Here is a 288,358-nt window from a genome sequence, read left to right on the forward strand (position 1 = left end):
CTGCTTAGACAGCTCAAACAAGAATTTAGTAGACTGCCCATCTATTTTACTTCTAGGTACCCCAGAATCTACTAGCCAATGTCACAATGTCTGCAAGTCAGATTATTTTGACTGCTGATTTGAGTCAGCTGTCCATTATGGTAGCCACACCCACCTTGTGTATGGTGATTAACTGTTGCTACATGGCTTCTGCCAACTCGGTATACAATCATCCCCATTCTGTTTAAGGATTCCAGCTTTGTGACAGTAGTTCCCACAGTAATATCTGACCTTCAGAGAAGGGCAACTACAGAGCTCTTCAGGGATAATGGAACTAGTCTCAAACGTTTTTTTCTCAAGGTTTTGGTGAAAGGTGTATCCTCTGGACATTCCTGTGGTGTGTTAGCAGGTCTTCCATGATAAATCCACTCTAACATTAGTCTCTCTAGGCCTTTGGATTCTCTCATCTACATTATACCGGGGTAGTTCTGGCATTTCGACCTCAGGTAATGTCAGCTACCTTTTGATCCATGTTTCAGCCAACCATCAAAACAGTTATGCCCTTTCTAACCCTTTGGACCACAACATTGAATGCAGAATCTGTTTAGTGAGTCCATATGAATAAATTCAGCTTGATCCAACTTTATATTCCTTCCACCATTATCCCCCACCCTTAATAACCATTCCCACACACATTCCCCTGATTTCTGTTTATATAGATTGGAATACTCATGTGGTTCTTTTAGAGTATAGTGCACCTCCGTGACAGTTATTCTTTGTCCTGCAAAGAATTGGGGTGGGAAGAAAAAAAAAACCCTTGATGGAAAGCAAGGAAGACTGTCTCCAGCCAGAGTCCCAAGTTTATTTTTTGTTCATATTTATGGGGTAAAGGGTCTATTTGGAGTTAAACTATCCTTTGATCACCATGGGAAGTTACAGATTGCCTTGAGAAGGTATCTTTAATTTTTAATTTTAAGAACAAGTCAGGAATTTTCCCATGCTTAAGAGATTTTCCAGATAAGCAAATGGCACAGATAAGCAAAGCAGATGGATGTGCAAATGACACTGATAGGCAGAGGACAAATATGCAAATGGTACAGATAAGCAAAGCACACAAACATCTTGAGCTGTTTTCAGCTCTCATGTGGTTTTCAGCATCAAGTCTATGAACAAACTAGTAGTAAAGTGCAGTAGTTTTCCACTGCTTGAGGATGTACAAACAGAGCAAGCTTACAAATGCTTTAACCGTATCCTCTACATTTCCCTTTTTATTATTGCTGTTGATGCTGACGGCAGCAATGACTGCAAAGGTGAAGCTGCGACTACGGCTACTAGTTGTTGTTCAATCTGGTGGAGATGAGAAATCATAGAACAAATCATTCCGAGGGCATAAAGAAAGAGAAAAATTCTAAGTATACCAAATGCAGATAAGACTCAGATTCAAATACTTAATCCATGAAACCAATTAGATGAATTAAGTCAATTAAGGTTATCATTTAAGGTATCGAAAATTTTTTGTTGAAGAAGTACCTAGATTTGGGATAACTTTTTCTAGATGAGATTGCAATGTTAGCACTTCTTGAAGATGAGAGAAAACTTCTTGAAGGTAGGGTTTTATTAGTTCCCAAGAACGAATTCTGAACTAATGGGGTGATTCATATTTTATGTTCCTGGTCACACTGCAGCTCCTGTCTTGTAAAAAGAGCTTGTTGTTTTTCACCTAACCATAAGATTGGTGCCTCTAAAGCATCAACTTGGGTTTGAACAATCATTCCATCAGTGACACTGGTCATAATTTTATTGACTGTCTGAGCAGTCTGAACAGATTCAGCTAGTGTAGCAAAAGCTGTAGTTGCTGTGGCAGCAATTATGATGGCAGAGATTATAAAGGCAAATAAAACACCAAAAAATCTTTTTGGCCATTTATTTGATACAGCCTTATTGAGTTGTGCTAAACTAGAAAATCCCTCCCAGGGATGGGAAAGGTTAACTGGTGTCCATAGCTGTGCTTGTTTCCTTAGAACAAATATAAGGTTATGTTTAATTTGGTAACATTTTTATGGGAGAAACGGGATGCAAGGTAAGATCCTATACTTGTGGTGAGATAGAAGGTATTATTAGCATAGGTAATTGTACTATGAAGTGTTAATAATAGGAGAAAGGGGTAAGAAGGACAAATCATTACAGAATTAGAATGATTTTCAGTTAAGTTTTAGTGTGTAATATTTAATATGAGTGTAATTTCCATGAGCTATAACCATATTAAAAAGGGTAGCCTGAGGTGTTACACTTTTGTTAGCCCCAGGCCGATTATGATGGTGGAATTATGGATTACAGCTTGAAGAATGGGGCCTGAAAGTCCTCCAGTAGTCCAGTAATACTTTTATTAGTTGGACTGGAGAACTTAATATTTGATTATTGCTAGTAAGGTGGAATCAAGGGCCCCAATTGAGAATAGTGAGATTACAAAAATTGGTAAAATTTGTTTTACGAGTCTCCAGAGAATGACAGGGGAGCCAAACGACATTACATGAATTAGGATTCCATTCTTGTGACATGTGGCAATGTGGAATGGGCAGAGGATTAGGAGCATTAAGTGCAGCAAATGATTTTAGTGAGACAGCTTTTATGAAGGTAAGATTAGTTGATATGGAATTATTACGTTTAGATGTATAATGAAGATATTCTTGAGGAATGGTTTGTGGACAAGTAGCTTTGTCTCTATGGAGAAGCATGGCGGAGGTAAATTAGATAAATAAGTGGTGGATTGATTAAGGTGTAGCCAGTCCACATTTTCAGCAAGTGGACTGGCAGGGGGAATCCATAGAATTGCTAGAGGGTGGAGGTTCTGAGTCCCAACAAGTAACTAATTTAAATATAGGGGGATATAAAATGTGGGCCCAATATAAGTCATTTTCAGCTTTGGCAGAAAAAATGTAAAAGTAAAAGAAGGAATGTTTTTAATACCTTCACAGAGTTAGAGGTGACGACAGCTAGATAGGCCAAAAATCTGTTGTCAGGTGTAGGGTGAACCCCTGCTCATACTAAAACTTCTGAAGCTTTTTCACCCAGTTGTTTAAGACTACTCCGGGTTACTCCCTAAGCTGGCAGGGTGCTCCTCCATGGTGCTATGCATCGAGATTTCGATCGTCCAGATTCAGGGTCTCCATTTCCAGGACTGGGCTGAATGGTTGGTCCTTCCAGCTCAAAGTACGGTATGACAAACTTTGCTGATATCCACCAGTCCTGTGGGAGTAAGAACACAAGCATAACCTCACCCCCATGTAAATTCCTGAGGTCTGTTCCATGAACCATCACCTAAAGGATCTTTATATAAAACTTTAGCTTTGATAGGATTTTTACGTTGAGGGGCAAAATGTCTGCTGGTGTTAAACCATTTTTGTCACAATTAAAAAAAATTTAGGGTGTATAAGGCTAAAGAAATCGCTTGCATTGGAGAGGTTGTCATACTCCCCCTTTTTCGTTTTTTTTAGTAGTTGTTTTAATGGATGGTATGTGCGGTGTATGATGACTTGGCCTGTAGGAAGGATCATAAGGAATGCCAGTATTATGTTTAATTTTCCATTGTTGTAGAAACTGTTTGAAGGGTGAGGGAATAAAGGCTGGGCCATTATCTGTTCTTAAGGTTTTAGGCACACTCATATGACTAAAGGCTTCAAGAAGGTGAGTTTTTACTGCTGCAGCCATTTCTTTGGTTGGGGGGAGGTATGAATAAATTCTGAACAAGTGTCTTTAGAAATATGAAGGTATTTAAAATGTCCAAATGATGTATAATGGGTAATGTCGGTTTGCGAAAACTGATAAACTGTAAATCCTCATTGATTAACATGAAGAGTAAAATGTGGATTAGGATTATGATTGGCAATTGGACAGGCAGAGATAATTTGTTTGGCCTGGATTATAGATAGGTCAAACTGACGGGCTCTTGCATTTTGATGAAACAATTCATGGCATAAGCGCATCTTTTGAAATGCTAAAGTGAAACTTACTAATGTATCTGCCTTTTGGTTTCCTTCTACTATAGGGCCAGGTAACTTTGAATGGGAACGAACATGCATAACAAAAAGAGGATGAATTAGAATATCTAACAATTGTTGCAGCATAATAAATAAGGTGTATAGGTCAGAATCTGCCAAAGGTTTTATAAAGGCTAATTCTAAATTCTGCAATGTATAAACAATACATCAGTTTATGGGCTAGTTGGGAAATTGTTGCAGAGCTAAAATAGCCACTGCCGGTTCAGCCCATTGAGTGCTTTTATGTTGAGAGGTAACTCGAGATTCTTGATGTGAATTTTCATACCAAAAGGCAGCAGCTTTAGTAGTTTTTTCTGAACCATCAATAAAAACATTTATAGCATTGGTAATGGGTACTTAAGAAGTAAGGTTTAATAATGGTATTTGCTGCAATATCTTATCTGCCAGTAAAGAAAATTTAAATTCTCCTACATAGTCTACTAATGCTATTGGTAAATCAATGCTGTGGGATAGTGTTTGAAAGAACTGTTCCTGAGGAGAGGTGAAATGAATTATATCTGGGTGGAAATTTCTAAACTGATTTATGGAGTAAGGAAGCTACACCTTGAATATATGGTATAATAGTTTTTGCAGGGGTGTGAGATAAAAAATAACCATTCCATGCAAGCTAATGCAGGAAATAACTGACCACATAATCCCGTGGGAGTGTTCAGAGTTGGAAATAGAAAAAGTCATAAAGGCACTGTTGGAGAGATGCGGGTTAACTGTTTATTGTGAATAGCTTTGTTCACTAGTTCTAATTCAGCTAATGTTTTTGGAGAAAGTAAGTGGGGAATTTAAATCAGTATCCCCCTTAAAGGTATTAAATAAATTGAGTAGTTGACAGTTGGGAATGCCTAGACTGGGTCATAACCAATTAATAGCCCCTAGCAGCTTTTGCATATGATTTAAAGTTGGTTTCAGTGGAGGCGTTCTAGCTATAGTTTGAGGTCTCACTGTACAATTAGACATGACATGACCTAAGTATTTACAAGGCTGGGACAACTGAAATTTTTCTGGAGCTATTTGTGGTCCTGCAGTAGCTACAGAAGCTTTAACATAATTATAAAAAAAACAAATAACATCCTCAGTTTGTGATGCTAACAAGACATCATCCATATGATAAAGATAACAATTGGAAACTTATCCCAACAAGGCTGTAAAGCCCGATGTACGGAATTTTGGCACATTGTAAGGTTCTTCAACAGTCCTTGTGGCAACACTTTCCTTTCTACAGGCTTATGGTTATTTAGTATTGGAACAGAGAAAGCAAACCACTTCTTATCAGAGGGATATAGGGGAATGGTGAAAAAGCAATCTTTTAAATCTATGATTAAAGGCCACTCCTCCTTTGGTATCATTGCAGGATTAGGGAGTCCCCATTGACGGGAACCCATAGCAATGAAATATAATATAGCATTGATTTGCCATAACCATGTAATAATCTCCATTTTCCAGATTTCTTTGGAATTACAAAAATAGGAGTATTGCAGGGGTTTGTGGATGGTTCTATATGCCCAGCTTTGAGCTACTCCTTAACAAGCAGTTCAGCTTGAATTAACTTCTCCCCTTTCAATGGTGGCTGTTCCACCCAAACAGCCTTGTTAGATAGCCACTTTAAGGGTAGAGGAAGAATTTGAGCAGTAATCTCTAGATAAAAGGTGTGGTCTGAATGGTCAAATTTCATTGAGTTGATAAATCTCTTCCCCATATGTTAAGGGTAATGGCAAAATACATGGTTAAATATGCCCAATTTGCTTATTAGGTCCTAAACATTGTAATACTTTTAAGTTTTGTAAGGGAGTTCGTGGGCCTCCAACTCCATTTACTGTTATTTTAGATAAGGTGGCAGGCCAGGCTAAGGGTCATTCATTCTGAGCTATTATGGAAACGTCTGCTCCAGTTTCTATTAAGCCTATAAAAGACTGGTCTTGAATTTGTATTTGTAACATAGTTTTTTTTCAGTTGGATGGCAGTAGCCCAATAAGCGTCCTGTTTCCCAGTACTGCCAAATTCATCTGCTCCTCATATAGTTGTGGAAGTATTTGGTACATAATAAGGTAGAAATAGTTGAGCTACATGCGTCCCAGGTGGGATCATGTGTAGGCCTATTGCATGAAGCAAGAGTTTAATTTCCGTTCATAATTTGAGTCACTAACTCCCAGAAACACCTTGATTCCCCTCAAATTATAATGTGACCTTCCTGAAAGATTTAGGAGGTGAAAGGGTGAGAAAGAAGAAAGGTACACCAGGAAATTTAAAGTGGGCGAGTTTATTTCTGCGCTCCTGGGTAGAGCGAACCGAACCCAAGATGGAGAGAGGTGAGTTCGTGCCTGGGTTTTGGTGTGGGCAGCTTTTAAGGGCAGGGGTCAGGTGACGTCCAGAAGGGGCGGCACATTAAGCAAGGGGGTCACTAAGCAAGGGGGTTGGGGGTCAGATGGTCATTTTGCAAGCACTTCTGTCCTAACAGTTCACTTCCTCATTCCAGAAGCCATGTTGGGAGGGGCGACACTGCTCTCTCGCAGTCCAAGTTGCAGTGCCCTTCCCCGTTCCCTGACCTAACACTTCCTAAAACTAATCCTACTAACCCTGTGGGCAAAGGTCCCCATAGCCCTGTAGGGCCTATATAAATTTCTTCAGGATCTTAAAGTAATTCTTTATAGTGATTAAGTTTAATCCAGCACTGCCAGTTGTGGCTGTTTGTAAGTCTCCGACTCATCTGGGTTTTGAGTCCAGAACAACTGTCTGATTGGAGACATCCACCGGGGTGTTGGCCCTTGGTTCCTTGGGTTTTTGGGGACGCTGGAGCCGGTACCCATCTCCACATTTCCGGACAACAGCTTTCCATTCTTATTGAATTTGGAATGATACTGATTAGCCCAATGATGTCCTTTACCACGTCTCAGACAATCTGAAGTAGAAAGCTTTTGCCCTTAAAGAGCTGCTTTCACTCTTTTTGAAAATGGCCTTCTCTCCCACACTGAAAGCATACTCTGGTTTGTGATTTAAGTAAAGCAGCTAATGCTTGAGCCTTAAAAATTTTAGTTTCCACATTCTGGCAGGCTTTAATAAATTCCCCAACAGACTGAGCTGCTGTTCTTATAGCTCCAATAGCCTTTAGACAATCAATATTTGAATTTTCATAAATTAATTGTAAGAGTAGAGTTTTAGCCCCCTCTGGGTTGTCCATCTGGCAGGTTATAGCCTTTGGTAATTGTTTAACAAAATCAAGATAAGTCTCTTGCAGATTGCCAGTTGCAAATGAGCCTTGCTTTGATTTCCCCTCAGGAATTTTTCCCTAAAAAACCTGCAAAGCTAGTTAGGAGTATTGTTGAAAAAGTAGCTCATCTTGTTGGGCTTGGATTCTAGGTTCTAAATAAGGTCCTATTCCTTGAAGCATTTCAATACCAACAGGAACATTCAGACTTTTTTTGATTTTTGACTGCCTGTTATGTTTAGCTTTCTTGATATTCTAATACCCAAACACCGTATTGCGCCAGAGTGATAACTGTTCATACTGAAGTTTTCCACTTCCATGGGCACATATGATAGTTCGATCCAATTGACTTGATTATTTCTTTAGTAAATGAATTTTGTAGTCCATTCTCATTAATGCTTCTCCTTAATTCTTTAATAATTGGAATGGTAAGTGCTCATGGCATGCCCTGCCATTTTCTACCATAACTGGGAACGCTAGCCCCCTCCACATTCTTTAGCCTCCTTTAAGCCTCTCTCCATAGCAGTCTCACCATTTTCCGTAAAAGGGGGTAGAAGTGGAAATTCAGACTTTTTGGATATTAACTCAGACTTTAACGGAGCAGTAAGAGGAGGTGGAGGAGGAGGTAGAGACTCCTCTGTGATAGGCATAAAATTAAAGGAGTTTGTACGTAAAGGACATAAGCTATTTTATCCCCAAGTTATTAGAACTGAGCTCATTACCTTCTGACCTTGCTCATACTTTCTTTTAAGATTTTTCCCTACCTGCTCCCAGATTTCCAAATCTAAACTTGCCCTATCAGGGAACCAGGGGCAGTGAATTTGAATTATTTGTAACAATGATAGAAGTTGACCCTTCTTTACTGAGCATTCTGCTGCTTTTAACAACTTTTGAAGTGTTTTAATATATATGTATAGTTTATTCCTCGGAAAGCCCTGTCTCCATCTTGCTAAGGGATAATGAAAAGGAAATTCCTCACTTGCACTAAGTATGTGGACAGCTATCTCCAGTGAGTGCTGCTGTCCCTTACCTTGGGATGAACGATTTCAGTTTCTCTGCCACAGCTGCGGTTCTCCTCTATTACAAGTACTGATCTTCCATGCCTGATATCATGTCCATAGTTGAAGTTTCACTCCCTGTGTTTCCTCACAAGGGGCATCATTTGTGGCAGTTATTCTTTGTCCTGCAAAAAACTGGAGCGGGAAGAAAAAAAAAACCTTTGACAGAAAGTCAGAAAGCAAGGAAGACTTTGTCTCCAGCCAGAGTATCGAGTTTATTTTTTGTTTGCTACTTATGGGGTAAAGGGGCCATTTGAAGTTAAGCTATCCTTCAATCACCAGGGGAGGTTCCTGATTGCTTCAAGGAGGTATCTTTAATTTAAAAAACAAAGAGGAATTTTCCCATGCTTAGGAGATGTTATAGATAAGCAAAGCAGATGGATATGCAAATTACATCGATAACCAAAATAAACATCTTCAGCTGCTTTCAGCTCTCATGCTGTTTTCAGCATCAAGTCTAGGAAGACAAAATAAGCAGATAAGCGCAGTGGTTTTCCACTGCTTGAGGACATGCACAGAGCAAGCTTACAAATATTTTAACCATACCTTCCCCACACACCTCCTCATTCATTCGTTAGTGTCTAATTGAAGCCTGACTCCTCAGGGGTCACATTTTGTACCTCACCTTTAGGGGCTTTTTGGGACTTTAGTCTATAGATCTTGAAGAAGAGGGTTGGTGGGGGTGGTGGTGGGGTGATGAAAAGAAATAAAGTGTTTTTCAAGCCAGTTACCTCAGGGAATTTCACGGCAGTTTCATCTGGTGAATCAGGATTAATAGCTCCAGACAGAGGAGAAAGGGTTATTTCCCCAGGGGAGGTAGTTTCAGGGTTAGCAGGCATTGAAAAATTAATCACGTTAGGTGAGACTGGATGGCAGACTCCTCTGGGCAGACTGTAGGCTGGGAAGCTGTTTCCTCAACTCAGCCTGGAGGCTGGGAAGCTCTTTCCTCAGGGCAGTCCATTACAGGTCTATTTAGCAAAGGCTCAGCTGATACCAGGGATTCTATCTCCCCATTGCCATCATTATCAAGCCATATATCCCCATCCCTTGTTTCAGGATCCCATTCCTTACCAATTGAAGCCCGTACTTTAACAGCAGACACCCTGCAAGGTTGAGATTTGAGTTTTCATTGTAAATCTGCTACTCACTCAATGAGGTTCTGTGTCTGGATTTCAGAGATCTCAAGTCTGCGACCACAGGAAATAAGACTTTCTTTCAGGACAAACATGGAAACTTTTACATCATTCATATGGTGCTTAAGTTGCAAATTTGAAGCCTTCAGCTCATCCCTTTCCCTTATCACTGTACCAGTGTATCTAACAACAACCAGCCAACATTGTTATACCTCTTAATTCCACAAGACTCCATAAGAGTGTCAAAAACACCCTCACCCAGAGCCTGGCCTTGTATGAGCATACAACTAGAAGAATCTAATGGTGATATTTTACATATATCTCTTACCAACTCACCCCATGGACGGTCAATACCATTTTGATTATTGGTAATAGAGTCATTAGTGCCTCTTAAGTCTAATCAGAGTAGAAAACCAATTGTAAAAACCCATTTTAAAGATTCTTCTCAAGAACCACTCCCGGTACCAAACTGTATTAGTAAGCGTTCTCTAGAGAAACAACCAACAGGAGAGATCTGTAAATATGAGATATATAAAGGTGTACCACACAGTTGTGGGAATGGAAGAGTCCAAAATCTGTATGGCAGGCTGTGAAGATGGCAGTTCCAATGAAAGATGTGGATAAACTCCACAGGATAGGCTCGCTGGCTGAAGAAGCAGTGAAAAAGTCTTTCTCCTTCCTTAAAAGTTTTCAACTGACTGGAATGTCTTGTTGGTGGGAGACATGGCTTAGTTGATAGCAGATGTAATCAGCCACAGATGCCATCAGCTGACTGAAGATTTAATACACCAGCCTTTTGGTTTATCAACCAGCCACAAAATATCCTTACCACAACGGTCAGGTCATTGCTTGGCCTAATGGTTGAGAGGGTTCCCAAAATTTCCCAGATGGGAAAGTTTAATAGTTTCATATATTTCCTTTGTACCCTCATGGGACTCTATCAATACTTTCTAATTATCAGCTCACCATAGTCTGATATGTATCATGGTATTACATTAAGCTATATAGAATTATAAGGCCTCATTCCTGTTCTGGACTCTCATTCTGGAGTTTGGGTTGTTTAAATGAGCTATCCAGATGGGTTGATTTAGATTATGTTGTAAGCAAATTTACATTCTAGACATAATAAAACCTCTCTTCCTTTGGTCTCATACAGTGGGTGAAGATCTAGAGTATATACACTGTCACCTTTTACCGCTTATTCTGATTTATCTTAGACCCAGCCAGACTGGTTTTCTTTTTAACTTGTAATTGAGGCCTGGTCTTTTTTTTTGGTTACTTTAACTGTTATGTATAGGTATACTACCTTTCAGGCCTGAAGCAGTCTATTTCTGAGTCTTAAAAATTTCAGGTATTTCCTTCTAGCTGTTCTAATACACTGGAGACTAAAAAGAAATACCAATACAATGATTGAGTAGTCAAATGCATTTGTTAAATTCTATCTTTCCTGTTACAACTTTTCCATCTGATTTGATCCATCTCCATTCTAACCTCTTCAGGTTGAAAGGGGTGTTGATGTTATGGGATAGAGACGATGTAACTGGTTGATGTTCTTGGAGATGCTGGTACCTCTGGATTTCTGGATTTATCTGACCTAGGAACTGCTTGGAGGTTTCAGGTTTCTGAAAAGAAAACTTAGTGAGTGAAACTTGTATAGATTCTCAGATAGAGGCCTGGGTACTCTTCAGGGTTTTCAGAAATACTGTTGTTTGGGCCTTGGCAATTTGGCATCATGTAGCAATTTGCAACATCTAGCTGAAGCTTCCATAAGAGTAACCTCCAGAATAGTCTCCCAAGCCTACTTAAAATCCCTCAGCCACTGAAACATTTTGTTACATTTATTTTCTCCCTTTTCCTCAAAAAGGCATTGTCAATTCCATGATGCTAGGGCCAGACTCATCCTTGGGAGTCATGCCCATCATTGCCAAGGAGACTTATTTCCCTGGAAGTCATGTCACATGTAGCAAGGAGGGCAATGAGTTTATTTGCAGAATTGGGTTAGAGAGAGAAAGGCCACATGTGAGCAATAAAAGAGGATCTATGGTAGTAAACCAGGGATAATTATAGGTAGGCTTAGCTTCTCCATTTCAGAAATGTTTATTAAGAGCCCCATCCTCTTTCTCTCCTTCCAGAACTTTGGGGACACAAATGTTAGATCTTTATTATAGTTCTAGAGGTCTCTGTGGCCCTGGTCTTCACCTTCCCCTTTCCCTCACCCAATATATTTTTTCTGTTGCTAAGATTGGGTGACAATATTCTAATTTCTAGTTCACTAATTCTTTCCACTGTTCTCTCCATTGTGCTCAAGTCCACCCAATGAGCTTTTTTTTATTTCAGTTAATTTTTACATTTTTAAAATTTTCATTTGGTTCTCCTTTGTATACTTTATTTCTCTATTTTTTCATTTGTTTAAGCATTTTCATGGCTGCTTACTGAAGTATTTTTGTCATGGCTTTTTAAAATCTTTGGCAGACAAATCTAATATGTATCATCTTTGTGTTTTTTTTTTTTCATTTATTTTTCATTCAGTTTGAGATCTTCTTAGTCCATGGTGTTACCAGTGATTTTTTTTTATCATAACTTGGTATGTTCATATTATTGCAGGAGATTCTAGATCTTATTTAAATTCTCCATTTCAACTGATATCCTTTGACACACTACAGCAGAGGGAGTGTGCCACTTTGTTACTGCCAGGTTGGGGTAGAAGTCCAGTTCTCCCACCAGGCCTCCAACACCTGATGGGGAGGAATCATCCTTACTGCTGGGAGTTGGTAGGAGTTTTGGCTCCCAACATGGTATCCACTGACACCACGTAACTTTCGGGCAATGGTCAAAGTCCTGACTCCTCACTAAGCTTCCTCTAACCTCACCCCAGGGGGCAACGGTAGAGCTTCCTCCTTCCTGGTGGGTTTATATGTGGGGGTGTTTATTACTGGCTGGTTGGGATTAAAGTTCTGACGCTCTCCTCATCCTTCTCTGACACCCTGGACTGGGGGACTGGTGGTAGTGTGGATGGTGGTGTGGCATGTCATTATAAACTTACAACAGTGACTCCCTTGTAAGATCTAGACTCCCCCACTTGGCCTTTTTTTTTTTTGCTTAGTTAGGAACCAGAGATTTTTCTGTGGTATTCTGCTGGAGTAGAATGCTTCTTGTCTAAATGATATCTTGCTAAGGTGCCTTTTTTCTGGTCATTAGACTAGAGATAGCAGGTTTTTGTCAGGGCTTCCAAGTTCCTGACCATCCAAACCACTGGCCACAGTTCATGAATTAGAACTGAGTTGTACCTCAGGCCATTTCTCCTTCCAAGCAAAATGAACAACTAGGTATACTGCTAAAAATTCTGCCCACCGAACTGATTTCCTTTCACCACTGTCCTTCAGTAATGTTCCAGAAAGGGGCTACATCATTGCTGGTACTGCCCACTTTTGGCTGATGCAGAACCATTTGTAAATGAGGCCCAAGTTTTCTGTTCCTCAGTTAGTTGGTCATGGGGAACTCCCCATGAGGCAACAGATGAAGTCTGAGACATAAAAGGTAATGTAGCAGGCACAGAGACCATGAACATTTGGGTCACTTCCTCCTGCAACTTACTTGTACCTTCAGGGCATACTTGAGCCAAAACTGTGAGCTAATAAATTCCCACTGTTTAAAGTGATTCAATGCATGGTATTTGGCAGCTGAGGAGACTAAAACTACCCACCTTGTCTTTAATAATTGAGAGCTACCACATATTCGATGCCATCCTGGGATTCTACTTCCATTGCATGTAGGAATCCCAACTTGATGGAAGCAGTTTCTACTGTAATTCGTGATTCATAGAGAAATGTAACCACAGAGCTCTTAAAGGATGATGGGATGCCCCTCACAAACTTTTTTTTTAGTTATGATCATTCTGTTCTACATATATAATCAGCAATTCATAATATCATCACACAGTTGCATATTCATCATCAGGATCATTTCTTAGAACATTTGCATCAATTCCGAAAAAGAAATAAAGACAATAGAAAAAAATTCATACATACCACACCCCTTACCCCTCCCTTTCATTGATCACTAGCCTTTCAATCTAAATTTATTTTAACATTTGTTCCTCCTATTATTTCATATGTTTTACTCATCTGTTAAAGTAGATAAAAGGAGCATCAGACACAAGGTTTCACAGTGACACAGTCTAATTGTGAAAGCTATATCATTCATACAGTCATCTTCAAGAAACATGGCTACTGGAACACAGTTCTACATTTTCAGGCACTTCCCTCCAGCCTCTCCATTACATCTTGACTAACAAGGTGATACCTATTTAATGCGTAAGAATAACCTCCAGGATAACCTCTTCACTCTGTTTGGAATCTCTCAGCCATTGATACTTCGTTTTGTTTCATTTCACTCTTCCCCCTTTTGGTTGAGAAGGTTTTCTCAATCCCTTGATGCTGAGTCTCAGCTCATTCTAGGATTTCTGCCAGGAAGGTCCACACCCCTGGGAGTCATATCCCACGTAGACAGGGGGAGGGCAATGAGTTTGTGTGTTGTGTTGGCTGGAGAGAGAGGCTACAGTTGAGCAACACAAGAGGTTCTCTTGGGGATGACTCCTAGGCCTAATTTTAACTTTGTGGGGTTAAGTTTCATATGAACAAATCCCAAGATTGGGGGCTTAGTCATTGCTTTAGTTGTGCCCACTGCTTGCCCTCACAAACTTTTAATCTCATACTCATGGTGAAAGGTATATCATTTGGACTTTCCTGTGGTGGTCAGGTAGGTCCTACATGATAAATTCATTTTAACAATCTGATCTCCCTAAGGTTCTGAAAGCCCTTCTCGGTGGTCTACCAAAACAATTCTGGCATTTCAACTTCATTTAGTGAAGATCACTTTGGGATGAAGAAGGTCAAGTGTCAGGGGTTTTTAGCTTAGGTCCGTTTCATAGTTGGTCCCTCAACCCATATTGTGGTTGTTTGCCCAATTTTGGAATGAATAATTGGAATAGACATACTTAGCAACCTACCAGTCAAATCCTTTCTAACCCTTTGAGATAAAGCACCTAAGGCCAAAATCTTCTTACTGAGCCCATATTAGTCGATATGTCTTGATACAATTTTATACTTCTTCCACCTTGATCCCACACCTCTAATATTCATAAAGACAACTCATGTATTTCTTTTGTACACTCCGAATATTTTCAGCACATGCAATTTATAACTTCTTCAAAAGTAAAAAGAAAATCACCTTGAAATTCTTTAACTCCAAACTGCAAACATTCCTTCCATTCAAAGTCTTGTCCTTGGTCTCCACTACTACTAGGAGGTCCCTCACCTGGTCTCCCAGTCTTGCCCTTCTCCTCCTATCTTTTTGATCACTGCAGACAAACTGATAATTCCAACTAATCATCTCCTTAAGGTCTTTCAAGGAGGATCAAACACAAGCTCCTTATTTGGCTAACGAGGCTCCTCATATCTAGCATCCTTCTGCCAATTTCTTCTTTCAATGAAATCCCCTGCTACCCACCTGTTCCTGCAAGGGTAATCCTGAGCTACCTGCAGGTTTCTGAATTGCTCATCTGGTTCATTGGTTTGGTCCTGCGTCCCTTGCGCCCAGGACTGCTACACTTGGTTAGCGACTTCTCCTCTACCCAACCTCAGAGATGAAACATTTCACCTTCTGATGTTTTGAAGTCTGTTAATATTTTCCGTTTGCTCTTGTTTCTCTTAAATAAAAATTTCAATCAGAGAGAACATAATCCAAGACCTGTGCAGCACCTGCTTAACTGAGCCCAAACGAACCAATTTGTCCTTTCGGTCCCCTACCCCAAATCTCAGCGGTGGGGGCAATAACTCTCAGCTCTGGAGAGACAACTGTGACCTCACACCGAGGGCCAAAGACCCCGGGCCCAGGGGGAGTGGGGAGGGGAAAGGAAGGGGAAGGTGTGTCGGAACTGTCGCAGGGGAAGGCCAAGGGAAACCTCGTCATCATCAGCCCACATTCTCACCTCAAAGCTGAGGAAACCCAATCCAGCGAAGAGCGACGCTCGGAAATCGACAATGGCACCGCGAGACCCTCAAACATGTTAGCTCCCTCACGCCCAAGGCCGATCTTCTTGCTCCTTACCGAGAAGGCGTCCCGCCGCCACGTCCCCACCTTCCAGCCCCTCTCACGTCAGGCCGGTACAGGGTACAGAAGAGAGGCCGGTGGCCGAGACCCTGAAAGGGAAACCCACAGCACACTGGGCTGGAGCATGCGCAGTGGCTGCGGCGCGCGGGCGGTTCTGGTTGCCTGCCTTCCGCCCCGCGCAGGCGCAGACGAATTGTCGCGTCGCGGGGTTCCCCGCCCTCCCCGAGAGAGCGCTTCCTCGATGCGGATCCGAAGCTGAGGGGCTGGTCGCGGTGACGCGCGCGGAAGCGTCCTGAGGGCCCTCGGGAGGCGGCCGGGCAGTAGAGCGGCCGCGGCTACGGCCGGGCGCCCAGACTGAAAGGACCCTGGGTTGCTCGGAGCCGGCCACATCCCTTCGGCACCGTCGCCGCCTTTGGCGGCCGAATGAGTCGGGGGACCATGCCCCAGCCCGGAGCGTGGCCGGGCGCGAGGTGTCCGGAGAAGCAGGCGCGGGAGGCGGGGGCGGCGTCCCCGGGCCCAGCGAGCGCTGCGGCGCGGGGCGGTGGGAAGGCGGCGGCCGGCGCGCAACCGCGGCCGGCGAAGCAGTGCCCCGCGGAGCAGTGAGTACGGGAAGCGCGGGTTCGGGGCCTGGGGCGGCGAAAGCCGAGAGGGCGCCAGGCTCCGGTCCCTTCAGAAAGTTGTGGGTGGGTTAGGGTGCTCTCGAAGGCAGTTGGGATGCTGCTCAAGTCTCAGTAAGGTGGTTGGCGACAAAGAGGAATTTGAAGACACTTATATTCAGAGTCCGAGTACAAATGTTTTTCCGGGGTGCCACTTTTTTGGACATCTCCCTATCTCTAAAGTTGAAACAAAGCCCCAGAAACTTGGGAAACAAACCCGAGAAGCGTTTTATTTTATAAGTAGCAATAAAATTGCCTCTATGTCAGTCCCGCAAACGAGCCACGCGACATGTTGGTGCTTGAAAGGCAAGTCTGTGCTCGCCTGATGGTCGTCTCGCCTGTTGGACAGATTTTGGACAGAGTCTGACCCAATTCTTTTTGTGCCCTTTACTGTCTTGACTAAGTAGCCCTTCAAGTCAGTGCTGGCTAAAAATCTCTTTTATACTTAACTGTAAAGAGAGGCATAAATCTGAAGTGTTATTATAATATCCTGTGGGTGCCTGCGGGTGAAAGTACAATATTAACTTGAAGGGTGAAACCTTTCTAAACTTTAAAGTTCCAAGCACGAATTAATGCCTGTGGAATTCCTAAATTGAAGAAACCACTCAACCCGTTTGATATCTTAGTTGGCCCAAAAGTTGAATTGTAAGGTCTGTTAAAAATAAACCATTAGAGCTTGTTTGCCCCTGCATTTCCTAAAAAGGGGTTCTTTATGCAAATACTTTATAATAATAACTTCATTGTGTGAAGCTGTACAGTGGGTTTCACATTCTCATTTACTGAGCACCAGATCCCATGGGGGATGGCATTATTCACACTTCATGGGCTAATGGCCACTGGAAAAGGTTTAGAGTAGAAGGTCTCAAACTCCTGGACTCAGGAGGTAAGCAGGTAACCTGATATAAGTTGACCAGGTGTTGACCACAGGGCCTGGAGAGCTTGGGGGCCTGTAGTTGTTGGATCTTCTGTATTTAAGGAATCCAGGTAGTCTGACTTTCATGTGTAATCTGATTTTTAGTTAGTGGCACCTAATTTTTTTTTTTCACTTTAATTGAAAACAATATCCAAACCCATGTGGGACCTCTTCTGGCCTGTGGGCTGACAGTTTGCTTTAGGCAGAAGGTTAAGTAGGGGAGTCCCTTGCCTCTTACCCTCCATGGACTGACCACATGCTTTTCGTAAGTTTTGCAGTTGGGCCTGACTGCTGCTGCTGCCTTCCTCTCACCCTGCTGGTCAGATGGGTGCCCTGGTGAGATGCCTTGCTCTTCAGTTGGATATTACATCTCAGCCTTGGCCTCAGCAGTTTCATGCCCCAAAGTAATAAAGAAACTTTAAAGCCCAGAACCATGTTCTCAAAAGTCCATAGACATAATTCCTTGGCAAGCTTTCCTCCTGGGCATAATTCTCACAGCCTGGAGTGCTTGGAGTAATGGGCTGTAGGGGGGAAGGAACACTCTTTCCTCGTGACACGTTTTTGTGGCATAGATGCCTCTTCTGTTACTGTCAGTAGAATTATAGACAGAAAGGAATCTAAAAATCTGAGCTCTAGTCTTCTGATTTCAGCCAATAGGAAACGGAGTCTCAGATTAGTTAGGTGCAGCGTGGCCTGACTCACACAGGTGTTTTCAGGGCCAAGCTCTTTCTCAGCAAAACCAAGCAGAGGGACATGATTTATAGCCATGGCAAACTTCTTTTTTTTTTCTTCCCAGAGTAGATGTTCCAGTTCGTGGTTTATTTAGCAGTGTGATTTGTTTATTTTTTTGCTTGCTTTGTTGCCTTTGTTTCATTCCCCTTTAATAAGAAGATCAAAACAAGGGAAGATGATGCACATAAGTTTCAGATGTTGACTTTTGAATATCACACTTTAGGTTTTGGGCTTTCTATCCTAGTTCCATCTTTCTGAATCAGTGGTATACAGGTAGTATGGCTATTTCTCTTTGTTCTGTGATGTTTTCTTATGGGCTAGAGGGACTACATCATAAACATTAATATAGGGTTTGCAGTTATTTCCTGCATGATGATTTGCACCCTAACTGTTGGGTCTAAATTTAAATAATGTAATCTTGAATTGATATTTAACATACTTTTTAATCCCTCTGGTTTTCTGTTATCAAAGCCAAGGCCTTTCTTTCTACATGGAGAGTTGAGTTTTGCAATCATGGAAATTGAGTCTTTGCACCTGGAAGTGTGAAATATCGTATAAGTGCAAATGTTAGAAATATCCTGTGGAGTCATTTTTAATAGATTCAGTGGATGGTAATTATGAATCCAAATCATAGCCCAGCTTTTGCAGCCGTTATACACTCAGAATGTGACTCTGCTGGGTGCGATGATCCCTTGGGAAAGGGATGGCTCATTTCCTGAGCAGCACAATGTGGTGCTCTGATTCTTTCAACTAAGCTCACATTTCTTGAGGGAAAATTGGTGGGGAAGAGAGACATAAAAACCACATTGACAAGCCACTTATTTTTTTTTTTATTAAATATAGCCACATACAAACACAGACATTTTTACCATATGATCATTTCATTCTTGATATATAATAATAACTCCCAATATCATCACATAGTTATATATTCATCATCATAATCATTTCTTAGAACATGTGCATCAATTCATAAAAAGAAAACAAAAAAATTCATACATACCATACCCCTTACCCCCTCCCTTTGATTGATCACTAGCATTTCAGTCTACTAAATTTATTTTAACATTTGTTCCCCCATTATTTATTTATTTTTAATGCATATGTTTCACTCATCTGTAGATAAAAGGAGCAGCAGACACAAGGTGTTCACAATCATACAGTTACATTGCGAAAGCTATATCATTATATAGTCATCTTCAAGAAACATGGCTGCTGAAACACAGCTCTACATTTTCAGGTAGTTCCCTCCAGCTTCTCCATTAGACCTTAACTAAAAAGGTGATATCTATTTAATGGTAAGAATAACCTCCAGGATAACCTCTCAACTCTGTTTGGAATCTCTCAGTCATTGACATTTTGTTTTGTCTCATTTTGCTCTCCCCCCTTTTGGTTGAGAAGATTTTCTCAATCTCTTGGTGCTGAGTCCCAGCTCATTCTAGGATTTCGTACCACATTGCCAGGAAGGTCTACACCCCTGGGAATCATGTCCCACCTAGAGAGGGGGAGGGCAGTGGGTTTGAACAAGTTAGTTTTTAAATCTTTAATTTTTTTAGTAATCAGTTCATCGCAGAGCTGTGGTTGCCTGGCATCTCCTGGACAAGCCCTAGGGGTAACTTGTAAAAATGATGGGGTCCTGTTTTAAGAAGTGGTAGGTCAGACCAGATTGAGTTGACTTTTCTTGAAACTCCCTCGCTGCTCCTATCAGCAAGTCTGCTGTGCTGCATCCTCTACCCACCCCAGTCCCCAACATTTAATACTTAAACTGTGTCCATTTGTTGCTCTCAGCTGGGCTAATCGTCACTAACTTCTTTGAGAACCAAGACGTGATTGATGGCGAGGCCAGAAATGCTTAGTGAATTGAGAAGTGAACCTATTCCACAGTCCTTCTGTCTGCCTGATGGTGTGACAGTGTTTGAATCTGGGGGCCAGGGATTGGCTTGTATGTGGGGACATTTTGTCTATGAACCTCTCTGGAATTAAAGGCAAAATTTTATGTTTTTGTGTTTATTGGGCTCAAGGTTCTGTTGAAAGCTGTGGATTCTCAAAGAGGGTATGAACAAAAAGGAAGTGTTAAACCATTGTTTTTGAGTTTTGCTGAATATACTGATGCACGGATGTATTTTCTGCTCTACGTCATGCCTTCCAGCTGCTGTGGGATGTGTTAGGGTATGTTTGTGGGGGTAGCAAGTACTCCCTCGTGTCCCTGTCCCCACCCTGCTCGAGGGCCTGCTCCACGGTCCACTCTGGAGCCGGGATGTCTCTGAGAATCAAACTTCATTGTTGAGCATGGTATAGTACCTCTGAAAGCCACATGGGTTAGTGTGAGCTGGTCATGGGAAGCCACTTTTGGAAACGGGGTGGAATTTTGGTCTGGGTGCCAGTATTTTCCTTCATTTGGTGTGTTATTAACCCACCTTTACAGCTGACATGTGGTGGGTAAAAACTGGGTGGAGTGGTCTTTGTTTTTCCTGTGCCTGTGTGGAAAGGTGTGTTGGTTTTGCATTGGTTAACTACTGTCTAATACTGCCTGGGCCTGGAGTCTTGTGGGACACACCAAGTTAAGTGTGAACTGCAGAGTTGAATTCCAGAGAACTGAACAAAGCCATACTAATTTTTAGTTCATTTAGATACAAAGGGGGAACTTTGGCACAAAGGCTCATAATAGTGAATAATTAAAATTCTGTCTTAGCTTTGCATATACATAGAATTGAATTTTTTCTATTATATGTTTATTTGAATCAGAAATTGGAAAATTGACTTTACAGAGGTGTCTTCAGTTTCACTGAACTCTATTTTTAGCTTACAGTTCTTTGTCTTGGGAATAGTATAATTTTGTTTACATAAAGTAAGCATTTTAAAGAAGTTTAAAAAAATTTGTTATATGGGTCTTTGGAGCAAGAGGGTATCAGTTATAATTTAGTATGCAACATCATGCTAAATCTTACTTTTTTTTAAAAAAGAACTATTATTTTTATTTTTTGAGCAGTTGGTTGTCATTATATTAAATTTATGAAATTTTATTTTGGCTGTGAAAGTCTTCCTTTCTGACCATATTGATTCTACTTCATTGCTTAAACTTAAAACTTATCCTCTCCCCAAGGAGATAAAACTTTGAAATCATTTTAAGGATGACCTTTAATAAAGGCCATATTACAGTTTCATATGGCCTTAGTGGCCATGGAAATTAGTAAATACTCTTATACAGAATCTGAATGAAGTCCAATAATAGTTATAGTCATTTTAATGTAATCTGGGCCTCCTATTCCATTCAGTTTCTGCTTTTCTTCTTTTACATATCCTGAATCACTGTTTTTTTTAATTTCCAATAATCTCCTTTTCTGCTTCTGTCTTCTCTTTGAATTCAGTTTAGCCATTTGTTTCTTTGCTGTTGCCTTTCTATTGGCCTTTGCAGGCATTTGTATTTGATGCTGTACTGATAAATGACTGTTTAGAGGACCTTCTCTGGTTACTGATGTTGCTACTGTGTGCACGTCATCTTTTAGTGTAAGAAGGAAGAGGACAGCAGTGAGGCCAAACATATGTGCAGGGGAACCGTGGAATTTGCCTTATGTAGCAAATTTTTAGAGAATTCACCTGAAGTCTGATTTTTAAAGACAAATGGCCAAGTAGCTCTTGTCCAGTCCTTTCATTTTGAAGATGAGGAAACTGAGGCCAAGATTTGGGGAGTGGCTTGCTCAAAGACATGCTTCTGACCATAAAATGAAAGTGATCCATGTACATGCCTATTTTACAGGATCAGAATTTTTCTCTTATTTATAAAGCTACAAAGGAGGCTGAAAGATGTTAAATTTGCATGAGAACTAATACATTTAGTCACTTTTTATGTCAGGTTTTTGGTGCATAGTATCTGTGAATCTGGTTTCTGTTGGCTTTCAACTCTGAATCAGAACTCGAAGAGTGACGTCACATCTTTTACTTGAAATCTTCCTGGAGTTGGAGCACATGGGAAGTACCCTTTCCCTAATATTGATCGCTACTCCACTACATTAAAAACAAAACAGAACATGTACACACACAAGTACACACTCACATCTTGAGCAAGCAACCAAAAAGGAATAAGAAAGAGTCATTGAATTGTTACTAATACTCTGTATCAGTGAATAAAGTGTGAGAATTAATACGAAGAGCTGACTTGGAGTGCTTAGAATTTTACAGGTGTCAGTTTCTTCCTCACAACAATCCTATCAGGTGAATACTGTTGCTTCCCTTGTTATAGGTGGGGCAACTGAAAGATATAGTTAACTTTAGTTACAATGTCATACATATAGTTAGTAGGGTTGGAGTGTGGAGTAAGTTCTGTGAGCTCTTCAGCCAGAGCAAATTCCGGGTGTAAAAGCACGGGCTAGTGTTGGTCAAATGTTTGGCTACAGTGTGGGCTGTATATAGAGAAAACATGGTGTAAAGGCTGGAGCAGTGACTGAGGTCCAGATTATTACACTTTAGTTTCTGTATGTTTGGGAGCTGTTGAAAGTTTCAGCAAGAGAGGGTGGGAGAAACAAGTTAGATTGCCACCTCCATCTGATTTTCTTGACACTCCCTTCTCTCTTTCTTCCTGTCACCTCTTTCTTTTCCCCCCAACTGAGGCCATATTCTAGGAGATGTGGTGATAAGGAAATTGGGAGTAGTGGCATCTCAGGCTTTGACTTGCATTTTTTTTTTTTTTTTTAGCCTGGCACCTCCTTATTGTATCTGGAACTTCCTGCCTTCTGTGAAGAAGAGAGGGAGTTGAAGGAATTGGGGGTCTGATTTTGCTTTTGTTTTCAGCTCTGTGTGTTATCCTTATCCTTTGAAGTACTTGGTACCTCCAGTTCCTGAGCCTTGCTAGGTTTACTGGCTTGCCCTCTAGCAAATTTTCCTCCGTTGACATTGAAGTGTCCCTTTCTTTTGTAATTTGCTACTCCTTTATCCACTTTCTGATTGTTTGGAATTGCACATGTCTTCTGATTTCAGCAAAGCTATAGTTGCTGTTTACTTTTCCCATCATAGGCATTTTTGGGGTGAATCTTGAGGGGAGAAGGGACATCTTAAAACCAGAAGTCCCATTCTTGAATTTTTTCTAGCACCTAATTGGCCTTTCTCCCTCTCCAGCCACTAGGTATGTTCTTGTTAAATCAGTAATTGAGACCAGCGACTCTAAACTTGAGGAAACTATGTAATGAGTAAGAAGTCATGAATAGTAGTGGTGGCATTTAAAAAGGAAGGGCCTGGTGTAGGAGAAAATTAGTGGCTAATTGAAAGAACTTGTGACTGTGGGCAAGTGAAGTCTAGAGAACGTTTTCAGCTTTGGTGTCTTAAAGTAGTTGATGCTCTCTTGTGCTTGTTTTTCGGACTATTTAGTGTTAGTATTTTTAGAGTATTAGAAAATTTGCTTGTGACATATTATAAAACTTCATTGGCAATTGGCCTGCATCCCTATATAAACGCTTTTATTAGTACTATTTCCATTCTTGGAACTTGGTAGAACCATCTCAGAAACTTCACTAATAAGGCTGTGTGCTAAGATACACATAGACACACACAAATATATAGTTTATATATATATATGTATATAGTTGAGGTATTAATAGAGGTTACAATTAAAATGATTTCAGCCACATCAGGTAAAGTGACGTAAAATATCTCACTGAAAGTAAGAAATACTGAAGTGTTTTATCAGATTGTCATCATTTGTGAAAAACATTAAAATTTTGGTATCTTAGGATTTTTTTTTAACAGGCGCTCCCTCTTTCCTCCCACCCCATCCCAGATAACCTCTAATCTGCATTCTACCTTTGCAAATTTGCTATTTCTAGTTACCTCTTAAAAGTGGTATATAATATTTGTGGTTATGTGCTTTGCTTATTTCACTAAACATAATGTTTTCAAGTTCTTCCATGATGCAGAATGTCTCCTATAACATCTTTCACTCTTACTTCGTTTATCCGTTCATTTGTTAGTGGACACTTCGGTTGTTTTCACCTTTTGGCTATGTACATAATGCTGCTATAAACATCGGTGTCCATGTATCTCTTTGAGATTCTGGTATTACCTTCGTTGTGTATATACCTAAAACTGGAATGGTCAGGTTATATGGTAATTCAAAAACTTTTTGAGGAACTGCCATACTGCTTTCCACAGTGCTGCTCCATTTTAAATCCCCACCAACAATGTACTGCAATTCCAATTTTTCTGCATCTTCTTCAACAGTTATTTTTCATTTTTAAAAACAATAGCCAGCTCAGTTCCTGTGCCTGCCCATTAAAAAAAAAACAACCAAAAACAGTAGTCATCCTTGTGGGTGTGAGGTGGTATCTCATGGTTTTAATTTGTATTTCCCTTAACGGCTCATGCTGTTGAGTATCTTTTTGGTCACTTGTATGTCTTCTTTGGAGAAATGTCTATTCAAGTCCTTTGCCCACGTTAAAATTGGGTTGTCTTTTTTGTTGTTGCTTTGTAAAATTCTTTTATATATTCAGGTTATTATACCTTTGTACATTTTTTAGAAACAGCTATGTACAGTGATAAGAGGGAAAATGCCAGTGTAACAAATTTTTGAAATGTCTAATTTGGTGTGATTTCAGTGAGGAGGACATGTATCGTGCTGCGGATGAAATAGAAAAGGAGAAAGAATTACTAATACATGAAAGAGGGTCATCAGGTATGTTTGGAATTGTTTTCTTCATAGTATTCCTATTGTTATAGCAGAAAATGCAGTAAAATTGTTGTATCCATTATCATAAAATAAAATATTGAGGTGTGCTTCCTATGAGGCATTTTTAATGTTTATGATCTTATCACCGTCAGATTATTCATTTTACTGAATATGTTGGAGGAAGAGTGTTTCCTGAGGTTTTAAAATTTTAATGCAAGAATTTCTCCTGCATTTTTTCTGGTCATACCATTTTTACACCTGTGAGAAATGTCCTGTTTAATCTCTTGCTACTTTATCTCTCAGTTCTTGATTTCCTTAAATCCTTAGATGGAAAGTTTGTATTGGAAGATAGTATTTCATTTCAGATTGAAGGACTTGTTGAGAAACTGGTTCTCTGCTTCTTTGCATGCAGATGGTGTATGAATCAGGCTAACTTAGAAGAATAGGAATCAACATGGGATTGATGGCACTAATTCATCGTTTCTGGATTTTATGTCCATGTTTGTTCTCCCTTATGCCTGCCCTTCTGACCCTTATCAGGACCTATTGCTGCTGGGCTTACTGCTGGCCTCTTCCATTGCAGGCATGGCCAGTAGGGTTGTATGGGGAGAGGCACATTCTTCTTACTAGCCTCATGCTAGTAAGAGCTTGCTGATAGGAGCAAAAGGAGATGCTCGATTTTGGTGATTCTCCATAGATAATTCAGAAATGGCATTTTCTCTCTCATTACCTGTGTAATAAATGTGCTCTGGTTTGTTTTGAGAACTAGCTTCTGTTTACTTGATGATTAACAAAAGCATTATCATACATGTAATTAGGGACAAATAGTTTCTGAGTTTTCCTCACTAGGAATTGATAAGATATTTAATTGTGATAGCCAAAGAAGATGTTCTTTATAGTGGTCTGGTCTGGGTGTGTACCCTGGGTCACATCAGAGGATGCTCAGTCTCTACTGCTGCAGTTGCTCAGAATTTGCTTAGAATCCAGAATATTTGTTCGTCGTATTCTTAAGGAGAAAGTAGTGATTCAGCTGTTACTATTGCTGTATTTGAAGGTACCTCTTGTTTGTTTCTCTTTCCGTAGCTTTTATGTGTTACAGCATTGTAGCCCTATGTGAGTTTTTGGCTTTTTAGTAGGACCTGTAACTGAGATTAGAATTAATCCTTTAACAGATCTGCCCTGTAACTACTTGTTGAAGAGTGCGTTGAAAACTGTTGCTTTTTTCTTTCTTTGCTTTGTATGTATGTTGTATTATACAATAAAAAAGTTTAAAAAGAAAAAAAGAATCCCTTAACATTCCTTTTTTTGTATTGTAGTCCTTTTGGATTCATTGTCTTTCCTGAATTACATCCTTTGGAAGTTCCTTGCAAGAAGGGTTTGCCACTAGTAAACTGTCTGAAGATTTAATTATTTCATTTTCTTTCTTGAATAACTCCAAATGAACAATTAGTTTCTCCTTTTTGGGGGGAAGATTTTATTTCAGTATCTTCAGGTTTCTGTTGAAAATGTTTAGTCTTCGGTAGATAACCTCTTTTCTGTCTTCTCTGGCTTTGGTGTTCTGCAGTTTCTTTTTGACATAAGTATGGATTTTTTTCTTCACATATTGCTTGGGATTTTTTTTTCTTGAATTGAGAATGCATACTTTTAATTCTGGAAAAGTCTCAGTAATTATCATTTTGAGTATTGCCTTTTTCCTATTCTATTTTCTCCCTCTAGAACTCTTTTTAGATATTTATTGGCCCTCATTCAGTCATCTAAGGATACCTTTAGCCACATATTTTTTCATATATTTTGTCAGCTTTTTAGTTTCTTTTTGTTTTCTGGGCAGTTTCTTCTGATGTTTTCTTTTTCCATTTTAGAAAAGCTCTGATTTCCTTCCAAACTTGCCTTGTTTCTTTTGAAAAAGTGTATTGCTCTTTGCTCATGATTTTTATTCCCTTTTATTTCTGTAAGCATACTCTTCTGTATCTGATAATTCTATTATCTGAAAATCTGGGAATCTCTTAATTATGCCATTGCTGTTTTTGCCTGATTTCTTGTTGCTTCAAATATGGAATTGTAAGCTCAGTTTTTGCTTCTGCTTTTCTAGGTAAAGCCTGTGCAGCCTGGCTTGAAGGCGAGAGAATGTGACTCTTTTGGCCAGGCACCCCAGATATCACCAACCTTGTGCTACTTTATGTTCATTTCTAGACTTGAGTTACTGGGGTCTTGTAAGTAGTCTAAAATCATACCTTGCCCCATAGTTAGGAATTCTTAGGGACATTGCCATTCACCCCAAGGCAGGGCCAGATGAGATAGAAAAGTTTTCTTATCTCCTCTTTTTGTTGGTGAAGAGACTTTTTTTTCACCTAAGCCAGGGGTCAACAAACTCTGCTTATGGGTCAAATCTCACCCACTGCCTGGTTTTGTAAATTAGGTTTTATTGGAACTTAGTCATTTACATATTGTCTTTGGCGGCTTTTGCACTATATTGGCACAGCTAAGTAGTTGCTGGAGAGATCTTATGACCCTTAATGTTTAAATTATTTACCATCTATTCTCTTGTAGAAAAAAGTTTCCTATCTCTATCTACCCTTTCTGACTGGGGTTTTAGCTTTCTGTAGGTGTCTCAGTTTTAGCTCCCTACCTTCCAAGGGTCTGAGTCCTCCATTTGGTGGTTAAGGACCAAATCTCTTGATTATTTTAGCTCCTGTAGTCTGCTTTTTTTTTTTTTTTGGTCATTCCTTTCTGGAAACAGCAATAAAAATCTGTGCTTTCTGCAATTAAACAGAAAAAAAGAACTATTGTGAACTGTCAGTGGCTTGAAGTCAGGCTCTGCGTTGTCTTAATTCCTATCTGCTAGCCTCATGTGCGGCATGCAGTAGCTGTTGGAGTCCTCCTCCCAAGGAAGAGTAGCAGAATGGGGATTTAAGAGTCATGTCATTGATAATAGCTGTGCAAATACCTAATTTCCCCATCCCTCACTCTCATTCAGGCCTCTGATTCAACATTGGACTGTAGACTGTGGTTTGAACTCTTGCCTGTGTGGGACCTCTTGTGTCTTTGCCACAGTTCTGAGATAGGGGAATAGGGTGCTATCTTGGGGTGCACAGGAATGCAAATGAGGAGAGCAGGGAAGTCTGGACTTCCTTCCTGAACTGGAAACAAGAGAATAGGCTCATATTATGCCTTGTGGGAGAATGTAGCCCGATAAATGATGTGGACTCTGGATATTTGTATTTTCTTGTGCTTTGTGGGGAGGTGGGTGGAAAGGCAGAGTCAAGGGAACACTTGCCTCCATTAAATAGGCTCAAAAGATATTTTTTGAATTTAAAAAACAAGGGATCTTTATTTGAGGATTAGCTGTGCAGCATTGGTATTTGTGGTCTCTGTATATTATACATTCTTCAGGAGATTGTTTCACTTTTAAACCAGTCGTGACTTACACCACAGATAAATGTATCTGTTATTTGTTATTTTCCCTTTTATATAAAAGGCTTATTTGCTTTATAAAATGATTCACAATGAGATTTTAGAATACAGTCTTACAGTTTACTAAAAGTTAAAAAAAAGAAGAAAGACAAGATTTGCTTTACCTAAATTCAAGGAGAGTTGAGGGTTTCCTTCCTCCAGTGTACTCCTCTAGCACCTTGGCTTAGTCATCCCAGCATCCATCACATTCTAGATGTAATTAACTTTGTTCTTTAGTAGTCAGTAAAACCATTCAGAGCAGAGCCTGTGTCTTCGTCATCCTCCTATTCCCAGTTTCTAGCTCAGTGCTTAGCACCTGTTGATTAAATTGAATATAAGATTACCATTTTATGTACAACTTCCTCAGGAGTAAATATGTTGTAAGCTACATCTGTGTTTATCTACACTGATTACATCACTTAACATCTATCTCTTCAGTTATTTAAAGAGGAAGATGTTCCTGGGAATTTAGCTTACTTTCTTTCTAAAACATACAAACATACACATTTGCGTGCATTCACGTATTCCACAAAACCAAACCCCAAACCTTATAAATAAGGAAAATCTAAAGTCTTTTTTTTTTAACTGTATTTGTTTGACTGTAAGTTATATTTGTATTTCCTAGGGATGTATCATTAGAGTCAAATAAGGTCTTTGGTTTAACTAATGTTGAAAGCTCTGTTAGTTTCTGTTTTTTTATTGACAACTTACAGCCTTTTAGAATTGGGGCAAGATATAAATAAAGACAAATAGTTTTGGTATAGTATCTCTTTGTATAAAGAATCAACAAAACTAATTACAAATTGGCACACATTTTTCTCATAGCTCAGATTATTGTGTTTTTAATTTGATAAGAAAAATATTCACAGACATCTACGTATTAGTACATTCACCTGAGAATGTAGCTGAAAACAAAACAAAGCCCCTGCCCTCAATGAGCTTGTATTATGTGGGGACTGAGGTTTTGTGTTTTGGGTGGGGGGCAGAAAAATGAACATGTCAGGTGCTGATAAGCCTTGTAAAGAAAAACCAAGTAGCACAAGGGTAATAGAGCGAGGGTTGTGATAATTGTGCTAATGGGGATATCAGGTGATGTTTGAGTAGAGGCCTACATGGAGTGAGTGAGCAGCCCTGCAGGTATCTGGGGCAGAGTATACTGGATGTATCAGAGGAGTATCAGGGAAAGCTACAGGGGGGTGGGAGGAGCATCAGGGTGAGAGTGGTGGCAGCTGAGACCAAAGATGTAGCAGAAAAACCAGGTCAGGAGGGCCCTGTAGGTAAGGACATTTTGCTGGGTAGGAGAGCTTGGAGTCCAGGAGTGATGTATATCATTTGGCTAATGTTTTAAATGGCTCACCTTGACTACCATGTGAAGGATGGTCTGTAGGTTGTAGTGCCAAGGGGGACTCCATGGGAGATGTCCTCTCTCTTGTGGTTATCTAGGAGCAAGGACATGATGGTATGGATGGACCAGGGTGGGAGGTAGTGGTGGGATTCTAGATTTTTGGGGAAGAAGTAAGAGAGAATGTGAGTAGTAAAGGTGACCCCTACCCCCCCACCCCCAAATAAAGCAGTATTTTTGTACTCATTATGCTCTGTTTCCTTATTTTCCTGATATTTTTTATTTCTTAACAGAACCCAGATTAAGTATAGCTCCTGAAATGGATATTATGGACTACTGCAAAAAAGAATGGAGGGGTAACACACAAAAAGCAACATGCATGAAAAAGGTATGCCAAATATTATATGCACATATTTCAGGACTTTTGAATAGTCTATCATTAGTTATTATTTTTAATCCGTTTATATTTTTAGAAGGTAGTTAGTTATGGCAACTGCTGTTAGATTTTGTAAATATTGGTGTTCTAATTTTAGAGATAAGGAAACAGACCCCAAAGATAAGGAACTTATTTAGAGTCACAGTATTAATATAGAATCAGCATCTGTTTTCATTAAGTTTCTGAAAAACATGTAAATGACTTGCTGTTCAGAGTTGGGCTAGCCATTAGTTTTTCTGTCAGGGTCGTTTGGGAATGCTTTGATTGACTTGGTGTTTTAAAGCCGCACAGATGAGGACTGGAGTTGTTCCTGGGACTGGCTGATTCTACACCCATTCTGGGTTTGGATATGCACTTTTCAGTCCTAGAGACCTAGAACCCTACTAGACTCCCTCTGCAGAGGGCTCTGAAACCTTCTCCCTTGTACTTTTCAGTCCTGGGGTCCTAGAATCCTACTAGACTCCCTCTGCAGAGGGCTCTGAAACCTGCTCCCTTTCTTTAGGGTGTCTAAGGAACTATGCCTTCCCAATCCCATTGCACAGATTGGTGACCCCAAGGTTGTCTCCAAGGCTAAAGGACAACATTGGGATTCCTACAGTATGGGGCTAGCTGTGACTTTGGGCTGGTTCAATTAAAGTAGAACAAGTATTAGTTGCTCAGGTCAAGCACCTTGACTTCCGTTAGACAGCAAGTCCTTGAGGTTCTAATGCCTTCAAAATATATCCTGAATCCAACATTCCTTATTATGTAGAACCATGTGAAATTGTTACTATGTGACCATTTTTTATTTACAAAGATGGCAGTTTCAATTTACTACTTCCATCACCTTTTACAGTCTCTAGGTTATATACCCTTTGCTCATTTTTCTGTTGGGATTATTTATATTGTGAATTATGCACTTAAGAGACGTATAGGAGATACGGACCTGCTGTATTTTATAAAATATTTTTCAATGTTTAGTTTTTTTAGTTGTTTACAATTTTGTGTATTTTAATGCTTGAATACATTTTTTCTTTTCTTTAAAGCTCATTTTTGCAAAAACCATTGCATTTTTCAGCAGTCACCTGACCTGACTATGCCTGAAATGGGCTGACCTTAGTCAGAATGTAAGCTGCCTCTTCTAAAACTCAAAGAGCAAATGCCATCTCTGCTCCCTGCAAGTCTCATATGTAGACTTTTTGTATCAATAGGCACTTCTTTGAGAATGTAATCTTGAAATACCTGGACTTTTAGTTCCTGCTAGAGATTAAGAACATTTTATATTTGGCTGAATATGCTAATCAGCCATTTTTAAAAAAGATTTTATAGCCTCTGGCCTTGTGTCAATATAGAATTCCAGGAAACCCAAGAATGAAAACTATATTTTCTCATCTTTGCTAGAAATTCTTTCACTGACTTGTAATTTTATCACTTTAATAGTTGATGTCTTAGAAACTGTAATCAGAGGTGTCTGCTGAGTTATACAAATATTCCCTATTTAGGAACTCATGCTAAAATTGTTCCTTTATGGATTTCATTCCAGGGAAAGATTGACCTTGCAGTTGGACTCTTTCAGTTACCAAATAATCAAGCTTTTTGCCTTAGAAAAGCTCCATGTCTGGACCCACATGTATGAGAACATTGCAGATACCTGATAGCAGCTTTGATCTCGTTTCTTAGATATGTATTTTATATATATTCTTTGTTTTGGATATTCTTTTAGAAGAAAGTGTATAAATCCAAATTGAGAAAGTTTGATTTACCTCTGAAATAGCACAAGTAATCTGCATTTGGAAAGGTGCAGTTGCAGTTAATTTAGCCATCGTATGTCCTCAGGTAGTACAGGCCAACTACAGAGAAGAGTTGTCTATCTCTTCTCTCTCTATCAGACATGATCCCTGCTCGATAGGCCCTTAAAGTTCCAGCAGTTGAATCACTAAATAAAAATGCTGCTCTCAAAATGTTATTATTAGAAAGAAGTGCTGTAGGAACCTTATGCTATTATATTCACTTAGAACACCAGCCGATAGCTTGAACTGAGCAGAGCCCGGATGGCCAGTGTGGTTGTCTCAGGTGCCTGCGGACCTGAGTCCTTAGGATTTCCTAGTGCCATTTTGTGCATCTGCTTCAAAGTTGTCCATTTGGGTGGTTATTATTATTTTTTTTAATTTAATTTTATTTTTTTACATGGGCAGGCACCAGGAATCGAACCTGGGTCCTCTGGCATGGCAGGCAAGCATTCTTGCCTGCTGAGCCACTGTGACCCGCCCTGGATGGTTATTTTGAGTGACTGAGGATGTCATTGAACATTTTCATTTCCTAGTTTCACTTTTGGACTGAGTAAGAATGACATTTCAGTCCACTTTTTCTTTTTTAAAGTCTACCAGAATTCATCCAGACATGTCCTAGTATGAAAACTTTTTTGATATACCATGAAAACTTGAGATTTTTGTATCTTTTTAATATGGATATATTGACTTACAACACTTCTGTCTCCCTTTCTACCTTTTCATTAAAGCAGTTAAGGTCTATTAAACTCCGATTATACCCTTCAGAATGTTGTTTGTATCAAGTGAGTGTTATAACAGTTGCTTAGAAACGAGTGTATATCTCCAGTTTGGGGGGAGGCAGATGTTTTTAGTAATACTTGGTTTGTTGTTTTATGTGTCTTAAGCTATTGTGTAGGTGATGTATGCTGATAGTTTCATAGTGTTAACACTTGATTATCCTCTTAATGAGCAAAAAAGGAATTTGAATGTCTCCCATGAAGGATTCATCAATCATGTTTCCATTTTTTCCAGTGATGTGGGGCAGATTTTTTTCCACAAGAATGAAACTCTGTACCATCTGAAGTCAGTAATGACCATTTTGGACTTTTATATTTTTACATAGGGCTATGAGGAAGTTTCTCAGAAATTCACCTCCATAAGGCGAGTCCGTGGTGATAATTACTGTGCGCTGAGGGCCACGTTGTTCCAGGCGATGAGCCAGCTGGCTGAGCTGCCCCCCTGGCTGCAGGACCCCGAGCTAATGCTGGTACGCTGCTGCTGCAGGTTTGAGTCTGCAGTGTTTTGACTGGTTTTTGTGAAACGAATTCCCCTTTCTGCCATGCTGCTTGCTGGTGTCATCTGTAATGTGATGTCAGTATGTAGGTATACTCAGGTTTGTGTGGCTAGGATGATTTCACATGGTGAAGTGACCAAAAATAATTGATATTTCCCAGGTGAGAAAATGATAAAACTTAATTGGGCAGTTCAGCTGAATTAGAGAGCAGATGTTTAGAGTTTGTAAAAAGCAGTCTGTACTGCCAGCAATAAAGTTTTGGCCACTTCTCAGGAAAAAAAAAATAAAGCAGTCTGAAAAGTCCTTTTGAGCAGTCGACTTCAATTTTTTTTTTTTTTATTAATTAAAGAAAAAAAAGAAATTAACACAACATTTAGAAATCATTCCATTCTACATATGCAATCAGTAATTCTTAACATCATCACATAGATGCATGATCATCATTTCTTAGTACATTTGCATCGATTTAGGAAAAGAGCTAGCAAAACGACAGAAAAAGATATAGAATGTTAATATAGAGAAAAAAATAAAAATAATCATAGAAAAAAAAAGGACACAAACAGACAAACAAAAAAAAACCTATAGCTCAGATGCAGCTTCATTTAGTGTTTTAACATGATTGCTTTACAATTAGGTATTATTGTGCTGTCCATTTTTGAGTTTTTGTATCTAGTCCTGTTGCACAGTCTGTATCCCTTTAGCTCCAATTACCCATTATCTTACAATTGACTTCAATTTTGGTAAATCAAGTAGGCCATCTGTTTTTACTCTTTGAGAACCTGCCAGAGTTTTAAAACATACATTTCCTTAATTCTAGTTGCAAATAAAAAAAAATAAGTAGTACCTTAGGCATAGTTTTGGTATTGGCTGAAAAGGTGGTTGACTGAACAGCAGTGATGGGAGAGAGATAATTAAGGTCACTCTGAGAGACTTTCCAGGGACTGTGTCCCATTGTTTTAAGTCTGCAACTTGGTGATATACTGGGAAGTCATGTATCCTGTATCCATGAGAAAGATAAGACAGGGTTACATAATAAATTGAATGATAGAATGTCCCAAAAGATTTTGGTGGGCAGGAGTAATTGGTCAGAACTGACAATACAACATTAATTAGAAGAAAAGCTAAAGTCCTTTGCCTAAATTAAAAGGTAAATGGTGAAAGTGCTGACTGAGGAAAATCTGCCTTCACAGCAATTTAGAGGAGAAAAAAAAAGTAGACCTCAGGATTTTAATTGCTTGCAAGCCAAAATGAGCCTGCCTGGAATCTGATGCCCAGTCATGACAATGCAGCGTTCCTAAAGCACTGATGTCTGAAATGCTGGCAGTTAACAGTCCCAGCTTGAACTGGGGTGGGCAGATCCCATCTAGAGGACTGAGGTCAGATCTGTGTCTGCGTCCTCAGTAGCCAATGAGAGTGGGACCAACATAATTCATCTTATTTTTGGCAATGGTTGAAGGAGCATATTTCCCTGGAGAAAAGAAGACTTTTAGAGGAAACTTATTGCTAGATAGGCTATTTTGATGTCTGTTAAGTGTATCACATGGCTCTGTAGGGCAAAACCATGACTGGTAGGTGAAAGAGTCCACCTTCTTTCTACTGTGATTATCCATTTTATAAACCAGCATAGGATCAACACACTTGTGTAAACTGTCAAAACTTGTCTGTGAAAGTTATTTTCTTCTAAGTAAAGATTCTGTGTCATCTTCAGCAGATTTCTCAGTATTTAACTTATTTTCTTGATATAGAGGCAAAAGAATTTGATATGCTAGGCTATTTTCTCCTTTGCAAATCATGACATTTATTAGTAGTGAACTAGACCCAGGTCTGCATGCCCCAGAAGTGGGGGAAACTGCATCTCCAGATACTGTGATATAGCTCTGTAAGAGTTAATGCATATGCTTAAGACTTGTAAATCAAGTGAATATGTAATGCTGTTACCTCAAAAAAAGAAAGTATTATAGTCAATAGGAAAATCAGTGTGCCCTTTCCTATCCATCATTCTAGTATATCAGAATAACATGTAGTAAGTAAAATCCTATTTGTTGTTAGTATAAGTTATTTGTTAGAATAAGTGTTTATTGGACCAGACCCTCAGTAACCCTTCTGAAAATGGATGTCTTATTTTACCGTGTTTCTTAGTCCTTCTAAAATGCCAAGGGCTCTTTTCGTCAGCAGCCTATATCCAGTAACATTCATGTGTCCTGGTCAGTTCATGGCACAAACACCTCTGATTATTGTGTGTCCATGGCCTTTATGAGCCCTGGGAGCATTGGGTGCCTCTGGAGCCACAAAGGGCTGCTCTCAGCAGGCAGGTCAGAGGGAATCTAGTTTGTGCATTCTTAGGGTCTCCTGAACTGGACTGGCTCTCCATGAACCCACCTACCTTCTGCTCTTGGGGTTGGATAGGTCATGGGAAAGCTAAGTTTGTGTGGGAATCTGTAAATCCAGAACTAACCTCGGCCCTCAGCTTGCAGGCCACAAAATCCCCCTTGACCTCTGGGAGATCCCAGAGAAGCCACATTTTGTCACTGAGAGATACATGCTACACCCCTGCATTTTTTTTTTTGGTTGAGAAATCTTCACACGTACAGTCCATCCATAGTGTGTAATCCTTGGCTCACAGTATCATCACACAGTTGTGTATTCATCACCATGATCATTTTTAGACCATTCGCATCACTTCAGAAAAGGAAATGAGAAAAAAGAAAAACTCATACATTCCCATACCCCTTTCCCTTCCTTCTTTGACCACTAGTGTTTGAAGTTACCCAATTTCTTTTTACCCGTTATCCCCCCATTATTTTTTAGCCTTATTTTTTTTACTCTTCTGTCTACATTCTGGATAAAAAGAACATCAGATGCAAGGTTTTCACAATCCATACCGTCACATTATAAAATCTATATAGTTGTACAGTCGTCTTCAAGAATCAAGGCTACTGGAACACAGTTCAACAGTTTCAGGTACTTCCCTCCAGCCAATACACCATAAACTCCAATACACCATAAACTATGAAGGGATGTTTATATAGCACATAAGAATAACCTCCAGGATAACCTCTCAACTCTGTTTAAAATCTCTCAGCCACTGAAACTTTTGTCTCATTTCTCTCTTCCTTCTTTTGGTCAAGAAGGCTTTCTCAGTCCTTTGATATCGGGCCCCAGCTCATCCCCGGAGTTCTTTCCCACGTTGCCAGGGAGATTTATACCCCTGGGCGTCATGTCCCATGTGGGGGTGGGGGGTGGGAGAGCAGTGAGTTCATGTGCTGAGTAGAGAGAGAGGCCACATCTGAACAAAAAAAGGAGGTTCTCTAGGGGTGTCTCTCAGGCATAATGTTTTTTATTATTATTTATTTATTTATTTTTTATTAAAAAAAAATTAGCTAACAACATTTAGAAATCATTCCATTCTACATATGCAATCAGTAATTCTTAATATCATCACATAGATGTATGATCATCATTTCTTAGTACATTTGCATCGATTTAGAAAAAATAGCAAGACAACAGAAAAAGAAATAAAATGATAATATAGAGAAAAAATAAAAATAAAAAATACAAAAAATATATATAAAAAAACAAAAACAAACAAAAAAAACTATAGCTCAAATGCAGCTTCATTCAGTGTTTTAACATAATTACATTACAATTAGGTAGTATTGTGCTGTCCATTTTTGAGTTTTTGTATCTAGTCCTGTTGCACAGTCTGTATCCCTTCAGCTCCAATTACCCATTATCTTACCCTATTTCTAACTCCTGATGGTCTCTGTTACCAATGACATATTCCAAGTTTATTCTCTAATGTCGGTTCACATCAGTGGGACCATACAGTATTTGTCCTTTAGTTTTTGGTTAGTCTCACTCAGCATAATGTTCTCTAGGTCCATCCATGTTATTACATGCTTCCTAAGTTTAGTCTGTCTTAAAGCTGCATAATATTCCATCGTATGTATATACCACAGTTTGTTTAGCCACTCATCTGTTGATGGACATTTTGGCTGTTTCCATCTCTTTGCAATTGTAAATAACGCTGCTATAAACATTGGTGTGCAAATGTCCGTTTGTGTCTTTGCCCTTAAGTCCTCTGAGTAGATACCTAGCAATGGTATTGCTGGGTCATATGGCAATTCTATATTCAGCTTTTTGAGGAACCGCCAAACTGCCTTCCACAGTGGTTGCACCATTTGACATTCCCACCAACAGTGGATAAGTGTGCCTCTTTCTCCGCATCCTCTCCAGCACTTGTCATTTTTTGTTTTGTTGATAATGGCCATTCTGGTGGGTGTGAGATGATATCTCATTGTGGTTTTGATTTGCATTTCTCTAATGGCCAGGGACATTGAGCATCTCTTCATGTGCCTTTTGGCCATTTGTATTTCCTCTTCTGAGAAGTGTCTGTTCAAGTCTTTTTCCCATTTTGTAATTGGGTTGGCTGTCTTTTTGTTGTTGAGTTGAACAATCTCTTTATAAATTCTGGATACTAGACCTTTATCTGATATGTCGTTTCCAAATATTGTCTCCCGTTGTGTAGGCTGTCTTTCTACTTTCTTGATGAAGTTCTTTGATGCACAAAGGTGTTTAATTTTGAGGAGCTCCCATTTATTTCTTTCTTTCTTCAGTGCTCTTGCTTTAGGTTTAAGGTCCATAAAACTGCCTCCAATTGTAAGATTCATAAGATATCTCCCTACATTTTCCTCTAACTGTTTTATGGTCTTAGATCTAATGTTTAGATCTTTGTCTCAGGCATAATTTTAAGTATTTGCAGGAATGAGTTTCATTGGGGCAAACCCCAAGATCTAGGGCTCAGCCTATTGAATTGGTTGTACCCACTGCTTGAGAGAATATCAGGGATTCCCCAGATGGGGAAGTTGAATATTTCTTCCTTTCTCCCCAATCCCCCAAGGGAACTTTGCAAATGCTTTTTTGTTCTCTGCCCAAATTACCCTGGGATATATGAGGACATCAAACTAACCTGTACAAACCAATAAGCTCTCACGCCCTATTCAAGAGTCCATGTAATTACGGTGTTCGTATAAACTGACCATAGATATTAAATTAGATAATGCGCTACCCAAAGTATAAATTTTACATCAAATGAACACCTCTTCTTTTGGTCTCACAAAGAAGTTGAAATTTTAAAATATGGACTATATCATCCTTGACCCTGTATTGTGATTTACCTTATCTTATCCAGATCAGCTTCCTTCATGTCTGTATTCGAAGTCTGATTTGCTTTTTCAACTTTTTAAAAAATTGTTGGTACATGTCCTTTTGCTAGGTTTGTCTGCTTCCCTTTGTAGATTGAGAGATGTCAATTTGCCATCTTTCTTCTCTCATAGAACGTAGTTGGTTTTCAGACATTAAAGGGAAACAGCAGAGCTTCACAGAGAGCCTTTCCCCTTAATCTGAACTCTTTGTGAGAATCTGCAGGCTTTCCTTTCTGCTCGTCATTAGCAACTTGTGTCTTGCTTTTTCCTGTCCAAGTGGTTGAGCTGGGTCCTTATTTGTCCTGCCTTGAGTTCAGCCTCCTCATCGCCTGTCTTCCTGCACCGACTTCTTATTTGTTGTTCTTGCTTCTGCCAAGCTCCATATCTCTGTGTTACATTGCAGTTGGATAATCTGACCTTGACTCTGACATTGAAGTGGTTTGATTTGGCTATTCCTAAACTTGAGCCAGCTCCTCAGTTTCTTTGAGGGGGTGTCCTTTAGAGCAGAACTTGGTTCACAAGTATGCTACTAGTTTTAAATAGTTTCTGGATGGGTGGGATGTTTTCTTAGAGTGGTATGAACTATACGTTGAAGAATTTGGAGATTTTTGCTATTTGCTGTACCTTTAATGATGACTTCAAGAATTATGGGCATTTGCTAGAGAAAACAGGGTGACTTAGTCCAGTCACCAGATGAAATTATATCCAAGCTAACTACCTACATTATTCTGAAATATTTCCTAACAGGAAATTCTTGCCTTAATTCTTTCTTATTCTTTTTTTTTTTTTAATTTTTTTATTAATCAAAAAAAAGAAAAGAAATTAACACAACATTTAGAAATCATTCCATTCTACAAATGCACTCAGTAATTCTTAGTATCATCACATAGATGTATGATCCTCATTTCTTAGTACATTTGCATCGATTTAGGAAAAGAACTAGCAAAACAGCAGAAAAAGATACAGAATGTTAATATAGAGAAGAGAATTAAAATAATAATACTAATAATATATATATATATAAAAAGGAAAAAGAAAAAAAACATAAACAAAAGATACAAACACACAAACAAACAAACAAAAAACCATATTTCAGGTGCAGCTTCATTCAGTGTTCCAACCTAGTTACATTACACTTAGGTATTATTGTGCTGTCCATTTTTGAGTTTTTGTATCTAGTCCTGTTGCACAGTCTGTATCCCTTCAGCTCCAATTACCCATTATCTTACCCTGTTTCTAACTCCTGCTGGTCTCTGTTACCAATGATATATTCCAAGCTGATTCTCGAATGTCGGTTCACATCAGTGGGACCTTACAGTATTTGTCCTTTAGTTTTGGGCTAGACTCACTCAGCATAATGTTCTCTAGGTCCATCCATGTTATTACATGCTTCCTAAGTTTAGTCTGTCTTAAAGCTGCATAATATTCCATCGTAGGTATACGCCACAGTTTGTTTAGCCACTCATCTGTTGATGAACATTTTGGCTGTTTCCATCTCTTTGCAATTGTAGATAATGCTGCTATAAACACTGGTGTGCAAATGTCCGTCTGTGTCTTTGCCCTTAAGTCCCTTGAGTAGATACCTAGCAGTGGTATTGCTGGGTCGTAATCCATTCTGCCATTCTATGTCTTTTGATTGGGGAATTCAGTCTATTAACTTTTAGTATTATTACTGTTTGGATAATATTTTCCTCTACCATTTTGGCTTTTGTATTATATATATCATATCTGATTTTCCTTCTTTCTACACTTTACTCCATACCTCTCTCTTCTGTCTTTTCGTATCTGACTCTAGTGCTCCCTTTAGTATTTCTTGCAGAGCTGGTCTCTTGGTCACAAATTCTCTCAGTGACTTTTTGTCTATAAATGTTTTAATTTCTCCTTCATTTTTGAAGGACAATTTTGCTGGATATAGGAGTCTTGGTTGGCAGTTTTTCTCTTTTAGTAATTTAAATATATCATCCCACTGTCTTCTAGCTTCCATGGTTTCTGCTGAGAAATCTACACATAGTCTTATTGGGTTTCCCTTGTATGTGACAGATTGTTTTTCTCTTGCTGCTTTCAAGATCCTCTCTTTCTCTTTGACCTCTGACATTCTAACTAGTAAGTGTCTTGGAGAACGCCTATTTGGGTCTATTCTCTTTGGGGTGCGCTGCACTTCTTGGATCTGCAAATTTAGGTCTTTCATAAGAGTTGGGAAATTTTCAGTGATAATTTCTTCCATTAGTTTTTCTCCTCCTTTTCCCTTCTCTTCTCCTTCTGGGACACCCACAACACGTATATTTGTGCGCGTCATATTGTCATTCAGTTCCCTGATCCCCTGCTCAAGTTTTTCCATTCTTTTCCCTATAGTTTCTGTTTCTTTTTGGAATTCAGATGTTCCATCCTCCAGTTCACTAATTGTAGCTTCTGTCTCTTTAGATCTACCATTGTAGGTATCCATTGTTTTTTCCATTTTTTCTTCTTTGTCCTTCACTCCCATAAGTTCTGTGATTTGTTTTTTCAGATTTTCTATTTCTTCTTTTTGTTCAGCCCATGTCTTCTTCATGTCCTCCCTCAATTTATTGATTTGGTTTTTGAAGAGTTTTTCCATTTCTGTTCGTATATTCAGCATTAGTTGTCTCAGCTCCTGTATCTCATTTGAACTATTGGTTTGTTCCTTTGACTGGGCCATATCTTCAATTTTCCGAGCGTCATCCATTATTTTCTGCTGGTGTCTGGGCATTTGATCAGATTTCTCTGGGTGTGGGACCCAGCTGGTTGAAAGGTTTTTCTGTGAAATCTCTGGGCTCTGTTTTTCTTTTCCTGCCCAGTAGGTGGCGCTCGTGGCGCTCGTCTGTCTGCACGGCAGTCGGCCCGAGAAACCGCGCGTGGAGGCGGGGGTCGCTGGCCGCTGCGGCTTGGGAGAGTGCCGGTCCTAATTGCCCAGCTGGCCCGAAACGCCAAGCGTGACGGGAGGGCCCCGCTATCCAATGTTCCCAGTCAGACCGGGGAGCCACATGCATGGAGGGGACCCCAGTTGCCAGCCGCCCCGGCCGGGAAAACGCACGCCCCTCGGGTATCTCACCGCAGCAGATTCTCCCTGCCCGTTCAGCTGTTCCAGAATGGGGTACGCTGTCTTTTTGGTCTCTGTCGTGACTCCGGGAGCTGTTTCGTATTGTTTCTGTTTCTTTAGTTGCTTTTCTGGAGGAGGAACTAAGACCCGCGTGTCTTACTAAGCCGCCATCTTCTCCGGAAGTCTCTTTCTTATTCTTAACAGAAGTCCCGTCTTTTTGTCCTTAGTAGAAAAGAAGAACTATTTTGTATTTCCGTGTATTTTATTTTAACCCCTGAAAGCATTTCAAGTTATATTGCTTTTTCTTATGAATAAATAATTCCAATTCCATTATTCTTTCCTTATAGTTTCTGGTTTTCACTCCAGGATCTTTGTATCTCCTAGCAGTTTACAACCCTGAACTGTGTAATTTCTACTCTAGCAAATGCTTTGACCACTGCGGTTTTTTTTTTTTATGTTTCTGTGTGTAAATTTAGTATCTTTGGGAAAAGATAGAACTATTTTGTATTTCCGTGTATTTTATTTTAACCCCTGAAAGCATTTCAAGTTATATTGCTTTTTCTTATGAATAAATAATTCCAATTCCATTATTCTTTCCTTATAGTTTCTGGTTTTCACTCCAGGATCTTTGTATCTCCTAGCAGTTTACAACCCTGAACTGTGTAATTTCTACTCTAGCAAATGCTTTGACCACTGCGGTTTTTTTTTTTTATGTTTCTGTGTGTAAATTTAGTATCTTTGGGGTCTCCAAGGAATTCAGTAGAGTATTGGACCTGTTTTCTAAATAACTGCAGGTTCTTTCTCTGCTTCCCTTCACCCTCTGGTTTCCCAGCCCACATGTGATATCCAGTATTTTCTGCTTAGTTGCAGGTTTTGTTTCCAGTTGTAATTTCAGCTTGTTGCCACTTGAGGGCATTTTAAGTTCTGATGATAAGCCCAAGAACCTGAATTGAAGGTTTTGTAGCAGAACTGTTCTCATTACCAAAGCACAGGATAGTGTAGACATGAATTCTACTGGGCTGGTACTGCGTTTCACCCAGTAGTGCTTGGCTAAATTGTTGTTTGCCATCATCATCGTAAGATGAGAGAACATGACCCACTCACCACCACCCACCCCTTAATGAGTGATTGTGGGTTGCCATCACTGTGGTACTTGCAAAGTCATTTACAGCCCTGCTGTAGTTTTATTTGCAGTGATGACATCACCTTAGTTTCACACAATTGCTGTAGATTGAGAAGGTAAAACTGGAATTAGTATTCATGAAAGGGTCTTGAGAATTTTAGGTTCCAGTACAATTAAACTTAAGGCCTCATTTAAAACTGTAGTAATAGCAGTTAAATAAGTTCAGAGTCCATGGAGGATGTTGTAGGATTTAGTTATTATTTTTTTTAATCATCTTTATTTTATTTTCCTGTCTGCTAAAACAAATACCATACAGTGGGTTGACTTAACAATAGGACTTTATTGGCTCGTGGTTCAGAAGCTGGAAGGTTTGCTTCCTCACAATGTCAGTATCTTCTGGCTGGCTTACAGTTTTGGGGATTCCTTAGCTTACTTGAAACAGTAATACATGTGCAGTGTCTACTTTTTTTCTGGGCAATTTCCAGCTTCTGACTACTTTCCATCATGTCCCTCTATATCTGGTTTCCTTTGCTGATAAGGGCTTTATTCATATTGGATTAAAGTCTACCCTCATTCAGTTTGGCCCCATCTTACCCAATAATATTTTCAAAGGTTTTATTTACAATGAATTCATGCCCATAGGATTAGGGGTTGGGCTTTTGTGGAGGACATGATTCAATCTCCAACAATCTTTTAACTTGAAAGTGAACTTTCTCCCCCTTTTCTGAATGTTAAAACAGTAAAGTAATATGCCTATGTCCGTCCTAATTATGAGTTTTTCTTGACATACCCAAGATGTTGGGAGTCTGTGAGTTCCCGTGCTGTCATTGATCAAGTTGTACCTCATTTTGCCTTTCAAACTCCAGATTCTGTTGATATTTAGGGAAAAAATAATGACGGAATCTCTAGGGAAAAAAAGTAGACTGATAATGTAGTTCACCCATCACTACTTTCATGGTTTAGGTAGTCACAGTACTCTTAACCCCTGCTCTTTTTATTCACTTTTTTTCTTTTTACCTTGCTAAATATAATGATTAGGCAGTTAAACTAGCTTGATATTATTTTGTTGAATATTAAAATGTTGAGTATCTGTGTTAATATTTAGTAAAAAGATGGTTTTCTATTAAGTAGATTGTTTTTAAAATTCGAAATTAAGTTTTTATTTTCCTTATCAGGAAAAGGGCAGGTTTTAATTTTATCCTGGGCCATCTCACATGCTCTGAAGTACTTTCCTGGGTCATGAGTTAGATTGTGGTGGGGAGGCTTCCAGTGGGCCCAGTAGCCTGGATACGATTTATGTGAAGATGCCATGTTGACCTGGCCTTAGTTTCTCCTTACATATTGCTGTGGAATGTTCCTAGATATGTTTAGAATCTAATGGGATAGGTGATGACTTTGCTTCTCAACCAAAACCACTGTTTCACTCTAGCAGCCCTCTTCAGAATTTATCAACTTTCAGATTTAGGTCCTCCTTCCTAAATCCAGATGACAGAATCACATGAATTAATTCTGGAAATGGGAGGTAGGATTTGTAGACTCCCCTGGTTTCTTATATCTCTAATGCTGTGATGGGTTTCTTGGAATGTTAATACTTCTGTGTCTCTGTTTCTTCACACTCTAGTTACCAGAAAAACTGATCAGCAAATACAGGTGGATCAAGCAGTGGAAATTTGGATTGAAATTTGATGGGAAGAGCGAGGACCTTGTTGGTAAAATTACGGAGTCCCTCACTCTGCTAAGGAAGAAGGTTTGGACCATGTAATGTCCTATCTCTGATAAGTGCAAAGCTCTTGCTCCTGATTGCCCAGTAGGCCACTTTTTACCTCCACCCAGCAAACCACTGAATGCTCTTGGCTAGTTTTTAGGTATAATAATTTTAAATGAACATGGTCTTCCCACGAGGTCTTTGGTAAAAATGGAGAAATGTCAAAATCATATATTCTTGGAGGAAATGATAGGTATTATTTTATCAAATAGTAAAATGTTTAACTTTCTAGAAAGGAAACCTTAATAAACGTAGTCTTGTTCTAAGTCATCTTTACAAGTTTTAGGGATATCATTTAGTCTGTATTTTTTAATAACATTATCAAGCAGTACTAACTCATGTTTATTAAATTCTTCCCAGATATATTTATGCATTAAGATTCAGTCTCCATTTATTTATTAATGATAAATAATAATTTATCATTATGATTTTCCAGTGCGAAGATTTAGTAACTTGTCCTTTGGGAACTGTCCTGAGGGTTTCTCTGAAACAGAATTCTGAAGAGAGCTACTTGACCTGCTATCTCTTACTAATTTTGTTTTAAAAATACTACCTTTCTTTGGCATTCTCATCTGGGTTGTATGCTTGCACATTAGCCCACCCTGACCCCTGGGTTGCTTGCCTTTGAGCAGCTTAAAGCCCTCCTTACCAGGAACCCTGAGTTGGGAGCCTGTTTATTGCATCAGGCTTTGTAAGAGGTGGAGGTAGTGGTGGTACAGGTAAGGACACTTCAAACATGGCTTCTCAAGGTGATTTGTTCTTGTCCGTCATAGCACTTACCCCATTTGGTGATCTCTTTGTTTCCTTTTTAAAGATCTGCCTTCCCTGTTGAATTCTGAGTTCCATGAAAGATCTTCCTATTCATTTCTTTATACCTAGTGCCTATCACAGAGCCTGGCACATACAGGCATCTTTTATTGAATCAATGAAGGAAGGTTCCTGCCTTCCTGGAACCTGGTTTCTATTTATAAAGATTAGAAATATTTTCTTGAAAGCAAGCCATTAAAGCAAGTCCTGTAGTTTTACTTTTCTTCCACTATAAAGAAATGAGAGGGGGTTGGGCCACAGTGGCTCAGCCGGCAGAGTTCTCACCTGCCATGCCAGAGACCTGGCTTTGATTCCCAGTGCCTGCCCATGCGAAAAAAAAAAAAGAAATGGGAGGGAGAGATGAGAAGAAGAATTCTATTTATTCTATTTTCCCTGTCTTTTGGAACGCTGTTGGAGTGTAGTCTAGGATTCTGTTGGGGCTGGAGACCTGTGCTTGCTTACCCAGTACCTGTGTCAGTGGAAGAGGCCCAGCTCTGGCCTGTGTGAGTGAGCAGGAGGGCTCTTGATGTCAGCCGCAGTTGACAGTTTCCTTTTCATCTCTTTTAAGGTCTTAGGAAGGTGCCACTTCTGCTTTATTAGATGTGCTTGCTGTAATTAGACTCTCATGTTGGGGAATAACAATTTATAATAACATTTAAACTTATTCCTTAATAATCTAGCCAGCATTTACTAAACAATACCTTTGTGCCAGGCTCTCCACCAAAAGTTTCATGTGTTATTTAGTTCCCACAACTACCAAGGTGTAGTTGCTGTGAATATCCCATTTACAGACATGGAAACTAAGCTCAAAGATCAGTTAAGCAGCCTGCAGAAATCCCTGGCTACTCAGTAGTAAGGCCTAAATTCCATCCACACAGTCTCTCTGGGGCCATACTCTTGATTGCCAACTTGGTGTGCATCTAGAAACATGTGAGACATAGGCAACATGCTCCAGGTTTCACCCCTGCTGTTCAGGAGACCCCATAATCTTCCTTGTCTATCTTCATTTTTTTGGTTGGCTTTGTGTTTCTGGGTTGTAACATCTCCCATAAGCCCCTTAAGGAGAGTAGGAACTTTAGCTACCCTTCATAGCGTCACACACACTCACATTAGCCCTTCCATAGTGGTTCTCTTTGACCATTTCAATCGTTGCCTTGTAAGTTAGGGAAATTGAAATTCCTGTTCCACAGCCCCAGTGCTTCTCCTTGTATCGCACTATTGTTTCAATTTAATGAGAAAAAAGATGAATAAGAAATTTCTGTAGTATAAGAAATACCATTCTTTGAACTGGAAATTCGAATGCATGAGCACTGGTATATGACCCATGTTTGCCTATTTTTGAAAACACTTTTGTACTTAGAGTATGGAAATAAACCAGAGATTTTTAGAACAAAATTTTTAATTATTTAACTATTATTGTAGTGGGCAGGCTTGGCTGAAATGAGAACTGCAGAAGCAAGGCAGACAGCTTGTGATGAACTGTTCACAAATGAAGAAGAGGAATACAGTCTCTATGAAGCTGTAAAATTTCTCATGCTAAACAGAGCCATTGAACTATATGAGGATAAAGAGAAGGGAAAGGATGTTCCATTTTTCTCTGTGCTCCTGTTTGCTCGGGACACTTCGAATGACCCTGGACAGCTGCTGAGGAATCACCTAAACCAGGTGGGGCACACTGGTGGCCTTGAACAGGTGAGTTGTGGCTTTGGGGAGGTGTATGCCCAAAACATAACAGCTTTATCCATCAAACATTTACCATCTCAGTTTCTGTAGGTAAGGAATTCAGGAGCAGCTTAGCTGAGTGCTTCCAGCTTAGGATCTCATGAGATGGCAGTCAGATACTGGCTGGGGCTGCTGTAACCTGAAGGTCTGACTGAGCCTGGAGGAGACAGTTCCCACATGGCTCAGTTATATGCCTGTTGGCAGGAGGCCTTGGTTCTTCGCTTGATGTTTAGCAGAAAGATTCGGTTCTTGCAGCATGGGTGTTTCCAAGCTGCTTGAGTATCCTCACACATGGCAGCTGATTTCTTCAGAGAGAGCGATCCAAGAGACAGCAGAGAGGAAACCACAGTGCTTTTTCTGACCCAGTCTTGCAAGTCACACACCATCACATATACAGTATTCTCTTTGTTAGAAGGAGGTCAGTCCATCATGCACTCAAGGGAAGGGAAATTAGGCTCTGTTTTTTCAAGTGAAGGAATGTCGAAGAATTGTGAGCTATTTCATAACCACCATGAGGGTATCTCAGTCTGGGCTTTCTTCTGAGGGGTAGTGGATGGAATCGGTATACTTGATTCTGGTAGGCTGCAAATAAATGAAGCACTTGGAGTAATCACCAAAAGGTCTTGTTTCATCTTGGCAGCTGTAGCCGCATTAGGTCATGTCCTTTAAAGCTAGAAATGGAACCACATTAGCCAGTGGAGTCCAGCCTGCTTGTGAATCCTTTAGAGATATGCTAGGTCTGGAGCTTTACCCAGACCAGAATTGTATTATCCCTTGGGTTGGCATCTGACTCACTACATCTAGCACAATCTACTTTTAGTGTTTTCCATTTAATATATTATGTTTTCCTTAAAAATCTTAACAATTCTTTTAAAATTTTTTTTAAGTGAAATAGCTAGCAACTAAAGTAGCATTTGGTATGAAAATTGATAGTAGTTAATATTTTAGAATTTTAACTTATGTGTGAGACTAAAACAAAAAATGTTTATTTGGTACAAAATTTATATTTTGACTAGTGCATTTCCTAATATAACTTATGTAGACAGCTTAATCGAACACCATAAGTACATGGCACCTTGAATAGGACATGAGATTTGTTGGTTTGTCCAGAGTGATGCCCCAATAAATCCCAGAGTGATTTGAACAGTGAATAAAAAAGTATTTGCAAAGTCCCATTTGGGGAATGCTGAGAAAGGGGGGAAATTCAACTCTCCCAAGTTGGATTCTTGATATTCTCACAAGCAGTGCAGATAACCAAAGCAATAGGCTGAGCCCCCAATCTTGGGGTTAGTTCATGTGAAACTTAACCCGACAAAGGATAGGTAAAGCCTACTTAAAATTAGGCCTAAGAGTCACCCCCAAGAGAACTTCTTTTGTTGCTCAAATGTGGCCTCTCTCTCCAGTCAACACAACACGCAAACTCACCTCCCCGTGTCTACGTGCGACATGACTCCCAGGGGTGTGGACCTTTCTGGCAACGTGGGACAGAAATCCTAGAATGAGCTGAGACTAGCATCAAGGGATTGAGAAAACCTTCTCGACTAAAAGGGGGAAGAGAGAAATGAGACAAAATAAAGCATCAATAGCTGTGAGATTCCAAACAGAGTCGAGATGTTATCCTGGAGGTTATTCTTACGCATTAAATAGATATCACCTTGTTAGTCAAGATGTAATGGAGAGGCTGGAGGAAACTGCCTGAAAATGTAGAGCTGTGTTCCAGTAGCCATATTTCTTGAAGATGACTGTATAATGATATAGCTTTCACAGTTAGACTGTGTGATTGTGAAAACCTTGTGTCTGATGCTCCTTTTATCTACCTTAACAACAGACGAGTAAAACATATGAAATAAAAATAAATAATAGGGGGAACAAATGTTAAAATAAACTTAGATTGAAATGCTAGTGATCAATGAAAGGGAGGGGTAAGGGGTATGGTATGTATGAATTTTTTTCTATTTTCTTTTTATTTCTTTTTCTGAATTGATGCAAATGTTCTAAGAAATGATCATGATGATGAATATGCAACTATGTGATGATATTGTAATTACTGATTATATATGTAGAACGGAATGATCATATGTTAAGAATGTGTTTCTTTGTTGTCATTTTTAAAAAAAAATTTAAAAATTAATAAAAATTAAAAAAAAAGATCATCCATCCAAAGTGCTCCCTTCCTACTTTACAAATGACTCTTGTGCTTGCCTTTTCCTCCCACTTGAAAAGGCCCATGTGCTAGGCATAGATATTACAAGGCATAGAGAACTGTGATGGGTAACGTTTGAGCTGACATTGAGAGTCGATGTCTAGGTCAGTGTTAACCTCAGAATGTAGGAGACAATGTTGCTGGATGAGGTGAGATTAAAGATAAATTGTTCTTTAAAAATTATCTGTATTTGTAATGTGGATTACTTATGCCTCCTGAACCATAGCTAATAATACCTTGCAGTAAAAAGCCTGGTATATCATGGTTTGCAGAGCACACTGAGGTTTGTCCTTTTCTACAAGGTCTATAATGAGAAATTCTCCCTTCTTTCCTCCCCTTCCCTCCCTTCAGCTTTATTGAGATATAATTCACATACCATAAGGCTATTTGATTTCTCCTTTAAAGTGTGTAATTCAGTGGTTTTCATTATGTTCATAGAGTTGTGCTGCTATCACTACAGTTTAATTTATTTTGTCACCCCAAAAAGAAATCTTGTGCCCATAAGCAGTCACTCCCCATTCTCTCTTTCTGCCAGTACTAGACCTTCTGTCATTTCTTTCCTCTCTCTGTAGACTTCCCTCTTCTGTACATTTCAGATAAATGGAATCAGCACATGGTCGTGTGTGTCTGGATGCTTTTCCTTAGCTTGTTTTCAAGGTTCATCCATGTTGCAGCATGTATCAGTACTTTGTTCCTTTTTATTGCTGAGTAACATTCCATTGTATGGATAGATCATGTTTTGTTATCCAGTTTTCAGTTGAAGGATATTTGGATTGTTCCCACTTTTTAGCTGTTATGAAAAATGGTCCTTTGAACATCCATGTATGTATCTTTTTTGAGGATGTATCACGTTTCAGTTCTTTGGGGTATATACCTAGGAGTGAAATTGCTGGGTCATATTTGTCTCCTGAATTAACATTTCAAGCAACTGCCAAACTGTTTTCCAAACACGTGTACCATTTCACATTCCCACCAGCAGTGTATGAGAGTTCTCATTTCTCCATATCCTCACCAACACTTGTCATCTGTCTTTTATATTATAGCCATTTTAGTGAGTGTAAAGAGATATCTCATTGTGGTTTTGATTTGCGTTTCTCTAATGATGTTGAGCACCTTTTTATATGCTTATTTGTAGATCTGTGAGAGAAAGATGGCATTCATGTCCTTTGCCTATTTTTAAAAATTGGCCTTTTGTCTTTTGTTTCATTGTAAGAGTTCTTCATATATTCTGGATGCAAGTCTCTTATTGAGATATGTGATCCATTCTTGATCCTCTACTTTTTAAAAATAAAAACCATGTAAAAGGAAGGATTGCAGCTGGACTAAAGGGGCGGGGAAAAGTGTGGATTTTCCATTGCTCTGCAGTATTTGGGAAAACTGGGATGGAGCACAATGGTAAACTGCATATTTTTAGTGTGGCTTTTCCCCAGATACCTGTTTGCTCTTTTCTTCCCAGGTTGAAATGTTCCTTCTTGCCTATGCCGTGCACCACACCATCCAGGTATACCGGCTCTCCAAGTATGACACTGAAGAGTTCATCACGATCTACCCCTCTGAGCCCCCGGAGGACTGGCCGGTGGTGACCTTGATTGCTGAGGATGATCGGCACTATAATGTCCCCGTGCGAGTGTGTGAGGAGACGAGTCTGTGAGGTGCCCACACTTCATGGACTGGCAGACCTGGTGAAGCACCTGGGCAGGGCCTTGGTTGGGCTTTGGTCTCGGGATCTCTTGGAATGATCCATGAGAGAGATCTTGGGCCTCTGACCCAAGTTGGACTGGGGTGTTCTGAAGACTGCCTTTGATAAAAGAATTAACCAGGTCTTTTCCATCATTTTCTCCATAAGGCAAATACTTTTGTCTCCTTCTTGATTTAAGGGAGACTCACTTTGGAGAATTTGTATTTTATGTCTCAAATCAAAAACTCCTTCTAACAGTAAACTGGCTTTTAATTTGTAAGACAGTAATTTTTGTTTTTCAGGTGGTAATGGGTCTCTAGTGATCTTGCTATGCAATCTGCTTAATTGGTTATAATTCTGGTATGAAATCTGTTAACGGTATAGCCATAACATCCCTCTTAGGATCTTTTCTGCCTCCTGTGGAGAGAAGAGCAGTGGTTTGGATTTACATATTAATTAAAGCTATTGTAAGCAGGCTGTCTCATAGAATATGAAGAATTGGATCCAATATGGGTTTTTGAAAGGCCATTAGGAAGGCTGGAGAAGGAGTCACAGGCGGGAATGGGGATGGACTGAGAAACTTGTTGCCCTCCGTGAGCAGGACTGGAGTGGGTGCCTGGTGCAGATGGTGCACTGTTCAAACCATGGACACTGTCAGCTGTAGTGTCAGGCACTTGCCATTATTCTAAATTCTTAAGATTCATCAGTGTACTCTTTAAGGAAGTTCACATCCATTGTGCTTTTAGAAGAGGAAACGAAGGCCAGGAGACTTAGTCACTCAATCTAAATTTAGAGGTGGGGGGTAAACTTGCATAGGTCTTCCTGGTCCTCTTCATAGTTTTGAGGATGCTTCCATCATCAAGTCCATGTAACTGAGTTGGTGACGGGGTGAGTAACAGCAAATTGGCTAAGATTTCCCCGAAGTTCAAGCACAGCATGTATCAAAACTGTGGCTTTGCTGCATATGCCCTTGATTTGGTTTGGTAAGCCTGCTGAGGCAACGTTGCTGGCCATTACTTCCCCAGTCCAGGTAAATGGGTGGGAGGTGGGGGGGGTGCACAGCCTGGCCAAACAAGGTCTTCCTGAAGGCCTGAATTGTCCATGTGGGGCATGGATACTGTTCACAGGAGCCACACGCATCACCCTTTAGGATTGCGTTAGCAGCTTCTGAATTGGCTCAATGTTTGTGGAATATACTTCCCTCAAATAACAAGCTCTGTTTTATAATTCAAATCTTTATTTGGTTCAATTCATTCTAGTTTATAAGCTATCTAATCATTGGGGGGGGGGGCTTCTTGAAACTAAGTTTTGCTTTTACATAATTAAAATTCTTAGTTACAGAAACTCAGAGGAGTCATAAAACTATGCAGACCGCTATCGTTTTTCCCATTACCTCATCAGTAACATTCACCACATTTTGCTAGATGCTTATTGATTAGACTGGATCAAATTCAGCTCTAAAATGTGTGTGAATACATTGGAGAGGCTTTGTTTTGTCACTGTGAAATGCAATGGTACTTTGAATAAATAGGTGCCTGGAAGCCAAATTAAAGTAGTAATAATGAATTCTTGTTGATTTTGCTGCTTAATTTTAGCATTAGTAAATATACAAAAGGAAATGCTCACCATCTCATTCATGAACATTTTTTAAAGCACAGCTTTAAACATTTATGTTGTAAAAGGTAGTAGGGATCTGTGTCCCCCAGGCACATTGAATCTGGCCATTGGTTAATTTGTGCTATTGAGTTCTAACAATACTCATGATCTTGATATAACTTTGCATTTTGAAAAATGTTCTAATTTGTACTGAACAACTTAATTATTTACATTCCATACTTTTTTCTTGTCTCTATGTATGATATTGTTAGAATGTGTACAAACATTGTGGTCTTTACCACATGTATTTCGTGCTACTGTCTTTCCTAGGCCTGGTCAGATTCTGCTTTTAGACATCATCCAGGCTTAGTGGAATGATAGCATACGAGAAGCCAAGTTTTCAGGGAACCAGTATGTTAGGAAATAAATATAAATGGTGGGCCAACTTTAAAAATAGCATTTCCTGTTTGATAATGCAACTTCAATTACCCAGAGTCTTAATTCCATTTCACATTTCTGGTCTTGAGCTGGTTGGGTGTATCAGCAAAATAGAAATTGAATCGGGATCAAAATGGATTCAGAAGGATAATCCTCTTAGAAGGGATCCTTGATATGAAGGTGCTCTACAAGGTAGGAGGAACTACACTGCTTACTTTCTATACCAGAAATTGTTGTAAGAGTTCAGAGGCTTTTGGGCCCAGTGGTACTGGCAGAAAGATTATCTACACCTTAAGCAGGCATGTGACTTACACCTTTGAACACACTAAAGGTGCATTTAAACCCAGAATAATTTCCTTGTGATATGTTGTTTCCTTGTAATATGTAACATCAATTTAACACTGCTCCTTCGGAATGTTTTCAAGTTCCCCTTCCCACCTCTTATGGTACTTCTGAGTATACATCCATTGATTTCACTGATACACAATAAACAGTGATAGTGGCATTGACAACAAGAAGCCAATATATGCTCTTTAACTTATGATCTGGCATATGTGAGATTTGATCTGAAATGTTTGCAGTTCCTCTTCCTTAGAATATGGCATATGTGATAGCGGTCTACACTTTTATTACACTATTACATATACGCTTAATGTCTGATAACATTTTTCAGTGATTAAGGAAAGCAGACATTGTCTTTATATCCTTTCATTTTTTTTCCTTCCAGTTTTATTGCCGATCGGATAAAATTGCAGGCCACGTGAATCTAACACCACACCACCTCTAACGGAAGAAACATTTGTGGGTTTTTTTTTTTTTAGGGCTTTGTCACTCTCCCCTTTACCTTTTCCCATGCCCCAGGGTGCTATTTATGTAAGAGCTGGTTGTCTCCTCGCTGATAATGACTGTGAAGTGTTCTGTCACCTGTAATCATCCTCTTGCTATCTCTACGCATAGGTAAGAAAGACTGACCTGCACTTCTTGGCTATGTCTTTTTTTGATGCAAAATATCATTTGGTCTTTTTTCTCTTTCTTAAGCAATACTTTGAAGGTATATCCCTTTAAAAGCCAGAAAAGTATTTTTAGACGCATAAACTATTGGAAACTTTTACATGTAGGTGTACATAAAAATAAATTTTATTTTTAAGATATGTAGCCACTTAAAGAAATAGGAAGCCCCCTATGTGTGTGTGAGGAAAATATGTGACGTACAGAGTCCCCAAATAGTTTAGCAAGGTTGAGAGCATATCAAGTAATTTAAAAATAATCCAAGGAACTTTAAGAAGTGGCCTAGAAGGTTTCAGATTAAAGTTAAATAGGTCACTTAAAAACTACAGAGACAACAGATGGCCAGCAGGTCTCCTGTGCTTGAGTTATAAAGGAATAAAAAATCTCGGTGTGTGGTAGGACTTCTGTGTTTGCGTTTTGCAAATTCATACTTCTAAAACTCAAGTCCCCTTTTTAACGGGTTTATAACATTTGTGATCTAAGGAGGTAGAGAGAACAGGGAGCCATTGCTGGTGGAGTTGTGCTGCAGTTTAGTGAATGTGTGGATAAAGCAGGCCCCTGCCTCAGTGTTTGCAGAATTCATGAAACAAAGCAAAACAGGTTCAACTGCCAATCATCCTGGTTTCTCCTAGAAGTCAGTAAGTCTTGGGCTGGGCCCAACAGCTGTGTGAGTGTATGTGTGTGCGTGCACACATACATTCCCATTGCATGGGATACACCACATACTGGGAGGATGGAGGTGAGCTGTCCTGTTTTCTCTTCTCATGGTAAATTGAAATTACTGAGAATGGTGGAACGGGTTGGTACATATTAAAATATATAGGGTGGTCATAAAGTCAAAAGATATTAATTATACTGAAATGCAATATCAATAAACCATCATGTATATCCTTGTTCCCAGACTTGATGGTTACCTGTATAGTAAAACATCTTAAATGCCCATTAATAGCCAAGGCTATTATATTAATGTAGGGAAACCTTGGCTGGAGCTTTCTCTCAGTAATCACATTGATTTCTTGGGTGTAAGTTTGGGTCAAGAAAGATTGACAAAACATGAATAATACAAGGAATAATGGGAAAAGCCAAGGGGCTGGAAATACCAGTCTTGGTGGTTGTTTTCCTACTAATAGGGATGGTTGAATATAATTCTGAACTTCAAAATCATTTTTTTTTGTATATATTTTAGGGGGTTTCATTTATATGTTGAAAATTGCCTTGATCTATTTTTGCATAGATGGTGCTAAAATTATGGTGCCTCTATTCCTTTTAAGGAACTGCAGCAATCTACAGTAATGCTAGTTACTTCTGAGTATTTCCATATGGGAACAAAGTCAAATTGAATGTGTTTAATGAGCTCCCTTCTCATTTCTCATTTTATAAAAATATTTTGGTTTCGTGACCTGCATTTCAGCAGGTTATCACTTTCTGTATTGTGACTGAGGAGAGGATAATGACCAGATTTTAGAACTCTTGCCAAGGGAGACTGTTTTTCTTCCCTGTGGACTTGGCTTTGAAGGTTGAGCATCAGGTGACACATTCTGAACCTGGCTGCCCTCTGTTGGACTTGTCTAGCAGTGTCTCTGTTCGTGTTGTAAGATGTCAGCATTTGTCAAAACCTTTGCTCTGAGAAACATGCCCCTATGGCTCTGGACCTTTTGGGGCCTTGCTTCCCATCTGCACATATGCTCACATGGGTCTCAGGTTTCTTGTCACCTGTTAAGTCTCTGGTCTTCCTTGTCAGAGGATGAACTGACTTGGGCTTTACTATTGAGTCCCTTTAGCAAACCCAACTGCTGAGTATTGTAAAATATAAATAAAAAACTTAGAAATGAAACCTGGCTGTGTTGTGGTGAAATGCCTGCATTTGAGGACTCCAGTAAATTTTGGTCCAACGCTATAACTTTCCATCAAGATTGACCTCATTGTCTGGATGCTGACCCTTTGCTTCATCGGAGTCCAAGAAATCAGGGATTTGGGGAAGTGCTATTGGCAGTGCTGAATTAATGAGGTAATGCATATGAAGCAATTAGCATGGTGCCTCACCCGTGATAAATGCTCACACACACAAATTAGGTACGTAGTTTTGGACTTAGCTCTGGATTCAATATCGGTTCCACCACCTGCTAATAGGGTGAATTTGGGCAAGTTAGTTAATCTCCTTGAAGAAATCACAGGTTCTTCATCTGTCATCAATAGTCTATCCTGGGTGAGGGTGAGGATTAATTGAGGTGCAAGCACCTACCAGAGACTGAGAGGAAGAGCTCCAGGAGTGCAGAGCAGGTCTGCAGCCCATCCCACACTAGCCTTGCTGGATATTTGTTGAAGAGGGGCCTGCTTTGTATGGAATGTAAAGGTTTATGAACCATTCAAGCTGATTGGTAGACATGCATCTAGGGGTGTGATAGCAAGAACTTTTGAATGTATGCATTGCATATGCATCACAGTCACTGAAAGAGGAGGAGAGGCGGAGGGGACTTGGGTTCAGAGGTGTTCTTGGGATAGTGAATGGAGTGTGAAATTAGCATTTCTGTTTGAACAACTGGGCCTGGGAATCTTTTGAACTGACTTGGGCTTTGGTGTTGTGAGCAAAATGGTGCTGGGCTTCGAGGAACCCAGTGGGCTGGGCTGGACATCTGTCAGAAAAGAGTGTTGGGTTGGTAACAGGCAGCCAAAAGAGCTCTAAGTGACATAAAAAACACCATTATCTACTCTGCTGCTCCATTGATTTGGGTAAATTAAAACATGCTATAAATTACTTTTCCCTCCAACTGTCTGAGATAGGTGCTGTGCTCAGCCCCAAGGGTAGCATTTCCTTTGTGTCCCCTTCTGTGGCCTTCCCCCACCCTAGGAAGTGTAGAGAGAAATGGAGATGGTCTGTGGAGGCCCCCTTAGGGATATTTTTACATCTGTTAAATGATGAAGAGAATCCCAGCTTTATTACATGTGCTTAAAACAAGAGGGTCCTTATACGGCACATTTCCACTCGCCATCTACTTCTTTCTTGCAGGAAACCCGGGCCCTCTTGTGGTTTCTCTGACATGTTTGTCTCTTCTCCCTACCGCCTCCTCCCCACCCTACCTTTACTCTCTCTCCACCTCCCTAACTGTTGTCTGTGTTCAGTGTGAGTGGCTTAGGAATGCTTTACTGATTTTCTGGGATGGGAGGGTTGATTCCAGACTTCCAGCCCCCTTCTTGGATCCAGGGAGGGAGGCAGAACAGATTTGGCACCCTTGCTGTGGAAAATGTCATGGGTGACGCTTATTTTACCCTCTCAGGTCCCTAGAGCTAAGGAAGGATTTTTCAGCCCCTCCCTGCACAACCCCGCCGTCCAGCCTGCTGGTCTTGCAAGGTGGGCGAGAGGAAAGTTGTGCAGTTATTTTTTTTTTATTATTAATTAAAGAAAAAAAAGAAATTAACCCAACATTTAGAAATGTGCAGTTATTTTAACAAAATGTTTATTATAGCCTATGGCAATGTCATCCAAATATTCCTCTAGTGCCAAAAAAGCATCCCCAAATGAACTGGAATGTAATTTTGGGGAGAGAGAATGCTACAGAGAGAGCTAGGCAACTGTTACCATGTGTCGTGCTGTTCATTTAGGAGACAGTGTGCCTCAACGTCAGAATGTCGAGAAAATTAGAAGCAGACATACGCTAGTGTAGTTGAAATTTTAGGTATTATGTGGTGATCATGTCCTCTTAGTCTACATTCTTTCTTAAGGGGTGTCTTGAGTCAGGCAGGATTTGAGTTGTGTAGGGCTTGAGCATGATATACAAGGTTTTCCTAAACCTTTAAAACACTTTACACAATTAACATCACTGGATATTTCCAGTTCACAATTAGGGTATTGTTGCAGTGAGTATTCTTATTCATGGATCTTTTTCTGCATCTCTAGGAGGTAAACTTGAACATACTTCCAAATTGCCCTCCAAAAAAGTTGTAGGCATGTTCACTCTCACCAGCAGGTATTGGAGGTTATTAGCATCATTGTCCCTTTGTAACCCTAGTAATTGTCAACTATGACAGATAGCCTAAAAATAAATTTGAAAACTGGCTTTTGATTCTAATAACTGAACATTTTTTCCTAAATGTTTGTCACGTGTATTTCTTTGTAACATGTCTGTTCATGTTCTTTGCCTATGACATTAATCTTTTCCCCTGGTTGAGTGTATGTTTGAAACATCTTGCCAAACTCCTCTAAGGAGGTACCGTGAATTTACATTAATTTACTTTCCCGCAGGAGAGTAAGAGTGCCGGTTTCCTTAGGCTCCTACTAGCATGGAGCTCTAGCCAAACTTTCTGATCTTTGCTGAGTCGATAGTTGGAAATTCCATTTGCGTTTCTTGCATAAAGTTGAGCCTGTTTCCATCTGGAAAAGCCATTTGCGGCTCCTTTGTAAGCCATCCGTTCTGGCTTCTGCCCATCTGTTACGTGTTCTAACTAGACTGTCTTTCTAGGGGATATTTCTGATTTTTGTATGTATGTATTTCACAGAGGAGTGATTTTGCTGGGAGTGAGAAAAGCAAAAATGATAGGGAGACTGAGGGTGATCAGGGGTCAATGTTGGGCTCTTCTGGTTGTAATAAGAACTTGTTCAGGTTATCTTAATTCATGGAGGGCTGGGCCTACTTCAGGGCCAAGAAGAGGGAGTTGAAGACAAGAAGGCTGTGGTGGGAGAGTTGTGGGCTTCTGTCCTTGGGTCAGAGTGTGTTCCAGGGAGGAAAGTGAATGCCTTCATTCATTCCCCAATGAGTGCCTGTTCCCAGCCAGGCATGGTTCCAGCTCTGAGGATGCAAGGACGAGCTGGCCAAGTCTAGGCCCTCCTCAACCCTTCCCAGCCCTTGAAGTGCTTCCACATACATTTATAACAGATCAGCTGAAATAGCTTGAGTCAGGAATGGAATCACAAGGCAACTTTATTTTTGTCTGAGTGGCCTGGGTCCAGTTCATGAGAAAGACCTTTGTCCCCTTTGCTCATCAGCTCTGGATGTGGCAGCCAACCCCAGGGCCCCCTGTCCTTTGTCTCCTTTCACAGCAGTCACCCACTCTCATACCAGACTCTCCAGGGAGTCAGACACTGGTCCTCTGGGTCCCTGTATGTTAGGCCTCATTTCAAACTTTCTGAGTGTCTCTTGAAGAGCCTAGCACTGGGCTTAAGGGGTGAGCTCTCCAGCCATCCTGTAGATACATACCTTTTGAGAAGACTCATCTCGATAATTTTTCTTTTCAAGTATTTACTTCAGTCCTTTTCTACCCCCACTGTGGGTGAGGGAATAAAGAGTCAGGGAGCAGGTTTTAGAATGGGGCCTGAGGCTGGTGCCCCTCTAAGCAAGCATGGGGCTGGCCTTGCAGCAACCCAGTGCCTAGAATGAGGACTAGTGCTGTCATCAGGCCAGAGCATTCTAGAACTGTCTTTCTGCAGTGTGAGAGGTGCTGGGGGTCAGGCAGCTGGGAGTGGTTGTGCACGAGCAGGTGTCATATATGCTGTAGTCCAATCCCATGAGCCTGGGAAAGGGAAGTCATTTTGGAGATTTCTGCGGCATCCAGGCCCAGGGTGACCAGGGACACGTGAGCAAGTTGGGACTGCAGAGGACAAGAGGAGGGTGTGGATGTGCGAGGTACCAGGAGGTAGAACTGATGGGGCTTGTGACTTGAATGCGGTAGAGGGGAGGAGTGGAGGTATTGTTTTTTGGGGGGAGGTGACAGTAAGACAGGGAGGGGGGAGGCAGTGTGTCAGGGGATGGGGGCATAGTGTGTACGGTGGGCTTTGGGTGTTGGGCATATCTGGGAGCCTCTGAGGAGACGGTCAGGAGGCATTTGGACACCTGAAGCTCAGGAACAAGTCAGGGCTCAGCAGACTTTGGGATTCCCCAGGATATATTTAGAGATGGAAACAGGCCCAGTTTAGGCTCCTGGGAGCATGAAGAACTGGATTCTCAATGAAGGTGGGAACAGGTACACCTGGGGCTGGGATCTGGGGGCCATTCTAATGCTTTTCTAAAGGAGGTGGAGTTAAATAGCATTGAAAAACAGGTGTCCCCAAGAAAGGCTGCTGAAATGGGGGCAGGAACAGCCCTGGGGAGAGAGGCAGGAGGCAGGGATAAAGACTGTCATTGCTGGGGAGGTGGAGGAACTGCTGTCTATCCCGAAACACGTGCATCTGGGTGTGGCCCGATTGGGCGGGGGTAGGGGCTGTGGCAGGACCAGAGCTCGCCCTACCAGGGGCCACAGCTGGCTCTCCAGACCACTTTCCTTTAGAGCAAGGGAGCTTTGTGCATGAAGCTTGAAAGATCTGATGGAATTTTAGATGTGTAGTCTAATGGAAAGTTTGGTAATAATTTTCTGCATTTGTTAATTCTGTCTTGTACTTTGTATTCAAGGGTTTATAATCAAGGGTGAGATTAGCTCTTGGTTCTGTAACAGCTCTGGCAGTGCTCTTTTGTTGAAAGCAATGTGGCAGTGTTCACTGATTTGCTGTTGGGGAACTGCACCCCACAGGAGGCAGGTGGAAACCCAGCAGTCCTGGTGTGGTAGCTGGGGACATGAAGACACTTCCCATCACAAGGACTGGGGATGCAAGTGAAGAGGACCTCTCAGGTTCCCAAAGCACGGTCGATATTAGGGGTGATAAAAGGGAGGCATGGTAGATGGAGAAGTGAGATATGGGAATTTGAGTAAAAGATGAGTAATAGAGCAGCAAAGAAGATATGCAAACTCCAGCAAATCATTAATAGAATATTTATATCCTTATTGATTACAGAGTATAAGATACCATATAAGCTCTTATGAGGCAGTTAAAAAGTTTAGAGCCGTCCTTCTGTGGTTTAGACATTACTTTTCTATAAAGAATGCTTTTCACAGAAAGGTCTGTAAGAAGCATTTCTTAGCTGCAGGCTGGGCAGGAGGGATTTTCAGGCACATTTTGGGCCTGGCTCCTCTCAGCCTTCACAAACATTTCTGTAATTTTGGCATTCCCTTTTTATGGGACATATTGAGAAGCTGGAGGGGTGGTGGTTGAGGAAATACTTTCAATATGACTGAAGTTCTAGAAAATAGATTCATTTTAATACCAAATAAAACCTGAAGACATAGGTTGTATTTAAGTAAGACCTGGTGTTTAGAGAAATAACCTAGTGATTAGAGGTTTTAGCTACCAAGGCAAACGGTGACATTTTAATATCTCATGTAAGTTTGAAAAAAAGGGGAAACTGTGGCCAGAATTAGGATAATCAAGTAACTTTGGGGTAAGCACATTAATAGAATAAGAAAAGCAATCTTGATCAAATGCCAACTGTTTAAGCTTTACTTAAAGTAAAATTAGAGTATGAAAGCTATTTGACAATATATGAGCACAGATCAAACAAGGAAAAAGAAAAGCATATATAAATGTTCTTAATAATGCAAAAACTTACATCACTCTATTAAATACATAAACAGCACTTGTTTAAATGCAACATTTATTTTGTACGGACCTTGGTGGTCATTTTTACCAAAGGGTGCACACATAACCTTCATGTGATGGGTTTTAACAGTTTAAATTAAGCCCACAGTTTGGATGTGAAAAAGAAGTCTGTAAACTGACAGTCACAGCACATGTGGGGAAATGACGCCCAGTAGACCTGACTGTTAAACAGAATCCTGAGTCTCTGCTAATGTTCCGATCTGAAGCGAGGAATGAGGTAATTTTGCTGTTCCAATGTAGGATTCTGTACCATGTTCTAAGTCCTGCATCACATACAGCATGCCAGGCCAGGAAGGAGACTTAGCAGTGATGGCCTTAGCCTCCTGATGTGTAGATGAACCATGCGGGGCTGGAGGTGAGTGACCCGTGGACTCAAGACCCCCCGCTAGGAAGGGGTCTTTTCAATGAATGAGCGCAGCTTGTCGGTTCTGAACAGAATCCCTCCTGTGTGGGGGAACTTCTAGGACTAGCCCTTTGGGTCACACCGGTTTTAGACATTTGCCTTATTCGTACGTCTTTAGTAAATGCAAGCATGACAATGAATCCAAGGAGCAGGGTATCTACCACCACAAGCATTGGTGGACATGTTCTCCAGGGAACTGGTCTGCTTCGTGGTGACGCTGCATGATGCTGGGCTACTGGCGTGGGATGTGTACCCTGTACCTCCTTTTTTATGTGAGGGTGGTGTGAACTTTGTTTCAGGAGCAGGTCCATTCCCATATGGATCTCTGTGTGCTCACAGCCCCCTTCTTCAGGGAACCAGAGAGCTGACCTGGCTGAAATGTTTTTAGACTCCGAAGGCACCACTGCACCATTTATAATTGGGAAATTTGTGCCTCTAAATTGGTCATAGTAAAGACCAATCTCCATTTCACTGAATTTCCATGAAGTTGTAAAGTGAATGGAAGAACCATTTCTACCTGGTCTGTCCCCATCTCCCCCCCCCCAATCTAAAGAAATCACTTACATTTCTAGAAGGAAAAAGGGCCCCCCAGTGCTTGTGCGCTTTTTTTAAAATATAGATACTGTAGAAGCTGATGTCAAGTCTTGTTAGTAAAGTGCACTTTAAGTTACATAACCTAACTTAAAAAGATATAAAACATTTTCTGAATCTATATGTAGTTGACAGTCAGCTATACAAATGCATATATTTTATGCAATCTTTTAGAGACCCTGGAGGATTGCAAATGTAGCAGAGAAAAAATTCTCAATAAAATTAAGTAACTTTGACACTATTGGCTATAATTTTCCTGGAACCCTTGGACCTGGTAAAGAGAATTTTTTTTTTAATGATTCAGGAGGCCCACCTTTGGTGCTATCTTTAGCAAGGAGCTATAAAAGCTAATCTGAGTATAATCTCTCCTCTTAGAGAAGAACACAAAGTCTAACCTAAAACAAGCTCTCACCATCCCCTCTTCCGTATTTTTCCCTTTTGAGATCTGACAGTAAACTCTATAATTTGTTATTCCTTTTTTGACTTGTGAGTGCAGCAGGGTTATTTTGATCACACAATACAATCTCTCTCTTTTTGGAACATTTATGGAGTTAGTTTTAGGTGTTTAGGCTTTTAAAAGGCAGGCAGCACGGCATTTTCTTAAGCTTTTCTTCACATTTTCTCTATATCCTGTTTTACGTGTGGTTAGATCAGCTGATGGGTCACATGATGTTTTGCTGCTTCAAATTGCAGAAATAGGGATTCAAAATAACCACACAGAGGAGTATCGCAAATGTTTATCCAACATGTTATTCAAAAACATGCTTTTTTGCTTTTCTATGGTTCAAGTGGCTTTCATAAAGGGCTGTGTGAGGGCCAGCTTGGGGGGCGTGCAGCTGTCTACAGGAGGCAGTTTTGGGGGATGTGACTGGATGTACTGAGTGAACACCTCGACACTAACAAATCCTCACTCTTACAAAGTCCCTAGTCACATGCTACATTGCAATTCTGGCTCCAAAACAAAACTAAATGAGAACACAAGACCCCCTCCTCTGTCCAAGTTTAGAGATCCGCTCACCTGCAAAATGAGCAACCAGAACAGAGAACGGGGCCAACTGGTACAAACCAGCACCAGCTGTCCTGTCCTGTGCACTGGCCTGTTGAGAAATTTCCTGAAGTAGAGAAATTTTTAAATAAAAGAAAATATTTCTCAAGTTAATAAAACACAATCACAACCATAAAAATACTTTCTATTTTGCAACACACATTCGAGCTCTCACCCTCCCTCCCACTTTGGTTTGAAGGGGAAAAAATGCAGTCAGGGAGTCATCTTTAACTCAATGTTTCTAGAAGCAAAGGGTATGACAAAGTGACTCTCCCCATCCCCTCCAGAGCAAAAGGCAACAAAAGACTTCAGAAATCGGGATCAATTAAAAGGGCAGTGAGAGAAGCTGTTTATTGCTCTCACTTCTTACCCTGAAGATATAATTAAATAACTTTTCTGTTATTTGGGGAATGGAAGGACACCCCAAACCCAGAGAGAGGTGCAGAAGAGGCCGGAGAACTGGTCCAGCTCCGCTAAAGGGACGGTAGCGACAAGCGCTCTTCTATTGGGATGAAGCTTTACTCTGCCCCATTCTGATATAATCCCAAACCAGTCTTAGAAGTTGCCCTTTCTGAGGGTATCAGCCATCCATGGACGTTTCCCAAGGCAAACTACTTGCTACCACTAAAAAAGGAAGACCAAGAGGAGAGCAGCTTTGGCACAAGAGAGCCCAGTGTGAGCTGCGGGGGGCTGACTGGCTTTTATCCATGGCTTTCCTTCCAGGCCCACGTGAAACAATCTGCGGGTTACCTGCCCACGCACCAATCCCAACACTCCCTGAGACATGCGGCCCGCAGAGCCAATCCTAGCACGACTTCCCTAGAGCAAGCCTGAACTGGTTCTGTCTGCTCAGTTTTGGGGTATCTTTCTGAAGACCAGTACTGCTGAGATCCCACCCACGTGCCCCTCAAAAAAAATCAAAGAAGGGATCTCACAAAAGGAGATGCTCTCACCCAGCTTGCTCAGAGAAAATCCTCACTACAGATGGATACAGTTTGAGCCACTCAAAAATCACTTGGCACCATTAGATTCAGAACTGACCTTATGCCCTAAAAATACAATATTTTTAGATTCTGTTTATCTACAAGCAATCACTCAAGGTTGAGAAAGTTCACATCTGGTCTTTTCCTGCCTTTGATATGAGGCTCTTCTTGTATAGTTATTGGCTGAATGACTTGCTATAAAGAATAAACATGTGGGGGCATTTCTTTGGTCAGCAGAGTCCAATGATTGGCCCAACAACTCTAAAAACTGGGATGGAGGAGAACCCAGCTCTCCTGGTTGGACCTCCTGCCCTGCCAATCTGGATGATGGAATTCTCAGTGAGAACAGACACAGAAGAATGTGCTGGCTTGAAGCGGTGCTTTTGAACTTCAGGTGTGTGTCAGGCTGGATTTCAGCAGCCCCGGAGAAGGGAATGTATGAACGATTGTCTACTTCGAGGCGAAAGGTTTGAACGAGCCCTGCAAAATCACAGCTTCACAGCTGGTGTTCTGTCGTGTCCTTGGAAACTTTTAACACAAATATCACAGTCCACCCCTCTTTATCACTGAAGGTGGCTCTGGAGTCATTACATGTTTTGGATGCATAATGAAGAGTCTCTAGTTGATTTTTCCTCGATTTAGGGGGGAAAATTTGTTTTCTCAATTTTATCTTTAAGCGCCAATCTCACAAGCATGAAATAGAAATGGTAAAAATACCACTGTTTAATTTTCTAGTCATGTACTTTTCAAAAAACCAATAAGAGTAGATAAAAATTTTTTGACCCTCTCAAATGTCAGATCACCCCAAAGCTATGCATCTTAATTTTCTAGACTCATATATACAGAGGAAAGACGACTCTTAGGAAGCATTAGGACGCTAACAAATGCAGGTACACGTGACGCAAACTGGCTGTCCAAAATGCAGCCCTGTTACGTTCATGGCTATGTCCTTAAATTTTCTTCTTTAATTAACAGGATTACACAGCACTGAAAACAATAAACACCAAAAGGCCTGCCTTTCTCTCTCTCTCTCTCTTTTTTCTATTCTAGTTTATATTTCCATTTCCAAAGTTTGTACACCAACTGACCAATTTATACCCCTTTTACCCTTAATGAAAAATAGTTCTCTAGTAATTTACCGATTCTTACATTTATATACAAATGACACGCTTTGTAAAGCTGCTGCAAATAAGGTACAATGTTCATTGATACAATACGTTTCAAATGCAGGTATGTCGAACACACAAGCAATCACCGTATTGTATTAGAGACATTTTATTGAAAATGCGAAAATAGGAAATGTATTATAGCCTAAAATAAATTACATAACATATACAGTATATATTTATATCTTTAAAATATTTTTTTTGTTTAGGTTCTTTCCGTCTAAGAGTTTTGACTAAATCAAGAATTTGTGTCCCTAATCTTTAAAGAAAAAATCTGCTTCCCAAAACTTAGAAAAATATACTGCACTAAATGGATTTCAAATGTTTCATTTCAGGGAATATCACATAGTGACTTTGATCTTGTTTACAGACTGTCCTGCTGCATTGGGTGGCATGAGAGGGAAGTACCGCATACCCCGAGTTCCCGCATCGCATAGCTCAGAGGAAGACTGGCAGGGCCAGGTGCTGAGTCTACTTGGGAAGCCACAAGGCGGCAACCTGGCATTAGGATGCGAGATTACGATTTAAAGCTTCAGGTCACGTTAGGACTAAAATGTAATGTTAGAGTGCTCCATTTAACTCGCTCGAGTGCCCCCTGCAGGAAAGGTGAGCAAAAGACAAGCCTCTGGGGAAAGTTAGGCCAGGGGAGGCTGAAAATTTGGAGATGCGGTTTTGTGACACCTGTAAGATGTTAGCTTTTTGTATATACATGGGGGGTGGGGGTGTGTGAAAACTGATAGCTCACCTTGAATCTAGACAAATGCAAGATGATATGCTATTGTTCGACCGGGCCAGGTTGCTGCTCCCCTGGCAGCTCAAACCTGCCCCAGGGGATTATTTGCACACGGCGAGCTCACAAGTCCCTCTTCTCCCTTGTGCATGGGGACTCCTGGTTGCGGCTTGCAGCTCGGCTTGCGGCTTGGGGCGCTGTGTTTGGATGGGAGGCAGTTTATAACTCCACGGTTGAAGGGAGCTCTAATGACCCCCTCAGTTATATCTGCACAGCCACGTTACAGTCAAGCAAATCAAAGAAAGCTGAGGGTTCACCTGCTGATTTCTTAAGAGAAATGAAAAGGGCTGGGGGCACGTGGCTCGTAACCATGGCCCACGCAGTCCTTTGGTTGCACGTGACAGTGGCCAGTGGAAGAGGGGACAGCTTCTATGGGAGGCAGCCATGTCTTTGGGGTTTATTTTGTGAAGCAGGGGAATGAATTCAACTTTTCTTGTCTGTTTTTACAAAGCAACAGCAAAGACCTTCCTTTAGGTCTCCAATAGCCATGAGCATACCCGACATGCTGGAGATGCAAAACCTTCCAACCAAGGCCTCTCCAGTTACCCGAACCAAACCAAACCAAACCAAACCAAAAGAAGGAACAAAAAACGATGGGAGAAGAACCGAAGCTGGGGTGTTACCCCGACTGTCCCCGTGGGGAACAAGGCATTCCAGGCCCCTTACTCGTTCTCTTCTCTCATCTCTGCGATGCCTGTGGCTTCCTCTGTGGGGGGCATGTCGGTCATTGCGGAGTCTTCCCCTTCCGTAGCTGACTCGTTCTCCATCTTCTTTTTCTAGGCCAAAGAAGACAGGTCAACCCAAGGCTGCGGGCAGGGACCTGCCACAGCAAGGAGTGCACTGAGTGCAGGGAGAGGTGGGGGCCCCTCACTGCAGGCTTGGATCTTGTTTATGGTGGGAGATTGGGGAGCAATCTGATCAAGCTGCCAAATTCCAGCTGCCTCTCAGCTCAGCCTTCCCTTCAGTTCTGTTCTTCAGGTGCTGGGCACTTTGAGGGAAGCCAGCCCCTCCCCGACGGCCCCTCCCATGCCCTCTGGAACTCACTGTAGCCACTGGCAAAGCCCCAGGCCATGGGCTCCCTGCAGGGCACACAGCCTTTCAAATGCTGGCTGTGTTTGCCCTCCTCCCCCTTCCTGCCCATCTTCCTCTCCCCACTAAGGCCCCCAGCTTGGGAGCAAGTGTTTTCCTAACATTTCTCCCTCTTACACCATTGGTCCCCCGGGACAGCTCTGGGCTTGCAGCCATGCTCACCAGCACCCTGTCCTAATTCCCGGTGCTTTCACAGCCACACTGCCTCCTCCGGATGCCAGGACCTCTCCTCTTCCCCCCACAGCAACACACAGTTGCCTTTCTTTCTGACCCCTCCCTCATGACCCCACTTTTATAACCCATGACCCCTCTAGTCCTTCGGTGCTGCTCACCATCCCGATGTCCCCTCTCCTCTTTAATCAGCTTATATAAAGAGGCCATTAATTAGAGCCACTTCTGGCCCCTCTTTGCTTTGATCCTATTTGCCAGGCAAACCCGACCTTTGAGTTGGGGCTCTATGCCCACCTTGGCTGGTGCCCACGCAGCTGCTATGGCTGGGAAGGACCCTGGGCTGCCAATGAGCTCTTCTCCACAAGGGGAGTGGGCCCTCGGGGTGTCTGCCCCCTGTCCATCACTCTGCTCTTCTCCTGGCCCACGATTTCACACGCTCCCCTTTTTTCACAACTCGAGAGTCTCAGCTGGTGACTGAACTAACTAGACCATCAGAAAGCACTTATGAAAGTTCCCGCTACTCATCTATGTCTGCCTCCCATTGCTAGGAGACGCAATGCGTCACTAGGACGCAGAGTCCCTGCCCACCTCTTGGCCAACTCCTGTTCACGAGCACCAGGGGGTCCCGCCCACGGCCCACCCTCTCCTCCATCATCAGTACCTCCTGCCTCCTGGACCAGCCCCAGGAAATCAGTATGCCTTCATGCATCTCCTCTTTAGTGGCTTCCTAAAATCCACACCCTTGCTTCTGTGCCCCTTTAGACAAAACTGCTAGGGCTTCCGGCCCCTACCAGGCCAGGACCTGTGCAAGGTCACTGATGACCAGCACGTGGCTGGGATCAACCCCACGTCCTGGACTTTACCTCCAGCTGCCCCCTCCTCCCTAGAAATAGGTCCTTCAGGATGCCTCATTCCCCGGGCTCAGGGTCCCCCCAAAGATATTTTCAAACTCTGACCCTGGTCCTGTGGGTATGAACCCATCTAAATGGGAACTTCCAAGATCCTGCTTGGGTGTGGCCGAGCTGAATGAGGGTGGGCCTTATTCCACCCTGACTGAAGTCCTGAGAGGCAGAGGACATCGGATATGGAAGTAGGAGCCAGAGGAGAGCAGAAAAGACAGCTGGCCCCATGGCAGAGGACTGCCGAAGGGATGCATCCAGGAAGCTGCAAACTTTGGCGACAGCCTGGTCTTGCCAACACCCTGATGTTGGATTTCTTGTCTCCAAGCTGCGAGCCAATCAATACCTTCCTGTTGGTTAAGCCAATCAGTGTGAGGTATCTGTCATAGCAGCTGTGCAAACTAAGCACTTAGCAAATAAGTTTGAACTTATAAGGACTTAGGGGGAGAAATTTAATTGCAAAAAACCTTTTCAGGATTTTCTTACAGAGTCAAAGCTATTATTTAGTTTCTACATTTTAAAATTCTCTAGCAGTAATACCAGAATGTAGGATTACAGATATATATCCTTTTTTTGTTGTCTCTCCTAAAAACTACAACTATCTTTTGAAATAAGGCAGGGTATAAAGAATAACCCACATAATAATAAACATCCCATTTTGTTACTTAGGCTGATTGGGGATAAACAACCTTGGCCCCGGGGTGTCCCAAACAAGGCAGAGCCCATGGCATGATGGTGAGCCATGAGACGTGCGTCACCTCCTGTACGGGACAGATGTGAAGCAATGCCGCCATCCCACCCCACTCTGGGCTTATCCACCCTCCATCCGCCTGGGTGAAGCTGTCACAGTCACGGCAGAGGGGTTGTGCTGTCGCTGCCGTCTTACCTGTTTCCGGTAGACATAGCAGGCTGCAATGGCGACCATGGTGGATTCTCCCACAAAGCCTGCGAGGAGCGAGCCCACCCCCAGCGTGGCTCCATGTACTCTGGGGATGAGAATGCAACGGCCATTTGCCCGTTAAAGCCAAGCCATGGCACAGAGTCAACGCCAAAACCCACCCGGTTCTGCTCAAACCCGGGGAAGATGCAGGCAATGTGGAGTCCATGAGGGCTGGGATGGTATCCTCCCCTTTCTGTTTGTCCACCTCCCAGCATGCCCTGTGTATGAACACAGGGCCTGCTGTACTCTAGGTGCTCAATGAATACCAGTCGCACAGACACCTGACCTTAAAAACTCCTTTCTAGAATGAATCTCAAAAATGGATCTGTGTCCAGGCAGTCTGACAGATAACTCAGGCTCCCATTCTAATTCGAAACGTGACTGGGGGTGCTGATGAGAACCTCTGGAGGTGTGCTGAAGGTGACAGGGGTCCTGCCACCCCAAGCCCCTGACCACGTACCCCAGGTACGGCAGGACCACGAGGCTGGCGATGAGGACGATGATCCGCAGCACAGAGCTGGGGGCCAGCACGAAGGTTTTCTTCAGGGTCATCAGCCACCCGGTCAGATGGGCCCTCACGGTGACTGTTGGGGACAGCAAAGGGCCCATCAGCAATGCCTGGGCCTCCCTGCTAGCCCCGCTGACCCACCAGAGAGCCAGGGCCACCTGGGATGGGCCTCCTGCTCCAGCCCTGGGCTGCCAACCTCGGGTTCCTGACGCTTCTGATCCCTGCCCTTGGTTTTGACATTTGAGGTTCTGCAATGCCCCTCCACTGGACTGAGCAGAGGCTTCTCAGAGAGGAGGAGGTGCTCATTCTGGGGAGAACAACTTGTTTCCAGGGTCCTTCTGTTTGGAAAGATGTGCCTTCCTGGGGCAGGAGAACTGCACGCACATGCTGCACTCTACCCCCGTAGACACAGAGAGCCACACTTAGGCTCGCCAGCTGCGGGGTGGGGGTGGGGTGGGGGTCAGGACTGCTGCAGGTGTGTCCGCTCATGTGCTTGGCCACCCAATAAAGAGCCAGGAGCTGAAGGCCCAACAGCTGCCCAGAAAGCCTTCATTTCCCAGGCGAGGAGATTAAAGGCCAACGGGGCACCTGGGGAAGATCAGGTCCTGCCTCGGCTCTCTGGGATATCAGTTCACTTCCCCTTGGGCCAAATCGGATGGAAACAATCTCCAATGGGACGCCTTCCTCCAGGCAGCGGTACTCTCCTAAATCACTCGGGAACAAAGACCAGACGTGGCCCCACTGCCGAGATCTTGGCCCCTCCACTTCTGCCACTGCCCAGGAGGCCTTGGGGGGAGCTCTGAGAGCAGGGACCACCTGGGGCCTGAGGGACAGCACCCACAGACACTGGTCCTAACTACACTAGACTAGATTAACACTAGATTAGTACTATTTTAATCTTAATCTGAGTGTTGCTTTGTGCATTCTGGCTTCTTGCTTTAGGTGTTTTTGTTTTAGGCAATTAATTTTTGAATAGGTAATTATAGGCACTTATACAGGATTTAAAAGGTGCAAAGGGAATGCAGGAAAAGGTCTTCTCCCATAACTGACCTCCCAAGCCCCAGCCCTGCTCCAGAGGCAGCCACCCTCCTACTTAGTGAGTTACTTCTAGAAACGGTCAACAGATGAGCCAGCATCACCACAGGAAGACTGGAGCAGACACGCACGCATGCGTGCTCTCCATTTCTGTAGAAATGGCAGCATGCTGAGCACCCAGCCTGCCTCCTGCTTTTCTCACTCGAGAGGAACTACCTCACGCTTGTGGAGGCTCTATGTCAGTTTGGAATTTTCCAACTGGCTTATATGTTGGTTCTGGATGTTTTCATTTCTCTAGCAGCCCTTCTCCTGTGTTCTGGCAGTAAGCTCACTCTGTGTTTTTTTAATGTATGTTTTTAAAAATTAACATACAGTAAAACTGACCTTTTTTTTTTGGTATACAGTTTTAATGCATGCATAGGTTTGCGGAACTAGCAATACAATCTTTTTTTTTTTAGCAATACAATCTTGATACAGAACAGTTCTGTTGTCTCCCACAAATCCTCAGAAAACTCTACATGTGATCCCTTTTGGATATATTTTCTTTTCACTATGCTTGCAACTTCTGTAACTTAAAAAAAACACACAAAAAAACAAAAACAAAACTGATTATACCAGTTTGATTTCCTTGTCGAACTTTCAACCTACTGGCTAATGGCTTTGCATCTCTCTAATCCATGTGAAAGTCTACATTTTTGCTTGTAACATGACTGCACACATTTCCATAGAAAGAGAACTGAATGGTGCACGAGGGTAACTCTACCTGGCACTGGGAAGAAGGAGAAGATACGCAATGGAACAACACAGAGCTCTGCAAAGGCAAAGTCCACTCCAATGATGTCTATCAAAATCTTCTCGGAAACGTTGGGGGTCCAAAACATCACAAAACAGAGCTGGAAGGGAAAAGACAATGAACAGGGTTGTAAGGAAAGGGTATACATGAGTGAAATAAGGAAGTCAGGGCTTACCTGGTCCCTGAGGAGTCATGGGGGATGGGGAATCTGCCGGAATGGGGGAGGGGGGGCACGTGCCACTCCTAGAGTGGCCACCGCCTGTGCTGCTCTTGCCTGCTGACAGGCCCTGGGGTAGGCCCCCTGCCACTCTGCCTCAAAGGGACCCTGCAGCAGGCACAGGTGGCACAGCCAGTGGGGGTGGGCAGTGCATGGGGAATTCAGTTGGAGGCGAGGCCAGTGCGTTCTAGTGAAAAGCTTAAGGAGGGTGCTATGTGGTTCTATCAGTTCAGGGTGGATGTGTTTATTAATAGAATTTTCACACTTTTAATTTAATAAAATGATAACTGTGACCTGAAAGTACTGGGTATATGTATAACCACATGAATCTGCTCACAGAAAAAAAAAAAGGAAATAGTAAAATTTAATTTGTGAGTATTCAAAAGTCTAGTGAAGTGACTAAGAGAAGACACAACCACATTAAAATGTGGAACTTTGGAAAACAGATGGGCAAATGGAAAATGATTTAACAAACTAAAAATCATGGAATTCTAAACTGACAGGGGAGACTGGAGACCCCAGTTCCCCAACCATCAGCAACAGGGAAGACAGATCCTTCTGGACAGTGGGGTGAAGGCAGAGACTGAAAGTACTGCCCCAAACTTGGCAGGAAATTGGAGGCTAATTTTGGAGACAATAAAATAGAGGTTACCAGGCAGGCACAGTGCAGGGAGAGTGACAACACAGAGAACAGGGGCCTTAAGGAAAGATGGCACTGAACATCCCAGAACACTAGAAGCCAGTTAAGCTCTGCCCCCCCGCCCCAGGCAGCAGACCCACAGTGATCTCTAAAAAACCTGATGTGGCTAGGGGAGAAGATCTAAAGCTCCTGAAAACTGGAGCATCCCAATGAAGCAGTCCCCCACTCTCCCCAGATCACCCATCAGTAAAAACCACACAGAAGAAAAACCTCACCCACGAGCTCATGGCTTCCAGTTGGCTCCTGGTGCCCCATTCTTAAAATAGGCAGACATCAGGGCCAGACTCTGCAGAAGTTCTGGCTATGAAGAAGCCAAAGCAAGTAAAGAAAAATAGCTGGAGGAAATAGAAATGAGAGAGAGAGAAGGAAAAAAAACAAAACTTTTCCCAGTGATATTCTCAGAGAAATGAGAGAAGATACTGCATCTATGAAAGAAGAACAGGATGAGAATGTTATTAAAAAGAAAAAAAAAAAAGAGAGAGAATTCAAAGAACAGAAAAGATCTTTTGGGAACTAAGAAGATGAAAGCAGAAATGAAAAATTCACCAAATCATGATAAGATAAAGTTGAAAAAAAATCAACCACAAATATAGATCAGGAGGACAAAGATATAGAAAGACATAAGAATAGATTTAAAATACATAAATAAAAGACCAGCTTAGGAGGTTCAGCATTCAAATAACAGGAGTTCCACAGAGAGGACTGAGAACTCTCAGAGCTGAAAGTTTCAGACAGGAAGGGCCCATCGTGTGGAAGTAGTGCAGGGCAGAGGAAAGTTTCCGGGGACTAAAGAGAGTGAAACGATGACAGAGGGACGGTCCTGAGAATCTCCAGCTTCAGACTTCCCAACAGCATAGAGAGGTGGAAGCCATGGAACAAGGAGCTTGGCGGGAAATGCCTTCTACCCTAGAATGCTAGCCCAACTACTAACTGAATGCGAAAAGAGAACAGGCCATTTTCAAATACTCAAGGCCTCAAAAACTTTATCACCCATGCAAAGCTTTTTTAAAAAAAAATTTTCTGTATGCTGTATGGTGGTGTTACATTTCATTATTTTTCCACGTGAATATCCTGTTATTTATGCATAGTTTTTTAAGCAGCTAGTGGGAGTGTGCTCTGCTAAAAGAAAGGAGTTATAAGAGAAGAAAAAGCTACTGCATCCAGTAAACAGGGGCTCGGACACAAGGAAAAGGCAAGGGAGAGTCTGGATCTTGGCCAGGATGAGGGCCGTGACAGGGGCATGACAGGCCTGCGGCTGGGGAAGGCTCTTTGGGAACCTCTTCCAGGAAGTGAACCAGGGTTTCAGAAGGTCTGAAAACATGCAAAGAGTGCCACTCAATGAAGGGAAAGCTTGGGAATAAATCAGTATCAGCACACAGAAAGCTAAGAAAAATCATAATTATACCACACAACTATTAAGTTCAGAAAAAAGGAAAGTGTTTTTTGATAGGGAATTGGGGCTCCGAGTTTACCAGAATCATGCTCCATCAAAAGAACTGAAGGGGCTTGCTTCTGGGAGTGAAAAAAGGGAAAAGGGTACTATGCAGAAATAGCTATTTTTGGTAACAATTCTTTAAAAACTGGCTTTAAGGTACATGCATGTGACCTGATTTTAAAAACCTGAATTTAACAATGTTATGCTACAATCTGGAAGATAAAGTTAAAAACACGCCAATTCTATCAAATATTTTCTCCCTTTCTTAATGTGCAAGTATTTCTCTACAATAAAAATTAATGCCTTATATTGAATTAGAGTTGCACAAAAATATAACACTGAAATTTTAGAGTGAAACAACCTTTAAGCTTTGAGTAAACTCAGTTTCATGGAATTATGCTGGTCTGATTTACCAAGTTACTTTAAAATCTATTATAAATATTTTTTCGCTTTATAAATAAAATTGAGATTTTTCTATCACATAGTTTTCAACATCAAGCATAAACCATTGGTTTTCAACAATGACAAACTATCATTTGACCCTACTGCTTGATGACAGTACTCACATCCCATCTTTGACAAGAAGGGAAAAATAACTTCCTTCAATCAAGCAACTTAGAATTCAGGGACTTTATTATCCTTAGACAAATGACCCCATCATGTATCCCCAAGCAAAGCTGGCAGACCTGAGATGGGGAGACACCATTTATACCCATAGCTCACATCACAACTTGAAAACAACAACGTGCACAGCACTGGGACACAATTCATTCCCCACCTATATCCTATCCTAACAAGTGGACGGATGGTCCACCTTTCCAGCCTTGCTTAACAATGGGCCCCAACCATTTTCCATAGCAGTAAAGCTATAAAGAATTGAGATAAATGAGCACTACCCCCAAGTCTGGACTTGATCTGAGCCCTTAAGATCAATGGAGGGTAAGCTCCCTGGTTTCTTCCCGGGGTGAGAGTGAGTTACATAAGTAGGTCATTTCCTGGTAAAAACTGGAGCTTCCAGGAGAATCATTAACATGGCTGATTTTGTAGTCAACAATGATCTGAATGTGAGATAATGCCTCCAGCATGTTGCAATCTCTACTGTGCTTTGGAAAATCATTATATGGTAGCTTTTAGGTTAGATAAACCAAAGAACAAGGAGAGCATAACCACATATCAGAGAGAAGAAAGGTGCAAGCAAGCGTCTGCGCAAATAAGCCGGTAATTTCCTCCCTCGGGCCTGCCTGCAGGGATGATGCTCACCTGGGAGCTGGACAGTCTCGGGGGCAAATGAACCTTTGGAGGAGTGAGCCTGATTTGAGGACATAACAATTAGTGAGCTTGCTTGCCCAAATCACTTAAAACATTTACAGAATAAATATCAAAGCCCAACCTGGGTGGGTGGCTGCAGTTCTGGTACCTTGGAAGCAGTAAAAATAGTAAGGTTCAGCAGATCTCTAGTAGGACCTTCCCAGGATGGTGGATCCATATTCCATTTCTAAAATTCCACAGTGCAGCTGTGTGATTTAACTTGGCATTATCAAATCCTTCTGTTTCCTGTCTGGGCTCCATGTGTGCTGAGCACACCCTAAGTGTCCCAAGCAAGGCCACAGAGATGTTTCTTTAGAGTTCCAGCCATGCAGAGAGCCTAGATAGGTCTTTCGAAATGGTGCAACTGAAAGCCTGGGAGCTTGAGCAACTTCTTTTAAGAGAAGGCCACCATGCTTATTATGGAGCCTTCTTTGCTCTTGCTCCCTAAAGTTTTGGAGTTTGACCCTTTGCCATGCCCCTAGTAAATTCTTCAAAAAGTGCAGTTTTTTGACAGGTTTCTGCATTGCCTAGAAAGGAATATATGCAATTTAGAAGTAGCTACTGTGTTTGCTAAAAGCTATGTTATCCATCAGCATATTTTTCCTAAGAAAAATACTGGGCACCAATATAGTAATCAGACCAAATTTAACCAGTCCACTTCAGAAAAGACTAAGCTTTGGAAGTTAACTTGGCAAAGAATATTTCAGGGAAAGTGTCACTCTAATGAATCCACCCTGTGCAGGCCTGATTCAGAACAGGCCCTCCCAGTTGACATGACCTACTGGGTTCTTCAAATATTTGCAGGGCCTGACATTGACTTTTCCAAACTAGAACACAAACCTAATAAACTATTGACAATGAACATAATTTGTTCCTCTGAGCAGCTGCAGGATTAGTGTGCTGGGTTGAAAGGAAGTATGCCCCCTAAGAAAAGCCATGTTTTAATATAAATCTCATTTCTTAAAGGTAGAATAATCCCTATTCAATACTGTATATTTGAAACTGTAATGAGATCATCTCCCTGGTTGATGTGATTTAGTTAAGAATGGTTGTTAAACTGGATTAGGGGATGACATGTCTCCACCCATTTGAGTGGGTCTTGATTAGTTTCTGAAGTCCTATAAAAGAGGAAACATTTTGGAGATTCAGAGAGAGCAGAGAGGAACGACATAGCCAAGAGAAGCAGAGAGCCCACAAGCCAGTGACCTTTGGAGATGAAGAAGGAAAGTGCCTCCCGGGGAGCTTCATGAAACAGGAATCCAGGAGAGAAAGTTAGCAGATGACGCCTTGTTTGCCATGTGCCCTTCCAGCCGAGAGAGAAACTGTGACTGTGTTCGCCATGTGCCTTCTGACTTGAGAGAGAAACCCTGAACTTCATTGGCCTTCTTGAACCAAGGTATCTTTCCCTGGATGCCTTTGATTGGATATTTCTATAGACTTGTTATAATTGGGACATTTTCTTGGCCTTAGAACTGTAAACCAGCAACTCATTAAATTCTCCCTTTTAAAAGCCATTCCGTTTCTGGTATATTGCATTCCGGCAGCTAGCAAACTAGAACAACTAGGTTTTCTGCTGCAGAGCTTGCTGTCAATATTCTCTCATTAGGAAGTGGCTGTCAAAATGGAATACCTCCCTTTGTGCCAGATTTTGGTTTTTCCATTTATTCTTCAATAAAAGGAACCAGGGCTTTTTGGAGAAACGGCTGTCTCTAAGATTGGGTCAAGGAATATACAAGATGAGCCTGGAGCATCTGTAGTGCCAGAAAGTAAAGAAGTGTCCCAAAACCAAAGTGGTAGGGACAGGTCAAGGAACACAGGGGTCTAGGAGGGAGTGATCTCAATGGTCAAAGCTGGAACAACTTGAGCAACAAAAATAATGTAATGTTGGATCATTACCCAAAGTATAAAACAAATATCCATGGGTCCACACCGATAGAAATAAATAAATGGGGGAGAAGAGACAAATCCCACCCACTCACAGTAGAATTTCCAATATTTTATGGGGCCACACCGCTCTCGAGCAGGTGGAGCATGGTATCGGCTGGCCACAGAGACTTCCTGACAGGGAGCACAGTATGGAGAGGGGGAAGAGTCCCTGTTCAGTGATGAAACCTCAGCCAGGTGGTCAAGGTCAATGTCAACAGCGCTAGTCAGTGTGTCCTCTTGTTAAGATGTGATGAGAGGGGTCCTTCGCCTCTGTGGTCCTTCACCCTAAACCCATAGTTCCAGTTCAACCACGAGAAAATCAACAAACTCAAATTGAGGGGCAGGCTACAAACTACTTGGCCAGTCCTCTTGAAAACTGTCAGGGCCATAAAAACAAGGAAAGTCTGAGAAAGTGTCACAGACGAGAGGAGGCTGAGCAGACAGGATGACTAAATGTAATGTGGCATCTTGGAAGAGATTTTAGAATAGAAAAAGGACATGAGGGAAAATGAGTGAAATCCAAATAAACGATGGTGTTCAGTTCGTAATAAAGTACCTGTGCTGGTTCCTCAACTGTGACAAGTGTGCTGTAGCAAAGTAGGACGTGAGGGATGGGTGGGGGGATGTGGGAGCTGTGCTACCTTCGCAGCATTTCTGTAAATCTAAAATTATTCTAAAATAAAAAAAAATGTATAAAACAAACAAAAAAGCCCTTTTACTCACAACCTTAAAACAGAGCAGCCAGTCCACGCATGGGCGACGGTCACAGTTTCTGAAGACAGCTTTGTTGGGCAGACCAATAAGTAACTGAACATGTTCATCAGAGGCCATCGGTTAAACAGGATTTAACTGTATGCACCTGTTCCTGATTCCACCTTTCATTTCTAAATCCACATAATAATGAGCTAAGCCATAACAAAGCTGTACCATGTATTAAGATCCCCAGACAGGATCACAGCATGCAGGAATGATGACGGAAGCCCCAACCCTGATGATAAGAACACATCTGGGTCTAAGATACCCGGGTCTGAGTAACGGTGGAATGGAAAGGCTGCCACTTGCTTCCTGACCTGCAGGGCTGGGCACTGGAGTCATGGTTGCATTTTGTGTCAGGTCAGACAGTCCCTGAGCTGCACTGGGACAACCCCAATTTCTTCTCCAGAAATTTGAGACTGGGATCCAAGGAATCCAGTTGTTTCTGTCAGCATTCAATCTCAGAGGACAGACAGACCCAGTCTCAGTGGGATGGCATTTCTGCATGTACTCAGAGTTCCATTTCACAGGAGAATATTGATAAATGCTCTGGTTCAGACCTAACTTCCATAAGCTGATGGTCAGATTTCTAAGGCACTCACAAGACTTTCTCCATTACTCTGGATCAATACGATTAGTAGTAAATGAGGGATTCTTATCCTTGCAGTTAGAAAAAGTAAAGACCTGCAGTTGATTCAAATGAAAAACATCAGCCCTGGGCATCATTTTGATTTGGAACCCTTATTCAGAAAGGGCCAATATAGGCCTAATTGGATTTAAGTCCCCACCGGGTAAACCAACGGTTAACCCTCAACAGTACTGAGTTCAAAGAGATAGTGAGAAGTTGGCGGACTTCTGGAGTCTGGAGCCGGACTGCTTGGGTGGAGCTGCTGCTGCTTCCTTCTGTTCTGACTCTGGGCAAGGTTCTTACATGTTCAGAGCCTTAGCTTCCTCACCGCCCACATGGGATGGGGCCTCCCTCCCAGGGCTGTTCTGAGGACTGAGCTGCTGGAAGGAACCACTCTGCCAACTGGTGCACTTCCGCACTGAGGGCAGAGCTGGCTCCGTGATGTCAGGCAATGCCCAGCTTCCTCCCTTGAAAAAGCCTTGCTATCAAAACCATGCCAGCCGAGCTCAATGGCATGTGTTCAGGGAACCAGCTGATCTGCATACTGGTGCCAGCTCCTTATCTCCCTGCGGGCAGGCACTGTTCAGCCGGACCAACAGCACTGGTGTGAACCCCACATGGAAAAGCAAGGCTAAGCGCCAAAGTGATCCTACCCGCTCCCTGCCACTAAGTGTGTGTGTGGTCAATCAGTGCCAGCCACTGGGACTGGGAAAGGTTTTCTGGGGCTGAAATAAAATGTCAACAGCAGACTCCTCTCTAAGGTGATGAGATTTGGGTTGATTTCATCTTCTTTTTTGTACTTTTCCATACTTCCCACAAAGAATCATGTATTTTTTCCTCCCTCTATCAAAAAGACATTTTCAAATAAAAGGGACCCCTGGGATTTGTCTTCATAAATGAAGTTCATCATAACATGTATGCAGGATGGAGATGCCGGAAGCCTTGTTTGAGGTGGGGCAGCTTTCAGGAGGTGGCGTATGGCTTGGTTTTAATAGCAGCATCTTGGGAAATCATATTCCATATCATTTCATGAGGAAGGCATGCTGATTTGATTTACTTGGGGGTGTATGGGCACAAACTAGGCAGGGCACTAACAGATAACACACGCCCACCTTGTGTGCATGCTCAGGATCAGCTGGTATAGACCTAAGCATGGCTGGCTTTTAATTCTTGGCATTAAATTGTGCTGGCTATGCACACTTGGTGGCTCACAAAGGGGTTTGCCAGCCGTGGTCATGAGCCTGGGAACCCTGGGCGGTGACGAGTCGAAGGGAGACGTGACCAGATTGAGACGTGACAGCCTTGCTTGGTGCTGAGTAAGCCTGGATATGGGGATCCAGGGCTGGGACAGGGAGCCCCCGCAGGTGCAGGGGTGAGGAGTAATGGCTGGATCTGGCAGTATGTGGAAGGCAGAGCCAAGGTGACTAGCTGAAGGGCTGAGGTGAGGCGGTGGAGACAGGAGCAGGGACGAGAGTGCATGAATGAGCATGTTGCTGCCCTGGCCGGCTTTTCCAGCTGGTCCTCTACATGGATTCTTACTCCTGCTTGCTGGCTGGAAAAGAAGCTGGAGCAGACTATCTAATGAGCCGACAGTGAGTTGATGAGAAGTCACTACCTTCCAAGTGGAATGACACAGCATTTCATCAGGACTGCCTCTGAGAACCAGGGTAATTCCTAATTCTGCAAGAAGAAATCAAATGCCTGAAGCAGACATAAAGTGTGGGAGTGGCTGACGAGCCCAATTTCTGGTTGTTGGCATTAAGAGGGGACAGGGGAGGACACCTACAGTTGCCAGAATCCCCGGAGTCCAACCTCTGAAGGATGACCAGGAAAGGCCACGTGGGCGGGCACAAAGATGACAGGGCCCTCATGTGGGAGGACAGCGGCAGAGGACACTTTTGTGTGGGCGGCTGGCTTGGCAGGAGAGAGTCACAGGGAGGGAGACCCTCATAAGGAAGGGCTATGGGACTACAATAATATACAGTGAAGAGTTGTAGGGGACATTGATATAATGTCACAGTAGCAATAGTTTTAGTAGACTGGAATAGATGTAGTAAGATACATTTATTACTGGGAAAAACAGAGCTTGGTTTTCTGTAAAGTTGGAGAGCCTGAGGAAGTATATTACAACATGCTTACGTAGTACCAAAAATTCTCAAAGTGTCTCGTGGATGATCATAATTGTCATTATACATCAATCTTGAATACTTCCATAAGGGAGTTGATACTGTGATTGCACATTTATCATAAAACTTAACATTTTCAGATGTCGTTTATTTATTTTTATCATATGAAACCTAACTCATCTCTGTTGGCAGTCAGAGTTAGTGAAAGCGCAAAGTACACACACTTCAGGAGGGCACTGAGAGTGTCCTTCAGATCCCCGAGAGCTCTAATTCGAGAACTAAATTCCTGGTAAGTACGAACTGTCAGATAAAGGAAAAATATATACTTAAACAGCAGGGGGCACCATGCAGCAAGCCCGTGGAGGGCCGGCTTGTGGTCAAACGTGCCTGTGTGGTGCGTGGTGCCTGTAGGTTTCATTCATTCCTGTTCATACTGAGTTCATCCTTTGGAGGAGATACTTACCTGATCTGAAGAACATTTAGAAAGTTTCAGGCTTCAGCTTCTGTTTAGCCCTTATTTTTCCTTGAATGTTAATCGTCAAATTGTAACCTGCTGCAACAGCACAATTGCTTGTTCTTTTGCTAACTGCTTTCCAAGAACGGCCATGCTGATTTGAACGGGTATTATGAGGGGTAGGGAAGGACCGAGTTTTAGGGCCCAGTTTAAATGTTTTTAACCCTCCCTTCCCTGTGTTCCCTCCCAAACAAACAGGCAGCTCCTCAACTCTAAAAACTGGTGCCAATGTAAAAACTGAACGCTGGGGCTTCCTGAAAGAAGCATGAGGGGAGCAAGGGCTACTCTGAGCCATCTGGGGAACTGGGCAGTAGTTTTTCTCCTCTACATATGAGCGCCCCAGGGCCTGCAGAGGCTGTGTGACCCCGCTGCCACCCTGCTGGCACAGGGTGGGGCCAGGACTCCAACCCAGGAATCCAAGCTTTGTTCTCTGCACATTTCCATGTGCCTTGAGCTGCAGAGATGTTCTGGCACACTGGCACACAGCACACGGGTACAGGGAGGGGTGCCAAATCAGGGAGGCTTGCATCCAGTTGATTTACCTTTGGTTCTTTTTTCCTCCCCCATGCACAACAGAGTCCTTTTCTTCTAGTGGACAGTGTGAACAATGAGGCAGCAGTCTCCACTTTGGGGCGTGGGGGTGGGGGCCCCACCAGAGACAAAGCCTCAGACAGGCCATCCTTGTTCCGAGACAAAGGGGCAGCATGGTGCCATGGCTGGGAGAAGGCCCAGGGGATCCACCGGGTGGCTGAGGGCAGCACAGGCTTGTGGGTACATTTTGCAGCAGGAAGTGAGACTGGGTTGTTTTCATGAACCAAATTTATAATCTTGAAAATAGAACTGACTGGCAAGGCTCCACTGGATTGTGGTTTTTACTAATTAGCTCAAATACTGCAGCTTTCTAGCACACAACTGAAGGAACTCGGGACTAACATGCTTTACTAAGATGCCACAACTAAGAATAAGGACTTCTTGGTCTGTTGATCAGATGTTGAAAGACTTTATCCCATGAGGCATCTTCATAGGTGAGCACTTGAGACCTTCCCACTAAGAGGTCAGTACATAAAAAGGGGGTGGAGGAGCTCATCCTAATTTGCAAGATGCAAAACTGGCCCATAAATTAGCAAAAAAAAATTCTAACCGAGGAAACTGAGGTTGTGACAGGCAGGGATGGAATCTCCAGGCTTCTTGACTTCTAGGTATGGTGCTCTCCACTGTTCTCCATGGTTCCGTCTGTCAGCTGTGCCCCAGATGAGCCACTGGGGTCTGCAAAGAGGAGCAGGTGGCCTGGCCGGGCTGCTGTCTGGATTAGGGGCACTATAAATACTTGCCTTCTCAGTGACCCTGCTGCCTTTTCCAAAGTGGGGGCAGGTTCTGGAGGGGAGGTGGGACAGCCCGAGTTCCCACTCAGATCTCTGGGATTTGGGCTTCCTGAGGACTTATCTCGTGAGAGCAGCAGAGAAGTATTTTGAGAACAGCCGAACTTCAGTGAAAGAGATTATCTCCCTGTGCCATGGGGATAGAGTCTGACGGTGCAGAATTTTCAGACTGTTTCCATCTCTGAGGCTGCAGCATTTTGCTTCCCCCCCCCCCCCCCCCCCCCCCCCCGCCCCGGGAAGATCTTTCTGAGGTCTGTAGTCCTGAAGGTTTAGGACAAAATGTTTTAAATACCAAACATCTGAATCCTTGGTTTTGCAGTGAACTCTACTCCATGAAGATGCATATTTTTCCCCCACCTCAGGGTCCCGAAGGTCTCGATGGGTCTGGCAGGCAATAAGGCGCCACAGAGGTGCTGGTGCTGGGTTGCAGTTCCCACCTGCATTCCCACAGACCCAGACTATTGTGCTGATGGCTCAGATGAGAATTGTCATGCAGGAGTGAACATACTCCCAGTGTGATTCAGGAAGCACAGAAGAGGGGGGCCAGTTCCTGGCTGCCCCAACAGTACTGGGTCTCACTGGCCTGTGTCTACGCTAAGAACACTATCTGTGGTTATTGGAAAAGCTAAGGCAGGCTTTGGCTGCACTAAAGAAAAGAAGGGAGTCAAAACTGGGCCATTCTGGTCCTTTAGACTCGGCCAGGAGAGGCCGCATCTGGAGCTGGTGTTCTGTGCTTTCAGAGAAGCCCTGATAAGTGGTAGGGCAACGAGAACACTGCAGGGGCTGGAGGACAGGAGGACAGGTCATGAAGAAAACAGAAACTCTTCCATAGTACACTGATTTTTAACTGCTTCTGTATTTCTGATGAGCTGGTGACCTACTGAGATTCCTGTAGCCGTTGGTTATTAGCTTGGTCAGGATAAGATTCAAGAGAGCTAGCGGCACCAGATGGCGAGATGCTGGGCATCCAAGCAAATGTAGCTGGGACGATCCTGCCGCCTGCACCGCAGTGCCTGGCAGCCATCAGGACAGGGTGCCCGGTGTCGTGAGTGTTGAGATATCGACACATGTTGTTTTGGGGAACCTGGCAGGGGATGCACAAAGTTGGCTGAAAAGATCCAAGCTGCTATCAGAAGAAGAAGCTGGCACAAGCCAAGTCAGGAAAAATGAGGGTGTGGCAGGCAGGGCAAGGGCTGCAGCGAAGACCCGGGTGAAAGAGCACATGGAATGGGCCACACGGGCGCCCAGATGGGGAGTGAAGGGCAACTGCGGTGCCCCTGAATTCATACACGGGTGAATATCCTGTTCCTCTGCTCTCCCCACACTCTGTGCGTGTTTTAGTTAAAAAACAGAGGGCAACCGCGTGTCCTGAGAGCCCCTGACACATCACTATACAATGTGTAGCCCCAAATCTGACCTCTCTCCAGGTTCAAGGCAGCAGTGTTGGCTCCAGAGTGTGCACCACAACTAAGAGGGGAATGTCCTTTTTGGTGAGAGCCAATTTGCTTTCTAAGCCACAAGAGTTAAGGGCCTTAACCAGTAGGCTGCCTACTCAGAAAGGCTGTAAGTTAAAAATGACTTTATTTCCCGATCACTTTTCAGTGTTTCCTTTTAAGAGTCCCAGCTGCACTGCCTCAGAATGAGTACCCAAAAAAGGACTGCGCTCGCTGTCCCGTCACCGGGAGAGACAACCGATGACTCTCCAATGTATGACCATTGGAGGAGTTTTTGATCACTTTCTTTTGTTCCCACTTCAAATGGTCTCTTATTCTGTTAAACACATAAAATAATGGTTTAGCATGCCTGGTCAGGGCTTTATGTCCTCATGGTGCTCATTTCACACACTACTTGTGTAAATAGTCTTATTGGTGTTTAAATGCCCCAAATCAAAACTTTCTGAGATATTTTTGCACATGGGCTTTGCTGCACTTCCCACATGCTGTATAAAAGTAGATTAAAAGCACATCGCAATGCGATGGTGGCTCAGTGCAGAATTCTCACCTGCCATGCCAGAGACCCTGGTTCGATTCCTGGTGCCTGCCCTTGTGAAAAAAAAAAAAGTACCTCAAGAGTTTCAGGCTCCAAGGAAAGATGTTCAAGTTCGAAGTACCTTGGGGTGCCTAGGCAGGTGCTGAATCAGGAAACTGAGGAGACACGATCTCCAGATCTCTGTTTTCTCCGCATTCCCTTATGTGACCTGTGTTCGAACGGCTGACCCAGGCCCCCATTCGGGCTGATGTCTGGGCTGCTGCCCATGTAACGTGTCCACGAGAAAAATGCCACCTAGACTGATCAGCTCAGTCAGAAATTTTTTTTTTGTCTTTAAGCTGAGTAATAAAAAAGGTTTTTTTAAAAAAAGCCACAGAGAGTCTTCAAATATTATTCCCAAAGTCCATTAATTGGTCCCTCTGAAGCACTCTCCTGCGGACATCTCCCCCAGGAGAACAGCGTGGCTTGGTCAGCAGTGAAGAGCGTGAGGCAGAGGCAGCGAGGGAGCCTGGAAATGCCTCCGAGGCGGCACCCCGGCCAGGTTCGCTTTCCAGGAGCATCCAGGAGCCCACGCTTCACCTCCACAATGTCAGAGCAGCTTAGTAATGTGTACTCTTTAGCAGGTTCCAAGGAACAAGCAGTTTTTCCCCAGTGGTTCTCAAAGTGATTCATGGGGCGGGGTCCCCAACTGTTCCTTGCAGGATACACGTGTGTACTGACAGGTTAGATGGAAAATAATGACACATTTTGTACCAAATCAGAAACCACCTATAAGGTTCATGTGCAAGAAAGCAGGAGAAGGGATCAAAGATTTGAGACAATTTGGGAGGATAAATATACTGGATGAAATTCTAGCAACTTAATTTGTTTCCTGCAAACTGGGGAAATATTTCTGATTTTCAGAGAAGGGAATGACACAGGCTGGTCCTGTGTTCTGCAAGAACACAGATAAGACTTGCTGGGCTATTCAAATAATACAGTAATAAAAGGCAGAATAAAACCCAAAAGCATAGTATTTGAAGCTGCTCTTCCAAATGGCTTTATACTGTTTTTAGACCTTTTTTTTTTTTTTGGCATGGGCAGGAGAACCTGTGCCTCCAGTACGACTGAGCCACCACTGCCCACCCTAGACCATGTTTTAATTCACCTAAAGCAATAGCTTGTCAATCTGCAGTCACCTGGCTAATCCTTGGTTTGCATATGTCCACGTTGTTGTTATTGAGGGGGTTACATTTTTTTTCATTAGAGAAGTTGTGGGTATACAGAAAAATCATGCATAAAATACAGGATTCCCATATACCACCCAATTATTAACACCTTGCATTGATGTGGTATATTTACTACAATCGTTGAAAGCACATTTTTATAATTGTACTATTAACCATAGTCCATGGTTTAACATAGGGTTCACTGTTTGTATAGCGCAGTTCCAAAACGTTTATTTTGTTAACATACATACAACCTAATATTTCCCCTTTTTTACCAGATTCAGATATGTATTTCAGTGCTGTTAATTACACTCACAGTGTTGTGCTGCCATCAGCACCATCCATTACCTAAGCATTTCCAGCATTCCAATCAGGAGCCTGGACATTTTAAGCCTTAACTCCCTATCCCCAATTCCCACCCCATGCCCTGGTAACTTATATTCGAAATTCTGACCCTATGAAATCTGACAGTTCTACCATTCTGAAGCTAAGGACAGCCTTTTCCTCATCTCTCATTTAAAGAAATTAATCAGTGGACGCCTGCTGAGATGCTTAAGATCGAAGGTAAGATGCTAACAGGAATAGAAAATCACTTATTTTTCTGCTCTGAATTCCTGAATTCACCTCCTTTTCCAGTTGGGCAGAGGACATCTGTTGCTTCTTGAAGCCCAGTGATTCAACAAGACTTTTGGATGGGGGCAAAATGTAAATCTAAATTTAATCTATAATTGATATTAGGGAATAAATAAGTATACGTCATTGCAGTATGCCGAAATATTCGTCTTTCATTAAAAGTTTTCTTTTAAAAAGCAGCATCATTAAGCGTCTGGGGGAATCTGTGGAGGCAGCTTTGCTCAGAGACTCTCGGAGAAGGCTTGCTGTTTAGGGAGAGCATGGGAAAAGGCATCCATCCTAGGCAAAGCACAGAAGGCTGTGGGGTCACCTAAAGCCCTCACTCGGCCGTGGCACCACCCTAAAGCCCACACTCGGCTGTGGCATCACCCTAAAGCCCGCACTTGGCTGCGGCATCACCTGAAAGCCCGCACTAGGCCACAGTGCCACCCTATAGCCCGCACTTGGCCGTGGTGCCACCCTAAAGCCCGCAGTCAGCCGTGGCATCACCCTAAAGCCAGCACTTGGCCGTGGCACCACGCTAAAGCCCACACTTGGCTGTGGCATCATCCTAAAGTCCACATTTGGCTGTGGCATCTCCCTAAAGCCCACACTCGACTGCGGCACCACTCTAAAGCCTGTCTGCACATAAGATCAGCCACTGGAGTGGACAGCATACCTGCTGCTCTGGAATACTGCAACGACCTCCTATGACAATTTACTAACATTAAGAGGCTTCAAAATAAGAAAAGCAAATAAACTTGAGAGTAAAGAGCTTCTTAAAAACATCAACAACAGGATAAACTGAGTATAAATGCAGAGACTGCAACATGCAAGGGGTGAGTGCCCCCAGCACCTTTCTGCCCCTTATCTCACAGCTGAGAGTTGGTTGATTCAGGTATTAAATATCACTATGTGCCTTCTGTGTCAGGCACTGTGCTAGACTCTGAGGACAAAAGATGACCACATCACAGATCCCTGCCTTGTGAAGTGAACAGCCTGGAAGGAGAAAGAGATGTGAAAAAAATAAATACAATAAGATTTAGAAACAAGTTAACATTTAACTTGGAAACAATTTCTCTTACATTTTTTCTATGCATCTTTTAACAGCAATTCCTTATGTGCAGATATTGGACCAACTGTTTGAATTGCCAAAAAGATAATGTATGCAAAACACTTCATATATTAATATTTTGAAGAAACTATCCTCTCAAGCCTGGCGGCATGGTGTCCCAGTTTGGAGGCCTAGGTACCAGGCATCTTGCCGACACTCTAGACACACTGCAGTGTGGAGGAAAGGTTGCAGGAGAATGAGTCCAGAGACTGGGTAACGAGAACTTGGACAAGTCACTTATCCTCTGAGCGATTTCTTTTTCTGAAAAATTATGGGCTTTGTCTAACAGGTTACTTACAACTTCGTTTCCAACAAAAGATTCCCTGCCTGTTTCTATGGTGGAAATCTACACCAAGATACTTTTAGTCATAGATGTATTTAGATCTAGGAGTAAAATAATAAAAAACAGAATCTCTACATGGGAAAAAAAAGCATTTACCAGATTTTAAGTACTGATTATTACAAAATAAATGCGTTGAAGAACAACTTTTAAGAGTATGAATTCTTGCTAATGAACTGAAGGAGGGAAGTAAAGCCCGCACTGGGCCGCGGCATCACCCTAAAGCCCGCACTGGGCCGCGGCATCACCCTAAGGCCCGCACTGGGCCGCGGCATCACCCTAAGGCCCGCACTGGGCCGCGGCATCACCCTAAGGCCCGCACTGGGCCGCGGCATCACCCTAAGGCCCGCACTGGGCCGCGGCATCACCCTAAAGCCCGCACTGGGCCGCGGCATCACCCTAAGGCCCGCACTCGGCCGTGGCATCACCCTAAAGCCTGTCTGCACATAAGATCATCCACTGGAATGCACAGCATGTTTACACTCAATCCAGTAAAGTTCCCCACCAGACTCAACGCTAGCTGTGGGGAGATGTTTGAACAGAACAGAAGACAGAAGATAAGCATCTGGCCCGCAGATTCTGCAACCAAGGACAGCTTCTGGCTTTGTATGTGTACCAGGTCTAAATCTTGGGGGCTAGTCTTGGAATCAACTCAACTCTAGGTGCCAGTCATTTAACTGAGTCTCCTAAACTGAGATCTGTTCCTGGAGTTGAAACCTTGTTTTTCCTAAAATACTCTTTTAAACAGTTTCAAGGTTGTTCAGTGTTGTGTTAATATTTTAGGGAACCATGGAAAACTTGCACATCAGAGAGAAAAGCCATGCTGACCCAGGCGCCAGGTGGCCTGGGGTAATCTGTCCTGCCTCTGGTGGGCATGCTTAGGGAGACTCCTCAGTAAGCTGCATGGGAGGTGTTTTGGATGTGCCACCCACTCCCACTGGCAACAGTAATGGCTGGCCCAGGGGCTGTGCTGGGGGAGGGGCAGGGGGAGAGCACAGGGCCATGACTTGGTGGCGCCAGCGGCACTGTGCAGGGGGCCATTTGCCTCATGCTGTCTTCGTTACATCTATTCAGGTACTAGATCAATGAATCAAATATTGAGTTCTGGGTTTTGAAAAAATAAAAGCCCATTAAAGGTTTAAAAAGTAGGGCTTGGGTGGTGCAACAGTAGCTCAGCGGCGGAGTTCTCATCTGCCATGCCGGAGACTGGGTTCGATTCCCAGAGCCTGCCCATGTCAAAAAAAAAAAAGTAAGTAGGGCTTAATTTTAATTTTAAAGGACCACCAACAGGGCTCAGCAAGTTAAATGGCTCTTGTTATAAAGGTAAAAAGCACAAGAGCACCTGTGTTGCTGTCATCAGCATAACCCAGTGCCTTTTATTGCCTGAGGTCTTCTTTATTTGTCCTTTACGATGACAACTGCACTCAGCTAGGTATTTCTCTAACATACTTATATGATATACAAATAAATGTAAATTTTCTGAAGGACGCAATAGGAAATGTGTAGTCACAACAGAAAACAAGGAAAGTTGAACTGAGTTCACCAAAACCCTTGGTTCTTTTTATCCCCTTTTGTCTCTATCTTTATAATACAAAAGGCAGAGGGTTTGATTAAAGTTGTTAATAAATGTTATGATTTTTGCTACTGCTGATAGGTGTTATAAATAAACTTAAAATTATATACCTTTGGAGCATAAACCACGCAAATACTTTTTTGTGCGTTTTTTTTTAACATTATCTTATATGTTTGTATTTTATAAAGGAAGGGTGGGTTTTGTTGATTTAGGGTCATATGGAGTCATAGACAGACCCTGCCATCAAATCTGTCATCCACACTTGTTCACAGCTGTATCCTCAGCAGCTGGCACAGAGCTTGAGGTGCACTAGGTACTAAATAAGTATTTGTGAAATGATGAATAAATAAGAAGGATACAGCAACAAAAAATGTAATTAGAAAAGGAATATTATACTGGGGAAACTGAAGTAACACCACCTATATTTGAAAAGGGACAGGGATGGTTATAAAGTTGACTTTGGCTGTTTAAAAATGGGCTGGAAATTATCTGGTAAGACATAAGTATTCATGAAATTAAAGGCAAAGTCTGCCTCTCTTCAGAGTTAGGGTGTTCTGAAAAACCCCAGACACAGATCCTTTATTTCTCAATTTACTGACCTCCTCGAATAACCATTGCTCAGAATTTGGGAAGGAAATGTGAGGAAGAGGTTGTTAACAAATCCACTAGAGCATCACGTTATTTAGTTCAAGCTGGCTCCCGTTAAGATGGGAAGTCCCTGTTTGCAGTAAAAGAGAAGAGAGCCACACAGGTCTCTGCTTACCGTCAGCGACAAGGCCATGCAGACAAAGGTGAACTTCTTGATGTGGGCGGCCGTGACCGTGTTGCTTGAACTCACCAGTTTATTGCTGGGGTTGTTCTAGAAGAAAGGAAAGGATGATGGTGACGAGGTCTGGCTTATCCCAGGCTGGCCCTAAGTGTGTCCCAAGCATCTCAGGTCATGCTTTATTTGATGCATGTCAAGTATGGCCTTCAAATGACAGCTTGGAGGTGACCGTCACTTAGTCTTAGACAGCAGTCAGGTTTCTGCATGTGAACATTAACCAGAGGGGATTCTGGATACAGACCCCATGGGCTCACCCTGTCCATCCCTTTCCATTGAGGCTGGGCGGCCCACCCTGCCCAGTCCAGGCCCCAGCTCTGGAAGCCATTTCCTTCAATATCACAGCCCTGCTCAGGAACCTCCGGGGCCCTCTTCCCAACCAAACTGATTATTAGCTCGCCTGGGCAGCTGAGGTCTTCCAGAAGCTCACAGACTCAGGTTCCTGCCATAGTATCTTGACCCATGAACTGGTTCCTGCACAGGGAACTTTCTGCTCTTTCCTTAGCCCTCCTTGTGCTTTCATTTTTCTCTGCTCTGGTTCCTGCTTCCTCCTGTCAGATCGCCTGACTTTCAAACCCCCACGCCCACCCCTTTTTCAAGGCCCTTCCCAGGGCCCATCTGTTTCTTAAAGCTTTGCTGATCTTTTACCCTCAAACTGACTCCAGGCTCCCCTTCCTATAATGTCTGGAGACCCTGGACCTCTCTTAAGGCAGGTATCTGCTCTGTCCTGTATGCAGTGGGCACGGTACTCAAAGCCCCTATGGGGCTGTATGAGACTATGTGTTCTCTGAGATAAAGAAATGTCTTATCCATCTCTTTAGCTCCTCTAGCTTTCAGCACACACAATCTTTCTTGGGTAGAGAAGGTGCTCAAAAGCATTTGTTAAATATAATTGTAAGGAAATAATGCAGACATCTGGGAAGCCTTCCTACATTTTGCTAAACCTGAGGCCTACAGAAGCCATCACAGCTCCACTGCTAAGCATGCCCCCACCCAATGAGAACATGGCCCTGGCCTCTTGGCTGTGAAAATCAGCTGAAAAAAAATTCCCCCACCCGCACCCGCACCCTCCACCCCTGCCTCACTGTGGGTCCAATTAGCCCCAGAGCTAACAACAATAAACCCTGAACACCTGATCCTGCATTCAGCCTACTGAAAGAGGCACACACAGCTATTACACGTTTCACTTGGAAAAGACTAACTGTTTTCCTTTACTGTGGAGGCTAAGAAGAATCCCTTCCCCTTACTGACATTACTAAGTGCCTTCACGCTGCTTAATTCTGCTCTCTGAAACATGTCTGCTTTCTGAATGACAGACTGCCATAGGCACATAAACACCACAGAGGGCAGGAGACCTCCACCTCCATTTTACCCTGGGAATCTGTAATAGAGGGGAGGCCGCTGGTGAGACAGAGGTCGCTTGAAGGGAGTTAGACTGTCCACACAAGATGGCACTGTGCTAGTGCTCCTGCAGGTGCACCTGTTACAAACGCAAACATTTCTCAAATACGGTTAAAATAAACCAGGATGCATTATAAGATTAGTGCCTGTGTTCCATTTTGTTTGTCAAATTTGCTTAAAAATATACTCCCTCACAGATGGTAACTAAAGATTAGAGAGAGCTTTCACTAGTGGAAGCTTCTCTCAGTTCATATTTAGATAGAACCATCTGAAGTTTTGCAAGAAATTAAAAATCTTTTATTCTGGAGCCCACAAAGAGGCTAGGGATTTCAACTGCCAATGCAGCAAATTCTGGAAGTCCACACTGAGGTGTCTAAAATTGTGGTGAATAGTCAGCATTCACAGAATGGCTTGGTACAGCTCCCTGGAATGCCTGGAAACAATGGGTGGGGCTTTAAATGGCTTCTGAGTAACTTGAATTGCTGGCTAGAGGCATGCTAGTTAAAGGGATTTTTTCATAACTCCTAACTTCTGTGATCCTAAATAACACAAGGTTTCTCTTGGATACTTCCACTGAAACTGTATGGTGTTGTATTAAGTTTTATTATTTTGTCGTAGCCAAAACCAAGCTCAGGTGAAATTTCCACAACCAGAAGGATCTAACACTGATATACTCACCAAGAATTATTATATAATCTTATTCTTCAAGAGCTAGAACTGAAATTTAGCAAGAAGACCTGTATGCATTTTGGTTTTCTAGGCTTTTCTTCCAAATGTATGTTCCTTAAAAGGGGAAAATAATGGTTTCTATGAGTAGACTGAATGAAACCCACTCAAACACGGAGTGTCAGCTCTCGACTGAATGTGATTTGGGTCTCCCCCTGTCGCCACTCAATGTCTGTGAAGCAGGAGCCAACCACTGGGAGATCAGCGAATCCTGACGTGGCCTCTGGAAGTCTGTGGTGCCCGTGGGTTCTAACGGAAAGGCAAAGGCAGTGGGCAAGACACCAGTCAGCTCACCTCCGGCTATTTGGTGGAAGCCCGCCAGTGTGTCTGAGGTGAGTTGGTGTCCATAGTTGAGCGTGGGTGTGGGGTTGGAGGATGGAGGTGACCCTGAGCTGAGAAGTGGTTTGGGGAAGTGTGAGCACAAGGGTGTGTGTGTGAGCTTACACTATCAGGGAAATGCTTCCCGGGACCACAGGGGGCGGAGGTGTACTGAGAGTGGAGGGTGTGGTTCCAGATCTGACCCTCCCATGCCCCCATCCACATCAGAGGTGCTGGGGATGCCCTGGGGACGCCCTGGGGGCAGATGGAAGCTGGGGAGGGAGGAAGTCAGAAACCTCACTGGGCCTCCATCCTGGAAGCCCAGGGGTGGTTCCAGGCTCTCACATGCCTGTGGGTGTGTGAGAAGAGCCCTCCTTTCCTGCAGCCCATGGCCTGGTCTTGCTCTGTGTGGCCTCCCAGGGCTCCGCAGACCCGCGGGGAGTCAGGGGCAAGGAGCAAGGAGCCCTACACTGCCCCTTCTTCCAGGTATCTGCTGGGGACCCCTGGAGAAGAGGTTCATCTCCTTTGGTGGGAGAAGATAAAGCTCTGAGCTGGCACTATAGAAATTCAAGGCAAAGGAGTAGCTATTAATGTACAATTTGTAACCAAGAAATCAGGATTTAAGAGGGGATTTTGATTACTGAATCCTTATATAAATGTTCCTTTCTGCTTTCTGGTATATATTGGCAGGCTGTTTGCATCTTGCCTATTTTGGAGGGTAAAACATGTACAACATCTGTGTTTGGTATGCTTTGCCTGTCATTCATACTAGAGAAACAGGCTACAGGTTCAAATAGTTAAGTCTAGATTAAATACATATTTATTAAAAGGTCAGCAGGGCAATCCCAGCTCAGCCACAGGCTACAGTGCTGTAGGGTGACACACCCCTAGGTGCTGTGTTTGTTTTGGGGAGGTTGAAAGTGCAGACTGCCACCTCCAGAGGCTTCAGTGGGAGTGAGTGTGCACATCAGAACTAAGGGGGACCCAGGCCTCGCTGCATGTGCGACGGCACCCCGTGACACCTCCAGAAGCCACAAGCTCAAGCCCTCGACCTCCGGCCTGTCATGCTGGGGGACTTTTTACCATCACCAGCTGATAGCAGGGCACAAAAGAGTAGTTTAACTAAAAATGTCAACCCATAGAAACAAAATCCAATATGTTTAAAACTTTTTGAGAGTTTAGCTTCTTTCCTGCAGATATACAATTTCTGAGTAGGAATAACCTAAAAGTGGTAATAGGATAAACGCATTATAGGCTTGGCATCAAGTTAGATTAAATTGGCCTGTGTTACTTTCTCAGGAGAATGTTCCACTATTACCTTCAGCCTGCCCAGTACCACATTAACTTTATAAAGATTGAAAAGCATTGACATGTTGCTCAGCCATGATCCCTGTATGTCAAACAGAAAATTAAAAAAGCGTGTTTCAGACATCACACAGCCTGGGTTCTCACCTTGTCAAAAGCAGGATAGACAGCGCGGATCTCCGTCAACCAGCCATATGGCATGTGACCCACGGGGTATGTGGCTGTCAAAATTGCCACTGCCTAGAATGGGAAAAGTCAGCCGAGTTAGCATAGATGCTGGCAGAAAGCTCCAGAAGTGCCATTTGCTTTGTGCAGCACAACGGCCTTGGGCGTGGCCCAGTTGATAGAGCTCCACTCTGGTGACAAGTGTCTGCCAGCCACACAGGGGGCTGTGACTAATGGGGGGCTCTGAGACGCGGCCGGGGGCTATCTGCCGGTGTCCTGTTGTGGAGCTGAGAGTGGAATGTGGGAAAAAGGAGGCAGCGTCTTGTTTCACAGTAGCCCAAGGAGAAATGCAGTCGCAGAGCTGCCTCAAGAAACCAAGACTTCCACCCAGGTCCATCAGACTTCAAAATCCTTGCTCTTCCTCTGAGCAAAACCAAACCCTCTTGGGTAGCTCAATTCTTGAGTACTGAAATGAGACTTTGAACCCTCCCACAATCTGGATAGCCTTGGCTTGGGCCTATGCCTCCGTTCTGGACTCGGGAGCGAACTTTACACGCCTGTCCACGCCTTGGTTGAACTCCCCTGGTAGCTCGGCTCACTGCCAGTCCGTTCAATCAGTACATAAGGTTTTGATTTTTTATTGAAGAACATCAAATATGTCTCACTGGAAGTCATCAATGATTTCCCGTGAAAGTGGGAGCTCTTTTTCTTAGGTGCATGAAAAAGAAAAAATTAAAACAAAATATCTAAACCTACATTTTGGCAGAGTTCAACTCTCTAATTAGCTAGTAACAGAGGAATGGGGGGCTTCATCTCTTTGAATCAACCTAGCAGCCATGCCCAGTGGTTCCAGCAAGAGGAGGTAAGTTCTCAGCTGTGGGAAGGAACTTGCTGGGGTGCTGCACTGGGGTGGACTGAAGAAGAGCCCTGGAGTCAGGCAGAGCTGGTTCAGACTCTCATCACTCACTAGCCCCTATGACCTCCCCATTCTCGGTGGAACACTGAGACAAAGAATACTACCATCCCAGGGCTGTTGGGAAGCCAATGAAATGTACCCAAATGCCTGTCACAAAAGTCAATGATCAATAAATGTCACTTCTATACCCTGTGTGTTGTGCATCTATGCCCTTGAGATCAATTTGGAAATTGCTCAAATATATACAATTTTGCCCACTTTTTAAAAATTTATATTTAAGGGAAGATGGAGTCCTAGCACACAGCTGGGAGCTTTAATGGAAGTGTTCAGGTAGAGAAGCTTTGTGTCACAGAAATCACCCAAGAGGATATTCGTGATTGGAAAAATTAAACCCAGGAACAAACTGAAGCAAGATATGCATTCTACTTTTGATTTATATGCATCTCCTCCCAAGCAAAAGGAACTGCTTCCTAGGACATGGGAACAGGCAGGACAGCCCTGGTGTAGGGAGGCTGACAGTGCACTCCAGGCTCCCGGGTATTTCTATGTGCAACACAAGACCCCAAGGACCTTAAGGACTGGCAGGTCCAGAGACAGATTAGTCGTCCAGTGGGCTGTGCAGGAGGGAGCAAATGAAGCAATTCTACTTGTTCATACTACACTTGAAAGTCGGGAAAAATGATTCTATTCTTTCTTAGGGGTAGCTGCCAGTTTTCAGGTAAATTTCTCGAGCCCTGAGTGATGAGAGAGGTGATCCTTCTTTGTATGACAGCAGGTTGCCAAAGAGCACACCCAGCCAGGAGCGGGTGGTGGCAGGTGCAGGAGGAAGGTGTCAGTCAGTTGACTCAAAAGGGGCCCCTAACCTCTGAATATTTCTACTTCATTTGCTATGGCTTGACAAGTCCATAATCCTCAGTAACAATGATGAAGCTGACATGCTGAGTCCACGGGAAAATGGCAGAGCTGCTGGGTGGGAATAAAAAATTCTTGATTCTAACACCAGTTCATCACCTAGCTAGTTTTGAGTCCTTAACCTTCCTGTGCCTCAGATTCCTCATATGATAAATGAGAAGCATGGACTAGATGTTTTCTCCCATAATCATAAAAATCTAAAATTATATGATAGGTCACTGAATGCCATCCTCATGGCTTCCTAGTGTGAATGTGACAATTTAATATCTTGGAAGTGACTTAAACGTTGAAGATGAATATGAAACAAATTTGTAAAGACTCCCCCCACCCCCCATGCCATGCACTTTTCAAAGTGACTCCTAGTGCCCACATCCAAGAAACTGCCCTACCTCCGTGGCTGCAGAACTGCCACCAAGGTCGCGGGAAACAAAGAGGTTGACGATAGGCCTACTGATTCTCTGTGTAGCCAAAATTAGGGCCAGAGGCCACCAAAAGCTCAACATCTTTCTGACTGTTGCATCTCCCTGCAAAACAAAATAAAGATAAAGGTTCATTAAAATCTGGAAGCAAAATAGGAAAACAGTTCAGAGCCAAAGCCTTTCCTTTTTATGTCTTCCACCAGTTGATTCATTATACTTAAAAACTGTGTAAGAAAAGTTCCTATAACTAGCCAAGTTGAATTAAAATAAAATGTACAATTTTATTATAAATCAGCTTAGACAGCTGGCAATCTCTTGTGTAATCAAAACACACACTTAAGCTTGATGGATTCAAACCACTATTTCCCACACAAAGAATCTCTAACCAAGGCAGAACTTAATTCCTTGGCCTAAGAAATAGGTCTGAAATTAAGTCTTTCTTTAAATCATCAGACTGATTGGCTAGAAGCCAAGTCAGTAAGAGGAAACTCCTAGAAATAAAAAAATGTTACAATTTATTTTGAGAACCATTGAGCTCCCATAAATGTGCCTCATTATTCAGGCACGTGTAAATCAATACAGAGATGTTAACACTCAAACCTCTAACAAGTCACATAAACTGTTCAGAAACAAGCAAAATAAAAGCACAGTAAAGGAAAAGTGATTTATTAAGAATTCTACAGTAAAAATGTGATATATTTAAAGCTTGGGACTTATGCAACTTTGTTTTTGATTCTTCGTCAGAGTAAGAATTACACCACAGAACCATCACAACTATTTTAGTTTTTTCTTTCCTTTGCTGTTGGCTGAGTGCTGAGAAATGAAAAATGGATTGTTGTCAATACCAATTTTTTTTTTTTTTTTTTTAAAGGAAAGACAGAGAGAAGGAAGGAAGGAAGGAAGAAAGGGAAACATCTTTAAACATTTTCTTGTTTTATTGTATTTTGTTTTTCCGTTTTTTGTTACATGGGCTGGGGCCGGGAATCGAACCGAGGTCCTCCGGCATAGCAGGCAAGCACTTTGCCCGCTGAGCCACCGCGGCCCGCCCCCGTCAATACCAATTTGATGTGGTTTTCCTAGTGATAGAAACAGTTAGGTAGGATTTTATTAAGGTCTGATTATGGACTGAAGTGGTCAATACAGTTATTGTACTGACATGAAGAAAGTAACATATGATCAAAGTGGGACCAAAGGGGTGGAGTGTGATGATTTATTTAGGGCTATATATATTTTTTGTATAGCTAGATAGAAAGAAACCCAAATGATATCAATAGTTACTGGCAGAAAAAATTAGCAAACGTATCAATCAGGTATTGTTTATATTTAGGATAAAAAGCATGCTTTGGTCACTCATGTAAGACTATGCCTTGCTTGTGACTGTCTATTCATTTTCTGAGTCCCAGGTCAAAGTCTGCCTCCTCTAACTACTTACTGTTCCCGCCTAAATCAATATCTACTTTCTCTCAACTTCAGTGGCTCTTGTATTTTTATTGCATTTTTTGTGCTGTCTTGGATTCATTTCTAAATATTGCTTGTTTTGCACTTGTCTGCCAAATAGGACATAAAGCTGTGTGAAGGAAGAGACCATTTCTCAAACTTTTCTGTGTTCTCCTATGGTCCCTAATGCTCTGCTTGGCCCACGAAAGGCACCTGTATAAGAGATTGTGATTGGCCAGTATAGAAAGTATAAACTAAGCATGGATCCCTGTTGTGAAATTAAAAATATATAAAACATAGATTTAAAGGTACCATGGATCCTAAACTCTTTGTTGACTATAGAATAACTATTTTTGACAACAGAGAAGAAAGACAATTATAAATGTTGCTTCTATTCCTGGACTGACATGACTTGTCATGCCTTGGTCTCCCCGTATGAAGATAAGGAGGCAGGATAATGACCTCTAAGATCTCTTCCATATCTAAAATTCATTAATTCTCCACCCATCCTTCCCAGAGGACACTACTTGGCACCTTGGCGGTTGGGTATGACATCCCTGAGCATACGCTTATTATACCGATTCTTTATTTTACACAGAAGTTGAATAAGATTTTGTTCTACTGTGAATATTCAGCCAGGCTGTTGTCAGGACGTACCCCCAGTTCTGGTCCACTTCTATCAGGGATGATGTCATGAATGTTCCTGTAGTAACCCAGGCACAGGGTGGTGCAGCGGACAAGTGCGCCCATGTACAAGGAAAGGATTGGAATGAGAAGAGGCTCTCTGCATTCCAGGTGACTGTGAAGCAAAATGGCTACAAAAACGACCTGAGATGGGGAAAGAAGAAAAGTCAATGAGGAGAAGACGACCAATCAAACCGAAGCCCAGTCCTCATTTACCCCAGATGAGACATATATCTGATCAAAAACCTCAATTCTGACACAAAGAGAACCAAAACTTGGGCCATGACTCAATGTTGCTCTCATACAATTCTGGTTCAGACACTGGGATTTGCTGAAAGAGCACACCAATCATTTTGTAACACTCATTATTGAGATTCTTTTAAGGTGATTGCACATTTGCTTAAGGCTATCACTAAAAAAATATCTAGAAACGCTGGCTTCCCCCCAAAAATGTAGTAGAGTATTTCCCTCTTGAGGGAAAGCTGGTATACGTTATCCACACATGAGGACTTAAGTTGCCTTACATAAAGTAAAAACAGCATCAATCAATGACAATATACCGAAAAATGACATTAACATTTATAAGATGGAATTCACTAAAAATGCTACAAAACACAATGTTAGTAATTATAATACAATCTAAAGCAAAATTCAAAATATTAAATTACAAAAGCAGAACAGGGTGAAATAACCAAAGCTAGGAGAGATTTAAATATTAATACAGTGCAATCTCTATTGAACTGAAAAGTCTGTAAAGCAAACTCAGCCATGTGTTAACCTCCCAGTCCTGTGGAAATCAGACTCAGCCCAGGTTCTGTCCAGAATCCTCCTGGGAGCCACACATCTGACAGAGCACTGATGCATATTGAGTGCCACAGTGAGTTACTGGGGGAGAATTTCAATATTCCTGATTACCGGCAGCCGCTGGCAGCTAGGAGAGAGGCACGGAACGGATTCTCCCTCAGAACTTCCAAAGGAATCAACGATGTTGACAGGGAAGTGAAACCAGAACCACCTTTCCAACAAGTCTGGCAACTGACGTAATAGAGAGAGAATGTAGCTGAAAAAGTATGGTGGATCCAGAGAAGCTTAGTGTTACAGTTGTGTCAAGCTGTCAGATGCTTAAACATGTTCACATTCCAAGAGAAATGATCCAGGGGAGAGGGAATGGGTCACTGAGAACTGGACAGGTTCTGAGAACATGGGCCAGGGCAGGGGCCAAGGCACAGGTGGTGGAAGTGGCCCTAGACAGGAGGGACAGACACCTCCCACCTATCATGAGGGGACTATGAAGATGATGCATGGATTGGAGGGTAGGCTTGTAGGTTTCGTGGCTGGAAGCCGAAGAATTTGGTTGCTTCAATTTTCTCAGTGGGGTGGGAAAAAATTGAGGTCATCAATGGGAGTGGGAGGGTAGAGACTGTCTGGAATAGTTACTACAGAGTCAGCCAAGGTGAGTGGTCACACTATGTTTTAGACTTTGAGCCGTCTGCCCACTGTGTAGCATTTTGCAGGTGCATTTCCTGCCTGGGTGCAGGTGGTCAAAGTGTAGAACTTGCAGCTAAGTCAGGACTGGGGTTTTGCCAGAAGTAGAAGCAGGCGACGAGTGACTATTTAAAGGATAGTCCTTGGGATCTCAGATGAATTCACAAGGCCAGGGGCAAGGTCAAACAACCTCAAGAGAATCCTCATTTTGACATTGAGCAAACTATGCAAGTTCAGATGATCATGAAATAAAACAAATGTGGCAATATTTTTCATTGATCCCTTAGCAACAGGATTGATTGGAACATATGACTAATACAGTAATAGCAGCACTACCTGTTTGAACTAAACTAAAGAGCCCTTTTGTACTGCTGATGCAGGAGTGAACTCAATTAGATTAGTAAAATAATGAAACTCAAGACTCGAGGCATCATAAACTATTTTCATGTTATTGTTGGTGACTACTCACTATGCCAAGGCGGTATTTCAAAGTAACTTTCACATGATGTATTTACTCATTAACAAATTAGGCAATTAGCAAGTGCTTTCAAGTAATGAGGGGAAAGAAGGTATTATGACACTGATAAAATATCAAACAAGTTATTATATTTAAAAAAATGCACAAGCAGTGACTATGGAATCAATAAAGGAAGAGCTTGGGAGGAAAAGGCTTTAAAAATAAAAAAATAATTTGTTTCCCCAAGCAAATTGAGGTTGGAACTCAAATTGAGGTTTAAAATAACTGCTCCACCAGGAGCAGTCTGAGGCCAGATGGCAACTGAATTCAGCTTCCATCATCCCTATTAAACAGACCTGTGGATTCTGAACTTGTGGCCCAATCTCAATAGGCAGACATCCAAGATCAGGTGTAAAATGGAGAAGGAAAATGGCTGTAGGTGTACTGGCAAGACACTTGCAGTGGCATGTTTTTTCTTCTGCTTTGGAATACTTACTATATTTATCTTAGGCAAAATTAACTTTTTTTTGGTCTTTTAAGAAGCAATGGGAAATGACCAGGAGGTCTTCTTCCTCTCAGGCAGCATGGAGACTGCTTCTTTTAAAAGTGGGGAAGGGATGTGCGAATAGCAGTGCCAGTGGCACCAACATAAGAAACCACATTTAAGGGGAATTCCTGAAAGCACTCTCTCTGGAACAGACTGACAGGCTCTAGGGTGTCAGGCAGGGCAGAGGGCACTCGCCCAAATACAAGTGACCCTCAGACCACCCAGAAGGCACGGTGTGATTCTACAGCCACTCCACTTCAGGCTCTTTAAAAGTGGACGTCTAAACCTCAGACACTAGGTCTAAATTCATGCAATCCTCATTTTAGCACGAGCATGCACACTTTTATCACAGTACGTTTCATTTACTCATTCAATTTAAAAACATTCCTGGAGTCCTATTTGGTTTGTGTAAAGTGCTGCCTGAGCCAGGATGAATGTGGGAAGGAGCACATGGGGAATGAAGGAAAACAATCTGACACACGTGCAGATCATTTCCCAGAAAGGAACCCTGATGCACGGGGCCACATTTACCTGAGCTATGACATCTGAGATTGAGGCACATCCCACCAGGAAACTGTATTTGTGTTTTAAGAGAATTCCAGCATGGGTCCATGCCTGCCAGAGAGAAAATAATTTGGCGTGAGACACACCTTCATTCCACTGCTTCCTGGTGCTATGATTTACTGGGTATCTCTGAAACATAGTTTATATCCCCCTCAATCCCACAAAGCATTAGGAGCACAGATTTGACATTTAATGGTTGGCAAAATTATCCTAATTAGGACTCTTGGCTAGATTGACGTTCGATTTTTATGTGGAAGGGGGTTACTGTGCAGGATTTCTTTAGTTTCCATTATACACAAGCTCGTGTTATCTGGTAGGTGCGCCCAGGCAGGGGGGTGGAATGAGGACCGAGAGGGAGGAAACAGCCTCTCTCTCTCTGAAGGTCGGAATCACAAAAGAAAACAGCATTATCTTCACATGTGAAGCATGCATGTTTTGAGGAGGCCTCTAATTTGGTTCTGAGCTATTACAATCATTAGAGGTTCTCATTTACTGATTAGTAGTCTACTATTCTTTTGCTTCAAGTTTGGGCAGAATCTGATCTGCCACTCTGTGTCTTCGAAGGGACTTAAAAGGAAGGTTCCACGAAGGGTGTGGACACAGAACAGCAGAGGGGAGTGCAGGTTAGGGGAGGAGCAAAGTGTGTGACAGCATTTGTTTAAGGGTCTTCCTTTTTACCTCCAGAGGCTGATTTGGACTGATACAGAAATAACATTTAATCTGAGCTAAACCCAACCAGACAAGCATTATTTATTTCCTAGATCTGTATAAGACTTTGTATAGCAACTGCTGTGCCTACTTGCTCCATTCATAGATCCCAAGGTATGAAATGTTAAATGAAATGCAAACTATAGATAACATTTGCAAATAGTGGTTTATGGTTGGCCTCTGTTGCCTGAAGCCCACCAGGATGATAAGTTTTGTGATTTTCAAATATTACTTCCTAAGCCAATACTTCAGGGCCAGGGGCCAGGAGAGTAGGGGATGTGGTGGGTGGTGGGGACAGTGAGAACCAGAGTTGACCTGTTCTTTCAGTTTTTGTTAGTTTTATTTCCATTAGCAGTCTCTTGCTTCTACAGTGGGGTCCTTGGGGGGAATTTATAGATGAAAGATAAAAGAATATTAATCACAAATGTTCTGGTATTATACTGAATTTTAGAAACTCTCATGGCAACTAAATATAGTTGAAGGGAAGCAGAGCACATGTTGTTTAAGAGCCTACCATTTACTTTTACTAATAGTTCCAAAGTCCCTGATTCACTGTATACTTGTAATTCTTCTATGAGACATAGGCATTAGAGCAATATCACGAACTCTGTCTAGGAAGTTAAGCTTTAACTTGTTCAGGATATGAAAAAGGACACACCATTCAGCTCTCTACCTGATTTAAAAGTGCTATGGTACCACCATAAGTTGATTTGGGTATCGTAGTGAATATGATACTAAGGTCTATAAAAGAACCTGCCTTTTTTTCCTTCTCAGTATGTATTAAATACTGGAGTAAATAATAGACTTGACGATAAGAAATAAAAAGAAAATTTAGGTCCAAGTGTTCAGCCAGTCCACTTCCCCTGCTTAAAGTGACATAATGACACTTTAGAACCAGATCCACAGCTAAAATAGTTTAATGGTAAGGCAACCATGCAAAACAGTACAAAGTTTTCTAAGATTCAATGAGGCCTCCCAGATAACCTAACTACAGTTAAACTAAGGCTTTTGGTAACATTTTAGGTGATGGACCATACATATTTTTACCTTGCCTCATTCCTCAGAAGGCTTTGAGACTGCTGCCTTACCTTGACATAGATATCCTCAAATGCCTAACATCTAAAAACTTGGAGCTATGGGATAAAAAGCTGTACAGACTAACACACATATATGTATATATTTTGCATGGGTGGGCACGGGGAATTGAACCCAGATCTCCAGCATGGCAGGCGATAACTCTGCTTGCTGAGCCACCGTGGCCCACCCTTTCCCAAGGATTTGAAATAGAGCCCAAAGAAAGGGTTTATTTTCCAGCTTGGACATGATTGGAAATATTTTCTTTTCTAACACTGTTTTATATCTATAACAAAGATGGAAAGAAAAAGAGCATTATCTAAGAACTCTTCAGAACCACCTACGGAAATGAGCAGCCTTGAACTAAAGAAGTAAGGCTGGTTATTTAAGTATTGAAATCCCATGAATATGTTCAAGAGACTTTTTACTCCAATGAGAAAGAATCTGGGTGCTTATACTACAAATGAATGTATCAAAATGCTATCTTGATTTCTTGATCCTGAATATATTAGAAAAGAACTTTAAATCTGAATCAAATTTTTCAAATGGGCTCTCTTGCCATGCACATACCAAAACTTGTGGTAAATACAAACAAATTTCATTAAATTGACAAATATGTCTGGAAAACAGTCTACTCACCATCGCATCCATAAATGGGAAGGCAGCAAGATACAGGAAGGCCCTTCTCGTTTTGCTCCCTACTGACTCATCCACGTGGTGCAGTTTATTGATAATATAGTAGCCTAAGTCACTATAAGCTGCAAAAGGTCAAAAAACACACACGGCAATGTTTAGAGAAAGCTATCTTTATGTACTTTTTAATCTCAAAATATAAAAATTTTTAAACATAATTGTTGTAGAAAAATTAGAAAATTATTTAAGTAGAAGAAAATCATCTACAATATTGTCCCTCTACTCAGAGGGGATCATGGCTAAACCTTGGGGTTCTGGTCGACCAGGTCTCTTCTAGCTGGGGATGTGTGTGTGTGTGTGTGGTAATATGTGTGCTGGCATAAAAATAAAATCATATGCATTCTCTTTTGTAATTCCTCTTTATGCTATGCTTGTACATCTTAGTGGCTACAGAAACTTCCTTTTTGGAGATTTACTTAGTATCAATATACTCAATCTCCTGTGATTGTACATGTAGGTTCTTTCCATTATTTTGATATTATTAAAAAATGCTTGAGGATAGGTTTAAAGCTCAGTGCTGACACATAATCCTCATTATTTATTAAGGGAAAATTCCTAGATGTTAATATGCCTTTTCAATAACATTTTAAAGCTAGCTTTTTTTTTATGAACTAGCATTCTTTTTATTTCATTATTTGGGAGAAGGACTGGCCAATCATGGACATAGTCCTACCCAGAAGAAAAACAATCCAAAGGTGCCTTTGAAATCCCCCAATCTGAAGACTTGTTACCAGTATATGATGGGAACACAAAACACACTCCATCAATACGGGCTGAATGAATGTACATGTGCCTAACAGATATGAAGGAAGAAAGAAAAAGATCTTCCTAATGTATCAGCTAGGTATTTGGACAAATATTATTAGTAAAGATTAAATAAAAATGTCTCTGTGTTCCATCTCATTGATTCATGTTTAGACTTTACATGAAAGTAATAATCTCCAATTTCTTCATGGTGCTTTACACAGTGCTTTAATACAAGGTGTTTCTACTGTTTTTATTCCTTTATAAATATGGATATTAATGTACTCCAAGATTATAAGAGCTGCTTTAAAAACAGAAAGAGGTAAGAGTGCAGTGAGAGCCTCACTTTAGGTGAGATATCACATTAAAAATTCATTAAGAATGACATTTCAAAATTTGGGGAAGGACTTTACCACATTAACTGGCAGAAAGAAATAACCCTCCATTTTTGTTGGGCTTAATGCTGGATTATGGGAATTTAGAATTATGTGAGCTTTGGGGGATGACATCAAGGATATTTACAGAGGTACAAGTAATGATTCCAAGGGGTAGGAGGCTGGAGTGACTAAGACATCCAGAGAAGAGGTGGATGTGTTGGGGTGGGGTGAGGGGCTGGCACAGGCACATACTGGAGGAGTGGTCCAAGTCCTCCAAGGAGGAGCCAAAGTGAAATCTAAAAGGCATGCTACCAGGGGAAGCAAGGTGCCAGGCATGCAGCGTGATTCCAGGTGTGCATCATGGCTCCAGGAATGTAGTGAGGTGCCAGGTGTGCAGTGTGGTGCCAAGGGTGCAGGGTGGCAGGGCCACCAGAGCCACTGAGGCAGCAGGAAGAGAAATCCACGGAAAACATACCACTGACATACAAAGAAAAGCCGTGGGAGGATGGGCCGGGCTACTGTGGGGGACAAGGTAGGGTGGAGACAGCTGCAACGACCCTTTGTTATGATCAGAAGCCACAGAGAAATGAAACAAGCATTCGAGAAGGGTTGACTTGAAACTGGATGGCAGGCATGGAAGGATCCAGTCTGAGTGGGCAGTGGGGTAAGAGCTCAGCTGCTTAAAAGCTAGAGATAGAATGAAAATGTTAATCACACAAACTGAACTGCCCACTTTGGTTGGTATAGCTTGGGGATTTTGTCTCCAAACCATTATCATTGCTTGCTGTTCATTTGTTTGTTTGGTTTCATTTCATTGGTTGACAAATGCTCACACATGGGGACCTGCAGGGTGATGGAACTGCTTCCCCCACACCATCCCAGCCATCCCCACCCTGGCAGGGGCAACTGGCAACGGGTGAAGGCAGCTAGGCAGTGCCCAGGGCAAGGGCGCCAGACTGGTTACAGACAGCTCGTGAGCCAAAATGTCACAGTGCCTAGGTAAAGGTTAGAGTCAACATAAAATGCCAGCTGGGAGATCTGATACAGTGGCCAGAGATGGGGACCATGAAGCTGGTGAAAAGGCTGAGGTCCAGAAGGGCAGCTTTTGAGACAGAGAGGGAAAAGAAGATAGGGGAGAGAGGAAAGGGGGAGAGAAGAGGGGAGAGGGGAGGGGGAGGGGGCAGGGGAGAGGGAGGGGAGAAGACAGAGGGAGAAAGAGAGATGTATTTGTTTTTAGGTTAGACTCTTGGGTAGTGGCAAGAGAAAAGGGTGGGACATAGGAGGTGGAGCAGCTAAGCGAAGGGCATGCAGTTTGCTTGCATGGATCAAGTGAGCTTCTCTGCCCTTTTTAAGTATATCTTCTTATTAGAATATTTTAACTAAAACATCAAAAAACAGTGCCTTGAAATGGGGGAAAAGAAGTGTAATAAAGTATCAGTGACAGAGAGCGTTCAAATAGAGTCGAGAGGCTACTCTTGTTGCTCTTATGCAGGCTTCAGATAGACCTTGTGACCTATCATACCCTGCCAAACCCCAAACAACATTCCAGCCAATCCTAAAGAACACCTAGGGCAATACATAAGATTCCAAAAGGGTTCCAGGCACTAGAGTAACTTGCCAGAACCTAAAACCTCCAGATGGGTCCCTGGTCCACATAAGTCCTGAAACCTAGCCCAATCTCTCCAGAATATCATATAGTTTCGTCTCCCTACCCCATATTAGTGACAGACCCTTCCAATAGCAAAAGTTTAGAACTGCCATAGCCTAAACAATCCCAATCAGAGGTACGGAAAGATCAAAAGTGATGGTGGAATTATACATAGAAGATAGGACTTAACAAATGAATATGAATACTGAATCATTAAATTGATATCTCTTTTATTCTCCAGTATTTTACAGCAGCTAGAAGAACCTAAAATTGTGAAACTGTAATCCATGTCAAAGTCTGAAATACGTTCTACAACTAATTGTGGTGCTGTGCTTGGAAATTTATAGCTTTTTTGTATATATGTTATACAAAAAAAGAAGGAAAAAAAAAGTCGATTGTGACGATGAAAAAGTATCTAAGCCCTCTAGCCTCCTATATTCTGGAGCAGCCAGAAGGAAAAATATGAGAGGATCGTACGGTAGCCCATGACAAACTTTGGGATCTATCCTGTAACCACTTTTTGAAGAGTGCTTTGAAAACTATTGCTTTTTTATTTCTTTGCTTTGTATATATGTTATATTATACAATAAAAGAAGTTTAAAAAAACAAAGCAAAACAAAACAAAAAACAGTGTCTTGATCTATGGTAATCAGAAGAGTACTTCAAGTTGAACAGGTCTGCAGGACAGCTGGGTGTTCTCTAACCTTTCTCCTCCAGCTGAACCGGCCCAGGTTGCTGACTCTTGAGAACAGGTGGCCCCGCTGGCTTTTTCCTGCATATAGCTAGAGGCTGGGTGCCTTTTGGCTCCCTAGGTTTCAGGGTACTTTGCGACATATGGACCAAAGACTGCTTTTACTTCTTTTCAGTTTAGTCTCTTATTCTCTCAGCTACTAGAAGAAAAATTGTGCAGCTAAGGAAAGAAGCAGCTTCTGCTCTCAGTTTTTCTTACTTCCGTTGCTCCCTCACATGGTAGAAAAGGAAGAGTCTCATTACAGCTAGAGTGTATTCCCACCGGGAGCTGGGAGGGCAATAACTCAGCAACTGATCTTGCACCTAGTGTTTTCACCAGCTTCCCTGTTATGCCCAATAGCCGTGGGCTGGGCATAATTTGCTTAAAGAGCTTTACATATAGTTCATAATTACCAGGCTAGTAGCCTCAGGATCATTTTAAAAACCTTCAATTTTTACAAACTGCCTTTCTAAGACTGTTTTGAGACAGCTTGTATTCCTTACTAAGAATTTTAAAAAATTAAGCAAGATTTTTGAATAGATGTCAGTGGATTTCATGATATGGGTGGCACAAGGATGCTGGCTTGACCTGTAACAGGTACGGGCTTAAAAAGGAGGAAGAGAGAGGGTCAATCACACCCACAGCTCCTCTAACCTTAGGCAACTGGATGGCTGAATTGTGGGTTCCCAAACTTGTTACTCCAGTAGGCACTGGCACTCATTGCAAAATCAAATATTAATCAAGACAGTTCTGTATATGTATAATTTCCCACAGGGACTAAGGAAACAGCTTTTTCTCCCTGCAGTGTAGTTACAGGCTATGTATCATTCAAAAAGACAAATTTGAGAGCCCTTGTTCTAATTCCAATTTCCAAGTTCTCAGCGTCTAAAAGTCTTACAAGTACAACTGACAGACCCACTATGCTTGATTCCTAGGCTTTTCATAGGAGAAGGCAACATCACACCTGGTTTCTAATGTGTCATTTCCAATGACATTACATGGCTGAGATGCCACATTTAATTCACTTCGACAAGAATATGTTGAATGACTTGTATATATCAGTGACTGTGCTGACGAAGCCAGCGGCTTCCTGTCTGAGGGCCGGCACACAGGCATATTATATAACTCATCTACAGTCTGCACCATGTCATGTTTACCTGGAAAATTATGGGGATGGTAGTTGCAAACACTGCATAGTCCTCAGAGAGATATCATAAACGCATGCACAATGTAAACAAAGTAAATGTGGAATCTGAACACAAGAACATAAATTCTGTCTTACTGGTTTTGAAACTTGGCAGAATGAGGTTCATAATAATTTGTGTGTTATCTTCTTCTCTCTACTAGACGATAAACTTTCTGAAGGCAGAGGACATGTCTTATTCATGTCTGAATACCCAGGATCTAGCCCAGGGTCTGTCACATAGTAGGTGTCTGATACATGTTGATGGAATAAATGTATGGATTCAGAGTCCCCCCAAAAGTAGCGATTGGGATAGAATGAGTGCAAAAATGATTTTGATCTTCCCTCCTCCCTGTATCCCCACTCTTCTAATTCTGAAGCTCCTAACGTGAATAGTTGAGTCTATCTCCCTTTCCCTTGAATCTAAACCTAAGTAATTTGTTTCGATAGACAATAGGAAGTGCTAGTGTGCCAGCTCTGATTCCTGGCCTCAGGGGCATTTTGTGCCCCTAACATCTCTGGTGGAGACCTGCACAGCCATCTAAAAAGGGTGTGATTTTGCTCTTGGAGGATGAAAGACTAATGAAAGAGAGCTCAGCTGCCCCAGCAGAGGCTATCAAGACCAGACTCCAGTCACCTGATGGCCCCAGTGAACCTGCCCAAGATCGGCCCAGCCACCTTCTGGACCCTCAGCTGACCACAGAGGCCTGAGGAGCCCAGCCCAAAAGAACAGCTCAGCTGACCCGTGATGTGGCAAACAAAAATTAATGCTTGCTGTTTTGAGCTACACAGCAATAAATTTGTGAGAGATATTATACTGAAACTGCCTGTTTAGTCCTTGCAAACTTGACAGTTTAAATTATGTCAAATTTTACCCAGGAAGCTTCTAAAGAGCTGCTTTATAATCCATGAACAATGGAAAGTTCGTTGATAGCCTATCTCTAGGAATTACTTTAATTGCTCACTGTAGGAACCCATACAGGTTTTACTTCCCTGAGCTCTACTGATGGCCAGAGGTACTCCAGAACATGGAAAGAAATCTCAAATCCACAGCAATGGTTTCTACACCCATGTGAATCAGGAGGTTGGGCAATACTAACTTCTATGCAGGTGAAATTAACTTGGACCCAATAGACCAAATCCAAAGTCAGCAAGTTTTCCTCCCTTTTATAGATGAGGCCGGAGAAATGTTAACACCCACACCTGGACTGCAGACCTAAATTAAGGTCTGATGGTGGCAAACCTTATACCCTGCAGTTTTAAAAAATGGTGCCTCATAGATGAGTCTGTGACAGGAGTCCATGGCTACAATTAAGCTTAAAAAGGGACACTTAATGACAGCTGCCAAGAAAAACAGCTAGAAATACTCCAAGACTTCTGCAGTTTGGGTCTTTGGAGCCAGGTTGTAGGTGTTTGTAGCATGGTTGTGGCTTTAGGGTTGGCAGATCTTCTGGTCCAACATGTCTCCAAGTCTCCACTCTTGCTTAACACATATGGTTGTGTATGCGTATGTGTGTGTAGGGGTTTGCTGGATGCAATTACTGGAGCCACCTTTCTCTAACATCTTTACCAAGTAAGGCTGCGGAAGTGCCTGTGGGGAAACCCACGACTGTGTGCAAATGCCTATCTCAGCAGTAGGGTCCAAAAGGATAAAAAAAGGAAAGAAAAAAAATATGAAACACGCAAAAGAGAATTCCTTAACTACAGCAAGTATAATGAGAAGGACCTAATAAAAGGGTCTTTCTTTCATTAGAAGCAAACCCAACTAATAATATATGACACTAAAAAGAGCTTTTGGGGCTCTCTGACTTGAGCCTATTTAAAATGTCCTATTCGTGAGAGAGGACTCCTAGGGATGAATCCAGACCTGGTAGCACGGGATCAACAATTACATCCTGACCAAATGGGGAAAAAGAAGTATAATTTAAAAAGTATTAGTGACAGAGAGCATTCAAATAGAGTCGAGAGGCTACTCTGGAGGTTGCTCTTACGCAAGCTTCAGGTAGACCTTGCTACCTATCATAACCTGCCAAACCCTCAACAGGACCATTCCAGCCAATTCTAAAGAACACCTAGGGCAATATATAAGATTCCAAAAGGGTTCCAGGCACTAGAGTAACTTGCCAGAACCTAAAACCTCCAGATGGGTACCTGGTCCACATAAGTTCTGAAACCTAGCCCAGCCTCTCTAGAACATCAGATAGTTCCATCTCCCTACCCCATATTAGTGACAGACCCTTCCAACAGCAAAAATTAAGAATTGCCATAGCCCAAACAACTCCAGTTAGAGGTATGGAAAGATCAAAGGTGATGGTGGAATTATACATAGAAGACAGGATTTAACAAATGAATATGAATACTGAATCATTAAATTGATAACTCTTTTAGTCTACACTATTTTAGAGCAGCTAGAACTAAGAACCTAAAATTGTGAAATTATAATCCATGTCAAAGTCTGAAATACGTTCTACAACTAATTGTGGTGCTGTGCTTGGAAATTTATAGCTTTTTTGTATTTATGTTATTGTTCACCAAAAAAGAAGGAGAAAAAAGTTGATTGTGATGATAAAAAGTATTTAAGCCTGCTAGCCTCCTATATTCTGGAGCAGCCAGAAGGAAAAATATGAAAGGATCGTATGGTAGCCCATGACAAACTCTGGGATCTATCCTGTAACCACTTTTTGAAGAGTGCTTTGAAACTATTGCTTTTTTATTTCTTTGCTTTGTATATATGTTATACTATACAATAAAAAAGTTTTTTAAAAAAGATAGCTTTAAAGCACTTTTACCACATTCAAAATTCCAAATTTAAAGAAATTTATAAAGTTTCTCCATACCCTAACTTCAATGGAGACACCCCATGAAGAAAGGGAGATAAAGGTAGACAAATGGAGAAATTTTTTACGGTTGTATTGAACACAGTCAACAAGTATTAATACTTTTCCAAAGTCATGCAGTGATATGTTAAACTCAGCTCTTAGCACCATTTTGGAATATAATTCTAGTGATTAATATACGAAGGAATTAGGAACCATTATTTCTCATTTCTACCTTCATTTAAAAAAGGGGGGATGTGTCATTTTAGAGCTATCTTGGCAAGGTAACATATCTTATGGTCACTCTTTTTAAAAAATACATATTTCTAAAGAATATGTAGAGCTTTATATAAGATTTTACAAAGGTTTCATGCACTAGGGTAACTCTCCAGAACCTACAACCTCCAGGTGGGTCCCTGGACCAGATAAGTCCTGATATACATGCAGAGGGGTCAGCCCTTCCAGAACATTAACTAGTTTCATCCCCCTATTCCGTATTATAGACAGCCACTCCCAACATGAAAAAGTTAGAATGGCCATAGCCCAAATACCTCTAAAGAGTGGGAGAAAGATCAAAGGTCATGGTGGAATTATACAGAGCAGGTAGGGTTTAACAAATGAATATGAGTGCTGAATCATTATACTAATATTTCTTTTAGTCTCCAGTACCTTAGAGCAGCTAGAAATAAAAACCTAAAATTATGGAATTGTAACCCATACCAAACTGTGAAATCTGTTCTACAACTAATTGTTGCAATATACTTTGAAATTTATTGCTTTTATACATATATGTTATTTAAAGAGAAGGAGGAATATAACAGAGATGATAGGGTTTAACAAATGAGTATGACTGCTGAATTCTTATATTGATATTTCTGTTGGTCTCCAGTGTCTTGGGGCAGCTACAAGAAAAAAACAAAAAATTGTGGAACTGTAACCTATACAAAACTTTAACATCTGTTCTCTAATTACTTTTTAAAATGTACTTGGAAATTAAAATTAAAAACAATAAAATTAAAAATAATAAAATAATAAAAAATAAAACGTCCTATTGCAATTCATTAACTGCTGGGCAGAGATGACAGAGTGAGCTCTTCTACAATCTCTGGCTTCAAACCTACTGTACTACCTACTTTCCGCATTTGTTCTTCAGCAAAAGTGTTTTCTCACTACCACGATGCCCTTTTCAATCCAGGGGTGGCTCTAAACTTCCCCCACTCTGGCTTTGGTTTACCTCTGCTGTCTCTCAAAAGCTCTGACTGGCTAAAAACAGTTCTCCCCAGCATTCTTCTAGAAATCACTTCTTGAAGCACACACTTTCCCACGAACATAAAGAGAAGGGTGCATGTTGGCCACTGTATCTTTTGTACCTATCTCACTTCTGTTCCAGTTTTTGATGAATCAAAACTCTGAAATGACATGCACCATTGATGGGACATGTGGGAAATGGACCCTTTATGAAGTGAGTGAAATAATGGGTATTTGTTTCTCTGCCTCTTCCTTAGTCTTGGGAAGGATTACTTATGGAATAAAAAGCTCCCACCATTCAAAGCAGGAGGAGAAGCTCCTTTGATGCTAGAGGTTTACTTTTTTACAGTTCAAATAGCGCACACTCACATCAACAGTCTTGTATTAGTTAGGGTTCTCTAGAGAAACAGAATCAACAGGAAACACTCACAAATATAAAATTTATAAAAGTGTCTCATGTAACTGTGGGAACGCAGAGTCCAAAATCTGCAGGGCAGGCTGTGAAGCTGACGATTCCGATGGAGGATCTGGACAAACTCCACAGGAGAGGCTCGCCAGCCAAAGCAGGAAGAGAGCCTGTCTCTTCTGAATCCTCCTTAAAAGGCTTCCAGTGATTAGATTTAAGTATCACTCATTAAAGAAGACACGCCCCTTGGCTAATTACAAATGGAATCAGCTGTGGATGCAGCTGACATGCTCATGATTTAATTCTATGAAATGTCCTCATTGCAACAGACAGGACAGCACTTGCCCAACCAAACAGGTACCACCACTTGACCAAGTTGACACATGAAACTGATTATGACAGTCCACCCCTTGTCAACTTGGCAGCTATATGTATCACCTTAAACCATACCTAATTTCTAAGTAAAATAAAACACACATTTTTTTTCTTTCACCTAACAGTACTCAACTGTCCTGCATATAACTGGAAACACATTAAATCTCTCCAGAATAGGGTACAAGTCCTTGGGTAATATTCATTCTTATATTTGATCTCTTACAATTTAAATAGTACAACATGAACAAAACAGCATTACAGCTCTTGTTTCTGTAAGTGATCACGTGGTTGTAGTTCATATTTATCAGTACCTTCTTCCACTACCTATTCCATGTTCCCTTTATCCTCAGCAAGCACTTTAGCTGGCCATGGTTCTTTGCCTGGTGGGGTGACCCAAACCTTCATTCCTGAAGTTTCAGAGCCATTGGTAGTCCTGCCTGGATTGGGTTGTTGCAGTTTTCCATTGATTTTAATCACAGGGCATGGTAGTACTAAAAGATGCCCTAGGGGATCTCCTATGTTACAAGAAAACTCTTCTTTACCTCCATTGTGTAGCTGCAGTCCTATTTCCCCCTGATGGTCAGGGTCAATCACCCCAGACAATAATGTGATCTTCTTGGCTTGTTGATCCAGGGGCATGAGTAGCCCAAAGTGACCAGGTGGCAGTTTCAGATTCCAGTTCAATGGAATCATTGTTCTTTCTCCTGGTGGGAGCACCCTACCTTTTGGAACTAAAACCTGTAGACCAGAAGAGCTCAGGGTTGCAGGGACAGGAAGCAAAAATTTTCCTAGTGGATCACTAGGGGTAATAGTGGGTGGTACCATTCCCATTTCCACCTGTTGGTTCCTGGACCCATGGATCCTGGCTATGGGAGAAACAGCACCATACAATGGATGGTGATTCAGAGCATATGCAGCTTCCTGGAGAACATTACCCCAGTTCTTCAAGGAATTGCTACCTAGTTGGCACCATAATTGAGTTTTCAAAAGGCCACTCCACCATTCTATCAATCCAGCTACTTCTGGATGATGGGGAACATGGTAATACCAGAGAATTCATGAGCATGTGCTCATTTCCGTTATTTGCCGTGACATGTGTTCCTTGATCAAAGCAATTCTGTGTGGAGTACCACAATGATGGATAAGGCATTCTATAAGCCCATGGATGGCAGTTTTGGCAGAAGCACTGTGTACAGGGAAAGCAAACCCATATCCAGAGTATGTGTCTATTATAATAGCCACATCTACCCTGTCTTTGGTGATTTAGTGCTGCCACCTGGCTTCTGCCAACTAGGGATCTGGTCATCCCCACTGTGTTTTAAGGATGCCAGCTCAGTGACACCTACAGTAATATCTGACCTTCAGAGAAGTGCAACTACAGAACTCTTCAGGGATGATGGCGCTAGTCTCACAAATTTATTTCTCACTGTTCTGGTAAAACGTGTATCCTCCGGATATTCCTGGAGTGTAAGGCAGGATTTGCATGATAAATCCACTCTAACATTCCAATCTCTCTAAGCCTCTGGATCCCCTCATCTACATTATAACAGGGCAGTTCTGGCATTTCAACTTCAGGTAATGTCGGCCACCTTTTGATCCATGTTTCAACCAACCATCCAAACAAACTGTTAATGCCTTTTCTAACCCCTCAAGCTATAACACTGAATGCAGAATCTCTGCTTAGTGGATCATATCAATAAATTCAGCCTGATCTAGCCTTATATTCCTCCCATTATTATCTCACACCTTTAAGATCCATTTGCACACATATTCCCCTGATTTCTGTCTATATAAATTGGAAGACTCACACAGTTCTTTTGGAGTATAATGTACCTCCTCATGTGTGATACTTCGTACCTCACCTTTAGGGGCCCGTTGGGACTTTAGTCTAGTTATAGGTCTGGAAGAAATGAGGGGTGGTGGGGGTGGGTTATGAAAAGAATTAGAAATATCTTCCAAGCCATTTGTTTGTTTCAGGGTATTCATTTGCAGTTTCATCTGGTGAAACAGGATTAACCACTCTAGGGCTATTCCCTTCAGGAGGAGGTTGGGTGGCCAATTTCTCAAGGTAGGCTGGAGGTGGGGCGGCTATGTCCTCAGGGCAGACTATTACAGGGTTATCTAGAGAATACTCAGCATGACCTAGGGTTTCAACCTCAACCCCCAACATCATATCATCATCAATATGTTACCACCCCATTTTTTCAGGGTCCCACTCCTTTCCAATCAATGCCCTCACTTTAAGGGCAGACACTATGCAACACTGAGATTTCAGTTTATGTTGTAAAGTTGCTATTTGAACTACAAGAGTCTAAGTCTGATTTTCAGAGATCTCAAGTCTATGGCTACAGGAAATAAGACTTTCCTTCAGGATACTCATTGAAACTTCTACATCTGTTAGATGGCGCTTATGCTTCTCATTTGAAGCTTTAAGCCCATCCCTTTCACTCCTTAACATATCCAGTGTATCTAACAACAACCAGCCAACATCTCTATACCTCTTGTTTCCACAAAACTCCGTAAAGGTGTCAGAAACATTATCCCCCAGAGCCTGGCTTTGTGCAAGTGAAGCATTAGGAGAATCAAATGGTGATATTTTGACTATCTCTTTTGTCAACTCACTCCACGGATTGGGAGTGTCATTCTGATTATGGGAATCAGAATCCTTAGCGCCTTTGAATCCAGTCAGAGTAGAAAACCATTCATAAAAACCCATTTTTAAGATTCTGTTTCTTAAGTACCACTGGTACCAAGTTATATTAGTTGGGGTTCTCTAGAGAAACAGAATCAACAGGAAACACTCGCATATATAAAATTTATAAAAGTGTTTCATGTAATGGTGAGAACGCAGAGTCCAAAATCCGCAGGGCATGCTGTGAAGCTGACGATTCTGATCGAGGGTCTGGATGAATTCCACAGGAGAGGCTTGCCGGCTGAAGCCGGAAGAGAGCCTGTTGCTTCTGAATCCTCATTAAAAGGCTTCCAGTGATTAGATTAAGCATCACTCATTAAAGAAGACACTCCCCTTGGCTGATTACAAATGGAATCAGCTGTGGATGCAGCTGACGTAATCATGATTTAATTCTATGAAATGTCCTCATCACAACAGACAGGCCAGCACTTGCCCAACCAGACAAACAGGTACCACCACTTGGCCAAGTTGACACACGAATCTGACCATGACAAGCCTCAAAATGGGAAATAAACAAATTTCATCAATGTTTGGGAATTTGTAAAAAGGGAATCATATTTGTCAAATGTACAAAAGGCACCATGCTAGGAAAAGCAATTAATATCTTGAAGGATCAAAGACTAAATAGAATAGGAAAAAAGCCATTAAATTAAAAAAATGCACACTGCCATGACACTGTTAAAACTAACAGAGCCTTTTGCTGGACTGAAAGAACAGCCATCTAACAGGCAAAAAGAGACATCATTTGGAATTTTATATGGCTATAGCAAAATATTAATTTAGAGCATGGTGTCACATTTTTTTTTACTTCATCTTCATACCAAAGATAAGGAAAAAAATTACCAAGGGTTGTGCTGCAGAGTAACTCATCCTTTCAGATTAGTTCAGTGATGACCTGCTCCTTGAGGCCTTTTTGTCCCTACCCCCTTAAAATTAGAGATCTTGATAAAAGGGAATCAATTGATTAAGGTGATAGGGAAATAGACCTATAAGGGAAAGTTTCAGGCAAATAGACTAGTTTCACCTAACAAAAGGGTAAATTAAGTTTCAAACTTTGATTACTTTGGTTTCATTTCCATTCTGTGAATTAAGTGTGGGGAATTTGCAATATGTGATTTCTTGTCTTTATTCTAGGTCCTACTCTGGAGCTATTTCTGTCGGGAGGGAATGTATATTCATTCCAATTTCAGCCCAAGCAAATATAATAAGGAAAACTGCCTGAGATCATATAATGGCTTCTTGAGCCAAATACATTTGAGTATTTGCTTTTTCTGACTTATCTGTGCCACTGCTCCCCTGTCAAAGCGTAGCTATCTAAGAGCTGATGGAGGTGGGGATAGGGATGGAGACAGCAACATCCCATCAAGGAGTTTGTGGTTGGGATTACGGGAAACAAAGAATGGGCGGGATTTGGGTAAAGAGAAGCTTACAGGACTAACAGAAGAGGAAGGAGGTAGGTGAACAAAGACAAATGGTGGAACAGAAGCTAGAAACACCAAAGCAAGAGAGTGATTCAAGAATTAGGTGGAAAATTGAAACAAGGGCAACAAACTAGAAAAGGGAAAATTATTAAAATTTGCCCTTTCGGTGTTGAAAAGAAATTGCTATGTCTTACTTAGCAACTGTAGAAAATACTGCTTTTGGTGGAAGAAAAAAGTTATAATAATAAAAATATTAAATGTGATAAAAAACTATCATTAAAGTTACCTGGGATTTAGAACTCTTTTGGGTTGAATTTAAGATTTAAGAATTACATTTTTAAGTGGAAAAATTCAGATTTAACTTGTAAAGTGAAACTGAATATTATGTGAATGATGACATTTTCCTCATGGTTTAAAAAACACAGTACAACTCAACTTTTTTCTTCCATGGTTATTGACAGTTAGTAATTAGGCATTAGTCCTAAAGTCTCATTCAGCCACAGCTAAAACAGGGATGGCAGATTTATTTGGAACTCCAAGTAAAAAGAATAGCAACAAAAGGAATTATGTTACCTATTTATATAAGACCTTTATTTCAAAAAAATAAAAAGTATGGAATTTTCTCAAATATGTATATTGTCTTTGAAAATGGCCCAGAGCAAATCTAGCTGCAGAATTTTCTTCAAATAGCAGATACATATACAAACCCTTAATCCATAAATTAGCACTAAAGGCATAAATTGAAGGAGAGAAGGGCATCTCCTCCTTATTCCACTCTCCCTCAAGCTCTGTTAAATAATCAACATCAAAACTTTAACTGAATAATTGGCCCACGGGCAAACACATTAACTTCCACACTGTCCTAAGCAAATTCTACGGTACCTTAAAAAAGCAAATCACAAAGGCTCTACTCTATTTACTTTTAGATTCATAACTATGTGAGCAAACATGAGCGAGCTTCCTAATACAATGTAAATGCTTTGGGTTGACCTCTGGCTCCTTTATATCCCACTGACACTGATTGTTTCCCTACAACCAGGGTTGATTTTATGTACAAGATGGTTTTCTGAGTGATGTTCACAGTGATTTGCAACTGAGTTCAACAGATGTGATATTCAATTTATGTGCCAGATAAGCAAAGCTCTTCTAAGACTATGAAATTTTGAAATCATGTCTCTGGGGTTTTATCACCAACAAGAAGGCAACAGAAGCAGAATTCCCACCCTAAATGAGTGTGCTTTTCCAAGGTCCTGGTTAAACTGTAGGCCAATCATTGTATGTGTGATATAGCTTTCTTGCTTCATGGAAAGAGCATTATATCAAGAACACTTAGTCTTGCCTTCAAATAATACATAATGAAACCCTGTAGCATGCTAAGTTTAATAAATTAAAAAATCTGTCAATTGTTCTTATTAACAGTAGGCATTCATTTTCAATAACAGTCACTATATTTTATTCTTAAGCTTTAATGAGTCTGTATAATAATGCCAGTGTCTAACAAAGGCAACATATTGTAGACTTTACTGAACACTGGTTCTAGATACGGTCATCTATGAATGAAATCATGCCTTCCCAGGTACATGGTCCAGGAGTCAGAGATGCAAAACCACAGCTTCCCAGAGAAAACAGATTCTATTTTATTTTCGTGAGCCAGGAGCATAAACTCCATTCCTTCTGCTCCCTGAAATTTTCATGGGAAATATCTGATAATTACTGAAGAAGTCACTTATGGCAATAAATATATCCAAATAACTGAGAGTGAAACAGATCCTTCCCAAGGGGAACTCTGAAATGACGGCCAGCATCCTTACCTATGAGGGTGTGAAAGACAGCAGCGATGGCCCCGGCCACTACCATGCACAGGACAGCTTTGGTCCTGTCCCGCTTGCTGTTCACGAACACCAGGCCCACGTTTTTAAAGTCACTCATGGGACCCGTGAAGAACTTCATTAGCGAATATGCCAGCCCATAGCTGGCCAGCATCTCCACTGCATCTTCCTTTACAGCTGCAATGCCCCGGTTCAAGGCCTGTGGAAAGGGAAAAGACACCCCACAAATGGCATTAGAAACATCGTCTCATTTCAAGGGAATCCCACTTCCAAAATAAAACTCGGCAGAGCATGTCTCTGAAGAAGCTCTAAGCAACTTACCAAGCAAATCTCACTGTAATCTGATAAAGCTTATTAGTTTTCATATTTATCTATATACGCTTCGGTTTTAAACACCTTTTTTGGGGGGGTGGGGGTGGGGGAATACCAGTCCCTCAGGATTAAAGTAACAGAAAGAAACCCAACAAGTATTTTATATTAATATCAGAAAGTAATTTTAAAAGGTTTTGGTTAAAAATTGATTGAAAAAACCTAGCGTTTTATTTAGGTTGAATCTATATAATAGCAATAGGCATTCTGGAAATGTGTTAACCAATATATATGGGGTAGGTAATGGATTTTTTTTCTTTAAAATGTAGTGAGTGACCTTCAGTACTGTGCATGTGTTATCTATGTCTACTTTGTATGGGAGTGAGTTCTAGGCTATGAAAACAGGTACTGACTCCAAACTTATCAACTGGGCATCAATGGATACTATTCATGTGATTTTTGCTGTGCATTAACTTGAAATATACTTCTGAGCTTTGTGCAGACAAATATGAAAAGGCAAATGCAACACTTAAGCGCAAATGCAATGCTTTCTGAAAATGCTTGCTCCACGAAGAGTCTTGCTCCTTTTACCATTCTTCCCACTAAGAGGCTCTCAGAGGTGCTAAGAGGCTCTCAGAGGTGCTGGAGCCTCACCCAGATGGTACCCCCAAACTAACTTCTGAAATGGCTGAAAGGGATATCCTTAAGAACTTTCTTACTAAAATGTCAGTAGAACTTCGTCTCTGTCTATAGGAACAGAGGATGGATTAAGCAGGAGAATCAGACTTCTGTGTCATCATGTTTTTTAAAATGACATGTTAAAGCCTTTACCTGTCACTGTCAAGCGTACAATAGAGATACAGACACTGCGGGTTTGAAACTGTTAGGTACCCGAGAAAAGCCATGCTTTAATCTTGATCCTGAAGCATGATGAAATAGGGCAGCTGTAAGTCCCTGGTTTCCTGTTCAGCTCTGAAAGAATAAACAGAGTACTGCAAATACCTAGTTCCTTATCTAGCTCCAAAGGAACTAATACAGAGCTGCAAACTTCCTGGGACAAAAATTTTCCTAGAACCCCCAAACGTACCCAAACCACTGAAACTTCCCCAAACCATGAAAGCTTGTAAAATTCTGGGCCCAAACTAAACTCTTAGCTAATACAAGGAAGCATAGGGTCATAAAGATTGTTAACCATTTGCCCAAGGCAAATTTTAGGTATGGGACAACAAACCATGAATTCTGCTAGTTATCTCCCCCTAGAACAAAGACACATAGTATTCAAAGGTTACCATGGTAACCTGTTACCAAGAAAACTTTCCTATAAAACAAGCTAGCCCACTCCACTCAGGGCATGTCCCTCCCTTGGGCATATTGAATTAACCTCTCTAATTTTAATAATGTTCTCTCTCTTTTTAATAAACTTTACTACTTATTCTTACTGGCTCTCTCATCTCTAAATTCTTTCAGTTTCAAGGCCATTGAACCTGGATCGGGGCTCAGCTGGACCACTGTCAGCAGGGCACCAGTTGCAATCCAATCTTGTAGGTCCAGACCTATTGTTTAGGGTGGAAACCTTGGATTAGATTGTTTCCATGGAGACTGATCCACTCAACTGTAGTTATGACCTTTTGATTTAGATTACTTCCATGGAGATGTGACTCTGCCCAATCAAGGTGGGCCTTATTTGTTTATTGGAGTCCTTTAAAAGGGAAACATTTTAGAGAAAGCTCAGGGCCAACAGGGGACCCAGATTTTGGAAAAGCAGAAAGAAAATCCCCCTAGTAAAGCTGTTTGAAACCAAAAGTCAAAGGGCGAGCAGACTGCTGCATCTTCCCAGCTGACAGAGGTGTCCTGGATCCACTGGCCCTTCTTGAGTCAAGGCATGTTTCTCTGGATGTCTTAGTTTGGACATTTTTATAATCTTAGAACTATAGGCTTGTAACTTAATAAATTCCCTTTTTAAGAGCCATTCTATTTCTGGTATATTGCATTTCAGTAGCTTTAACAACCCAAAATAGTCATGTTCATAGACCCAACACTCAAATCTCCCACTCATAAACTCACAGTGGGAGAAATGAAAGAAATGCATGCATTTTCCTGTCAACTCTCTTTTTCCTACTTTTACGATAACATAGTTACAGCCCATGGTCTGAGTGTGACCTTGCTAGTGTTGGTTAGAGCTAAGGTGAACAACAGTAGGTAAGCAAATGGGTGTTCAAAGGCGCAAGCCTTACACCAAAATAATTCACAAATTAACCTTTGAACACACACAACACACAGTATGTCAGAATCAAACTGCATCACATTATAACTAGATAAAGTGAATATGATCTGTTGTTTTCACTGAATCTATGACACTATCAACTGTCAGGTATATTATTAGTTATATTCTTTCTGAGAAAGAAAAAAAAAGTTCCCAAATATACTTGAAAGATGCTATTGATTATAAGATACATTCAGATTTCTGAGATCTAAAAGGTGAACAAAGTGGCCCTTAGAATCTATGAAGGAGTTATTACATTTTACACTTAATGCTAGTGCTTAGTTTCAAAGGCTGATCTTGGTTTGGGCCCTAGTGGCATCTGCTCTCAGCATGGGTATAGTAGAACTGCTCAGCACAACCCAAGGGCCTTCAGATTCTTTGCTAGGATGTTTCATTTCCTTCACTTGAGAAGCAACATCTGGCTGATCTAATGAAAAACGGAAGAGTTGAGCATTCTATACAAAGAACTGCTAGGATAAAGGATATTTACAAGGAAATACCAATGTGTAAATACGACTTTCAAAAAGTCTAAAATAAAAATGTATGAGGGTGCATGGGTAGTTCAGTGGTTGGAATGTCTGCCTTTCATGTCGGTGACCTGGGTTCAATTTCTGGCCCATGCACACCCGCCCCCCCACCACCACCAAAAAAAAAGGGCAGGCCACGGTGGCTCAGCAGAGTTCTCGCCTGCCATGCTTGAGACCCCGGCTTGATTCTTGGTGCTTGCCCATGCAAAAAAAAAAAAAAAGAATGATAGCTGTAAGAATTCAGTATCATTCTCCTGGCTAAGTCAGTACTTTACAAGCTAGTTTCTGAGAACTATTTGCACTATATCTCTAATTATCTTTTGCCTTTTCTCCCAGTAATAACTTAAAAACTTCTACCAAAATCTTCTTAGCTTTTGTAGAGCATACACCTGCATAATATCTTTGAAATGAATTTTCCCTTCTACCAAAGCTGACCTAATGCCTTAACACCTGAAAACAGATAAAAAAAAATCAAGAAGCTCTTTGATAATAAATTATGCATTAAATATTCAGAGGTCTCCTGCTGTGTTAAACCGAACAGATAATCTACCAAATTAGTTTCCTGCTGCACTTCTGTGGTGGACCCAGTTGGGGTCTCTGAGATCCCCTTTGCAGCTCAGCTTTTCCCACTGCCCTAGTCTGCTTCTGTCACTCTCCTTCTCCCACCAGCACTAGCTCAATGAATCCCCAACTGAGGTTCTACTTCTAGAGAACCAAACTTAAGACAATTTCTAACTACGTTTCTTCCAGACATTGAGAAAAGCATATGTTTTGTTCTTTTTCCTTTCTATTCTTTCCAAAAATTTATGATTGCAAGTTTACTTATTTTATTGCTAAAATGTAAATGAATATATTATTTCATTCAAGTTTAAAGAGCACATAATAGGACACCTAAATGACGTAGGACTAGACTTTCCTCATGTCTTGTAGGCAAAGCTTTATTTCTCCTCTGCTAAAATGACATCCACCCCAGCTAGGGCATCCAGTATACTACGTTTCACCAGCGGTTCTTTCCCTTAGTCCCAAACCCAGTGCTAAGGCAGGTGAGGAGAATGGGGCACAGATAATGATGACTTTGTCAGCGAGACCGAGTGTGAGAGGTACATTTAGCACTACAGTTATGGCTATTTGAAAAAGCACAGGTTTCACAGTGAGGCGGACTTGAGCTGCAATCCACTTCTGCCACTTAACTGCCGAGTGGCCTTGGCCAACCTACTTATTCTCTATGGAACAAATTCAACCCATCTTCGATTGCATATAACTAGTGTTCAGGGCACCAGGTAGTGACTGGCTTAGGAAAGGGACTTGAAAGCAAAGATTTCCGTCCATTTTGGTAACCACTGTACCCCTACCACCTAGGTACAAAGTAAACATGCAGATATTTGTTAAATGAATGAATGAATCAGCACAATGCTATTTCCCTTCAGGGACTACAATGTTTATACTAATTTTTATGAACTCTAAAAAAAAAATGACATTTGATTATAAGATGTTATTGCTTGTACGCTATACCACTGAATGAATGTTTTTAATGACTAACTACATTAAATGTATACAGTGACTGAAAAACTTACCTTGATTTCAAGAAACATTAAAATGCAAGAAAAAAGATTTAAAATTGAGAACATTTGTTATATTAATGTTATTAACTCTTTATTATTTTCATTTGTGGCAAGTAGTCCCCCAATTTGTTAGTTTCTTAATTTCATGATGTTCTTTTGAAAATATTATGAAGAAATATTATGTAGTCTATCAGTCATTTTGTGGAGTTTATTTCCGTTCTTTTTATATTTTGCCATTCTTACCCACCTACAAATTTGTGCTCTAGTTTAGTTTTATTTGCATGCTTCAATTTTTTAATCCTCCAAAAACTTAGGGTGTGTGATATGCATTAAAATGAATTCTCTCCAAATAGTTTACTTCTTTACTTATTTTGAGTAAACATCCGTCCATTTCCTGTGGCGTTTTCTGATGTTTCATAAAGTTCTTCTATGTCTTCTGACCACTTATTGTTTCATTCACTGCATCTCACTGTGCTACCCGACGTTATATTATCTAGTTTCTTGTTCTCTGTTTCACTGTCTGTCTCCTCTCTGAAAAGGGAAGCTCTAGGGAACACACTTCTTTGGTTCACATCCACATCCCCAGACCTACAACACCATGGGGAATCACATGATAGGTGATGAATAAATATTGGAAAGAAGGAAGTAAAATGTCTGCACAGTGCAAACATCCACTGCAAAAATTACTGAAGACAAGCAACATGTTAATGAGCTGGAGACTCCTCGAAGGGTTTATCTAAATCAGACTAGACAAGGAAGCCCCTCTAAGGAGGTACCATTTGTGCTGAGACCCAAACAATGATAATGAATCTGATGTGTGAAGAGCTAGAGGAAGGCAAAGGCCTGCAAAAGAGTTCTGATGTTTTTAAGGAATAGATTCATGATGTGCTGCATGACTTTTTTTTTTTTAGAGAGCAAAAATACAGAATGTTTAAAAACAAAACAAAACAATAAGAAAAAAACACCAGGGAAATGGCTCCCAAATCCCAGAGGTTAGCTTCCAGGTATGAACTGTCATAGATCATTAAATCCTAAAAGAGATCCTGACATTTTTAAGTTGGGATTTAGAGGTTAGAAAAATCTCTACATTTCATACTGAAGCTCTTCAGGCCAAGAGCCACATCTCACCCCAAATCCTGCTAAGCTTTTTAGGCCAGTGTTGACAACAAGCACTTCTTGTTAGCTGGGAAGACTGCTGTATCCCTTGGGGAAGGGGTGGAGGAGGCAGCTGCACCCCTCTAGGGTAGGTCTGGTGCAGAGGCTGCTCAAGCTCATCTCTTGTCCGGGAAATCAGGGAGACACTCATGAAAAGGATCATCTTGGGGGCTCAGTACAAAAACTGTGCCATCAAGCCACAACCATGGCCACAGTTAACAAGGAGCCAACCCTGGTCTAATTCCTCTGGGTCCAGAAATGTGTTCTTTTGCCATCTTCCCTGGGCAAGAGCCCTGCGATCCTGCTCAAATGAATTGCATTCCCTGCTTGTGCCAACCTGCCCCCTGAACAGCGACCTGTACAGCCTTTGGCTGTTGATGTTCATCCACCAGATATAATTCCTGAAATGGTTTGGAGAGCTTGTGAGAGCTGGGCTAAAGTGGGGAGGAAGGTATGATGGTGAGGCACCTGCAGCTGCAGTTTGGGGTATCCTATTCTTCCAGTTCTGGAAGTGGGGTGAACATCCTCTGTTCCTCATGGGTCACTACTTCTCTACTCTGCAAACTTCTGTGCCTTTGAGACTCACATCACCTAACCACCTAGCCATGCTGTGATCAAGTCCTGTCTCCCACTGGCCTTTGGCTCCCTGATTTTCACTAAGGTTTCCTGTCTTGACTCTTAATCTCTTCTTGGATTTAAGATCCTTGGCTCCACGGGAAGGTTTCAACTTCCATACAGACAATCCATTCAATACCCTCTCAATTCTTTGAGCTCCTTCTTGCCAATGACTTCTCCATTCTGATCCAGCCACTCACTATTTTGGAATCCCATGCCCAGAGTTGTTCTACCACTAAAATTTCCATTAAAATCCAACCCTCTCACAGCAATCTTCTGCCATTTTAGCTCTCCCTGTTTCTTCCTACTCCACATCTCATTATACTTGCATGCTCCTGGCTCCTCCTATCTTTCCTTCCTTACTGCTCTGGCCTAGATTTCAAAGTCACCTCTTCAAACACAGTCTTACCAATACCTACAACTCATTGTCTAATCCTACTGGGATTAGACCAGGTATTTGCCTTTCCCATTGTTATCACTAATTTTTATCTTTACTTCTGCCTGTGTTTTGAGAGCTGCTGGAATTAAATACACAACAACCCAAGCTGCTGCCACTACCCACTCCTGGTCTCCAACCTCGACTGGGCCTGTTAGCCTTCCAGAACGCTTCTGGGATTCCCTGTTGTCTCTCTTTCTCCCATTCCCTTCTCTGACTATTCCTAGTCCATCTCATTCCCTCTTACTTAGCAGATACCCTCACCTCTTACTTCATCTGGAATATGGAATCCATCAATAGAAACTAAATTTCTTGTGATTCTCCCCCTAGAACAAACCTCAAGAAAACCCATCTCTTTCAAGCCCTTCTGTGCCTCCTCTCTCCTGCCACAAAGGGAAGGACAGTGTTCCCAGGGCATTATGTCCCTCTGTCATTCTCGGGAGCCTTGTTCAAATCCATGATCCTCCTCTTTTCTGCTTGTCCAACTTCTCCTCCTGGACCACTTCTTCCTCATCAGCATTTACACATGTGTACATCTCTTTTATCTTAAAAATAAACCTACTCTTGACTTAATACTTCCCTCTAGTAACTCCCTCTTTCTCACCTTTTTTTTCATGGCTAACTTCTATAAAGTCCGGTCTGTTCTCATTGTTTCCATTTCTGTTCTTTCCATTTACTTCTCAACCTGTTAGAATAGCAGTTCCATAAAGCAGGGGGACCAGAACTGTATACCTAGCATCTGTAACACGGTCTGGTCATATAACAGGTGGTTAACAATGAATAGTTTGTTGGATGAACCCACTGAATTCTGGCTACTGCCTTCTTCTCCCCTGCATTTCCTCTTCCTGCTGCAAAAGATGGGTACTTTTCAGTCCTTGTCCTTTGATCCCTCAGTATATTTCACCCTGAAGGGCCACCCTCTCTTTGAGAGAGAAACACTTTTGTTCCCCTTTGGCTTCAATGACAGTGAAGTCTCTAGGTTTTCCTCTTATCTCTTCTGTGTCAGCTCTATCTCCTTGATGTTCTTCCTTTTCTTTGTCTCTTACTCATTGGTTTTCTTCAGGCTTCCATCTGGGACCCTTTTCTCTTACCAGTTTATACTCTCAATGAGTGATTCCATTCTCCCCTACAACTCCAATTATTTCCTATCTGCTCAGGATTCCCACATCCATCCTCCCAGTTCAAATTTCTCTGAAGATCCACATCCACATATCTCTATCTGAACATCCCACTGGAATTTCACGTTCTACATTTCAAAAACTGAATTTGCCATATAGTAGCTACTTGGGTTCCTGTGGAATTGGCCTTCCTCTTGGGTTTCCAATTTGAGTGAATACATGCTCGCCTTCCTACCTAGAAACTTGAAGATCTTCCTACATGCCTTTTTATCCCTCACATCCAGGGATTTCCTGGCCCCATCCATACTCCTTCCTTGGCAACTCTAGAATCTGTCCAGTTCTCTTCAGCTACATTGTCAGGCTCTGGGTCAGGTCACTAGTGGCCTTCCTCCTGCCCAAAGACTTTTGATAGTTCTCTGTAGCCCTCAGGAGAAATCTCAAATTCCTGTGGCATCCAAAGCCCTTCAGGACTGCATCCCTGGTTACAGATCATGGGTTCCACCAACTTTGTAGTTGTCATCCAATAAATGTTTGTAGAATGAATGAATGGTTACAAAGGGCCCCTCATGATCTTACCTTGCTAGCCTCTCTGATCTCAACTCTCTGTACTTCCTCTTGCATTGTATGTTCTATAAGAACTAAATTATTTGCAATTTTCTGAGTATGCCCTATTTTTTCTCACTCATGGGCGTGTGCTTAAGTTATTTTTTCTACTACCACTCCCACTCACTTGGGAAACTCATAATTAGTTTAGAACCCCATACTGGGGGAAGCCTTCTGCTAAGGTTTGTCCTTCCTTGATGTACTGCAACACCCTGCACTGAACTCATTCTTATCCTCATCAGGACGTGTTATGGTTGCCTGCTTCCTTGACTGCCCATCGCATCTGACTGCTAACTCCTTGAGGCAGGGATTAGGCTTACTTGCCATAGAATTTCCTGCACTGGCTTAACATAATGCCTGTCACATAGCTGAAACTCAATACATGAACAAATTAATGTGTTAATGTAAAATATAGTTTATGTCTGGTCATTCATAACCAAAATCTTCCATCTGCAGGTTTAGTTTTCTGAGTATAAATAATACAAGCCTATTTTTGGTTGACTCTATGCACTTAAAATATGTAAAGTGACGACAGTAACCCTGTATACATTGTAGTTTTGTTATTTTCTCAATAGACAGGCAAGCACTTCCACTGATATCTCTCCTATGCCACACTCTGCACCTAGTAGTATGAGGTAAAAGTTGGTTACTAAAATTTACTGTATCTACAGGACATAGATAGAATACAACAGTGGGCCACTTAATTAGTGTAAGTGTAAAACTGAAGAAAAGATTTTTTTTTCCCACTTCTTTTGTGTCTCAACTGGGATATAGCACAAACTGTCTCCTGAAGAAGTTCAACACTGGGACAGAAATTCACTGCTGTAAGAAGAAGAAACAACAGTTTCGATTCACAAGATAAGAGAATCTTCTCTGCCCAGGCCCTGGAGAAGCTGAGACGACCCCGTTAAGAGCTAAGTATGCCACTGACAGATAACCAGGGCGGTGATCTCGAAATTCTGAAAGATGGATGCCTGTAAGGGCAGTGAGGCACTCAGAAGAGATGGCCATGCAATTCAGGAAGTGTCAAGGGCTGCCAGACTCTAAGCTTAAAACTGACATTCATGGCCACATGGTTGAAAAAGGATCACGTTGCTCATATGGAGAATGCTTTTTCAAATTCTTCCACAGAACGGTGTTAAGTTAGAATTTGGTATCATTCCCTAAAACAGGAAGAGATGAAATACTTTGATTTAAACATGAAGCTTATTCATATGGCTAAAAAAGTCCCATTTTTTTACTTTTAATAGGATGAATAGTTCTTTCAGTTGCCTCATCCTGGTTGGAGAAGCAAAGGAATCAAAGAATGAGGCAATAATTTTGTCCTGATAGGAAACAGCCTTGACTGTATTCTAATCCCTTTTATCAAATCCCTCTGTCTACAGCTTCAACAATCCTATTATACCCATTATGACGTGAAGTCAACTGGCCACTGTAGCAGTTGAAACACAGGTAAAAAAAATATTTTTCAAACCTAAGATCCTCAGAAAATTTACAATTGTGGGAATGTGAAAAACCAGAAACAAATATCTAGGCATGGCTATCTGTGGGCATAGCTTCCTCCAGTGCCATATGATTACCACCTTTGGATTCCAATCATCTCAAGGAGGCAGGTTCCTGTAATTTTCCACTGTTATTGTTCTGTTCGTCTGTATTTCAAAAAGTGGTTTGGGTTATATTAGATCATTTGTCTCCCCGGTAGTTTTCCAGCCATGCTTTATTTTCTCAAGGATCTATACCACCCTCGCTCTGTTTAGCTGGAGCACTAGCCAAGAACTTGACACCCACACATGAGTTTGTGGTTTAGAGGGGGCAGCAATCAAATGAAAAATAGTCTCTTTAGTCACCAAGGTCACTACTCTGTGCAGAGCTGTCCGTTTTCAGGGCATCCTGAAATCCCCAAGATGGTACTGGGCCGGTCAAGAACACAACACTGGTATTTTTCTGTCTTTCCCTTTACCTGGAGTGGGTTCTATACAGAAAAACAGTGGGTTCTATACAAACAAACAAACAAGGCACTAAGGTGGGCTCCCTCAGTTCTCGCCTATTGGTTTCTTCACTATTTCAGGGGATATTAAAAAAGCACTTTTCTTCATGACCTCTTAACTGGAAATGTGCTACTTCATTAAAGGATATATTTTAGTGTCAAAGAAGCCTCCTCAAATCCTCCTGATCTTTCATTTAAACATGAAGCTTATTCATATGGCAACATTTCATTGTCAGGCAATGGGAGGTCTAATGAGAAGAAATACCACTCTGAAATTCCTAGTATGCTTTAAAAAAAAAATCAAAGCTTGATGTTATTTAAGCTTCACCCTTTCCTCACGTTGAAGACAGACTTATCTTTGAATCACAAAATTCCCATATTTTTTTACTGATTTATTTATTTTTTTATACTTAAAAAGTCTTATATTCTCCAAATGGCAGTTACTTCTTAGTGAATATCTCAAGATTATACCGATTTCACTTCAAAACTGAAAAAAAATACTTTTCTAATAAAAAACAAGAAACCTAAAAAATTCCATAAGCAATAATCTAGAATAATGGATTAACGCCAGGATTCTGGGAGTCTTTTTACTAATTCTCTCTCCAGACAACCCTCTGCTCAGCAATATATAGTTTTCTTGATTACTCCAGCATCTTAACTTGACTGTGGCTCCCTGAGCAGCTCAGAAACTCACTTCCTATTTTGGACTCAGCTGGAACATTCAAGCATGTCATCTGTTGCCTCTCATAGACATTTACAAATGTATTTATACTAAATGAATAGAAAGTGAATGCTCATTTGCATTTGAGTCTTATGGAATGCATTGGCTGCAGTGATGATGATGATCAAAATATACTAGCAGCTCACACTTCCTGAGTGCTGACTCTGTGACAGGTACTATTCTAAGGTCTTAGTTCTCCTCTTAGGAGGAAACTGGTGCATGGAGAGACTAACCTGTATATCCAAGGTTCCACAGAGCTGGGAGAATAATCCAGAAGTCTTAACTCAGAACTTATGATCCCATCCATCACTCTACGAAACCAAATCCTCCTTTCCCTTTGAACTAGGTGTTGGAGTTGGTGCCAGTCACTGGCTAATAGCAATTTTCTTTAAACAGGGAGGACTAGCTGGTCAGATTAAAGATGACTTTTGGCTTAAGACTAATTTTATGAAAAATCCCAAAGACACCAAAAGTAAAGATTCTTTTTTTAACTTTATAAATTTTTATTGTAAGTTGCAGCAAGCATTACAGTGTAAATGTGAAGAATGAACTGAGTGAGACTAAAGACACAGTATATCTGAGTCTTGCCAAGAAAATGAGGATAAAAGAACTCAATTATGTTCTGCAATCAGCACCCTGCAGCACGGTGGAAAGTAGGAACCTGTGACTACAGCACCACATGGGTGGTCCTGTAAAGCTCAGACGCCTGTTCAACCATTCCCTGTGCAGTAGGGATGCTAAAAAGCTCTCTGAAGTGGCCTTCTAAGGACGCAGACAAGAATGTTTATGGGCTCCTGTTATGCCTGGGAGAATGCATCATCCCAGCATCTTTCATTTGCCTAACACTTATTTGCTTCTCTGCTAAGGCATCATTTCTTTCTGTGTGGGGTTCAGCAGTGACTCACTGCTAGTACTTCAGCAACTGGCAATCACAAAGGTTTGTGCAGGATTTCTAAGGGTCTGGGATTTTTGATCTGATGGTTTTAAGAAGGTGAGTGAGAGAGAGTTGAAATTAGTTATTAAACAAGTTGGTTCATCCAGCCCACAGCCAGCTTTACGGAACCTGGTTTGTTGGGAATCAGTGACAATGCCTCATGGTATTGAGGTTAAGTCAAACTATCACAGCGAATTAAGCTGGTCGGAACATAATACAAGAAAGGACAAAGGGTATCGCTGTAGTACAATCAAATTAGGAAGGAGTCAAATGGTACCATTAGCTGAAGCAGGGATTTAAGAATTAGATCCTGAATTTAAATAGACATGACTTATGCCTAATATTTTTCTCCTAGAAAACTGACATATTAATGGATAACAGCCATAGCATCCATCCTGTGGATAATTTCTTAAGATAGAAAAATGAATATATTTTTCTTACTACTTATTTCATATATATATATGCCCTAGAAAATGCACATGCTGAGCTTCATTCTATAAATCCAAGTTCACTATGATTCAGGCTTTGTGGACTTGGAAAACCGGAGTAGCCTGAAGAACTTTGTCTCTCTCCAGTCCTGTTGCCTCTATGAGTGTGGGGATGAGGGTCCCAGTGACAAGAGGCCTCTGCTTCCTTCTCCACTTGGCCCTGAAAGCTCAGGAAGGATGCTGCAGCCAGAGAAGCCACATTTGCAGGAGCAGAATTGCTCGCTGGCTAAGCACTTAACAGAGCTCCAGCAGAACCACAACCTCTCGCGTGAAGCACTACACTCTGTTGGTCACGCCTTCACACATTTTCTCACTACTTTGATTTAACAACACTACAGCAACAGGGTAAGGGCTGAAAGCTCCCATTCTATAGGTAAGGAAACAAAGTTGCACAGAGATTTCATGACTTGCCCAGAGTTACTTGGTTCTTACAGACATACCCTGCTCTGTTTTATTGCGCTTTGCAGATACTACGTTCTCTACAAACTGAAGGTTTGGGGCAACCCTGCGTCCAGCGAGTTGATCAGCATCATGTTTCCAATAGTATGTGTTCAATGCATGTTTCTGTGTTACATTTTAATTAAGGTATGCACATAAATGTTTTTTTCTTAGATATAATGCTATTGCATACTTCACAGACTACAGTATAGTGTAAATGTAACTTTTATATGCACTGGGAAACCAAACCATTCAAGTGACTACTCGCTTTATTGCCGTATTTGCTTTACAGTGGTGATCTGGGCTGGAACCCACGATATTGCTGAGGTGTGCCTATATATGGTATGCCCCAAACAGGAACCCAGCCTGGCTGTGAGCCAGGTGTGCTGCCCTCATCTCTTCAGTTCTGGCCTGGTGATGGTGGGTACGGGGGCTGGTAGGGGCACAATGGGCTAGCAGAGCGGAGGAAGGGGTGTGTGTGTCCTTACACACATATGTCCTATTATCTGTCGAGACATTTAGAAAGTTTTATAAATAATTATCACTAAGAAACCCCACCAAAACCATTCCAGCCAATCCTAAACAACAGCTAAAAAGCAATATATAAGATTCCACAAGGGTTCCATGCACTAGAGTAACTTTCAGAAACCTACAGTCTCTAGATGGGTCCCTGGCCCAGATAAGACCTGAAACCTAGAGGGCCCAGCCTCTGCAGAACATCAGATAGTTCCATCTCCCTACCCTATATTATTGACAGCCCCTTCCAACATGTAAAAGTTAGAATGGCCTTAGCCCAAAAGGGTGGGACAGAAAGATCAAAGGTGATAATGGAGTTATACAGAGAAGGTAGGATTTAACAAACGAGTATGACTGCTATCATTATATTGATATTTTTTTTAGTCTCTAGTATCTTACAGCAGCTAAAAGTAAAAACCTAAAATTGTGGAATTGTAACCCATGCCAAACTCTGAAATCTAACCCACAATTAATTGTTGTGCTGTGCTTTGATGTTTATTCCTTTTTGCATATGTTATTTTTCACGAAAAAGAAAAAAGTCAACTGTGATGATAAAAAAAATACATATTCCTTCGAGCCTCCTATAGTATGGAGCAGCTAGAAGGAAAAATCTGAGATGATGGTGTGGTAGCCTATGACAAACTCCAGGATCTGTCCTATAACACTTGTTGAAGAGTGCTTTGAAAACATTGCTTTTTTCTTCCTTTGCTTTGTATATATGTTATACTATATAATTAAAAAAACACACTGCTGTGCGGGATGCAGAGAAGTCCTATGGGAGCAGCTGCTCCGTAAATCTTCCCGGACTTCCACGAAGAAAAGCAAAGACATCTCACTAGGTGGTCACTCTGCTCTACCTTCTAATTCTAGTTTACCTAGCATGGGCGTGTGAGTCCCTGGGGTGGGCCATCTGTGAAGGCTGGCACCGCTTCTGCCAGGGCCCTGGTGATGGCAAAGCGGAGGGAGGGGTGCGCAGCTGTGTGCGCTGGCAGCTCCAGCCCTCATGCCACCAAAGCCTACTGGCCATGCCCAGGGCCCTCGCAGAACAGCCCAGGACAAAGATCTCATAAAATTAATGCACACGGGGGCATGGAGCTTTCCTTCAGCTTTTGCTCAGCTTCCTGACAGCTGAAGGTTAATGTGATGCTTCACAGTGAGAGCAGACACTGATGCTCACAAATACCACCTGCCGCCCAAATGGGTTACTCAAGCCTCTGCAGGTCCTGTGAGGCCTCCACTCACGGTACAGACCCCCAAGGCAAAAATGACTACCCACTACTATGGAGTCAAAGTACTAAATCTTAACAGTTAAAACTCAAACTGTTGTTCTTATTTTAAACCATCACCTATGAAAATATTTATATAACTGTGGGTTGAGAGTAACAACTTTCTTGGTCTCCTCTAATAAAACTCCTAAGCACACATTAATTATTTAAAAGGAATGTGTCAAGAAAAACAAAAGGGACAAGAAAAAAAAGCCATTTTTTTTGTTACTGATGGCACTGTCTGTCTGAGACCAAAGGCTTTGAATTGCCTCTCTCTCCCACTATAAAAGAGACAAAACTATAAAAATTCTTAGGAATAAATTCAACAAGAAGTATAGTTCCTAAATGAAGAAAACCATAGAGTTTTCCTGAACTTCATAAAATAATCCCTGAATAGAAGGAGGGGCAACTATTTTCTTTGATGAGAAGACTTAATATCATAATTAGTCAGGGATCTCTCTGAGTTCATCTATAAGTTTAATGGAGTTTCAATCAGAATTCCAGTGACTTAGATTTTCATTTGGACCTGGCCAAAAGGATTTAAATTTCACATAGAAGAATAATCCAGAAAAATTCGGTAAGAATCAGTGAGGAGGAGCTTGCTTTACCAGATGTTAAAACTGTCTACAGAAAAGGCAACTCATGGAAGCAGAAATGCTAACGAAGAATATACACATGAAAAGATGCTCCTATCTCTACAGCAGCCAGGGAAATAAAAATGCAAACAATGAGATTGCTATCAGATTAAAAAATGACAACAGCTGATAAAATCCAGTGCTGGTGAAGTAAGGAGTGACTGAGCCACATCTCCACAAAAGGCACGTTCAGGAACCAACCCCTGGTCCTGTACATGTGAGCCCATTTGTAAATAGGACCTTTGAAAATGTTAGTTAAGGTGCCCAAACTGAGTGAAAATGGGCCTCACTCCAATATAGCTGAAATCTGTATAAGAAAAGAGATTGGACACTGAAAGGAAAAGCCAGAGGGAGCCATAAGAAGCTGGAAGGTAAGGAAACCTGGGAGAAAAAGGAGAAGATGCTGCCACGTGCACTGCCATGTGACAGAAAAGCCAAGGAACTCCAAAGACTGCCAGCCAGCCAGAAGATACCAACCCAGGAAGAAGCCAACTTTAACAGCCTCTGAAACCAAAACTGAATAAATTCCTATTGTTAGGATGACCAATTAAATGGGATTGGTTTTAGCAGCTAGGAAACTAAGACTTACAGTATAATGGAAAATTTTATACAGTGCTGGTCGGAATGTAAACTGCTTTAATCTTGTGGAAAAAGAATGTCAAGAGGTATTAAGATTTAAAGTGCACCAACTCCTTGATCCAGTAATCCCCCTTTAGAAATCTATCCAGACAAAATACAAGAACTAGACATAATGACAGGCATACAAATTGTTCTTTAAAACAATCTTTGTAATGGAAGAAAGCTGTGAATAATCCATAAGAACATCAATATGGAGAAGGTTAAATAATTATGGTCCATCTGTATGGGGGAATGTTATATAGCAGTTACAAAGTATGAAGTGGAATTAAATACATTCAACAAAACTCATGATGCAATGTTTAGAAGTAAGTTGTAGCTTAAGATATATAATATGTTCTTGCTGTTTTTTTTAAAAGACCCTCAAAAATGTGTAAATATATTTATATAAGCAGAGAGAAGATTGTAGAGTGACATTTACCAAACATAATGATCATTTCAGAAGATGTGGGATTAGGGGGGCAGTAAGTGGGAAATGATTAACAACTTCTTTACACACAGCTGTTTTATTTTACTTATCACAAAGAGCATATGTTACTTTTATATAGTTTAAAATGAAAAAACAGCAACCTTATCGATCCTCATAAAATAAATGAAATGTCTAAATCCTAGGGTGTAAAGTCAGAGAAATACCCCACACAAAAATATTGATATGCCATTGACATGGTTTTCAGTGATCACCCTGTGATGAATCTGCGTGTCAGAAAAGAAGAAATCTTATCTCTTGTTTAACTCACTCATCTGCTGCCACTTATTTAAGCCTTTCATGACCTACATCCATCTTTTTAGACTTCAGCACTTAAATCATGATTTGTTTGTAAATAGGTTGTACAATGATAACACAGTCTATTAGTGCATAAGAGCACTTAACCCAGTCTGCAGCGTCAGGGGAGGCTTCTTGAAGTCCTAAAAACTTAAGAGGACTGCCAATGCTGCCCTGCTAAAACTACAGATTTCTACAAGCCCCCAATCTTTGAATTTCCTGGCAGTGCCATATCTTCATCCCAGCTGAAATGCCAGCAACTTGTTCTTCCCTTCCGCACAGCCTTTGAAAACAAGCCTTTGAAAACAAACTCCTGCTGGAAGTGCGCTCTAACCAGTAGGACCTACATGGTTCTCCCCTTCCTGGGTATTACCTCCATCTTTTAATTCTTCACGGAACTGTTTCATTCATTCAAATATATGTACTGAGTTTGACGTGTGTGCCTGGTACCGTGCCCACTACTGATTGAGCACATGAGCTGGTGGCCAAACAGATACAAACTTTAAATGGGCAGAAATATTTCTCTATGTCCCTCCCAGACCTTAGAATTAGGAGGTTGTATGTGATAGTTACTGACTGATTCATTGTCATAAGTATCAGGGCACCTTTCAGCGACAAGAAGGAGGACAGACTCAAGGAGCTGTTTTTGGTTGGAGAGAAGATACACCAAAGGACTATCACCAAACAAATGTAAGACAGTCACCGCAGTATAGCTGTAAAGGTTGTACAGAATATGATAACGCTAACTGATAAAAATGGGTGGAAAAGAAAACTGTGGAACAAGGTATATAGAATGGGCCCTAAGCAATTGTACAAACATATATACATACATATATATGCAAATATATCATATGCATGTAGTTGTTCACGTCATGATGTAACTTGGATTCTTTGGCTATAACTATACAAACTCAATTTGTCACACATAGCAGCATTTATATATGAGTTTAAGAACTGTTACAATCTAAATGTTAGGATTGTTTTGCCTGTTCTTACTCTTGAGTTTACTTGTGGCTTAAATACATTTTTTTAAAGCAAATGTAATGTCCTCACACCATTTTTAGGTCCAGTTCCATGTCTCAAAACTCATGTTGTGCTGCCAGAGTGGAGGGGATGAAAAAGCTATGCTGTGTTCATGTAGATATTTTCTAAAGTGTGCAATATTTTGGCTTGGTAATCTCTCTTCTCTCTTTAACACTAAGGAATAAAAAAAAAGTTCTTCCTATTTTACTGAGATTAAAAGGGTATCTCCCAAGGTTAAATTTCAAAATGTAGATTTTAAAAATTGCACTTTAAGGATATAAACAATAATTCTGGACTCTAAAGAGTAAGCAGATTTTCACTGTATAAAATTAATAACCTGACAGTATAGTTTAGTCTGCTTTAAAGTAGCTTTTATGATATCTTTCAGTTCCTCAATGTATGATATTTCTTCACAAGTGAAAATGCATTAAGATTTTTCCCCTGGCCTTTCTAAAACTACAGAGCAAAAAATATTTCTCTATAATTACTCACTTACATGTGAAAATAAAAGAACACTAAACAGACAAAATATAACATAAACTATTATATCATCTAATTTTTAATTCTCTCAAACACATATGGAGCTTAAGATTAGTCCCATATGACTGTATTGCATGTTTTCTTGGCTCTTACAGAAACTGAAGAATTCAAAGAGAAAAACAGTGATCAGGGAAAAACAGGATGTCTCAACCTTGAAAAACACCCAATCCACCTTCTATGTAAACCACAAAAAGATTAGACAAACTAAGTATTTGTTGACATTGGCCAAAAATTTTGAAAAGGGACAGAACCTTAAAAATATATCTGGAATGAGATTCAGGTCACTTATTTACTGGTTCTTTTCTTTTTCTTCCTAATATAATTTTAAGGAATTGCTAAGATAAAATCTAAAATTGTTTTCATATTTATATTTGTATAAATTAAGAGTTGTATGAAGATCTGACTGTTTCCAAGTACCTCCTAAGTGTGTACCTGGGTCTGGGTTGGCATGTTCTCCTGAATTACTACATTTCATTAAATCCTCCTGATAACCCAACAAGGTAGGGACCCAGCTAGGCTCTTGTGAAAGATGAGGAGACTGTAGCTCATCATGAAAAATAATTTACCCAAGGTCTTAAAGCTATTTAGCAGCAGAATTGGGACTTTGTCCTCTAAACCCAGCAAAGGAAGCTGGAATGCATGTGGAACATCAGATTTGATCTGGGTTTCCCATGTAATAGCTGTGTTATTTTGGGTTTATGACTGAACCTCTCTGAGATTCAGTATCATTAGATAAATAGGAATGTTCACCCAAATCTGTCTCCTGTTGGACAATGTATGAAAGTGCTTAGTACCAAAGGAGGCAAATCACTAACCCTCTTTCTTCTTCCTCTCCCAAATAAGAACCTTGGGATGAAATTTTAGTTGAGAGCAGACTGAATACGAGTTCTGAAGAGCATTGGTAGGTCTAGGATTCTTCTGGAATTTCTTTGTGTCAGTGCATCACACATTTATTAGTCACTGAGCAGGGCTGGCCATGTTACACATGCAGTGATAGCTCACAAGATCCCACCAGCCATGCATGATCAAAGACCTAACCCCTAATAACCTCACCTCTGATGGCTTTCCCAGTAATTCATGGAAATTTCGCCCACCCTCCATGGGATTGTGCCCATGCAGACCTGGCAGTGAGGTAAGGACGGTGACAGTGGATGGTGGTCTTAGACTAAATGACCACAGATGCAGAATAAACAGGCAATGGGCTAAGCAGCCAGAGCCAATAGGAAACCTGGGATCCAGAGTAAGATGGCAGAGAAGGCTGCTGGCCGGAAGGAGCCTTGTGGCTGCTCTTCTGCCATCACTGCCTCCTCTCCTCTCTTGCTCTGGGGAAGCACAAGCCCACATGAGTTTATCTTGCAAGTTGGCAGGTGACAACCTGCTGGCTGGGCAGCCTTGAGAGTGCAGCAAGCAAAGCTGGCAGAAGCAGTTCCCTGACACATTTGTTCTCTGGTGGGACAGCAAATCCCTCCCCTCTTCATTTATTTTCGTTCAGTTCCTTTGTTGGCGACTGGTGAACAATGAACAGGGCAACCGCCTACTGGGGGAAAAATGTTTTTCTCTAAATGGAAGAAGTTATGCTAACCAATGATCCATTCAGGTCAGCAAAGCAAATGTGTTTGCTAAGCTAACACTTAACTGATGTTGAACTTTTGTTGGGATAAACAGAAGTATGACTAGGATCTGTTTACCTGGGCGAGAACCCAGACCCATACGATGCTGACTAAGCCAAAGAGCCTGCTTGGTTCTGTTCTCTCAAGCAACAGAGAGAGAATCTGGTATTTCCAATTAAATTATCTCCTTCTCTCCCCTCCTTTCTTCTTTCTTACTTTATTTAATTAACCATTCTCCACTTAAAATCACAGTTTTGAGATAATTCCCTGTCCTGAGATGGCCCATAAACAGCTCTCATTTCAAAATATTCTTCAATTAAAAGCTGGTGGTACCCACTGGTGCATCAATTCTTAAGGTGCAGTTTAATTTGTTTTTTTTTTCTGCATGGAAGGGATAAGTATAAGAAGCAAATGATAGTGCTTGGCAGAAATCATATTATAAGCTTGCTTTTTCATTGACATAACTTAGGTTTGGAACTGATCAGTTTTCTTTTCTTGGAATTACCTAGTGTTGTGCTTAGCACTACACTGTCCTAGAACTTCGAAGAAACATGTATTACGTTTGCTTTAGCACAAGAAATAGACAGAATTCCTTTTGTACTTAGGAAGGTATGCTCCTGGATTTTCCTTTGCTGCCTGTGCATTTTCTGAGATAATGGAACTAGAAGCCACTTTTCAAGTTGTAACTGTAGAAGGAATGTTACAGAAGCAAACTGTAGTCCAAATGTATAAAAGCAAAGATCTTGAAGTGGGCTCAGAGACTGTGGGGCTGGTTAATTATTCCTTTTGCAATGTGACACCTCATTTGGGTTTCGTTCTTTGGATGCTTTTATAGTTAAAACTACGTTGGACACTTTTTCCTTTCAGATTGTCAGAGTAGATCTCAGCTGAAAAATCTTGTCTTTTTGATGTGATATTTTTACAAAGAAATATATTTTTTATTCTTTTCAGTATAAGCTGTTATATATAACCTGGAGATTTAAGAGTCACTGGACTAAAAGGTCTCTTAGCAGGTTCTTCCGTTTGGCCTTGAGGCCTTCCAAGATCTAGGCCCTCATCATTCTGTATTCCAGACACAAGGCATTTTCTTCAGGGTTTCAGATACTTCCCTCCTCATTCTCCCTTCTGCCTGCTTTCCTCTGGCTACTCCTATTCATCCTTCATCTTAAATGTCACTTCCTCTGGAAGGCTTTGTCTAATCCCTAGGCCCATCATGATACCAATCATAGTTTACTGAATTATTTGGCACATAGCTGGTGCTCAATAAATATTAGCAGAATGAGAGAATGACTCTCACTCTTCAAACAATGGTGCTGGATTATCAAATTTGCTGGCACTGAAACCAATGTCCAGAGCAATATTGAGTAAGTACCATAATTAATCTGGACCATCAATTTCCATTCTGTGAATTGCAATCTATAGTAGGTTATAAAATCAATTTGATGGGTCATGTCCAGGCAGTCAAAGAGTCTGAGAGCCCAGCCTCTAGATGTGCTTCCTAAGTATGGCCTGAAGGCACTGGATTTTATGTCCTCTAATGTCCCTCAGTCTCAGTCTCCTTTTTAGGTTTCTTTTCTTCTGCCTTAAATTTCTGTGTTTCACACATCTTAGACCCAAAGATAAACATAGGTTGAAAGTGAAAGGTTGGGAAAAGATATTTCATGCAAATAACCACCAGAAAAGAGCAGGAGTAGCTATACTAATATCCAACAAATTAGACTTCAAATGTAAAACAGTTAAAAGAGACAAAGAAGGATACTATCTACTAATAAAAGGAACAATTAAACAAGAAGACATAACAATTATAAATATTTACGCACCGAATCAGAATGCCCCAAAATACGTGAGGAATACACTGCAATTACTGAAAAGGGAAATAGACACATCTACCATAATAGTTGGAGACTTCAATTCGCCACTCTCATCAATGGACAGAACATCTAGACAGAGGATCAATAAAGAAACAGAGAATTTGAATATTACAATAAATGAGCTAGACTTAACAGATATTTATAGGACATTACACCCCACAACAGCAGGATACACTTTTTTCTCAAGTGCTCATGGATCATTCTCAAAGGTAGACCATATGCTGGGTCACAAAGCAAATCTCAACAAATTTAAAAAGATTGAAATCATACACAACACCTTCTCGGATCATAAAGGAATGAAGTTGGAAATCAATAATAGGCAGAGTGCCAGAAAATTCACAAATACATGGAGGCTCAACAACACATTCTTAAACAACCAGTGGGTCAAAGAAGAAATTACAAGAGAAATTAGTAAATATCTCAAGGCGAATGAAAATGAAAATACAACATATCAAAACCTATGGGACGCAGCAAAGGCAGTGCTAAGAGGGAAATTTATTGCCCTAAATGCCTATATCAGAAAAGAAGAAAGGGCAAAAATTCGGGAATTAACTGTCCACTTGGAAGAACTGGAGAAAGAACAGCAAACTAACTCCACAGCAAGCAAAAGGAAAGAAATAACAAAGATTAGAGCAGAAATTAATGAAATTGAGAACATGAAAACAATAGAGAAAATCAATAAGACCAGAAGTTGGTTCTATGAGAAAATCAACAAGATTGATGGGCCCTTAGCAAGACTGACAAAAAGAAGAAGAGAGAGGACGCAAATAAATAAGATCAGAAATGGAAGAGGAGACATAACTACTGACCTCACAGAAATAAAGGAGGTAATAACAGAATACTATGAACAACTTTATGCTAATAAATACAACAATTTAGATGAAATGGACAAGTACCTAGAAAGGCATGAACAACCTACTTTGACTCAAGAAAAAATAGATGACCTCAACAAACCAATCACAAGTAAAGAAATTGAATCAGTCATTCAAAAGCTTCCCAAAAAGAAAAGTCCAGGACCAGACGGCTTCACATGTGAATTCTACCAAACATTCCAGAAAGAATTAGTACCAACTCTCCTCAAACTCTTCAAAAAAATCGAAGTGGAGGGAAAGCTACCTAATTCATTCTATGAAGCCAACATCACCCTCATACCAAAACCAGGCAAAGATATTACAAAAAAAAGAAAACTACAGACCAATCTCTCTAATGAATATAGATGCAAAAATCCTCAACAAAATTCTAGCAAATCGAATCCAGCAACACATTAAAAGAATTATACATCATGACCAAGTAGGATTCATCCCAGGTATGCAAGGATGGTTCAACATAAGAAAATCAATTAATGTAATACACCATATCAACAAATCAAAGCAGAAAAATCACATGATCATCTCAATTGATGCAGAGAAGGCATTTGACAAAATTCAACATCCTCTCCTGTTGAAAACACTTCAAAGGATAGAAATACAAGGGAACTTCTTTAAAATGATAGAGGGAATATATGAAAAACCTACAGCTAATATCATCCTCAATGGGGAAAAACTGAAAACTTTCCCCCTAAGATCAGGAACAAGACAAGGATGTCCATTATCACCACTATTATTCAACATCGTGTTGGAGGTTCTAGCCAGAGCAATTAGACAAGAAAAAGAAATACAAGGCATCAAAATTGGAAAGGAAGAAGTAAAACTATCACTGTTTGCAGACGATATGATACTATATGTCGAAAACCCGGAAAAATCCACAACAAAACTACTAGAGCTAATAAATGAGTACAGCAAAGTAGCAGGTTACAAGATCAACATTCAGAAATCTGTAGTGTTTCTATACACCAGCAATGAACAAGCTGAGGGGGAAATCAAGAAACGAATTCCATTTACAATTACAACGAAAAGAATAAAATACTTAGGAATAAATTTAACTAAAGAGACAAAAGACCTATAGAAAGAAAACTACAAAAAACTGTTAAAAGAAATCACAGAAGACTAAATAGATGGAAGAGCATACCGTGTTCATGGATTGGAAGACTAAATATAGTTAAGATGTCAATTCTACCTAAATTGATTTACAGATTCAATGCAATACCAATCAAAATCCCAACAATTTATTTTTCAGAAATCGAAAAACCAATAAGCAAATTTATCTGGAAGGGCAGGGTGCCCCGAATTGCTAAAAGTATCTTGAGGGAAAAAAACGAAGCTTGAGGTCTCATGCTGCCAGACTTTAAGGCATATTATGAAGCCACAGTGGTCAAAACAGCATGGTACTGGCATAAAGACAGATATATTGACCAATGGAATCGAATAGAGTGCTCAGATATAGACCCTCTCATCTATGGACATTTGATCTTTGATAAGGCAGTCAAGCCAACTCACCTGGGACAGAACAGTCTCTTCAATGAATGGTGCCTAGAGAACTTGATATCCATATGCAAAAGAATGAAAGAGGACCCGTATCTCACACCCTATACATAAGTTAACTCAAAATGGATCAAAGATCTAAACATTAGGTCTAAGACCATAAAACAGTTAGAGGAAAATGTAGGGAGATATCTTATGAATCTTACAATTGGAGGCGGTTTTATGGACCTTAAACCTAAAGCAAGAGCACTGAAGAAAGAAATAAATAAATGGGAGCTCCTCAAAATTAAACACTTTTGTGCATCAAAGAACTTCATCAAGAAAGTAGAAAGACAGCCTACATAATGGGAGACAATATTTGGAAACGACATATCAGATAAAGGTCTAGTATCCAGAATTTATAAAGAGATTGTTCAACTCAACAACAAAAAGACAGCCAACCCAATTACAAAATGGGAAAAAGACTTGAACAGACACCTCTCAGAAGAGGAAATACAAACGGCCAAAAGGCACATGAAGAGATGCTCAATGTCCCTGGCCATTAGAGAAATGCAAATCAAAACCACAATGAGATATCATCTCACACCCACCAGAATGGCCATTATCAACAAAATAAAAAATGACAAGTGCTGGAGAGGATGTGGAGAAAGAGGCACACTTATCCACTGTTGGTGGGAATGTCAAATGGTGCAACCACTGTGGAAGGCAGTTTGGCGGTTCCTCAAAAAGCTGAATACAGAATTGCCATACGACCCAGCAATACCATTGCTAGGTATCTACTCAAAGGACTTAAGGGCAAAGACGCAAACGGACATTTGCACACCAATGTTTATAGCAGCAGTATTTACAATTGCAAAGAGATGGAAACAGGCAAAATGTCCATCAACAGACGAGTGGCTAAACAAACTGTGGTATATACATACGATGGAATATTATGCAGCTTTAAGACAGAATAAACTTATGAAGCATGTAATAACATGGATGGACCTAGAGAACATTATGCTGAGTGAGACTAGCCAAAAACTAAAGGACAAATACTGTATGGTCCCACTGATGTGAACCGACATTAGAGAATAAACTTGGAATATGTCACTGGTAACAGAGACCATCAGGAGTTAGAAATAGGGTAAGATAATGGGTAATTGGAGCTGAAGGGATACAGATTGTGCAACAGGACTGAATACAAAAACTCAAAAATGGACAGCACAATACTACCTAATTGTAATGTAATTATGTTAAAACACTGAATGAAGCTACATCTGAGCTATAGTTTTTTGTTTGTTTGTTTGTTTTTGTTTTTTTATATATTTTTTTATTTTTTATTTTTATTTTTTCCTCTATATTATCATTTTATTTCTTTTTCTGTTGTCTTGCTATTTTTTTCTAAATCGATGAAAATGTACTAAGAAATGATGATCATACATCTATGTGATGATATTAAGAATCACTGATTGCATATGTAGAATGGAATGATTTCTAAATGTTGTGTTAGTTAATTTTTTTTAATAAAAAAAAAATTTCTGTGTTTCATACCTCTTTCTATTCCATGCTCCCTTGATCTTAGAGGAATCAAGAGTTCAATTTACTCTGTGATCATGGTGATTTCAAACTGATTTCCTCTCCAGCTCAATGCACTTTCCTGAGCTACTTACACACCTCTTCAGACACTTCTATCCCTATGGGTCTAAAACCAACAAGAGCATAGCTTTATCATTTGGTCCAACTACAGTAATCTTATGAGCTAGATCCTACTATTCCTACTATTTTATATACTGTAAGAAACCGAGGCACAAAGAAGTACTCACCCAGATCACACAGCTAGCCAGTTTGATCCTGATCTGTCTGAAGTCTATATCATTTCTGCAATGTAGTCCCTCAACTCTGTCCCTTCCCCATCAAAACAGTTCTCAAACCACACTGTAACTGGCTGCTTATTATATGCCTTGGACTGAACGTTCCATGAATGTAGAGAGGCCATCTATCCTCCTATGCTATGGTTGACTAGCAAGGAAGCAGCAAGGATAGAGCCAGGTAGAGCAAGATATGTATCTACTTTAGGTTTACTTTGGTTCTTTAATAAAAATGTGATTGTCAAATGGACCAGTCATAATTTTGGAATTTCATGGGAGTAAATGAAAATTAAAATAAAATCTTATGAAACTACAGCTGACTTTTCCAAATAAGATCGGCTAGATACACTCTTGTTAGGTGTACACACACAAGTTGAAGAAATGGACACTAAATCCATTTCTTGGCCAACAAGGGGGAGGCTGCCTGGTGACTCACTCAGGCTGGCACTGTTGACGGGGACTCAGCAGACTTCAGATCAAGCCCCATTCCTGGCACAGCTGGCTCTGGGATACTGGGGAAGTCACTGTGTCACCTTGTGCGATTCTGATGCCCCTTGAGGTCCTCTAGTTCTGTGATTTGCAATATATTTGTGTGGCAGGATGAAGCAGCTGTCAATTAGCAAAGTCCAACTCCCCTGAGGCAGTCTTTTGAGAGCAAATTTAGCTCATTCATGCTTTAAGTATTTATTCTGAGGTATCTCATTTGGAATCTGGCTGACCTTTCTTAACTGCCTTGGCATCATCTATAGACTTGATCCACATATTTCTGTACTAGACAGTAGTTTACATTGATTAGCTGGCATGGTATGATCAAAGATAGCTGTATAACAACCAGAAGGTCCAATCGACTGCAGAACATCACCTTCACTTCCCACATGAAGCTAAGACAACACTGACAACAGATACCATGTGCTGCTTGCTATCTTCTGAGGTAAAAACCAACTCTCTACTAAGGCAGATGTGGTTCAATAGGTCTCTCAGACACCTTATAGCTCCAGCAGTCTGTGCATGTAAGTATTCTGGGATTAGTAGCTAGCTAGGTGCTTTGATAAGATACACATAAATGATTAGGTAATTTCTAAATTATTCACAATCTAGGTGGAAGTCAGGTTAAACTTCCAAAACTCAGATAAAACAAGTGGCCATGTGGTTATAATGCAACTTGTGTGAGTCTTTGCAACCATAATTTTAGATTCTTCCCCACTTCTTCATTTCAACATATTTATCTTTTGAAAATGCTAAAAGCACAGGTTACCTAACTCAGAGGTTGGTAAAAAATATATATTTTATTTGTTGGTTAAAGAGAATTGTCTCCCATACGGTACCTCTTCTTCCCACCCTTAATAAACACAACAAACAAAACAAAAGCCCCTAAACATTCCATGTCCTTGAGTGGAGAAAACAAGCACCCTTCATAAGCTAACTGCTTTTTGGGATTAAAACAAGGTTTAGTATTTTAAGTGAAATGTTCATCACAATTTTTAATTTCCATTTAATAACATCTATCTTGGAGTCCAACAGCGCATATCCCTTATTTCAGTGTGATGTGAGCCATTTTATCGCCATTCATACTACAGACCCTTTTCTCAGGGACAAGGGAGTGCTTGCAGGAGGGCAGGGGTGACCCTGGGGACCCACTAAGATCACAGCAGGGTGTGCTCCTGTGGGTGTTGCTCGTGTAGGCTCTTCTGATGGGGATGGGCCAAGGCGGCTCTTCCATCAGATGTGATCCAGCCTTGGGCATTATCAGTTTTGACTGTCCTCCTGTGACTTCTTGTAAGTGGGGAAAGGAAAGGCCAGAAAAGGCAGGGGGACCTTGAACTGATAACTGAAAAACTAGCAAAGGAGTGAGAAACCAGAAAAGGAGAGAGAAATAAGCAGTGCCTTTGCATTGAGAGTTCTTCATTTTAGGGAACCCATGTTATTTTAGATATAAAATGAATTCTTCATATTTTGAACATTATTGGCTGTTGTGAATTTAGGAAACACAGCTCTACTTTAAAAAACTCATCTTTTGTTTTTTTCATTCTATCGGATGAACTTCCTTGTGCCTCTCTTACCAGCCCAGAATTAAACCAACTACCAGGAAGTGTCTATCATAGCTTGTTACTCTACATGGCTCACCATGACAGTTCTTTATGCTGTTGAGTCAACACAATGAACACAAGGGGATTTAGGGATTATATTTTTTGAGATACTGTTTCCTTTGGCACCAACCCTTAAGGTGTAAAAAAAAGGTAAGCCTATCAAAATAAATTCAATTCTTGTATGCATGTCTTTAAAAGTATCTGCACCAGTAACATCTTCTTTAAGGGTTATCAATCTCTAAAAGGCAATTGTGTCTCCCTAGAGTAAGTCTATATGACAGCAAAATGGTGCATTAAGGAAGTGTTTAAATGCTTTGATGAGATATGTATACAACACACAGAAAGCTCTCAATTTTTATCTTTACAGTTTTCTATTTCTCATTTTTATAAACTGTTCCTGGGCTGAAATAAAGCCTTTCTGTAGCTGTGAAACACAGAAGTAAGAAGCAAGCCTGCAGATGTTCACTTCTCATCTTCCTGAGTTTTTCAGACTTCTCAGGCTGAAGCCAGAGACCACTTGAATGGGACATCTCCAAAGAAAACTCAGGCCTGCAGGAAGAGGGGTGGATGACTCAACAGGAGGGCTCCTTCCTCTGAGTCACCCCAGTCTCAAATGTGACCATAGGGTGGGCACTGGACTCCCCAAGCCAAAATAGAATTAAGATCTGAAACCAAGATTTTGCTCACAAAGGAGTGTAAACACTAAGTTAGCTTTTGGATGCCAACTGAATTCCAGCCACAAACATGCGTGCTCCAGATGTTTTCATTCTCTGCTTGCCTTGATGCCTGTTATTCTGACTTCTCAGGTTCTGTGTACCATCAAGAGTTTCTGAATCACATCTAGGGGAGCAGGGGGAGAGGTAAGATGCAATTCTGAATTTCATAGGAGAGGTGAATAATTATTATGAAAATGTGAAAAATATTAACTTCTAAAATGTAAAACAGGATAATGATGATAGTATTTGTCCATGTTTGCCCTGAAAAGTCAGCCCAGCATTAACTCTTATTGATTTGAGTTTGAAGTATACAACGGACATGACTAATTAAGTTAACCATGAATTCAGTACCTGGCCATTTATTCCAACATTTTCAGGTTTCAGGAATCTCTTGAAACACTAAGAAACTAAAGGAACAATTACATGTTTACTTCTACTTTCTGTACCCTCAGAAACCATGACTACTTGTTTTTGGTTACTGATTTATTATTCCAGGATGAACTTATTCCTTCTAAGTCAAAAAATCTGCAAAAGAAAACAAAGACTTGGTGTGACAACAAACCTTATGTGCGTGTCAAGGTCATTTTTTACTTCTGCATTTAGACTATTGGATCTTATAGTGTATTCATAAATTCCAGAGTCCATGCTCTCATTTCCATGGTGACAAAATGCCATTTTGCAGAGAATTATGATTTCACCAGGGCACAGTGGGGTAAAGAAGGTAGGTGGGAAATAAATGGACTATAAAAAGTGAAAGATAAATCGTGTTATCCAAGTATAACTGAAGATCCTTCCAGAGCTGCTCACAAAGCCTCCTAAGTAACTTAACCTCACTGCCCCAAGCAGCCTATTGCTGTGTGAACATCTTACTTTGGCTGGTAAGAAAGCAGTCACTCTAGCTTTGGGCAGAATCTAGGGTCCTCCCAATGAAATATACTCAGATGCTTTATGTCTGTGATCATACGCGAGAAAAAGACAGGGCTGACCATTAACCACAGCGCACCGAGAGGGAAAGGAAAAAGAAGAGGAACCTGTAGTCTTAAGCACCACAACTCTTTCTCTGACTACTCCACTGGTCACCTGGATGCTCCCAACTTTCAGACAAGGCCTGTGGGAGGCCGGATTGCAGGCTTCAACTCATAAAAACTCCAATATACTGTAGGGTCTTTTGAATTGCCTTGTGGGTGTGTGCTGTTGGAATTAACAGCTAAAGAGCATTCTGCTTATATTACACATTGTCCTCAAATACAAGTAACAATTAAACTTGTGAAATACGAGGACAACAAAAGAATATTGAGAGAAACGTCAATTTTCAATGTGCTTAATTCTTAGTTTACTAACATTTTAAACATCTCTATTTCCCAGGGTCTAACCCAAAGAGGAACTTGACTTGTTTCCACTAACTTTCTATTTTTTTGTTAAACAAATTCTGGACAACTATTAACCCTTTTCTGTGCTAAACAAACAAATCATCAGTGGTTACAAGACTCTTGGGCTGAAATACCTCCTTTCCTTCTACATGAAAAAGCCCATGCTTGATATTATACATCTTATTTAATTTATTCTTCTATTCTTAATCCTTCACGGTCTAAAGACCAACAGGAAAAATCAATGGCAACACTGGAGATCATGAAAAGCCCTTTTGCAAATACAGAAAATAACATGGTTTCCTAGTTTCATTCATTGGTCCATCGCCCCTCTTCCTTCTCTAAACATTTAGCAGAGCTCGACACAATTCTTGGTTGTATACTTGAATCATTTGATTCCCAAAGGTAGTTGCTTTTGATAAGATTGTTTATCTTCCTAAAATAAACCAAACAGAAAGGTCCCTAAGAAGTCTGAAAACTATCAATGGAAAACTGATTTTCCTTTAAAGGTTAATGCTTCCTTAAATGAAAACCAAAACCAAAAAGTCATTTTATTCCAAAATGTAAGTAAATGAGTTGTCAAATTTGGTACAAAGGTTTCTGATGTCTGAAGCGTGTCCTGACACCTCCTTTCCTCTGCCCACATGATGTGCCGACTGCTCCTTGGCTGCGTGCTCCCCATGACCATTACGCAGTGGCTCTGATGCTGCTGCCTGCTCTGGAAACAAACTGCACGGAGCATTAAGGAAACTCCTGCCACCACACAGACAGCAGTATATACTTTCCTGCATTAATACACTGAACAAGCAGTTCAGGCGTGGGGTGGGGGGTGGGGGGCAGAGAGGGATAAAAAGATGAAGAACAGTTCTGGTTCTCATGAATTTTACCATCTAGATGGGGAAATAGACCTGCGGTACAGCCCACGTGCTCGCCAGGCAGAGTGGAGTGAATGCTATGGACAGTACAGTGCAAGCAAAGTGCTGGGCTTTCATTTTATTCTACATAATCAGCTTTGTCATATTTATAAACTGCTGAATAGGTTCTTATTAGCATAACCCATGTAAAGGTTTTAGGATGTTACAGGATGGTATTGTTAAAAGTATGTCTAAAGATATTCTGAGAATATCAATTTGGGTAAAAATACTGAGCATATGAGTAGTTTAAATCATCATTTAGGGAAATGTTCAGTTCAGGTGGTTATTATAGAGCTATTTTGGATGAAGGGTAAATTCAGAAGAGTGACAAGAAGGAAGAAGAAAAACAAGTTAAGATGTTCTAATAGTCTCCTTGGCTTTATAGCATCAAGGTGATCACAAAGTTTGGTGTCATTCTAGTGCGAGAGGAGTCTGGATTCACGTGCACCACGATGACCACTGATGCCTGGGTCCTCCCCATGGGCCCCCGGAGGCATCTCCCCAAGGCTAAGCCACACTGGTACTTGGCCCCCAATCAGTATCTCTGCCACAGCCCAGCCATTCCAGTTCTAACCTCTCAGCTCTCCAATCACGTCTTTAGCTTCTTAAAACATGGGCCAGATATGCCACTTCCAAGTTAAAAACCCAGGCTTTTCTCCCATCCTCTACAACCTAAATTTTAATTCTTCCCCATGGGGGTTGTGTGCCAGCTTCCTCACCCACTGTCTTTCCCTGCCTCCCTGGGCCAGCTGCCCCTGCTGATCCATCACCACTCCAGAGAACCCCATCTGCCCCTCTCCTCCAACCTTGCTCAGACAGTTTCCTCAGGCCAGACCAATCCCATTTTCCGATGATGCCTGTCCCACTTATCCTTCAAGGTTAAGTGTGGATGCTAAGGCCTTTGAGACACTGTTTCCATCTCTCAAAACAGAATTAATCATCCCTTTTTCACTGCTGTTCTCACAGACAAGTGGTTGTTCCCTGCATGGCATTTATTTCATTCATATACTTTATGAAGTTAGTTATTTACATGTTTGCCTCCCCCACTAGATCATAAACGACACAATGTGAGGGTAGACGACTGTGAATGTGTGTGTGCATGTGTGTGTAAGAGGTAGGGGGAGAGGCAGTGTACTAGCCCAGCTTCTGACAAGTATAACGTATCTAAAAATGCAAATGAATGGCCCCCAAAGAGGACAGATTAGATCAGATCCTTATTTTTCTTTTTCACCTCAAAAGTCTGTTTCCAACAGCAAGGTGCATTTTATGGCATTCCTTGGCTTAGACTCAAGACCATTGCACCTACGAATTTATCTGAACAGCTCAACCTTTATACTTTCAACCTGCAACACCTCCTGGGTAATAAAATCCAATCACAGGTACCCAATCTAGTTTTCATTCCTTTCCTCTGCTCTGAATAAATTTTTCCTTGCTTCAAATTTCATGGGGGTGGGGAAGAATTACTAATTCCAGAAAGCTAAAATTTACTAAGTAAGGCCATTTTTACTTTATTAATACACTTAAAAACACAGATTTGGAATTTTTGATGGTGGTTTAGTCTTCTACTCTGAAAAGTCCTATCTTTGAAGGATGTTCATATACACCGGCATTGCAAATGAACATTTCATTTGGCCCTCTTTAGAATTCCATGTGGACAGACTATGTACAATATTCTAGGTCTCTGTTTTTTAAGAAAAGTAAGGGGATATTTTCGGTTTCATTTTCAATATCCTCCATCTAACGATACCTACTGGGCTAGACCTGAAACTCTGGGCTGATGTCTTCACGAGAGACAAGTCTCCTGGGTTGTGCTGTAATCACAGGGATTTCCCTTCCCCAATAAATCCACCAGTTAATGCATGTCCAGGCTGGAGCTCATCTGTTATGTGTGGGTGTGGGCTGCATGCACAAGCACATGTGAACATGTTGAAAACATAGCCATAGTCAGGGCCTTGACTTTTTTCACTGGCAGTTATTCTCCATGGCTTTATCAAGTTGTTATCCAGAAGGGTTAAGTGTCATCTGCAGACTTGGTTATTTTCACCAAGGAATTATCCTGTTAATCTTTTTAAAAACATGAAAGGTCTTGATTTCTACTGTCTACATTTCTCTAGAGATGTGCCAGTTCTATGTTTCTTGTGCCTAAGTCAGTTCTCATGGATGACAAACTACTCATTAGCCCCCAGCAACGTACATTCTTTAAAACCTTACAGCCATTGCCAGGCCATTTCCAGACAATGAGATAAAGGAACACCAAGTGCACATGCAGAGACAGGGGCCATAGGCCAACAGAAACAAGGACAGGAAGGCACATAGCACAGAGGTGCTGACAAACACACAGACTAAATACTTCTAAATACAAGTTGGAAAGAATTCTGAATTCTGGTTGGTTGAGACTAGCCACTTTAAAAACCAGCTTGCTCAGACTCTTCAGGTAAAGATCAAGGATACTGGTAAGTGTGCCAGCTGTAAGTTGAGGAGGATAGGATGTTTCTAAGAATGGCCTATTTTGAATTCTGGCCCCTACGTTTTCCTGTTTGCACATCCCATTCACAAGGCTGCCCAGACCTGGCTTCCAGGTAAAGGTATTTCTGGTATATCAATTAGAGAAAGCCCTGAAGACAAGTGGGTATAAAAGTATGCCAAAAGTCCCAAAGAGAACCAGCTCCAGCTGAGGCCTGTCTGAAAAACCTATCAGAATGAACCCAGGGAGGGCAATCCTGTTGGTTCACTGCATTACTCTTGCTTTGATCATTCATTCCTGTCAGATGAAGTCATATAAAGCAGTGACCTCAGGAATTGTATGTCAAATTCTTGATGATTAAGATCTACTGCTGGTAAATCGAACTTTGGAAATAGGTGAAGAGAAAAGGTCAAAGTAGAGAATACTGGAGTATGATAGCTTTGATTATCCCATGAAGCATCTTACACTGTCTGTTGGCCTTAAGTTTTCCAGTTTTACCTTGAGGACAAGACAAGAGGTCATAAAGATTATAAAGTTAGACTGCACAATGATTGAAGTTTTTCCTACTTTATTCATCAATGTTAAATTTGTTAGTGTAAAGGTAATAGCATTGTGTAGGAATTGTGGGAACTAAAAACACCAGAGAAATATAGCACATTTGCAAAATCTACCAAATGGATAGATAAATTAAGTAGACAAAATGATGAAATATATCAGAATGCACACTATCCCATTTGTGCATGCACTACATTTTGAGAATACAGAGGAGATAAGGAAACTTTGGAACGGTAAGCTCAAAGTTAGTTCAAGGGTAAAATGACAACTTGTTTTTAAAGCAATGAGGTGGGAAAAAATCCAGGCCTAAAGAATTGTATGAGTCTAGAAGGGAGGTTATATTATTGGAGGGCATAGGAAAATAAAAAAGCAAGTAACTCACTGCTGATTTGAATTAATTAGAATACACAAACTCTTAGAGCCAGTTTCTAGAATATAGGCTGCCAGGCTTGTGGTGGGGAGAGGAGATGGCCTACATATTAAGGTTTAAAATGTACAAGGTTCCTATTTGGAATAATGTAAATGTTTTGGTAATGGCTGGTGGTGATAGGAGTTAAAAATGAGAACGTAATTAATAGCACCGAAATATACATCTGAGTGTGATTAAAAGAGGAAATATTATATTGTCTTTTTGGTAGTAGAATAAAAATTTTTAAATAATCCATGGAACTACACTATACATACAGTGAACCTTATGTTAAGCTATGGAATACAGTTAATACTACAATTATTAAAATGTGCTATCGTTAATTGTAATAAATGTTCCACACCAGTGCCAGGTGTTGGTGGTGGAGTGGCATATGAGAATCCTCTATTTTGTGTGACTGTTCTGTAAACTCACAACTTCTCTAATAAAGAAAAAAATATGCAAGTAAAAAAAAAAAAAAGTATGCCAAAAGTGTTCCTGATTTACCAAACACCCTTGGTTGATAATCTTACGTGGAAAGCAGACCCTGGTGAATTTCTTTCTTTCCAAAACTAAAAATCTTTTACTTTCTTGACCTAAAGAAGGTGAAGGAAGGAGAGGTTATCTTAGGAAAGGAGATTCTACTTCTGAATGTGCCACATGTGAACATGATACCTTTGGCAAATAATGTCTATGGGCCTTGGCTTCCTCATAAACAAAATAAAATAAGGTTGGTCTAAAAACGGGGAAAAGAAATGTAACAAAAATTAGGTATCAGTAGCTAAGAGATTTCAAATAGAAACGAGAGGCTATTCTGGAGGCAACTCTAACGCAAGCTACAGCTAGATATTGCTAATTGCCATGGTATGCCAAGCTCCAACCAACAGGACTCCTGTAAACCCTAAAGAATAAACAGATCTCTATCTGAGACTCTATAAAAGTTTCACTCACTAGGTTCATTTTTCAGAAACCCAAAACCGCCATATGCTTCCTAGGCCAGATAAGCGTTGAACCCCAGAGTTACCAGTCTCTACAAGAGCATCAACCAATTGCATCCTCCTACCCCATAATGTCAACACCCCTTTTCAACATGAAGAAGTTAGAATGATCATTTCCCAAATATTCCTAAAGACCGGAAAAAGGATCAATGGAGAAGGAGGTATTGTAACAGAGAAGATAGGATTTAACATATGAGTATGACTACGGATCATTATATTGATATTTCTTTTTAGTCTCCAGTGTATTAGGGCAGCTAGAAGGAAATAATTGAAATTGTGGAACTGTAACCCATTCCATATACTTTGAAATTTGTTCTATAAACTACTTGTTAAAATGTATTTTGAAAATTATCACTTTTTGATATATATGTTATATTTCACAATAAAAAATGTCAAAAAAAAAAAAGGTCTAGAAATGGTATGAAAAGAGAGAGGGGCTACTTGAAACTGGTCTAAATTTAACTGATGTTTTTTTCACAAAGCTTTCACTCCTGACTGTCTGATTTAGCAGAGAGTGATTTTGGGCAAAAGAAATGAATAAGATCCAGAGTAAGAGGGAGTTATTTCTGCCTAGGACTTGTGAGAATAAATCATGACCATCTAATAAAGGAGATGTATAAGTCTTGTTGATGACTCGTTTCTCTGGATCTATTCCCTCAAAAAAGGTTTTTATGCGGGTGTTGGTATTTTCAGAAGACCCAAAGCATGTCAGCCGTCTTTCCTGGAACATTACCGTCAAGTACACCAGACTGTTCCTCAGTGGAGTCTCTGTAATAGCTTGGTCTAGTACCAAGAAAAGCTTCTCAAAAATTCACCCAACCAAGAGGCAGGGCAATCAACACTATAAGCCATGAGCTTTGGCCGGTATGCAACATGATGGCAAAACAAACTCTCCCACAGGGAAAAGAAAAATACTTATTTGGGATGTGAAGAAAGACAGGGTCATGGGCTGAGAAGGAGTGGTTTTATCTGATTCTATGCATCTCAACTTTCCTACACAGAGTGCCATGAACTTGTTGGATAGTAAAAAAAGAAAGAGACCTACTTTGATGATTCTGTGGCAAGTAATGTATTTTCTAAATTCAATATTTCACTGGATAAAATGCTTCAATTTCTTTATACATGGGCTCTCATTTTCTGTTGTTTTTGCCAAGCAGACAGATGGAAAGGATGCATCGTCAAAGAGTCTAGCATTGGACTCCTGGGTAGAAATGACGAATCAAAGCAGACTGATTCTGTTTGGCTCTCAGTGGTGTGTTCTGGCAGCCTTGGGTTAGATGCGTCACAGGCCGTCTGACTATACACAAGGCTCGTGGATGGGAGTAGCCTTCCTGTGTGACGCTACAACAGGAGGGAGAAAAATGATGGAAACAATCCATGTGAGATGGACATATGAAAATACGATGAGCAAAAAGCAGCAAAAGGGAAAAACTAAGAGCACAGATGAATGAGAGAGAGAACCTAGGTATTTTTGAACTGCCAAGAGATGAAATACACTTGCGGTGTTAAATTAATCCTCCCCCAATAATACAGCTATTTCACCCGAGACTGTCTAACCCCCTATCTTCTTGTTCCTCTGCTCTCCCACTCTTTCCTACATAGAACCAGTCAAGGAATCAGAATCGGCTTTAAAAAGTGTGACACCTGCTATTGCTTTAGATATTGAGGTTCACAAGTGTGAAGAATCAAGGGTTGCTTATTTCCTGAGGGCATTTTGTCTACAGAACTGTGACCAGGTGGTGGCCTCGTCTCAGCCATTCATCAGAGTCTTTACCTGGGTAGAGATGAGGATACACGCTTTCATTGTAAAAAATTGTTCATTATAATAGCAGCAGTAAAATTTTAAATTTAAAAATGCATACAAAAAGAGCAAGATTTAAAGAAGCTGATAGCTAGGTACAATTTGCTATTTATCTCATGAGTCTGCCCATAACTTTTATTAGTCATTACGCATGCTCATGAAATCTTTAGTTCCTTTCTCTCACCTCCTTTATTCTATATGGAAGCCCAGGCTCCCTTCATAATCCATATTTAAACTTAAGACTTCTCCTCCCATCTCTCTCTCTCCATGAGCTGCTCCATCTGTTCTGTTTTCATTTTTTTGATGAGCCAGAAACAGAAAAAGAAACACGCTCAGGTAAGCGTATCTATGCACACTGGTGGTCCCAGGGCTGCCATTTCTAATGGAAATGGAGAAATTCTCTCCTCACTTCTTGCATAAAGAAATAAAAAGCCTTGGTGAAACATTATCATACCAGCCTATGACTTATGAGTGCTATGCAGCCAATGGACACTTGGCAAAAGATACCTATAGTGAAGTGCTTACATAGAATCTACGTTAATTAACATATCAATCTACATTAATAGCTTCTGAAGAGCTACTTTTAGAAGAGCTTTAAAAAAAAAATCATGAAATATCCTATTCCTTAAAACAAACAGAAAATTTATTGAGTTTTTAACACTGAGACTGAAAGTGACTTCACTCTACGGCACCAAAGATTCAACTCTGGATAAGGAATTAAGGATCCAGCCACTGGCTTGAGCTGTCCTTTGCCTTTCATCAATGGGTACCTTGGCTCTGTGTCATAAGAGAGCTAATCTAGTCCTGGAAAGTAACTCTCCAGGACATTTCCATAATTATCTTCCAAAAAATGCAGTACTGGAACTACACATTATTTTGCTGTCTTAATTGCTCTCTTTCTTCTGATTAATTTGGAAATAAACACCATGGAAAGATATTCTGGCAGAAGTAGATGGACACCCAGGTCTATGCATCCTGAATCTAACATGAGGACTATGTGGCCTGGATTCTTTAATGAAAGAAGCCCTCTTTGCAAGCAAAGTGGTTCAATGAGATTGAACTTCAGTACAATATGCTTGTTTTTATTACATAGAGAGCCATGTTCCATGCCCCTCCCGTCTTCCGGGAAGTGGATTAGAATATACTCCATAACTTGATCTAGAGCATCAATAGGAGACAAAGGATCACTTACTTTGGGCCAAACACTATGCTATAAATTAAGAATCATTTACTTCTATACAAATAGTTACATCCAAGGAAATCCTGTATTTCATAGATAAGCTCTTTATAAAGTTTTAGGTCTATTTTTATACTTCAGTAGTAAGTATAATAAAATGTCTACATAATAGAAATAAACAGTAAACTTTTTTTCTAGTATGAACTTCAGTTCTAACCACAGAATTTACTCCCTAAGGTATTGCTTTTTAGGTTCTTGAAAGGGATACAATAAGAATTTACTGCATATCATTCGGTAATATAATTGTCTCCAAGTTTTAATAAATGGGTTTTCTTTGTCACTTATTGATTATTTCTATCATACAAAGATTTAAGTTATTAAACTTAAAACACATATAAAGACTTTATGATAGCCGGACATCATAAAGATGAAAGAGTTGTGGACCTGCAGATATATTCCAGGTTATCTGGAGCACATGCCTCTGTTACTAATCACCAGGGTAAATCTAATACCTCCATCTCCAATCAACAGTAATAAACTCAAAGGTCTCTTCTTCCAAATGAGGACCATCTGGCTGGCAACAACACTTTCAACTGGCCACAAAGAGCATGGTATCACCGCACTTAGAGCTACAGTAACAGCTCGTGGACTCTGAAAATGGAATGACATAAAACAGCCTATATTCTAGAGGAAGCACGAAGAGAGGAAAATTGCCACAGATAAAAGGCCCCAAGGTGTGTTCAGGTTATGGGTTAGCACTACTCGCTTATACTTGCTGTAAGTGAGAGCTTAAAGGCATTCAAAATGGCAGAACATGAGCATTCTCTAAGCAAAGCTTTCATGTTTTCAGGGAGAAGGAAGCCCAATACAGTAAAAAAAACAAACTTGAGCTGAAAAGTGATCTTTAATTTTTTACTTCAGTCCATCCAAGTCCATCAAGCTACGGCAACCAAAGACCCAGAAAAATGAGTGAAAAAGGAATTCTTTACATTAATGCTCTCTGACATTGATTTTTAGTTTCCTTGAAGAAAAGACTGACATTAAACCACTGTTCTTTTCTCATAAAAATAAAGTGAATTCTGCTATGGAACAGCATTTGCCCAGTATGAATAAACAATTCGGAAACAGTGATGTTTTCAGAAAGTCCCTGTCAACATTTTCCTTTTCAAGAACTGTTATTTAGTTTTCAGTTTTAGTTTCCTTTTCAAATGCCTAGACATTTCACATGACCCCTTTCTTTCTCTTACCTGAAGCTGAAACCAAACCGTTTACTGACTTAGCTCTGAGAAAACACTGACCTGTGCTGTCCAATGTGCAGCCACCATCCAATTGTGCCTTCTGAGCATTTGAAATGATGCTTGACTGAACTGACAGGACCTCTTAAGTTTAAAATGGACACTTCATATAAAAGACTCAGAAAAAAAAGAATAAATATCTCATTAATACTTTTATTTTTATTGTTTGTTGAAATGATATTTTAAATATATTGGCTTAAATAAAACGTATTATTCATATTAATTTCTTCTGTTTATTTTTACTGCTTTAATGTCGCTACTAAAAAACTTTAAATTGCATATGTGGCTTACATTACCTTACTGCTGGACAGCACTGCATTTGTGAGTTCTTTGGGGGAGGCTGTTTTTCTTAGCCAGTAGAACAGAATGGACATTTCACACTTCAAAAATAGCACATCAGCAGAATCACATAATGACCCTACAATGGATCCATCTGCTCAGGCAATGATTTAATGCTGTTATATTATCATCCTACGGTATATAAAAAGGGGACAATATTCATTTTTCATGACATAAAGCATGCATTCAGAAGCAATGCTAACCACGATAGTAAAAATACTGTCAATAAACAGAAATTTCATATTCTGAACTCTTCAAATCCAAGAAACATGGGAAAACCACTTTTACCCTTTTCGTTTGCCCTCAATACTCCCTGTTAAATACCACCAATACAGTAATTACTTTGAGGTTAACTGGGCTTGCTGACATTCAGTATACCATTATATAATTTAACATACCAAATAAAACCAAATATTCACCCACACAACTGACATTGGCTAAATTTGTTCCAAAGGGGCAAAAACAAAGCATGAACTCCAGAGATTGCTGGTAACAACTGCCTGGGTAGCCAGAAAGCTGATTCTATACAATTTTATGTACATTTTAATAAAATAATTTCAGTTATACTGGCCCCAGTGCTCTGAACTGTGATTCATTTAAACGTCAGTGTCTCTATCTCACAGGATGTCAGGAATAAAAATCCTAAAGAAGAATCATAACAATTTAAAAAAAAGGAGTTTTTGTTTATAAAATGAACAACTTGCTGTGGAAATTAACAACTTACAAAATCCTATGGTAAGAAAATCATAGCATGAAGTTAAATGGGTGAGCCTCTTACAAATAATTCAATAACTGGGAGACAGAGAGAGAAAAAGTGAGTTATTTTCAAGCAAACCGGAAATCAAAATGAACACATGACTCAAGTTCACAGCGTCTGATGCACGTGAAGGCACTTCCACCTTCAGGACTTCCCTTCCTCCCAGGTGCCTTCGCCAGAAGGACGGGCAGCAGGCAGGAGGGCCCCGAGAGGAGGGGGGCAAGAACAGCTCATACCCACAGGGCTTCTGCAGAACCTCAGGCAGCCGGGACCGAAATAAAAATCTGTTACATTTTGTCTCCACAAATATAAATACTGAAACAATTTGTTTTCAGCAGGATAATCCTTCCTTGAAAGAGGGGAAAGCAGGCTCTGAGGAAATAGGGAAAGGAAAAATTTTAAAGCAATGGAAAACTGACAATTTTCCAGGTTTCTTACTGGGGAGGAGGGAGAGAAGAATTAAGAGTTAACCAGGCCTGCCCTAGAAATGATTTGTCTCTTGCATTTGACTTATTCTTGTTTGGAAATCAAAACCAAAATGGGACTAGAACCCTAAAGAGCAATAATGACAGTGATTTTTTTCAAGAATAGAGATATTTTAAAGTTTTTTTCTTTTTCTTTTTGTATTTTAAAATGAAGTTGGGCAGGTCAGAGTGGCTCAGCAGGCAGAGCTCTCGCCTGCCATGCAGAGACCAGGGTTGCCCATGCCAGCTGCCTTTGAATTAGAAAGGAATGATACTGCATGTCCACGATTATAAAATAAAACACACAACAGTCCAATGTGACACAGAACCAAACAATACCCTCAACATTAGCTCATGGGATGAGATTAACTGGGTTAAATTAATCATAACAAAATCTAACTGTCATTTCCAACCAGTGCAAGCAAACCAATCTAATCAGAAGTCCTGCAGCTTGTGGGCCCACTCAGCCAGCACAAGGGATCGCGGACACTCCCCTTCTCCAGGTTGGAACGGGGCAGCTGGGGCTTAAGGATGAGGTTCCCAAGGCCAAAGCCCCTGTGAGATCCCCACGCCACAGGCAGAGCCGCTCTGGGTCCCCCTGTTCTCCACCCGGCCCTAACCGGGGCGCGGCTCCGGATCCCGGATCCCGGTTCTCTGCTCGGCCCTGACCGGGGCGCGGCTCCGGATCACGGATTCCCGTTCTCTGCTCGGCCCTGACCGGGGCACGGCCCGCCGAGCCCGCGCGGCTCCAAGCTGCACACCTCGTAAGTGGGCACTGTCACTTTCTGAACTCAATGAAATTACCCTGAAGAACAAATGTGACAAGGAGTAGCGTAACTTTGTAGAGTGGAGAGTGCTTTGAGATCTGGAAGTGAAAGATATGGGATTGTCACCTATTAGAAATGATCAGGTCAGATAGCCTAATTTTTCCTCATGTATTTATAAAACCAAACAAAGCAGTAAGGAATAAAACACATGGCCAGAGACCAAATGCCCCCTCCAAAGGCGCATCCCTCACAGACGCTCCCCTGCACAGATGCTCCCCTCACAGGCGCATCCCTCACAGACGCTCCCCTGCACAGATGCTCCCCTCACAGGCGCATCCCTCACAGACGCTCCCCTGCACAGATGCTCCCCTCACAGGCGCATCCCTCACAGACGCTCCCCTGCACAGATGCTCCCCTCACAGGCGCATCCCTCATAGATGTTCCCCTCACAGATGCTCCCCTTCACAGGCGCATCACTCACAGATGCTCCCCTCACAGATGCTCCCCTTACAGGTGCTCCCTTCACAAGCAGATAGCTCACAGATGCTCTCCCCCATGTCCTCCTCACAGGTGTCCTCCTCACATGTACCCCCCTCACAAGTGTTCCCCTCATAGTTGCCCCCCTTATAGGTGCCCCCCCACATTGCCCTTCTCACAGGTGTCCTCCTCACAGGTGCCCCCTACAGATGTCCTCCTCACAGGTGCCCTTCTCACAGATGTCCTCCTCACAGGTGCCCTCCGCACAGGCACTCTCCTCACAGATGCTCCCCTCACAGATAACCCCTTCACAGGCGCATCCCTCACAGATGCTCCCCTCACAGATGCTCCCTTCACAGGCACATCCCTCACAGATGCTCCCCTCACAGGTGCTCCCTTCACAGCCACATCCCTCACAGATGCTCCCCTCACAGGCGCATCCCTCACAGATGCTCCCCTCACAGATGCTCCCTTCACAGGCGCATCCCTCACAGATGCTCCCCTCAAAGATGCTCCCTTCACAGGCGCATCCCTCACAGATGCTCCCCTTCACAGATGCTCCCCTCACAGATGCTCCCCTCACAGGCGCATCCCTCACAGATGCTCCCCTTCACAGATGCTCCCCTCACAGGTGCATCCCTCACAGATGCTCCCCTCACAGATGCTCCCCTTCACAGATGCTCCCCTCACAGATGCTCCCCTCACAGGCGCATCCCTCACAGATGTTCCCCTCACAGATGCTCCCCTTCACAGATGCTCCCCTCACAGGTGCATCCCTCACAGATGCTCCCCTTACAGGTGCTCCCTTCACAAGCAGATACCTCACAGATGCTCCCCCCCATGTCCTCCTCACAGATGTCCTCCTCACAGGTGTCCTCCTCACATGTACCCCCCTCACAAGTGTTCCCCTCACAGTTGCCCCCCTTATAGGTGCCCCCCCCCCCCACAGTTGCCCTTCTCACAGGTGCTTCCCTACAGGTGTCCTCCTCACAGGTGCCCTTCTCACAGATGTCCTCCTCACAGGTCCCCTCTGCACAGGTACTCTTCTCACAGATGCTCCTCTCATAGGTGCTCTCCTCATTTTGCTGCCATTACTGAATTTTTTCAAAAGCCACATGAAGACACAAACAACTGGGCAAGTAAGTGCCCGACCATCCTGTGGCTTGGGCGAAGTGTTTAAGTAGATACCCCGGCACACAGAGATTCTAATCACTCAGCTATTCTATGGCCTATCAAAATTCTCTGCACTTCCACACATCTGCCGCCGCCTCTAGCTGACAGCCGTTTGCATCTTAACTTCCAGGGCTTTAACCAACACGTCTACCTCGTCCCACAGTGGAACCTGAAATCTGTGGAATCAATAAGATGGTAATGAGCTGCCTCATCTTAACTGAGGCTGCAGAACAAATCCAGAAAATAAGTGCCGAATTCAAAGACTGGTCCCTGTCCATCTCCAGGGACTCCCCAAATAACACTCTTATCTTTTTCCCTTAAAATGTTATATATAAAAAAAGATTCGTGTACAAATCCAGAGATGTCAATTTATTGAATCTCTATGATTAACATATCAACAAGAAAGGGACCTAACTTTGATTTTTCAAGAAATTTCTAAAAAGACATCAAAAGCTAAGACACTCAAACTACCTTGTCAGACGAACGCAATGTGCGCATGGGTAACCTGCTGACAAATGCAGCGTGTTTAGCTAAGTAAACAAATTCAAGTCAGCCGAAGGATTAGGTACACGCTGACATGCTTCTCCATCACCAGCGCATTAGGTTTTCCTGACAAACCACCCAGCTCACGACAAATTAATGGGCGCTGTACCAGGCAGATGAACTCGAGTAGTGAGTTAAGCCCCTTCTGTCCTATATCTGGATTTGGTTTTTTTAAAGAAAAACATTTAATGACTGTAAATGCTCTCTTTGCCAAGTTTTGTCAGGTTATGGATTAAAGTGATAATAGAAAGCAGCTTTGTTAATCCTTTTGTGATTCTTCATCAAGTCCTATTTGTTCACATGGATTACCAACCTCTCTGAAATTCGGTTTCTTCATTTATCAAATGAGGATAATTTTGGTACCTCCCTAACAAGGGCTGTCATAGGGATTAAATAAATTAATTTATTCTTAGTTAAAAAGATCAAATGAGCATGTAAAGTGCTCAGCAATTTGGTATACATTAAATGTTCCATAAACGTTAGCTTGTATTATTTTATAATTGGGTTGCTCGTTCTTTTGTTGGTGAGCTGTATAATATCTTTACATACACAGGATATCAAACCTTTACCCGGTATGTGGTTTCCAAATATTTTTTCCCATTGAGTTGGCTGCCTCTTCATCTTTTTAACAAAGTCCTTTGAGGCACAGAAGCTCTTGATCTTAAGGGGTTCCCGTTCGTCTATTTTTTCTTTCACAGCTTGTGCTTTAAGTGTAAAGTTTAACTTTACTAGACCTTGAAGATGTTTCCCTACATTTGTTTCAAGAAGTTTTATGGTACTGGCTCATACAATAAGGTTTTTGATCCATTTTGAATTAATTTTTGTATAGGGGTCCTCTTACACTCAGCTTTTATTATTTTATTCAGAAATGATAAGCACATTAATTTTCACGTGAACATTAGAATTTGAGTGCTACATGTCGAACAAGGGTGGTGGTTTGTATTTTAATTCCTAAAATTAAACTTAAGATGCTTAGGCTTCACAGTGAAGCCATAAACCACATCTGCTATTGTTTTACAACATAACAACACTCACCAGTGTCCATGTTCTTCTATGCTTCCTGGGCACACAGCTGTGCCACATCCCCTGGTTTCCCCACAGTTGGGTGAGGTCCTGTGACCAATTCTGGCCAGTTGAATGTGGGAGAAATGATGAGAGCCACTTCCAGGTCTCACACCTACGAGTTCCTGAACAAAGCTCTCTCCCCTTACCTGCTGGCTGACTTCTGAAAATCCAGTTTGAAGAACTCAAAGCCCCTAGAATATGGCAGGACTATCAAACGCAAGGAACTTGGATTTCTGGATGTCTGCATGGACCAGAGTCACCCCAGACTTGCCCAATGGCCCAAGCAAGAAAGATACATTTATTATACTAAGCAGAGGAGATGTCAGCAGGATTTGCTCCAGCAGTGAGCCTACTCTAATATATGGGTTTTCCTTCCTCAGGCATGACTCTAACATATTTTAGTAATGATAATAGGTACTACTTTTACCAGATGCCAGACACTGTCCTAAGCACTTTTAAAATATATTAATTCGGAGATCCAAGATGGCGTCTTAGTAAGGTACATGCGTCTTAGTTCCTCCGACTCCAAATCAACTAATAGGTGAACAGAAACAGTACAGAACAGCTCCCGGGGCTACAGCAGGGAATGGACACACAGCGTAACCCAGTCTGGGCTGGTTAGTCTGACTGCGAAACTCGGCTGCGGTGAGTGAGATCCCTGAGCGGCGGGCGATTTCCCGAGCAGCCGCAGCTGCGGCGGTCCGAGCTAATCCCTCCCTCCTTCCCAGGCTGGCTGAGAGACGCGGAGAGACAAGCTCCCCAGCCAAGGCGGCCGGCGCCACACTTTTGCGGGCGGCGTCGAGTCTCGGCTTCGAGTCCGCGACTACGAGTCTCGGATCAGAGGGCTATCCAAAGTCTGGGCTGGCAAGTCTGACTGCGAGACTTGGCTGCAGCGAGACCCCCGAGCGGCCGCAGCTGCGGCGGTCCGAGCTAATCCCTCCCTCCTTCCCGGGCTGGCTGAGAGACTTGGAGAGACAAGCTTCCCAGCCAAGGCGGCCGGCGCCACACTTTTGCGGGCGGCTTCGAGTCTCGGCTTCGAGTCCGCAGCTACGAGTCTCAGATCAGAGGGCTATCCAAAGTCTGGGCTGGCAAGTCTGACTGCGACTCTTGGCTGAGGCGAGACCCCCAAGCAGCGCGCGATATGCTGAGCAGCCGCAGCTGCGGCGGTCCGAGCTAATCCCTCCCTCCTTCCCGGGCCGGCTGAGAGTATCGGAGAAGCAAGTTTCCCAAGCCGAGGCAGGCGGCGCCCTTCTTTTGCGGGCGGCTTCGAGTCTCGGCTTTGAGTCCGCGGCTACGAATCTCAGATCAGAGGGCTATCCAAAGTCTGGGCTGGCTAGACTGACTGCGAGACTCGGCTGCGGTGAGACCCCCGAGCGGCGCGCGATTTCCCGATCAGCGGCAGCTGCGGTGGTCCGAGCTACTCCCTCCCTCCTTTCCGGGCCGGCTGAGAGTATTGGAGAAGCAAGTTTCCCAAGCCTAGGCAGGCGGCACCCCTCTTTTGCGGGCGGCTTCGAGTCTCTGCTTCGAGTCCGCGGATACGAGTCTCGGATAGGAGGGCTATCCAAGCCGCGGTAGCCCCCCCCACGGGAGGCTTCCTGGTCCGGTGGGGAATCCCCCAGGCCCGCTGCGGCCCGCAACCAGCCACAGGGTCCCCTCAAGCCGTGGCAGCTGACGCCCCCACCACGCGCGGCCCCTGAACCAACGGAGAGAATTAGATCCGAAATCCCCAGGCCACGGAGATCGGTGACTGGGGGAGACCCATTCCAAACACTTGAGACAAACGTGTGCCACGTGCGCCACGTACTGGGCAAGATAAGAAAAACAGATCCCAGAGATTTCACAGAAAAATCTTACAACCTTGCTGGGTCCAACACCCAGAGAAATCTGAATAAATGCCCAGACGTCAGCAGCAGAAGATAACTGTCCACGCTCAAAAGATTGAGAATATGGCTCAGTCAAAGGAACAAACCAATAGCTCAAATGAGACACAAGAGCTGAGACAACTAATGCTGAATATACGAACAGAAATGGAAAACCTCTTCAAAAATGAAATCGATAAATTGAGGGAGGACATGAAGAGGACATGGGCTGAACATAAAGAAGAAATAGAAAAACTGAAAAAACAAATCGCAGAACTTATGGAAGTGAAGGATAAAGTAGTAAACATAGAAAAAATAATGGATAGCTACAATGATAGATTTAAAGAGACAGAACATAGAATTAGTGATTTGGAGGATGGAACATCTGAATTCCAAAAAGAAACAGAAACTATAGGGAAAAGAATGGAAAAATTTGAACAGGGTATCAGGGAACTCAAGGACAATATGAACCGCACAAATATACGTGTTGTGGGTGTCCCAGAAGGAGAAGAGAAGGGAAAAGGAGGAGAAAAACTAATGGAAGAAATTATCACTGAAAATTTCCCAACTCTTATGAAAGACCTAAAATTACAGATCCAAGAAGTGCAGCGCACCCCAAAGAGATTAGACCCAAATAGGCGTTCTCCAAGACACTTACTAGTTAGAATGTCAGAGGTCAAAGAGAAAGAGAGGATCTTGAAAGCGGCAAGAGAAAAACAATCTGTCACATACAAGGGAAACCCAATAAGACTATGTGTAGATTTCTCAGCAGAAACCATGGAAGCTAGAAGACAGTGGGATGATATATTTAAAATACTAAAAGAGAAAAACTGCCAACCAAGACTCCTATATCCAGCAAAATTATCCTTCAAAAATGAGGGAGAAATTAAAACATTCTCAGACAAAAAGTCACTGAGAGAATTTGTGACCAAGAGACCAGCTCTGCAAGAAATACTAAAGGGAGCACTAGAGTCAGATACAAAAAGACAGAAGAGAGAGATATGGAAAAGAGTGTAGAAAGAAGGAAAATCAGATATGATATATATAATACAAAAGGCAAAATGTTAGAGGAAAATATTATCCAAACAGTAATAACACTAAATGTCAATGGACTGAATTCCCCAATCAAAAGACATAGATTGGCAGAATGGATTAAAAAACAGGATCCTTCTATATGCTGTCTACAGGAAACACATCTTAGACCCAAAGATAAACATAGGTTGAAAGTGAAAGGTTGGGAAAAGATATTTCATGCAAATAACAACCAGAAAAGAGCAGGAGTGGCTATACTAATATCCAACAAATTAGACTTCAAATGTAAAACAGTTAAAAGAGACAAAGAAGGACACTATATACTAATAAAAGGAACAATTAAACAAGAAGACATAACAATCTTAAATATTTACGCACCAAACCAGAATGCCCCAAAATATGTGAGGAATACACTGCAAACACTGAAAAGGGAAATAGACTCATATACCATAATAGTTGGAGACTTCAACTCACCACTCTCATCAATGGACAGAACATCTAGACAGAGGATCAACAAAGAAATAGAGAATCTGAATATTACTATAAATGAACTAGACTTAATAGACATTTATAGGACATTACATCCCACAACAGCAGGATACACCTTTTTCTCAAGTGCTCATGGATCATTCTCAAAGATAGACCATATGCTGGGTCACAAAGCAAGTCTTAACAAATTTAAAAAGATTGAAATCTTACACAACACTTTCTCGGACCATAAAGGAATGATGTTGGAAATCAATAATAGGCAGAGTGCTAGAAAATTCACAAATACGTGGAGGCTCAACAACACACTCCTAAACAACGAGTGGGTCAAAGAAGAAATTGCTAGAGAAATTAGCAAATACCTCGAGGTGAATGAAAATGAAAACACAACATATCAAAACTTATGGGACGCAGCAAGGCAGTGCTAAGAGGGAAATTTATTGCTCTAAATGCCTATATCAGAAAAGAAGAAAAGGCAAAAATCCAGGAATTAACTATCCATTTGGAAGAACTGGAGAAAGAACAGCAAGCTAACCCCAAAGCAAGCAAAAGGAAAGAAATAACAAAGATTAGAGCACAAATAAATGAAATTGAAAACATGAAAACAATAGAGAAAATCAATAAGACCAGAAGTTGGTTCTATGAGAAAATCAATAAGATTGATGGGCCCTTAGCAAGATTGACAAAAAGAAGAAGAGAGAGGATGCAAATAAATAAGATCAGAAATGGAAGAGGAGACATAACTACTGACCTCACAGAAATAAAGGAGGTAATAACAGGATACTATGAACAACTTTACGCTAATAAATACAACAATTTAGATGAAATGGACGGGTTCCTGGAAAGACATGAACAACCAACTTTGACTCAAGAAGAGATAGATGACCTCAACAAACCAATCACAAGTAAAGAAATTGAAGCAGTCATTCAAAAGCTTCCTAAAAAGAAAAGTCCAGGACCAGACGGCTTCACATGTGAATTCTATCAAACATTCCAGAAAGAATTAGTACCAACTCTCCTCAAACTCTTCAAAAAAATCGAAGTGGAGGGAAAACTACCTAATTCATTCTATGACGCCAACATTACCCTCATACCAAAACCAGGCAAAGATATTACAAGAAAAGAAAACTACAGGCCGATCTCTCTAATGAATATAGATGCAAAAATCCTCAATAAAATTCTAGCAAATCGTATCCAACAACACATTAAAAGAATTATTCATCATGACCAAGTAGGATTCATCCCAGGTATGCAAGGATGGTTCAACATAAGAAAATCAATTAATGTAATACACCATATCAACAAATCAAAGCAGAAAAATCACATGATCATCTCAATTGATGCAGAGAAGGCATTTGACAAGATTGAACATCCTTTCCTGTTGAAAACACTTCAAAGGATAGGAATACAAGGGAACTTCCTTAAAATGCTACAGGGAATATATGAAAAACCCACAGCTAATATCATCCTCAATGGGGAAAAATTGAAAATGTTCCCCCTAAGATCAGGAACAAGACAAGGATGTCCACTATCACCACTATTATTCAACATCGTGTTGGAGGTTCTAGCCAGAGCAATTAGACAAGAAAAAGAAATACAAGGCATCAAAATTGGAAAGGAAGAAGTAAAACTATCACTGTTTGCAGACGATATGATAATATACATCGAAAACCCGGAAAAATCCACAACAAAACTACTAGAGCTAATAAATGAGTACAGCAAAGTAGCAGGTTACAAGATCAACATTCAAAAATCTGTAACATTTCTATACACTAGCAATGAACAAGCAGAGGGGGAAATCAAGAAACGAATCCCATTTACAATTGCAACTAAAAGAATAAAATACCTAGGAATAAATTTAACTAAAGAAACAAAAAACCTATATAAAGAAAACTACAAAAAAGTGCTAAAAGAAATCACAGAAGACCTAAACAGATGGAAGGGCATACCGTGTTCATGGATTGGAAGACTAAATATAGTTAAGATGTCAATCCTACCTAAATTGATTTACAGATTCAATGCAATACCAATCAAAATCCCAACAACTTATTTTTCAGAAATAGAAAAACCAATAAGCAAATTTATCTGGAAGGGCAGGGTGCCCCGAATTGCTAAAAACATCTTGAGGAAAAAAAACGAAGCTGGAGGTCTTGCACTGCCTGACTTTAAGGCATATTATGAAGCCACAGTGGTCAAAACAGCATGGTATTGGCATAAAGATAGATATATCGACCAATGGAATCGAATAGAGTGCTCAGATATAGACCCTCTCATCTATGGACATTTGATCTTTGATAAGGCAGTCAAGCCAAGTCACCTGGGACAGAACAGTCTCTTCAATAAATGGTGCCTAGAGAACTGGATATCCATATGCAAAAGAATGAAAGAAGACCCATATCTCACACCCTACACAAAAGTTAACTCAAAATGGATCAAAGATCTAAACATTAGGTCTAAGACCATAGAACAGTTAGAGGAAAATGTAGGGAGATATCTTATGAATCTTACAATTGGAGGCGGTTTTATGGACCTTACACCTAAAGCAAGAGCACTGAAGAAGGAAATAAATAAATGGGAACTCCTCAAAATTAAACACTTTTGTGCATCAAAGAACTTCATCAAGAAAGTAGAAAGACAGCCTACACAATGGGAATCAATATTTGGAAACGACATATCAGATAAAGGTCTAGTATCCAGAATTTATAAAGAGATTGTTCAACTCAACAACAAAAAGACAGCCAACCCAATTACAAAATGGGAAAAAGACTTGAATAGACACCTCTCAGTGGAGGAAATACAAATGGCCAAAAGACACATGAAGAGATGCTCAATGTCCCTGGCCATTAGAGAAATGCAAATCAAAACCACAATGAGATATCATCTCACACCCACCAGAATGGCCATTATCAACAAAACAGAAAATGACAATTGCTGGAGAGGATGCGGTGAAAGAGGCACACTTATCCACTGTTGGTGGGAATGTCAAATGGTGCAACCACTGTGGAAAGCAGTTTGGCGGTTCCTCAAAAAGCTGAATATAGAATTGCCATACGACCCAGCAATACCATTGCTGGGAATCTACTCAAAGGAATTAAAGGCAAAAACTCAAACAGACATTTGCACACCAATGTTTATAGCAGCGTTATTTACAATTGCAAAGAGATGGAAACAGCCAAAATGTCCATCAACAGACGAGTGGCTAAACAAACTGTGGTATATACATACGATGGAATATTATGCAGCTTTAAGGCAGGATAAACTTATGAAGCATGTAATAACATGGATGGACCTAGAGAACATTATGCTGAGTGAGTCTAGCCAAAAACTAAAAGACAAATACTGTATGGTCCCAATGATGTGAATCGACACTCGAGAATAAACTTGGAATATGTCATTGGTAACAGAGTTCAGCAGGAGTTAGAAACAGGGTAAGATAATGGGTAATTGGAGCTGATGGAATACAGACTGTGCAATAGGACTAGATACAAAAACTCAAAAATGGACAGCACAATAATACCTAATTGTAAAGTAATCATGTTAAAATACTGAACGAAGCTGCATCCGAGCTATAGGTTCTTGTTTTGTTTTGTTTTGTTTGTTTTGTTCTTATTATTATTACTTTTATTTTTTTTCTCTATATTAACATTCTATATTTTTTTCTGTTATACTGCTAGTTCTTCTAAACCGATGCAAATGTACTAAGAAACGATGATCATGCATCTATGTGATGATGTTAAGAATTACTGATTGCATATGTAGAATGGTATGATGTCTAAAAAAAAATGGTCAGCACAATACTGCCTAATTGTAATGTAATTATGTTGGAACGCTGAATGAAGCTGCATCTGATCTATAGTTTTTTTTTGTTTTTTTTTTCTTTCTCTTATATATTTTTGTACTTTTTATTTTTATTTGTGTTTTCTCTGTGTTATCACTTTATTTCTTTTTCTGTTGTCGTGCTATTTCTTTCTCTAAATCGATGCATATGTATTGAGAAATGATGACCATACACCTATGTGATGATATTAAGAATTACTGATTGCATATGTAGAATGGATTGATTTCTAATGTTGTGTTAGTTAATTTTTTTAATTAATAAAAAAAAAAAGAAAAGAGAAAAAAATATATATATTAATTCATTTAATTCTCCCAACAACTTGCCCCTCCATCTATTTAGGTCTTCTGTGATTTCTTTTAACAATTTCTTGCAGTTTTCTTTTTATAGGTCTTTTGTCTCTTTAGTTAAATTTATTCCTGAGTATTTTATTCTTTTGGTTGCAATTGTAAATGGAATTCTTTTCCTGATTTCCCCCTCAAATTGTTCATTACTAGTGTATAGAAACACTACAGATTTTTGATTGTTGATATTGTAACCTGCCACTTTGCTGTACTCATTTATTAGCTCTAGTAGTTTTGCTGTGGATTTTGGGGGGTTTTTGACAAATAGTATCATATCACCTGCAAACACTGACAGTTTTACTTCTTCCTTTCCAATTTTGATGCCTTGTATTTCTTTTTCTTGTCTAATTGCTCTGGCTAGAACTTCCAACACAATGTTGAATAATAGTGGTGATAGTGGACATCCTTGTCTTGTTTCTGATCTTAGGGGGAAAGTTTTCAGTTTTTCCCCATTGAGGATGATGTTAGCTGTGGGTTTTTCATATATTTCCTTTATCATTTTGAGGAGGTTCCCTTCTATTCCTGTCCTTTGAAGTGTTTTCAACAGGAAAGGATGTTGAATTTTGTCAAATTCCTTTCTGCATCAATCAAGATGATCATGCGGTTTTTTGCTTTGATTTGTTGATGTGTTATATTACATTAATTGATTTTCTTATGTTGAACCATCCTTGCGTACCTAGGATGAATCCAACTTGGTCATGATATATAATTCTTTTAATGTGTTGCTAGATTTGATTTGCTAGAATTTTGTTGAGGATTTTTGCATCTATATTCATTAGAGAGATTGGTCTGTAGTTTTCTTTTTTTTGTAATATCTTTGTCTGGTTTTGGTATGAGAGTGATGTTGGCTTCATAGAATGAATTAGGTAGCTTTCTCTCCTCTTCAATTTTTTTGAAGAATTTGGGCAGGATTGGTATTAATTCTTTCTGGAATGTTTGGTAGAATTCACATGTGAAGCCATCTGGTCCTGGACTTTTCTTTTTGGGGAGCTTCTTAATGACTGATTTAATTTCTTCACTTGTGATTGGTTTGTTGAGGTCGTCTATTTCTTCTCGAGTCAATGTTGGTTCTTCATGCCTTTCTAGAAAACTGTTCATTTCATCTACATTGTTGTATTTATTAGCATAAAGTTGCTCATAGTATCCTGTCATTACTTCCTTTATTTCTGTGGGGTCAGTGGTGATGTCTCCTCTTCCACTTCTGATCTTATTTGCATCCTCTCTCTTTTTCTTTTTGTCACTCTTGCTAAGGGTCCATCAATCTTATTGATTTTCTCAAAGAACCAGTTTCTGGTTTTGTTGATTTCCTTAATTATTTTCATGTTCTCGATTTCATTTATTTTGCTCTAATCTTCATTATTTCTTTCCTTTTGCTTGCCTTCAGGTTAGTTTGCTATTCTTTCTCTAGTTCTTCCAAGTGGACAGTTAATTACTTGATTTTTGCCCTTTCTTCTTTTTTGATATAGGCATTTAGGGCAATAAATTTCCCTCTTAGCACTGCCTTTGCTGAATCTCATAAGTTTTGATATGTTGTGCTTTTATTTTCATTTGCCTCGAGATATTTACTGATTTCTCTTGTAATTTCTTCCTTGACCCACTGGTTGTTTAAGAGTGTGTTGTTGAGCCTCCACATATTTGTGAATTTTCTGGCACTCTATTATTGATTTCCAACTTCATTCCTTTATGATCTGAGAAAGTGTTTTGTATGATTTCAATCTTTTTAAATTTATTAAGACTTGCTTTGTGAACCAGCATATGGTCGATCCTTGAGAATGATCCATAAGCACTTGAGAAAGAGGTGTATCCTGCTATCATGGGGTGTAATGTTCTATAAATGTCTGTTAAGTCTAGCTCATTTATTGTAATTCTCTGTTTCTTTATTGATCCTCTGTCTAGATGTTCTGTCCATTGATGAGAGTGTGGAATCGAAGTCTCCAACTATTATGGTAGATGTGTCTATTTCTATTTTCAGTGTTTGCCTCATGTATTTTGGAGCGTTCTGGCTTGGTGCATAAGTATTTATGATTGTTATGTCTTCTTGTTGAATTGTTCCTTTTATTAATACATAGTATCCTTCTCTGTCTCTTTTAACTGTTTTACATTTGAAGTCTAATTTGTTGGATATTAGTATAGCTACTCTTGTTCTTTTCTGATTGTTATTTGCATGAAATATCTTTTCCCAACCTTTCATTTTCAACCTGTTTATCCTTGGGTCTAAGATGTGTTTCCTGTAGAAAGCATATAGACGGGTCCTGTTTTTTAAACCAGTCTGCCAGTCTATGTCTTTTGATTGGGGAGTATAATCCATTAACATTTAGTGTTATTACTGTACAGGCAGTACTTTCATCTACCATTTTGCCTTTTGGATTTTATATGTCATATCTAATTTTTCTTCTTTTTACCTTTACTGATAGTCTTCCTTTCTACATTCTTCTCCACACCTCTCTCTCCTGTCTTTTTGTATCTGCCTCTAGTGCTCCCTTTAGTATTTCTTACAGAGCCAGTCCCTTGGTCACAAATTTTCTCAGTGACATTTTGTCTGAAAATGTTTTAATTTCTCCCTCATTTTTGAAGGACAATTTTGCTGGATATAGAATTCTTGGTTGACAGTTTTTCTCGTTTAGTAATTTAAATACCACTGTCTTCTCGCCTCCATGGTTTCTGCTGAGAAATCTATGCATATTCTTATTGGGCTTCTCTTGTATGCGATGGATTGCTTTTCTCTTGCTGCTTTCAAGATTCTCTCTTTCTATTTGACTTCTGACATTCTGATTAGTAAGTGTCTTGGAATATGTCTATTTGGATCTATTCTCTTTGGCGTACGCTACACTTCTTGGATCTGTAATGTCAAGTCTTTCATAAGAGTTGGGAAATTTTCAGTGATAATTTCCTCCATTAGTTTTTCTCCTCCTTTTCCCTTCTCTTCTCCTTCTGGGACACCCACAATACGTATATTCATGTGCTTCATATGGTCATTCAATTCCCCGAGTCCCTGTTCATATTTTTCCATTTTTTTCCCTAATTTTCTTTTGCTTGTCAGATTTCAGATGCTGTGTCCTCCAGTTCACTAATCCTATCTCCTGCCTCTTGAAATCTAACATTGTAAGTTTCCATTTTTTTTTTATCTCTTCTACTGTGCCTTTCATTCCCATAAGTTCTGTGATTTGTTTTTTCAGACTTTCTATTTCTTCTTTTTGTTCATTCCTTGCTTTCTTTATATCCTCCCGCAATTCATTGAGTTGATTTTTGATGAGGTTTTCCATGTCTGTTCGTACATTCTGAATTAATTGTTTCAACTCCTGTATCTCATTTGAATTGTTGGTTTGCTCCTTTGACTGGGCCATATCTTCAATTTTCCTAGTGTGGTTTGTTATTTTTTGCTGGCACCTAGGCATTTAATTACCTTAATTAGTTTATTCTGGAGATTTTCACTTCTTTTACCTAGGATTTTCTTGCTGGATGAATTTGTTGTCTGTCTGTTCTTTGACATTCAGTTCACCTTTTTCTGGACCACCAGCTTAGGTTTTGTTTAACAGAGGAGAATTTTTCAGTTCTTGTTTTCTTGTTTCTTGCCCTGCCTGTGTGGTGCCTCCCCACTCACCCCCACCCTCAGGAAGGTCTACTTAGGTATTATAAACCCCAGCCGGATTTTCCCAGACCAAACTGGCCTCCTGTCAGGAGGAAAGAGTCACCTGTGTCAGTTTTCCCTAAGGGTGAGACCCAGCAGGTTGAAAGGCTTTCCTGTGAAGTCTCTGGACTCTGCTTTTCTTATCCTGTCCAGTATGTGGCACTTGTCTGCCTGCAGGTCCCACCAGCATAAGATGATGTGGTACCTTTAACTCTGGCAGACTCTCTCTGCTGAGGGTGTGGTGGAGACAGAGAAGAGGTTGTAGACTGGATTTAACTGCTTCAAATTACTAAGGCTTGGTGTCTGAATCCCTTGAGGGAGGGATTCTACCTGAGTTGGGCCTCACCCCTCCCCTGGAGAAGGCACAGGCTCCAGACAAGCTCTCAAACAAGCTTGTTTCTGCCTATGCCTGGGGCAGTTGAGAAGCCTGAGAAGCCTTGCCACTGTATCCAAAGGCAGTCAAGCCTTTGTAGAAACACAACTACAAAAACTTCAGTTTCTTTTTATTCTTTTTCCGTCAGCCCTGCCCCCTTGGTGTCCTCTGCTTTGACCAAGTTCACCTGAGCTGGGGAACTATTTTTAGTTGTCAGAATTTGTTAATTAATTCCATAATTGGCGTTTGGTTGGGCTCAGCCCCTTCTGCTGGTCAAGTCTCTTTCCTTTCCCCTCTGGGAAGCAGCCTGTGGGGAAGGGGCACCAGCCGCCATGGCTTGGAGAACTCATAGTTCTGGGGGGGCTCACAGCTGGTCCAGCTGGTCCAGACTGGGGTATGCTGTGTGTCCAGTCACTAACGTGGCCCCAAGAGCTGTTCTTTACTGTTTCTGGTTATTTAGTAGCTGTTCTGGAGAACGAACTAAATCCCACACCTTGCTAAGCTGCCGTCTTGGACCAGAGTCTCCCAACAACCTGGAGCTGGGTATATTTATATTCTTTTCACATACAAGGAAACTGAAAGATGGAAAATTTGGATTTGCTAAAGGTATACAGCTAAGGGAAGTTGAGGAGCTGGCGTGCAAACTCCAGTCTGGCTCTCAAATCAACACTCTTAACTGGTTTATACTGTCTTTCAAATATAAATGCACACACGCTAACACACAGAACTCCTCTGTCCTAAGCCTTATTTTCCTTTGGATCCTGCTTCCTGAGAGATGCCCTCTTGGCAAGTTGATGCATTATGCCAAGGTTCTTTTCCTCTTAGGTTCTCCTTTAATTTCCATGGGGGCCTCCAGGAGACAAGGCCATAGTCTGAAATGGTAATTTGATGGCCCACAGTTTCCAGCATCCCCAGATAGGTATAGGAGTGACTTTTGATCAGATAGAGGAGTATTTGGCACTCTCAGATCATCCTACAAGAGCACCTTCTCTCACCTAGGATATAGCTCATTATTTAAAAACTGTAAAACCTGTCACCTTGTTTGTAGGCTGCTGCTGCAACACCCTACGTTAAGCACTACCATCTACTTTATGCTACTTAGAAAAAGCAAGTCATATCACGACACAATTAGACACAGAGCAGCACACGATAGGCCTGCTGGGATACCATCCAAGAATACACCGTACTATTAGAAAACAAATTGATCTTTACTATCATTCAGTTCTTTGGGCCCATCCCATGAAATCAAACCATCAGTGATATGCCTCCTACTGCCCTCCTGGTCATAATTAAAGGATCTCATTAGAGGAAATTTGACTTGTGAAACATTTCCTGGCCCAGGATCTAGATGTAAAAGGGGAGCCTATTAAAATAAGGCACATCCCCTTGCACTGTATCCAAATCAGAGGTAAAAGAATATAAGTAAATATAAGCCATTTAAGTAAATGACTCTGTCCATATCTTTAGGGCTTAAACTACTCAGGGAAATTCCTTGTAGGGCAGAAGAAGCAATTTTCAAAGCATGGGCCTTTATTACAGTTCTGGCTGATGACTCTTACTGTCCTTTTTAAGGAAGGAAAACAAGAGAGTCCAAAAGAACTTATTCAGTACCAGACTCTGTGCTAAGCACGGTACATGCTTTATCTAATCAAGTATTCACAACAACCCCATGAAATAAAGGCTTTTTTTTTTATCATCATCTCTGCTTCGCAGAGGATGAAGCAGCCTGGGAGAAGTTAAGTGACTTGCCCAAGGTCACATTATAGTGAGTGGACAAAGTCAGAACCTGATCTCAGGCCAATTTCAGTATTTTCTTCCTTTCTTTTTTTTTTTTTTTACATGGGGAGGCATCAGGAATTGAACCTGGGTCTCCCACATGGCAGGCAATAAGTCTGCCTGCTATGCCACCATGGCCCACCCTCCCCTTTTTTTTTTTTTACCACTATTATACTGTGTATAGCCAGAAACAAGCACTTTGATCTACAAATGCTTAAGCTCCCTCTGTTCTTCTTCCTCAATTTTTTTGGCCAGATTTTCAGAAACAACCCAATCAAACAATCAAAAGCTGAATGAATATACTATACACTAAGAATTCAGCTTCTACTGGAAAGAGTGCTACATTTAATAATGACTTTTTTTTGAGATGCAGGAAGAAAAAGTGCTAAATCCCTACTTCATAAATAAACTACCAAATGCTTTGGAAGAATGTGCTTAGGCAAGCTACCGGTGCTCGTGCAGCAAATCAACAGAACACCTGACATGATTTAGAATTCACTTTGGCAGGCTAGAGCTGGCCCACCATTACACCTTGTGTGGGTCTTATGAATCACAGAATCAAATCAAATAAAAAGAGTGTTTGCGCCCTACCTGCGTGTTAGGCAGGACCTGAGACAAGTATAAGTTGTCCTCCCCATCCTCAGGATAAGCAGAAGAGCTAATCTGTAAATGATTCAAGTTCTATGCTGTTATAAAAGTCCACCAACCATTTCATAACTGAATAATACTTTCAGCCAAGAAAACATTAACCCAGTCTCTAAAACAATCCTTCTCATTATTGGATTTACAAGTCATGGAATAATCAGAGAGAGAGTAATCTCTCTCTCTCTGACTTTTTGCAATATGGGGGTAAAAGTCACTCAGCTCTCATCTATTCTTCACCTGTAAGATGGATGAAGACATGAATAAACGTTAGGAAGATACGGTGTTTTAAGTTAAAAAGCAGCTCATTAAATAAAACAATAAAGTAACCAGGCAGAATGACAACAACTGAGCGTACTATTTAAAATGGGGATGGGGAGGAAGCAAAATGTAACACAGAAGTCTACATGAGCATCTGTGGCTGCGGTATACAGAGAATGTATCACCTGTGGTTGGCCCCCATGTTGGCACTGACTTCTGCCCCCCACTCCCACCCCCAGAGGCCGGAACAAGCAGAGGGGGAAAGCAAGGAAAGCTCTGCCCCAGCACCTAGCCATGAGGCCAAACCAAACAAACTGCTGGGCTACGGAGGAAAGGATGTGGCTGGAAACAGTCCCCAAGGGCTTGGAATTTTTAACTGAGGTGGGATGGGCTGATGTGCGTGTGCAGATTCAGGGATACAAAGCAACATAGCTAACTGGGAAAAATAATTTGGTCATAACTGAAAGATAACAGCCTCAGCAAATCCAAACATGTTAGCAAAGGTCTACTCCAGAGCTCATAGTCTTAAGTCTGTTTTCTCGAACTGCCTCTCCACCAAACATGTCACCAGCCCCACCCCAGAAAGGAATTGAGTTGGCCCTGCTGGCAGAGCCCAGCGTTTGGTTCTCCTCTATCTCCTCTCCGCCTGGAAGGGTGCTGGCTTTGCCAAGGCATCACCCGGCTGAGTTTGCCCAGGATGCTCCAACTTGAGCACTGTCCGTTCCATGTCCCAGGTTGCTCGGCCACTCCAAAGGTACCCAATGTTGAATCCTTTCCTCACTGTGCCTTCATGGAGTGGTGGTTAAAATTGTTCTCTCTCTCTTAAGACACATTTTTAGGTGATGTGATTGTCTTCTTATAAATAGAATACACTTCAAAGGAAAACAATAACTTTGAGTATTTCAAGTGTTGGCCTACACATACGGTGACAAATCCAAATGCATTTAAAGCTGTCCTAAGAGGCATATAGGCAATCTCTGATAATTTTGCTTACATTAAATTATACTAGTTAATAGTACTATTATGGTACCTTAAGAAGCAATATTCTGTCAACTCAAATTTGTAATCTCAGAGAACTACTCCCATGGGATTAAGGCCTTAAGAAGCCACTGACCCTGGATCAAATAAACCCTGAAACTTAGAGGGCCCAGCCTTTGCAGAACACCAGCTAGTTCCATCTTCCCACCCATATTGACAGCCCCTTTCAATGTGAAAAAGTTAGATGGCCATAGCTCAAATACACCTAAACAGTGGAACAGAAAGATCAAAGATGATGGTGGAGTTATACAAAGAAGGTAAGGTTCAACAAACGAGAATGATTGCTAAATCATTTTATTGATATCTTTTAGTCGCCAGTATCTTAGAGCAGCTAGAAGTAAAAACCTAAAATTGTGGGACTGTAATCCATACCAAACTCTGAAATCCGTTGTACAATTAATTGTTGTGCTGTGCTTTGGAATTTTTTGTTTTTTTGAACATACGTTATCTTTCACAAAAAAGAAAAAAAAGTTGACTGAGATGATAAAAAAATATTTATTTCTTCTAGCCTCCAGTGTTCTGGAGCAGAAGAAGGAAAAATCTGAGATGATGGTATTGTAGTCTACGACAAGCTCTGGGATCTGTCCTGTAACAATCTGTTGAAGAGTACTTTGAAAACTATTGCTTTTCTCTTTCTTTGTATATACGATATATTATACAATAAAAAAGTAAAAAAAAAAGAAGACACTGAGGCTGGAATGTAGGTTCCACGCAGTACTAAGCTCCTAGAAAAAGACAAGGCCAGGCCCTAAAGCCCATGACTAATTCCCAATCTTCACTTACCAATACTCGAAAATAGTTTTAGTTTGCTGGGGCTGCCTGAAACCACGGTACCGCATGTGGGTGGCTCAGAAAAACACCCAGCAATTTATTGTCTGACAGTTCTGGAGGCTAGAAGTCTGAAATCAGAGTGTTTGTAGGGCCATGCTTCCTCTGAAGTCTGCCAAGTCCTGGTGCTGGCTTGCAGTGATGATCCATACCATACCTCAATCTCTGCCTTCATCACATGGCTGGCCCTCTTATGTCTATCTGTCTCCTATTCACTGTGTCCAAATTTCCTTTCTCCTTATAAGATTACTAGTCATAATGGTTTGGCCTCATCTTAAGTAATAACAGCTTCAAAGATTCTACTTCTAAACAGGATCACATACATGGGACTATAACTGAGAAATCAGGATTTAAAGGATGATTTTGATTACTGAATCACTATACAAATACTCCTTTTGATCACTGAATCACTATATAAATACTCCTTTTTGCTTTCTGGCATACTGGAGTACACAGGGAAATATCTGAAATCTCTGAAATAAAATCCAGCTGCCTTGATCTCTGATAGTGATTGTATAGCCCTTATCTTCTGCCCCTATGATTGTAAAAACCTTGTGATTAACCTTCATCTGTACCTAGTTATCCAGTTTTTCAACTTCAGAGTCTTGTAATCACTAAAGACAATGCCTAATGCTTGTTAATGAATGGTCTTGGGTCCCCCCAGAATTAACCCACCTCAAGTCCCAAATTACCTTGATGACCAAGACTGGATTTAACCTAAATGGGCCCGGCCCACCTGACATGCGCAGTAGCTTAGACTTTAACCTACAAGTCACCTATACCTCATTCCACCATTTTCATTCATAATTCGAATGACTAAGCATGTACTTAATCTGCACATGCTCAATAATCAGATCACTTCTAATTACATCATCTGGTGCCACTGTGCTCATTATCCTAAACCCTGCACATCTTTTCTTTAATAAAACTACCCAAATTGCCGTAGTTTAGGGAAGACAGCTTTTGGAGCGGTAGGCCATCTGCCTTTCTACTATGTGCATAGTGATAAACTCTTTCTCTTTTTGAACCCCTGAATTTCAGGAATTAGTTATTGAGCACGTTGGGCAAAAGAACCCATGGCCTTTGTCTGGTAACAGAATCAGGGATTAGGACTTGGATATGTTTTCTTGGAGGACAATTCAGATTATCACAAAACCTTCCTTTCTCTGTTCTCCTTAATGAATTGCTAAATCCCCTTGTTCTTTCAAGGAAAAGCTGGAAGAGCACTGACAAATCAAAGTCTCTAGCAGAATGGGAAGGAAGCAGCAGAGGCTGCAAGGAAGGACCACATCCTCCTCCTGGCATGACCAAGACTTGGCCCATGTGACAGTGAAACAAACACGTGGGCCACTTCATCAGCATCTGATTGTCCCTAGAGTGCCTTCTGTCACCCCAGGTCTCTGCCTTATGGCGTTCTTTCACTGAATTTATTGTACGATGATTCTGGAGTGAGGCTGGGTTTTGCCACTGATTATTTGTTGATTTTGAAAAAGTCATGGATCCCTTTTGTTTCAATGTACATCTAAGTAAAGGACAATTGTTTGCAATGGTCAGAGATCAGGCAAAACAACACCAAACCTTTGAAAATGCTTCAATTCCAAAGTGATATTCCGCACCTGAATTTCAGCATGGGATGCTTCCTCTGGAGCTGGTCAGCAAAGTTCCTGCTGGCCAGTTCCTGGCTGGGCTACCAATGAGGCTTTCCACTGAGTAGGCTGGGGTGTTACAGAGGAGACCTTGGAAAGATAAAGGGAGCCTCAAAGGAAGAGTTTGGGAACTACACAGAACCAGAGCCCTATTAAACAGCATTTCTAATCAGAGGAATTTGAAGTTTCAATATATTTTCAATCATGCTTGTTTTTATGAGTAGTTTAAATGAAAAGCTGCCTAAAAGTCCTCCTCCTTGCCATTAGTATTATTTTTTGCTTCTCTTAAGTTGCTAAATGTCTAAAAAAATAAGACTCTCCTTCACTTCTCATATCTCCACAATTACTGCTGACTCAAGACCCTAGAAAGATACTTGCTAAGATCCATGATCCCCCTTTCCTTGCAGAAAGCTTTTATAATAATTACAGCAGTGATTACCATGGTGCAAAAGGGGTCCACAGTCAAATACCCTGGGGGAGCCATGCACACCATCCTCCCCAGAGAAATCCTCCAGGAAAGGAAACCATTTTTACTGTAGTCAAGCCAACACTGCCCAAACTTATTTGATCATAGGTTCCAATTTTCACCTAAGACTTCTTAACTATTTTGCAGCATATTTGGGGAAACTTGCTCAACTAAAGTAGTCACAGAAATGAAAACAAATAATATCTTTTCCTCAACTAATTGGAAGAAAAGCAGCTACCAAACCATGGGCTATTTCCCATAGATTAGTCTTCTCCATCACCAAATTAAATCTTTAAGAAAGAAAGGAGGGGGAATAACCTTTAAGAAACATAAGCTTAATAATTTATAAAGGAATTTTGTTTTTATACCCTGCTCCAAATTTAGAAACAAAACACAACATAATAGAAAAAAACCTCTTGCCCAGCAAAATATCCAATTTCTCAACAGCTCATAATATGAACAGGGCACAGCCCTACACTGAAATTCCCTGGCACCCCCCTTCCAAGACAAGCAATTTTTAAATCAATAATCTCCAAATACATAGTTTATCAGGTTTTCTGGTCTGAAATTTATAGTGAGGAATTGGTCTTGAAACAGTTACTTTCCAAAACAGAATATAATTCAAAAATGAAAACATAAAAAAAACACAGAAAAATGTTACTAAAAGGTTGCTGCAACAGACATAAATTTTATTGTCTCAGTGGACATTTTGACAGCTTTCCATGAGTAAATAAATGTTATTTACACTACTGTGATTTATTATAAGACCCCAAAATAGCTGAAAGGAGGGAAAAATAATTCTAGATTATAAACAAGCAGAATCCTCTCCAAAAATTTCAATCACCAGTTAATTATCAAGTAGCTAGTTAATGGTCCTCAGGATGGATACATACAGAAAAAAAAAAACTACATTTTTCTTTAGGCAGATTTAGAGACTTGTTCAAGTCATTTAGAGAACATAGTATGAAAATTAAAAACAAATTCTAATAGATTCATTTAAAGGTGTTGAAGGAAGAGTTGGAGGGGGTAAATTTCTAGCAAAGGCTAAAATAAGTTTTAATTACTATTCCTGGCCTAGTTTCCTAGTCTTAAAATGAGACAAGATAAGGAAATGTATCCCCCATTGTGAAAGCAAGGAAAAATTTGGAAAGGATATAGCTGTTGAGATATTTAAAAGCACACCAACATCTAACCTTTCTGAAAAGGAGAAATTTAACCAGTCGACAAAAATTATTTCCAGTTTATCTTCCAACTGACAATTAAAACATACCTAGCCTAAAATGAATGAGTGAATGGCCAGAGTGGATTTCTGCAGTTAATTATGTTTTCAATTGCTTGTGACAATCACAGTGCCCCTTTGGTGGGTCCAGAGCTTGCCCAGCTTGCCCTCTGGGGAGATGCTAAAACTTGCATCATTATCTTAATTGTCTCAGATGCTCAGTGGGTTTTCCTTCCTCTCAGGGTAAAGTTTAAGATGGATTATACCTTCTACAGATGTCCCAGATGGATTATATCCTCTCATTCTTAAATCACACTGTAGCCAGATATTTTGGAAGTTCTCCCAAGGAATTAAGACTACTAAGAATGGGCTTGATATGCTCATTAAAAATGACATCTCTGCTTTAATATGCTAATGCCCTCGGTTCTCTAACACTTATCTCTTCATCCTACACAAGGATGCTAGCTATTCACTGCCATGGGTAGCAGGCTTCCAACAGCTCCCATCTACTAGGAGGTGGCTGTTGGGCTGTCAGAATTACCAGTCTTTCTAACATTTGGAACAAGGGAGGTGAAAACAAGATTCTTGCTTGCTCTTTTCCAGACCTGGGTAAGCAGCCACAGGACTGATGGCTCTTGGAGTTAAAAACAACAAAAAAAGAATATTATATTAAACATTCAGAATTGAAAAGGCTGCTGCATGACCTGAAGGACAAATGGTGATTTCTGCCAGAGACCTTTCAAAGTAGCAGAGTGTTATTCTTTCTGGACAGGCCTACGTTGCTCCTGAGGGAAATGAGCCAAATGAGCCTAATGGATCTAAGGCCCTAACTGGCTTGTAATGTTAGGCAAGGTAGCAAGCTCCTTCATATATAATTATATCCCCTTATGGATTCTTCCTTTATTCCTATAACATAAATATTTGCGTGTGGAAGCACTGTTAGGAGCTCTGCAGTCCTCTAACAAGGCTTCACTTTACTGTCTCTCTCATATTAAAACTCTTTTCAGGCATACAACCTGCGTCAGAGTTGGCTGCCAAGCATTCAGTTATGAACCTGACCGGCTGAGTGAGACTCATAATGCAGCTCGTCTTCCACAAGACCCAAGAGCATCATTAAGGTGCTGAGGCAGATTCCCCTGGTATCATATAAAATTAAGAAGTACCAGGAAAGAAGGACTAATGAAGTGGTAAAGAACATGAGCTATACCGTTAGGTCTGGACACAGATAATGGCTCTGCTCTTTGACCCAGGTCAAGCTACTTAATGTCTTTAACCTGAGTTTCCCCAGCTCTAAAAGGAAGAAAAGAACAGGACCAGCATCATGGAACACAACTACTTAAAACAGTCAGTGCACAGCCTACAGTAGCAAGCCCTCCATAAGTGGCTATCGATATTTTTATTACTATTGCTGATTACAATAAATTTTAGGGGGGAAATTGCATATATACTGCTGGATTATTTCAGAATTTCATGAGAGCCTTAGAAAACAATATTTATTGTGTGATCTTGGTCAAGTCACTTATCCTCTCTGCACCTGGCTTTTCTGCTTTGGAAAAAGAGGGTAATAGTAGTAGCTGCTTCATAGGGTCATTCAGAGGATTAGTGAGCTAATATACATAGAGTACCTGGAACACAGGGCATGTATCTGTTTGTTATTATCATCATCATTAAGATAAAGAAAATTGTTCTCAAATCAGACAGCCAAAATAGGAAAGAAATAGTTATGTATTTCACTAACATTAACAAATCAAGCAGGATTAATCATCACTTCTTGATATCAAATAATTAATTTTAACTTTTATGGTTTTAAAATCTTTACAATGCATTATTCAAAATGTAATTTCAGATTTGTACAGAGCTTGTTAAATTTTGAAGTGCCTCCACATACATATTTTAATTCTGTTTCTAAAAGACAGTAATGTTGAACCTCTGGTTAATCATTAGAAATATCTGACTCTTGGAAGAATATGTCCCATTGTAAAGGAAAATGTGGAAAATGTGCCAGCCCATGCCCCACAGCCAATCCAGTGCATACCGAAATGCTATACAAATCCAAAACTATTTACTGTGTAAAATCATATTTCACAGTCAGGCCAGGAATCCTTCCGATAGCCTGGTGTAGCCTGGTGTCAAGAAAAGCAGCATGCTACCCCAACACCTAATAGGCTTTGCCTTCTGCTTACCATCATTCAATTTCCAGCCTTTGGGTATCTGGAAACACTGACACTGTGCCTCTCTATGCATTGTTGGCTTTGGGATTCTGGAGGGTGCTCCTGTGGGCTACTAGTGACTTCCCCTGTTTGTCTTTCTGCTTAACTTGTCACCCTCTTTGTCTCTGGGCAGAATCACACCCCACGGCAGCCCAGGCCATATCCAGTAAGCCACAAGTGTCATTTATTCAACAGACATGCTCTTCCTATATGCACTCTGGAAATGAGAAAGCCCTGTGGTGGGAAGTGTGAACTGCAGCAGCTGGGAGACCACTCCTCTGATGGAGAAGGGGAAAGGAGATAGAGAGGAGAAGTTTCAGCACAAACGACTGGTCCCCAAGGGTCTGTTTGCTTAATTCCAAATGGATTATTTTATTCAGCAGATGACTCTTTAAACACTTTCTGATAAAGGAAAGTTTAAAAGCAGTTTATTTTTTCAATAAATCACTTACTGAGCATAACAAATTTTTCTGCCAGTGTATACAAACTGCAGGTGTACTCAGGCACAACCCCACCAAGCCCCTCCCTGCCCCCAAGGTGTGCATATGTTGGCCCAAGAACAGGATCACTGCCCATGTGAAGGCAAAGAACCCCAAGGGACTGAGCACTGTGGAGCTGGGTGTTTGTAAATAACATTAGCATCTCTTTGAACAATAACCCAAGTGAAAAACTTTTCATCAAAATCTTAGCAAAGAGCCTTAAAGTGATTTTGACCTAGTTATCCAAATAAATTTTCACTTCATTTCTTGCAAACTAAGCCTACTGTCATGTCAGTTTAACAGAGGAAGAGGTTTTGAAACGAAGATGAGATGTATGAGTGGGTCATCATGGTGACCACAGCACTCACATTTTTTCACTTCCTGACTTGCCCTTGGGTTTAAGCCTAAGTACTGGATTTGGACAGATGTATACTTTTCATTTCCGAAAAAGAAAGTTTAAGTTATTTTCTTCTAAACCTTAACCAAGACAGTAGTGAAGACAGGTTGAAAGAATGCTAAGATAGATAAGTTAAAACTTGCAACTGGGAAAAAAAAAACGCACACAGAAGGTTTTGGTTTACCTTGTGATTCGGTACTCTGGGAAACCGTATGCTGGCATATTCTGCTAAGGCCAAGCATCCGGCCTCAGCTCTTAAGAGTTTTATCAGTTAAGAACAAAAACCAGAGAGATTCCACTTCTTCCCTTTAGTATAAAAAGGGCTTTTTTGTTTTATGTTGTTATCAAGGCTTACCAGATTTTGATTAGTCACCAAACTCGTATTACCTTAAGGGTGAAATCAAGACAAGAAAATGCCAAGCCCTAGATTTTCTTTTTCTTCTAAGAAACTACAAGACATGGGAAAACAGGATGAAGGTTCTAATGGCACTTACTCGTGTACACTTTTCCTTCTCCATGTTCTAATTATGCACCATAAATGAGACACTTTACACATGCCATGGATGTCTGTGGGACACAGCATTTACCTTTTTTTGTCATTAGTTCATTTTTTAAATTGGTAATATACTCACATGGCTCAACATTCAAAAAGCTCAAGAGGGGAAATGATACTATACCTGACTTTTACTTGTCCCTTGGCCGCTCACTTCCCCTAGACAGAGGCAACCAATATTACTACTTTCTTATGAATCCTTCCAGGGATTGACCAGTACAACCCAGTATTTACTTTCACTTGTGAAGGAATGTGAAGACAGAAGAACATGCCCCATCAGAGGTACAAACTCTGCCTTAACTGTCAAAGCACCATCATCCAACAGCAGGTTAAACCACAGAGAATTACAAATACCTGGCCTTTCTGTGGTCTAACACAGTAAATGTTCAGGCTGGCTTTGTCCAAGACATTTATCCTTACCCTTTATAAACCTCACAGGATTCTTCTGAGAATAAGCAAAAGAACATATGAAAAGTTCTTAAATTCTTAAAAAGGGGGGCGGGAGGGGTTCTTGCCAATTGGAGGCTAACATTTTGCTTTCACCCTTACCACACCTCCAATAAACACCAGGCTTGCTCATGAAGAGACACCCAACTCCCTTCTAACCCCAGGAAATGGTGTGTCTGGATATGGTAAGGAATTTTTCCCATATTTTTTTAAAATAGGTTTTTCTTTTTCTCACAGGGAAGAAAAGTAACTGGTGAAGATGAAAAATCACATACTTGGGTTATCCTTTTCAGGAATTAGACCACCACCAAATTCTGATTTTTCTCATTTGTTTTTTACCATATAAGAGGTGAGATCCAAGGTGAATTGAGTTCCGTATTTTTTTATTTGTGACAACTTTTCTAATGGTGTGCTCAGTTGCTAGTTTAAAGCTTGCTTTTTTTTCATGACCAAAAGTAGATTCTCATGAATTTGCTTTACAAGATGGGTTCTATACATTACAAATTTGATTTGGCAAGTACTGCATTTTCAAAATATTTGCTCCAAAACTCCCACTGGCTTCCCCTTCCCCCTCCACTGGCTTTTTAATAATGCCAAGCAGCCTCACTCAAAGCCAGGAAACAAGAGAATGGGTCTGACACAGTGAGAGAGAGAGTCAAGGTAAATCCTAGCAAGTGAGTTGGAGAGCCTCCAAGAGCATGGAAAGTAAATGGAGACCAATACAGTTCCTGTTTGGTGTAGCTTAAGAAAAAGAACTTTCAGCTGTCCCAAATTAGTATGCTTTCGTTTTATATAACTTGACAGGCTAGTGTTCTTAAATCATGATTTTTTCTTCTCTATCCTATAGCATGTATCTGGAACTGTCTTAAAAGTCTTGAGGGGGAATACACGGGACTAACAGACATGAGGATTCTGCATTAGCTGGTGAGGCGAGGTTCACATTCATTATGTAGAACTGGCTAAACAAAATGTTTAGAAGGATGAAGAAGTATTTTAGTTTTCTAGGCTGCTTAAGTAAATACTGTACAATGGGTTGGTTTAAACAATGGAACTTTATTAGCATATGGTTTTGAGGCTAAAAGAAAGTCTAAATCAAGAGATCATCAAGGTGATGCTTTCTCCCCAGAGACTCGTGTTATGGGACTGGCTGCCAGCAACCCTTGGCCCTTAGTTTGTTACATGTCAAGGCACATGGCGGTGTCTCCTGGTCTCTCTCCCTTTGCTTCTGGGTTCTGTTAATTTTTATCTTCTGGCTGCTTCCTCTATGGCTTTCTCTCCCTCATATATGAATTCATTCCATTTACAAGGGACTCCTGTAATAGGATTAAAACCCATCTGGATTGAGGTGGGTCACACATTAACTGAAGTAGCTTCATAAAAAAGTCCTACTTACAATGGATTCACACCAACAAGAATGGATTAAATTTAAGAACATGTTTTTCTGGGGTACATACAACTTCAAACTACCACAAGAGTTAACAAAGTTTTGATTAAAAAAAAAAAGAAAGAAAGAAAACACTAGGCTTCTTCAGTCTGGACAAACAAGGGCTCTAATGGAGAGCAATTAAAGCGTAAAACGGGATGATATAACTTATCAAATCCTAGAATTTCAGAATTAGGCAACAATTCGAAAGCTTAGTTTTAAGTCAAATAAAATGGAATAATGCTTTAAAAAGTGGTGTCAAATTTTGGGCAATCTCTACATCCAGAAGATAGTAAAGGCTAAATAAATAAATATTTTCACTAAAACTAGGTGGATTTCTACATAGTTGATATATAGGAGGCTGCTTACTATGAGAACATTTTAAATGCATCTATGATGGTTAGGTTCATGTATCAGCTTTGCCAGGTGATGGCTGTTTCTTCAGGCAAGCAGAGACCTGACTGTTATTGTGCTGATATTTCATGGATTTATATCATTAGTAAATTGATGGCATCTAGGCTGATTACATCTACAGTCTGTTGAGGAGATTGCCTTCAACAATGAGAGAATCTCATCCAATCAGTTGAGGGCTTTAAAAGAAGAACTGATGAGAAAATTTCCATCTCTTCTTCAGCCAGCCAGTTTCTCCTGGGAAATTCATAGAAAATCTTCACTGGATTTCCTAGTGTATGGCCTGCCCTAAGGAATTTGTAATTGCCAAAGCCTACAGCCACGTGAGCCAATTCCTATAATAAATCTCATAATATTTACGTAATATACACACATATTCTTTGTTTTCCTAGAGAACCCTAATACACATCACTTTAGCCTCCTTTGGTTAAGGTATAGATGGTAAAAAGCTATTAGTGGCCTCTGTATAAAACTGATCACACCTGAGAGCCATTTGATGAGGGGTGTGGTTTCTTCCTAGGCTGACTGCCTTGCCAATCATTCTGGAACCCGCCAAGCCAGATTGTTGATGTGTTTCAAGGAGAAGTGATCCACCTCAAAGGTACAGCTCTTAGATCCAAGGACAGAGGCCAGCTCTGATCCAGCAACTCTTCAGCTACTGGCTTGGAAAGTTCAAGCCAGTCAAAGTCCAAGTCAGCCCAGCAATGTCTTATGGGTCCTGGGATGGTCCTGGATGCTCAGACTACAAGACACAGATGGTTCAGCTCCTATCATAACTTTTCCTATGTCTCATTCTGCATAAAACATAGAAGAACTAAAATGATCTGCACTGTCCAGGCCTGCAGAGTGCCAAAGCCTTCAGTTCACAGCATCCTGAGAAAACATTTGGTTGCGTTTCTTGGACTGGATTTGGAACAGATTAAGACTGCAGGGGTAGGGACTGGGAGTTTTCTTCTGTCTAGCTGGAGGATGAACTACAAACGTGGAACTATCTCCTCTGTTCATTAAGTGCTCGTGAGACACGACTAAGCAATAATGTCACTTATAGAGGGTGATTTTCCTCCCTTCCTCCTCTCAGTAATAATATCTAGTGCAGAATGTTCTGGACACTGCAAGGCAGAACATGGATTCGAAAAACGAGATTCCAAGACAGAAAACTTGTTTGACAACCATCTTCTACAAGTAGTATGCTCTATTCCAACTGATTCCTCTGTAGGACAGCAAAGTATGTTTTGAGTGCTTTAGTGTAAGAAGGGCTTCTAAGTTGTGGCCAGAGCCCTGGAGTGATTAGCACATTCACAGATGGTGCTTCTGGAATACGGCGACTGCCTCAGCAACAGACCCCAATCTCTGGGGGCCATCAGCTCCCTCACAAAAGAGGCCTCTGCAGAGTTACTGAGTTCTCATCTTCTGTAACACACTAAAGCCCTGACAAGTGAGGGCCCCTCCCAAACACCTACCAGAGGGTGGTAAAAAAAAAAAAAAACAAGAAAAAGACAACATCTTGTCTGACAGCATCAGCCAGTATAGGACAGCCTGACAGGCCCAGGTGAGGAGACCGAGGCTGAGGAAGAAGTGGATGTGAGGAAACTCGCTGTAATGTGAATTTTCCTCCTACTGCTTTCCTCACAACCCTCCAGTCACTTACTCACTGGGCCATGGCTCTTGGTTTACACTCTGGGTGTGCCAGGATATGGGCCATTGCTCAAGAAAAATGATATAAGAAAAGCAATACATATCACCTTAAATTTACAATAATGAAATCTCAGCTTCAAAACGGACAGAGCCTAAACAGCACCATTCAAACACAGGGGTTACACATTCTGCATAACTGTAGCCATGACCTATTTTAGACACCTAGTTTAGAGCTATTTGTGACCCTTTTATAATGGATATCACACTTTTTTCTTCCTCCTGTAAACACAAGAAGTGGGGATGAAGAAGAAAATTGAATGTTCTTGAATTATTCACAAGATTCTGACCTGAGGTCAAGTTCACCTTCACAGTAGAGCAAATGATCCCCTTGGCTGCAGAGCAGAGCCACTTTATTAGCTGAGCTAAAGTGATTTGTCTCCCTCTGTCTCATGTCTTAGTTCCCCTGAACTTGAGTGTAATATAAAGTTTAATATCCCTGATTTTGGCAGTTTAGGGACAACTCATATCATTATGTACCTCTCCAACAGCCCACTCTTACCTTGTGCCAGAAGCAAACAGGCATGCTTGTTTTCTAAGAGTACAATTATGTTTCATTCTCCAACTTTCCCTTACCTTACTTTTGGCCCAAGGTATTTCCAGCTACAGGTGGTAGTGTGGTGTTTGCACTAAATTTCCTGGTTACCAGTTCAAAAGAAACAGCCTAATTTTCATTTAGAAGACGTCCTTAACATAAAGAAAGACACTAATGTTAATTCTACCTAAATTGCAGCTTCAATTCTTCAGACTTACTCACACTTTGCTAAGCTTTCATTGAGGCTATTTAGATCATTTAGGGTGCCTTAGCTTCAACTCAAAGTTCTGGAGAAACAGTAGAAGTCAAAGAAAACATCCTATTTTCTGTAATTCCAATCACAAATGGAAGCCAGGCCATTTGGATGCAGGTGGCTATTTAAAGATCATTCTCCTTCACAGGGGGCATAAGAAAAGTTGCAGGTTAGGGATTTCTTTGCTGGCATACGCCTCACACCTTAAGGATTTTTCATGTTTGTTTAGAATTTGAAAATTATTTCTTTCATGTTCATTTTGTTTTCTTTTTCGTTTTCTGTTGCAGTCTTGTTATATGTATATAATAAGCTCTTTGTCTTCGTCTCGAGAAAGCTGGTGCTTCCTGGATGGTCTTCCAGGTAGAGTTTGAGCTGTAAGTGTTGGTATCAATTTTCTACTTAAAAATGTTTCCCACAGGTGGATAAATTACCTACCAACATATCATATTACCAACTTCTTTTGGTCCTTCTATATTTGTCTACATAAGCATGCAAGATAAAAAATATGCCCTTTCTCTACAGCTGAGCTTTCAAAGAAGATTTTGCTAAGATATCTGACCATTCAACATCCAAATTAATGGTGCTAAGAGAAGTATGGCTTTCCAGTAACTTTCTGGAAAAAATTAAAAACATTCTATTATTTTGACAAAGAAGAAAAATAAGTATCATTTTACCTATTGTCTAAATCTAATAACTGAAAATGGTGACAGTCGGGTTTTGATAAACAAATAAGTCCAGAGCTGTCTTCCTTCCACCTGTTTCATGCCTGAAACAACCATACTGAAGTTTGAAGACTGCAACAAAGAGAATCTTGTGCTTTATTCTGAGAGATTTTTTTTCTGATGCTTTAGTTTCATTAAGAACAGACAAGAAAAGAAGATAGTATAAAGTAAAACAAATAAAATGGTGTGTCTTTGTGTGTGTGTGTTTGGGGATGAGTGGGGAAGGCAGTGTCCAGGAAGAGTGAACTATCTAAGATCTCAGCACCTCTGCCTTACTATTTAGAGCCATAAAAGCGCCTCCTGCCTTACTTTCTGAGCCCCCTACCCAAGTACATAGATTGACAGTAGGGCAAAGAAGTGATCTGAGAAGTCACTCTAGATCCAGACCAAGGAGAAGTGATAGTGAAGATGCCGGAGTCCCAGAAGATGCGGTTCCAATCCACAGAGGAAGCCAGGAACAGCCAAATTTGACTCTCCACATGCACAGTGAGCTCTGAGGTACTTTTAATGTCCTACAACGCTGGTCAACACCCATAAATGCAAGGCAACCAAGGGTTTGTCTACCTGGTAAGCTGTTAGGTTATTACCACAGTGCTCTAAGCCGAGGCCACAGGAGATCTCTAGCTTTTCACCATCTAAGAGAGTCCAATAAAATTTTTATTTTGACAAAGCTGAATTCTAACCTTGCTAGTCTCTTTTGGTAAATCACACTTAGGTAGCACGTAACACTGCTAGGAAGTGGTTATGATGAAAAATGTTTAAAGACTGCTACCAAAGTGTCAAAGACTTTACATTATTAGAGTGCTGAAGATGGCATTAGCACCACTTTAATTTCCCATACAACACGCATGCCATGATGCTCGTCATACAGAGCACGGGGGATAGATCAGTGCTTGCAACATTTATGTGGGTACAGCTTCACAGCAGAGTTTGAACTATGAGAAGAAATGGGCCACCCAAGTTAATTAACAATCAATTTTATGTGCATTTTAGCCATTCAGCTTTTTAAAGGATCTCTCTTAAAATGATTTTCTATGTGGGTACTGAATGGTATTTAAAGAGTAAATGGCAAAGTGTCATAGATAAGCAACTGATCATTATTACTTGGTCTGTTTCTATCAGAGATATTTTACATCATCCAGCACAATTCACTTATGAGAGAGAGCACACAATTTAACACTGTGAGAAGAATGACTCTCAAAGCCCAGAAATCTGCAAACTTGAGTCTTACAAGTTGTACAATGAAGGGCACTTCATCAAGGGATTGCAATGAAACAAACTACTAAAGGAATATAGTGCTGGTTGACAAGAAACAAAATCTTTATTTTATTACTTCCATCCATATTGGGGGAAAGAAAGAGGAAAGAGGAGGCAACTCAAAATGATTACGTGGCCAATACAGAGAGTGTGAAGATCACAGGGGTTTCAGGAAAAGAGGTTGTTACTGATTTTGAAATAAAACTGCCCTTGCTGCAGGGGCTGAGGCTGTGGAGCTCTCAGTGATAGCTATGCCCCAGGTTGCCCTCACTGCAAAAGGAAGGAACGTGCCCTGTAATCCTTCAGGGATTTGAGGGCTTCAGGAAGAGAAGGAGCAAGTTCACAGAGCTGCTGAGTCAACAAAAGGCTCTTAATCAAAGATGGTGTACTAGGAGCTGCTTCTGTGTTTGTTCGTGTGAACCAACTCATACAAGCTGATTCTTTCATTTTAGCTGTCCTTTAGATCCCCACAATGGCTAAGTCAGCTGCGTGACAACCTATAGCTTCACTGCCAGAGCACGTGGACTGGCAGTATAAGAATCTATCTATTCTGTGCATGAAGAAATGGACTTATTCTCTCTGGCAATCTTAGGATAAAAAGATTTTTCTCCTACCCAATATGGGGAGGACCATAAGCCCTCAGAAAATCACTGCTCATTATGGACCCCATGAAAATGACAGGAGAAAATTCAAAAAGAATTTTTAATTTTTAAAAAAGTATTTATGCTTTATGAGGAAGAAAAATTTCAAATGTCACTGTTACAGTTTTCTGCAATAAAAAGCAGTAATAATTATTAGAAAGAAAATGATATTTTATTATAGGGGAGAAGTTATAAATTATTTTTAAAGATCTGTTGAAAGAAAAATAATTTAACCCTCTGCATTTCCCCTCTGTCCTCCATCCCCCTGTACCCACTCCCAAAGAAAAGACTGAAAGGGGAGATAGAAGAAGAAAACTGCTTTCATGCCTAGGAACTGTCCACCGCAGCCACATAAAAGGCTATTTTAACATTTTTGGAAATGACAATGATATGCTAACTATATAGATTAGAATCACTAAAAGATTAATTATACTGTAGTCTCACTTTGTTTGGACACCAGCTTTATTTTAGAAGCTTTGCTATCAGCTTAATGGCAAGTCCATGCTTTATTTTTAAGGTTTCTGTTTGTTTGGGTTTTTAAATTGAACTCCATGTCACTTTTTAAAAATCTGGCTTATTTCAAACAAACTAAATATTTTCTATCATGCCAAGAAAGCCTGAAACAACAGAAAACTATCAAAATGTTGCAAAAGTTATGCAATCAATGATTTAATAACTTCTAAAGGGAAACATCTGATTTTAAAGTAACCCTAAACAAATACCTATCAGTGCTCTAGGTTATGAGGGGCAGGGTTGCAGTTTGCAAAACCATGTTTTAGAAACACGTATACTCATTTCTATCTTGGACTTGGACCTCAACCTCAGCTGCTAAGGGACAGGTACATATGAGAGATCAGATTTCTTTGTAAGTTTTGGGTGGCAGTAAGTCCCAGATATATATATATATATATATTTCCATCTTCTCATTTGGATTTTGGGAGGGAACGAGTTCTAACTCTTATTTTAGACCACATTTTCTCCTTTGTCTAATGGTAAATGGCATAATAAACTCAGAATCTCCAAAGCAAAGGGTGTTTTTCCTTTAAAATGTTAAATATATATAGATATGCCATAAACTATGACAGTTAACATCATTTCCACAGAAAATTACACAGATTATTTATTAAGCTATACATCAGATGAGAAAGCAACGGGGGAGGGGGGAGGGAGGCATGGGAGGGAAGAGAGAAGACGAGCTTAAAAAGCAATATGGTTTGCTAGTTATTAGATTACTACTCCTTCAGTGTTATTCTCTGTTCAGGTCCCATTGGTAATATGACACAGGAAAAAGGTTTATGGTTTGGCTACAGTCCACTCTGATGATCAAATGTGCAAAGTGCACAGCTCTCTCTGCTAGGAGATAACAGCTAACAGAGAAAACATCTCACTGAGGTTCCACTTTACTTTGTGATCTGGTCTGTCTAATTCCACCCCTAGCTTTGCAGAAAGACTGCTTGCCCTGGCTGAAGACACAGCCTTTCCATGAAAGCAAGTTGCCCTCCCCTAAGAACTTGCTTCTCCTGGTCCCTGGAGAGAAGCAGTCATTTTTGGGTACTCTCAGGACTGAGGGCTGTCAACTAGATGGTCAGCCCACTCTTCCTGCACCTTGCACCCTTTCCCACCATGCATTCTCACCTCCCGGGTGCTTCAGGCAACGTGGGACCACCTTGTACCCAGCAGAGTAAAGAACTTCACCTAACCTGTGGGCACCTGTATAGTATCTTCCCTCAGGTGAAATCACCTCACACATAAAGCATATTTTTGCCTGTTTTCTTTCACCAGGAAATGATTCCTCACCCAAATCACAAGAGTAACTGTTTTTCAAGGTAGGTGGTCTCACTTACATCTACATTATGACCAGCTGATAAACCCAAATAGCAAGTCTATGCCAACATGACTTCCTCCTTGACATGGGTCCAGATGCAGCCTTTAAGAAGCGCTGCTTTCCTCTCAGGATAAGCAAAGCAGGAGCGGCTGTTATAGTTGCACATCACTGTATCTCCTCCTCCCACCACACATGTGGAGCTCAACTCATCGACCAAGGTACTACTTTTAGGAAGAAACCTAATAAACTCAGTTTGTGGACCCTCCATTTACAGGGAAAGATGTGTTGCTTCGGGTGGCAGAAGATATGGGGATATCTGCAGTAATCTTGAGCAATCACACTTGGCAGCCTGTATTTTCAGACATTCATTCATTCACATTATTTCATTTAAATATTTCATAGGTTTCAACTGGGTACCAAGTACAGTAGGGAAGAGAAACCAGGAGACAGGGACAATAAGTAGAATAACATAGCAGGCCTGCCCTCAAAGGCTCGGGGTGAAGGGGAGAAAGGCATGCTGGTGAATCCTTGGAACATGATGTGGCGGTGGTGAGCCTGCCTGGCGGGGAGCGGCCCCAGGTGCCTGGCGAGGGGTGACTGAATGCCGCTCTGCCTCTGCTGGAGCTGGCTGTGTGAAATGGCAAGACCTCACAGCAGCGGCCTGCCCAACTTAATCTGAAACCAAGTAATGCTTGAAAGGCACTGGACTTATGAAAAGGTGCTGAAAAGCAAAGGAATCTGTAAAGTGTGTTGGAAGGCACAGCCAAACAAAGCCCCAAGAGCCTGCATTGAGTAATTTTTTTTATCTGATGTTTAAATCTTAAGTAATACTCTGCAGGTACATAAAGGAGAAGGAACAATGAGTACTCACTGTAGTTGGGAGAAGGTAGAGGGTGGTCAGGAAGAAGCTGGGTGAAATCTGGCCAGGCATTTTGGAAATCATAGCCATATGTTATAAATGTTCAAGAAAGAAGAGCTACGTATATAAGAACAGAATTCCAAGAGGACTGCAGGACCCTCAATCAGGGCAGGGTAGGGAAATGTGGGGCCAGAATCACCCAGAGAAAGGGCAGACTGACCATTGGCTTTGATCCTTGGATCTGAGCCTGATCTTAGGCTATCAGCATCTCTGAGAGAAGACTTCTCTTTAGATATTCTATTCAGTACCGAAAGTGGTATATTGACATCTCCAACTGTTATCGTAGATTTCCATTTCTCCCATCATTTCTGTCAAAGTTTACATCATATATTTTGGTGCTCTGCTGTTTATAATGTAAATCTTCTTATTGAACTGACCCTTTTATCAATATATAATGTCCTTCTTCATCTCTTGTAACAGTTTTCACTTAAAGCCTCTCATTTCCTCTGGCACTGCTGTAGTAGTTGTTCTAAATATTCACTCTGGCTCCAAGTTACCACCTAGTTAATTCCAGTCTCTTTTTCTAGCTCTTTCATTTGTCTAGTAGTGGCTGCTGTTTTGTAAAACTTCATTCTCCATCATTGTTTCATTATTTTATTTTTAGTTCAGCAGAGGTCAACAGTCTTAAATCGTAGAACACCTAATTTCAGGATGGGTGAAAAGAAAAAAAAAAGAACACTGCCCATCCCCTGGCCTCGTGCACATGTCACATTTGTAGAGTACTTTCCAGTTTGTAAAACATATTCTCCTCAATTGTAATTGCTGCTCTGTAGCCCACAGGCATGTAAGGGGCACTGCTTGAAGAGTGAGGCAGCTACTCTTCAACATGATAGAGGTGTACCTGGGCAGGAGAGCACATGGGCCCCTGGCTGCCACCGTTCTCCCCTCCTCTGAGATGAGCACTCTGGATGGACTTCTCGGCAGGTGGCCTCTTGGAGCAAGGAGGAATAAGGAAGCCAGTCCCAGTATGACAGAAAGCCGAATGGGGAGAACGGAGAAGCAGTGAGGCTCAGAGATGTTAATAGCTTCAAATCAGCCTATGGTCAGTCTGCCCTTTCTCTGGGTGATTCTGGCCCCATACTTCCCTTACCTGCCCTGTTTGAAGTTGTGCAGTTATGAGGAAGATGAGAAGGGGCTCCCTTGCAGAATTCTTACTTGATAAAAACATTCAGAAAAGTAGAAATAGAAGGGAATATTCTCAATATAAGGGCCATTAATGAAAATCCAACAGCTAATATCACGCTCAACGGTGAAAGATTTAAAACTTTCCCCTGAGATCAAGAATGAGACAAGGATGCCTGCTTTCAATACTATACTACAAGTTCTTGCCAGAGCAATTAGGTAAGAAAAGACATCCAAATTGGAACAGTAAAACAATCTATTTGCAGATGACATGACCTTATATATAGAAAACCCAAAGGGATCCAAAAGAAAACTATTGAAACTAATAAATGAATTCAGCAAAGTGGTAGGATATGACATTAACATGCAAGAAACAACTATACCCTATACCCTAGCAATGAACAATCTGAAGAGAAAATAATGAAAACAATTCCATTTACAATAGCATCCAAAAGAATAAAATACCTAGGAATAAATTAAATTAAGAATACTAAAGACTTGTATCCTGAAAGCTATGAAAGAAATTAAAGACAAATAAATGACAAGACATACAGTGTTCATAGATTCAAAGAGCTAACATTGGTAATATATTGATATCACCCAAAGCAATACAGAAATTTAACATAATCCCCACTAAAACTGCAGCAACCTTTTAGGCAGAAATGGAAAAAACAATCCTCAAATGTATATGGAATTGCCTGGGACCTGAACAGCCAAAACAATCTTGAAAAAGAACAGGGTTGGAGGACTCACACTTCCCAATTTCAAATTGAGTTGCAAAGTGACAATAATTTAGAAAGTATCATACTGGCACAAAGACAGACGAAATGATCAGTGGAACAGAACTGAAAGTCCAGAAATAGACCCCTATATCTATGGGCAATTGATTTTTGACAAAGATGCTAACTACATGCAATTGATTTTTGACAAAGATGCTAAGTACATGCAGTACAAGAAAGAATAGTCTCTTCAACAAATGGTTTTGGGAAAACTGAATATCCACACACAGAAGAATGAAGTTAGACCCCTTCCTAATATGATATACAGAAATCAACTCAAAATGGATCAAGTACCTTACATGCCTGTGCTGCTCTGTAGCCCACAGGCATGTAAGGGGCACTGCCTGAAGAGTGAGGCAGCCACTCTTCAACATGATAGAGGGTGTACCTGGGCAGGAGAGCACATGGGCCCCTGGCTGCCACTGTTCTCCCCTCCTCTGAGATGAGCACTCTAGATGGACTTCTTGGCAGTGAAAACTATAAAACTCTTAGGTAATAACATATAGGTAAATCTTCATGGTCTGGGATTCAGCACTGGATTCTTAGACATGACAGCAAAAGCATGAACAACAAAAGAAAATAGATAAATTTGCTCAAAGTTTAAAATTTTTATGCATCAAAAAGAAAGTGAAAAACAACCTACAGAATGGGAGAATATTTTCAAACCATATATTGGATAGGGGTTTAATATCTAGATTATATAAAGAACTTTTACAACACAACAAAAAGATAAACAACCCCGTTAAAAAAGTGGGCAAAGGACGTGAACAGACATTTCTCTAAGAATGTACACAAATGGCCAATAAACACATGAAAAGATGCTCAACAACATTAACCATTAGAAAAATACAAACTAAAATCACAGTGAGTTACCACTTTATACCCATAAAGATAGCTATTATTTAAAAAAAGGAAAATGACAAATATTGAAGAGGATACAGAGAAACTGAACTCTAGTGCATTGTTAGTGAAAATGTAAAATGGCATAACCACCGTGGAAAGCAACATGGCGGTTCTTCAAAAATGTAAATATAGAATTACCATTTGACCCAGTGATACTATTTTTAGGTATATCCCAAGGAGCATGAAAACAAGGTCACAAAAAGATACATGTACACAGTGTATATAGCAACATTATTCACAATAGCCTAAAGTTAGAAACAACCCAAGTTCTAACAACAAATGTACGGATAAACAAACTGTGGATTAATATATACTATGGAATATTATTTGGCCATAAGAAAAAAATGAAGTTATAAGGCATTCTATCTCATGGAAAGTTGCCTCGAGAACATTATGCTCAGTGAAACAAGCAAGCAAAATTGTACAATATCACCTATAAGAGATGACTAGAAATAAGAAATTTTCAGAGATAGAAAACAGATTAGAGGTTACAGAGAAAGGGTAATAAAGAAAGGGGAAGTGGGGAGTGTTTATTTGTAAAAATAAAAATAAATTTAAATTTAAATTTAAAAAAGGAAAATAAGTTAAGAATTTGTTGGCCATCCCCATAACGTACGCATTTTCCTTCTTTCAGAGATGGAACAGTTGATTCTCAAAAAAGGGCTGTAAGTGTTTGGTTGAAAAATACGCAATTAGAAAGATTCCTTTTACAATATGAATATGGTCCAATTATAGAAAGTATTTTAACTTTCTAAAATTCTCATTTAAATACTATATTTCCTAGTAGCTTATTGGCTCTCTTACTAGCAAATGCTACTATTTGCATTATTTTTAAGGAGCTGACACACATCAGCCTAAATCAATAAATGAAGATGCTTTAAAATTTTACTCTCACTAGAAAACACAGTAATGCAATACTTAAAAATATAATTCTAGTGCCACTTAAAGGGAAATTGGGGAAAAGAAACTACCAGATGAAGTGGCATGGCACTTTGAAATCAGTGAAGTCCACACAACATGACTGGGTCCCAATAAATTACAGGACTGGGAACATGATCATTTAAGTCCAGGCAGCTGATTATGACTACTTTACCGTAAACAAGCATTTCTCTATGCAGAAAGAAATCAGTGGTATTTTTAATGCTGAAACACTTAGGATTGCCTTACAAGTAACACCAGCAGCAGACAACTCCCAACACCATACTTTAGATTACAGCAAGTTAATAATGACTTGTAATTCTTCAAAACCACTTGTCTTTTACGTGCAAATGGCTGAATGCACCTTATTTTCCTCTTAGCCCACTCATCACGCTCAGGGATACTGGGACCTGGGCACGAGGGTGAACAGTCTTATAGCACCTCAGCCGAGGGATTCAGACTCAGGGTCCCTGTTCCTAGGTCTCCCACAATTGCCAATTCCACCCCAGGAGACCTGTTTCACATCCATCACTTCTCTTTCCAGTCTTGTCAAATTTTGCCCTTGGAGTCTGTGTCCTGATCATCCCCTATTCATGAGTTTTCAAATTACTGTAATCATAGCTGATTGAGTTGCATGCACCCAAAAGACATTTTGATTTAAAATTAATCCAATCTCTGAGGCCCTTGGCATCAGTTCCTCATTTCTACCCTAAACTGCCATCACCTGCCCTACATGATAAATAAACCAACTGTTCTTAAAGTACCAGAAACCAAAACAATATTTTCAGTATTACTGCTTTTCCCAATCACTACTACTTCTCATTGAAAACTATATAATATTTTAATAACATTATGAGTTATATAACTTTGGTGGAGTGGCCTGAAAATCTAGCTGCAATTTATAATATCTTCTCTGTAGGAAAATAAATTCTAAATGAATTTTTGAATTACAGTCTATAAGCTGTAGACAATACTAAAAACAAACAAACCCAAACCATAAAAGGCAACCTCTAAACTCACTACACAGTAAACATATAATACACAGAAAGACAGAGCTAGCCAAGGAGCCTCGACAAATTTAATTCCAGATGGTATCTCTCTGCTGTTACTAGGCACCTGGTCCAACCATAATGATATTCTTAGCAGAGAATGATGGGGATGCAGATAAACTGACTTCCACAAAGTCCTAATATATTCCAAAGCCAAATACTCATAAATATTTTTCAATTTTCCATATCACTATTTCATTAAAGCAAATAAGCAGCTGAGAACTGTATTATAATGGAACTTTTTAAACATAAAAACCATTGAGAATGGAATGTTAAAAGAATAAATGAGTATTTCTAGCATTTGCATTTAGGTAAAAATGAACTCTCGAAAAGCTCCTATTTACAGAGAAGGTACTGAGGATGCTGCAAGGGGAGAGGGAGCGCATGCACAAAAGATCCAGCTACTTCGGTAGCTCCAACACTATTCGTAATTTGTACTCTCTCTTAGTCAAACAATTAAAAACATTTTCCTAGATCTACTAACAAATGAACAGAAATAGAACTAATTATTTCCCTCCAAACCTATTTTTTTTAAGTTTGGCAGCATTCTCCTCCTGGCCCACCCCATCCAATCAGTGGCCAAGTCCTTTCATTCTAGATCACTTTCTCTTTTGGTCTCCTCCCTTAAACTCCACTACCCTAATCCAGGCCACCACCATCTAGCTGGTGGACCACAATAGCCTCTTAATTGTTTCTTTTGTTTTGTCTCTATTCTCACCTCCTACTGATTTATTAGCCATGCTGAAACCAAAGTTATCTTTCAAATATGCAAAGCCAGAGTATCACACTCCATAAGTTTAAATTTCCCCAATGCTCTGAGGATCAAGACAAAATCTCTTAACTGATTGACTAGGCCCTTCCCAATCTGGGTTCTGCTTACCCTCCCATCCTCACCTCCGGCCACTTGCAGATTACTTGACTCCAATCATACTAAGCATGCTTCATTCCTCAAATGGAACTCTCTTGCTTTCAAGAATGATTACAACATATTGCCTTTAGGTCTCAGCTTGAACAGATCGCCTCCCTGGCCCTAAGGACAGGTTAGGGGTCCCTCCTAAGGATCCAGAGCAAACATCCTGCTCTTTCTCTTTCTTAGCACTTATTACACTCCTGGCTAGTACCTGCTTGTCTATTCCCCATATCAGATATAACAGCCGGGAGGCAAGGACTGCTTCTGTCCTTTTGTGGGTCCATCTGTAGTGACCAGCACTGTGCCTGAAACATAGCAGGTGATCAATAAACTTCTGTTGAACCTTGTTCTCGGGGTTCCATATTCCCCATTATTTAATTATGAAAACACCCTTAGGCACAATGTATTAAACAGCTGAGTTACAACTTTCAGCTCATTTGTCAGCTGTTTCAGAAAAATTTGGTTTGTGTTGCTGTGGGTGTGAACCATTGTAAGTAGGACCTTTTGATGAGGTTATTAATTTAAGGTGTGGCCCACCTTAATCAGGATGGGTCTTAATTCTATTACTGGAAGGGCCACAGGAAAGAAGCCAGAGGAGCAGCCAGAAGCTGAATGTCGAGGGAACTGAGAAACCAGGAGAGCAGCCACATGCAGTGCCATGCTACGGAAAAGCCAAGGACTAAGAGTTGCTGGCTGCCAGCCCCAGAGCGCCACAAATCTCCTGGGAGAAGGCATCACCTTGATGACACAAGCCAGCCAATCACCACCTTAGGCTCCTCACCTTAAAGATGGGCAGGGTGACCCCGCAGTGGTGCATGCCCAGTGCCCAGGGCAGGGCCTGGCACACGGGAGTGGACAGTCCATCCTTTCTCCTCCCCTGACATGGTTACAGGAAAGCCAAATTTGTTAGGAACTAGTGAACTCAGTGAAAGAAGGCACTTTTCTCTGCCTTGAAGTCTGCCACGCAGGTACCTCCCCAGATATAAACAAGTAAAAGTGACACAGCCCTTCCCCTCCCCATGCTCAGGCCCACCCCCACTAGGAGTCCATATATGTCTGAAACACACTTGCTGAAAAGTATCAAAAGTCCAAAAGTAGCTTAAAGGTATCACATTATGAAAGCTAATTATCTCCCAACATAAAAATGCCTTTAATAAAAGAAATTATTTAAAGGATGGCATCACTATGTGGGGTTCAAGAGAACTAAAATTCAGATTCTCAGTGGTAGGGGTCATAGGGCAGTAAAGTAAAATGGAAAGAGAGGAAATGCCTATTGGGGGCTGGGAAGCTTGGAAAGGGATACTTCCAAACCCTGTGCCTCCAAGATAAGCTGAAACAATTTTCTAAAGAGAAAATGTGGCATTATAGAGCAAAGTCTTGAAAAGGTACCTATAGGCAAAAAGTATTTCTAGCTATTAATACAAAGAAATAATCAGATATGTATAAGGATTTCTACACAAAAATGTTTTGGAATCATCCTTCTATTAGGAAAGAAACAGAAACAACTTGGACATCTACCCAGAGGATCAATTAAATACATAATGGAACACTAAGGAGCCATTAATAATCACATTTTAGATGAACATTTTTAAACCAGTGGAAACTGCCTATGATATAAAGAGAAAGAAGGGAGGTTACAATTTTATTTTAAAATATGTGCATAGAAAAGAGATGGAAAGAAAGTGCATTGAATAAGAGCAGTTATCTTTGGGTGGTGGGATTGCATATGATTCTTGTTTTCTTCTTGATTCTTTTATTTTCCTTTTTTAATAATGAAAATGAATTAATGTATAATTACAATAAAACAGTAGATTCTCTTTGGGGGCGAGCCTATTAAAAAGCCACAAGCTTTCCCTGTAGTTAACTTTTTAATCAGATTTTAAGTATGTCTGAACATCAAAATGACAAGCAGTTCATAAAACCCAAGGATATATATCATTGGAAATAAAAAAACAAAACAACATCAAATAGAACAAACTAAAGGAACAAGTTATTTTACAAGAAAATGAAACTCCAGTTTGCAATACAATAAAATACTCAAAAAGAAGGAATCACAGGCTACAAACTGAAATAACAATGAGTGGCCCCAAACCCAGTTATCCAGGACTAAATGCATGTTTGTCTTTTTGTGTAAGCAATTTAAAAAAATCTCATCACAGAAATCAGAATAATAGTTGCTAGGGAGGAGGAGGAACAGATGGCTTCACAGGGTTACCAGAGAACATTCTGGGCTGATGGAAATGCTCTGCATTTTCACTGGAGTGTGCATACACAAAGCTATGAATTTGCCATTTTCAAAATTCCTGGACCTGTACACTTAAGATTTGTGCATTTCACTCTATGAATATGATCCTCAGTTTTTAAAAAGTAAAGAAAAACAAGCTCACTAGCCCCCTCTCTGAAAAAAGATAGCTTAAGCCTAGAAGAAACTGGAGTAAATATGAATTTTAGAAAAAGTTGAATTTGTTGTTCAGCTACTGATATTCACTGCCATCAACTAGTACTGCCTTTAGACCCCTATCTCTATTGTCCTTAGAATTAAGAGCTCCTTTATGCTCACTGCTGAGACACTGGCTTATCCGGGAGGGTCTGGTAACATGTGGTGGGCTAGCTATTGAGGATGCCAATGACTCTGCCCTTGTTTAGTGAGCAACCCAACAGGTATGAGCCCCAGGTGGCATAACACCTCATGGCAGTGCATCTCACATGGGAGCAGAAACGAGGCACGCCCTACTTGCACAACAGGCTCCAGGACAGGCATCCTCCCAGGTGATGAACTCTGCATCTGAGAAGGGAGCGGATAATACTCAGAACCATCCCATATAAAGAACAAGAACAAGAGAGGTGGTTTGGCAACATCTCAAGGTACTTCACGATGTACAAACGTGAAGTCTGAAGTTGAAGAGTGAGACTGTGTGACTCTGATTTTGGATCAGGCTGGCTGCAAGCTGTCTTTCCAGTTGCTGCGGCATTGTATGTGGCTAGGACTGTGGGAGGTGAATGTTATCTCTTTCTTATTATTTGTGGTTATTTGTTACCCTCCTCTGTGCAGTTTGTCTTTATAAAATGTCAAGTTTAGGCCACATGCAGCGTGAGGCCTCGGTGTCCTAGCCACAGTTAATCTCCTGCCAAACCATTGAAAGCACTCAGAAGTCAGAGAAGTTTTTTTTTCACAACCTGCTATTTTAGATTCTCCACACTACCATCCCCTTCTATTAAAATGCATGACACAGTGATCAACAGATCTCTGGGCGGTTTATGGAACAGCATTAAAGAATATACAAACTTCTTATCATCTTAAAAGCAGCTTTCACAACATTGTCAAAGAAAAATATCACTGGACAAGGTCAAACAGGCAAGGATGACTTTATTCAATGTTGTATGCAATACGGAAGAGACAGACCAGAAGTCCACAGTGACAGACACCAGAAAGCTACTAAGATAGAGAGACCAGAAGGCTATTGTGTGTATATAAGAGACCAGAAAGCTATTGTGTGTGTGTGTGTGTGTGTGTGTGTGTGTGTGTGAGAGAGAGAGAGAGAGAGAGAGAGAGAGAGAGAGAGAGAGAGAGAAACCAACAGGTATTATATGATAGAGAGACCAGAAGGCTATCACAATAGGGGAGAGAGAAGGGGCTCAACTCTGCAGAGGCTGACGGCAGGACAGTTCCGGAGGGCTGAGATGAGCTAGTGGAAGAAAGGTCTAGCAATGGGGTGTGTCCACTGTATTATATTACTTCCCAGGTTTACAGTTGAAGCCAGGTGGAATGTTTTCTGTCTGGATGAGGTGAGAGAGGTTAGAGGCCAATAGTCAAGGAGAAGCCTGTCTAAGTTTAGCCAAGCTAAGGCGAAGGCCTAAGGGGAAGGCCTTGGGCAGTTAACATCATGGAAGGGGAATTGCTTAACCTATGCAGTTTCCCAGAATCACAGGGTTCAGGTAAAATCCAACACTGTCAATGAAAATGGCCACACCTAAGCCAGAGACAAATTCAAAAATGATAGTCAGGAACTCAACTGCTTCCCTATATTTAAGGTTATCTTATTTTGAAACTGAGCAAAGGATTCTGAAAAGCTTATTGACGTGGACTCACTGTAATTTCAATTGAAGACAATAACCCAGAGCAATCAGCGCTCACCAGCATAACTGCTCACTCAAGACTAGAAGTTAAAACTTACTGCTCCAAAACATCCCTTTTCAGTTCTCCTTTTTATTTATCACATCGTAGGAGGATTCTAGTTACAAAGCTGACTTCTGCTCCTCCTAATTCTTGGCTCAACTTGCTCATGAAAAAGTCTCACTAGCCTATCAGTGACATTCTGTTTTGCAGTCATTTATTGCCAACTAAATGTTCCAAGGAACCTCAGTCTCTTTTCAAGCCACCAATGATACTTCTCACCCAGGGGTTCACATCCTTTCTTTTTTTTTTTTTTCAGATAACTTTTTTTGGGAGGTGGTGGTGCATGGTCCAGGAATTGAACCCAGGTCTCCCGCATGGAAGGCTAGCATTCTACCACTGAACCACCCGTTTACCCCCACATCCTTTCTTTTAATTGCCTCCAAGCCTCCAGGTAGAGGTCCTCCCTCACAGCTGTACTCTCTGTCCAAGTGGGATGAATGGCAAACTGCAGGGAGGCTAGGGAGGTGCATGAAGTCCACGGGTGATGACAGCCATGGAGATGTAGGGACAGTGGTTCTCACCCCCTACACTCGCTGTGATGGTTTCCCCATTCAGTCTTTCTGCACCCGAGGGTGGAGACGACAATGCAGGCTGATGTTAGCGAAGGACAGCAGATTCCTACCAGCCAAACTCATCTTTGAGCAGGGAGGCAGGCAATCCTCTAGCAGTGCCAAAGATGTCAGAATCATTGAAAGTCTGAGCAAACCAGCCATGTATCAAAATACTAGAAATAACAAAAAAAAAACAGCTCTGAGCTGTGAGATACCAAACCAAAATGTACTCCCTCAACTAGAAACTAAGCGGGTCAATTTGTTCTTGGGGACCCTATGTCATTTCCTGAACCAGGTATACAGATTGTTTTTGATAACTCTTAATCTAGGAGAATAACTATCCCAGCTCTCTGACAAATAACCAGGTTATTTTCCTTCCCAGGATGGACTTTAAAAACCTTTTTGGTATAAAGAATTGCCCCATAACAGAAACAGTAAGGTGTGATGCATAAACCTTCTAGTTGACTGAGATGGCTCCTAATGTTGGTTTTGTGATTTTAAGCTCATCTATTCTCACCCTATCACTGGTGGGCTTTGGTCATTGGAATAAGAAGTGAATGATCCCCCCACCAAAAAAAAAAAAGTGAATGATCCCAAAGCCAAGGAAATAGCAAAAACAGAAACAAAACAAAACAAGAACAATGAAACAAACCCCAGGGTGTATGGCTTAATAAATTTGCTGATTTACCCATTTGAGGACTTAATCTTCATCTTTGCACAGGGGTTCTATCCTGTAGGGTAATGAAAAACTTGGCTAGTCTTTGTTCCCAGTTCCTGGGGACATATCTTTGGACTCTCCCATGATAGGAGTATCTTTTGTTATACATGGTGGGCTTGAGACCTCACCAGAGTGTTCAAAAGCTAAGGAGATGACAGAGAGGGGCCAGGCACGCCTGCAGCCTTAGGGTGGGGGTGGCTAGCCAAACCAGAAAGGGGATTGGGCCTTAGAGGTACCACATGTCAGCCTGACCTCCCTGACCTCTGGAAGGGAAAAGGGGGCTGGAGATGGAGTTCAACTACCGGGGTGCGGATTCTATCAATCAGCACTGCTTAGTGAAACCTCCAGGACTGAAAAGATACAACACTGAGTCAGGCGGTGCTGCATCTTGACTCCACATGGAAGTATGCGTTTGGTTTTGGCTTCTGCTTAATTGTGCATCCTTTTACTGTAATAAAACTCTAATTATAAGTATAGTGCTTTCAGTGAGTTCTGTGAGTTGTTCCAGTGAATTACTGAAACTGAGGGGTATGGGAACCTCAGATTTGTAGCCAATTGGTCCAAAGTGTGGGTAACTTGGCCCTGAACTTGTGCCAAGTGCCTGCAGGGCAATCTTGTAGGGCATCATCCTTAACCTGTGGAGTCTGGCCTGTCTCCAGGGAGTTGAGTCAGACCCTATTTGAATTCAGGTACTGCAGTATTTACAGTTGGTGACTGAAGTTTTGGCAGACTTGACTTTGATGGCAGAGCACTTAGAGAGGAGGAATGGGGCTACAACATGCAGATAAAAGAAACCATGTCCAAATTATCTTGCTGTTTTGTTGCTGTGGCCACAATCTTACTGCTCTACTGCAATTACTGAAAACCTCAGCGTGTGTTACAATAAACTGCATTATACAATTAGACATTTTACTTGGTGCAGCCCTGACTGCCAAGTGTTTCATGTATGTTTTCTCAACCAGTAGCTAAGCAATTTGGGGGCAGGAACCATGTCAAATAGGGCTACGCTTCTCTTGCTCAAAGCTCACTTTACTGACGTTAACTCTAGAAGCTGGCTCACTACAACAGAAACACAATTAGTGCAGGGCGGTGAAACAAGTGTCCAAAAGTGCATATGTTTTCCCAGAGGAGACCTCTAGAATTACTTACTCTTAATCTTCCAAAGAATTGTAATGAATTTTAGTTTCCCAGGCCCAGAGCAGATCTGAAGCAGAAAATTAAAAGGTGCTCAATACATAACAGCCATTTTTATTGTTGTTTTTGTCATTATTATTGAAGTGGTTAAGTAGGCACACTGATCAGCCATAAGAGGGAACTGACAGTCAGCCACTAATGAATAGAAAAACAATGGTGAGCATTAACTAAAAAAAAAAAAAAAAAAAAAAAAAAGACCAAAAAATCCCACTACACATCTAAGAGTGTCAAAAATGCATAGGACTGAGGTCAACAGTCTGCAGTACTCAGGAGGGCTGTCCAGAAACAGTTCTGGTTGGTTAATACCAAGCTGTTTATAAGGGATTTTGAATATCTCCTGTCAACAGATATCCCTGATTTCCCAGGACAGCAAAGGCCATTCACAAGCCACCAAAAAACATTGAATTATGGTCTGCATACTATATTTATTTAATAAGGGAGAGAAATGTACACTGTAGATTAGACTGAAACAAGAAAAGTATTCATACTAAAGAGAGAGAGAGAGGGAAAAAAGATGATTTGTACTTAAAGGGTGATCTTGAGTTATTAAGAAAATTCACTCACGTGGTTAGCTCATATCTAGATGCTGCATAAAATAGGGTTTTCTGTAATACAATTGCATCTCCACAGCAACTAACGTCAGTGGTGTTCAGATAATCCCTGATTGATTTATTTTTAATGTAGACATCACCCAATTCACAATGGCGTGGAGTACTGTTGATTCAGATTCACATGGTACATTAAAGGAATGATTCTCCATTCCTGATCTCTCCTTTCTCATATGACTTCCCCACTGCCCCACAGCAAAGACGAAAGAAAAGACATGGAAGCCAAATTACTTACCACTGGTATAAAACCGCACTTGTCACAACTAAAAAGTGTTACAGTACTATGAACATTACTTAAAAACTGCTTTTTAAAGGGTCTGATCTATAATTAGAGAGAGAATCAGATGCTGTCTCACTGTATGAAGCATTTGATTCTTTTTTAAAAGATATGCTTGGAAAGAAGTTACAGTGGCAAAGTAGTATTTAAGCTGGTCTTCAAACCACTTCAAACCAATAAATAAATAATTGTGTAAACAAACCCAGGAAGGATTATACCTTTGTGGCTATAGAAACACTTGCTCACCTCTAGGTACACCTAAAGAGAATAGGGAAATGTGGCAGAGAAGTAAGTAACAATTGAACGAAGGAGGGTACAGTGTCCTTGACTAAATACAGACTGCAAAAAAGCGTGACCTCATTTTCTATGTATGAATGAAAACTGAAATGGCACCAAATTGTGACAAGCATAAAGCCCAAGGCAGTCAGAGAAAACACATTATCTACTTATTACACAAAGATGTTAATTGAAACCTCATATTGAGAAAAAACAAACAAAAAATCTCAGCATTTAACAATAGGGGAAAGGAAATTATAGCATTTGAAATCATACTTATATGCTTTTAAATGATATGGGAAAAATATTTCTGTGTTCTGTGAAAAAAAGATACAAAGCTGTTTGTGTATATGGCCTCAATTATGTTTAAAAAAATTGAGACTGGAAGGAGATACTCCCAAATATTAAAGTTTTCTCTTCAGCATGGAATTAAATATATTTTTATTTTCTTAAAAAAAAATTTCCAAACCTTAAATAATCAACATATGTAACTTTTACAATTAGGAAAAGCCAACATTATCGTGAAATTTATTCCACTAATACAGAATAGATTAGAGGAAAAAAAGTCTTCCCTAGAAAAGATAATTCCCTATTCTATCAGCAACAGTTACTTAGAAATTTAACTTTGGGATTTACATTTCTGTCTATGAGTACTTTACAATGTGGGCCATCAACAGACACTTTTATTATTAGTTAAGGCAAGTTCTTCCAACCTCAGTGACCTTGGCTGAAGAGTCTCTTCCCAGCAGTGACCAGCACAAAACACTACAACCCCAACTGTTTTATTCCTGTATCTCCTGGTCAAATGTAAAATTCTTTTTTGGATGTGTGTGTGTGTGTTTCTACTTTATCAGACCAGAAGGACAATTAGTCCTTTATTTGTTAAGCTATTTTCCCAGGTCTCCCTCTTTTTCCTATGTTGTGATTTGATTAATTTGAAACCCCTCTTATCCTGTGCAAGCCTAACTCTAGGCCCCAAGTTAGAAAGGGCTTCAGGGTGTGGCATCTTGGAGATCCTATTACACAGCTTACTCTAGTAATCGTGGCAATCCATATGCAAAACTCTTTATTTACAGATAAAAAGTGAAGGGGAAAAAAGGCCTGGGAATTTGAATTATCATACTCAACTCAACCAAATTCAGAGAATCATCAGGGCAATTTGAAATAACTAAAGTTAGTATTCAAGTGTGAAAAAGCAGATTATTTGGTACTAAACAATACATATTTCTTCTTAACGGAGAACTTCAACTTTCTTTTCTCATTCAAAGTCTTCACAGAAAAGTTGTTCTTAAGCACTAAGCATCTTACAGAAAAGTTTACTGATTTATTCTACATAACTTAGTGAATTTAGCTTTTAAGGAATTTGGAGACTTTGTGTCAAATTTAGTTTTAAATGGAAACAATAGTCCTCTGAACAAGGTGGGATCAATGGAGCTTGCAGATATTTTAAAAGAAATACACTGTTCAAATTATATCCTAGTATTCTCCTTATTTTCTTAATAGTCTGTATCTGCTCTCATGGTAAAGACTAAGCAGTTTCTAAATAATTTTATTGTGGGTATCAGCTCTTTCTCAGATTTCCTCTCCTCAGCCAACCTTGTGAAAATAAGATTTGGGGTTGATTAGTTTTCTGGATAATTCAGGAACTTCTTGGTCATATAAGAGGGGAGACTGGGGCTCCTCATGATTGTCCCATGTCTTTTGAGGCTATAAAATGCAAAATATGACAGCTAAGATTTAATCAGACCTAGGCTGGGAATCAGAAAAGCTGAAACTTATTTCAAAGTTTCTCAGAACTCCTGGGCAGATCTCGGTGAATAAGGCTGACTGGAGGAGGCAGACCACAGAATGGTTAAGAGGCAGGAGGTTGTGGACTTGAACTCTAGCTCTGCCATTTATTACCTCTGTGATCTTGGGCAACTGAATTAACACATTTAGGCCTCTGGTTCTTTCCTCATACATAAATTATGCCGAGATATTATAAGTAGAGTACATGCTCAATGAATAGAAGCTATTAACACTTTTTATTATCCATCTTTAAAAATGGAGATAAAAAAATAATTCTAGATATACTATAATTATCGTAAGGCATTTTGATAAACATTCTATCTACATTCCATGATTCACAAACACTATTCTAGTTTCTGCAATGATAGATGTATTTCCAATCTTTTCTATGGTACCAGGGTTAAATATAAAAAGAAGGTTATTGTATTCCATATAGCTTTTTTTCACTGAAGAATTCAACTCTTCTTTCTCCTACCCCTCATAAATTACCACCATCACCAAAACTGGAAAATAAATGTGATAATAGGTTTTGCTAGCCTTGTTAGAATAAATACCCCATAATATCTGGACTTTCTCCCTGACAGAGCTACAAAATGACAGGGGACTCTATATATAGCAGATTATATTCATGGAGACTATTAGGAGGCTCTGCATGGATTGTAAAATGCTTCTTCTTCCTTAGCTCCCTCCCCTCATTCCCCAACTAAGAGCTCTGGGATAATTAATATGCAATTCTTTCACCGAGTCACATATTTGCAGCCCATTCAGATTTCAGGGGAATCTTGTATACAGCTGGATTTCCATTTTTAAAGTTTTGTCTACATTTTCTAAAGAAACCACAATCTGAGATGTTTATAATCATAAAAAACCTCATCTACGAAACACAGAATGATTTTACTCTCCTTGTGTTCTTTATAACTCAGAGACTTAGCAGCTGATGAGATGTTTTATTTTTCAATTTTGCAGCGTTTGATCATCCCCAAAGCATGCAAGCAGGAGGCTGCCTTTACCTTTGCACTCCAGTATACCTATCCCTCTAGGATTAGTACATTCCTGAAATAGAAATCTGCATTCATTCTCGGCAAGGTGTAATACACCTGCACACCCTGAAAGAAGAATGGGGGGGGGGGCATTTGTGTGTCTTTCTGTCTAGAACTTGATGAAAACTCATGTTAGGAGCTGCATATTTTCAGATGTCTAACATAGACATTCTTTTACAAATAGGTTTAATTCACCCCTCTTTATTGTGTTTCTAAGCACCTGGGGTAAAATGCTCTTCTATTCATTACCCGCATATGGCCAGGTCACTCTTTAGCCCACGCTGTAGTTCTTTCTCTGTAGTAGAAGACTGAGAAAGAGCAAGTCAGTCCTGTTCTTCTCACCTAGTACCATTTTGCAAAAACAATTATCACTTCATGCCAGAAGGCAAAGCAAAGTTTTGGGAAATGATATATTTCTTCCCTCTATGTCTATACCCTCAGCTCCAAGATAAAATATCTCCTCCATCAGGCAGCCTATAACCTCATAAATAAACTTGCATTTAAGGGATAAAGACCTCAAGCCAACACTTGTTGAAAAAATTTCTGCACACAAAAAAAGACAGCTCTCCTAGTACTTGGCCTACATCTCCTAAGATAATGGGGTTAGCAACATTTGAAGGATGAGTCTGAATTTTAGTCTTTCTAGGATAATCCATACGTATGTTTGTCTCGTATGTGTGGCCTTCTTTCTGTGGCCTCAGGAGATCTTTCCTTATATTATAAACAAACCCTTAGTTACATCAGCCTTTTACTAAATCAAGGCAAATGTGAGGCAATAATGTGTTAAGCTTCAGGTGATTTAACTATGACAAAGACCACTCTCATTTTCTACAGTTATTCCTACAAGAATATTTCTCTTTCTCTCATATACAGTTCAGGGAGAAGTGATCAGGTGAGCTGCCTAGGCTTTCTGACAAACCTTTTGGAGCAGCTCCAAGAAGCTGAGCCTTAAAATAGTAAAGGGTTCAGCACTTGATTCATCTGAAAATCTGCAATGTAGTAAATTCAGATCTAAAAACTTTCCCACAGATTATAAGAAATGCCCCAAATCACCAGTTAATTATGGAAGAAAGGAAGGAGAAGAGATGGGGCAGCAGAGGACAAACCCTTGGGGTATTCCTTGTGATGTTCAGCTAGGGCAGCGTGTAGGGAAACAAGCACATACTCAGCAGCAGCAAGTTTTCAACAGAAAAATGCAAAATTTTAACAAACGAAATTAGCTGGCTTAATAGGCAAAGATCTCTGAATAATATGTGCTACTGTGAACACCGATCAGCAATGAAATTCAAAGTAAAAAGTAGCTCACAGTCGAGGCTAAGTATTAGAAAGCTGAGAGCTTATGCAGTTGCAATCAATCAAAAGTTCAGTGCAGAGAGACAAATGCAAGCAGATATTGCTCAAATGGGGGAATAGGACAAATTCCTGATTTATAATGCCTTCTGAAAAACTGTTTTGTTTTTTTTAAAAAAACTAAACGTGTAACAAAATAGGCGCATTTATCTAAAAAGATCCTGTGAAGTCTCTTAACTTAAAAGGAAAAAAGGAATAGAGAAGGTGGCCCAGCACCAGAAGCGTTGCTCCTGGCACGGCCCTGGCCGTTTGCCCGTCAAGGTGGCATGCTATTGTCCCCATAAATCGTCTGCCAGGCCTTACAATGCAACTGCACCCGGGTGGAGGCCTGCGAAAACGGTCCCCACAGGCAAAGTGCACGGGTACTAGTGCCCCGCTGCTCCAGAGCCTGCAGCGCTGGATTTGCAATGACGCCACATGGACAGAAATGAGGCAAAACATGAAAATAGAAACAGGGCAAAGAGGCATCACAAACAGATATGTGTTCCTCTTCTTCAATGGTCCAAGGGGGGAAAAAAGAAGAAGAAGAAAAGGAAATCCCAAACGAGATAACCAGTGGTTAGCTCATCAGGACAGGTTTGGGACACGCCTAGTTCATACCTGGGCTACAGAACAAATTCTAAGAATATAGAAGTACCTGGGAAATCAAACTGGATACATTATAATACAAAATCTCCCACGCCCCAAACCATAACCATCACCACCAACCATGGATCAATAAAAACCCAGCCTGAGCTATTATAAACTGCATTTTAGTTACAGACCCGAGGTTTACATAACCACAAATTGCATAATACTCTCCCGTGCACTAAAAACCCCTCTGTAGGTGAAGCTCCGCTCATCCCGTATTTTCATTTTGCGGAAGAACTAGAAAAGTCTGCTGAATAATTAAGGGAAAGGCTGGGGGCAGGAATAGGGTGCTGGAAAAGTCACCCTGGCAAGCGGCAAACCCAATCCAATGTTCCAGGACAAAAAGGGACTCGGAGCAGGTGACTCTCGTCTGCCCCCATTCCCCGGCCGCCCGCGCGTCCAAGGCCGGGGAGGAGCGAGAGGGGCGCGGGGTGCGGGGCGCGGGCCGGGGCTTACCTGCTCCCCGAAATCGATGGCTATGTTGGTGATGCCCAGGGGCACCAGGAACCGGATCAGGGGCCAATAGTGCGTGAGCGCCGGGAATTTCACCATAGTCCCCGCCGTGGGCTGACCCCACACACATCTGCCGCCGCGAGGGGACTCTGCAGGGAGATGAGCGCCGAGCGCGGCGAGCGGGGTCGCGGGCTGACAGAGGCCGCGGCCGGCGGGGCCTCAGGGCGGCGGCGGCGGCTCCTCCTGGCGGCGGCGGCGGCGCCCTCTCGAAGCGCTGCTGCTCTAGCAGGAGATCCGCAAGCTTAAGTCCATCCCTGCTGCCCTCCCACACAACAAAGATCTGCAGGGGAAAAAAAGAGGAGGGCCGGCGGCGGCGACGGCGGCGGCGGCGACAGCAGAAGGGACTGCTGACAGCGGCTCCATTATAAGCGCTCTGGGGCCCGGAAATAAATAAATAACCGCGCGCACGAGGCGCCGCTGCCGCCGCCGCCGCCACCGCGCGCAGGAAATCAGGGGCGGGCGCGGAGGCGCGGACACCGCTGGCGGGCCCCGCGGGCTGGGGAGGGGGCCGGGCGGGCCTCTCCCTCCTTCCCTCCGCGGCCGTCTCAACTCGGCGCGGCCGCGGGGGGCGCTGCGAAGCACTGGCCGCAGGCTGTATCCCGTCATCGCCGCCGCCGAGGCCGGGGGCGCGCGGGTGGGAGCCGCCGAGGTCTGCAGCTAGCCGAGGTGGGGGCGGGCCTGAAGGGTAACAGGACACTGGGGGAGGCGCAGGGCACCGGCCTGCGGGGCGGCGGGGCCTGGGGCTGTGGCGGGGCCCGGGGAGCGCCGCAGGCCCCGGGGCCTGTGGGGGCGGTGGGTTCTGAGGGGCAGCGGAGGGAAGACGGCCCTAGCGACCTCGAGGTCACCGGGCCGCCTTAGCTCCTTGGTCGGGCCTGTCACGGGAAGCCCCGCGGGGCCGAGGCCTGGGATCCCCGCGAGGCCGACTGCTCCGGGAGGACGGGGTCGCCTGGAAGACCTGGCGGTCTGGGCGGGCGTGGAGAGCGCGGACACGCGAGGAGGGCCTCGAGCCCGCTAGAGCGGGGAGGGAGCGGGCCTAATCCCACGGTGCCCGGCCTCGAGGCACGCGGAGACGCGCGACCCAGGCTCCTGCCCGGCGGGTGCTGGGGCCTGCTGCGGACCCACCTGGGGAACTGGGGGGCCTCGGGGGAGATGGGGGAGCCGCCCTGGGCCGGCAAGACGGGGAGGGAAGGTCGCCGCGAAGGGAGCATCTTCTTGGGTTTCCAGGGACAACGGCGGCCCGGGGAGCGGGGTGCGGAGGACCCGAGGACCGGTCCCCACAGGCTCGCAGGCCAGGCCCGGACCTGCTTCCAACAGAGGGTTTGCCAACAGTGAGGGAAATTTCTCAAGGCAATGCTCTGGTAAAACAAACAAAAATTAAAAACACAAGAAGCCTGTTGCATAAAAGGGAAAAAAAAGGTTTTTGTTTTATAATATTCTGTCCCAGTGAGTAGAGAGTAATTAATAATGCCGAGTGGTTATACCTAATACTTAAAAACAGTGTCCCTCCCTGCCCGCAGCGCTCTGTTGCAGGAGGGATCTGGTGACTGAAAAGGGCCTCAGGGGCAGGGCTGATTTCGTGTGGGGCCTTCGCTTAGGAGGGCCCATGCTTGGTTTAACACTCTGCTGTGGCCCTGTTAAAATTATTAATGCGTTTTGAACTTGAAAACCTGCCTTTTCGTTTGCCTCCTCAAATTGTGTGGCCAGTCCTCAGTGTGCGTTCACCCTCCTCACATCTTTTTAAGTTTAATAAGCATAATAATTTATCCTTAGAAGTAACAGAGTAATTTTGCGTCTAGGGATGAGCCTAATACCTTGTATTTAAACTAATAGTGAATTTAGGACCTCAATGTCTTGGCTTAAGGTAGTGCACAATTATTTTGAAACTATTAAATGCTTTCATATTTTATACCCTTTACCTTTTTAATTGCGCACAGTCTGAACAAAGCCTTGAGAAACAGAAGGCTAATCTACCTTTTAGCTCTGATGAAACCTTAAATTACATCCCCTATAATTAAAATGCAATGTGAGTAATTTATTGTGTCAAATGGTAATATTTAAAAAGATTTCCCAGCAAAACAAGAGGCCCTGTGTACAGAATTCTCCTCAATAGCAAGTCTCTGGAAGTTGTGTTTTTGTAGCGTTGATTCTTATTTTAAATATACTGAAGGAGCTTGTTATTTAAAGGAATTCGCTGGGAAAGAGTTCTTTCCTAAAGCAAATATCACCTCCTGTTTTATATATTCTGTTATTCTAAGTTTTCATAGGCTCGTTTTACTTAAAGCAGTCTCATGACACTGGCCCCTGGCTAGAATGTGACTTAATGAGGTCCTAGATCGATCCTCATCAAGCCCGGTTTGCTTTCCTTGGTCCCTGGACAGTGAAGGGCCACTTCCCAACTGCTGGCTGATGCAAATCCTAGAGAATCAATGAAAGTTCACCAACTTGTTTAGGTGTTCTAAAACTGTATTCTTTAATGAGTAATTGAACAGTGTCATCTTTGATTATGGAAGAGACATTTTTTAGATTTGAAAGGCCTACGAACTCCAAAACCACTATGGCTGCATGGAAGTGAATGAGACATTTAATAATTATTCTGTCAAAATATCAATCAGATAAAAGATTTCAAAAGGAATTTGGGCCTCTTTTTTGTTGTTGTTTTTTTAACTTGGTAAGTCATTTGAAAAGTTAACCCCAGAATGTAAGTGATGATAATGAGTAGCAGTTTTCTAAATTATCCACATACCAAGAAGAGATCGCGAAGTCATTTTAATTAGATTCAAAGGTGTTATCTTTTGGAGGGTGCAGCTTTATCTTCTATTTACAAAGTCTCTATGTTGTATTGGATTGCTTTTGGTCAAAGATCATGGTAAGAGTTGCAGACTTTGGAGTCAACAGTGTAAGAAAAGCGTATGTAAATATACAGGAAAATACTGGGAGAAAATATGTTCAACCATTAACAGTGGTTAGTTATCACTGCGGGGTGTGAACATGGGTGATTATTACTGTTCATTTGTACTTTTCTGTCTTTAACATAATGGGAATATAAAACAGTATAAAAAGAAACAAGATTTTAAAAACTGGTTACCGAACTTAATTGGAAGAACAATGGAAAAAGTTACACTTTCCAAGACAATTTTATAAATGACTGGTGATATGTTATTAGTTTTATGCCTAAAATTAACCTCAATTTTTTTTTTCATTTTTTTTTTAGAAATTTTTTTTATTAATCAAAAAAAGAAAAGAAATTAACACAACATTTAGAAATCATTCCATTCTACACATGCACTCAGTAATTCTTAGTATCATCACATAGATGTATGATCATCATTTCTTAGTACATTTGCATCGATTTAGGAAAAGAACTAGCAAAACAGCAGAAAAAGATATAGAATGTTAATATAGAGAAGAGAATTAAAATAATAATACTAATAAAAAATATATATATATATAAAGGAAAAAGAAAAAAAACAAAAACAAAAGATACAATCACACAAACAAACAAACAAAAAACCATATTTCAGGTGCAGCTTCATTCAGTATTCCAACCTAGTTACATTACACTTAGGTATTATTATGCTGTCCATTTTTGAGTTTTTGTATCTAGTCCTGTTGCACAGTCTGTATCCCTTCAGCTCCAATTACCCATTATCTTACCCTGTTTCTAACTCCTGCTGGTCTCTGTTACCAGTGATATATTCCAAGCTGATTCTCGAATGTCGGTTCACATCAGTGGGACCATACAGTATTTGTCCTTTAGTTTTTGGCTAGACTCACTCAGCATAATGTTCTCTAGGTCCATCCATGTTATTACATGCTTCATAAGTTTAGTCTGTCTTAAAGCTGCATAATATTCCATCATAGGTATACGCCACAGTTTGTTTAGCCACTCGTCTGTTGATGGACATTTTGGCTGTTTCCATCTCTTTGCAATTGTAGATAATGCTGCTGTAAACACTGCTGTGCAAATGTCCGTCTGTGTCTTTGCCCTTAAGTCCCTTGAGTAGATACCTAGCAGTGGTATTGCTGGGTCGTAATTCATTCTGCCATTCTATGTCTTTTGATTGGGAAATTCAGTCCATTAACTTTTAGTGTTATTACTGTTTGGATAATATTTTCCTCTAACATTTTGGCTTTTGTATTATATATATCATATCTGATTTTCCTTCTTTCTACACTTTACTCCATACCTCTCTCTTCTGTCTTTTCGTATCTGACTCTAGTGCTCCCTTTAGTATTTCTTGCAGAGCTGGTCTCTTGGTCACAAATTCTCTCAGTGACTTTTTGTCTGAGAATGTTTTAATTTCTCCTTCATTTTTGAAGGACAATTTTGCTGTATATAGGAGTCTTGGTTGGCAGTTTTTCTCTTTTAGTAATTTAAATATATCATCCCACTGTCTTCTAGCTTCCATGGTTTCTGCTGAGAAATCTACACATAGTCTTATTGGGTTTCCCTTGTATGTGACAGATTGTTTTTCTCTTGCTGCTTTCAAGATCCTCTCTTTCTCTTTGACCTCTGACATTCTAACTAGTAAATGTCTTGGAGAACGCCTATTTGGGTCTATTCTCTTTGGGGTGCGCTGCACTTCTTGGATCTGTAAATTTAGGTCTTTCATAAGAGTTGGGAAATTTTCAGTGATAATTTCTTCCATTAGTTTTTCTCCTCCTTTTCCCTTCTCTTCTCCTTCTGGGACACCCACAACACGTATATTTGTGCGCTTCATATTGTCATTCAGTTCCCTGATCCCCTGCTCAAGTTTTTCCATTCTTTTCCCTATAGTTTCTGTTTCTTTTTGGGATTCAGATGTTCCATCCTCCAGTTCACTAATTGTAGCTTCTGTCTCTTTAGATCTACCATTGTAGGTATCCATTGTTTTTTTCCATTTTTTCTTCTTTGTCCTTCACTCCCATAAGTTCTGTGATTTGTTTTTTCAGATTTTCTATTTCTTCTTTTTGTTCAGCCCATGTCTTCTTCATGTCCTCCCTCAATTTATTGATTTGGTTTTTGAAGAGTTTTTCCATTTCTGTTCGTATATTCAGCATTAGTTGTCTCAGCTCCTGTATCTCATTTGAACTATTGGTTTGTTCCTTTGCCTGGGCCATATCTTCAATTTTCCGAGCATCATCCATTATTTTCTGCTGGTGTCTGGGCATTTGATCAGATTTCTCTGGGTGTGGGACCCAGCTGGTTGAAAGGTTTTTCTGTGAAATCTCTGGGCTCTGTTTTTCTTTTCCTGCCCAGTAGGTGGCGCTCGTGGCGCTCGTCTGTCTGCGGGGCCCACCAGTAAAAGATGCTCTGGCTCCTTTAACTCGCCAATCCGAATCTCGCAGTCGGCCCGGGAAACCGCGCGTGGAGGCGGGGGTTGCTGGCCGCCGTGGCTTGGGGGAGTGCCGGTCCAAATTGCCCAGCTGGCCCGAGACGCCAAGCGTGGTGGGAGGGCCCCGCTATCCAATATTCCCAGTCAGACCGGGGAGCCACGTGTGTGGAGGGGACCCCAGTCGCCAGCCACCCTGGCCGAGAAAACGCGCGCCCCTCGGGTATCTCACCGCAGCGGATTCTCCCTGCCCGTTCAGCCGTTCCAGAATGGGGTACGCTGTCTTTTTGGTCTCTGTCGTGACTCCGGGAGCTGTTTCGTATTGTTTCTGTTTCTTTAGTTGCTTTTCTGGAGGAGGAACTAAGACCCGCGCGTCTTACTAAGCCGCCATCTTCTCCGGAAGTCTAACCTCAATTTTTGAAGCAGTTCACCCAAAAAGAAAGACTAAAAGTTACATATGTGTCTGAATTACTTTTTTTTCTGCAATTGTTCCTAAATGAATATGTCCATGAAGAGTACCTGTTGCAAAGGGCAGAATAAAAAATCATATTCATGTTCATCTAGTTCTAGAACTCTGTAAATCAGGCTTCTTTTACACAAGGAACCTAATGGTTTCAGATGGGGATTGCAGCAATGGCCACGGTCAGGAAATAGACGCCATTAAGATTCTGTAAAGGTGACCCTGTAGAGTTATCTACATTGGTCATGCATAATTATCCTACATCAAGTATTTAATGTAAACAAGTTATTAAACCAGATAGTTATGATGAAAGGTCTAATCCTGGAAATTGTGCCTAGTTTTGAAATGAGCATTAATTCCCCCCCCAATAGAACTGACCAGATAAAAATTCAAACCTTACAATTCCACGTTGAACCTACTGTAATTTTAGTATATGGTTCTTTGGGGATATTGGGAGGAGAAATCTCAGTTTGTAGCCTCTTTGTGTTTGTATAGCACATCAGACTGTTGGAAAAGTCATAATTTCAACCCAGATCCCAGTTTTTGGCGAACAAAAAGAGAGGCTGTTTTCCTACCTCCTCCATCCCCACCCCAGCCCCATCACCAGCTACAAATTTAGTTTTGCCATCTTTGTCATTCCAGCCCAAAACTTGCTTATGATTTGCTTGGACTAATCATCAAATCCAGTCTTCATACTCTTAGAACATTCCAACAGTTAGAGATAGGAGGTAAATGGCATGGGTAAATTATCAACAAATTGAATATTTGCTATAGATAAGACAGAATTAGCAAGTTAAGTTCTGCCAAGAAGAGTTATAGTTCTCTCTTTGAATGACCCCTTTAATAATGTTTTTAAAAGGACCACATAGATCCTGTTAAATGTTTTGATGGTAAAAGGAATGGAGAAGATTTCTGTATATTGATATGAAGTGACTTGCAGAGTACTTTGTAAGTGGAAAAAACAAGGTGCCAAAAAATAAAATCGCATGCTACCTTTTTTGGATTAAAAGGAGGAAATGTGTGTGTGTGTGTGTGCGTGTGTGTGTGTGTGTGTGTATGTGTGTGTGTGTATGCATGTACCTATGCGTTTGCATATATTTGCAAAAAGACACTGGAAGGATAAACCAAAAGTTAATTCAAATGTTTATCTGTGGGGAAGGAAGAGAACAGTGTGGAGGGGATAGGGATGGAAGCAAGGTTTCTATGAATGTACCTTATTATCTAATTTTGACCTTGGAAATATTAATGTTTTACATATACTGAAAAACAAAATTAAAAGAGAAAAAGTTATGGACAGCAGACAGAAATGTCATGCACGTTTCTTTCTTATCTATTTTCCTTTTACTCTGAGAAAAAGGTTTGAGGCAGCTTCAATCAGAGCACAGATGTACACCTTATGAACTTTCATGAATTTTTATTTTTCTATAATTGCTAGAGAATGAAACATTCTGGAAGCCTGTTTTTACCTTGTGGCACTGTGTATTGGTAGTTTGAATTATGTACCCCAACAAAGACATGTTGCTCTTCATCCACAGTCCTGTGGATGTGAAACTATTTGTAAATAGGACCTTTTGAAGATGTTCTTTTCAGTTAAGGTGTGGACAACTGAATCAGGGTGGGCCTTAATTCATATTAGTGGAGGCCTTATAAAGAGAAGAAACTGGAAGCCAGAAGTCAGAGAACACTGGAAGTTTACGGAAACCTGATGAGATTGCCATGTGGTGGGAGGCAGACATACAAACCAAGGAACCTGAGGACTGCAGCAGGCCAGCACAGAATGCTAAAAACTTCAGGGAGCCCTGACAAAACCTTGAGTTTGGACCTCTAGCTTTCTAGCTTTGATGGTTAAATTCATGTGTCAACTTGGTCAGGTTTAAGTGTCCATTTGTTTGGTCAAGCAAGCAAGGTGTTACTGTAAGGGCATTTTGTGGTCTTAAATCATGAGTAAATTTGTTGCATCTATAACCGATTATATCTAGAATCAGCTCAGAGAAGTCCCATCCAATCTGTTGAAGGCTTTAAAAGGAGAAGTGATGATTTCAGCAGTCAAGAAGAGAGAATTTCCATCTCTACTTCAGTCAGCCAACTTGATTAATTCTCCTGGAGAACTAATCATACACCTTCATCAGTGTTCCCAGCTTGAGCCTGCCCTAAGAATTTGGACTGTGCATCTGCACAGACTTGTGAGACATATCATATAAAAATATTTACAGATCTCTATATTTACAGATCTCTCCTGTTGCTTCTTTCCCTAGAGACCCCTGACTAATAAACCTTCCACACTGGAAATTCAGTAAATTTCTGATGTTAAGCCAACACATCATGTGGTGTTTGCCATAGCAAGATAGCAAACTAAATCTAAGTATTAAGTCAGTCCTACTTCTTAAATGTAAACCACATAATCAATTGCCTACAAAGAAAGTAAGTTTGGGGATGAATTTTGCCCATGCCACCCAAAAATGTTTTCACCCACACCAATTGACTTGAGATTCTAGGAGTAATGCATTTTATATAGATGAGCACATTTGATGATTTGATGACATATTTGGCTCATTACAGTGAAACACAAATGGTAAGTAAATGTGTTATTCATCCTAGATCCACATAATGTTAGGTCTGTTAATTCTTAATGAATAAAATGCAATGGAGAGAAGTAACTAATTAAAATGTTCCTACTACTATTGTTTGCCTTCTCTTCCTTCAACTTCTGCTTTTGCTTATCTTATTTAAATGATCAAAATAACATAAAATGACTGGTTAAATATTTAATTATTTGAATTGTTGTTCTTTCTTTTTATCCAAGGCCTATTTATTTTTTAAGCCTTTTTTTTTTAAATAGGCTGTCTTTGGTAAAGATTTTCTGTGTAATTCTAGTTCGTTTTGATCATTTCTCTTCCTTTTTAGATTTTGACAATCAGAGTCAGTGCTGCCTTAATCTCGATTTCTAGTGCACACATCTAGTATCTACCACAAAATGTTAAATTTCCTGTTTAAATACCATTACATCTCCCTTTATCACCTCTACCTCTAGGACAATAATAGGTACTAATGTTACTTTTTAAAATGCATTTTTCATACTTTAAAAAATGTTTTTATGTTTTATCTTCAAGTTTACAAATATGCTGTCCTTTCCATGATACTCTTAATACTGACTGCACATTTTAGTATTTTGATAATATGGAAATAAGATTCTCTAGCTTCTTAGACTTTGCTATTCAAGAGAAAACATAGACAAACACTGATTCTTTTATTGTTAACTGTGTTTTAATTGAGTTTATTTTCCCTTTTCAAAGTACTAGTAATAAAATTGGAATAGGTAACAACCATCAAATGAGTAGTGAAATACTACCTTTACCTTTAGTGTGTAATTTATCCATAAATTCCTACACCCCCACCAGAGCATTTCAGTCTGAAAAAATGTTTCTGACTTCAAAATTTTATCCATCTCCTTATTACCTGATATTTCTTGTGACTCAATGAATTGGTTGGTTAGCAAAGGCGCTGTTTTAGTTTCCCAACAACTAAAACAAATACCATAAAGTGGGGTGACTTTCACAAGGGGAATATATTGACTTATGGTTTTGAGGCTAGGAGATACCCAAAATCAAGGTCCAAGCAAAGCGATGCTTTCTCTCTGAAGAATGTGGCATTCTGGGGTTGGCTCCCATGAACCTTGGTCCTCAGCTTTTCTGTCAAGGGGCAGTGCACATTGTGATGTCTTCTCCTTTCTCCAGGTCCTCCTTTCTTCTGGTTTCTTGTTCCAGTGGCTTCTCTTCCTGTGTGCAATTTCCTTTCTTTATAAAGACTTCACCTTCATTCAGTTTGGGCACACCTTAACTAATAATCATCAAGGTCCTGTTTCCAAATGGGTTCACACCAGCAGGAATAGGTCCAGCTGGGGGACATGATTCAATCCCCAACAGGTGCTGATGAAACCAATGTTATTTTTGTCTCTATCTAGTTCAATTAACTTTGTTTCAATTAATTTCAGCAGCCTCTTTTGAGTGCATGTCGTGTCCCAGGCATGGTGATATGTGCTAGATTATAATATGAACAATTACTGCAATCTATGTTTGAACATAAAATATACCCAATTAGTTTATTTTTTGATTCTTTGTCTCCCATTGTTATATTACTAATAATGGCTAATGTATATTGAATACTAACTGTATGCCAAACACTGTGCTAGATACTTTATATACCTCATCTCAACATGATCTTGTGAATTTACTAGTATTTTTATCTACCCCCAACTCCAAGAAGAAAATGAGGCATAAAGAAGGTTAAGCAGGTTGTTCAAGGCCTCGCAACTAATAAGCAGCACAATGGTGCTCCAGCCCAGACATGTGTGACTTAAAAGATATTAATCAGCATCCCGGGGCTTCTTAAACTTTAATATGCTTAAAATATAGACACTCAGTCCCTAGTTGGAGATTCTGGTTTACACTGAAGAATAGGCATAGGTCCTGGGGGGCTGCATTTCAACAAGCACTGAGGTCTGGCACTAACCTTCATAGATAATCTCATCTTTTGTCATATTAGGCAATATTCACCCTTTTGCCACCTAATGTAATGCGGGATTAGGGAGTAGGTATCTTTGGGTGCCATTATTCAGCCTACCACAAGCAGCTTCCTTAAAAATGTAAAGCAAAACAAGCAAAATTAACTTTAATAATGACTTTATTAAACCTAATGTATCCCAAATTGTACTATTTCGACATGCAATCACTGAAAAAAAAAATAGTTTATACTCACTCCTTTTTCTTGTTAAGTCTTCAAAGCCCAGTATGTATGCACTGGTTGCCTTTCTCTCTGCATCTGTGGACAGGAGTTCTTAGACTGGAGCACAGCTGCATACACCACAGGGTCATGCTCCAGCAGAGGGATCCCGCTCCCTTGGCATGCTCCCTTTTTATAGGGGAAGGGTGGCTTTTCCCAGAGGTATAAACATCTTGGCCTCAGAGGCCTGGATCATTGACTTTCAGGCCAGCTGTTTCAGGGAGGATTGGAGAAGACCAGCTGTTTGGTGACTGGAGATCTTGAAAACCTCTTATCCCATAGAAAGTTGGATTCAGGAGAAGCCCCTTCCTCTGGTGGTTGTGTGAGAGGGAGTGGGTGGGTAGGAAGGAATGGCCTGGAAGGACTCAGTCCTTCATTCTCCCACTACTTTGTTGCCAGGAAACCCAGGAAAGTATTTGTCCTGGGTTGAATAGTGCCCCTCCAAAGATATATCTACCCAGAACTTGTGAATGTGACCTTATCTGGAAAAAGGCAGATATAATTAAGATATGGATCTTGAGATAAAACCCTCCCAGATTAGGGTCGCCCTAAATCCAATGACAGGTGTCCTTATTAGAGAAGAAAAGGAGAGAGGTCATACAGAGGAAAGGATGATATGAAAGGAAGCAGGGACTGAAGTGATGCTTCTCCAAGCCAAGGAACACCAGGATTGCCGGCAGCCGCCAGAAGCTACGAGAGAGGCATGGAATGGATTCTCCACCAGGACCTTCTGAAGGAACCAACCTTGCTTACACCTTGATTTCAGACTCCTGGCCTTTAGGCCTGCAAGATAATAAATTTTTGTATTAAGTCACCTAGTCTGTGGTTCTTTGTTTCAGCAGACACGGGAAAATTAAAACATCCCCAAAGCCTTTCATCAGGTGGACCTACTCATCCCCACCAAGGATAAATGGTTGAAATCAGATTTTAGGTCTGTCTGATTCCAAAGCCAGTGCTCCCAGCTAACATACTTTTCTGCTCCTCCTGGCCTGACTGCATCCATGCAGAGTTTGAGCCGTTCTCAGCCTGAGGTGGGCTGAGATAGGGATTGCCAGGAAGGGAACACAAAATAGGACAGAGGAAGGGCAGCAGGCAGCCAGGGGCGGGAGTGGTGGCATGCCAGGAACTGGGGCAACAGGGTGTGGTCCACGTGGCCTAGGTAAAGACTGAAGCATCAAGGGAAGCTCAGGTGGCCAGGCCCATCTGAGGCAATGGCTGGGGCTGCTCACAGAGAGACTTGTTTTGGATGGAGATGAACTGCTAAATTGTTTGTTTTTTGGTGGAGTGCCCCACCCAAGAATGTTCCAGTCATGTCTTAAAAGGCTAACCCCCTCCAGAGAGGGTCTGGTTTCCCTGAGTCAGTGATTTTTGTCCCCTTCTGTCTAAGAACCCTGCCAGTTTGTCTCCAAAAATGTGTTTTGCTTTTAGGGTGGATGGTGGCATGGGTAACTCAGGACCTAGACAGAGTCCTCTGAGCCTTCCAGTAACTTTCCAGTTCCTTCCCAGCCTGGGGCCACAGGGCTGAACCTGACACTGACCCATCTGCTCCAGTCAGCCTGGTAATCTGCACTTAGCTGGTATCAGGAATGGTGTGGATGACTGACCTAATCTTGGGGTGGCATGACTGACCACCAGGCCAGGGGAGTGTCTGCTGAGGCCCCATCCCAGAAGCAAAGAGAAGCATCTTGTCCTTGTCCCAGTGTTTCTCAAGGACTCTGCTAAGTGGCCTTAAAGCTTGTTTGCGATGAATATGTTTGGTCTACACCTGTCCTTGGTGTATCCTCACAGAAACTGTAGCACAGAACTTAAAAAATGTGTAGACCAGGGGGTGCAAGGGTAGTTCAGTAGTAGAATTCTTACCTGCCATGTAGGAGACCCAGGTTTGGTTCCCAGACCATGCACTTCCCCCCAACCCCCCCCCCCCAAATTTTTTTCAACAAATGGTGCTGCAATAACAGGATAGTCACATGTAAAAAGAGTGAGATGAGACTCCCAGCAAAAAAAAGAAAAGTATGTAGACCAATAACAGGTTAGATTTGACTGAAATCTATTGTTTAACAATTTCCAAAGCAAATGACTATGTAAGTTTGATTGCTTTCCATAGTTTTCCTATAATACTTCATGTATTTAAATGTGACAATCTCCAAATAACAATGAAACGTAAGATTGATTGTGTTTTCTAAATCAAAGATACAACTTTGGGCTACTTTTCAAAGTCAGCATGGGAGATATAGTTTGGAGGCAGTAATATTTAAGTTTTATGGGTTGTGAAGGTTAGTTGTATGTGTCAGCTCAGCTGGGCTAGAGTACCCAGTTATTTAACCAAAAACTAATCTAGGTATAGCTGTGGAGGTATTTTTAGGTGTGGCGATTATCTATCATCAGTTGACTTTTAGTAAAGGAGACTGCCTCACCCAATCAGTTGAAGGTCTTAAGAGCAAAAGACCTGAGGTTCCAGAGGAAGAAGACGCTCTTGCCTGTGTTTCCAGCCTGCCCACTGCCATGCCCTGTAAATTTGGGACATCCCAAACCCCGCTGTTACATGTGGAGCAAACTCGTTAAAATAAATGCCTTCATATGCAAACGTACATATATACATGTATCCTATTGCTTTGTCTCTCTGGAGAACTCTGACTTGTAGAAGTGATCTGTAATAATGACAGAACACATTATTTGAATTGAGGCTGTGGGCCCCCAACCCCCCCAAAAATAAAAAAAATTGATAGCTATACTTTAAGACAATCTAGTCCAACCATCATCCTCATGTGTGTACCTGGAAGAACTAAACTCTGTGACAGTAAAGGAAGGTTAGCCAGTGATATCTTTTCTTGCCACAGTAACCCCCTTTCTTTCCTAGTGTTCTTAGGTCCACAATGGAGGGAGCTGAGAATGGCAATAGGCAGTCTGAAAAGTTGAGGGGCTAGGAGGAACAGCAGATGTGTAAAGCCTATGGACAGACGTGAATTAATGATAGCAATAAGAACCCATATAAGCAGCAGGTCATACTTTTCAATTACATATTATGTGCCATTCTCTGCTTGGTGCTTTATATGGATTACCTCAGTCATTCACTCAATTATTTGACAGTTATTAAGGGATTGAGCAGTGTTCTAAATGCCAAGGATGTTACAGCGAATGAAACAAAGTCCCTGTTCTCATGGAGGTCATGTTCTAGTAGGGAAACACACAAAACAAAAATAGCTAGGAAGAAAAATAAATCTGAGTTTTGGGGTGGAGAGAGAGGGTGGCCAGGGAAGCTGCCCCGTTGAGTTGGTATCTGTCTGCCTTACAGGTAGAAGAAAGCAGGGCCCTGAGCCTGGGAAAGACTTACCATTTTGAAGTATCAAATGAGGGGGAGGGAGAGGGATGAGTTCAGGGTTAGCTAGTGATAATGACTGAAATGGGGAAGCTGTGGGAGATTGTCGAGAAGGAGCAGGTCCTGACATAGGTTTTAAAGAAATCACTCTTCCTCCTGAGGGGAGAAAAAGCTGGGGCCAGGGAGGGGGTAAGTATGGAACAGGAAGTCCAGTTAGGAGGCCACTGCAATAGTCTTGGAGGGAGGTGGTTGAAGCCAGGACCTAAAATTGGAGGAGGTGAGAAATAGTGGATTCTGGATATGTTCTGAAGTTGTGTATGGCAGCATTTGCTGATGGGTTTGAACATGGTGTAAAAGCATGACAGGAGGCACAGTGACTTCTAGGACTCTGTCTTGAGCCCAAATTAATGGTAACATTTAGTGACATGGACAGCATTGGAGACAAGAAGGTCTGGAGAGGGAAATCAAGAGTTTGATGTAGACATGCCAACTTCATGATGCTGATATGGCATCAGGCAGAGAGGTGGTAGAGATTTGAGTGGGTCAACTGATCTGGAAAGATGAAATGTGAAGTAATGTGATGGGCCTCAATGCCATCACCAAGGGGTTGAGAAGTCAAGGGGTACTGGGACAGATTCTGTTGTAAGGAAACACTGCAGGGCCAACACTGCAGGGAGTGCAAGGCGGTGAGAGGAAGGCCAAGAGGGTGCTGATTTTGAAGGCAAATGGAGAACTTAACCAACTGTTCAAATCACTGTTCTAGTTTGCTAGCTGCCAGAATGCCATATACCAGAAATAGAATGGCTTTTAAAAAGGGGAATTTAATAAGTTGCTAGTCTACAGTTTGAAGGCCAAGATAATGTCCCAATTAAAACAAGTCTAGGGCGGGCCACTGTGGCTCAGCAGGTAAGAATGCTTGCCTGCCATGCCCAAGGACCCGGGTTCGATTCCCGGTGCCTGCCCATGTAAAAAAAAAAAAAAAAAAAAAAACAAGTCTATAGAAATGTCCAATCAAAGGCATCCATCCAGGAAAAGATACCTTGGTTCAAAAAGGCCAGTGAGTTCAGGGTTTCTCTCGGCTGGAAAGGCACATGGCAAAGTCTGCTAGCTTTCTCTCCAGGCCTCTTCTTTCATGAAGCTCCCCAGGAGGCATTTTTCTTCTTCATCTCCAAAAGCCAATGGCTGGTAGACTCTCTGCTTCGTGGTTCTGCGGCATTCTGAAACTTTCTCCAAAATGCTTCCTCTTTTAAAGGATGCCAGTAAACTAATCAAGACCCACCTGGAATCTCCACCTAATCAAGTTTAATACCCACAACTGATTGAGTCACATCTCCATGGAGATAATCTAATGAAAGTTTCCAACATACAGTACTGATTTATTTTAATAGGGATTAAAAAAAATGGCTGCCTTTACAAAATGGGATTAGGATCAAAACGTGGTTTTCTTGGGCACACACATCCTTTCAAACCAGCACATGCACTAACAAGTTGAGTAGGATGAAGACAGAACTGACCATGATTAGCAATTATCAACTTCCTCTCAGAACCTCATGGGGCTATAATGTCTGTAAGAGGCACAGTTACCATCCCCCTTCTTCAGAGGAGAAATCCAAGGCCCAGAGAGTCTTCTATCACCTTCCCCGTGCTCACACAGGAAGCAATGGAGCTAGGATTCAATCCCAGGCTACTTGACACCAGAGGGTCCCTGCTCTGTGATGAGAGCTACTCTTGAAACACACATTTCCCTTCCTGCTTCCAGTTTATGAGTTCCAGGGCATTTTAGTTTGTATGCCGCTGTAAAGCAATATACCACAAATGGAATGGCTTTTAAAAATTTATTAAGCTTACAGTTCTAAGGCCATGAAAATGTTCAAATGAAGGCATCCAGAGAAGATACTTTAACTCCAAAGAAAGGGCTGATGATGTTCGGAATTTCTCTCTCAGCTGGACAGCATATAGTGACGTCTGCCAGCTTTCTCTCCTCATTTCATAAGGCTTCCCTGGGAGCATTTTCCTTCTGCATGTCCGAAGTCTCTGACTGGGTGGGCTCTATTGGCTCTGAGCTTTTTCCAAAATGGTTCCCTCTTAAAGGGGTCCAGTAAGCAACCCCACCTTGAATGGGTGGAGGCATATCTCCGTGGAAACCATCTAATCAAAAGTTACCACCCACAATTGGATAGGTCACATCTCCATGGAAACAATCAAAAAGAACCCACCTGGCACTATTGAATGAGGATTAAAGAGCATGGATTTTCTAGGGTACATGACAGTTTCAAACCAGCACACAGGGCTTTCTGTCTCCCTTCCTGGGTAAATAGCAAGAGTGCTCCAGAAAAAAAAGCCTATCACCATTCTATTTGGAGGATAACATTATTGCAGCATCTTCTCAGAGACCAGTTCAAGGTGTGGACAGAGGGATGATCATGCAGAGCATTTAAGAGAAGCCTGCCTTACCACACATCTTCAGTTTCAGCTCATGGTTGCTTAAAAAATTTCTTATTAGCATGAGAAGGGGAAAAAAGACTCAAAATAAAAATTATTAATACAAAAAAAAGTGGTGAGAGTTTTGCAGACTTTTCTGACAGATTGCAGGCTACAAAACAGATTTGTGGGTGAAATCTAAGCTCTTTGTGTTTGTTCTTTTTCATTTTCTCTCTTTTATGCTTAATGCACATTAATGAAAAACTAATTAGGATCCTGTAGGAATAGTGTAACTAATCCTCATCCCTAGATTATATTATCTATTCTTTGTAAAATATTTTGTACAAAAAGGAATATCCTTTTCTTGAGGAGAAAAAGTAGCTAATGCACAACTCTCTATATGTTATTTTCTGATTGCATATTCTTAAAATGTCTCAATATTCAGAATGTCTTCCAAGTATTCAGCTTCTGAATCCAGAGCCAAGTGTACTTAGAGTAAGAAGGTTTTATAGGTTCTTGGTGTCAATGCAGTTTTTAGATGATACTTACAAAAGGAAAGATTCCTAATTTCAATTGTATTATTTTTCTAGAGTGGCCATAAGAAATTACCACACATTGGGTGAACTAAAAAGGACAGAGATTTATGCTTTGACAATTCAGGAGGCCAGAAGTTCAAGTAATGGTGTTATCAGGGCTGCCCTCTCTCTGCAAGCTCTACAGGAGGATGCTTTCTCATTTCTTTCTGATTCTGGAAGCTCCAGGCACTCCCCGGCTCTTCATTTGGCCTTCTCCTCTGTTTGTCTTTCTCTCAAATCTCCTGCTACCTTTCTCTTTGTAAGAACGCTGTCACTGGATTAGGTACCACCTAAATGAGCTCATTTCAAGATCCTTAATTAATATAATTACATCTGCATAGACACTTCTTCCAATTAGGTTTACATTCACATGTTCTGGGTGTTAAGATGTGGATGCATCCTTTTGGGGCCAACATTCAACTCACTATACAATGCAATACTTTGAAGTGGTAGGAAGGAATTGGAGGCCTAAGTCACGTCTTCTCTCTGATGCTCACACTGCTGCAAGTGTTTGCAGACACCACCATGCTCAAAATAACATAAATGTGTGTGAGTGGTTGGCAGAAACAAAGGAGAGATAGAGAACAAGATGGCTTATGTTGCCTTCAATCTGTTGCAGATGTCTAAGTCTCAGGGCTTAAGTCAATCCATGGCGATGTGAAGGGTTTTGACTTTATTCACTTCCAGCGCATTGTCCATCAGGGTGAAAAGACAATGAGTGCTAGTGTTGCACACCTGGGTTGAAATGAACTAAGTCAATCATGGGCTGTCAACCTTGGTAATTTACTTAACTTGGCCTCAGTCTCCTCATCTATGAAATGTGAGGAATAATATTGATGTCCAAGTGTCACTGAGAAGATCAGAAGAGGTCCCCAACATAAAGCAGCTGGCACAATATCTAGATGCTTCTATGAATGCCAGTTCCTTCCTGCTCTTCAGCCGTTCATTGGGCCCCTTGCTAGTTAGTCTTGGCTACTCAACTCACCTCCACAAGACCCTGAGTGGGCTGTTGAACAACAAAAAGATGACTCTAATAGTTTTATCCCAGGGAACTGGGACCCTGGTGTCTATTTCAAATGTTTCTGAGCTAAAGAGAGGACCCAGAGCATGGCTCTTGGTGGCTGCCCATGAACTAATCGAGAGCCACAAGGAGTAGACATGTCTGGCAGTTCAAGAACCAAGGTCTGAAGGGGGCTGCTGGCAATGAGAATGGAATTAAGGTCTGGAGACAAGAACAACAGAATTGATTGGGACTGGGCCATGAGGAATCCAAGGAGTTGGGGTGGGGGAGCATCTTCTCAGCAGGGACTGATGGTTTACTGCTCAAGCTTAGTGAAGGAGCTCTAGTCTTGGTGACCTAACAAGTCACCTGAGCTCTCTGAGCTACAGTTTTCTCATCCATGAAAAATAGAAATAACACTGCATATTGTTCAAGGTTGTTTGGAATAATAAATAAGACCATGGCTATACGTTGTAAATGAATTTTATTAAGCCCCACAGTTCTTTTGTTAGTAATATAATCAGGCAGCCACAGAGGCCAGAACGCTTCTCACTGTTCCATTACTATTACCCTTCAATGCATGCAGATAAGCAAGAAATGTTATCAAATGAAGGTAAAGCTAACCCAAGTCAATATGAAGGGTTTTGATTCTACCCTCTTTCAGTTCAGTTGCCTTTGTTTGGTTCACCAATAATCAGACTAGGATAGTGCTTCTCTGGGCAGTTCTTACAAAAAGGTAAAGTTTCGTTCAGGATGTCTTGGCTGGGCCCAAGATTCTACATGTCTAGCTAGCTCCCAGGTGATGCTGGTACTGCTGGTTGGAGGGCCATGCTTTGAGTAGGGAGAGTAAGGTAATACCCTGGAATTCAATCACCTAAATACTCTGCTTTCCGTATAATTTCTATGCTCAGGATAACTTCTCTTTCTTTTCTCACTGAAAACGTGCCTTCTTCAAGTCAGAATTGGCAGAGAAGAATTTTCTTACGGCAACCTAAATAGACTGGAGGCCAGAGGGCAAAGGAAAATGACTGCTTTGATAAAAGTTATTTCTTTGTTCAATAAGTATGCTGACCCAGGCTAATAGGAGAGAGTTCTTTAATCTGTACATTTTAGATAGTGCTATAGCTCAGTCTAATTCTCATCCCAAACCCTGCTCACTGGTAATTCTTGTTTTGATTTGATTTGATTTGATAACCCTTAAGATTTTGCAGAGACTGTAATTCCACGCCCAGAAGACACTCCTTACTTTTTTCCTTACCCCAACACTTGAACCTTTACGAGTCCCCACAGGCTGCAGTGTTCTACCCTAACACTAGTGACACTCTACCGTGGTTGTCCATTTGTGGGTCTCCTCCATTAGACTGTAAGCACCTTAAAGGAAAAGATGGTGACTTCTGAGTCTTTGTCTTGTGGGTCTTAGACAATGCTTGGCATATCAACACACACACACTCCAATTATAGGAACAGTTATAGTTACAAATTACTGGTTTGTTGTAATGTTGCTATTCCTTATTTAATTCTCACAACAACTCAGTGCATTTTTGTTGTCTCTCCTTTTTGTAGATGAGGCATGGAAGCCTAAAGGGGCGAGTGGCTTGCCAAAGGACACACAACTGCCCGATGGTGGAGCTGGGTTATGGGTGCAGGTGTGTCTGACTCTGGCTCGAGCTCTTCCTGACTTTTTTGGAATGACTGAATGAATAAAGGCTCCCACAAGTGAGTTGCATGCTTACCAACACCAGCAAAACATAGGGAGCTAATCACAGCTTTGACCAAGTGTGCTGTTATCTATAGCCATGGTTCCCCAAATGCAGGTCCATGGGCTAGCACCAATTCAGAACCAAGAGTTCACTTGTCTTCTGAAATAAGGAAAATAAAATATTAAATTTATCTAATTAAAGAATAGCCTGCATTGTGGGATCATGTCCATTCTTATTTTTATTTTTATTCAAGTGACCTTCCTTAATGAAATAATGGCAATATAATTCTTTCCTAAAGGATTAGAACATTCTTAAAGGATTAGAACAAGGCAGCTAGAAGGTCTGAGTAGTATAGATATAGGAAGAAGGGAAGGAGCAGATGGGGGCTGTGCCCAGAATGGCCAGGTATATTTAGTTGAGGGAACAAGATTAGTGAAAACAAGTTTAAAACATAAGGATACCTGGAGTAACGCTGTATAAGAGTTAAGATACAGAGAGACAGATGATAAAAGGATGAGAAAGATAGATTTTACCAACTGACCTACCTCAAAGCAAAAACCAAAACCAACAAGCCAAAACAAAATACAAACTCCTGTGATATCAGCAGAAATGGGCCAGTTTCCACATGGAAGTGGCAGGTGAGCTGATGGAAGTTTTAATTCAAGGATGTTAGAGCTGCACAGGATCCCTTTCTCACCTTGTATCACTGTATCTTTCCAATCACTGTCGCGTGATTAGAATGACTGAGAGGATAAATTCAGGTCACTGCAAGTCTTTCCTTACTCGCATTTCACAACGCTCAGCCCTGCACAACAGAATTGATCTGCTGGCCAGGACTTAAAAAAAGAATATCTTTGTACGAAGGTGGTGATCATATCATTTAATGCACAATTATGCAAGGAACATGACCCCAGAAAGGGCTTGGTGTGCGGCTGACCTCACCTTTATTGCCTCCTGGTTGAGTCATGAATCACTGCATCCAGTAAACTCTTGGCATACGTTCTAGGCAAAGAGTATTCACCAACACAATAGTAAAACTCCCCACCCCCACTGCTAAGGCGCTCAAAAGTTAAAAAGCCAACTTTACGAGGTAATGGATATTAGAACAACATCCGAAAGATTGAATGCGATTAGAGCAACTGGAACTATCTTGCCATGTAGTGGATTTATTGTGCCTACTGTATAATTGCTTTCTTCTGAACCAGATAATGTCAAAATTAGCAATGCTTGAGTATGGAATTTGGTGGTATTTCAGATCTGTACATTTTAATAATTATAAGGAGACAAGGACTTTGAGCTGATGATTCAGGAATATTTCCTCACTCTGAGAGACCTGACCTGAAGATTGAACCTAAGTTTATAGTAATTTCTATATTGATTGGTGAAGAAGGGAAGAATTGAAGTACTGGTAGACTTTAAATATAAGCATATTTCTCAGTTCAATTTATCAACCGAATACCTTTGGTGTCTGTCTCTGAGAAAAGCACTTGAGATGTGACAACGCACTGATGAGTATGGTGAAGCCCCTGTTCTAAAGGTGCTTACGATTTAGAAGGAATATAAGATATATATGTGCATAACTCTAATTAAAGGTAGAAAATAATGAAGTGTTGGGGAGAAATATAGAGGTGGTAGAAGGGAGGGATTTCTCCCAGCTGGGGCACAGAGGACAGTTTGATGGAACAGGCGGTGTTTGCATTGAACCTTCAGGGATGGGGTTCAGGAAGAACCTAAAAACATTTGAAATTTTACTAATCGAGAGTAGGGCACACCAAGATGTTTGGAGGCATATTCCTGAAAGATGGAACAGCATGAGTGCAAAAGCATACGGCTTTTTCCATGGAGCAGTCTGGAGGAGTTGAAACATAGAGTTCACAGTGACGTGTAGTCAGAAATTAGGATAAAAGGCAGGATAGGCTGAAATTGTAGAGAGCTTTGAAAATCGGGTCAAAGAGTTTGCTTTTTATTCTGTATGTGATTATTAACAGATACCATTGTTTGCCTACTCACAGATATTACTCCCTTTTCCTTGCTAACAGAGCCACAGTGATCATAAATTTTGCACTTTATGGGTTGCCAGGATTTATTAAATGCTTTTGTAGGTATTTGAACAGAGGAATGGGGCAGGGACAGATTTGCCCTTTATAAGGACAAGCTTGCAGAGAGAAGAGGTGGGTAAGCAGGAGGGTGGAAAGACTGGAGGCAGGCTAAAAGACAAAATGAAGGCCAAGGAGGGTACTTCCAGTAAGACTGGACATACCTGAAAACCTTGCAGAATAATGCATTTCTTTGAGTTATCTCTATGCCATATAAGAGCACTATATGAAAGTAATTTCAGTTTGTTAATTTTTTTAATTAATAAAAAAAGTTTAAAAAAAGTAATTTCACAAAATATTGAAAAGATGTATGCATCCTGACTACACCCAAGTGATAACAACACATTTATTTTGATTTGCTTCATCCAGGAGGATTCTTAATTCCATCACAGAACTAAAAGGGCTGAACCTTCTTGGTTCCATAATCATGATTTGTAATACCAAGGATATTAGCCAGTCAAAAGTCTCTCAGCAAGTGCTCTGACTTGTGCAGTTGGCAGGGATTTTTTTTTCCACCAGTATCAGTAATTATGTTAAATATAAGTGGACTAAATACTGCAATTAAAAGATAATAATTGTCATACTGCATGAAAAACAAACTTCCTCAAAGTTATTTGTTTAAAAAAATCTAAAAAGAAACAGTTACCCCTGAATTGCAGGTTAAAAAAGCTACTTAAGCAGATGAGATAGTGCTTGCTTGAATAATCAAAAGTATGTGATGCCAGGTTAGCTTGTGTTGGAGCAAACATACTAGTGTAATTTCAGGTGCTGAATGAGGGGCTGCCTTTTCCAGCACATGTTCCATTGTAGCCACATGTACGTGGTCCTCAGAGTGTCATTAAAAGAAACCTTTGTTTATTAATGGATGGTGGCGATGGTGGCACACACTGTGAATGGAATTAACACCATTTAATTATACATTTGAACATGGCATTTGAAAGGGGGAATTTTAGGTTGTGTATATGTTTGTAAGAGACAACTTTAATTAAAGACTCAGATAGGTTGACTATAAAATGATGGAGCAAAATATGCTATGCAAGCACTATTTAGTATCAGACCAAGTAGACTTTAGTTCAGGTTTTACTAGAGGAAAAGAGGAACATTTCTTACTGAGAAAATACGCTATTTAACATGAACACATAACAATTCTAAATTGTATACACCTAATAAAATACCTTTAAATTATATTAAGTGAAAAATCAGCATAACTAAAAGGAGAAATAAACAATCCATATCATAGTTAGAGATGATAACACAACTCTTTCAGTAAGTGATAGAATAGGCAGGAAAAAAAATACACCTAAAAAATTTTTGTGCAGAGTGATTTGAAAATGTAAAACCATTGCGGAAAAAAACTCCACCCCACTGACAGATATTCATGGCACGAGGCATCTCCCTAAGTGTGGACAGGGTATTTATTTGCTCATTGTTAAGATTCCTCCTCCAGCTGGGTATAAACACTTACATAAGGAGAGCTCAGGAGTGACTTGCAAATTTCCCACCTGATTTTCTATGCTCAGTGCTTTGGTGGCATGAAATTAGTGCTAGTGGAGGGAGAAGGGAAGCAGGACAGTTAAGATCTGAGTGGCTCAGGATATATATTAATGACAATAAGATGAAATTTATGAATACAAGGTTTTGAGGGTGGACGGGTGGGCGTTAAGAGGTCAGAGCAGTGTGAGCACAGGAACCAATGTCATTCACAGCTCAGGACAGGTGTCAGAGTCCAGTCCTGAGGAAGCAGGACAGGTTTTCTTCCCTCCACTGAAGCAGGGGAGAGGCAAGACCATTAAAAAAAAGGGGGGGGAAGAGATAAAGAATGGGTCAGGGAAAGATTATGGGAAGTAGTAGAGTGCAGGGGTTAAGAGCATGGGCTTTGGAGTCAGCTGCCTGGGTTTAAATCCCAGCTCCCTCTCTTACTAGCTGTGTGATCTTAAGTAAGTTGCTTAAATTCTCTGTGTCCCATTCTCCCAACTGTAAAATGGGGATAACAATGGCTTTAAGCCATAAGGTTGCCATGAGTATTAAACTAGTTGATAAGGTTGTTGTGCTCCTGGCCATTCAAATGTTTGCTACTTTGGGAAGAGGCATGTCAGGGAAAGCACTCTAGATGCAGGCATTAAGCAATGCAGGTATTGGTGCAAAAGCACAGAGGGTGCCTGGTCAAGAGACCTTGGGCCTTGGGATGTTCTGTACAGCATCCAAGAGAGCCTTGGGGCAATGAGTAAGAAACCCATGTCTGGAAAGCCAAAGCACCTTGACTTAGTCCTCCATTGTCTTTTCTCTGCTTTAGACTTGTTTATTTTAAAAACAATGATTTTTTTTTTTACTAACTACGAAAGCACTGTATTGCATTATTTGTAATAGCTAAAAATTGGAAACAACCTAAATACCTGTCAATAAGGAAATAAGTAAATTAATTTTGATAAATGTGTTTGATGGAATACTCTACAGCAGTTACAGTCAATAAATTGGTTAATATACTGCAACATAGGAGGTTCTCAAAAGTCTATTGTTTATTGAAAAAAGTAAATTGTAGTGTAATCAAATTTACGAAAAATTTAAAGATAAGAAGGAGCAATACTATAGGATGTTTATAAAAGCATATATGTATAGAAAAGTATACAAACAAAATAAATGGAAGTGTACTCAGAAAGAGAGGGGATGGGGCTGGGATATAAGGAGACTTAAACTTCATCTATTACATTCTATTCCTTTTATTAGATATCTGAAGAAAGAACAACCTTTAATTCTGGGTGGTGGGGATGGGGTGGTCCATTATTTTCTGTGCTTCCACCCCTACCTTTTTTTTTTTTCCGACTTTTAATGCCCATTGTAGAAAATTCAGAAAATAAAAAAATCTATATTTAAAAAGCAAATAATTAGCACTCAAATATAATCACCATCATCATCTTGGCCTATTACTATGTGTGTGTGTAGGTATGTACTGACATTGTACTGTACATATGGTTTTGTAAGATGCCTTTTAAACTTAATGTATTATATTCTCCCAAGTTATCATATATTCTTTAAAAACATGATTTTCAGTGGCTGCAAAATAGCTCATGTTATACATATACCAAAAATTATTCAATTTTTTTTTATTAACATTAACTGTTTCCAGCTTCTGGCCATTATAAATAATGGGGTTGTGAACATTGATATTTCTGGTTATTCCTTTAAGATAAATTTTTAGGAATAAAATTATGGATTCAAAATGTATGGGTGCTTTTTTTTTTTGGTATGGGTGCTTTTCAGGCTATTACCAAATTGGGTTTTTCATAAGAGGTTAGACTAATTTACACTCCCACCAGCAGCAGTGTGTGACATGCTTGTTGATTTTAAGGTCCTTTCATTGCTATTTAGGACTCCTAAAATCATCCTACCTCTATTGCAAACTTGTTTTTCCTGGGCCTCCAGGCCTGTTTCTTTTGGATTTCCTTTAGCAGCAATGCAGACCTCAGGAAGGGAGTGGCTTCTGGCTGCATGACAAGCCAGGTGTGATTTCCTTAATATTTGCTCCTGTTGGGACGTCAGAGCCAACCTCCTCAGATGAATTCGACCCAGAACCACTTCCATCATTTGGTTGAAGGCCAGTCTTGTTTGTCCTCTCCACCTCCTCCTACTCTGTGGCTCACAGGTGTGCTGCAGGCCTACTTCCTAGAGGAAGGCCACCCAGCTACTTTGCAGTCATTGCTGTCTCCTCTCAATGAGAAGCCAGGGCCGATACTCCCTACAAAGGCACGGTTTCACCCTACAAGGCCGTCCTGAACCTGAAAGTCCAGCCCCACGTTCACTGTGACTGGCAAAAAATTCCCTTCTATGGGAGAGCACCTCTTATTTGAAATTGATTCCAGTTAAGAGGATATTGATGAGTATCTTATGGTTCAGAAGAAAACAGCGGTTTAGTCCTGGCCTATAAATTGACATGTGATATGTATTTGTTGTAACCCACACATTTACATCTAGGGTATTTGTAGACATAAGCCCCAACTATTTTGAAAGTGCATTCCATCTCATGATACGACATTGATTTTTAAATGCAAATTTATATAAAACAGGAATTATTTGCACACCCAAGTATTACCATAAGATGTCCACCCTTCCAACATATTAAACTAAAAAAATAGCTGCCCTTGTTTCTCTTAGGATAAATGTCCACATCCTCACCTGACCTACAAGCCTGTCCCCTCACACCTCCTTGACCTAGTTCCAGTCCTCAAACACGGCATATTCCCTCTGGCCTCAGGGTTGTTGCACGTGTTATTTCCTTTGCTGGAATACTCTTCTTCCTTCTGGAAATTGCTCCCTGTTCTGCAGCTCCCATCCTGGCACCCTCTTTGGCCCAGAATCTAGAGGACTTTTAGGAGTCCTTTAGATGAGCTGCTCAACAATCCTGTCTTCAGGAAAAGCTCTCCTGCTATCTCCAACTACATATGGTCACTCCAGTGCATGTTATCATAATACCTCGTGACTTTGCTTGTGATGTTTTTCATTTGTAATTCTTAGTTTATCTGTGTCAACCTTGGTTAACATCTGTCTCTCCTATTGGCCTATGAGCTCCATGAAGGAAGGGACAGTATTATCTTCTTACTACTGTAAGCTGGCTCCCAGCACAATGCCAGGCAGACAGGTGCCGAATCAATGCTATGAAATGAATTAAAGGATACTGACATAACATGGCTGGTGGCTTTATTGGGTTAGTGCAATGGCTGAGTATTTGGGATGCAATTTTCTCACAAAAGGATGAATTATATTTAATGCCATGTAAGAGTGACATTGAGAGTAGAAGCTTTGAATACAAATGGAAAGATTTTCTCAACTTGCTTTCCCACTTACTGCTTATGAGACCTTGGGCAGGTTATTGCCTGTGCCTCAGTATCCTCATTTGAAAATGGAGATATCTTCACATTTCCTTCACTCAATGCCACAACTGACTCTAAGATGACCAGCCATCTAATAACAAATCACCATTGCTACCACTTCAAAGAAACATACTAGTAAAACAAATCCAATTCCCAGAAACATTAAATGGGTTAAAAAATGAGGACCTTAGAATTCAAATAAAATTTGGAATACTTGTCATAAAGAATGTTCATTAAGGCACTGAAAGAGATTGATGCCTGTTATGTGTTTTGTTAAGTGCCTGTCATGTAGTAAGTGCTCAATAAAAATGGTATCTATTATTATATAACTATTATCACCATCCTTTTTCTTTGAAAGAATTATGTTGCTTTAACTGTGGATTGGAAATCCTCAACTACATTAAAGGTCCCCTGTATCTTAATAAATGCTCTCCCCACCTTCCCTAGTGCTTAGTAAAACACAGTGAACACCTGATATGTGTTAATAGTGTGGGTTACTGAGGAAGGTGAGCCATCCAGACCAAAGCTCTTGGGCCCCTTCTCCCAAGTCATCTTGAGGGAAGGAAAGAAGCCACAAGGGTGGGGTCTGGGCTTCTTGTGACAATCTACAGTCAGTATCCAGCTCCTTATCTTAACAATTGGGGGAAGAGACGTTCCATGCTTGCTGGGCCTGTATTTGCTGTCTCTCTCTTGTAGCCAGGATGTGGATGTTGTCTTTTCTAGTTGTGTTTGCATGAAATACCATTGGGGCATACTCATGATAAGAAATCACTTTTGGTCAGGCCCAATGCCTCTGCCTTGCCCAGGCCTTCATTACTTCTTGCTTGTCCTGACACATTCACCTCCCGACTAGCTTCTGGCTTGGCCTTCTGAGTTGAACTCCTTCAAGCCACCCAACATAGTTCAATTCCTCACAAATGAACAAGGTGCTGCCACCAGGATAATCATCGTTCTTGACTTTTGTCATGTGTCTGGCCCAGTTGAAAAGGCTGATAGCCATGTAAAGGATTGTTCTTATTCATATATTCTTCTGGGTTGAGGTGTGTCCCCCACCAAAAGACACATTCAAGCTCTAGCTTCCAGCCCAGAGAATGTGACACTACTTGGAAACAGAGGCTTTGAGGAATGCTATTAGTTAGGATGAGGCCAAACTGGATTAGGATGGGGGCCCTACTGCAATAAGGACCCCCGAATAGGAAGGGGAGAATTGGACACAGACTACAGGGGAGAATGCCGTGTGGTGATTGAAGCACAGACTGAAGCCCTAGAATTGCTGGCAACCCCCAAGATGCCTGAAGAGACAAGGAACCATTCTCCCCTGGAGCTTTCAGAGGAGGCATGCCCCTGCTGGCATCTTGATTTTGGACTTCTCACCTCCAGAACTGTAAGAGAACAAATTTCTGGGAATTCAAGCCAACCAGTGTGTGGTAGTTTATTTTGGAAGCCCTAGCAAAGTAAGGCACAAAGAGAGAATAAAGTAAAACCTCTTAGTTTGTCTGGAGCACAAAGCTTTTTACAAGCAGGCCCCTTCTAGCTCAGCAGCCTTGCTTCTCTTTCAACTCTATGTGTTGCTGCCCTGAATTCCTGCTTATGGAAAACATGGAGACTTCCCACCTCTTGACCTTGTGCCCCTGGCTCTCCCACTTCCTGGAAACAAGTTTATCCCTTTTAAAGTAAATGACAGTAGTAATAGTAGTAGGACTCCTCATAGATTCGTTGCACCTGCCTCCCCACCTGGTCCAGGTTCTCAAGTTTCCTCAGCTTCCCCCGCTGGAATCATCTCTCATATTTTTGACACCCTTAGCACAGTGTCTTGGCTGATCCTACTGCACTTGATTACATTTTTCTCTCCTGGAATACAGTGAGGCATGTATAAAGCTGGTTTCCTTACAGACCATGAATGTCTTGAAAGCAGAACTCTGCCTTACTGATCTTTATAGTGCAATGATGTACCTCTACTGGACATAGAATGAGTCAATTCATTCTCAGTTATTGAAATTTCAAAAGGAACTTTGATAGGGTTTCAACTAAGGGTCCACAAGGCAGTAAGAAGGCCTCCATTATTTGCTGTTATAGTGTGCTATTTTGGCGATGGGCCTCTCCACACATGTATCCAGGGCCCAGGTTGCAGGCAGGATACATTTTAAAATCAGCACTGGTGCTTTGTTGTATAAAAGGCAGGTGGCAAATCCTGGCTTGGTTTTGGATACAAGGACCAGGAGAGTGGAACATGGGGTCAGCTCTGGCTCTATGTCCTGGATTTAGGTCATTGTTGGATGAGGCCATGCCTCTTCCAGGACCGTCTCCTCAGGTGCAGTTCCCTGAGTAGAGAGTGGCCACCAGAGATCTTCGTCCTTAAGAACTGTGCTGACTCTGCCTGTTTCAAGAAAATAGGAGTCCTAGAGAACTATTCTAAGTTAATGACCTACCTGGAAATGGATATTCATGGCATTTTAGGATGCCCTAACCAAATAATTCTGTAAGTAATATCGCCTACTGGGTTTTCTATATTGTATTTTATGGAACCCTTAAGTTTTAGATGTTCTTTAGAAAGTAATGATTTTTTTTCTGCCTGTTTTAAAATAGTGTGCAGATATAATGTCAAAATCCAATTGCTTGTCTTTTTCAGTGACCAAATCATACTCATATATATTTTTCTTGAGGCAGATGTGTTTTCAAGTGCAAACAGGAATTGAACAAAAAACTAAATAATGTTATTTTTCTACCTGATAGATAAGTTTCAGATTTCTCTTAATTATCAAAAAGGCATAATGGCAACATTAAATTAAACAAAAAAAGCAACCCCCTGGTAAATGTTAGAACAGGTAGAGGTGTTAGGGGCTCTGTGGGTTCCAAGTTCCATCTGAGGTTGATTAACTTGGTGATCTTTTTTTTTTTTAATGTTTTTATTGACAAATCTTCACATACATATAGTCCATACATGGTGTACAATCAGTGGCTCACAATATCATCACCTAGTTTTGCATTCATCACCATGATCATTCTTTAGAACATTTGCATCACTCTAGAAAAAGAAATAAAAAGAAAAAAGAAAAAGCTCATACATACCATACCCCCAACCTCTCCCTCTCATTGACCATTAGTATTTCCATCTACCCAATTTATTTTACCCCTTACCTCCCTTTTATTTATTTATTTTTTATCCATATTTTTTACTTACCTGTCTATGCCCTGGATAAAAGAAACATCAGACACAAGGTTTTCACAACCACACAGTTATATTGTAAAAGTTGTATCTTTATATAATTATCTTCAAGAATCAATACTACTGTTTCAGGCACTTCCCTCTAGCCACTCCAATACACCATAAACTAAAAGGGGTTATCTATATAATGGGTAAGAAAAGCCTCCAGGGTAACCTCTCAACTCTGTTTGAAATCTCTCAGCCACTGACACTTTATTTTGTCTCATTTCTCTCTTTCCCCTTTTGGTCAAGAAGATTTTCTCAATTCCTTGATGTTGGGTCACAGCTCATTTCAGGATTTCTGTCCCATGTTACCAGGGAGATTTACACCCCTGGGAGTCATGTCCCACATAGGTGGGGAAGGAAATGAGTTCACTTGCCATGTCGGCTTAGAGAGAGGCCACATCTGAGCAACAAAAGATTCTCTGGGAGGTGACTCTTAGACCTAATTTTAAAGAGGCTTAGCCTATCCTTTTCAGGAATACGTTTTATAGGGGTGAGCCCCAAGATTGAGGGCTGGGCCTATTGGTATGGTTGTCCCCACTGCTTGCTAGAATATCAGAAGTTTTCCAAAGGGGAAAGTTGAATATTTCCCCCTTTCTCCCTACTCCCCTAAGTGAACTTTGCAAATACTTCTTTATTCACTCTCTAAATCAGTCTGGGATTTATCGGGGCATTACACTAACCTGGACAAACCAAAAAATCTCATGCCTTATTCAAGATTCCATATACTTATGGTGTTCAACTAAAGTGACCATCCAAGTTAAATTAGGAAATGCACTAGTCAAAATATAAATTTTGCACCAAATAAACATTTCTCCTTTAGTCTCACATAGAAGGTGAGGTCTTAAAATATGGATGATATCATCCTTTATTCAGTCTTCTGATATACTCTAGTTTTGTCTAGATCAGCTTCATTCATATCTCTATTCAATGTCTGATCACTTTTTCAACTTTTTAAACAGTTCCTGTATGGGATACTGTTGATTTTCATGGCTCCAAAGCTCTGATTTTGTGTCTCAGGTATCACATAAATACCTGAAGTTTCAGGGAACAACCAGGTTATATACAAACAGCTTAATATCTCAAAATTTAGAGATAACAGCATGAGCTTACAATCTAGAAACCTTTACAATAGGCCCCAACCTGATAACCTATACTCTCAACTTCAGTTCACTGAGCTTTTATATAATAGTTAGTCCATATGATTGAGACATGATAATATTTGCCTTTTGGTATCTGACATTTCATTCAACATTCAACAATCCTTAAGGTTCATACACCTAGTTGTTGCATGCCTCACAACTTCATTCCTTCTTGGGACAGCTCAGTAGTCCATTGTATGTATACACCATCATTCTCCTTTCCATTCTTCAGTCGTTATACCCTTAGGCCACATCCATCCATTGTGAATCATAATCACTGCCACCATAAACACTAGTGTGCAAATGTCCATTCTTGTTCCCACACTTGGTTCCTCCAGGTATATATTGAGCAACAGGGTTTAGGATCGTATGGCAACTTCACCTCTAGCCTCCTGTAGAACCACCATACTGCCTCCAAGGGCAGTTTCCCTACTGACAGTGAATAGGTACATCTTTCTTGTGTTTTCTCTAGCACTTGTTTCTCTCTATTCATTTTTAAACAGTTTTATTTGCACATCATACAATCCATCCTAAGTAAATAGACATGCCTTCACCACCATAATATATATGAACACATTTCCTTTACTTTCACAAAGAATCCATACCCTTCCCCCATGCCCCTCACCTACTGACAGTTTTGGCATAATTTGTTACAGTCAGTGAAAACATATTACTATGTTACTGTTGACTATAGGACCTAGCTTGCTTTGATTGTACTTTTTCCTGTATACCGTCCATTTTCAACACCTTGTGAAGTTGACATTCATTTGTTCTCCCTCATGCAAAAATGTTTTATTTTTAATTACCATCATCATCCACTCTAGGCATTCCTAAATTATACTGTCTCAGTCTTTTTCCTTTGTCTTTTATTCTGGTTTCATAGCTGCCCCAGCCCTTCTCCCTAAATCATGCTCACATTTTGGTGTCATTCTAACTTAGTGATCTTGAGTAATGTCTTTGTTTTCCAGGGCTACTCTAACAAACTACCACAAACTAGTTGGATTAAACAATAGGAATTTATTGGTTCACAGTTTGGAAGCTAGAAGTCCAAAATCAGGATGTGGGCAGGGCTAGCTTTTTCCCTGAATCTGTAGCATTATGGTGATGGCTTTCCCGCAATCCTGGGCATTTCTTGGCTTAACCTCTGGGCCATGACTTCTACTGACTGCCTCTGCATTTCCTCTGCTTATAAGGACTCCAGCCATATTGGATTAAGAATGAAAGTAACTACATAATGAAAAATGCATTATTTCAATCGAAAATCTTATATAGGAGAGTAATGGGTTTAGAAAACCTTAAGGCAAATAACTATTCTGATAAAAAAAAATCACATGGCTCAGAAAGAGCCAGAAAACGACATTTCTTATTGAATAGCTTCTATTTAAGAAATAGGATGGGCATTTCCCAAAGCTTGATGAAAGGATGAAAGCCTGTTGATTTCTGTTAGTGTCTGGTTAAAATAATACAAAAAAGAATTAGAATCATGAGTACCTTGATCTAAAACCTCTTGACCTGGCACAGTTTTGTGATTTACCACCACTCAGGAAGCCAGTGCTTTGGGGGGAGAGGAGGGTGGACCCACGTATATTCCATTGGCCCCATCCAAATGGGATCTTTGAGCATCCTATTTACAAATGAATTCACACCTACCCTTTTGTGGGAGGCATGATTTGATCTACCATGGGTTAGTTATTTACTCCTTTCCCTATCTGCTTCTCCAGCTGAAAGAAACAAAGACAACCCTTACCTACCTCAAAGGCATGAAGCAAATAAAATAATGTGCAGAAATATACCCTTAGCATAAAGGCCTTCCATAAGTTTGAATTTAGTAGTGAGCCTAAGTTGGTTTTAGGTGCTTTTCTATGTAGGAAAGTTCCCTTATGAAAAATCCCAATCTGACAAGAAAAGCAACTCATCTGTCATAAGGTGTTCAGTGAAAAATCATTTTTCTTTTTCTCCTTCTCTGCTTTATCCCCTTCATTTTCAGGTACTGCAAAAATGGCCTGGTTTTCAATGACAAGCACATCACCAGAAAGGTTGTTTCATCTTTGCACATTCCTTATCACAATGAGCCGGTCCCCAGTGTTGGGGGCAAAGTTCATCTGTCAGTGGTCCACCCTCCTCTCCCCCCAAAGCACTGGCTTCCTGAGTGGTGGTAAATCACAAAACTGTGCCAGGTCAAGAGGTTTTAGATCAAGGTACTCATGATTCTAATTCTTTTTTGTATTATTTTAACCAGACACTAACAGAAATCAACAGGCTTTCATCCTTTCATCAAGCTTTGGGAAATGCCCATCCTATTTCTTAAATAGAAGCTATTCAATAAGAAATGTCGTTTTCTGGCTCTTTCTGAGCCATGTGATTTTTTTTTATCAGAATAGTTATTTGCCTTAAGGTTTTCTAAACCCATTACTCTCCTATATAAGATTTTCGATTGAAATAATGCATTTTTCATTATGTAGTTACTTTCATTCTTGGAAACTCAAAATATTTGAAAAATATTTTAAACTCCTGTTCAAGGACTATTCCCACCATTGTAAAATTCAGGTAGGGTGATATACAACAACTAATTTAATACTTACCTGCCATATTAATAAAATCCTGTGTAATAAGAAATGAAAGAAGTTTTTATCTTAATAACAGTGTGGTACTCTTTGAGAAATGCTGAATGATCACTCTGGCTGGAAGTGGAGAGGCAAGGGCATTCCATTATTTGAAGAGCATCATATGATGCCTAATAACCTAGAGAAAGGATGGCCAGGCTCTACCTTATCTGAGAAGTATCCTCCTTTAGACTAGCTCTGAAGGGATAATATTTCTTAAAGCCACGTTTTTTTCATTGACCTTTTTTTTTCACATTTACATGAAAGACCTCAGTTTTAGTGTGGCTCTCACATAATCATAGGCGGTATATTGCATGTCGATCCTTTCCCCAAGTTTGCGAAGCCCATCTTTGAAGGGCTCAAGTCCTGTCTGCTCAAGGATCTGCTTAATCCACTGGAGCTGCCAACCTTGGGAGAGAACTGAAGACTTCTGTAGGCTTGTGTGATGTGTATCCCTCTAGCCTGGCTAAAATGCTGTCATTGCTCAAAATAATACCTTGTAGTAGTATTTTAGCATCTTTTATTTTAAATATGTAAAATTGGTTTTTAGCAGGTAATTTTTTTTTATTACTTTCTTCTGTTTTTTCACAATCAGGCAGTAACCTTAAGAAAACTATATCATTGTACAATCATCTTCAAGAAACATGGCTACTGAAACACAGCTCTACAGTTTCAGGCACTTCCTTCTCACCTAATACACCTTAAACTAAAAAGGGGATATTTATATAACATGTAAGAATAATTCTCCAGAATTACCTCTCAACTCTGTTTGAAATCTCTCAGTCACTGACACTTTATTGTGTCTCATTTCTGTCTTTCCCATTTCGGTTGAGAAGGTTTTCTCAATTCCTTGATGCTGAATCCCAGCTCATTCTAGGATTTCTGTCCCATGTTGCCAGAAAGGTCTACACCCCTAGGAGTTGTGTCCCACGTAGAGAGGGAGAGGGTGATGAGTTTGCTTGTTGTGTTGGCTGAGAGAGAGATAGGCCACATCTGAGCAACAAAAGAGGTTCTCTGGGGGTGACTCTTAGGCCTAATTTGAAGTAGGCTTAGCCTATCCTTTGCGAGGATAAGTTTCATATGAACAAACTCCAAGATTGAGGGCTCAGCTTATTGCTTTGGTTGTCTCCACTGCTTGTGAGAATATCAGAAATTCTCCAAATGGGGAAGTTGAATTTTCCCTCTTTCTCACGTTCCCCAAGGGGACTTTGCAAATACTTTTTTATTCACTGTTCAAATCACTCTGGGACTTATCGGGGCATCACTCTGGACAAACCTACAAAATCTCATGCCCTATTCAAGGTTCCATGTGCTTATGGTGTTCAATTAAACTGTCCATTTAAGCTATATTAGGAAATTTAGCAGGTAATTTTTAAGTTTTATATGCAAAGAGAAGAAACATGGTCTATGTGACTATCAGTTGTATAGTTAGAAAAAAATCTCCATAACAACTTACTTGCTCTAGCAAAACAGACATATATGGATAGGATACCAGCTATAGCAATGAAAGTTTAAGTTATTTATTCAAGATTGCAATAAAGTTAATGGTAATTGTGTTACTGAAATGTCTGGAGTCCTTTATGATTTTATCATGCATTTAGCAAAGACATCATAGTATTTTTGCCCAACTGGTACATGTTTTGCCCCACCTACTAGATTGTTAGTTGCTAGTGGGTTAGAAGGACTTCTTAAAGCTCCTTTGCAAGTTATCTTTTAGCACATAGAGGTAGGAGTTCAGTACACACACACCCTCCAAATAAGGCCAGATATCTTCTACTAAAATAGAGTGTCTGTCAGCATTAATTGCATCACAGATGGTGCTATTCCACTCCTGCAAATTAATGCTCAAAAAAATCCACAACATGTGTAATGAAGTATAGTGTGTCAAAGTTTTGAAAAATCTTAAAGATTCCAGAGATCATATTTATATTTGTGTTATAATTTCTTATTTTTGAGGTGTAAGAATGAATAAGCAGCTGTTCAGTTATACAAAAAGTTATTCTCTGTACCCAATAATATGCAGACTAGTGATTGCTCTAGTTTTCTTTACCTTCTTCAGGTCCCTTCTTACCAATGTTCTGCATATGTGAGATGATGCAGCTTCTAGAATGCTGTGTTCTATGGTGGCACCTTAATTAATTATTTTTCTTAAAACTTTAGTGTTTCACAAAATGTTAATAGTTTTTTGGTGAAAAAAGGATTTTCTTACCTAAGAAAGTGGGAAACATATGTTATCATCCCCTTATGGAGAGAGAATCACAATATGCAATCAGGTAAAGGCTCTGAGATATCTTGCAGTAAAGGTACCTTTTTTCTTTGCATAACTTCAGATTTCCCAAGTTTATTAGATCATGGACACTCCCCTGCCACATGCTTTTTTTTTTTCTGTGAAAACTTATCATCTTGTTAAATACCAGTATTTAGAGGAACACAGTAGGAAAAAGATGGTCTATGGAATGGTGTCTATTTAATCAAGTGGCTCACTTGGGGATTAAATTGATGATAACAGCTTCATTAACTGGCTTCATTAACTGAACCTAGTAGCCTAGATGGGTATTTATCAATTTCATTTCTTGGATGCTTACTGTTAACTCTGTTGACTAAAACATGGTGCCAATGAATGGAAAGTGAGATGCAGAGATGTGGGTGGGAGCAGACACTCTTAAAATTGTAGACACACAAAGTCGTGGCTATGCAGGCCATGGGAGGGAACGTCCCACTGCCATTTTTGCAGCTTTTCCCTGATGAAAAGCTGAGTTGTGCAAAGAAGAGCAGTAGTGGAGAGGGCTTGATGGCTGCTCCAGCCCAGTGTATGTAGAGGGTCCTTCCATGAGATTCCACATACAACTGATAAGATGTGAAACACCAGGTAACTTATGATTGTCATCAGCCCGAACACAAAATCAGCATTTGAGAAAGACACAGAAAGAAAGGTATTCTAGTTTGCTAGCTGCTGGAATGCAATATACCAGAAACAGAATGGCTTTTTAAAAAAAAATTACAGGAAAGAAACACAAACATTCTTAATATGTGATCCTTCCATTCTACATGTATAATCAGTAATTCACAACATCATCACATAGTTGCATATTCATCATCATGATCATTTCTTAGAACATTTGCATCAATTCAGAAAAAGAAATAAAAAGACAACAGAAAAAATGAAAACAGAAAAAAAAATTATACATACCACACCCCTTACTCCTCCCTTTCATTGATCACTAGCATTTCAAACTAAATTTACTTTAACATTTGTTCCCCCTATTATTTATTTTTATTCCATATGTTCTACTCATCTGTTGACAAGGTAGATAAAAGGAGCATTAGACACAAGGTTTTTACAATCACACAGTCACATTGTGAAAGCTGTATCATTATACAACCATCATCAAGAAACATGGCTACTGGAACACAGCTTTACATTTGCAAGCAGTTCCCTCCCGCCTCTCCATTTCCTCTTGGATAACAAGGTGATATCTACTTAATGTGTAAGAATAACCTCCAGGATAACCTCTCAACTCTGGAATCTCTCAGCCATTGACACTTTGTCTCATTTCACTCTTCCCCCTTTTGGTTGAGAAGGTTTTCTCAATCCCTTGATGCTAAGTCTCAGCTCATTCTAGGGTTTTTCTCAATCCCCTGATGCTGAGTCTCAGCTCATTCTAGGATTTCTGTCCCACATTGCCAGGAAGGTCCACACCCCTGGGAATCATGTCCCACATAGACAGGGGGAGGGTGGTGAGTTTGCTCATTGTGTTGGCTGGAGAGAGAGGCCACATGTGAGCAACAAAAGAGGCTCTCTTGGGGGTGACTCTTAGGCCTAATTTTAAGTAGGCTTGACCTATCCTTTGTGGGGTTAAGTTTCATATGAACAAACCCCAAGACTGGTGGCTCAGCCTATAGCTTTAGTTGTTCACACTGCTTGTGAGAATATCTAGAATTCAACTTGGGGAGGTTGAATTTTCCTCCATTCTCACCATTCTTTGCAAATACTTTGCAAATACTTTTCCGCTCACTGATCAAATCACTCTGGGATTCATCGGGGCATCACTCTGGACAAACCAACAAAATCTCATGTCCTACCCAAGGTTCCATGTACTTATGTTGTTCAGCCAAGCTGTCTACCTAAATTATATTAGGAAATGCACTAGTCAAAATATAAATTTTGTACCAAATAAACATTTTTTGCTTTGGTCTCACACATAAGTTGAAAATTTAAAATATTAATTACCATCTATTTTCAGCACCCTGCAGTAATGACATTCCTTTGTTCTTCCTCATGAAAAAACATTTTTTAAATTTGTACATTTAGTCACTGTCATTATACCCTCTAGGCAATCCTAGATTATACCATCTCAATCTTTACCGTCTATCTTTCTTTCTGATTTAATTTGTGCCCCCAGCCCTCCTCCCTCTATCATTCGCACATTCAGCTTCATTCAGTGTTTTAACATAATTGTATTACAGTTAGGTAGTATTGTGCTGTCCATTTCTGAGTTTTTACATTCAGTCCTATTGCACAATCTGTATCCCGTCAGCTCCAATTACCCAATATCTTACCCTATTTCTATCTCCTGATGGTCTCTGTTACCAACGAAATTCTCCAAGTTTATTCACTAATGTCAGTTCATATCAGTGAGACCATACAGTATTTGTCCTTTTGTTTCTGGCTAATCTCACTCAGCATAATGTCCTTAAGGTCCATCCATGTTGTTACATACTTCATATCTTTATTCTGTCTTACAGCTGCATAATATTCCATCGTATGTATATACCACAGTTTGTTTAGCCACCCGTCTGTTGATGGACATTTTGGCTGTTTCCATCTCTTGGTAATTGTAAATAATGCTTCTATAAATATTGGTGTGCAAAGGTCCATTTGTGTCCTTGCCCTCCGGTCCTTTGAGTAGAGACAGCATATAGATGGGTCCCATTCCCTAATCCATTCTACCAGTCGATGTCCCCCAATTGGGAAGCTTAATCCATCAACATTCAGTATTAATACTGCCCGAACAGTACCCTCCTTTACCATTTTGCCTTTTGGCTTTTATATGTCCTTCTAATTTTCCTTCTTTTTACCTTTACTCATAGTCTTCCTTTCTACACTCTTCTCTACACCTCTCTCTTCTGCCTTCATATCTGTCTCTAGTGCTCCCTTTAATATTTCTTGCAGAGCTGGTCTCTTGGTCACAAATTCTCTCAGTGATTTTTTGTCTGAAAATGTTTTAATTTATCCCTCATTTTTGAAGGACAGTTTTGCTGGATATAGAATTCTTGGTTGGCAGTTTTTCTCTTTTGATAATTTAAATCTATCATCCCACTGTCTTCTTGCCTCCATGGTTTCTGTTGAGAAATCTACGCATAGTCTTATTGGGCTTCCCTTGTTTGTGATGGATTGCTTTTCTCTTGCTGCTTTCAAGATTCTCTCTTTCTCTTTGACTTCTGACATTCTGATTAGTAAATGTCTTGGAGTACATCTATTTGGATCTATTCTCTTTAGGGTATGCTACACTTCTTGGATCTGTAATTTTAAGTCTTTCATAAGAGTTGGGAAATTTTCAGTGATAATTTCCTTCATTAGTTTTTCTCCTCCTTTTCCCTTCTCTTCTCCTTCTTGGACACCCACAACACGTATATTCTTGTGCTTCATACTGTCCTTCAATTCCCTGAGTCCCTGTCATAATTTTCCATTTTTTCCCCTATATTTTCTGTTTCTTGTTGGATTTCAGATGTTCCATCCTCCAGTTCACTAATCCTATGTTCTGCCTCTTGAAATCTACCATTGTAGGTTTCCATTGTTTTTTTCATCTCTTCTACCTTGCCTTTCATTCCCATAAATTCTGTGATTTGTTTTTTCAGACTTTAGATATCTTCTTCTTGTTCATTACTTGCCTTCTTTATATCCTCCCTCAATTCATTAATTTGGTTTTTGATGAGGTTTTCCATGTCTGTTCGTATATTCTGAATTAATTGTTTCAGCTCCTGTATCTCATTTGAATTGTTGGTTTGTTCCTTTGACTGGGCCGTATCTTCAATTTTCCTAGTGTGATTTGTTAATTTTTGCTGGTGTCTAGGCATTTAATTACCTTAATAAGTTTATTCTGGAGATTGCTTTCACTTCTTTTACCTAAGGTTTTCTTGCTGGATGAATTTGTTGTCTCTCTGTTCTTTGACATTCAGTTCAGCTTTTTCTGGACCACCAGCCTAGGTTTTGTTTAACAGAGGAGAATTTTTCAGTTCTTGTTTCTTGCCCTGCTTGTATGGTGCCTTGTCCCCCTACTCTGAGGAGGGTCTTTGTAGGTATTATAGACCCTAGCCGGATTTTCCCAGACCAAACTGGCCTCCTATCAGGAGGAAAGAGTCACCTGTGTTGGTTTTCCCTGAGGGTGAGACCCAGCAGGTTGACAGACTTTCCCGTGAAGTCTCTGGGCTCTGTTTTTCTTATCCTGCCCAGTATGTGGCGCTTGTCTGCCTGCAGGTCCCACCACCATAGAAGGATGCAGTATCTTTAACTTTGGCAGACTCTCCCTGCTGGGGGCATGGTCGAGACAGAGGAGAGGTTGTAGGCTGGTTTTAATGGCTTCAAATTACCAAGCCCTGGTGTCTGAATTCCTTGAGGGAGGGATTCCACCTCAGTTGGGCTTTACCCCTCTCCTGGGGAAGGCACAGGCTCTAGACAAGCCCTGAAAGGAGCTTATTTCTGCCTATGCCTGGGGCAATTGCAGCCTGAGAGGTCCTGCTGCTGAATCCAGAGGCCGTCAAGACTTTGTAGAAACACAGCCACAAAAAGCTCTGTTTCCTTTTTTTTTTTCTTTTTCCATCAGCCCTGCCCCCTTGGTGCCAGGGCAAAAATGAGTGACCTCCGCTTTGACCAGGGGGCCTACTTTTAGTAGTCAAAATTTGTTAATTAATGCCACAATTGGTGTTTGGTTGGGCTCAGCCCCTGCTGCAGGTAAAGTCTATTTCCTTTCCCCTCTGGGAAGCAGCCTGTGGGGGAGGGGTGCCGGCCGCCACAGCTTGGGAACTCACGGTTCTGGGAGGGCTTGCAGCCGGTCCTGCTGGTCCAGACTGGGGTACGCTGTGTGTCCGGTCACTGATGTGGCCCCAGGAGCTGTTCTGTACTGTTTCTGGTTATTTAGTAGTTGTTCTAGAGGATGAACTAAAATGTGTGCATTGCTAAGCTGCCATCTTGGCTCATCCCAGAATGGCTTTTAAATAGGGGAATTTAATAAGTTGCTAGTTTGCAGTTCTAAGGCCAAGAAAATGTCTCAATTAAAGCAAGTCTATAGAAACATCCAATCTAAGACATCCAGGGAAAGATACCTTGGTTCAAGAAGGCTGATGAAGTTCAGGGTTTCTTTCTCAAGTGGAAGGGCACATGGTGAACACAGTCAGAGTCCCTCTCTTATCTAGAAGGGCACACAGCGAGCACAGCATTATCTGCTAGCTTCTTCTCCTGGTTTCCTGTTTCATGAAGCTCCTTGGGAGGCATTTTCCTTCTTCATCTCTGAAGGTCGCTGGCTGGTGGACTCTGTTTCTCGTGGATATGTCATTCTGCTCTTCTCTCTCTGAATCACTCCCATTCTCCAAAATGTTTTCTCTTTTACAGGACTTCAGAAACTAATCAAGACCCACCAGAACGGGTGGAGACATGTTGTCTTAACAACCACTCTTGATTAATCACATCTCCAGGGAGATGATCTAATTACAGTATCGAATAGGGATTAGGAGAAATGGCTGCCTTTACAAAATGGGATTAGGATTAAAACATGGCTTTTCTAGGGTACATACATCACTTCAAACCAGCACAAAAGGGAATCATAAAGAAAAAAAAATATATAGCCATGATTTTTCTTCACCTGTACATTCATAGACTTATGATTTCATTTCAACTCAAGGAAATAATGAAGTATCATTAACCCTATCATCCTGGAAACTTGATGAGTAAGTGTCTGAGTGCAGAAAGGCATGGAAATATCACATTATTTGATAAATATTTCCTGAAGCCTCAGGAAAAGGCATGTGAAAATTCTGGGTGGGTAACAAGAAACTGTAATAGTGTATGACTTTATATGAGAACAATACTAAGCCTGTACAGTTTATCCATAGATAATTGTCATGTTGAGATAGTAATCCCATCGTCATGTGTGTCATCTGTGTTTTATCCTCTTTCTCTTTCACCCAATCTCAATCATCATCTCTGGTCCTCAGCAACAGAAGTGAGTACTGGAGTCAGGGGGCACAGAGAGAAATGGATTGCAGATAGTTGAGATCACCAGGATGTGATTTGGAAAGATGGCTTGAAAATGACAATCACTGGAAAGATTACCTGTGTGCAAAATTATGAAGTATGGATTTTACCCATCATGAAGTCCTGGAGAGGCACTGAAGCCTTTCAGGTAGGGAGTGGTATGAATAGAAATGCTTTAAAAATAATTCTGATATCCAGTGAAGCATAGATTAGTGGGTGGGGTTGTTATGGTAATTCAGATGAGAAAAACTATTGGTAGCAGGGTTGAAAAGGTGACATATTTAAGAAACATTTGGGAGGAAAAATCAATAGGCTTGCATTAATGCTCATCACTTCCAGACAGGCAAGTTGTGTTTTCGTGGGTGCCTGTTTTATATATTTAATAAGGTCACAGCTTTCAATGGGCAGGTACACATACTTGTTTTTAGTCCAGTTTGTTTTGCTCTAACGTGGGTTTCTAGAACATGAATGAGGCTGTATGCAATTTATAAATAAGGGTGTAATGTCAGTGCCCAACCCAGTTTTGGTACTTCGCCAAATCTACTCAGCTCTGTCAGCCCCACCCCTTTCTGGACAGAGCAGTCTAAGTGACAGCTTGTATCATTCTTGGGGCTACCTCTGGCTGCTACCTGGAATCCTGCTCCAGCCTCCCCCAGGTGTGACCACCAGGCTTTAAAGGCTATGATAGCTGTAATGTCCTTTCTGCCCAACTGGACCCTTCAAGGTTTTGGCTTCCCCAGCTGCTGCCTGGGTAGGGGTGGCACACCTGGAGTTAGTGAGGTTCATGACTAGTGAGGTAAACCTGACCAGTAAAGCACAGGAGACAAGAAGAAGCTGGCAGATATTGCCCACCTTTCCTCACACCCTTAGTCCTCCATAGTCTTGAGATACAGGGGTTCCCTATGATCTCTTTGGAAATGTCCCGTATGACCCAGAGTGCGGTATATGTCTGGTAATGCTGTGGCCATCTTGATGACACACAACCTTGACTTTGTTCCCTCCTTCCCTGCTTCATTCCATCTTTCCCCTAACTCATGCAGTCCCCGATAAAGTAAGCTCTGCCTTATGGCTCTGTGTTTCTTTGGAAGTTAGCAAAGACAATCCAGTATAATAACCTGGAAGAAGTCACATGAATTCATGCATGTTGTGTTAGTTAGATTCAGTTGTCAACTTGGCTAGGTGAGCATACCTAGTTTTGTTGCTGCGGACATAAGCCAATGGTACGTGAACCTCATCTGTTGCTAATTACATCTGCAGTCAGCTAGGAGGCATGTCTGCTGCAATGAGTGACGTTTGACTTAATTGGCTGGTGCTTAAATGAGAGAACGCAATGTAGCACAGCCTAAGCAGCTCGGCATTCCTCATCTCAGCACTTGCAGCTCAGCCCAGGCCTTTGGAGATGCAGAAAGTAGTTACCCCGGGGAAAGTTGTTGGAACCCAGGGGCCTGGAGAGAAGACCAGCAGAGACCATCTTGTGCCTTCCACGTAAGAAAGAACCTCAGTGGAAAGTTAGCTGCCTTTCCTCTGAAGAACCAACAAAATAAATCCCCTTTTATTAAAAGCCAATCCATCTCTGGTGTGTTGCATTCTGGGAGCTAGCAAACTAAAGCACATGTTTTTTCCTACCCAAAGAAAGCTAGACCCAATAATGGGAGTAGAATTAGAATCTTCAACAGACAGGGAAAAAGTCTTCAACTTAGCTGCTATCCAGGCATCAAGAACTTCTTGGTTACATTTTAAGATAATTAAAATGAATGCCTATGTCTGGGACTTCCTTTTTTGAGAGACACAGTGTGGTTGGGTGTGGCTTTTGGCTGGGTCAGGCTCTTTACCTTGCAAGCCCATCTTAATGGCAACCCCATAAAGAGCTCAGAGCTCCCTTAACATCTGCATTGTTCACCACCTAAAATGGTGAACAGTTCTGCTCTAACTAAAATGTTGCTAACACTTCCACCTTTTGTTCTTTCTGTGCATTTTTAAAAACTTTGTATTTTGAAATAATTTCAAACTTACAGGACAATTGCAAAAATAATACAAACCTTATACAGAGGCATTCAACACACCCTCACCTCCCCAGATACCCAGACCCAAACTTTAATATTGTGCCAAATCATTCATCTCTCCATCTATCAATCCATCATATATCTATATCTATATATCTATATCTAAATCATTTACTGAACACTTGAGAGAAAGTTGCACACATTGTACTCCTTTAACATATATTCCATATACATTTCTACAAACATGAATATTCATTTATGTAAACATCTTAAGTGCAGTTGTCAAATTCAAGAAACTTAACATTGATATTATGTTCCAATAATGTCCTTTTGAGCCTTTTCTGCTCTAAGATCTTACTCGGTATCATGCATTGCATTTAATTGTCATTATCTCTTTAGTTTATCTTTCTTTTTAATTGTAGTAACATATATATATATATCATAAATCTTCCCATCCCAACCTCTCACAAGCATGCCATTCAGTGGGATTAATCACATTCACCACGTTGCAGTACTCTACCCACCATCCGTTACTAGAACTTTCCCTTCAACCCAAACAGACTCTATACTCATTTTGCATTAACCCCCCATTGCCCTTACTCCCCATTCCTGTGACACTATACTCAAATTTATGTCTCTATGATTGCGTATTCTCTGATATTTTCTTTGTGGTTACCCTGGGGCTTAAATTTAATACCCTAGATCTATTACAATCTTGTTTGCTTTGATACCAACTGACTTCAATTGCACACACAGTTGCAAATGTTCCTAAATCCCTCTGTCCCCTATCTCTATATACTTCTTGTCACAAATTGCATATTTATGCCTTATGAGTCCAAAACCATTGATTTACTATTACATTTCATGCATTTGCCTTTTAGATCCTGTGGGAAATAAAAAGTGGAATGACAAATAAAAATTCAATAGTACTGGTATTTATATTTACCCATATCATTACTTTATGAGAGCTCTTTATTTCTTTGTACTGTCTAGTATCCTTTCCTTTCAACCTGAAGAATTCCCTTTAGCATTTCTTGTAGGGCCAGTCTAGTGACAATGAAGTCTCTCAGTTTTTACCTGGGAATGTTGTAATCCCTCCCTTTTTGGAAGACAGTTTTGTCGGATATTGAATTCTTGGTTGGTAGTTTTTTACTTTTATAATTTAAAAATATCATTTCATGGCCTTCTTGCCTCCATGGTTGCTGTGCCAGTTTGAATCTTTAGTGCACCCCAGAAAAGCCAAGTTCTTTAATCCTCATTCAATATTGCTGTGGTGGGAACTTTTTAATTATTTCCATGGAGAGGTGACCTACCCAATTGTGGGTGGTAACTTTTGATTAGATGGTTTCCATGGAAATGTGTCTCCACCCATTTAAGGTGGGGGTTACTTCCTGGAGCCCTTTAAGAGGGAACCATTTTGGGAAAAACTTTAAAGCCATGAGAGCCACCAGAACTGACAGAGCCAAAAGAATTGCCAGAGCCCTGGGGAAGCCATTGAAGAGGAAGCTAGCAGATCTCACCATGTGCCTTTCCAGCTGAAAGAGAGACCCTGAATCTCATCAGCCGTCTTGAACCAAGGTATCTTTCCCTGGATGTCTTAGATTGGACATTCTTATAGTCTTGTCTTAATTTGGACATTTTCGTGGGCTTGGAACTGTAAACTTGCAACTTAATAAATTCCCTTTTTCAAAAGCCACTCCATTTCTGGTATATCACATTCTGGCAGCTTGCAGACAAAAGCAGTTTCTGATGAGGAATTGGCACTGAATCTTATTGAGGTTCACTTGTATGTGACATGTTGATTCTCTCTTGTGGCTTTCAGAATTTTCTCTTTATCTTTGGCATTTGACAGTCTGATTATAACATGGCACAGTATGAGTCTTTTTGGGTTTATCTGTTTGGAAATCGTTAAACATTTTGGATTAATTCAAAATATATTGAAGACTTTGGTTAAATTTGAGATGTTTTTAGCCATTGTTTCCTCAAATACTCTCTATGCCCCTTCTTTCCTTCCTTCCAGAACTCCCACAATACATATATGCTTGATGGTGCCCCAAAGGCTCCTCAGGCTCTGTTCACTTTTCTTCATTCTTTCCTTTTTCTTTTTCTCAGAGTGGATTATTTCAATGATCTTGTGATAAATTCATTGATACTTTCTTTTTCCAGCTTTGATCTGCTGTTGAACCCCTCTAGGAAATTTTGCGTTTCTGTTACTGTGGTCTTTAACTCTGTTTGATTCCTTTTCATAATTTCCATCTCTCTATTGATATTCTCTTTGTGTTCAACTATTGTTTTCCTGATTTCTTTAGTTCTTTGCCCATATTTTCCTTTAGCTCTTTGAGCATATTCAGGACCATTTTTTGAAAATCTTTGGCTGGAATGTCCCAGATCTGATCCTCCTCACTGATGGTTTCTAATATGCTAATCTTCTCCCTGACCTGGGCCATCATTTCTTTTTTCTTTATATGTTTTGTAATCTTTAATTAAAACCGGAACATTTTGATATTTTAATGTATTATTGCTGGAACTTAGATTTGAGGCATCTTTTCCTTAAGCTTGTATCCAGCTACTGCTTTGTTAGAGCATTCTTTGAATGCCAAGAGCTAACATTAACATTGACAACAACAAAAAGACAGGGAAAAAAGAAAAGGCTTTTCCCCATCTTTGCAGATTGACCTGTGCAGGTGCTCTGCATCAGAGTTTATGTATACAATGAGTTTAGAGTATAACTCCAGGCTAAAGCATAGGGACCTCCCTGGTCCTTTCTGTGCAATGTGCCTCATCTTGGGCATGCATGTTTGGTCCTAGGAATTCCCCAGTTTACATGAGCATGAGTGTCCCCTCTTTCCAGGAAATAACTTCCTCACAGTTCTGGGTGCTGCACTATATGTCCTACAGCCAGAAATCTCTTGTCACAAACAGCCACTCACTGTTCTCCCACAGCATTTTGTAGAAGGGTGCTCTGAGCTAGCTTCCACACACAAGTTCTGGGATGGTGAGTCCCTCAGGTCACCACCAGACCCATTAGGGCAGACATACATGCTCCCACTATGTGCACAAGGGTCACCCTGCTCCCTCTGGCACTGGGACCAGGGATCTGTCCTGGAAGCAGGGGCTGGCTCCATGACAAACTGGTGAGGACTGGAAGAAAGGCCATCCATGGTGCCATGTGATCCTACTGCTTTTAGGTAGGTTGCCTTCTTCTTGATTTAACACTCACCCTGTTACTGCAGTCCTTTATCTGTTTCCTGAGGTTTGAGAGAGGTGTTTCTGCCACTTCTTGCTGGTTGTCCACAGCTTCTGTAAGGGGCTGGAGCCCTGAGGCTTCTCGTCTCACTATCTCTATCAGGGTGGGTCCTTGTGCATTATTACTAGCTCAGTTGCAGCCGCCATCCAGGCCCAGCTGACTGACTTCACAAGTTCTCTCCCCAGAAACCAATTCCTGCTTTTGTTACCACTCTAGTTACAAAATTTCATAGTTTTCCAGTGGTCTGCCCACTGAAAACCTGTTTTTCCCACAAACTGTGATTTTAGTATGTGATTTCTGAGAACGTGAGGCTTGTACAGCTATGTACATGTTACAATCTAGTAGAATTGCCCATATCCCTTTAAAAACAGACTGAAATAAATGCTTGCTCGAGGAATAAAATAGTATTTATTATCTTTGTTCATGTCAGAGAGAATTAAAAGCACATTTTTCCCACTGCAACAGTGTATCACTAGATAATGAGGTAAACACACTGTGCTGAGTATCTTTCTTTGCCTCCATGGAGTCCGCTGTCCACCCTTCTCCAGTATGCCCTGTATGCTGGAGGCTGGGGTTAAGGGTTACAGCAATGGCAGCTCTCTGGCCCTCCCTTGCATTCAGCCAATGGGAGGCATCAGTGAGGGAGGGGCATCAGGAGTGAGAAAGATATGAGTCACAGTGACAGCCCCTTTGGTAATAACTCCCAATCATCACGTGTTGTCTATTTCCTGCTGGGACTCTGTTTCCTAAACAACTTTCTTTGAAGATTGGTGTGCTTTCCAAACTTCAGTAGGTGGATGTGTGAGTCAACTTCATTAACTCTTGTATTCCTATCAATTAAATTGAAATTCACAAAAAAGGAGAGATGATCATGTTTCACTCTATCTTCAGGTAAAAGTAAAGAATGTCTTTTCCTTGGAAAATGTGTTTTCAGAAAATAATACAAGATACATGTGGAAAAATGCCATTTTGAATATTATTCATGGTTCGATCCCGGGTTTTGGCACCAAAAAAAAAAAGAAGACACTTCAATAGAAGGTAGTGTCTTAAGAATCATAGTCATCAACAATTATAATTGTAGTAAAGATGTGTGGAGGTTCTGGTAAATTGAATACCTGAGAGCAGAATTTTCTTTACTTTGATTATAATAATTCTGAATGTCTGCTATAAATATACCCTATGGACTCTTGTTACATTACAAATAAAACACAGACCCAGGATAATAACCCCGTCAAAGTTTCTGTAATTTGTAAATAAAGTCAGAAATATTTGACTATCTCCTATGTTCCAGACATTGTTATGGTTTGTTCACCTTACTTCCTTTAACCTTCAGGGCAACACAGCAAAGTGAGTTTTATTATCTCTGTTTTATAGACAAAGGAACAGGCTGGAATGGGGCAAAGCTGGCATTTGAAGCCAGGTCTGTTTGACTTCAAAGCCCAACTTTCATTGTTCTATCTGCCTTTTCAAGGAATTTCAGGTGTAAATTCAAGAATTCACAACTTCTCAGCTTTTCTGGGCACTCATGATTATCATAGTCCTGATGTGGTTAATCCTAGCTGGCTGTGGAAACCAGTGCTTCTCCTTTTGTGATTTTCCTCCAGGTGGAACTGATTCTTAATGATTCAAGCATGGCGGTGTGCCATTACCCACTGCAATGGCCTAATGCCCCAGCAACATTCGCTTCAGCACCATCCCTCAAGCTAATAGCCTGCTGTTACTAAGCTGTGCAATCCCAGGACTGAACTTTTCACCTGAGGAAATGGTAGGAAGCCATTCTGTCAGGCGGTGTCTTAAAATGCAGCACACCAAATTGTAGAATTTTAGAGCTGGAAGGAAACACTTATAATGAAAGCAATATTTTTTACGTACTTTTGAAACTGTTATTGAAATAGTAGGCTATATATGGCATGGCAAAAAGGCAATCTTTATTTTTCATGTCCCATAACTGAGGCAACAATCTCATATGTGAGAAGGTAAAAGAAAGGCTTAGTTTTCAATATTTTATGCTCTTCAAATTTGTGTCTGTTTTTTTTAAATCCTGAAGGGTAACCTGTACCTAGAAGATAGTTCCAGCTAATCTGGTGGACGTGGTAAGCAGTGGCTCAGAGAGTGGGCCTAGATCCATCCTTTACCTGGAGCTTATTCTTCAAGTCAGTGCGGCAGTAGAGAATTTTAAGAGCATGGGCTGTGGAGAGAGACTGTCTGGGTTTCTATCCTGGCCCTACCACTTACCCTGCTGTGCCTCAGTTTCCTCACCTGTAGAATGGGCATGAGAACACACACCTCATGGGATTGTCAGAGCATTGAGTCAGGTAGAGTATGTCAATAATGAATGTGAGACCCTTAGAACAGTACTTTGCAAGGTGACCTGTATATGTATTAGTGACAATTCTTATTACTCTAATTTTTTTTTTGAGGCTTAGAGATGTTAATCAACTTGTCTAAAGTCACACGGCTAGTAAGTGAGTAGAACTCCAAAGTTCTTTCCTCTTTTTTGGATGAAAAGAGTAACCTGGGAAAGCAATTGTAAAAGCTAGTGATACTTATCTGATGCCCCTGAGGGGTGATCCCTTGTGTCTGTAAAAGGAATGCTCTGAATGAAACAACACCAGGAGCTAACCCAGATGGGTGGAGGGGAATGAACGCTTCCCCTCTCTGCCCTGCATCTTTCCAGGAACGCAAAGTTAAATCAAGGGAAACCATGGAGGAAATTTAGATGCCAATGTCACAAGTCAAGAGAAAAAACTGATCCTACGTAGCACCTACTCAAGAGAATCCCAAGGACTTGTGCTTTCATGTGCACCAATCCTGACATAGTCTTCCTTTCTGGGTCCATCATTCTTGTTCTTAAAGTGTTTAGGGGTTTATTCTGCTGAGAAGTATTGTGGGCTATGGCAGTGGGTCATCAAGGATATAGGCATTCACAGACTCTTCAATGTTTGCTCAGTGTTGTGGTACTTTGAAGCTGTATGTACCCCAGAAAAGCATGTTCTTAAATCTAATCCATTCCTGTGAGCATAAACCCATTGTAAGTAGTGCCTCCTCCACATAGGCAGGTACTGGGAATGAAACCCGGGTCTCCAGCATAGCAGACAAGAACTCTCCCTGCTGAGCCACCATGGCCCACCCAAGTAGGGCCTTTTGATGAGGGTACTTCAGTTAAGGTGTGTGCCGCCTCAATCAGGATGGGTCTTAATCTTCTTACTGGGGTCCTTTTTAAGAGAATGAAATTCAGACACAGAGGAAAAAGTCAAGGAAGCCAGAAGTTGAAATCACTGAAACCCAGGAGAGAAATGAGAGACCAGCAGATGCCACCATGTGCCTTGCCACATGACAGAGGAGTAAAGGATCTCAGACATCATCTGATGATGCCTTAATTTGGACATTCTCCTGGACTTAAAACTGAGCAAATAAATTCCCATTGTTCATTCCCACCTATTAATGGTATTTGCTTTGAGCAGCCTTGGAAACTAAAACAAATGTTCTTCCCAGCTCTTGGAACAGCTCCTGGTTCTCACTGAATATTTATTAAATGAATGGATGAGTGGATGAATGGATGGATGAAGGGTTGGAGGAAGGGCTGGATGGCTGGATGGAGGAATGGGTTAATGGAAGAAGGGATGGATGGATGAGGGAATGGATGAATGGAGGAAGGGATGGATGGATGAAGGAATGGATAAATGGAGGAAGGGAGAGTTGGAGGGAGGGAGGAAGGGAAGAAGAAATGAATTGATGAATAAAAACTTTGTGTGCAGAAGGAGGGCAGAGAGGAATTTAAATGAACACCACTCATTGTCGTTCAGGCTGGGGTTCGAGAGACCAAAGCTGAATGTTTTGGGCAGGTTCCTGCAAAGACTGTCCTCTTCCCTTTCCTTTCCAAGTGGCAGCATTCAGTTCTGAGTCTGGACCAAAGATCCTCCCACTTGGGAGGACTTCCAGGACACCCCAGGAGAGTGAACCTCTTGCATCTCTATTCCTGGTTTCCATAGGTCAAAGTGGCTTTTGGGATCTTAACAAAAAACACATTGTGGCCTGTGTCTGGACAACAGATTCAGGTAGGGGTAGAGCCAAACTGATGGGAGACTGTTTCAGTAATTCAGGTAGGAACTGAGGAGGGCTCAAATTGAAACCCAGGTGGTGAGAATGGCCTGGGGGTGATATATTCTGTATTGTTGACACTTACTGGACTTCTCACACCCTGCCCTGAGGCATTCATTGTCCCTAAATAGAGTGAGTTTATAGTTTCCAGCTGACAATGTTGGCCAGACACCAGCTATTGCTAGGAACTGGCTTTTTTAGAATGGCCACTATATTCATTGTTTCTGATTTCTGAGTACCATCTGTTTGGTTCTACAGTATATTTCTTTCTATACTTAATAAACCTATTGAAATGTCATTTTTTCAGAATATTTATACCTGGGAAGTCATTGTAGCTTTTCCCTTTCACTTATCATTGCTGTTTCTCTTTCTCCCTCTCCATTTCTCTCCCTTTTCTAGATGTGTTTGGGCCCCATACATTGCTGGGACATCTGCCTCATAACTGTGATTCTTTGATTCTAATCCCAACTAAGGAAAACCTTCTGTATCTCTGAGGCCCTTGAAATGCATCCAGAACTTCTCTTGCCCTAGTCCAGAGGCTTGTAGGAGGAGACCGAAGCTCAAGAAGAGACAGACTATGTCTGGTGTCAGGGACCCAGACCATACTAAAGGCAGATTCTCACTTGTTCCTCTGCTTCTTCCATGAATTCCTTTGTTCTTTGTTAGAATGGGGAAACTTCCCAAGAGGTTTGCTGCAAAGCTAACACCTTCAGGGTCTGTCCCTGCTCTGGTGATCTACACCTATCTGTCAACCACTGTCAGCCCACACTAGGATGGCTAAAAGAAGACAGAGGGCAGGCAATGGTCAATCCACCTTCAAGGATCCATTGTATGCCCACTTCCTGTGGCTCTGTCTTCTTGCTATTAACAGTTTTCTGTGCTCAGTTCCTACTTCACACTCTTTTCCATCCTGTGCCTTCCTGCTGAATCTGGCTCCTGGGTGATGGCTTCTTGGCCTCAGTTTTGACCATGCTCCCACCTACCTCTGATGCCAAGCTTGGGCCTCTGAATGCTGTACTCCAACTTATCAACCAGTACTCAGAACCTGCTCTCTCCTCTCTAGTCTGGCCTGGAGATCTGGGCTCTGACCTTGCCAGTGCCATTTCTCTGCCAGTCCTTTCCTGTGGTCTCCATGTCACTGAGTGGCAGTGGAAGGCATTGAGCTGGCTGTCCCCATTTGAGGTCCTTGAGAAACTAAGTCCTGGTTCCCCATTTTATTGTGTAAGGCACCTATTTGTAGCACCTTTCAGTTATCTCCCTTTGGTCCTGAGCTCTCACAGTTCTATCTCTTCCAGCATTCATCACATTTTGAAAGCCCTACTTTTTTATTGAGAAATATCATTCAAAGAACTTGACTAATTTGATTGCACCTCTTGGACTTAGGCTGTGCTCAAGGGCCTGTATAAGGAGGGTACCTGCTTACTCAGGTGCCTTGTTTTCTCTCTTGGAGAGCAGGGATTCCTTTCCTGTGTAAATCGCTTTATAATGTAATTAGCACCAGAGCAATGAGGCAGATAGATGCCTTGGGCTGGTCATGTATAAGATAATGCACCCAGAAGTGCAAAAGAGAAAGCACCTAAATGATTTTCCTAATTTACTTCTGTTTCATAGAAGAAATAACCCTTCAGTGACCATCAGCAGCTCCATGGCCCCAGCTTTCAGCCCTCCACTCTCAGGAGGCCTCTTGGTTGGTTACAGCTTCCAGAGTGGGGACATCAAGGCAGCATCTTCAGGTGGGGACATCAAGGCAGCATCCTCAGGTGGGGACATCAAGGTGGCATCCTCAGGTGGGGACATCAAGGCGGCATCTTCAGGTGGGGACATCAAGGCAGCATCTTCAGGTGGGAACATCAAGGCAGCATCTTCAGGTGGGGACATCAAGGCAGCATCCTCAGGTGGGGACATCAAAGCAGCATCTTCAGGTGGGGACATCAAGGCAGCATCTTCAGGTGGGGACATCAAGGCAGCATCCTCAGGTAGGGACATCTAGACAGCATCCTCAGTTGGGGACATCAAGGAAGCATCTTCAGGTGGGGACATCAAGGCAGCATCCTCAGGTGGAGACATCAAGGCAGCATCCTCAGGTGAGGACATCAGGGTAGCATCTTCAGGTGGGGACATCAAGGCAGCATCTTCAGGTGGAGACATCAAGGCAGCATCCTCAGGTGGGGACATCAAGGCAGCATCTTCAGGTGGGGACATCAAGGCAGCATCTTCAGGTGGGGACATCAAGGCAGCATCCTCAGGTGGGGACATCAAGGCGGCATCCTCAGGTGGGGACATCAAGGCGGCATCTTCAGGTGGGGACATCAAGGCAGCATCTTCAGGTGGGAACATCAAGGCAGCATCTTCAGGTGGGGACATCAAGGCAGCATCCTCAGTTGGGGACATCAAGGCAGCATCTTCAGGTGGGGACATCAAGGCAGCATCTTCAGGTGGGGACATCAAGGCAGCATCCTCAGGTAGGGACATCTAGACAGCATCCTCAGTTGGGGACATCAAGGAAGCATCTTCAGGTGGGGACATCAAAGCAGCATCCTCAGGTGGAGACATCAAGGCAGCATCCTCAGGTGGGGACATCAGGGTAGCATCTTCAGGTGGGGACATCAAGGCAGCATCTTCAGGTGGAGACATCAAGGCAGCATCCTCAGGTGGGGACATCAAGGCAGCATCTTCAGGTGGGGACATCAAGGCAGCATCTTCAGGTGGGGACATCAAGGCAGCATCTTCAGGTGAGGTCATCCAGACAGCATCCTTAGGTGAGGTCATTAAGACAGAATCCTCAGGTGGAGACATCAAGGCAGCATCCTTGTTCTCAAATCCTGATGGCCTGGAGGGCTCTACGGATCCCTAACCTCCAGCCTTCCCATGTGGCAAAGACCCACAGCAGCCCCCGCAGATACTGTGCGTGGAAATCTCTCACCTCTTTTGTTTATATTTTGGAAGTTACTGCTAACTTTGGGGGGCCAAAATAAAGGAGGACTACAGGTAGTATAGTGTACCTAATCACATTTTCTTTAATGACAAAATCTGGGAAGGACGTGCTTTGAGAATTGTTAGTGGTTGTCAACGGTGGTTTGAATGATTGGTGATCTTTACTTTTGCCCTTCTCCTTCTCTGTATTTTTGTAAAGAGAAAGTGTTAATATAAAAAGAAAAAAATGAAGTTATCCTCAAAAGTAAAAAACAAAAGAGAGTCATACTAGACAATATTTTGCAACTTTTCTTTTAATATCCAAAGTCCTTCCTACAAGTTAACAGACATAAATCTCTTATTCATTCCAATTTCTTTAATACATACTCACAAGTTTTATACAAATAGAATCATACTTTCCTGGTTCAGTCTCCTTTTACAATTAAGCAAAAAAATTATCAAAGCAGTTGTAGGTATACAGAAAAATCATGCAGAAAATACACAGTTCTTATATAATATGCACCTGCGTACACACACTCACACAGTTTTCCCTATTATTAACATTTTGCATTAGTGTGGCAACTTTGTTACAATGGTTGAAACAATATTTTAATAATTATATTATTAATTTTACAGCATGGTTTATATTAGGATTCACTCTGGGTTGTACAGTCCTGTGATTTAAAAACAATTTTATTCTGGAACATATAAACAACCTAAAATTACCCATCGTATTGGTTCAGTCTCCTTTTCCCTTTCCCTTTTCCTCTCCTTATGTTACCCCACCACCCACTTTCCCAGGTGATGTTTTAGCAACCTGGTGTGTATCCTTTAGTACTTTTTTTGATATGGGCATATGCAAATATATATGAATATATATAAACACATATACATCATATAGATCTACTCATTAACAGACATCTCTCTATATATATACCTAAATACATTTATAAAGTTTAATTTATTTGTATTACCAAGATGGGATCATACTATAAAAATGTCTTTGCATCTTACCTCTTGCACTCACTACTACCTCCTGGAAATCTTTTCAAGTCAATGGGAAAAGCTCCAATTCATTCCTTTTAATGACTGTATAACCTTGTAAGGTGTTGTCAGATTACAGTTCATTCATCTATCTGTGAGATTTTTGGATGTTTCTTTTTCTAGACTTTTGGAGATGGTGGCTATTTGGCCATTGTTATTTAACAACTTGTTGTACATTGTACGTTTCAGATCAGCTTAATGATTAAATGTAGTAATCTGATGATATAAAAACATATAGATTTTCATCCACTTATTTCTAAGGACATTCAAATGTGTTATTCTAGTCTAGGGCTAAGATTATATCTTTGGTTAATATGAGTAAAATACAGAAAAATTGTAGGACAATTAATCAACAAATATTGACTATCTCCTCCATGGAAGATACAAACCTCACTTTAATTGGTGATATGCCACACAACTGTATTAGAACTTGTGTAGATTTCTCTAGTGGTATAAAGTAAGCCAAAATCAAGAAGGTGGAAAATTCCATCTGAATTAAAAAACTGTTGGAAAATTGACTTAATTTTCAGGACAATAAAGTTTTTCCAGTTTACTAGAATTTTTGTTGCAATTATTGCATATGGAATTTTGCATTCAGGTATAACCCATATCTAATTTTTAAAGGTTAATAAAATAACTTCAGTTTCTTATCACTAAAGTCTCCTTAGTCTCTGTAACAATTTGGCCATACCCCTAAGATTCGAATTGTCAGCCATCAGTACCAAATCAAGGTAACTGTTAGTTATACATCCAAGATCCAATTTTTAAAAGGCTAAACATCTAAGTCCTCATTTGATTTTTTGAATTTTTGAGGGTTAATCTCATTGTTTGACAAAGGATTAAGATGATGCTTTTTAAATTTTAGTTTGCCAAGAAATTTAGATTATGCTAACTAAATGAAGTAAAAACCAATATTGCTTAGCTGAGTTAACTTTGATGATAATTTTATAAATTTCTTCCTATCATTTAACCACAGGAAGGAGAGGTTGTTAGGCTGTTATACTGCTTTAAATGTCTATTACTTCTATTATGAACAAAAGTTGTGAAATACACTCTCATACTGTCGTAAACTTTTGACTATTAAAATCAAGCACATAAAACTTTTTACTTTCAAGTTTAAATCCAGGTGTGAGGGTAGAGGCTCACTAATGTTGAACACAGGTCTTCAATCACAGGGGTAATTTGTAGTGTTTGATGGATGAGGCTGAGCTTTTCAAAAAAAATCTCCTTTGCGGGAAATAGAACCAGATTGTCTGAGAATTGGTCCAACGTTCTCTTTACTGGATCAGTCATTTGACTCTGGACAGAAGTCATGACACTTTTATAACACAGAGCAAGAGGCTTAAATAAAAGGGGGCATTGAACCCCAGGTAAAGTTGATGGCCTACAGAGAATGCCAGGCGCTACACTGTAAATATGGGCTTAGTCACCAACTTTGCCTTCTGAATATTTTTCTGCTCATTGCATCTCATTTCTGAGATGGCAAAGGAGGTGAAATGCAGGCAGCTGTGTTGAAAGAACCATCTCCACCACCCACACAGCCTTGCCCAGTGTGGGCTGAGTTCCGGATGGTTGTCCTTCCTAACTCCAGGCTGACTCACCCTGGGCTTTTAATCTAGTCATATCCCCCATCTGTCTGTTACTTTCCCCACATGCAGGGGTGACTCCCTGGCTCATCAGTTTGGGGAAGGCACAGCAGTCCTCTCAATGTCTTGACCAGCTAGATTTGGGAGAGATCTTAGCAGCTGTCCTGCCATTCTTTTGTCTTGCTGATGGATTTCAGGCTCCGGTAGATCCAGTGTTTTGTGGTCAAGTCTTAAGTGGGTACAGGTTTCCTATCTTTCAGATCTGTGTCTTTTCTACCCCACCAGACTTGCTCCACTATTTACCTACAATTCTCCTTACTAGAGGTCTATCCTTTTGGAATTACTGGAATCTTATTCAAATCAAATACCACTGGGAGAAGTCCTTCTTCCTCTGTTAACCAACCTGAGTGTAAAATTGCCAGGCACCTATCTTGGTTGGGCAGATGGTTACAAATGAGAGGACTGCGCATATAGGAATTTTGTCAAATGAATGAGTGGCAGGATTTCCTCTGGAGCGTGGGGCACTGCTGTGGATGACTGGCTGTGAGACTGGGAGATGAGTGGGGAGTGGGTAGGGTAAGCTGGAGGCTGTCCATTTGGAAGCTCACTGTTTCCTATGTGGCTTTCCCTCAACCATACCTGCCCTAATTGCAGTAACTAACATCAGCTCTCACCACCTGAAATGCTAATCTTTATATCTCAAGATCATTTAGTGGACTATGGTGTTTCTGACTATTCAGTTTTCAGCATCTTGGCTGAGAGCTGGTCTATGGAGACAAAATATTATTAGTGGTGACTTTGGATAATTAATGATTTCTCATGCTTAACTCAATGTTTTAGCTGTCCAACTCCTTTTAGCTTTTCTGAAATATTTTCATTACCTGAACAAAGGAAAATTGACTTCTAATTCTGGATAATGTCAAAGTGTGACACCTCTACAAGATTTAGGTGGAATTAAATATCTTTATAAAAAGTTTAAATTATGAATAGACAGAAATGACTTTGCTGTATTTTTTTTTCTTTACTTCAAAATATCAGAAAATAAGCTACATATTTCATTTCTTCCCCTGGAGCTTTCCAAAGAAAACTTTACTAGCAGGGGCCCAGCAGTTATAGGTAGTGAATAGAATAAAGTTATTTCTTGAAATATAGAGCCTTTATTGTGATAATTAATCACCAAATTTTAAATGATAGATGTAAGAAAACCTCAACTGGAGACGCATCTGAATGCCCTTTTCAGCAATGTTATTTGCTGATGGCTTCTTCTGCTGGAAAGGTTCGCTGTCAGGATTCCAAATGAATCTTAATTGAAATTAATTTCAAAATTTCCCCAAGGGTTCCGTGAGATGCATAGTTTATCCCATAGAATAATTCCTAGCCATGGGTCCTCCTACCCCCCAAATTGTAATTAAAAATTAGATAGAGGAAGACTGTTGAACACAATAACATTCCATCCATCATTAATATCTAGATAACATATTTTTGGCTTACTGTTAAATTGACGTGAATGCTTTATTTGAAGATCATTGATCTCTGTTTTGTACTTTATGCCTCAATTTCAAGACATATTAGTCATGTTATTCCATGTGCTTATGGTACTAAATGGTGAGATTGCACAAACTCATTTTCCAAGATATGGCTGACAGAGGAAGTTTAAAAAGAGAAGTGAGATGTTGAGATTCTCAAACTCTGCTTAGTTTAAATGAGTCAAAACAGGAATACTTAAAGAGAATATTGATAATCAATGTCTTTAGTTTTGATAAAAATTATTCAAGATAAAACAATTCATTTTAAAGCAGCCTAATTCACAGTTACCTAAATATTATAAAACCAGCAGGTTTTGTCTCTTCCATTGCTATACTATACCTGTCTGTGAGAAGCAGGATTTTTCACAATTCACTGCAGTGAGGACAAAAATATGGGAACTTGACATATAGCACAGTAGTTGAAATCATGGGATTTCACATAATGAAGTGAGTTCAAAGACCAGCTCCAGTCATTTACTATGATTTTGAGCAAGTTATTAAACTTTGCTAAGCTTTTGTTTTCCTTCTTTATAATATGAAAAAAGCAGGAGCAGAAACCTCAAAGTGTTATTCTGAGGGTGAATGTAACATATTTAGTGGAGTGTCTAGCATGTAGTAAATGATCAGGGCAGATAAGTTCTTTTTATTAGTTGTTACTGATGCTGAATGTTATATCAAAATTGGATTTAGCAACATCATTCTTCCTTCTAGAAGCATATTAAAGCTAAAATTAAATTATTTTATTTGTAAACTTTTGTTTTGCTCTATTAATAAGCTTATAGATCTTAATTGAATTTGGGATCATTTTTTGCAGCAACTAATTTTTTTGTATAAAAAAATGTTGCCTTTTATTTTAACCCAAGCCAGCATTTTGTCTTATTTCATTAGATTTTAAGTGTTCCTTGGTGAATGAGCTTGGAAGTGGTGCTATAAGCTACCATTTATCTATATAAAGTTAAAAATTTTACTAACACAGGAACAAGATAGCTTTTCTACTCCATTATATGCCATTCTTGATTTAAACACTCTCCATTGAACAACTGAAGTTGTTTGTCACCGTTTACTATCACAGATGGTGCAGAACATACTTAATTGGTTCTTTGCTAGGGTAGCCCTAGGAAGCTAAGACCCATTCATTGCATTTAAGAAAAAGTTCTGTAAGCTTCATGCTCATGGATTTTAAATTTATATTGCACATCTTACTCTTTGTCAATTCCGGGAAAATTAGTTGATTTGTGAAATGATAAGACAGTCTTTTAAAATGGATTTCTTCTGACACATATCTGATGGAAGGGTTAAGGAAAGAATGTGAAACACATGGATGAGTTTCAGTGAGCATGGATTGACAATTTTTATTCTCACGGTTACTCTCAATTATCTTGGGGAAAAATTTGCAACATAAGAAAGTTTTGTTTTTCAAAGGTATAAACCAGATTTTCAGTATGAGATGAGGGTCCCTTGTTGGGTGGTCCTTCCCAGCTCTCCTATAATGTGGGCTGTTCTGGTCATGTGAGGCTGCACTGAGGTTGACCCAAATCTACTTGATGTTGACTGTGGCCAAGCGCTGACTTGGGGGGGTTAAGGCCCCCCGAAAACCAGAGCAAAAAAAGGGGCTGGTTTTGGCCCAGATCTTCTGGGCTATTTTTATGCCCCATTCAGACTTCATGCCACTGAAACAGCCTGGAACTCTCTCAGTTTCCTTGGGGCCCCCAGAATGGGGAAGTGTCCTAAGATTTGGCTGTGTGTGGTCTGATTTCCAAGGTTTAGCAGGAACTGAGCGTATCCCTGCCACTTGGCTACGAGGTTGATAAGTTTCACAGTAAAGCAACTTGCTCCAATGATTGAAATGAAAAAGGCTATTATGTGGACATACTTAATCATGTGAATGCCATTTATGATTCAAAGGGCTAAAGGTAATACTGCTTAAAAATCAGTAGATTTAGTTTAGGTAATCATTGTAAACTTTACTTGTCTGACTTCACCAGACCTTAAGTTTACTAATCGCTTCCCAATATTATTGTGAGTGTGTGTTTACCGACCACAAAAACATGGTGGATAAGTTGGGAAGATGGAAAATTTTGGTAATGGATCGTGGTCAAGGTAGCACAACATTGCAAATGTAATTAACAGCACTGAATTATATATTTGACTGTAGTTAAAAGGGGGAAATTTGGGTGGCAAATATATTTCTAAAATAAAATTTTTAAAAACATCCATGGACTTGCACAATGCAGGCTATGAATTCCACGTTTCGTTAAACCATGGACTGAGGTTAATAATACAATTATAAAAATGTGCTTTCATCAATTATAACAAATATATCAGGTGTTAATAATCAGGTGGTGTATGGGAACCCTATATATATTATGCATGATTGCTCTGTGAATCTATCACTTCTCTAATAAAAATTAAATTAAATTAAAAAACACAATGACAATGCTGGCTATTGCAATGATGATAAGGGTAAAGAAAGTCATTTTGAGTATCTGTTATGCAATAGGCACAAATGGTTTGCTCAAGTAACATGGCAGTTAGGGGCAGGACTGGATTTAAAAACTACTTTTTCTGCTCTGGTGTACTGACTCCTAATCCACAGACATTATGGACAACGTGAAAAGTATACAAATCAGGGGACTTGGGTCCTAGTCATAGATGTGTCTTTAATAAGAGCAAGTCTTATCACTTTTCTGAATTATAGTTTCCTCATTTGTTCAAGGAAATTAACAGAGGGCGGGCCACGGTGGCTCAGCAGGTAAGAGTGCTTGCCTGCCATGCCCAAGGACCTGGGTTCGATTCCTGGTGCCTGCCCATGTAAAAAAAAAAAAAAAAAATTAACAGAGGACCTACCTGAATCCCAGAGTATTGGTGATGATCAAAAGTGGCACACCTGAAAATACCTTGAAATTTTTTCATGGTCTAAAGCATGGTGAAAAGAGTTATTAAGAAGATTCTGTCTCAATCACATTTGTATCATAATCCTTAAGAAAAATTCTCTTCAATTTCTTTCATTCTGTTTTTTTCTTTGAACTTTTTCTTCAAGATTTTTTCTTCTTTAAAAATTGCCTTATTTCATTGCCATCCAAGGCAGTCCTCAGAAACACTTTTCAAAGTAGTTTCTATGGAGATGTCTTTGGCTGGTTACTATATTAGTTGTTTACACCTACTAATTCTTACATGGCTGAGCACAATTCTGAATGCCTCCCACTGTCCTTAGTAATTATTAAAAATCCCTGAGATTTTAAATGTTAAGTGTAGCTATTAGGATGACTTTAGCTTTAAGCAACAGAAATCTCCAGCTCATGTTGATTTACACCTGTGGAAATGTAAGAAACCTTTATCTCACATAAGAATTTTACATGTAGGGCAGCTCCTGCCACGGTATCATAGAATTCTACTCTGCTTTCTGGCAATTCTGTTTACTCTAACCTTCTCCACACACTGATTTCATAGTTGTAGCTCCAGTTGTTGAGGCATATAGAACATCAACCAAGGAAAGAAACAGAAATCTCCCCCCAATTTTTTTGGCCAAGACTGGATTGAGTGCCACTTCTAAGTCAATTATCACCAAGGAGGAATAGGATCACCATGGCTAACCATTTGAGGGGAGATGGATTTGGGGGAGTGTTAAGGGTTCAACTGTGTCTACCCGCAAAAGATATGCTCAGGTCCAATCCTCAGTACTTGTTCATGTGGCGTTATTTGGAAATGGGGCCTGCATTTGTATTCAAATTGATATAATGTCATATTGGATTTCATGACCAGTGTCCTTATAAGTAGAGGACAGATACAGGGAAAAGATCATGTAAAGATTAAGGCAGAGATGGGGATGATACATCTACAAATCAAGGGAAGCCAAGGATTTCCAGCAAACATTAAGAACTAGCAGACTTCCAGCTGCTGAACAGCATCTCTGCCTACAGTCTCACCCAGAACCAGAAGAACAGGAGCCTGGTCTTCTGTGCATCTGGCACAGGGCTGGCTGGAGGTGCTGGGACTTAACGCCCCCGAGAGTCACCTTAACCAAGGACTGATGGGAGTCAGTGTGTATAAATACCCCAGCTCCTACCCCTTGTGGCTGGTCTTGAGGGAGTGTTTCACCCCATTTCCTGGAGTGTACCAATGGGCTCACACTCCAGCTGCCCACGGAGGTAGTTGGCTTGACGAACACACCTCCCTTGCTGGCCTTCCTTGTTCTTGCTCACTTCCTCACTTCCTTACCCGTATTATCTTCACCTCCTAAATCAACTAACTGCATTTGAAGAAAGAAACAAACAAACCAAAAAACTAGAAGAGACAAGGAAGGAGTCTCTTTTATGTATTTCAGAGAGAGCATGATCCTCCCAACACCTTGATTTTGCATTTCTAGTTTCCAGAATTTAGAGACAAAACATTTCTGTATTTTAAGCCACTGAGTTTGTGGCATTTTGTCATGGCAACTGTAGGAAATGAAAACAGAAAGTCAATCCTCAAGACCACCATAATGCAGCAGATGGGAAGGAGAGAGCCATTTGCATACCATGTAACTTCTAGGCAAGCTCTTTTGAGTGGATTCCCTGTCAGGTGCTTAGTTGATGGAGATGGCAAAGCAGCCACCATTTGGAATATTTTGTCATCCATATGGATAACAACCAGTGTGGAGAAACTGATAGTATAGTCCGTGTTCTGTTGCCACACTCAGTGCTTTGAGATTTCTAGGTAGGTTTTCCAGGGAGGTAGGCAAAGCATGGAGTGTGGTCTCTATTTTCCCCAACTAGAATCCCCACCCCAATACAAATCTATTCATTACCATAATTTGGCACACAGATTTCAAAGTAAGTCTTTGGGGAAATTACTTCTTGGCTTCCAGAAACTTATGTGCAAACCTAATATGTTTCCAAGTGTTAGGATTAGTAGTATTTTGTTATTGTATTTTATCCTGGAAATTCAAAGAACATTGATAATGATAACAAAGGAGGCCTTGAAATGACATCTTGTAGTTTCTTATTTCTCTTCATTTATTAATTTGCTTATAGTAGTGCATCAAAACTATTAAAAGTGGGCTCTCTGGAATGAGCCTACTTGGATTCAAATCCTGGTATTCTATCACTTACCAGTTGTGTGACTTTGATCAAGTGACTTAACCTCCCCACGCCTCAGTTTCCCCTTTAAAAAATAGGTCTAATAACAATACATGTCTTATGGTTGTTGTGAGGATTTGATTAGATGATGCACAGAAGCTGCTTAGCCCAGTGACCAGCACATTGAAAACAGCCAATTAAATGTTATTATTTCTACTAATATTACTATGCACTAATGGGTGCCGTCATGAACTGAAAAAAGCACAGTGCGAGATCAATGTGTTCTTATACTGTGAATTGGTGGGATATAGGTTCAAGGGATAAAAATGTTAATTAGCAGACATACTATCAAAGCTACCATTTTCTTGGGGAAGTAAGAATTAGAAAGTGAGGTGGAGCCAGGAAATGCAAGCCTTATTTTTGTTTGTGGATAGACAAAGTACTGTATTAACTTATTTTAGGCTATGTGCCCACTCTCTGTTTTTCAATTAGATTGAGTTGAAAGTTCCAATTGAAGATATTGAGTTGAAAGAAAATGCCTACTCCCTTTGGATTCGCAAGGGAAAGCTCCAGCTGAAGTATTATTGCAAAAGAGGACTGGTTGTAACTTATAATGACTTTTTCAGGATGAAAAAAAAAGAACTTCAGGTCTTGTCAAGGGAAACATGGCACCTCTGAAACCCTGGCTCTCTTTTCTGGGCAGCTTGCTGACTTTGTTTGAGCTGCCACCATCGTACCAGCCTGCAGTCAAGCTGGGCTAGAACGCTAATACCCTGTGTCAAAAGGACAACTAACCAATTAAAGGCCATCTCTATCTGCTCCTTGATAGAGAAAACAATTCTCATCTCATTAAAAAGAAATAATTAGCAAGAAGTTATGTATTATTTTTGATGCAATGGATAATGCTCTTTCTGATGAAAGCTTGTTGGGCAAAGACAAATATCTATTTAGTCTGTGTCTTCATCCACAAATCCATGATGGCAGCTGCTTATTATGTTTATAATTAAAGCCTTGCCAGCAAGAAGAGCCATTTCCATTGCTCAATTCCCTGAAGGAAATATTTGAGAACCCAAAGCTTCCAAAATCAATTGAACTAATCTTCTGGTAAGTTCCTGGTCTGGACAACCTACCTAAGCTAGTCTCTAACTCGTTTCCCTGGATGGTTGTAATCCATTTAAAATATCATTTACGGCTCATCTTAGAGTATTCAGTCTTGGGCTTTCTGTTTTACGGACTTCTGTCCCTTCACTTACATTTAGATGAACATTTGATGTTGTGGCAAGAACAACTCATTATGCTATGACGAATCACAAAACCCGTCTAGAAAAATATCTACTGCTCATTTAACCATGAACCATGACTAATAGTTATCTAAATGGCGTTAAGGGTAATGACTCCACAAGGGTCATAGGAAAAAAGTGTGCAATGTTTCCAGCAGTAACAGTTGAATAGCTTTTTCATTTTTCTTCTTCAGAACCTTTTACCCCCAATCGCAAAATGCTTAGAAAGAACCCTTTTATATACCTGGGATTATGCCCTTTTGAAAAGCCCTATGCTACGCTCCTCAGAAACATGACATGGAGAAGTGAAAATAATAAGCTTGAGGTTGAATAAATTAGTAGAAAACAAAACTATTATTTTTAAATGTTCCTAACGCAAGTCACTGATGCCATGAGCTTTTTCCTCTCTGCTGAGAGCAGCAGTGATATCATATCCTTTTTTGGCAAATGTTTTCTGAAAACTCAATTGCAGGGCTTATTTTGTGTCTTTTATTTTTGCCTTCGCTATAGTTAGAGAAGGCAGAGATCTCCGATAGAAGCTATTCTTCCATTAGACTTTGAAATGAAAAAGATAGAAGTGGTAGCTAGGTCTTTCATTGACTGCTATATCTCTTGAACTTTATTTTTAGCACCAATGACAAATTAATTTCTCACAAAGTACATTTTGGCTTGGAGGTATCGAGGAAGTGAACTACCTGGTGTAGTATCCTGAAGGCTCTGCTTTTTCCCATCACCCCTATGGATAGATGAGAAACCACGTTTAGCTAAAAACCCTCCCTTCTGTGTTCATAGAACAAGGCTCCAGAGCCAAGGACTACATTTTCCTCATTCGTCAAGGAAGACAAACCCATCACATCCCATCAAATCAAACATACTTTTTATGTAAGACATTTTTTGGAGGGTTATCTTTTCACTTCTAAGCATAAATGACAGCTCTGCAGGATAGAAACTGTGACATCAGCTAGTTCAAAAATAACCTCCTGAATTCATTATCTTGTTCTTATTTAACAAGCAAGATTTGAGAACAAGGTCATTGGATATATATTTTAATCCCAGTGAGCACCAAATAAAAGTAAAAATAAACCGTAGTTAATATGAAACCCAAAACCTGAAGTCTATTTGACATTACAAATCAAAATCCCTATATGCATAGAATCCCTTCTAAATTCCTGTTCTCGAAAATGACATGATCAATAGGTATCTGTACAGGCTGGAGTAAAAGGCTTATCTGTCTTCAAACCCCAAACCTGACAGCTACTTACATCTGTCACGTTAAGCATAGCTTGGTCTCTTTACCTTACTCACCGATGTGACATTTTTCAAATCCTTACACAAAGGAGTAGGTGGGGGAGGATGACAAGATTATCTATTTTAATAGACTCCTAAAATTTACCAAATAATGAAATTTAACTTTCTTTTTCTTTTAGGACCCAAATGAATGTTCATCAATATGCATACACACCGCTTATTGGGGTTACATTCCAAGAAAGGAATGATTATCTGAAACAATTTTGCACTTTAACATACTGATATGAAATTGTGTTGACGCTCAATTTGTCATAGAAATGGCAATTCACTCTATTTAATTGACTATGAATGATATACCTGAATAGAAACAGTATAGCCTTAACACATATGGATTAATCAAACCCTATAATTCCATAATCGATCACATAAAGTTACATTTAGAATTCTATATAGTATTACACATTGTTCAAAATTGTCACCTTCACATGGCCTTCCTTATTTTGCTGTAACAACCCAGCAAGTGAATAAACAGATACCCCAGGGTCATAGGGTTTAGGAAGGCTCTCGAGGAAAATTTCTCAGGTTTCTGATTTTTCAAGCTTCCAGTACCTTTTGCTTTCACCTCATGTTATACAAAGCACGTCTGTTACTTAAGCAGAATTGTTTATCTTTTGATCTCTTGCTAGGTAGTTGGTTTTTTCAGAAATTCCCCCTCTCCTGCCCCATTCTACTTAAATATGGCTGGCTTTAAGGGACACAGTCCCAGCAGTGTTCAAAGCAAATCTTTCTGTCCAACTCCAAAATCCAGCACTTCGTCTTTAAAAAATTACAGCTGTCATCAGAGCAGTTCTATTTTGTGTTGCTTATTGTTAGAGAAATAGATGACTTAAGTCATGGGGCCTGATTTTAAATAATAATAAAATAATAATGCATGTAGCCATCATCAAAGTGGGCATTGTATTTGTTACAATTCTAAGACCTTTCTTGGACTTTCCTTCTGAGGGTGCATTTCCCACACAAGCGAGTGACTCACCACTTCTGTTGACAGTTCTGTCTCTGCTTCTTTCCCCCGCCTCTCTCCCCGCATTACCCACTGGACTTCACCCAGCCTTACCCTGCTTTCTTTACCACTGTAGTTAGCTATGCAGGAGGCTGTGAGCAAACCCATCCTCTCTCTGGACTCCCATGATCTCTATGAGCAAAAATTTTCTGAGAACTAAATTAATCCTTTCCCTAAAACTCGCTCAAGTCAAAGCTATAAGAGAACTCTTCTCCTCCTCTTTAATCAAACTATTTTCTGAACTCCGTTTTTCTAAAATGCCTTAGATTTCTTAAACTACATGGGTTGCTTTCCTGAAGTCCCACCTCCAATGTTTCACCCACCTAGGGCGGTGACATAGAGCTCAAGCTTCTATTTGCATATCTTCTCCAGAAAAATTGTAGCGTTTTATATCTCTATTATCTTTGTTTAGTTAAGAGTCAAACGGTGGCCACTTATAATTTATAAAAGATTGTGTTTTCTGCTGTATATTGAGCTTTTTCATAAGAACCTTTCAAATATTATCTGGCAGGCACTGTCAATGCATAGAACCAAACTTAAATAGTTAAGAACCTTGGAATCACCTTTCTCCCCAAGTCATTCCCACTTGTATACAAAATTAATGAGAACTTTAGAAAACTGAAAATATATGAAGGGCTTTCACTTAGATGAGGGGAACTTCTTGTTATCCTATACTTTCTTAGATTGTTCTAGAATGTTATCTGCATGAAGTAAACAGTTTTTTCTCAACGACTAGGCAGTTTGCCCTGTGGTTATTTTGAGAAGGCCAAAGATGTTGATAGTGGTGGTTTATAAACCCAAGTACAAGAGACAAGGCATTCCATACCTGGTCATGAGTAACTGGGGGCATGTAGCCAAACTGGGAATCTCATGTTCAGAATGAGTAAGTTCTGAAGCCACCTCACATGTCTGAACAGCAAAAAGAAAAGGGGGAGATTTCAATCTCTATACCATGCTAATTGGATGCAGGTTTCAATTTTGCCCAGGACAATTTTAAATGCCTCTGATTGGAAATTGCATGCTGTCCAAAGATTTGGGGAAACAGAAGTAAGAATTTCCTTCCATTTGTGACAGTCTGACCAATCGGATTAAAAGAGTCGTGCTGTTTTGGCTCCATTTAATAATAGTTTTTGCTACTGTGCTATATTCTATTTAGCGCTATGTGAAAAACAGAGCACCGGAAGTCATGGACTTAAACAGTACAATTGCCTGGCTGAAGCTTTAGTAGAGGGGACACAACCTTGGCTCCTCAGAACACAAGTTTCCTGCAGGGAACAAGTGAAGAATGGCTGCTTTTCAGCAAGCTCAGTTAATATTCCGCTCTGCCTTACAAAGCATTGGCCTGTGCCGTCCAACAGAGGGCACTAGCGCACAGCGCCGTTTTTGAGCTCCGGCTATCAAGGTAGGTTTGAAAAACAACCACTGTAAAGTACTCACCAGAGTACTAAAGAATGTTTGCCCTGTAAAGGGGCTTAGGAATCATCCAATTAAATACCTCCTTTTATGGACAAAAATACTAATTGATGGACAGGCTTCCATGAGCTCCGTCATCAAACATCTAGATGAAAACAGCCAGAATTTAAATTCAGTAGCCTTACCCTACTTAGACTGTTTTCTATTTCCTTCTTTACTCTCTTCTTTGACCAGTTATTTAACCAGAATCTAAACTAGAAAGAACTCGTTTCTACAGTGCATCTTCACTGGCCATGCTGAAGCTGCCCGGGTGAGGTAAAACTTCTTCCTGTTGAGGATTTTGCCCTGGAAACCTTGCTCTTTTCAGTACCACAACGAGCCTTTGTGGCTGTCCTCCGGGAAATGGTCAAGACACTAACTTCCATTTCAGGGTAATTATGGGACTTTGGGTGACACTGATATAGTTAGAAGAAGGAGATTTGTGTTTATGGTTTTAATTCTGTTTGCTCAGGCCTTGATGGGACAGGAACAAAGAACCAGCAGAGTTTTTTTACTGGATGATGTAGATTCCTTTAGGGCATTTAGAAAATTGAATGGAAAGAACAGAATGAGAAATAAACCAACAAAAGGTCACTATAAATGCTCAAAGTGTGCATATAATGTCTTTGGAAGTAATTTGAGCTTCCGTATAGTCTTCTAGCCTTCTAAAGCTCCCAATTCAATTTCCAGGCAAAATCAACTGCTTCCACAGTCCCACTACTATATATTTTTGAGGGAATAACTGCTCCCCCTCCACAGTGACTATGGTTTTTTATACAATAGCAAATATACATTTTAATATATTAAAAAGTGAACTTTTGGGTGCACGGGTGGTTCAGTGGTTAGAGTGCCCATCTTTCCTGCGGGAGACCTAGTTCGATTTCTGGACCATGCACCGTCCCCCTTACTTAACTTAACTGCAAGGCAGAAGCCCACCTCAGGGGTCCCTACCAGTTACCTTCTCCCATTCCTAAAGGTAACCAACATCCTGCCTTCAATCGTTGATTGTTAAATTTTTAACTTTATATAAATGAAATCACACAGCAGGTACTCTTCAGTGTCTGTTTTCTTTCATGCAATATTTCATTGATGTTATCATAAGCTCATACTCACTATCATATAGAATTTCATTATATGAATAATCCACAATTCATCTATTTATGTTGATGGACTTTTGAGTTGTTTCCAATTTCTGGTTACTGTGAAGAGTGCTTTTATGAGCATTCTGATATGTGTTTTTTGGTACACATGTGTACACATTTTCTTTCAGATATATACCTAAGAGTGGAATTGTTGGTCATACATTCAGCTTTTGTGGATAAGAATGAACAGTTCTAATTGGTTTTACTAATTTGCATTCCCATCAGCAGTCTATGAAAAATGCAGTTGCTCAACATCCTCACCTGAAGTTGGTGTTGTTGGTCTTTTATTTTTCAATCACCCTGGTGGGTATATAGTGGCATTTTAGTGGTTTTAACTTGCTTTTCCCTAGTGACTAATGATGTTGAGTGCCATTTCATAGGCTTACTGGTCATTTGAATATCCCTTCTGAAAAGTGCCTGTTCAAGTCTGTTGTCTTGATGGTCTGTCTTTTTCTCTTTGACTTTTAGGAGTTCTTTATAGACTCTGAATAGGAATCCTTTGTTTTCTCCCAGTCTATTGCTTGTTATTCTGTTGGTTCATGTTATCTTTTTGGTGAACTGAAATTCTTATTTTTAACTCAGTCCAATTTATCCGTTGTTTCATTTGTGGCTGGTGCTGGTGTCTTCTCTTTAAGAAATATTTGCCTAGCTCTGCCTATGAAGATATTCTTCTCTGCTTTTTTTCCCTGAAATTTTTGTTGTTTTTCCTTTAGAGCTGCAATGCATCTGAAGTTTATTATGTATGGTGTGGGGTTTTCTCAGAAATTTAAAAATATCATTCTTGACTTTGTAGAGTCTAATATAAAAGACTTTTTTTAAAAAACCAATTTTAAGACAATCTGAAGGCTTAGAACATATTAATTCTATGACCTGCCTCTTGCTTATTGTGGTTTTTATCATGCAGTTTAAGTCTGCATATTTTTAAAACTCTGCAAAACATTATTATCATTTTGTGCAATTAATATTCATTTAAATTGATGCAAATTTACTCATTGTGTTGCTTATTATCCCTACATGTACTTTTGTGTTGTGCTCTTCTGCCTGATGCTTTAAAGAAATCATTGCTGAGTATTTGACCATTCTTTCTGCTTACCTTCTCTTTGGTATCTTGGCCTCTAAGGATCTGATTACTTTTGCAGCCTTTAGTCTCAATAGTTGCCTTACTAACCCTCTAAGTTTGCTTTAAGCCCTTCTGGCATCTCTGCTTCTTAGCAATTGACCTCTGCCAAACTTCTCAGTCTGTAGCCCAGTACCAAGGATTGACACATGCCCTGAAGGTGAAATTGGAAAGCAGAAAGTTGGGCTCAACACTAAAAGCTCCCCTTCTTTCTGAGATCTGGAGCCCAAATCCCTGTCTTGATAGCTCTATTACGCCTTTACACAATTTTTCAAGATTTGTTGCTTTTAGTTTTACCTTAGTTTTCTCTAAGCTATTCAGAAGTCCTATAATTATATTTTGATGCATGTATTCTCTGGCATATGGGAAGCCTTTGGTCATTTAAGAGAGCAGCTAGCACTATGATGTTTGGAGGATCCATATGTGAAGAGAAGTGATAGAGAGCATCCCAGTGAACCCATAACCATCTCCAGACCCTCTTTCTTCTGCGTTGGCCTATGGTGTAGAGAGAGGACACCTCACTCCTCATGAAGCTGTAACTCACCTCTACTACAGCTCCCAAGTGTCATGAATAGTGAAGGGGTCACCACTTGAAGTGTGTTATTCAGGATCCTGTGAGGACCCTAAAACCTGAATAGGTCTTCTCATCTTCCTCCACCCTAGATTGCCATCGATGCCAGAAACCCTTCAGTAAGGAGCAAATTCTGCAGCTAGAGAAAGCTTAAACTTTTCAAAACTCTGAGAGCCAAGGGTATGACAGTAACTCTGGTGAAAAACAGGTAGATGATTGTTCCTTAAAAGCAGGCATGGGAAATGGGAAGAGTCATGCTATGAAAGAGGCAGAAAAGAGTAACACAGTTAGCCAGCTTTATGGCCAGGCCTCTGACAGTGTCTGGAGGACAGAGGCCATGGCTCCTTTCCTTGCCACAATAACCAAAGGGTCCAGTCTCTGATACCCTTTATCTCCTACAAGTCACTCTGCCATACATAGGTAACTGAGAAGATGTTAGCCAATGCATTTTCTGATTGCATTTGCCCCTAGAAAGGTCTGGGGGAAGTTAGGTGGCATGAAAATATCCCCATTTTATGCTTCTTTGATTTTGG

The 288,358-nt window shown here is 40.9% G+C and overlaps 2 protein-coding genes and 2 long non-coding RNA genes across 12 annotated transcripts; 2 read left to right on the forward strand and 2 right to left on the reverse strand.

The window, feature by feature from the left end:
* Positions 1-783: 783 nt before the first annotated feature.
* LOC143647174 (uncharacterized) lies at positions 784-15,708 on the reverse strand. 2 transcript variants are annotated; one of them, XR_013157896.1, is made up of 4 exons: positions 15,414-15,708; positions 8,264-8,426; positions 2,947-3,225; positions 784-1,326 (listed from the first exon to the last, which is right to left on the reverse strand). It is a non-coding gene; the product is annotated as an uncharacterized LOC143647174 (long non-coding RNA). The 2 variants fall into 2 exon arrangements; XR_013157895.1 differs by lacking the exon at positions 784-1,326 and having other exon boundaries at positions 2,917-3,225; positions 15,414-15,704.
* Positions 15,318-55,194, forward strand: OTULIN (OTU deubiquitinase with linear linkage specificity). Its single transcript, XM_077116872.1, has 7 exons — positions 15,318-16,134; positions 24,421-24,497; positions 29,577-29,671; positions 32,591-32,734; positions 43,765-43,890; positions 46,138-46,407; positions 50,097-55,194. Exons 1-7 carry the CDS (start codon positions 15,959-15,961, stop codon positions 50,289-50,291), a joined length of 1,083 nt encoding a protein of 360 aa, XP_076972987.1. The 5' UTR covers positions 15,318-15,958; the 3' UTR covers positions 50,292-55,194.
* A 9,907-nt stretch (positions 55,195-65,101) lies between these two features.
* ANKH (ANKH inorganic pyrophosphate transport regulator) lies at positions 65,102-216,907 on the reverse strand. Of its 7 annotated transcripts, none has more exons than XM_077116866.1 (13): positions 216,694-216,906; positions 119,143-119,359; positions 103,638-103,756; positions 101,184-101,267; positions 98,137-98,307; positions 96,013-96,147; positions 93,778-93,870; positions 89,821-89,916; positions 71,206-71,335; positions 69,360-69,483; positions 68,846-68,945; positions 66,467-66,576; positions 65,102-65,937 (listed from the first exon to the last, which is right to left on the reverse strand). In XM_077116866.1, exons 1-13 carry the CDS (start codon positions 216,787-216,789, stop codon positions 65,826-65,828), a joined length of 1,587 nt encoding a protein of 528 aa, XP_076972981.1. In that variant the 5' UTR covers positions 216,790-216,906; the 3' UTR covers positions 65,102-65,825. The 7 variants fall into 7 exon arrangements, 6 of the variants coding, with proteins under 6 accessions (XP_076972981.1, XP_076972985.1, XP_076972982.1 ...); XM_077116870.1 differs by lacking the exon at positions 216,694-216,906 and adding an exon at positions 178,675-179,181; XM_077116867.1 differs by lacking the exon at positions 216,694-216,906 and adding an exon at positions 159,169-160,845.
* Positions 216,908-217,325: 418 nt separating this feature from the next.
* On the forward strand, positions 217,326-224,706 carry LOC143646134 (uncharacterized). Of its 2 annotated transcripts, none has more exons than XR_013157320.1 (3): positions 217,326-217,416; positions 223,165-223,250; positions 224,502-224,706. It is a non-coding gene; the product is annotated as an uncharacterized LOC143646134 (long non-coding RNA). The 2 variants fall into 2 exon arrangements; XR_013157321.1 differs by lacking the exon at positions 217,326-217,416 and adding an exon at positions 217,989-218,108.
* Positions 224,707-288,358: the final 63,652 nt, after the last annotated feature.

This window comes from Tamandua tetradactyla, chromosome 9 (genome assembly GCF_023851605.1).
Source record: "Tamandua tetradactyla isolate mTamTet1 chromosome 9, mTamTet1.pri, whole genome shotgun sequence".
Lineage (NCBI taxonomy): Eukaryota > Metazoa > Chordata > Mammalia > Pilosa > Myrmecophagidae > Tamandua > Tamandua tetradactyla.

Bases quoted from the DNA above. Each gene is read 5' to 3' on its own strand.
- OTULIN (XM_077116872.1), top strand. From the start codon at position 15,959: ATGAGTCGGGGGACCATGCCCCAGCCCGGAGCGTGGCCGGGCGCGAGG. The intron at 29,672-32,590 runs GTATGCCAAATA...ATTTTTACATAG, and splicing joins AAGCAACATGCATGAAAAAG to GGCTATGAGGAAGTTTCTCA. The intron at 46,408-50,096 runs GTGAGTTGTGGC...TTTTCTTCCCAG, and splicing joins ACACTGGTGGCCTTGAACAG to GTTGAAATGTTCCTTCTTGC.
- ANKH (XM_077116866.1), bottom strand. From the start codon at position 216,789: ATGGTGAAATTCCCGGCGCTCACGCACTATTGGCCCCTGATCCGGTTC. The intron at 98,308-101,183 runs GTAAATGTGGCC...TCCCCATCTCAG, and splicing joins TCTCAGATGTCATAGCTCAG to GTCGTTTTTGTAGCCATTTT. The intron at 65,938-66,466 runs GTAAGGGGCCTG...ATCCAAACACAG, and splicing joins GAGATGAGAGAAGAGAACGA to CGCCCCAAGCCGCAAGCCGA.